The sequence below is a fragment of the Podarcis filfolensis genome, assembly GCF_964270895.1.
Source record: "Podarcis filfolensis genome assembly, chromosome: 2".
Lineage (NCBI taxonomy): Eukaryota > Metazoa > Chordata > Lepidosauria > Squamata > Lacertidae > Podarcis > Podarcis filfolensis.
Window position 1 is genome coordinate 80,983,332 of NC_139605.1, and position 224,132 is coordinate 81,207,463.

At 44.4% G+C, this 224,132-nt stretch overlaps 7 protein-coding genes and 2 long non-coding RNA genes across 39 annotated transcripts; 3 read left to right on the plus strand and 6 right to left on the minus strand.

Annotated features, from left to right (window-relative positions):
• Positions 1-206: 206 nt before the first annotated feature.
• On the minus strand, positions 207-26,527 carry LOC310753819 (asialoglycoprotein receptor 1-like). 8 transcript variants are annotated; one of them, XM_083595154.1, is made up of 11 exons: positions 26,272-26,527; positions 17,355-17,405; positions 14,989-15,093; positions 11,246-11,365; positions 9,696-9,776; positions 5,970-6,095; positions 4,860-4,922; positions 4,514-4,603; positions 3,449-3,618; positions 2,143-2,255; positions 207-1,866 (listed from the first exon to the last, which is right to left on the minus strand). In XM_083595154.1, the coding sequence occupies exons 1-11, from the start codon at positions 26,348-26,350 to the stop codon at positions 1,734-1,736; spliced, it is 1,131 nt and encodes a 376-aa protein (XP_083451280.1). In that variant the 5' UTR covers positions 26,351-26,527; the 3' UTR covers positions 207-1,733. The 8 variants fall into 8 exon arrangements, with proteins under 8 accessions (XP_083451280.1, XP_083451279.1, XP_083451283.1 ...); XM_083595153.1 differs by lacking the exon at positions 26,272-26,527 and adding an exon at positions 20,065-20,600; XM_083595157.1 differs by lacking the exon at positions 14,989-15,093 and having other exon boundaries at positions 26,272-26,524.
• Positions 26,528-32,977: 6,450 nt separating this feature from the next.
• LOC310753852 (uncharacterized protein) lies at positions 32,978-52,675 on the minus strand. Of its 2 annotated transcripts, none has more exons than XM_083595213.1 (10): positions 52,411-52,675; positions 51,001-51,111; positions 49,525-49,587; positions 48,274-48,342; positions 46,626-46,751; positions 46,035-46,139; positions 44,424-44,549; positions 42,851-43,002; positions 40,469-40,578; positions 32,978-34,308 (listed from the first exon to the last, which is right to left on the minus strand). In XM_083595213.1, exons 1-10 carry the CDS (start codon positions 52,478-52,480, stop codon positions 34,179-34,181), a joined length of 1,062 nt encoding a protein of 353 aa, XP_083451339.1. In that variant the 5' UTR covers positions 52,481-52,675; the 3' UTR covers positions 32,978-34,178. The 2 variants fall into 2 exon arrangements, with proteins under 2 accessions (XP_083451339.1, XP_083451340.1); XM_083595214.1 differs by lacking the exons at positions 32,978-34,308; positions 40,469-40,578 and adding exons at positions 40,697-40,866; positions 41,682-41,737 and having other exon boundaries at positions 52,411-52,461.
• A 12,731-nt stretch (positions 52,676-65,406) lies between these two features.
• On the plus strand, positions 65,407-117,470 carry EVI5L (ecotropic viral integration site 5 like). 6 transcript variants are annotated; one of them, XM_083595089.1, is made up of 21 exons: positions 65,439-65,781; positions 79,808-80,033; positions 83,053-83,242; positions 83,969-84,193; positions 86,064-86,138; positions 87,580-87,705; positions 87,979-88,122; positions 89,857-89,946; positions 92,535-92,632; positions 95,727-95,787; positions 96,391-96,444; positions 97,459-97,491; positions 105,403-105,543; positions 106,447-106,575; positions 107,142-107,282; positions 107,619-107,777; positions 108,143-108,289; positions 108,931-109,026; positions 109,552-109,647; positions 109,855-109,965; positions 110,675-117,470. In XM_083595089.1, exons 2-21 carry the CDS (start codon positions 79,852-79,854, stop codon positions 110,984-110,986), a joined length of 2,610 nt encoding a protein of 869 aa, XP_083451215.1. In that variant the 5' UTR covers positions 65,439-65,781; positions 79,808-79,851; the 3' UTR covers positions 110,987-117,470. The 6 variants fall into 6 exon arrangements, with proteins under 6 accessions (XP_083451219.1, XP_083451215.1, XP_083451218.1 ...); XM_083595092.1 differs by lacking the exon at positions 109,855-109,965 and having other exon boundaries at positions 65,450-65,781; XM_083595090.1 differs by lacking the exon at positions 97,459-97,491 and having other exon boundaries at positions 65,450-65,781.
• Positions 116,762-138,618, minus strand: LOC310753694 (transforming growth factor beta receptor type 3-like). Of its 10 annotated transcripts, XM_083595045.1 has the most exons (19): positions 137,481-138,617; positions 137,108-137,141; positions 135,844-135,975; positions 132,693-132,865; positions 132,149-132,268; positions 131,535-131,718; positions 130,924-131,083; positions 130,222-130,378; positions 127,306-127,492; positions 126,217-126,464; positions 125,896-126,075; positions 124,869-125,189; positions 124,064-124,196; positions 123,473-123,547; positions 123,078-123,188; positions 122,163-122,207; positions 121,270-121,381; positions 119,921-120,032; positions 116,762-118,881 (listed from the first exon to the last, which is right to left on the minus strand). In XM_083595045.1, the coding sequence occupies exons 1-18, from the start codon at positions 137,622-137,624 to the stop codon at positions 119,978-119,980; spliced, it is 2,571 nt and encodes an 856-aa protein (XP_083451171.1). In that variant the 5' UTR covers positions 137,625-138,617; the 3' UTR covers positions 116,762-118,881; positions 119,921-119,977. The 10 variants fall into 10 exon arrangements, with proteins under 10 accessions (XP_083451171.1, XP_083451168.1, XP_083451177.1 ...); XM_083595042.1 differs by lacking the exon at positions 119,921-120,032 and having other exon boundaries at positions 137,481-138,618; XM_083595051.1 differs by lacking the exon at positions 137,108-137,141 and having other exon boundaries at positions 137,556-138,615.
• Positions 138,619-144,545: 5,927 nt separating this feature from the next.
• Positions 144,546-179,231, minus strand: MAP2K7 (mitogen-activated protein kinase kinase 7). 3 transcript variants are annotated; one of them, XM_083595586.1, is made up of 13 exons: positions 178,988-179,231; positions 171,625-171,672; positions 160,924-161,012; positions 159,702-159,852; positions 158,764-158,830; positions 158,509-158,622; positions 158,066-158,185; positions 157,833-157,940; positions 156,402-156,581; positions 155,534-155,614; positions 154,887-155,029; positions 153,911-153,956; positions 144,546-153,514 (listed from the first exon to the last, which is right to left on the minus strand). In XM_083595586.1, exons 1-13 carry the CDS (start codon positions 179,212-179,214, stop codon positions 153,377-153,379), a joined length of 1,512 nt encoding a protein of 503 aa, XP_083451712.1. In that variant the 5' UTR covers positions 179,215-179,231; the 3' UTR covers positions 144,546-153,376. The 3 variants fall into 3 exon arrangements, with proteins under 3 accessions (XP_083451712.1, XP_083451713.1, XP_083451714.1); XM_083595587.1 differs by lacking the exon at positions 160,924-161,012 and having other exon boundaries at positions 178,988-179,177; XM_083595588.1 differs by lacking the exons at positions 160,924-161,012; positions 171,625-171,672 and having other exon boundaries at positions 178,988-179,181.
• Positions 179,232-182,226: 2,995 nt separating this feature from the next.
• LOC310754502 (volume-regulated anion channel subunit LRRC8D-like) lies at positions 182,227-187,538 on the minus strand. 3 transcript variants are annotated; one of them, XM_083596490.1, is made up of 3 exons: positions 187,385-187,401; positions 186,777-186,953; positions 182,227-184,056 (listed from the first exon to the last, which is right to left on the minus strand). In XM_083596490.1, exon 3 carries the CDS (start codon positions 184,052-184,054, stop codon positions 182,891-182,893), a length of 1,164 nt encoding a protein of 387 aa, XP_083452616.1. In that variant the 5' UTR covers positions 184,055-184,056; positions 186,777-186,953; positions 187,385-187,401; the 3' UTR covers positions 182,227-182,890. The 3 variants fall into 3 exon arrangements, with proteins under 3 accessions (XP_083452616.1, XP_083452618.1, XP_083452617.1); XM_083596492.1 differs by lacking the exons at positions 186,777-186,953; positions 187,385-187,401 and adding an exon at positions 187,477-187,538 and having other exon boundaries at positions 182,227-183,927; XM_083596491.1 differs by having other exon boundaries at positions 182,227-183,927; positions 186,777-187,462.
• A 262-nt stretch (positions 187,539-187,800) lies between these two features.
• Positions 187,801-188,373, plus strand: LOC310754521. Its single transcript, XR_014543854.1, has 2 exons — positions 187,801-187,903; positions 188,047-188,373. It is a non-coding gene; the product is annotated as an uncharacterized lncRNA (long non-coding RNA).
• Positions 188,374-192,112: 3,739 nt separating this feature from the next.
• Positions 192,113-204,400, minus strand: LOC310754481 (volume-regulated anion channel subunit LRRC8E-like). Of its 5 annotated transcripts, none has more exons than XM_083596442.1 (3): positions 204,162-204,400; positions 195,876-196,018; positions 192,113-194,678 (listed from the first exon to the last, which is right to left on the minus strand). In XM_083596442.1, exons 2-3 carry the CDS (start codon positions 196,011-196,013, stop codon positions 192,426-192,428), a joined length of 2,391 nt encoding a protein of 796 aa, XP_083452568.1. In that variant the 5' UTR covers positions 196,014-196,018; positions 204,162-204,400; the 3' UTR covers positions 192,113-192,425. The 5 variants fall into 5 exon arrangements, with proteins under 5 accessions (XP_083452568.1, XP_083452571.1, XP_083452570.1 ...); XM_083596445.1 differs by having other exon boundaries at positions 195,876-196,014; positions 204,162-204,327; XM_083596444.1 differs by lacking the exon at positions 204,162-204,400 and adding an exon at positions 203,925-204,071.
• Positions 197,872-198,604, plus strand: LOC310754515. The gene is made up of 2 exons (XR_014543853.1): positions 197,872-198,375; positions 198,527-198,604. It is a non-coding gene; the product is annotated as an uncharacterized lncRNA (long non-coding RNA).
• Positions 204,401-224,132: the final 19,732 nt, after the last annotated feature.

Below are 224,132 nucleotides of genomic sequence, written 5' to 3' on the forward strand. Positions count from 1 at the left end.
CAGTCACAGTGGTAAGCCAAAGGTGTTGTCCTCTTTGTGACCAACAGTGCAATCCTATACACTGGGGTTTACTCCTTCATGAAATTCACTGGGGCTCGCTCCCAGGTGAGTAGGTACAGAGTTGCTGCCTTGAGCTCTGGATTAGATAGCACATGGTTATCTTTCATTAGATCAAGAAAATTAAGAGCATTCCTCAAAACAAGTCATTGATGATTACAGTGAGAATTTTTATTCAGTGAAAAACGAAAGGTTCAGTACAAAACTGTAAAAAGCAAACTATTGAATTATGCTGTTTAGAAGAAAGTAGTTGCAGAAAAACGCACACACAAAAATAAATGAAATGAAACTGAGCAAAGCCTTATTGTGAGGCAATCACAGTATTGTATTGCAGATTTGCTATTGAGGACTATGCAAAGAGTTAAGTGGTGTGCAAAAGTAAAAACTTGCCTTTTCTCTCCTAAAAATACCAGCAGTGGCTATATCATGTGGCTGTGCAGAGGCAAGATTGATACCTGTGCTTAACTGAACAAAATGTCACAGACACTTTGCTTCTATTTGTAGTTCCTCTAACATACAGATGGGAACCCTCCATCCCATGAGTCAAGCTAGCCACCAGACCTCTGAGCTTTCTCTGAGCCATGCCCACTTGTCTGAAGTCATATGATGTCAGGCACAGGACAGGTAAAGCCATGGCTGCAAAGGAACAATCAGGAGCTTTAGAATACATGATCAGATTTGCTCAGGTGCATCTGATGTCTGCCAGAATCAGTGACCCTTGCATTTGGTGCCATATTTAAACAGTACCATGCATGTGGAAGCCACACTTGCAAAAGAACAGCCAGGATTGCATTCCAAGCAAGGCTCCCTGTAGTTCCCTTTGCAAGTGTGGCTTGCATTTGGCATTCTTTACATTTGCTGCCAAATGCAAGCCATGCTGCTTTCAGCCTGGCTCAGATCCACTTGATGCCATGTGACATCAGGTGAATGACAGATTATCAGCCCAGCCCTCGTGTCAAATGGGGAAGGGGGGGTTGGCCGCAATGTGATCTGGCCCTCCAGCTAAAAATGGTTTCCCAACCCTGCTCTAAAAAGAATATATCCTCCTTGTATGTTGCCATTTGAAATAATAGTGAACCTATAGCACCTAACACAGCACGGCCTCCTTGCCTTCTGTCTTAATACAGTGCCTAGCCTTCAGGAAGCTTGAATGCTTCTGCAAGCTCATCATTCTCACACCTCCCTGCTCACTAGACAGCCTCCCTTCTCACCCCACTATTGCTTCCTCTTCATCCTGTGGCTGGGGAAAGCTAATAAGGTGCCTGAGATGTGAACAGGTTGCAAAGGTGTGTTTGCTACCTGCTTAGTTGGGAGAGTCAAGCACACTTAAGCACCATTTCTGATTCCCACAGTCTCAGGGTGGCTGATTTCTCCCCTCCTCCCATGTTTGACAGGAATGATTGTGACGCCTTCTGGGAACGTGGGCAGCGCTGTGTGGCACAATCACTCAGATTCCATATGAGAGACAATCCTTTCACTTGTTGCGCAATAAGCAAAAGCAAGACTATGTGTCACGCATGAAAATGCTTTAGGAAGCTTAGGATCATGCAATGGTAAAAAGCTATCATCTTCCATCGGTCTGCTTGGTAGCTGCAATGCATTCCAGGATGAGGAGGGGTGGGAGTAGGGGAAGGGAAGCAACACAACGTGTATACAATCCTGTCCCACCAGGTGTCTCAGCAGAACAGTCTCCTTTTGCAAATCCATCGATAGGGAAGGGAACACACAGCGGAAGCCCATGTTCCGTTGGGATGCATGACTCCACATTCCTTTTCAGCGCCCATCTGTGGCTGTCCTATATCCCAAAAACTAGAAAAGAAAGAGAGGGAGAGGGATTGTGGAATAATTGTTATCAGCATAGAACCGCCAACACCACCACAAAGCTCCCAAAGGCTGGCTAAAATCTTGATATTAAAATCTAAATGACTGGCTACATCACAAGTATAGAATCTGGTTGTTCCATTGTACTGAACACTGATGTCCCTTGTCATGTCTTAAAGGTTACCTCCACCCCTTGAAGCCTATGGAAATGTGCATCATGAAACAGTCCGTCTTTAACTTGTAAATACTTTAAAATGTACTCACGCTGTAGATATAAGCAAATCGCCTTCTTTCCACCTCCACTTTCCCTCCTTTTCGTTGTAAGTTGCACCCAGCCAGTATGTGCCTGCACTGTGGATGTTATCTCTCAGGAAACCCTGGGATTAGAAATAATCTAGATTACATTTGAACTGCAATCCTAGAAAAAGTACTAGAGCAGGAGTGGTGGAGCTTCTGACCATCATCCAGGTCCAGACCTCAAGGCATCCGAATCCAGCCTACAGAGGTCTCCTCAAGCCACCCCACCCCTCTCCTCACTAATGAGCAAGTAGAAGGCAAAATGCCACTGAAATCAGAGGGACACATTTCCAATGAAAGATGGTTAAGGAAAGGAAGGGCATATTTCTTGCCACTGATCTATAATATTGGAATACTTCTTTTGAATGGTACAGTGGTACCTCGAGTTCAGGTTACAAACTCCACTAACCTGGAAGAGTTACCTCGAGTTGAGAACTTTGCCCCAGGATGAGAATGGAAATCGTGTGCCGGCGGCACTGCGGCAGCAAGAAGCCCCATTAGCGAAAGCACGCCTCTAGTTAAGAACAGTTTCAGGTTAAGAACGGACCTCCAAACAAAGTTTGTAACTAGAGGTACCACTGTAGAGTCAAACTATGCAGGGGAAGTGTTGTACCAAAATGCCCTCAAGGTGTGTTTGGAGGCAGTGAAAGCTAAGGAAACAATTTTTGGGAATAAAATTTTTGGAGGGAGAAAATAGAATCACTTTTGAAGGGAACTAGCTTACTAGGAAATCTGCTGTGGCTCTCCCCGCCCCCCCCCCCAAAGCTTTCTTAATAGTACCCAGGGAACACCATGCTAATGGCAAATACCTCACAAGGAATGGTGCTCCACCTGATCAATAGGAATGGGCAAGAAATTGGGTTCAGTTTGCATTGTAATGTAAGCACACTCAATTGCACTTCCTGAAACAGAGGGTGAACCAAAACATAGCTATATTTCAGAATTCATACTTCTCTGAATTTTGTGTTGCAGTTCTCCATCGAAATATTGTGTATAAAAATGCATCCTATTTGTGCATAAAATGCATATATTAATTAAAATGACCATATAAAATTGCATTGTATTAGAAAAAAATGTTTGCTAAAATGTGTATATTATGGAAGATTGCACCCAAAAATCTGTAGTTCTGATAAATTTTCATGGGGATTAAAAAAGAAATCACAAACTGATGCGAAAATGTGCAGAATTAAAGACTGGGGAAAATGAGAAACTGTCAAGAACAAAAATGGGCATGTCTGTCCATTCTGAATCATGATGATGTAGGAAGACTAACCTGTTCATCATCAGACCAAATGCTGACCAAATAAGCCCTATTATAAATGCACTGCCACAGAGCATCGGTCCAGTTTTTCGTCTCTTCTGAAATGTAATAGCAGTTCTTCTCTTTAGTCTTCCAGTCCTTGGGGCACGGATGAGAGTAATTTCTGCTGCTACAGATGAATTCTACAAAGCAAATGTAGTGCAACACTCTGTTAACACTGTAGCCTACTTGGGGACTTCAGAATATACAGCAGCAGCAGCAGCCGGCAATTAAGCATGTTGATGGGCTGCTATGTTCCGAAGTCACGGGCAGAAGAGTTGCACCCGGGCTGGGCCTTCAGGGCTGCGGTGACACTTCCTTCTCTCAGCCGGCGAAGGGATGCCTGCACCTGGGTGGAAGTCCCACCAGCTGGAACCTGAACTTTCCCCAGCCCACACCAGTCCTTCCCCAGCAGGGAAGAGAGCCACCCGCTCACCTGAGACCTGCCAGTGTGTGGCCAAAGAGAGATGGCTGGGGAAGGGCTATACTTGGCGCTTTAGCCTATTCTCCACTGCCCTCCTCCTAGGCCTGCAGCAGCTGTGGCTCCAGTGCTGCTGGGATGCTGCCAAGCCTGCCAAGGAGTGCCAGTCGCTGCTCCCACCGGGAGCTCGCTGAGCTGAGAGGGGGAATGCCGTGACTGGTAGGGGACCTCCATGATGAGCAACTGCAGCAGGGGCACAGCCAAGTCCACCCGTGGCCCCCCACATGACGCCCACAATTAGGTTAGGGGGCACCAACTTTGACTTGCCCTGGGAGCTGCCAACATATATTGTGCCACTGCCTCCCCCTATTCTGGATTAGGCAGAGGAAGCCCAACATGGATTGCCTGGTGGATTGCAACTGCTCAGATCATAATGTGGGCAGAACTGGATTTCTCCTCCCCTTTTGCTACTACACGGTTCAATAGGAATTCTCCCTTCTCTCCTACCTTCCTAGTGATGGCACTGCCTGGGACTTCTCCTATGTTTTTAGACCCCCAGGATGACCAAGCCAGAAGGAAAATAATCAAGATAAATAACGTTTCCAAGGATGTCTCACCTGTGACATCCTGCAGTTCACTGAAGTTGTTGCTTATGGTTCTTTCCATAATCTTTTGTGCCGCCTGCACATCATCCAGGTCCTTCTTCACTGAAAGACAAATTGAAATGTCCACCCAAAAAAGCAGTGTGTTAGGGCCACAGGCTGCCATTCCTGCTTTGCTATTGATCTAGTAGTGCATTAAGAGTTCAGACTGTCAGTGGTGATGCCACAAGTACCGGTTATCATCAGCTGCCGGTGAGTGGCAACTGCAGTCCAGCACGACTGGGGCCTGCGCTGGGGGCCATTACCCTGCCCTGCACAGCCACTGCCTCCACCTTACATATTAAAGAGCCGTACTACCTACCTCTCAGCAGCATCTCCCATTGGTTCAAGTGCAGAGCTTGTATCTCCTCTGATAGTCCAGAGTCTGAAGAAAGAAAATTAGACATTTTTTGTAGTTTTTCTACTTTTTGTTGTGCTGTCAAAATAAACCTTGCTTTGAACCATATCCTCCTTGCATATAACCTGATGGCCCTCATCCATATGCTGAATATGCTTCAACTGGGCCAAGGGATTTGTTCTTTAGACCTTTCCAGTGGAGGTAGCAGCAGATTCAGGCAAAGGCGGCAGATGTCAGGTCACTGGGATGCATTTATCACTGGCTCCTTCCAGTTCAGGATGGCTTGGAAGGGAGAGTGCATTGGAGAGCAGTAATCTGATACCTGGATTTGAGAACTGTTCTGGTTACTTAACAGATGGCTGTATTTAAATGTGCATTTATTGCAATGTGTTTTTATTAGTATCCCATTTCCTTAAGCCTTTGAGAGCTATAAACCACTTCGGTATAGATATGATATGCGGAATATAAATGTTGCTAAATAAAGAAACATAGTATCAGATTTTATTCATTAAAAACATAAGCATTTTTCAAAAATCTGATTTTTAAAAAAGTGTTTTAGAAATAGCTTTCAAAGCTGAGCCCACTCACAAGTGGGCGCCAGGTGAGAGGAACAGTACTAGGAACAAAGCCAAAGGGAGAAAGGTTAGAAATGACTGTTATCACTCATGCAATCCCAGGAACCAATTATAGCCATGATAGAATCATAGGATTGTAGAGTTGGGAGGCACCCCCTGCAATGCAGGAGTCTCTGTCCAAAGTGGGACTTGAACCCACAACCCCGAGATTAAGAATCTCATGCTCTACCGGCTGAGCTATGCCTCATGGATAGCTTTCCATACAGGGCAGTATGCCTGGATTCGTGGGTCCCCATTTCTAACCCCTGCAGTTTCTGACAATTCCAATTTTCCATTTTCACCAGAAATGGGGAATCAATCTACAGTCCTCCAGATATCGTTGGACTCCACCATCCCTGACCATTGGTCATGCTGGCTGGGGCTGATGGGAGTTGGGATTCAACACAATCCGCATTCTTGATTTATACAGACTTCCTTTCATCCGAAGTGGATCACTTACACTTCACCAGGACCAAGACGAGTAGCGCTGACAACATCACAAAGCAGATGGCTACCAAGACATAAAGGATGAAAACGTGAATTCTTCTTCTGTCTTTCCTTTGCCGAGACTCAGCATTGGCAGGAGCTGTAGCAGTGAAGATTAGTGGAAGCGTTTTATTTGCAACATTTAAAAAAATAAATAAACAGAAGGAACAAATGGTGACCTCCCCTTTTCAAATGAATAACAAAGGGGGTCAAAGTCATGTAACATGTGTGAGTGTGCAGGTGTTTGTGCACAATCACAGCAAGGTTGCCAAATTCTATTCTGAGTTCCAGGGGGAGACAAGCTGTCTCTGTGCATAGGTTGGGCTACCTCAACTGAAAAGGAACCACATAAATTGGGAAACAACATAAATGAGTCTGGACAATGCTCCTTTATTTAAATTTAAATTTTATTTTTACCTGTTATGTAAGAAAAGGCTCAAAATATTAGATCTTTTCATGTTGAAAAAGTAATGCTGAAGTTGAGGGTAAATCAGTACTAAACCATCTAAAACATTTTGCTTTATGCTTGGTTAACGCTGCTGCTGAGGACAGTTGGACCAATCTAAAAGGAATGTACATACATTTTATACAACCAAGGCAAATGAATATTAGAGGAACTGTATTTGTCATTGTAAGCTCCAAGAGTCAAAAGATGCTATCTAGAAATACTACTATGTCTGGCCAATGTGATTAGCCTCCTGAACAACTTGACTGGCTATAACCTGGTATTGCATAGTAACCCTAAGCCCTACAGCTGATTATGATACACAGTGCTCTCTGATTTCTGCAACTTCACCCCCACCCCGCAATTCTACGTAGCAAATCCAATTCACTTGTTGGGAGAGGGTTGCCACCTACGGGGAGAGTTATAAGTCCCAATCCATTAGAAAACTGAAGTACGTAATAGTCTCAGAAAAATAAGGGGTATGAGAAAGAACATATAGACTGTAAAAGGGGATGGATGGGAATCAAAAGCAGAGGAAACGAGTTTGGTGGGAGGAAGTGGGGAATTTTATAAGTCATATAGAAATAATTTAGAGCCCACAAAGGAGTAATTGCTGCCCAGCAATCAAAACTAAGAAAGGTAATGATCCTGAAACTGGGTGGGAGGATCCTGAATCTTTTCCTTCCTATTATGATCATGGGGATCTAAGTGATCTTGCAAAGGAGAAAGTCTGTGCTGTGTAGAACTTAGGAAGCTGCCTTTTATCAAGTTACACCATCTATCTCATCCAGTACTGTCTACTCTGACTGGCAACAACTTTCCAGAGTCCCAATCAGGCAGTGGTTCTAACTGGACATATCAGGAAATGGTAACTGGAGGTACCAGTGACTGAAACTGGGGGCCTTCCACATACAAAATATGAGTTCTTCTACTGAGCTGAAGCCTCAACCCCATGACAGTGTAAAATTATACAATGCTATAAAGATTATTGCTCTTTATACCAGCGTAAATGAGACAGAATTATGGTCTGGTTTTGTGTGGGTTTGTCTGGTGACTCAGGGAGTTTCCTTCTTGCTCTCTGTGAACCTAATTGCAGATTTAATAGAGTTATGTAAACAATGAAACACCTGTGAGAATTTACACTGTATAAATATTGGAAGAAGTGATGTTGGATATCCAAAGGAGCTGCTTAAGAATATGCTCATATTTTAACGTTAAGTAGCTAAATTAATGAGATCGGATTTATGCCGTAGATCAGCAAAGATGAGATACTACAATATCAAAATTCCCAATTCTGTGTCCACTGACGCTAAAGGAAAATGGAGGTGATGCCTTTGAATACCGGTTGCTGAGGACCATGAACAGGAGAGAGATGTTGCACTCGCTACCTGCTTGTGACCTTCCCAGAGCCACCTGCTTAGCCATTGTGGGAGTCAGGATGCTAAAGTAAAGAGATATTTAGTCTGATCCGCTAGGACTCTTCTTATGTTTTTGTGAAACAGCTTTTCCCAGTCACAAACTAAACATAAGCAGGCTTGTGAGGAAATGAATGTGGGGTTTTAAAAATATATTATTATTTGCATTTTATTGTTAATCTGTTGGCAGTCCCTTTTAGCCCCTTCCCTCCTTCCCATTTCTCTCTTACGTGTGTGTGTGTGTGTGTGTGTGTGTGTGTGTGTGTAGAGGGGGGCAGAGGACTGAAAGGAAAGGAAAGCCAAAGCAAAAATGTATATATCTATGGATAAAAAGTATGTGTCACACAGTACACTTCTGATTCGCAGGTGGAACACAATCAGGGTAGTCCAAGTTGCATCTAGATCATCTGATTACTCAATCCCCACACTTCCATTCCCCCCCCCCCCAGATTCCAACACCTCATATATTATTCGGGAGCTGCCTCCAGCCTCTTTCTCCTCTGTGGCCATGCTCAGCTCCGTGCTTGGCCTCCTCAGGAGGTCTTTGGACTTGGTAGGAGCCCCCCCCCCAAAAAAAAATTTGGCCTCTGACCAGTGATGTGGTTTGCTGCTGCAGCAGCTGGAAATACTGTTTAAACATTTTACTAAATGTAGACATTTCCAGCTACTGCAGCAGCAGTGTTCCCCTGCCCATCTATCCCAGAATACATCACTCTGAGGAAGGACTCCCTTGGCCCTTCCTCAGTGAGGCAGGGAGGAGGTGGTAGCCAAGAGACCTCCAGTGATGCTCTCACAAAGCAAAAGTAGGGGGAGAGGAGGAATGGGGCTTGTGGTGGAATCTCTTGCATCGGTTCTGCTAATCCGTGGCCCTCCAGATGTTGTTGGATTCCAGTTCCCATTATCCCTGACCATTGACCATGTTGGCTGGGGCTCATGAAAGCTGGAGTCCAACAACACTGCATGGAAGGTGAGCAAAGATTTGCCACCCCTGTCCCAGAGGAGTTTTACTGCCTGATTATTATTGTGCTCCAAGCGTTACGTTACTGCAACCTTCAACCATAAGACATAGACCACCTTCCTACATTATGTGGAGCTAACTTTGCAATGTGAAGCACATCCAGAGTGTTGAGGATGGGTGTGTTAAATGTGAGCTATGATTTGAGACTAATATGGGATCTATCATGCATTTGGTTACACAAAAGCTAACCAACACATGTAAGGAAAAAAAGCCTTGCCCCATTTTCTACATAAAATCTTGAACCACCATTTAGCTGAGTCATCACACATTCTGGGGCTGTACTTATCTGTGGAAACACATGGTGCCTCCTTTGCTTGGGAAGTCCCCTCTTTGTATGTGATCTTGCTCAATAAAATTAAGGATTTAACTGAAGTTTTCCCCATAAATGATAGTGGTATTCTGTAATTGTGCGACCTTTGCATGAATGGTGTCAAACCCAAGGGACCCTCAGTCCTTTGAGTATAACCATTAATTAAGAGATAATTATTCTCATCCATATAGATATTGGGACCTCCATGAGGGGCCTCTGATTCACATCTGTGAGTTACTTCTGGCAAGAGGACTGCTACTGCCCTAGATTTGGCGGAGCCCTCTGTGCCCACTCCCACCAGTCTTTTCACAACCGATCCATCTCAGGAGCTTGGAGGTGGGTCTCCTGAAGAACAGCCATGTCAGCTCTTTCCCAAGGTACCTGCTGATACTTGCACGTTTCCCCTAAGGCTAAGCCCTTTATGTTAAAAGAAATTATATTTAGCCCAGCGGTAAGATAAGATGGTTACAGGTTGAGTGCCACATCATCTAGATGCCATTTGGAATACATACCACAATTCGAATTGCTTGTCGCTTCATCAGAAGGAAGGGCATTGATACTTGAATAGCTTGGGCTGTATCCAGGATCAACGACTATACAGTACAAATTCAGGAGTTCGGGATTAGAAACAGAGAGCACGCCACAGACATACAAAGTCGGTAAAACTGCTAATGTGCATGAAAAATGCAGAATCGCTCCCTTTTTCCTCACTCCATCATGATGAAATCCACCAGCTATTCAACAAGTTAGTAGAGGGACATAGCCATGCATTCCTCTCTTGTGAAATGTGTCAGTTTCAAGCTGAATAGTCAACAATTTTAAAATGAGTCTGTAAGAGCTTGTGGTTAATTTAATGCATTGACCACATTCTAATTTGGACCCTAGGAAGTTTCACTGAAGTTTCAAACTGTGTGAGCAGGTGGAGCTCCCTCTACATACCATGTTAGGCATAGCTCAGTTCTTGAAAGCAGCTCAGTGGGGGAGAGCTGGTGAAGTTTAAGGGTACTCCTGCACTGTAAGAAGAGGGCATCAGTTTAATGGGGCAGCCTTTGTCCCATTTGTCCAGGAGCTCATGTTTCACACTAGCTGCTTGACAAACAGCAGCTTCTGTTGAGTGAAATAAGCTACATTTAGAATTTAGACTCCAGACACATTTAGAATTGACTATAGTCTATTCAAGTGTCTGGTTCCTCTCCTCCTGCCATTATAATTGTGTGTGAGGGAACAGAGATCTTTAATATAGAAGACAGAAATGAGGAGAAAAAGAATAGCTAAACTTAGAGACTCTTCCTTGGGGGGGGGGGGTGAAGCAGCATGACACAATGGTCGCACAATTAGACAAAGGCTCTGAATAACTGTTTTGATTTTGTTTGCTTAAAATCGTCCAGGATTTGTAAAAGGAAAGGCTGAGAGAAAGAACAGAAGTACTTCTTCAGACAATGCTGAATAAATGTATGGAATTCACTGCCACAAGAAGTAAGGATTCGTGGCTCATTTGTGCTCTCTTGGTGGTTACCATGGAACCTCTATGGCAGGGATGGAGAACCTCCTGTGTCCCTCCTGAAGAGCTTGGACTCCAACATTCGGTGTGCCTGCGGACAGGGATGATGGCAGATGGTGTCTACGAGAGCTGCCATGTGTCCAGGTTTTCCAAGACACATCTGGGAATCGCTCAGAAAAAATGGCGTCTGGGTGGATTTTTGCTGAATCAGCAAAATGTCCGGGAAAGCCTGGCCAATTCAGGAAAAGTCCCAAAATGAAAATAAAAAAGGGGGAAGGGGGAGCTCAGCAACTTTGTCCAGATTTTCACTATTGGGAATATGGCAACCCTAGAGTCTACCAACTTCTGGCTCTCTGTCCTTGCTCTATGACTCATTTGCTGAGACAGGATCTCTCCAGCCTTTCTAACTGTGTAGTTCATAAATATCATAAGCTGAAATGAATGTCTCACTAATAACCATTTCAGCTTTAGCGGTTAACAAAACTGCCCTTCCTTAACAAAGATTACCACCATGGCCGGTGCATGCTAAAGAAGACTAGAAGACTGAGGTATTTTCCGCACCTTTCTTAGCATCCATGCCTCTTCTGTCTGCCAAAGGTGTTGTCTGACTTGCAGGAGTCATTGCAGTCACAACACCCCCATCATCATAATCGTCGTCATCATCAAAACTGTTGGGTGAATCTAAAAACAGAAGAACGGTTAACTCTGAAAATGGAAACAAGCCACTCAGATTCGGGGGTTTTTGTGTGCATTATTTACGGACTATTTGAGTCAAATTAGCAAATCCATTGGGTGGGTCTGAAAAGCTGGGTTTTAAATTTATCAAGGCTTGCCCTTGAATACAATAGTACAATTCCAGCATTCTGCTTTCTTGCTATGCACAGTCTGACTAGGACAGTGGCTCTCAAATGTTTTTCTCTGGGCCACACTTTCGGAGAGAACATTTGCTCATGCCACACCAATCTTTTTATTGATTAGAAATACATTGGAAACCAAAAAGTAAACAACTCCCAGCAGTGCTTGATTTACATAACAGAATTTGCTCTCATTTTGAACAGATATCTATCCATATTTTGAAAAATAAAATACTATACTATATTACACAGAAATGGTTACATGTTGCTTTGATTGTCCTTGAATCTCTTGCCATTTCTCTCTTTGAGAACCACTGGACCAGGACCAGCTCGTGGCTCTTTGCTGCCCTAAGTGACTCCCACAGTGGATGAATGAGTTTTGTCCCAGGAACCCTTGCAACGTCAAATTCAGATGCATGCTATCAGAGGCTTCACCGTGACAGCACTTTCACATGGTGTGGTGCTTCACTGGTGCCTCAAACAAATGGCTGCCTTGCTTGTACAATTGGGCCTTTCCACAGCAATGTTTTTTCTTTAGCAAAGACATTCCACGCCCCTTTATGTGGCTTAGGCCAGAAGGAAAAAGTGAAATTCTGCATATATTTCAGTCAATAACCAGTAGAGAAAATCCTGCTTGTTGGCTTCCTACGGGCACCTGATCAGTCAGCATGTCTTTGGTCTGATTCAGCAGGCCTCTTATTGGATCCCCTTCTGCTAACTAACACACTTCCCAAGTGATTAGATAAATACAAACATCACACTCCAATACATAAGAAACTGAAGTGGAAAACAGGGGTGGGTGAATATGTCAGTTTGGGTTTATCTCAGTTTCTCATTTTCCCAATCTTAAATTGAGTTCACCACATTTCCACATCAGCCTATGTGTGTGGATTTAAAAAACAAAAAAAAAAAAACCAGTCCTCAGGAAAATTCATCAGAGTTTTAGTCCACATTTCTCAAAGTATACACATTTATGTATGGAATTTCCCCTAATATACACACCTTTGCCTGCAATTTCCCCTGCTGTAATGCATTTTTCATATGTTATTTTCACTTCTATACAGAGCAGCTGGGAAAACCCAGCCAAATGGGTGGGGTATGTATAAATAAATAAATTATTATTACTATTACTATTATTATTAATAATAATAATAATAATATAGATTTTTAAAGGTTTTTGCCTGGTTAGCTGCATCCAAAAAGAGAAGTGTGAATGCTGAGGGACAGCTGTGTTTTTCAGTTCACATACTGTTTCTTGAAGTGCAAATTATAGGTGGAATTCAACGCAGCGCTAAGGGGAACATTCTATCAGGGTGAGGACTTCTGGTTGCGCAGCAGAACATTCTCTCCCTCTCCTCCCCCTGTGTGCCCCTTAAATCAGTTGAGGAGTTCCCACAAACTTCTGAGGCAGATTTGGGGAGGGCATGGGGTGCATGCAGGGGGAGGGGGGGAATCCCGTTGCCCAAGCAGAAATCCTTATGGCTGTCCTAGTTCACATTAAAGGCAAACCAAACCAAACTTCTCCCTTACCCTGAAGTACAACCTGCGCTAATTTCTAAAATAAAGTATCAAAGCAGCGGTAGAATATACAAAAGCAAAAGGGGTTATATCTTATTGCCATACACGGAGAAATGCAATATAGAAAAGGAATTGTCTGCTTAAAGTACAAAGCACTGGATCACTGCAATTTTTCTTTTGGGCACTGGGAATCCAGGTTTGTGGGGGGATTTTTTTTTTTTTGCAAAGCACATAACATATAACCAAATGCAGGACCAAAGCAGCAATAAAGCACAAAATAAGCAGATTATATTGGAAGTTCATATGGCAGAAAGTCAGTCATATTGTGGTCACTTACAAAGTGCACCGTCAATTCTTTTCTTCAGCCTAAGGGACACAGTGCCCAAGGCTCGCTTCATTGCTTCAAGTTACGGGCATTTGATCAGCAAAGTGTTTCTCTGACAAAGCAAACTACAACTAGCTTAGGAAGGTGTTGGCTGCTGACATCAGCACCAGCAACTAACCAGAAGTAAAAAGATCATTAACTTGGGATTAGAATGTTTATAGAAACGAAGTCCAGTTCTGAAGAAACACAATAAGGTTATTTTAAGACTACCCCTGAGTGGAGTCTAATTGCTGAGTTCACCTAAAATGAAAACATTTGTATTAAATAACTTCAGTGGTAGTCACATGCAACAAATTGTTCAGGCCCTGAAGGTGGGTCAACTTTTTTCTTTCTTTTCTTTTCTTTTCTTTATTTAATGGAATTTACATAGCACTTGATTTAAAAGCAAACAAACATTTGCAAACTCAAAGCAGCTAGCTTGCAAAAAGGATAACACAATGGAATAATAAGTAAAGACAAAAGTTTAAAACAACTATTTAAAACATTCAAACATTATTTAAAAGCAACACTAAACTAAAAGCAGATTAAAACATTTGTCAGCATCCTACATATTTGGGCAGGTTTGCTTTAAATAACAACAACACGCTTTTAGCAGGCACCAAAGAGCATACAGTGAAGGCACCTGCCTGACGTCAATAGACAAGTAAGTTCCAAAGTGTGGATGTTGCACACATAAAGATCAAATTCGGACAAATGCAGGATGAATATGGTGTGGCACCTCTAAAACGGCCAGTTCCACAAATCTAAGTGGTCAAGTGAGCATATATAAAGTGATCATGCAGATAAACTGGCCCCAAGCTTTATATGCTAATAGTAACACAGTTTGAACTTGTCCCAGCAGCCATTGCAGGTTTCTGAGCAGGGGTGTTATATAGTGACAGGGTCTCACTCCTGTCAGCAGTTGTACTGCAGCACTCAGCACTAACACAGCTTCAGAATCAAGAGCAAGGGAAGCTCCACACAGAGTGCACTGCAGTAATCCAATATTGAAGCAATCAAAGCACCAACTACTGTGGTCAGACTTTCCCGGACCAGGAACAGCTGTAGCTGTTGTACCAATTGCAGCTGGTAAAAGGCACCTCTAGCCACTGAGGCTACCTGGGGCTCCAGTGACAAAGCTGGATCCAGGAGCACCCCCAAACTGCAAAAATGCAAAACAAGGGGGAGGGCAACCATGTCCAGGGTAGGCTATTAACCAACTCTCCAAGTGTCCCTATTTTCTGGGGACATCCCTGATTTAGAGAAGCCGTCCCGGTTTCTGATTTGATCCTGGAATGTCCCACTTTTCCTTAGGACACCCCTATTTTCACTGGAGAAATGTTGGAGGTTGTGGAGTTATCCAACCCCCGAGCTGTCTGAAGGAAATCCTGTATAGGGAAGTTTTTTAATGTGTAATGTTTTATTATGTTTTTATATACAATATATTGGAAGCTGCCCAGAGTGACTGGGGCAACCCAGTAAGATGTGTGGGGTATAAATATTAAAATTATCACTATGGAATGGGATGTCCCTATTTTCATCGGAGAAATGTTGGAGGGCATGCTCACCCACAGTGCTTCCATCTTTCCAGGATTCAAGCTCAATTTGATTTTCCTCATCAATCTCACCACTGCATCGAGACACAGGTCCAGGGACTGTGCGGCCTCTCTGTACTGGAGAAATTATGGAGAAACAGAGCAGAGTGTCATCAGAATACTGATGCCACCTTGCCCCAAAACTCCTAATGACCGCTCTCAATAGCTTCATATAGATATTAAATAGCACTGGAGATAGGATAGTGCCCTGTTGCACCCCATGACATTGCCTCCAGGGGGCCGAAAAGCACACTCCCAATGGTACTCTACAGGCTGTCTCCCATTGCAACACAAATATCATTCCCGGAGCCTGTTTAGAAGGATATCATGGTCAATAGATGAAGAGGCAGGAGCAAGGTTGTCCTACTCCCCGCAACAGGGCAGGACTGAACCCAGGCTGGAATGGATCCAAATAATCTGCAGAATCTCAGACTGCTTGCTCTACATCACCTTCTCCCAAATGGGGGCATTTGCAACTGGTTGATAGTTGATCCCATCTAAGTGGTCCAAACTTGTTTCTTTAGAGCAGCTGCACCCCTTCCTCTTTCAAGGCAGCAGGGATCATCCCTTCAAGCAATAAAGCATTAACCCCACTCTGGACCCAACCAGTCAGAACCCCTCTGACAGATTCATAAGCCAGGAGGGGCAGGGGTCAAGAAGACCAGCAGCTAGAGGCACGGCCACCAGCACCATGTCCACATCAGCTGGTTGTGTCAGCTGAAACAGATCCCACACGCACATCCTCGTTTCTGTCATTAGGTACTTCCAAGAGGAGCTGCGACAAGTGCAGAGGCAAGATCACTCCTAAGTCAAGCAACTTTATCGTCAATGGGTGTGATCAGTTGGATCTTTGAATTCTCCAGAGCACTCTGCTAGAATGGAAGCCAGTAAAGTCTGGACCATCCAAAATAACTCTGCCACTAGTGGGCATAATGCAAGCTGCTAAATGAGCCATCTTTGCAGCACACGCTGCCACATGGTAGGCACATTTACGTGCGCTAACCAGTGTTCAGTTGTCTTCAGAGTGATACTTGTGCCACTTGCTCTCTACCCTTCCAAACATGTATAAGCTAAAAAGGTACCAGACTGATCCATTAGTCTGGGGGCTCACAATGAAAGCCTCCACATTGGAAGACTTGAACTCTTTAACTGAAAGGTTGCATGGGGCAGTGATCACAGGGTCAGTCCAAAGGTGGCGAGGCCAAGGTTCAAATCTACACCTAGCCAGCCCTGTGCAGAGCTTGTCTGAGGCCTGGGATGTGAGTCCCTGGTCAGCTGGGAGGTACAGGCATTCTTGGCATGACAGCATAAGACCAGCAGGCCCCTGGCAGGGCCCCCCTGCCAGCATAGCTCCCTGAGGCCAAGGGCAAGCGTCCCTGGCTGCTCACCAACCCTCTGCACGGGCCTGCACTCAGAGATGAAGCTCAGTGGGTGGCCTGGAACCAGTCATTGCCTCTCCATCTAACTTCATAGGACTGTAATGAAATAGCATCTGGTGGGTCTGCGTTGCTGGCCTGGCTTCCCAACACTGCACGCGGCTGCCATTTACTGAGAGGGCAGAGGGGCAAGGTAGCAGGAAGCTCAGGATGCTGTAGGCGCAGTGGCAGAGCCAATCCAATGCTCCCCATACTGCACCAGCACCAAGATGAGCTCCCCACTGCCTTGCCCCTCCCCTCCCCTTCTTGGCAACATGCAGTGATGGAGTGCATTGGGGAAGCAGGCCAGCAATGTAGACCCACCTGTGCTACTCTGCCAGCTGCTACTGTTGTTATGGGGACAAAACTGGGATGCAGAGTAATGGCATATATCAACTTGAGCTCCTTGGAGGAATGCAATAAAATAAATAAAATTGATAGACCAAAATACAGTGGTACCTCTGGTTGTGAACGGGATCTGTTCCGGAGGCCCATTTGCAACATGAAAAGCCTGCAACCTGAAGTGCAGTATCTGTGCAGGTGTGCGGTGCGATTTGGTGTTTGTGTGCATGTGCGAAGTGCGATTTAGCGCTACTGTGCATGCACAAGCGGCGAAACCCGAAAGTAACGCTTTCCGGTACTTCCGGGTCGCAGCAGGACACAGCCTGAAGTAACATAACATGAAGCAAACATAACATGAGGTATGACTGCACTAAAGAATAGTTAACATATATAATGCATATTTCCACATCACTGGCAGAGAAGCCATGGAAGAGCAAAGAACTCTCGTAGATCTGTAAGGCACTGCTAGGAAGAAGCCTGTGTCTCATCTTCTTGGCATACTGAGAACACCGTCACGAGCCTGTCAAGTGCAGAAGCACGACTGAGGCTGAAGAACAGAAGAAAGGAAACATACTGACTCACCTGGTTTGGGAGGCAGGGGAGGTTTTGCTGGCTTAGCAAGTGTGTAAATCCCTGTAGGAAAAAAAGGGGGGGTAGAAAGCATTCAGGGAACTGATATTTCTTGAAGATGAGATCTCCATTGCCTAGGGCCCAAGTACCTACGGGACCGCCTCTCTTGGTATGCCCTGCGGAGGACCTTAAGGTCCACAAATGACAACACTTTGGAGGTCCCAAGTCGCAAGGTAGTTAGATTGGTCTCAACTAGGGTCAGGGCCTTTTCAGTACTGACCCCGACTTGGTGGAACGCTCTGTCACAAGAGACTAGGGCCCTGCAGGACTTGACATCTTTCCGCAGGGCCTGCAAGACAGAGCTGTTCCGTCTGGCCTTTGGTTTGGACTCAGTCTAACCATTATGTTTTCCCTCCCCTTACGGTTTTGATCCATGGGCTACTTTTAAAATGAGGCTGCATTTTAAATTGCATTTTAACCTGTATTTTAAATTGTTCCCCCCCTATTATGTTTTTGTGTTTTTTATGTTTTTATTGTAATGTTACTGGTGTTAGCCGCCCTGAGCCCGGCTGAGGGTGGGGTATAAATAAAATTTATTACTATTATTATTAAAGGAATGACACTGGAATCTGAAGGACACCAAGAAAACAACTGAACCTGGATCAGCCAAGGAAAGTACTGTGATGCCCCTCTTATGACCCCTAGGATCAAGGCCAGATTAAGGCAGCTGGGGTGCCTTACAGTTCCCCAAATAAAGCCCCCCCACCCCCGCAGAAAATGCCTGGAGTAAAGAAAACACATCTTATAGGTATCTTAAAGACTAACAATTTTATTATTATATAAGCTTTCATGGACTACAAAAATTATACTCCAAACATGCTCAGTTTCACAACCCTCGGAAAAATACAAACATTTCAGCAACCTTAATAAACAAAACCAAAATATTCTGAGCACGTGCAGTTTCAAATTTGAAACTCATTTCCCATTGTTTTTGCTCCCTTCCTAACTTTTGCTCCCTTCCTAACTGTCACTCTTTATAAAATAACATTAAACATTATGGGGTGTCTGTATTTAAGATCTTTTTTTAAAAAAAATAGTTGTTTTTTCATTGATACTGAACACACATACACAAACCTTTGACTCCTTTTTGACAAGAAAGCCAAGGCTGTAGTCCCTTACCCTCTGACATGGCAATTAACCCTATTAAACATGAAGAGGCTTACTTGAGTTGATGGGTAGACCATTGTATAGTAAGTTAACTGTACAGTGAATTCTTAATGACCGGGCAACTTGTTGTGCAGTTGAGTTGGAGAAAATAACTTGTAGAGAGCACATTATAACAGAGAAAATCATCAAAGGAAAGAGGCATTGCCTTAAAACAGTGCTTTTTTTCTTTAAAAATGTTTAGGAGTACTCTCATTTTGACTCAAGAAAAGCACCATTTTATAGTTTATATCAGGAAAAATCAATACAGTAAATGGACAAAAGTGCAAAGATTCACAAAAAGTTCAGGGGTATGCATCCCCCTGCATCCCCCCCCGAAAAAAGCACTGTCTTAAAATATTGAAAGGAGATCACTCAGAAGGGTGATGCACATTTTGCTTTACAACTTTCCTTCTACTAGGTGTAGAAGCTTACTTTTTTCCCAAAGAAAGCTCAGAGCATGGGCTGTGGTACAACTGCACTATTTCTAGGGTTGCCACGTGTCCTCTTTTTCCAGGACATGTCCTGTTTTTCATGGGTAGAGTTGTCTAGTGATTCATAGTGAAAAGTAGAATTCGGCAAATGTGTCCTCTTTTTTGCTCTTCAAATCCCTCTATTTGCACCATTATAAATCTAGCCATGACCTCATCCACTGCTGGATTTCCAAATAGGAAGAGTAGGTACCGGCCTGCGGGCCTTTTAGGGGCCCTGTGACAACAGATCGAAATAATATTGATTTGATCTTGAAATAAAATTACAATCAAGCTTTCTTAGTTCAATGGTATCCCACTAGAGTGGGGGCCCAAAACTTTGACCACCTAGGGGCCTTCACAGGGTTTAATCCAGAAGTGGCCTTATCCCTTCTGGGTACAATCACACTCAGCTCTTGTGGCCGACCCAGAGCTCCCCTGTCCTCATTGCTGTCTCACTCTGCTCCACTGCCACTATCCACCCCCACAAGCAACCCCTGGATAATATATACACAGGGCTGTATGTGTGTGAACTCTCAACAGCGAGATCAGAAGGAAATGAAATGCAGAAAAGTAGAGACTGTAATAATTGCATTAACATAATAATCACCACCTGTACTTTTCTGCATTTCATTTCCTTCTGATCTCACTGTTTAAAATCCCCCTTGCAACCATGGTGCATATATATACAGCATATGCCTGCAATTCGGGATAATATTTCATGTATCTGAGGAGATGGGACGGTAGTCAACAAAAACTTATACCCTGCCCTCTAGCCTAAAGGGCTCTCAACGTGACTTACAAAAATCGGTTCTAAAATGCCATCGGGCTCACAATCGAAAAAGATATGACACATAAGGAAAAAGGAATGGGAAGGGAAGAGGGACGTGCAAGCTCAAACATAAGTTCTTACAGTTTATTTGTTAGCCTTTAGGATGACACAAAACTCTATGCTGTAATCCTTTCTAGTAGGTAAACTTTCCCAAAGAAACAGGGAGCAAGCACTGAAACTTCCTGAAATTCAAAGCAGAAAACAAAGGCCCACTCACCCTGGGATGTTGTCATGCCAGAACCTGTGGGGGGAAGTCTTGGGGCCCGCTCAACGAAGCGAGGAGCAGGAGGCCCCCCAAATACAGGAGAGCGATCCATTCATGCCCTTGCCCTGAGACTCGCTGCAGTAGCAGTGCCTGGTGCAGAGGCAAGAGAGCTCAGAACTTTTGAGTCAAAGGGAAATGAAACTGAAGGGCCTCTAAGATGCTCCTATTTGGGCAAGGCACAGCAATGAGCACCTCAAGTCTCATTTTATCTGAAAGATATTGCAGAAAGCACCTCTTTGGTCTTAGACACAGGAAACATGCAAGGGATGTGTGAAGTGACTTGGGGTGGGGGAGAATTCAAAGCAGAAATTTCTTAATAATTACTCTCAGACATGGGTAGGCAAACTAAGGCCCGGGGGCCGGATCCGGCCCAATCGCCTTCTCAATCCAGCCCGTGGATGGTCCAGGAATCAGCATGTTTTTACATGAGTAGAATGTGTCCTTTTAGTTAAAATGCATTTCTGGGTTATTTGTGGGGCATAGGAATTCATTCATTCCCCCCCCCCAAATATAGTCTGGCCCCCCACAAGGTCTGAGGGACAGTGGACCGACCCCCTGCTGTAAATGTTTGCTGACCCCTGCTGAGAGATAAATATTTGTACACAGGGCCAGAAAGTTGGGTGGCCATGTGTCTTACTTGACAGAGGACAGGCCTCAGTTTGAAGGCGTCCTCTGCTTGAAGGGCTCTCAGGTCCAAGCCTGGTTTAAAGATAAAATAAGAGCAGGAGGGGGGAGCAGGAGGGGCCTTGAAGGTGACCTTCAGCAATTGGCACCTGGACTACTGGCTGAGCTGCCACACAGGCCAGTCACAGTCTTCCCAACGATGGTAAGAAGTATTGTAAACTATCTAAATTGTAGTAATTATTGCTACATGTTATGTACTGAAGTTCTCTCCCTGGGCCAGCTGGGGGATACTGTAGATAGTTTTCACTCAGGTCCACATATGCAAATAAGGAATTGAAAGTGACGTTCAGTGATTGGATAGTTACAGAAAGTTGTTACTGTTGCTTTGTAGTTGAGCTCTCTATAAGCAGGTTGGCTGAACCCTTCCGCCCAGTTCTGTTCTGGGCCTGTGAATAAACAAGAGCTGTTTGAAGAATCGCTCTGTCGTCTGATATGTTCACCCACAACTTAACACTACAGATCACTCAATACACATACTGTACTGTATTTAGCATATGCAAAATTGGTGCAAGTCTGTGTCCTCTTTTTTCTGGTCATGGATTTATTCCTTGTGGGTGATGTGTCAGTGGCTGCCCTCATACCCTCATAGAATTGAGTTGGAAGGAACCATAAGCATCACCTGGTCCAACCCCCTGCAATGCAGGAACCCTTTTGCCCAATGTGGGAATCGAACCGGCTGATCAGATAATAAGTCTTTGGGTGGTTCTTAAGCATGCATGTCTGGATTAGATTCCACATAAACTGCTTATGTTCATAGGGACATACACCTTTGTGCTATGAATGGATCTAAAGTAATTTGCATCTTCATGCCACATAAATGCTGTCAACCTCATTATTCCATATGTGCCGATTCATTGAGCTGTACCTCTTCGTACTGGAAGGCTTAAACAGATGATCTTACACTGAAACCCATTCACAGGATTTATAGCCTTAAGTGTCCAGAACACATAGTGATAGAGAGCTGGTACAGCAAAGTGGTTAAGAAACTGAGCTAAGTGAACCAAGAGGTCCCCAATTCAAATATTGTCTCTGCCATTGTCTTACTAGCTAGCCTCAGCCAAGCCATCCTCAGTCCATGTGAAATTGTATTGAAAAAGGGTTGCCATATGTCCGGGAATTCCTGGACATGTCCTCTTTCAGTGGGCCTACAAGTCCATCCTGGGGGAATTTTACATTTTAAAGCAAATCTCCAAGATTTTGGTGTTGTTGTTTTTTTAAAAGAATGTGCACGGGCGACTCCGGCTCGGCGGTAATAGATGGGGTGGGGGGGCTATAGAATGATTTTCTGCAAAAAGCTCAACAACCTTTTGTGCATTTGCACAAAAAAAGATCATCAACTTTTGGGATGATTGTGCAAAAAAACCTCTTGAAATAGGGTAACCCTAACTGGTGATAGTTTAAGAGCAGAGCAAATGAAGGACTCAGAGAACACAGAGCAGGAGATTACAGCTTCCAGTTGCCAAAGAGAAAAATAAATCCATGTTGCTATTTTTTGAAAAGGGGAAAAGAATACCGAATTCTCTCTCAGTGAAGTTATTTGTGCATTATAAACCACCATTAAAATTTTACTTAGTTGCCTAGACCCAAGGCACAGTGCAATAAGTTTAGGAGAGGTTTAAAAAGATACAGAAACTTGTTTCCCCCAATTAAGTTTATTTCTGTACCTATTTGCTAGAAGCATCCAACAGGGGAGTGTAGGTGTACTTTGAAGCAAAAATCCCACAGTTGTCTGCAAGCAAGAGACCAAGCTTTATTTTTATTTTTTTATGTGCAGTACAAAGGAACAGAATTTTCAGGTTGTGAATGAGAGAGTTAGCACTATTTCATTCAGGAATTTACATTACCATTAACCTTTATTTCAAAGGGGTATTATTTCAGCAATTATTTCAGGCGATTTGTAGACCGATTAAACACAGTCACCTCTAAGTGATGTACAAGATATCTTATTAAAATGAGTTGAAAACCATAAAATCAGAGTTAAAACTATAACATCCTAAAATTTTAGATCTGAGGACAAATCCACCGGAGTCTAGCTTAGGAGTGCAGATGCCTTGCTTCAAATGCACATAGGCATCATTAATTTCAGAGATAAAAGCAAGGACTCACCTGGGATACAGATGCTTCAATGGATGCCTTATTCTGAAAAAGGGACTTTCCTTGGGTGAGGATAGAATGTAAGTAACTACCACACATGTGAGTGCAGACTGGCATTTTACACTGGCATTTTATTTAGTTCCGCAACTTTGCTGGGCATTCCCCTTATCCTTCCCTATCTTGATTTAAAACAAAAAACAAACTTCCTTTAAGTATGATAATTGGACATGATGGTTTGCGTTGCTATTGTATGGGTCATGGAGTTGTGGTGGGCACTGATTTATAGAGGCTGCAGTACTTTCCTCTCAGGTCTCCTTTAAGAATAGAGAAAAAGCTAGTAAAATCCTGAGATGTTCTTAGTTGCCACTCAAAAACAGTAGTGCAGGGACCAGAGTCTGGAAGACCAGAGGAGAGCAGATGGAAGTTTGATCATGCCAGTGTTGGGAAGTAGCAGAGCAAGGTATAGAAATCTGTTTTAATATTAATTAACCAACTGTTGGATTAGCTGTGAGTTTTCCATGTTAATTTTACAACATAGAAAAATATTTTTTTCCTTCAAAGAAACCCTAATTATTCCATCATTGCGTGTTCCTGGGTAAGCTTCTTAGTTTTGTAATGATATAAATAGTATTTCCTTCTGCATTTTCTATGCACATCTCGTCTTATAAAGCTTTGATGTAGCTTGCATTTGATTGCTTCTTTTTAAGTCCTCTATTCTTCCAGCTGTAAAAGCTGCTCAGTTCAGTTAATTTTTGTTGCTTTATGTGTGCTTTTATTTCTATTGCACCATATTGTTTTGTCCCGCCCCCCCTTTTCCTGAGCAGCGCAAAGTTCAGGCAAGGTATCACCCCAAAAGAGGAAGTGCATCAAAGCCCAATAAAGAGAATGAAATAAAGAGAAGAGATTTGCATAAAATGTACATGTGCCAATTCATACATGTAGGTGCACATTTAGAAAGAATTGCTATAATTTAAACAGAAATACAATAATCTAGGCATTGTGAGAAAGACTATGGGACCAAGTGTGCTCAGTCTGGTGTCCAGCGAGCAACTGCAAGGGCCCTCCTTGCTCTACCTGCTTCAAGGTATTTATCTTTAAACTGGACTTGGACCAGACAGCCCTCCAAATATAGGACTGTCCTCTGTGAAGTAGGGCACATGTGACTGTAAGTTTAGGACACCTTCACAAAGACAGTTTCTTGTGATTGAGGCAATTCTGGAGAATAGTGGTGCCATAATCCACACACATCCAGGGTTGGATCCAAGGTGTTCCTTTTGTGTCCCCTGAACACAGCCCGTCAGTGCCACCTCTCTATGTCCTCGGTTATCCAGCACAACTTTCCAAAGGGCTACAGAGGCAAGGGGGGAAAGTTGCTTCCCCTCTCTTCCTTCAGCAGGCACACCCTGTGAGCAGAGTTCTGTTTACGGGAATGCTTCATTCAAGCCGTAAAAGTTAAAGAGAAATAGGAGGAGGCAACAAGTCCAGGCTGTGCTCATCAGAAGGCAGACTTAAGGAAGGCTCCAGAGTCCAATAAACTCAGAGCATGCTGTTCAAAGCACAAACAAGTCTTTCGCTGGGCCATGTCTGCAGAGCATTTGGCTGACCAACCAAAAAGATTGCTTAAGGCTGCAGTTCTAGACACATTTACTTGGGTGCGTGCCCCACGGGCCTCTCTAGGGATTATCTCTGATATGAATAGGCTTATGCTGTAGCCCCACCTGTCAATCAAATGGGCTCACTCTCATGGCCGATTGGCTGTGAGCCCCTGTGAAGGTGCTCTGGCTGGAATCCAATGTAGCGCTAAGGCAACAATTCCATCATGACAAAACATTATCCGCTCTGTCCTCACTCCTCCAATTCTATTCTAGGAGTTCCCCCAACCCTCTGGAGCATCGTGGGGAGGGAGGAGGGGGGAAAGTCCCATTGCATAAGCTAAATACTTGTGCTGATGATAGGACGGTTTAGTACCCTCTGTCAGCCCCAGTCAGTTTTCAGGCGTGGTTTAGTTTCATTTTTCTTCTCCATCTGCAGACATTTCCCCTCTCCCTTTGCAGGTGAGGGTTGACTCCAAATCCTGCTTGCAAATGGACTTCGACTGAGTGTGTGCTGTCAGGCAAAGACTGTGCCTTGCCAAGCTTCTGACAGCATGCCTTCAAGAGAGCTTGCTGAAAACCACCTTTGTAAGTGTCAAGAACCAGTTGATTGTAGCCCACTTTGGCCCATACCTGACCTCAGGTGTAAGGAAGGTGGGCGTGGGTTAGCAAAAACACCCCAGTAGGGAGGCCTACCAGCCTAAATAGGCCTACAGTCTAGAGGTTTCCCATTCCTACTGCAGGTAAAAGCACAAACCCATCAGAATTACCAGCCAAATTAAGATATGCAAAATTCCTGTGCAACTTCCAATATGGTGCTCAGGAGCTCTTTTCAGACATTACAGAATAGCAAAATGAATGGACATTGGGGTGGGGACAGCAGCATAGCGGCAGTCTCCTTCCCCAACTGACAGACCTGCCCTGGCCTTTTATGGGGGTAGACCTTGAACTTGGATTTCAGTTTCTGCCAAACCCTTTAATGAACAAGTCAGTGTGGTACATAGCCAAGGCAAAGGCGAAAAGGCTCAACAGATGGACACGATGCCTATACACAAGCTAAGAGCTTGATCCACTGAGCAACGTGCCCATTGCTATTTGAGAAGCAGGGTGGCCACAGTTTTAGCATGGAAAAGAGTCTTGCGATTAGGTTAAGCAAATGGGCAGTCCATTGTGTGGGTTGGGCTTGAGCAGTCTAATCACGCCAGTGCTGGCATCTCCTAGGATGTGGAGGAGGAGTCAGTGCCAGCATGGACTCTGATTTGTTGTCCAGCAGCTCCTTCCTGGGTGGCCAGTTGTTGACAGCTGGAGGTGCTGGGGGTGGATTGGTCAGAGGGTGCTGGCTAGGGGTATATCTGCTGACCGACTTGGCTCCTCTCCTGGATCCACCTCCTTGGTTCCTAGTCCACTAGCCTTTACCTCTGATTCTGACTGGGTTACAAACACCCAATCCCCCAGGGCCCCACCCCTAGGTCCTCAAATCCCAACTCTCCGGGCTCCTCTCCTCTCTCCTCCTGATCCAATCAGCCTCTCTAAGACTCCTCTATAGGGAGGAGAACGAGGGCTGAAAAAATCTATCCAATGAAACTGTCTGTCTCACAAAAGGCTTGTGTGTTTGTTTTTAAAGTCCCACAGGCACTTGCCACATTTTCCTTAACGGACTAAAAGGGCTATTCTTTTAGGGTGAGTAGACCAGATGCCGCACATGCAGGAACAAACCCACCACACAGAGGCTTCCTCATCTGTGCCCTCGCCCCTCCTTTCCCAACCCCATAGACCGTTATGACCTTACCTGGCTTTGCCATGGTTCCTTTGGAATTTGACAGTTTGGAAGTTGGCAACCAGTTTCCATACTGCCTCTCCTCGGCCATGCCTTGTGGCTTTAAGGGTTTTGAGGAGGAAGAATGTGGTCAACCCGTCAAATTCCACTCACTAAGCGTCCCACTACTAGGTTCTTTGGCTTCTACCTCTAGTTTCACTTCTCCCTTTTAGAGGAGGTGCCCTGAATACCACTATGCAAATAGTCACTGAATTACTCAGAAGACCATGGCGTGAAAGTCCAGCAGCAGGTACAACAAACATGAAGGGAATGATTGTAGTCACACTACACTAAGGTCACTGGAGGAGGAGGAGGAGGAGGAGTTTGGATTTGATATCCCACTTTATCACTACCCTAGGGAGTCTCAAAGCGGCTAACATTCTCCTTTCCCTTCCTCCCCCACAACAAACACTCTGTGAGGTGAGTGGGGCTGAGAGACTTCAAAGAAGTGTGACTGGCCCAAGGTCACCCAGCAGCTGCATGTGGAGGAGTGGAGACGTGAACCCGGTTCACTAGATTACGAGTTCACCGCTCTTAACCACTACACCACACTGGCTCTCTGGAGCTGAATCTTGATCGGCCTACTGTAGATCTCGAGTGATGATGCCGGATGTAGTTTATCTACGGCAGTGTACACGCTATGCCTTTAAAACACATTCAAAGAAGATTTCCCAACTCAAATAATTCTGGGCACTCCAGTTCCTTAAGGGTTGCTGGGATCTGTAACTCTGTGGGGGGTCAACTACAGTGCCCAGAATTCTTTGAGGGGGAAAGGTGCTTTGAATGTTCTTCAAAGGTATAGTGTGTAAGCTGTCTAATTTAGGGTTGAGGAACCTCAGGCCCAGATGCTGAATGTAACCCTCCAAATCTCTCTATCCAGCCTGTGGGACCAGTGGCGTAGCGTGGGGGGTGCAGGGGGGGCGGGCCGCACCGGGCGCAACATCTGGGGTTAGGGCAAATCCATGGGTTAGGGGGCGCAAATCCACGGGTTAGGGGGCGCAAATCCACGGGTTAGGGGGCGCAAATTACTTGCCTTGCCCCGGGTGCTGACAACCCACGCTACGCCACTGTGTGGGACTCTAGTCAGGTCATGCTCCCCCACCATCATCCTCAATTATTTTAGCTGGCTGGAATGTGCCTTGAACAGTGATAATACATCTTGCTTGCCTAGATGGAGGTTGCTGTGAGGATAAAATAGATGGAGGTTGCTGTGAGGGGTAGTGGAGAGAACCTTGAGTGCATGGGTGTAGCCAAGGGGCGGCAGCTGCCACCCCCCCAGATCAAATAAAACAATAGAAATACTTAACTTACTGACCAAGTAAGGTCAAGTCAGTCCTGCCCTAACAAAAATCCTGGCTACGCCTGTGCTTGAGTGCCTTTGAGGAAAGATAGGATATTAAAATGAAGCCCCAGTCCCAAAACCCTGCCAGAAAACTCACACTGGTTTCTAACTGGATGTGTGCAGCTGTTCCAGAGCAAAGGCAATAAATGCTACCCCATTACGGTTTCCCTCCGTCTTCTGCTCAGCAGTGGGAGTTTGATTTGATGATTGCCTTCTTCATATGTTGTTAGGTTTGTATCTTATACAGATTCTGGTTTTGAAAAAATGATTTATCTGATCTGTTGGAAGCCACCTTGAGTGATTCCCAAAAAGTAATCTCTACTCTTCTTCCATGTAAGTCAGGCAAATCTATCTCTACTCTCTGATTTGTACTGGGCAAAGGAAAAGAGCTCTACCATGGCATCAGAAGCTGCTTGTGGTCAAATATATGAGGTGCCATGCTTCAGCACACACTACCACCTAGTTTTCAACATCTCCCTCCATAACTCTGTGGGATTGGAACATGGGATTTAATCCAACAGTCACTGTATGAGCAGAATGCCTCCTAATTATACAATGGGAACTTCCCCTTCCCTTCCCTTCCCTTCCCTTCCCTTCCCTTCCCCACCCCAAATCTGCTTGTGGAGGGCGAGAGCAGGGTGTACAGGCGTAGGAGAGGGAGGAGTAGCAATGACTTTGTTAGATGCAATCTGTTATGTACTGAGTTGAATAGGATCCAAAATGCAGCAGTCTGATTGGTCCTAGAACAATATGATTCAGAATGCAGCAGTCTGATTGGTCCTAGAACAATGCAGCAGTATGATTGGTCTGCAGAAGCCACCCAATCCAGCTCCAGATGGAAGTGAATCCACAACCTGATTGGCCTACAGGAGAATTCCGGAATTAGCCAATGACGTGCAGCCCATTGTGTAAATAATGTATATAAAGCAGATATTTTGGGGGAACTTTCATTCCTCACTACTATGAGCTGAATAAATCCACACTTGACTCCGAGTACATTTCACAATCCATGCTCTTCTTTGTCACCAGAGAGCTCAACAATTCCCTGTGCCTTATTATCTTGGATGGGATCAACTTCCTAGTCCTGCTAGTGGAAGCCTATGCAAGGATGTCTCCTCCCTCTACATCCCCCCAAATAGGCTGTGGAGCAGGAAACTCAGAACAGCCCACAGGGGAGGAGAGAGGGGACTGTTCCATCTGGCAAGCTGAGAAGCTTACACTGGTGGAACAATTGCCATAGTGCTGCATTGAATTCCCTTGTTACAACCATGGCCTTGCAGATGCTTTTGATTTCACCTTGCACTTGATGCTTCAAGGCATTGGTCTGATCCATGCTACCCTGGATAAATTTCAGTGGTTCACAGACCTTATATTTGATTGATTACAAAGTGATTGATTTGTTAAGTTGTGGGTGAACATGTCAGACGACACAGTGATTCTTCAAACACCTCTTGCTTATTCACAGGCCAGAACAGAACTGAACTGAAGGGTTCAGCCAGCCTGCTTATATAGAGCTCCACTACGACTGTAACCACTTTCTGTAACTATCCAATCATTGAACGTCATTTTCAATCCCTTATTTGCATATGTGGACCTGAGTGAAAACTATCTACAGTATCCCCCTGCTGGCCAAGGGTGAGAACTTCAGTACATAAAATGACTGTTTAATTTCTATACTGCTTAATATATACTGCTTAATATATCTCCTGTGTGAGTGTCTGAGGGCCCTGCTCCTTCCTGCCACTCACCATCTGGCCCAGGGCAGGGCCTGGAGCCTCACAGGGACTGCTGCGCTCTGCAGCCCAGGAGGACTCTCCTGTGTGAGTGTCTGAGGGCCCTGCTCCTTCCTGCCACTCACCATCTGGCCCAGGGCAGGGCCTGGTGGGCCTCACTAGGACAGTTGCTGTTACTGCTGGAGGGGTGCAGAGTGCTTTTAAAATGCTTTAAAGATTTTCTTTTGAATTTTTTGTATGTGGGGGGGGGATGGATGTTTATTGGGCCTGGGAATTTGTTTGATTTTATGTTTTTGTAATTTTTATTGTTTTTTGTTTGTATTGTTTTTTTTTTAAGGTGTTATTTTGTTCTTAAGGGAAGGGGTCAGGGCTGCTGGGGAGTAGGTCCCAGCCAACAAAATGGCTGGGGCATGTTCCACAGGGGGGGATGCACTGGGACAACCGATCTCAGTGATCACGAGTAGGAGGAGGAGTTACGCTAAGACCAGACCATGTCATTACAGAGGAGGCAGGTTTAGTCGTTTTCTGAGGACTATCCCTGCCTCCGGGTCTGGTCCTGACCGGATGGATACTAGAATCAGCAAGGGATACCCACACGAACTGAAAGTGTTGCTGTGCAATGCCAGGTCAATGATTCATAAGACCACTGCCATCCATGACTTGATCATGGATGGAGGACTTGACCTGGCATGTGTAACAGAGACTTGGTTGGATGAAGCAGATGGGCCTGTTCTTGCCACTGCTTGTCCACCAGGTTTCTCTTATGCACAGCAACCCAGGTCATGTGGGTGGGGAGGGGGGGTTGCAGTGATTTTTAGGAAGTCATTAGTTTGCACCAGGCGTCCTATTTGGAAGACCCAGTTTTCCGAGTGCATGTTCTGGAAGTTGGGCAATAGGGGCAGTACAGGTTTCCTTTTGGTGTACCGACCTCCCCGCTGCACCAAGGATTCCCTGCCCGAGCTGCTTCATGTTGTGGCGGATGTTCTCCTGGAGACACCTAGCTTGGTTGTCCTAGGGGATTTTAACATCCATGCCGACACGACCTTACAAGGGGCCGCTCGGGACTTTGTGGAAAGCATGGCCTCCATGGGGCTGTCCCTGAATAAGTCTGGCCCAACCCATAGCCGCGGACATGCCTTGGACCTGGTGTTTACCTCTATGGATGTTGGTGATCTGACACTAAGTAAAAGCGAAACGAAAGAAGTGCCATGGTCAGATCACTTCCTGGTGCAACTGGACCTCTCTGCGACCCATCCCCTCTGCAGGGAGGTGGGACCGATTCGGATGGTCCGCCCCCGCCACTTAATGGATCCAAATGGTTTCCAGAGAGTGGTAGGGGATGCTTTATCCCATGTTGATGGCCTTTCAGCCGATTCCCTGGTGGCCCGCTGGAATGTGGAGTTAACCAGGGCTATTGACTGTTTGGCTCCGAAGCGCCCTCTCCGATTGCATGGAGCCCGGAGAGCCCCGTGGTTTTCCACGGATCTGAGGGCAATGAAACAATCGTTGAGACGGCTAGAGCGCCGGTGGCGGATAACTCATTCCGAATCTGACTGGACACAGGTTAGAGCTCAACGTCGAGCCTACCAACTGGCGATAGCGACGGCGAAGAAGACTTTCTATTGCATCTGCAGAAAACAGCAGCAGGAGACTTTTTCAGGTGGTTCACAATTTAGCGGAACCACCTGCGACATCGGGGCCCAGTACGGGCCACATGATCTCCTGCAATGATTTTGCAAAGTTTTTTGCAGATAAAATCGCTCAGATTCGGGAAGAAGTAGACTCCACCGTGGGAGCAGGGCCAGGGCGGGAGAGTGCTAGAGTCCTGTCTAGTCAAGTTGTGTGGGATCAATTCCAATCTGTTATCTCCGAGGATGTGGACAGGCTGCTTGGACGAGTGAAGCCAACCACCTGTCTCCTGGATCCTTGCCCATCCTGGCTTATAAAAGCTAGCCGGGAAGGACTGGGCGATGGGCTTCGTGGGGTGGTGAATGCTTCCCTCCGTGAGGGAGCCTTCCCAGACCCACTGAAAGAGGCAGTTATTAAACCGCTTATTAAAAAACCATCTTTAGATGCGGCCACGATGGCCAATTATCGCCCAGTCTCAAATTTTCCATTCTTGGGCAAGGTGATTGAGCGAGTGGTTGCTGAACAACTCCAGGCACGCCTGGAAGAAGCAGACCATTTGGATCCCTTCCAGTCGGGATTCAGGCCTCATCATGGGACTGAAACTGCCTTGGTCGCACTGGTTGATGATCTTCGGCGGGCTAGGGACAAAGGTGAGAGCTGTTTCCTAGTTCTGCTGGATCTCTCAGCGGCGTTTGATACCTTCAACCATAACATCCTTCTGGACCGTCTTGAGGGGCTGGGAGCTGGGGGCACTGTCATACAGTGGTTCCGCTCCTTCCTCCTGGGCCGTGTTCAGAAAGTGGGGAGGGGATGAGTGTTCAGACCCCTGGGCTCTCACTTGTGGGGTGCCTCAGGGTTCTGTCCTCTCCCCCATGCTTTTCAACATTTACATGCAGCCACTGGGAGAGATCATCAGGAGGTTTGGGCTGGGTGTTCATCAGTATGCGGATGATACCCAGCTCTACCTCTCTTTTAAATCAGAACCAGTGAAGGCGGTGAAGGTCCTGTGTGAGTGTCTGGAAGCAGTTGGAGGGTGGATGGCGGCTAACAGATTGAGGTTGAATCCTGACAAGACAGAAGTACTGTTTTTGGGGGACAGGAGGCGGGCAGGTGTGGAGGATTCCCTGGTCCTGAATGGGGTAACTGTGCCCCTGAAGGACCAGGTGCGCAGCCTGGGAGTCATTTTGGACTCACAGCTGTCCATGGAGGCACAGGTCAAATCTGTATCCAGGGCAGCTGTTTACCAGCTCCATCTGGTACGTAGGCTGAGACCCTATCTGCCTGCAGACTGTCTCGCCAGAGTGGTACATGCTCTGGTTATCTCCCGCTTGGACTACTGCAATGCGCTCTAAGTGGGGCTACCTTTGAAGGTGACCCGGAAACTACAACTAATCCAGAATGCGGCAGCTAGACTGGTGACTGGGACCGGCCGCCGAGACCAAAGACCTACATTGGCTCCCAGTACGTTTCCGAGCACAATTCAAAGTGTTGGTGCTGACCTTTAAAGCCCTAAACGGCCTCGGTCCAGTATACCTGAAGGAGCGTCTCCTCCCCCATCGTTCTTCCCGGACGCTGAGGTCCAGCTCCGAGGGCCTTCTGGCGGTTCCCTCACTGCGAGAGGCCAAGTTACAGGGAACCAGGCAGAGGGCCTTCTCGGTAGTGGCGCCCGCCCTGTGGAACGCCCTCCCATCAGATGTCAAAGCGATAAACATCTACCTGACATTCAGAAGACATCTGAAGGCAGCCATGTTCAGGGAAGTTTTTAATATGTGACATTTTAGTGTATCTTTCCTCTTAGTTGGAAGCCTCCCAGAGTGGCTGGGGAAACCCAGCCAGATGGGCGGGGTACAAATAAATTATTATCATTATTATTATTATTATTATTATTATTATTATTATTATTATAAAAAATCTCTAAGTGGTGAACAAAATCTGATATTGTCTTGAGACCCTTCTTGCATGAATAAGGCTCATATGGATTGGTAGATTTTTTTTATTAGAATCTTTGCTGGCAGGCGGTAATAGAAAGTACCGCAAGGCAATTGTAACAGAAAAGCACTTATGCTTAGGAATTTAAAATATTTTTTGGGAAGCCATGGGTTCATACACCAATACCATAATTTCCACCAGACAGTACTGTTAACTAAACAGTCACAATTTGATGCAATGTTAATTTTCCACCAATAAACCTGTGATGGTTCATTCTTGGAGTGATTCCCTAACTCTCCGTTAGTTGCTTTTCACCAACACACACACACCTATTTTGCTAACATAGCAAACAATGATTCAGCACAGAAAAACACTTTTACTACTCTCCTTGAGCTTGGCTGTTGGTAACAGGTGCAGGCCATGCCCGTGCTAGGGCCACAGTATTTAATTTGCAAATGTTGTGGGTAAGCAATGGTCAATAATAGTCCTTTGGTGAATGAGGTTGCTACTAAAGTGTATTGACTGCCACATACCCTGTGCAGACTTGTGCTGCAGAAGCACTTTCCGCTGCTATTAAGGTCTTTCTGTGGTTTTGCAGCCGGAAGTATTGTTTTCTCCCTTATATTTGTGGCAAAGGATGAAAAGGAGGCCCCATGTGTCTCACATATATGCATTATTAAGCTGGTAATCCTTCCTTATCAGCGCATGTGCTTATGCACAGTATCGAATTAGGAGCCGATGCTCACACACAGACACAGATTCACTCGGATGCATTCCGCCACATACACTGGAAGATTCACGTTAAGCAGCACCTGCACCCAAATAGGCATGCAGATCTGGGCAAGTACACAACACACCCATTCTGTCAACACACAGCAGCAACTTTAGCAACAGATGCAACTAAAGCAAAGTGGAAACAGGAGCCTTTGGGCTTCCACGCTTCAGAAGACACAATGGGTCAATTTGCATAAGGTTGGTTCAACATGATTCAAAGAGAAACAAGATGTTTGTTAACCCTGGGCAAGAAGCAAAAGTTGCAGTCAAGCATTCAAGAGGAGGGTCCCTAAAATCAGAGGGTGGAAACAGATGAGGAGGTCTGCTCAGTGGTGCTCGGCTAAAATAAGCCTCTTTCGGAAGCAATGTGTGCATGCCTGCGATGAGATGACTGCAAAGGGACCCAGGATATTTTAAAGGTGAAAGTTTTCCCAGGCTTGAGTAGTGTTGCAGTGTAGAGAGGAGGAGCTTGACTAGCATTTCTGTTCACAGATCCAGTATTCATTTCCATGGCATGCAGCATCGTTCCATTTCCCGTTGAAAAGGAGGGTAGCGCAGTCCTCACCCTGCAACGCATTATTGGGTTCTCCAGGCCCCCAGAAGCTGGTGGTGGCAGTGAATAGGTGAAGTTAAAGAGCAAGAGAAGGGGATTAAAAAAAACACAGATTAATAAATACCCTATATGCCATAAACACTGGGGGCAGCCATATTTTTCCATGGAATCCCGTGTGAGAGCAATGGAATGTCATCAAGTCGCATCACAGCCAGCAACAGGGATCTTCCTTATTTCTCCCTTCCCCAAGATTCTTGTATGCACAGTATTTATTGTCTCATTGTTATTATCATGTTCATCACTTTCATATACGTAAATGCATTCACTGGGCTTCTCTCGATGTATTCATAATGTTGTAGATCTTTCCAAATGGACATTAGCCTCTCAAGTTGTTTGGTCACCACCTTTTCACCCACTGTGGCAAATGAAGAACCTAATTTTCAGGTGGCTTAAAAAAAAAATTTTTTTTAAGGGGAAAGACTCTCAAAATAGCTAAGAATAAAACCTCCATGTAACCCTGCCTTCCAGATGCTGGAAACAAACTAGTTAAATGGCTATCACCAGAATGCTCTGCTTGTGAGCTTTGAGAAGCATCTGATGGGCCATTGTTGGAGACCAAAGGCTGATTTTGGTGGACGTTTGGATCTTTAGCATTAGATTGTGTGAAATGAAACTTGGAATCTGAAACCTCAAAGCTGGTGCTTTGTACAGGAAACTCAAATATTACCCCAAACTGATGTTTCCTGATACTTGAGACCATTAAGAAAACACACACACACAGCACATATGTATATATTCTAGCAGCACACATGTGAAAACCTGTGAAAACAAGTCCCATAAGTTATTTGTGCATTGTGGGAAGAATTGCTCTCTCTTATATGCCATGAGTCTACTGCCCATCAAAGTCATTAGGTGTCACAGATTTCTAGTCTTCTGAGAAAGGGAGGGAAAATAGCCCTTGTCTATTTTCTCCACACCATTCATGATCATATAAACTTATTCATGACCCCGCCCACAGTTCTCTTTCTTCTACTCTCCGAATCCTCAAATAATTTCAGTGCTATTTTTCTAGAAAAAGGGGTGTCAGAACTCACAATGAATGCCTGCCTTGCTCACTTATAATGGCAATGGCACCCACCTGAGAAGTGCCGGAACCGAGTTCCAGAGAGTTACGGCTGAAAAAAAGCCCTGGATTTAGTCCAGAAATGCAGACCCTTGGGGATAGGATGACCACTTGCACATCACCATGTCCCCCCCCCCAAAATGGAAATACATTACCAAAAAAAAGGACGAAATAAAAATTTCTAATTCATACATACACATACAAATTTAGGAAAAGCACTATAATTTAAGCAGAAGTACAATCAAGTTCGAGGGACGTGGGTGGCGCTGTGGGTTAAACCACAGAGCCTAGGGCTTGCCGATCAGAAGGTCAGTGGTTCGAATCCCTGTGACAGGGTGAGCTCCCGTTGCTCGGTCCCTGCTCCTGCCAACCTAGCAGTTCGAAAGCACGTCAAAGTGCAAGTAGATAAATAGGTACCACTCCGGTGGGAAGGTAAACGGCGTTTCCATGCGCTGCTCTGGTTCGCCAGAAGCAGCTTAGTCATGCTGGCCACATGACCCGGAAGCTGTACGCCGGCTCCCTCGGCCAATAAAGCGAGATGAGCGCCGCAACCCCAGAGTCGTCCACGACTGGACCTAACTGTCAGGGGTCCGTTTACCTTTACAATCAAGTTCACCTTAGCAGGAAAGGCTATAGCCAAGTGACCTGTGTGTGTGCTGAGTTTGTCGTCCAGGAGCTAACTGTTGATGGGCCACTTCAAGGCCCTCCTTTGCTCTCCCTTCTTAAGTCTCTTAGTCTTTGAACTGAACACGGACCAGACAGCTATTCAAAAAGAGGGCTGCCCTCTGTAAAGGAACCTACCCTACCTATGGCCCTCCATGAATTGCTGGACCCCAACTCCCATCAGCCCCAACCAGCATGGCTAATGGTCAATGATAGTGGGAGTTGTAGTCCAACATCTGCTGGACCACAGGTTCCACAGCCCTGCCTAGCCTTGCTTCTCATCTTTGTCTGTGCATTTGGAGGCACAGGACGTTGTCTAAGGAAGGAGGGAAGTAAAGATATTTCAGGCTTTTAGAAGGAAAACAAGAAAACTGTTGCTCCTGATAATGTAATCTGCTATCGTCATTCTGCAGGGCACGTTATAAGTCACAAGGGGAGGGGGCCAACATTTTAATTGCACCAGAAAGGGAAGAAAAAGCGTTCTGGCTCTCCATAGAATTTCCACGAGTTGCAGTTTTCATATATAGATGCCATGCCCTTTCAAAAGGATAATTGCAAAATGTCAGCTCCTGAGCCCAAAGTTCTCAAAAAGACAGGGCAGTCATGGGACGTATCCCATGGGTCTGATTCAGCTATATTGACATGTTTATTTAATTTAGACTCCGAGAACCCAGGGAAGGAAATGTAAAAGACAACAGAGAAGGGAAGTTAAACAAAAGACAGTTCTTTCTTAATAAAAGATTGGTTATTTCCCAAGCAAAGTGAAAGGGAGGCAAGAGGGAAGTACTTAGAAAATTTTGTGATAACACCCCAGGAAATATGTCATCTCTGCATTTTTGTAGACAATAATCCCCAACCAAAGTCTTTGCAAAATTCCCTGCAGGTCTTGTTTAGGGTTTGGGGTAAGGAAACATTATATTTTATACTTTTTGTCCAATTTGTACTCCAGAGGGTTCAGAAAGACTCACAGGAAGAGATTCACAGTGTTTTGAAATAATTTGTTGGAGCGCTATGGAAATCTCATGCTCTTACTGACTGAGGTATCCCTGTTCTCTCAGTTTCTCGTTTTTTTCTGACCTTAAATTCAGCTCTCCACATTTTGCAGCAATTTGAAATCCTCATGAAAATTCATCAACATATTAGTGCATATTTCTCCTAATAAACATATTTTATATCCAGTTTTATACATATTTTTGCAAGCAGCTTCCTCTAATATACTGCACTGTTGTGTGCTATTTTCACCACAATATTCATTTTTATGCACACAGTCCCCTAATATATACCTTTTGGGAAAGATTGGTTGGCAAACTGCATATCAAAATCTGGCTAAGTGTGAATTTTGAAGGATAGATGTGTTCTGGCTCACTTACTGTTTCAGAAAGTGCAGATTTAATAGATTTGGCTTCAGATGAGACCTGAATCGAATTTCATCCCCATCCCTACAATGCACTGCCTTCAGTATATTATCTGGTGCAGGTCTTTCTGTCAACCATGTAATGGCAAACACTTGTCTTCTAAATCACTGGTTTTCAACAACTGGGTTGGGACCAGTAGCTTTTATTACCTACTCAGCGGGGAAAGCTCTTAGCAGTGCAGTAAAAGGGAGGCCTTTCATAACTTGTTGTACTCTATGGGGAGGGATGAACTTTTACATGCTGTGGGTGAGAACCTCTCACTTAATGAAGCCCTTAAATATAGATATCACCTTCTAAAAAGCGCTATATGGCAGCTGAGTTTAGAAGCTTTTTAATGCTTCCCAATTTCTCTTTTATTGAATGTGCTCTTTATGTGCTATTAAAAAGCATTCAAGCTTACATACATAATCAACAACATAATTTACTATCATGAAGATCTGTTGCTTGTTCTGTTTGAGCTCCTGTTGCCCTAGTGGTAGGCTTCAGAAATCCCTAGGCAACAGCTCACTTCCCTATCATAAATTACCTTTAGTCTCTGCTTAGTAGTACACTTCCAGCCAATGCAGCAATTGCCTTTTTGCATACATTTTTAAAAGAAAAATTTAAGTGTTTTTGCTTCTTCATTTTGTTCTTAAATTACCATAATTTTTGCTCTATAAGACTCACTTTTTCCCTCCTAAAAAGTAAGGGGAAATGTGTGTGCGTCTTATGGAGCGAATGCAGGCTGCGTAGCTATCCCAGAAGCCAGAACAGCAAGAGGGATCGCTGCTTTCGCTGCGCAGCAATCCCTCTTGCTGTTCTGGCTTCTGAGATTCAGAATATTTTTTTTCTTGTTTTCCTCCTCCAAAAACTAGGTGCGTCTTATGGTCTGGTGCGTATTATAGAGCGAAAAATACAGTATATACCTGTTTGCTGCTCTGGGCTCCTTGGAGTGGAAAGGCAGGATATAAATTCAATAAACAAAATATGGAAGGGGTGGTGAACCTCTTTCAGGCTGAGGGCCATATTCCCTTCTAGGCCACCTTCCCTTCCAAGGGCCATTTGCCAGGGAGGGGCACAGAAGCAAAAGTGAGAGCTAGTGTGTAGTGGTTAGAGTGCTGGACCCAGGAGACTTGAGTTCAAATCCCCACTCAGCCATGAAGCTCACTAAGTGACCTTGGGCCAGCCACTGCCTCTCAACCTAACCTACCTCACAGGATTGTTGTGGGGATTACATGAGGAAGGGGGGGGAACCATGTAGATCACCTTGAGCTCCTTGGAGAAAGAGGTGGGATATACAGTAAATGCAATAAATAAATAAAAGTGGGCAGAGCAACAAATGTAAATTTTATCTTTGTATACAGTGGTACCTCAGGTTACAGACGCTTCAGGTTACAGACTCCGCTAACCCAGAAATAGTACCTCAGGTTAAGAACTTTGCTTCAGGATGAGAACAGAAATTGTGCTCCGGCGGTGCGGCGGCAGCGGGAGGCCCCATTAGCTGAAGTGGTACCTCAGGTTAAGAACAGTTTCAGGTTAAGAACGGACCTCCGGAACGAATTAAGTTCTTAACCAGAGGTACCACTGTATAGGCTAGTTTTACACCTCTCACACACCCCATTCTCTATCCCCCATGAAGGCAAGAAGGAAGCATGATCTAAGTCCAAGGACACGTTCCAGCCAAACAAAAAACTCAAGTGGGGTGTTTGCGTACAGAAAGGACTGTTGAGGGATTTGGCCTGGGGAGAGGGTGTGTGGCCAAGGAGCAGAGTGTGGCTTGGAGAGAGTCCCAAGCGCTCTAGGGAGAAGCTGAATGGCTGCACTTCCCTGGCAGAAAATAAAAAAAGGGTAATGCCTCACAGATTTTGAGCTATCATTCTACCTCAGAAGTAGTTTCTCATTAAGCAGCCCATTTAGCAAACAGATGCAAGAGCTGACAAAGACTGAATTTTTTTTGTGGTGCACCTATTCTCAGATCTGCTGAGCCCTAATCAGAAATATAACACTGTAGTATGACCTACATACCAATATTTGCCTTTTGTAACTTCAGTCTAGATTAGGAATGTTGCACAAAAGGCTTAGAAGCTACATAAAGGTAAAGGTAAAGGACCCCTGACAGTTAAGTCCAGTCGCGAATGACTCTGGGGTTGCAGCGCTCATCATGATTTACTGGCCAAGGGAGCTGATGTTTGTCCGCAGACAGTTTTTCCGGGTCATGTGGCCAGCATGACTAAGCCACTTCTGACGAAACCAAAGCAGCGCACGGAAACAGCATTTACCTTCCCGCCGGAGCTGTACCTATTTATCTACTTGCACTTTACGTGCTTTCGAACTGCTAGGTTGGTAGGAGCTGGAACCGAACAACAGGAGCTCACCCCATCGCAGGGATTCGAACCACCGACCCTTCAATCGGCAAGCCCTAGGCTCAGTGATTTAGACCTTTCAGATCTTTCCCAGTCTGCATCTGCAGGGTTTTTTTTGAATATGTTTTTAAGCTGCTGTGACACTTGTTGTTTGCTGCCCTGGGCTCCTCTGGGAGGAAAGGCAGGGTATACATTTAATAAATATAATAAATTATATATGCCATGCCTTTTAGTTTTAATTCAATAAATATTTTGAAGTGGTAATTTGACAGATCTGTTATTACATGTTCTAACTTCTTTCTGTTTTTAAATATGTAACTAAGATAGAATTGATGGGTCGGCACTGAATTCAGATGGAAATCATCACTCTCAGTAAGCAGCCATGGGCAACAGAGAGGTGGTAAACTTGGTCCTCTCGTTCATTTGATTTGGCCCCTCCAGCCCACATTGTCTTGAGAAGCCATGATGGCTTTGTTATGACATGGACTTTTGCAACTGTGACACCTTACTAGATGCATGAGGAAATGCTTCAGCCCCGAGATCAAGGAACCTTCATTCTCCAAAGATATTCTGAAAATCTCTGCAGTTCTTCAGTGCAAACTCTCCCAATATAAATGGGCCCTGACTGCCATTTCTGTTAAAAAGAACTTAATGGGAAATTACTTACGAGATAGACAAGGGAGTGCCATCCACCCAGCGCCACTCCCCTTCCTTGACGGTATCACTCAGGCCAATCCAAAACACCTGCTCACGAGCAAGTTGTTTTACCAGAAAACTCTACATGGGGAAATAGAGAAGATTATGTCCAGTTGTTTATGTCTCGGTCACAAATATGAAAAACATATGGAGAGAAATTCAAAGTAGGTCTATATTTAGGGTAAGCATTTTGACTTGCCCGATGGAATGATCTCTGCCACTGTGTGCTGTTCCAAGGGTTCCCCTGACCCTCCTGAACCAATTTTGGGAGGCACATGGGGAGGAGGGGGAGAAGAGAGGGAACAGTCCTGTTGAGCATGTGGAAGTCCTTGCACAGGGCTCTCACTGGCAGACGGCATTAGCTGAATCCTGCTGTCAGGGGCTCAGGAGCAGGAGCACAGGGGAGAGAGGAAATGGAGAGCGAAGGGGAAGAATCCGAGGGCAGCGTAGGGGAGTATGACAGTGGCCCGAGAGATTCCATGAGCTTCTCCAGCGAATCAGAAGATTCCCAGAAGGGGGCGCCGACGGTCAGGGCAAGGGGGGTCCCAGGGGGGACGCACCAGAAACAAGGAGCCAGCGGGGAACCCCAAAGCAGCAGAGGGGGATCAGGACCAGTTTCCCCACCAGAGCGTAGTGGGGGGGAAGAGTCACATGTGTCAGGGCCAGCGTCTCCTCCAGCGGGGAGAGAAAGTGAGTCAGGGCTGACCACGCCTCCAACGGAGGGGAGGTCAGTTGCAGCTAGCCCCCCCAGAGGGGGAAGCAGTGACAGCAGCAGTGAAACGGTCAGGAGGAAAATTGCTGGCTGGGCGCGCGCGCCAAGTTCAAATGTACAGGCGCGGGGGACAGCAGGAGACCCGGATGGGGAACCAGCTCCTAAAGCCTGCCAGAGGGAGGGGGAAGGCTCAGGGGATTCAGCGTCAGAAGAGTCTAGAAAGGGCGAGACCCCAACGGACAGGCGGAACCAGAGGCGGAAAGAACAGAGGAAGAGGTGGAGTAAGGCTAGAGTCTTAAACTGGTGCCTGGGGGGAGGAGACTCAGACGGAGCATCAGCGGTCTGAGAGTTGAGACGTAGAGCCGCACGCTGCGGCTCTGGAAGTGAAACTGAACTTCAATAAAGACTTTTGTACTTAACAACGAAGCAGCGTTGGTCCTTTGTGAGCTGGGACCTCGGGCGGCTCTGACACCTGCCCATGTTGTTTTCCTTGTCTTCAGTTGTGTGCTACTTTGATTTATGGGTGGGCTACATAAGGAACCAAGGGGAAAAGCTTGCAGCGAATAAGGCTGGAATAGTAATTCCCATCATGCAACACAGTGACATGTTGGAGCACAAGTGGGGAACCTGCAGTCCTTCAGAAGTGGTTGAACTTCAACTCGCGCTAGCTCAGTGGATGATGGGAGCTGGAGTCCTAACAAACTATGGAAGGCCACAGCTGAACAAAACCAAATCTATGAGATGGAAGTGACAATTTGCAGTACAAAGACCCAAGCACTTATGTTAAACTGCAGGTCCATGTAGGATGACTGGGCTCAAGGCTGGCGCTTGCATGAAGCAGAGTAAAGCAATTTGCCTCAGGCAGCTGATCTGACCTCCATCCCGGCCCTGCCTCCACTAGCGCGCCACTGCCAGCCCCACTGCACCGCTGCTAGTGTGAGGGAGTGTGAGTGTAGTGGTTAAGAGCGGTGGACTCGTAATCTGGGGAACCAGGTTCGCGTCTCCACTCCTCCACATTCAGCTGCTGGGTGACCTTGGGCTAGTCCCACTTCTCTGAAGTCTCTCAGCCCCACTCCCCTCACAGAGTGTTTGTTGTGGGGGAGGAAGGGAAAGGAGAATCTTAGCCGCTTTGAGACTCCTTCGGGTAGTGATAAAGCGGGATATCAAATCCAAACTCTTCTTCTTCTTCTGCTAGCATTGGCACAGCTTTGCTCACACCAGGCTTCCTCAAACTTGGCCCTCCAGATGTTTTGAGACTACAATTCCCATCATCCCTGACCACTGGTCCTGCTAGCTAGGGATCATAGGAGTTGTAGGCCAAAAACATCTGGAGGGCCGAGGTTGAGGAAGCCTGGCCCTGCCATCACCACTGCCACCACAGTGCCCTCACCCTCACTGCTACATCGTGACGGCAGCGCAGGGGGAGCTGCGGGCAAGGGTGCAATAGCATTGGCAAGGCTGGCAGCAGCACCAGCATGGAAGTGTGAGCAGGGAGGAGGCCTGGATCTGCAAGGGGGTGAGGGAGGCATTTTGCCTACAGCGGCAAAATGTCTCAGGCTGCCCCTGACTGAGCTAGCGAATACATGAACCATGTTTCCCACTTGTCTCAGTAAAAGAAGACAAGGAAAGCAGAACACTTACCTGTTCCGCCTGCATGTTAATAACCACTAAGTGAGCTCCTTCTTTCTCACAAGTTTGCTTGGCAGCCAACCACGGTCTTTTTGATGTTGAAAAGTAGTAGCAGTGTTTTTCAAATAGCACCCAGTTCTGTGGGCAGCCAGTGCACAACTCCTCTGGAAGAGTAAAAGTATTCAAGTAAGAAACAGTGCTGGATCGCTCACACGGTAGAGAATCTTTGGAAGTGAGTTGATTTTCCTTTCTTCACCTTCATCTTGCTGTTGTTATTGATTCATATAGTGCCATCAACGTACATGGCTCTGTACAGATTTAAAATAAAAAATTCTACCCCAAAGGGTGCACAATCCAAAACAACAAATAAACAATACAGTACAATAAAAAAATCAATGGATTAAAATGCATAATTCACAAGCCATCACATTGAGTATAATAAAACTAACTAGCCAAACCCAAAGGCCTCAGGAAAAAAAAGATTTTTAAAGAGATTTAAACATACAAACTGAGAGGGCAGCCCGCAAATGTTCCAAAAGATTATTCCAAGCAGCAAGAGAAAAAGGACAAAGACTCAACAAAGAGCAAGGAACCCTTGGATGAGTAAGAAGCATGGAATCAGAAGAACGAAGTGAGCAACTAGGCAAAGGCGGAGCTAGCTGCTCCAGCACCTGGAGTGGCGCACATCATAGCTGTCAACTTTTCCCTTTTTTAAAGGGAAATCCTATTCAGAATTTCCCTTAAAAAAAAGGTAAACGTTTGCAGCTATGATGCACGTGCTGTGCACCCAGGGGCGGGGCTAGCGATGTCACCCCCCCCCATGAATGACACCCAGCGCGGACTGCACCCACCGCATCCCCTTCCTCCGCCAGTGCAACTAGGTCCATAGAGGAGCACCGAGGCCAAGAGATAGGAAGGAGGTTCACCACAAAGAGCTTTAAAAGTAAAAACAAGAAGCTTATCAAGTATTCTAGAGTTAACAGGCAGCCAATGAAGTGACTGCGAGAGAGGAGAAACATAATCCGATCAAATCACCAAGAAAATCATTTTTGCTGCAGCATTTTGAGACTTTTTATAGTAGTGGAGTCTGTGCCCCTCACTTGCTTCACTCACCAGCCCCACCTACCCCATCCCCAAACTCCCCACACCTAGACTTTGCATATAAAAAGTCCTCACCAAACCCACCTCCCCACACTAACTCCTTTGCTCACCAACTGAGTCTATCCCCTCACCAACACCCCACACCTCCTTACCAACTTACCTCAGGCCCTAGATGTCACCCAAAAAAATTTCCTTCCAACTATTGCCTTAGACCAGAGCTTTCCAAACAGTGTGTCGTGACATGCTAGTAAAATAAACAATAAACAGCCCAGTGGGGGAGCACCATGGCAAGGATGCGAGAAATGGCAGTCGGGGAATCTGTGGCCCCCGCCACCTTACCTGGGTCTGCTCTTCAACCACAAATGGTGGCAGCAGTGGCAGCAGATTATATGGCTAGCTGGCCACTGCTGTCTCCTTCCTATGCTGTTCCACCGAGAAGCTACTAGATTTTCTGATCCTATCATAGGTATTTGAATGGTCTCACCTGTGAATCTACGATACTCTTCCAGCAACTGTATCACATCTTTGGCCATTCTGCCAGTCAGCCTTTTCAACTCAGTCACTTCATCCAGCACAGAGGGAGTCAATTTTCCTTCTGCTTTCAACTCAGCTAAGGAACAAAAAAAGATAACAGAATCAGCAGGTGCATTTCACTGGGGTCTCTCAGGATATCCTTCCAAGAAGCTAACAGACAGGTGCCTCCCTTCCTTCATTGATATTTTTCATATTTAGGGCATGTATATACATTATAATTCAATATTGATTACCCCTATGCCTATATTTACACTATATGCACTATATTTTTTTCCATTTGTTCAGGCACGTCAGCACGAGTCTCGCAATCATGCAATTATTGTTATAATTGAACTTGTTAGTCTTCAAGTGACTTCCAACACATTTAGAAACATAAGAAACATACACCATTAACAAATTCGTACACACTCCACAACAGTCACAAGCTGGTGTTTTTACCTCATACATCTTTTACCTGATTGTTTTTGGAATTTATATCTCATCCTTCCACAATTCTCCCAATAATGACTTATAGTGCAATGAAAACAACAATAAAGGAATAAAACACAAAGGAAAAATACTAAAGGAACCATTGAAGAACAGCCAAACCACACATAAAGAAAGAAATAAAAAACAGATAATGGTGTGTTAACATTTGATGACTTCTACAGAGTACTTTATGGTGAAATCCAATGTCTTATAAGAAGGAAGTCTACTGAGTTCAGCAAGACTCAGCCAAGGGAAGTGGGTATAGAATGGCTATCTGGTACATGTTTACTCAGGTGTTAGTCTCACTGTGCTAAAGGCAGCTTATTTCCAAGTAGTAATATTGTTGGCATTTTTATCCCAGCTTTCCATCACTCAGTGTTCTAAGGAGCTTACAGAAAACCATAAATACTATTATTAGGACTTACATTATATTCCTTCCTCCTCCTGGGGAAATACAGAGCAAGATGATGAGGTCTACAAGATCAAATAATGCCCATATAAGATGGCCAGGAGAGAAAGAGGACAGGTCTCATGCATCTTTGATAGTTGTATAAGAAGGAAGATGACAAGGTACCCCTTACTGAAATTTTATTTATTTTTATTTCTATTTATTCAATTTATATACCGCCCTACCCCTGCAGGTCTCAGGGTGGTTCATAGGATAAAATCACAATATAAAAACACAGAATACATAATAAAAATAAAACCAGAAACAACCGAATAACCCCCTCCCCCCAAAAAACCCACATTTTAAAAGGGCATTGGATGACAATCAACCAAAGGCCTGATTAAAGAGGAATGATTTTGCCTGGCACCTAAAGGTATACAATGAAGGCACCAGGCGAACCTTTCTGGGGAGAGCATACCACAAGCGGGGACCCACTAAAAAAAGGCCCATTCTCGTGTTGCCACCCTCTGGACCTCTTCTACACTACTATTAAATGTGTAGGAGCCCTTTCCCCATTTTCACCTAAGCACCCTATACCTATAGTCTCCTACAACATTTGCTGGCTATGTATCTTCTGATCATATCATATGCACTTGAACAATATCAGTGTATGATGCCTCTCACATGTGCAAGTGTGCAACTTACCTATTCCTTGTGCTACATCTTTGACAATTCTGCCATTTTCCCTTTCCAACTCAACCAGCTCTTCTAGCACAGAGGGCACAGAATTCTGGTTTCCCATTACAGCAACTAAGGAACAGAAAATGCCGAACAAATTAGTGTCAGTTTCTTTCTCTGAGGATTTAATGTGGAGACAGCAGGTCTTCTGCCCTGCTTAGGAGTGTTACATATGTGACTTTGAACTCGGCTATACAGCTGCAAATAAAACGTTTTAAGTGTGATGTAAATTGCAATATACAAATGTGACACTAGATGGTGATGGTGAGCTATGGCAAATTCAATATATTTTTTTTCAAAACCTTTTTTTAAGCATCTTCACAGCGTTTTTCATATGTGTGTAGAATCCACCCTAGTCTCCACCTATGCTCTGCTTGTATATTTGTAAATAAACCCACAATTCTACCCTCAAAATGGCAAAAGTTTAAAATTATCTGTCCTCACAAAGCAAGGCAATCCCAGATAGAGTTGCCCTGGGGCTTCTCACTATTTGGGGAAGTGGAGTGCCTAACAATAGCACAGGACCATTAACAGTATTCATTGCATGATGCTCCTCACCTGTAATGTTGTATAACTCTCCCATCACTTGTGCTACATCTTGGGCAATTCGTCCAGTCTTATTTTTCAGCTCAGCCATTTCTTCTAGCACAGAGGGCACTGAATTCCTGCTTTCCAATACAGCAGCTAAGGAACAGAAAATGCTAAAAGAATTAGCAGCTGAATTTCATAGTGACACCTCAGGATATCCTTCCCAGCAGCTGGCCTGACATATTGCCCTCTTTCCTTCATGCATGCTGACACCTTTGCTCATATTTAAGGCTTGTACATAGTGCCCTCCATGTTGGATTACTAACTCCAACAGCCATTTGCCAGGGTGATGGGAGCTGTAGTCCAACAACATCTCAAAGGTACCACATGGGCTATCCCTGTTTTATAGAACTGGATACCCCATACCCTACACTAACCCCAATTTTTTTTAGTTAGTTCAAGCAAATGAAGTGGAGCCCTATACTACTACAGATTCTCTTTCTTCATACAATTACTACATATTAGTCTTCTACATTCCAAATGATCCTCTGTTCTGTGTGCTTACTTATACAGATACAAGGGCAAGGCAACAGGCTTTATCATATGACTGGTTTACCCAAGACCATTTCGAGGTCAAATACTCCAGCTTCATCCTAGGACAGGAATGACAATACAGTGGTACCTCGGGTTAAGTACTTAATTCGTTCTGGAGGTCCATTCTTAACCTGAAACTATTCTTAACCTGAAGCACCACTTTAGCTAATGGGGCCTCCCGCTGCTGCCGCACCGCTGGAGCACGATTTCTGTTCTCATCCTGAAGCAAAGTTCTTAACCTGAAGCACTATTTCTGGGTTAGCGGAGTCTGTAACCTGAAGCGTATGTAATCTGAAGTATATGTAACCCGAGGTACCACTGTATATGCAATCTCATACCATGATGCAATGAACAAGTTTATGTTATTCTCGCCATTTGTGAATTTGTGGAATGCTCTCCCCATCATTATATATCTTTGGGTGCCAGTCAAAAACTTTCCTCTATAACCAGGCCTTTGGCCTTTAACTATCTGTGGTCTTTTAGAAGAAGTTGGGATGTTTTTGATTTATTTCTTTTTCCTCTTGGTTTTAATGTATCTATGTGGGAGGGGAGTTGCAGAGTTGCATTGTTTGTTTGTTTGTTTGTTTGGTTGGTTGGTTGGTTGGTTGGTTGTTGGAAGTTGCCTTGGGTTGCCTTGTGCAAGATAAAGCAACTAACAAATGTGAGAAATAAGTAAATAAATAATTCTTACAATTAACTCAGGGCTAGAGGTTTGGAAGCAGCTGCACTAAGGCTCACAATCCTATATTTTGCTTACTTGGGAATAAGACCCACTGAACTCAACAGGGTCTACAACTGAACAGACATGTATAAGACTGGAATGTTGAGTGTTCAGGTGGGCAGTGGCAACAGTCATGCTGAGGTCTTCTTGGGCCAACAGCATAATTCCTGAAGCATCCTGGTCCACCAGCTGTTCCTCATTTTTACAAAGAGGGGTGTGATTATTCCAAGTACTGCAACTACAGTTAACAATAGTCCCTCTGAGGGCACCAAGTTCTCACCATCACCCCAGCATCTCTTTTTGGAATATCTCCTGGTTTGTTTTTAGCCAGGCACCACCTGGAGGCACTGGACTGCCTCTTACCTGCAGATTTCTTGGACTCTTCTTGGAGCAACATAATATTCGTATTGATTCCAAACACTTCCTTTGACACTGCAGGTAACAAATGAGGTGTTATTTAGAATGAAACAGGGCACGTTCCACAGGCCAATTCTCCTGTCCGTCCCCAATGAAAAGAAGGAGAGCAGCACAGATGTATAGTAGTACTGGTTACAATTAACACATGTATAACATGTTCGTCTGTTCAAAGTACTTCAAGTGCATCTAGTTGTCATCCCTTGTAACAATCCTGCAAGGGGAGTGAAATATACTCAGAGTCCTGCAGTGATTTCATACTCTTTATTGCAGCTTGTAAAACAGTGATTGAATTACCCCCCCCCCCAACCTCAGGCTTTTATAAACATTATTTACACAATGAGTCCCATCTGATTGGCTGATTCTGCTTCCCCCCTGGAGCCTGATTGGTCTTTTCCTGCAGGCCAATCAGTTGTTGTGTTCTAGGATCCTACTTGCCTATTCTTCTAGGATCCAAGCTTAGTACATAACAGGGAGTCAATATTATTATCCCCAATGTTGCAGATAAGGAGTCTGAGGCTGAGAGAGACTGGCTTCCCTAAGGCCTCCTAGGCTGCATATGGACCATACATTGAAAGCACCTTATTTCCCCCAAATAACTGAAACTCGGGGGAGGTATTACAGTTCCCAAGTGTATTTGGTGGGGGGGTGTTTTAAATGTATGGTGTGTATGCAGTCCTAGTGAGTTCATGACAGAGGCAACATTCAAACTGGAGACTTCCTGATTTGTAGCTCAGTCTCTTAGCCACCACATGAAAACAGTAGTTGTGCTGTTGCACATTCCACATTTATTTTAATGAGGCTTGTCCAGGAGAAATTCAGTGCACTTTGTCCATAGCCTTTTGTGATAGCATAGGAAATTCTGTTTTATGATTCAGAATAAAGCCTCTTTAATCTGATTATTTTGGTATAAACTTCCCCAATCTAGTTTGAATCAGCATGATCGTGCTATTCTGCAGCTGAAATCTGCCTTTGTAAAAACAGTCATATGCAAATAAAATATATTTGAAGCCTCCCACAAAATTCCCCGCAGTGTCATACTCACCTCTGATTTTTCAGTATTACCAAGATGTGTGTTATCAACCATAAAATCTAACAATGCAAGCCACCCCACGAGTTCTAAAAAAAGGGGACTAGAACTCGTTCCAAGGATTTCCGTCTTTACTAGGGTGTAAAAGATACAATAGCAGAAGAACTTACTCAAAGAGAACATCTGTGACCATTGAGTGTTCCTCCTGCTGTTATCTTCGAACATAGCTGAGTCTAAACACAAGAATAATATTTCAGTTTGGTCTCATATTTTGGCCTGTGAGCACACACACATTCTGTAAGGAACTCAAATTCAGCTATAAAGTAATCATGTAATAATCTCCATGGTGTTCAAAACGTTTCTTCCAGGGCAACAAAGATATGTTGTTTTGTTATACTACTTTAATTACACAGTAGGTATGGGCACTGACTACAAATCTGGTTCTGGTCTGCTTCAGTGATTTTGTGTGGGGGAAAAGAGATGTACCCCTAGGTAAGAAACCAGCCAAAGTTCAGACAAATAGGTCAAGGGGCTTTTGTGCTAGGCATCTTTAAAGTTGGTTTGGGAGGGAAAGGGGATTTGTGGGCAATAACTTTATTATGAAAATAGAATGCATTGTAGAGATGCCTCTAGGAAAGGAGCCTGCAAAATACCAAAACAGGGAGCTATATGAAGAGAATGCCTTTAGGCTTGTGTTCTGTTCAACCAGCTCCAAAACTCAGGAAAATTAAGTGCAAATCTGACTTGAAAGGACTGGAAGTATAAGCATGTGGCACAGAAACAAAAGGTCTTAAGTGTCCAGCACTTCCCAAGCAAGCAGCACTAGCAGAACTAGCAAAGAGCACAGAGCAGATGAAAACAAGGTGATATATTACAACAACATTCAAAGCGATGTGATTAGAGATCCCTGATAAAATCATACCCTCTCATTAGAACAGGCATGGGGGAATGCCTCTGGCCAGTGGGCCAGATCATTTTCTCACCCACCCACCTGTAAGTCACCTGATATTACAATGACATCAGGCAGTAGTGGCTGGCAGGACAGCTTGGGCTGAGCTGAGTTGCTGTCCCAGTTTCATCACAACACCATGTATCTCTGCTGCTTACTGGAAAGAGAGAGAAGGCATGGGGGTGAAGTGTGGGAAGCTGAGCACATGGTGGCATTCCACCACTGCACTGCACCACAGTGAGCTCTCTGCACATCACCCCTCTCCCGCTTGATAAACAGCAGTGATGTGCAGCTGACCTCATGGGTTCATCTCTATGAAGGTAGTGTTAAGGGAAAGGGAGACACAATCACACATTTTACTCTGGATTAATTCTATGGAAATCGCTTCCACGCTATAGATCCATAGTCACAATCACGATTCATTTCCAGAAGTGTTAGTCTGCGCAGCAAAAGCCACAATTACAACAGCAGCAAAAAGATTTGTGTGGCACCTCGCATCTGGTGAAGGGGACAGGAGTCCATAAAACCTATGCAATAATAAATGTGTTTGTCTTTAAGGTGCCATAACCCATCATCAAAATCCACCTTCACATTCAGCATTGTTAAAACATCAACACTTCTTCTATTAGAAAAACAAGGTAGCAGGAGGCTAGTGTCCTTTCACAGGAATGGCATTTCTTCTTTCGGAAAGACTTACCATTTCTGAGGCTCTGAGTGAGAAGGGCTATGCAACACACAAGGCCAATGCCCAATATGGCACAGCAGATGATAACAGGATTCCTTCGGATGAACTGGGGGCTATGGAAACCTGTGAAAGATAAGGGAAACAAATAAGAATCAGCAATGGAGAAGAAGTGGAAGCTGAGGGAAGCAGGCAGGCGGGCAGGCAGAAAGGACAGTTTTGGATTGTAGCTTAACAGACATCAGCATCTTTCAAAGTTGGCAATGTCATCACTGCAGTTTACCAGGAAGGTGGGGACAAGGTGGCAGAGAGGTCAGTGCAGTGTGGATGCCCTAGTAAGGGAACCTTACTCGGTTGAAAATGCTTGCTTTAAGCAGAGGAACCAAAGTTAACTTTGACTAACTGCTATAGAGGTCATATAACTGCATACCCCTAGTAGTCAAAGTTATTTATATGATGTAACTAACCCCCCAGTTGTCCAGATAAGAAGAGAGTGCCCTTCTTCCCCTTAAAGTTAGCACACTGTTGTCAAAAACTGAAGGATGTGACAATCCAAAACATAAATCTCAAATCCGTAAGAATCGCCCTCATCCCTATCCTGAATGAAAAATGTTACATTTGAAGAATGAGAAAAGGAAGCAAATGTAAAATTATGTGGATGCCCAAAAGGTATCTGGCAAGCTGCAATAAGAGATATGTCCAAATTCTGACAAGAGTAACACTGAAGGGACTCTGAGTTTTGAAGCAAAATTGCAATTTGTTGCTTGAGGGCCAAATAGAGTGCTTGACTAGTGGATCTGGACTGGTATCCCAGGCCAAGCTGCTTTTGTTATGCCACCAAAGCCAAATGCAGAGTGAATGAGGGCAAAACTAAATACATAGCAGGCAGCTATGTACCTTGTTTTCCCTTAACTAATTGCATTGACAGAGGGGCCCAAGTCTCACGGTGAAGGCAGCACATGGGAAAGACAGACAAATCTCTTCACTTCCCAGTGAGAGCAGAATGGAGATCATTCCCTGCTCTCCCAGGTGGAGCTAGAACCCCTAGGAGAAAGATCTCCATTGACATCAGTGGGGATTTCCCCTCCTAACACTGTTAGCCGGCTGACTGGGATGTGGGTGGTGGAATCTCCATTCTGAAAGGTTCCTTCACAGTGAGAATTGGGCTGCTCTATCCCTGTAATTAGTTAAGGAAAAACCAGATGTATGGCTGCCTGTTATGTATTTAAATGCACATCTAGCTTTTCCCTCAGGAAAATGTTACCAGTGTATGTTTTTCCTTCTCTATGACATCAGTGTGAGTCAATCCTTTATATGACTGATTAATTAAATTAATTATTTTAACAATTATTTATTATTTCATAATTAATTATTTTAGTGCCAACCTCCTTAACATTTCTTCCACACCCAGCTTATCTGTCATACCTCTCTTCCCAGAGAAATAGTTCTGCTCCTCCATTGACAATTCCTCTTGCCTTGAAGATGATGCTTCCATCTCCTCAGCTGCGCAGGAATCTTTGTCAATACCTTATATACCAATTCCCCTGGGACAGCCGCTGTAGTCTTAATTACAGCAAACACATGGGAGAAAAAAAGATTTCTGTGGCACCTTAAAAGAGTAATAGATTTGTTGTGGCATGGCCTTCCATGTACGAGAGACGCTTCATCAGATGTCTTTTATACCGAGGAACTGTTGGTGTTTCAATGCACATGTGACTGACTCAAGATTTAATCCCACTTCCCATATTCAATTTTGTAAGGCTAGGAGTTTGGGCTATGAGAGTCTGCTCTGAGTAGGCTTGCTAAGATGTATAAGACTGAATCAGATAAGTGCTGGAGTTGCAATGAGGTCGAGGGTGTGGTTTTTTCATGTGTAGTGGACCTGTAAAAGGGTGAAAGCGTATTGGGAAATAAATTTATAATGAATTGAAAAAAAATGTTTAAAAGCACTTTTCCAAAAAAAAACCAAAAACAACCAGAGTCCTTTTTGTTGGGGATAATTCAGACGGAAATTCCCAGATGTCAAAAAAGGATATTTATGAATGCCACTGCCAGGGCCTGTGTTTTGTTAGCCCAAAAATGGAAAACGAGTGAAGTCCCAAGCAAGCAAGCAAGCAAGCACACAGGTCACCTTTGTCACAGTCAGGACGCCTATGTCCTGGCCAGGCCTGCGCCAATTTGTTTTTGTAGAATCTTGTTTGTTCTCAGTAACCAAAATTATATTATCAACATATACAAGCAGAAAAGTTGTTTTCCTTCATTTGCAAGGAATTGTACAAAACAAAGTGGCACTAATAAAGAAAAGTTCCAGGGTGCCAAGAGAAAGCAAACTAAAAATGCTTTTGCAGTTCATCAAAACTATCTAGCAATATCAAGTTATAGGAAAACTGCTACTATTAACAGTAATCCTTCTAGTTGGTTAATTGGTTTGGCAACTTCCATGCATGTGTGATGCTAATTATTTCCCCAAAGAGTTAAATGATAACTAATCAGAGGCAGCTACAGTTGCAAATGACAACAAAATATCTGTGAAAGGAAGAGGAGCAGGTTTGCTCAAGTGCGTTGCAGGTAGAAATACTGTCTGTAATGAAGTGAAAACAATAGTTTACTTGCTCGAATTAACAAGTAAGAAAGTTTTGAGAATTTAAATTCTAGATTAAAATTGATTACTTAATTGAAAAGGGGATTGTAACAAAAACACTGGAGCCTAATTTGAATAGTAGAGTGCCTGGTATCTGGTGGGCAATCTCATCCTTTATTTTCACACTGTGGCTGCAGACCAAATCACCTGCCAGGAGAGTTATGAGATTCAGGTGAGGGTCAGATGCCTTGTCAATCCCAGCTGGTATATAAGAGGACGACTGCCCTGGCCAGGCCAGGCCTTCGCCCTGACTCATATTGAAATTTCAGCTCCGGTCGTCTGAGGTGATATGGCTCATCTTCCTTTGAGCCCAGCAGAGCATTAAAACAACAAAGTCCACAACGGAAGGATGAGGCAGGTATGGGCTATATTGCTGTGCTTTATTCCTAAGCTATGCAGAGAGCAAAGAAATATGTTACGAAAAGGGAGCAATGCTGCTGAGTGCTCCAGATGGCTGGAAAGCCAAACAGGATGTTGATGTTATGGGACTGTACCGTGGGAACCAGGGACAGTCTATTATGTGCACTGAGCACCGGATGTTAGCTCAGAGTGTCACATGACCCTGTACTGGAAGTACATGGGTGGAGTTATTCTCTCTCTGCTGTGGCTGCTGATGTGAGAGGGTGCAGACATGTTTCCTCTGCACTGCTGAAAGAAAGAAATAAAGGCATGTAAATACATTTCTGTCTGTCTCTCTCCCCTCCCTGGGGATGGCAGGGGGGAGTGGTTGTGTTCTTCTCACGTTGAGGAGGATCGGCCGATAGAGACCTCGCCTTGTCTTGCCGGGAGTCGCTGACGGGGGAGGCCAACATGGAATCAAGCCGGGCACCTGGAGAGTGCCACATTCCTCTGAAGATATGGCTTGATTTCAACATATGGTAGCAAGAGCTGCTGGTTATCTGATCCATGGGAGTCAGCATGAGAGGTGAGAGGTTGATGGATCGTGTGCCATCCTCTGCACCAAGGAAAGAAGAAAACGACTGCATTGCAGCCAGAAGCTGAACAGACGGCTGGACACCAAGAGGGGGTGTTTTCCAAGCAACGGAGCCCCAAGAAGGTATGCTGAATATCGGGCTGAGAGTGTGAATGCAGATTGATTTATTCTCTGGTTCACGGAAGAGCTGCGTTTGGAAAGACAGCTCTGAGAGCCTAGGCTTGCATACCAGGCATACTTGCGGTGAGATAAGGATGAAAAGTATGCACAGTTGCTAAGCAACGACGGTCAGTCGGCTTGGAAAGCTATTGACACCTGGGGCTGGCTCAGTCAGAGCACTGCGAAATAAAGTTGTTTTGACTGTGAGACAGCTTGGAGATTGCCTGCCTGAGAGAGGCAGAAAGACAGCTCAAAAAGGAGCTTTTGGATTTTACTAGCTCGAGGGTGAAGAGCTGAGACTTGGATTCAAAATGGATGCCAAGGACAGGGGGAGGGAAGAACGGAGTTCTAATTCCCCCACTGATGTTGCTACTGGAGAGGATGCAGTAGCTTTGAGCGTTGTCCGATGTTACAATTGCGGACAGGCTGGGCATCTTCAGCGGAGCTGCAAGAAGCCACGCCAGCCGAAAGGAGCGAAGGGCCGCTCAGCAAAGCCTGAGGCAGCAGGCAAAGGTCATACCAAGTCTTCGGTGAAACCTGCAAAGGCCCTGATGGCGAAAGGAACCACGCCAGATGTTGGAAATTCATTTGTGATCGATACAGGCTGTAATTTTCATATGTCCCCACACAAGGCGCTCTTTTCGACGTTTAAGAAGCAAAGCTTCGCTGTGGAACAAGCCAACGGTCAGAAGCTGGAAGCGACCGGGATTGGAACTGTGTATCTCAGGAGTCTGAACCTGACTATACACAATGTTTACTTGGTTCCTCAATTGAAGTTCAATCTGCTGAGTGTTTCGCAGATTGCAAAGAAAGGACTGAAACTGTCCTATGATGATAAGAGCTGCAAGATCTTCAAAGATGGAGAGTTATATCTTTCTGCCAGACAGAAAGGTGGACTGTATTTGTTGGACTTTGAGCAAAGTGATTACATGGAATGTAATTCTGAGTCTAACTTGATTTCTCTTGCAGGTGTGACCAAAACGAGCACCAAGAAGGTGGCCAGGGTCGACAGAGCATTTCAGCGGGTGTATGCTGATGTGATTGGTCCTCTAGAACCATCTAGAGGCAATGCAAGATTTTATCTTGTGTGTGTGGATCATTTCTCTAACTTTGTCTGGGTTTATGTGTTAAAGAGGCCACAGGAAGCCTTGGAAAGGTTTCAGGAGTTTTGTGACAAGGTTAAAAATGTGCATGATGCTAACATTGATTGTCTTTTGACAGATGAGAAGCAGATTTTTCTTTTACAGGATTTCCAGAGGTTCCTGCAGAAGAAAGGAATAAGACACAAGGTTGCTGTTTCAGCGGAAGCGTGGAACAGGGGTGTCTGTGTACGGGTGAACAAAGAATTGCAAAAGGGGATGAATGCGCAATTGCTTAGTTCACATCTGCCACATGAGTTCTGGGCGGAGTCACTCATGTCGTATTGTCATGCGTGGGTGAGAAAGGTTTCAAGAGAGTTGGGAAGTTCTCCTTTTGAGAAACTGTTCAAGAGAAAACCTTCTGTTGCCCATTTCAAGGTTTTTGGGTCTCATGTGAGGACAGAAGCTCCAGGTGGAGTAAGGAATGCCAGAGGCATTTTTGTGGGATATGAAAAGGGTCTCTACAGAGTAATTTTGTCTGAATCTGGTCAGGTGGTTCTCACAAAATTTCTAGAGAGTGCTCCTGAAAAGGAGAGAGTGATAATACACACATTTCCCACAGAGGACGATTCAGATGATGATGATTTCACAGAGTACAGTGGTACTGAGAGTGACAGCGATAGCTCAGAGAGCTCAGTTGTCACAGTCATTGAGAGGAAATCTCACACTATGGATAGACCTTCACAGGTGAAGGATGAGCCACTGTTTGCTATTGGAACTGGTTCTTCTAAGAGTCCTGAGACTGAACCAGTGAGCAGAGAGGATCAGCACCTCATACGCAGGTCTGAGAGAGTCACAAAGGGTGAACCACCCAAAAGGTACTCAGAAGAGTTTGCTAACTTAGCTGTTGCATGTGTTGCTGTTGTAAACAACCGAGGACAGGTTGGAGCTGTGTCTAAGTCAGAGACAAAGACACAACAGAGAGTTGCTAGCCAAGGTAATGCAGATGCACTCATTCCTTGGAAGCCAGACAACCAGAGAGGTACACTGGGGAAACCAGTGGCGGGTAGTTCCAAGGGTGGAACTGAAACAACAGGGGAGTGTTATGTGTATAACAACTGTTTGTTTTCTTCTCTGGATCACGCTTTGCTTGCTGCAACACGCATTGATTCTTTTGGGGGAGGATGTTACGAAAAGGGAGCAATGCTGCTGAGTGCTCCAGATGGCTGGAAAGCCAAACAGGATGTTGATGTTATGGGACTGTACCGTGGGAACCAGGGACAGTCTATTATGTGCACTGAGCACCGGATGTTAGCTCAGAGTGTCACATGACCCTGTACTGGAAGTACATGGGTGGAGTTATTCTCTCTCTGCTGTGGCTGCTGATGTGAGAGGGTGCAGACATGTTTCCTCTGCACTGCTGAAAGAAAGAAATAAAGGCATGTAAATACATTTCTGTCTGTCTCTCTCCCCTCCCTGGGGATGGCAGGGGGGAGTGGTTGTGTTCTTCTCACGTTGAGGAGGATCGGCCGATAGAGACCTCGCCTTGTCTTGCCGGGAGTCGCTGACGGGGGAGGCCAACATGGAATCAAGCCGGGCACCTGGAGAGTGCCACATTCCTCTGAAGATATGGCTTGATTTCAACAAAATATACATGTTCTCTCTATGAGAAGCAGAGAGCAACTGAAGAAAGAAAACGAAAGAACAAAGGAAACAGGAAACCAGTAACGTCACATCCCGTCTCCCTTTCCCGTGAGAATCAAACAGTATCTGGACTCTCTGGAATGTAAACAGTCCTGTGACTGCAAGCAGCTGCTCAGTGAGAAACAGAAACTAACAGCTCATTGTATCTTCCCAAGAACACAGTCTTTTGGGTCAAATATAGCTTCCGCTTTTGTTGGGTCATTATGGGGTATTAGGAACTTATATGGAATTTTCTGCTGATGCCTGTAGCCCCAATGGCACCAAACTTGCTGATGCATCCCTTGACCTTAGCAGCAGTATACCGTATGTCAAGAGTGCACTGTTAGTTAGACGGATGCAAGATGAACAGAATATATTTGACTGATGGATAGTTGTGGCAATCACTTCTACTTGACCAAAGACCCACCCATGTCCAACATTCTGCTTCCCACAACAAGATGCCTATGAAAGACTCTCAAGCAATCAAGCACAGACTCACTCTCTCTCTCTCTCTCTATATATATATATATTAAATTTTCTGTCTTACAATTTAGAATAAACAACCTTAAAATATCAGTGACTTCCCTCCTTCTCTTTCCATGATTCATTTTGCATAGCATACATCCCTGCATATTTTACATAAACCAAACCATTCAGTATTCCATTATTACATCATTCAAAACTGATTTACACTTGAATTTATCTTAATGCTGCCAACATTTTCAGGGGTACACAATTTTGCTCCACATATTCAATAAACATTTTCCAATCTTCTTTAAACATATGTTTGTGCTTCTTGTTCTCTTATTCTATGTTAGGTCCGCAAGCTGCACATATTCCATCAGTTTAAGTTGCCATTCTTCTTTAGTTGGGACTTTGCTCATTTTCCATTTGGGGGGCTAACAAAACAAGGGCTGCAGTAGTGGCATACATAAATAACCTTTTTTTGACACCTGGGAATTTCCGACTGAATTATCCCCAACAAAAAGGGCTCTGGTTTTTTTTGGGGGGGGAAGTACTTTTAAACATTTTTTTTCAATTCATTATGAATTATTTCCCAGTACCCTTTTACTCTTTTACAGGCCCACCACATATGATAGAAGGTACCCTCAGTCTCACTGTATCTCCAGCAGTATATGATTTTGATAAGTGTTGAACCTTTTTTCCCCCAAGAGGCTTATGTGTGCTCCTTTGCTTAGGGAGCTATGTGGCTGCTGCATAGTGTATTCTTTTTTGTTCCTTTGCATGTTTTGCTCATAACACACACAAACTAGTGGTTGTGAGGAGCATTTGAACTCCTGCCTGGAGGGATGCTTGGGAATTGACAATAGTGGTGTCTCTGCTGGCGGTGCCACCATGATGGTGCTGATGCAGTTGGGACACTGTCGCTTTGTCTCGCATGTTGTGGGTTTGCAGTGATGCAGGGTTGTGCTAGAGGTGTGTCCCCATCACTCTGAGTTCATTGGCTACCCCCCCCCATGTTGGCAGTATGTGGGCAGCATCACTGCCACAATCCCTAATTGGTGGGTACTGACAGAGTTTAAGTGTATTTGCCATTTTCCTTGGGTTTTCTAATTATAGGTGTTTCCCCTCCCAGGCTAAGCTCACACTGGATATAGCATAATACATCTATTCAGCGTTGCAAGGCGATACAAATTGTGCATATCTCTTATTTAAACTGATAAAAGTGGTTGGTGCAAGAAAATAATACAATCCCGACAATCAATGGCATTGATCATGTTGTTTGGAGCCTATCAACTAACTGGTAGAAAAGTGACTGCATACAAGGAAGAGACTCGAACAAAAACAGTTCAATTGGGTAACATACAGTATAGAAACCTCTTAACCATGGGTAGGCAAACTAAGGCCCAGGGGCCAGATCCGGCCCAATCGCCTTCTCAATCCAGCACACAGACGGTCTGGGAATCAGCGCGTTTTTACATGAGTAGAATGTGCCCTTTTATTTAAAACGCATCTCTGGGTTATTTGTGGGGCATAGGAATTTGTTCATTTTTATTTTTATTTTTCAAAATATAGTCTGGCCCCCCACCAAGGTCTGAGGGACAGTGGACCGGCCCCCTGCTGAAAAAGTGTACTGACCCCTGCTCTTAACAGAAGAAGGCGATGAGATTAAATTTGAAGATGTAGCAGAAAGCTTGATGAGTTGGTTACAATACTATCAACTTAATGAATTATTTAAGTTCGACAAAGGTTGGGTTTTATGAGCCAAAGCTCTCAGTCAGAAAGAGACCTGCTGGGCGATAATGTTGAAGTGATGTCAAAAATGAATACGATGCTACTAGGATGGCAGACAAAAGATGAACAAATCAAATCATCCATGATACACTGGGCAATGGATATAGAACATAAAATTGAAATGGCAGTATGGGAATGATTGTGGAATGTAGATTTACAGTTTAAGGCGTGTTATGGGATAGAAGAGAATTTTATGAAAATGATTTATAGATTGTACCTAACACCTAGTAAACTAGCAAAAACGTATAAATCAGAATCCAATAATTGCTGGAAGTGTAAAGAAAAAGAAGGCACCTTTTCCATATGTGGTGGTTTTGTAAAAAGGCTAAGCCTTATGTCTTCCTGAGCATATGTTCAAGGTCCACAAGTCCTGCTGAAGATGCAATCCTAACACACCTACATGGGAATAAGCCCCACTAAATTCAATAGGATTTACTTCTGAGGAGACATGGTTAGGCTTGCACTGTACAGTATGTTACGATTTGAAGAGAGCTGATTTAGAAATGTCTACGAGTTATCAGAGAGCCAATGTGATAACTGAGGGAAATCTTCTCAAATAAAGAATATTATAATTTGGTAAAAACACAATTAGAAGTAGTTAGGAAAGTTATTTTTATGATTCTGGCTAACAACATGTCACTCATCGTTTGTCACGGTTCCACAGTTATAGCTAGAAGTTGCTGGAAAAGAAAGTGCACCATCTACAGGCTAACAATGATAGCTGTTTCTGTGATACGCCTGTGTCTCTGTTTTTCATTTGCACTAGCGATCATAGCCCTTCCCCAATTCCATGACCAATTACTCTGGGTGGCAATCGTGACAAATCACACTGCTGTTCCCGATGACTGTACTACTGTACTTCTGCAGGCGTGACTCCAGTGGCCAGCAGAGACATTGTCACTGGTTGGTGCTACATAACTAAAAGTCATCTACTTGACTTTACCATATACTATATGCTCCTCCAGATGGCCTATTTACTGAGCATTCATCCTGAACTGCATTGTGAGGTGTTTACTAGTCTTCCTGTTAATAATTTGCTCATTCCACACTTTTCAATGCGTTTCATTCCCTAACAGCAAAAAGTATGCTTCATTCTAAAAGGGGGTTTGTTGTGCTGGGGCAGGTTTGAGGAAACTTCAGCCCTCTAGATGTCACTGAATTAAAATGCCCATCAGCACCAGCAACCTTGGCCCTTGGCAAGGGGTGATGGGAATTAGAGTTCAACAACATCTGGAGGGCTGAAATTTCCCCATACTTGTGCTAAAGAGTCAGACCATTTTAATCCATTTTAATTGCAAAAACCTAAGTTTCCCCAAAAAGCACTTTAATCCTTCCTGAAGAATAAAAAGTGTAAAAAGTTAAAGGAGCCCTGGACGGTTAAGTCCATTAAAAGGTGACTATGGGGTGCAGCGCTCATCTCGCTTTCAGGCCGAGGGAGCTGGTGTTTGTCCACAGACAGCTTTCCAGGTCATGTGGCCAGTGGGACTAAATCACTTGTGGTGCAACAGAACATCATGGCGCATGGAAATGCCATTTACCTTCCCATCACAATGGTACCTATTTATCTACTTGCACTGGCATGCTTTCGAACTGCTAGATGCGCAGAAACTGGGACAGAGCAATGGGAGCTTACCCCGTCATGCAGATTTGAACCACCAACCTTCCAATTGGCAAACCCAAGAGGCTCAATGGTTTAGACTACAGCGCCACCTGTGTTCCTGCCTCTTGAAGAATACTAGCAGTCTAGAGGCACATGGCAGATTTTATTGTGTGAAAATAAATTTTACTTCTGCTGAGTGCTGGTATACTGTCCTCTAGAATTTTATTTTAATTGACTATCTTCCTGCTGCAAGGGAGCGAGACTAACTCCCATCCAATCTTCAGGGATGGAGATATTTATGTCTCCAAGCAATATTATCTTGGTACAGGACCTTGTGTCCTGAAAGGCACCACAGTAGTTACAGCTGATGCCAGTATCTACTATAAAATATTACGATGTTTGCATCCCATAAAACGCAGCAATACTTGTAGCATTCCACACTCTTAGCAAACATAACAAATGTCCAAATTGGTTTTGGAATCAGAAAATTTAATCAGAAATACTGAATTTTCTTGGTGCTGATTTGAATTGTCTTTTGGGAATTAATACTAGCAGTATAGCTCCCTTCAGCTGCCCAAATGGTTTTGCATATATGGGGATGTTTCATATTTATCAGTCGAGAACTATGAGCCCCCTTTTTGGCCATGCCTGTCATTCCCGGAGTTTCACCTTGTTCAACGAGTTCACAAAAAGAGTCACGCTGACTTGGTGGATTTGGGAGTGCTGAGAAAGACACTGAGCGGAAGAGACTGATTGGGGTAGAGTGAGAAACAAAGCCAAGCCAGCCATGCCATTCCTCCTCCCTCCCCCGCTTACTTCTGAGCCAGTTGCCAAATATTTTTCAGAATGCACAAGTCAGAATTTGGGGCCGGGTGCCAGAATATTTGAGCATAAATCAGCACCTTCATTTTCACATAGTGTGCATGCTTGAATGCTGTAGCCCACGCATTTGCACTAAAGAGCCAAGTTTGTTGAGCTCAGTCCCAGCTCCTGACCATTTCATACACTGCCGCAGAAGACACAGCAGGGTGTGTGCCTGTGCTTCCTTCCATGGACATCCCCAGTGTTTCTGTTGCGCCTAGGAAGGCAGGGTGGGTAGCAGCAAAACAATGCATCACTTTGGTGGCGGCGGCAGCAGCAGCTATGGAAACTTTTCTTATCCCCAATTCCTTGTGCAATTCCTTCATCAAGCACTAGAATCTTAAGGTTGGGGTCAGCCAGCACCAACCATCAGCTAAAATAAAGCTTTTACTATTAACTCTGCCCCAGACTCACCCACATATCAGAATCTTTGAAATAAAAATTTGGCAGTAGGGACTCAGCTACATTAGTAAAAAAAACAACACACACCAGTGTTTTAAATGCATTCTAAACATGCAACACCAGATGGGGCTGTAGAGCACAAAACTTTCCTATGCAGTTTTACATAGGGTTTTTTCTTTTGATATACAGTGGTACCTCGGGTTACATACGCTTCAGGTTACATACGCTTCAGGTTACAGACTCCGCTAACCCAGAAATAGTACCTCGGGTTAAGAACTTTGCTTCAGGATGAGAACAGAAATCACGTGGCGGCATCAGGAGGCCCCATTAGCTAAAGTGGTGCTTCAGGTTAAGAACAGTTTCAGGTTAAGAACGGACCTCCGGAACAAATTAAGTACGAAATCAGAGGTACCACTGTAATGATTTGATTTATGACTTATTTATAGCATTTCCCCCCATGTGTAGATCCACCCTAGGTTTACAGCAGCAAGAATAGGGGTCATAGCTTAGAGGCACTGCACATGATTTGATGCAGAAGACCCCAGGTTTCATCCCTAGCATCCCCAGTTAGAAGAATTGGTTAGCAGGTGAGGCTTGATACCCTAGAGAATCTGCTTAAGGCATTGAAGAGCCATGGCCGAACATAAGTACATAAGAAGATCCCTGCTGGACCAGGCCAAAGGCCTATCTAATCCAGCATCCTGTTCTCACAGTGGTCAACCAAATGCCCATGGAAGCTGCAAGCAGAAGCAAGTCGTTCTTTTTCTTCTTCTTCACATCAACTTTTTAGAGATTCAAAAACTGTGGTTATATCATGTCTTTTCAGTCTTCTTTTCTGTAATCTATACTTGCTAATCTATTTTCCCTTCTGTTCTTAACCATCTTTATGGTTTTCCTCAATTTTGTATCCTTATTAAAAATGATGACCAAATAGGGACATAGTATTACAGCTGGTACTTAATCAGTACAGAGCAGCAGAGGACTGTTTCCTTCGTTGCCTTGCATATGGTTCTCTTCATACCACCCCAGATGGCATTTGTCTTCTTCTTTTCGTGACAGCCTCTCACTGCTGACTCATATTCACATTGCAATTTACTATAACTGTAGTGCTTTGCTGCTTTCTTTTAATCTTTGTTAGCTTTATTCTTCTTGTTGTAATTTCCTACATCCCTAACAGTCCGTTGTTATTATCATTTTGAAACTTAATCACATCCGCTCACAAATCTTCTGAGTTTCGTATCCTGTATATTCTCCTTGCAGCCCATTACTGGAGGCCCATTAGAGTCAATGAGATAATGATGTAGATTAGTCAGGGTTCTATGTGCTCCCAGAAAATGATAGCGGTTCCAGTAAGAGACAGCGCTGTCACACAAGCACAAGCATCCATGGCAATATTGCATACTTGCCTCAATCACAGCATAATGCCTCCAGATGATAATATTATTTCAACTATATGGGGTTTGTCAATGGGTCAGTATAGATGGACTCTCCACCCCATCACTTCTGACAAAAGACTGACATTGATTCATTGGAAAAATGAAACTACCCCCCCCCCTTGATTAATGGATAGAAGACTTGACAACTCAGGGAAATCAAACATCGTGCTCTGACTCTGACTCTCTCTAGCTTATTGCTTTTTCTCTGGTTCACATCACAGCCCAAAAAACTCTGCTTCAAACTCTTTGTCTTTCTAACTATCTCTGAGTTGAGGGTGGGCTGTCTAGCATAGAGCCCCTTTTCCTTTGTTCTCTGAATGGCTCATCACCCAGGCAATCATCTCAACACAGGAAGCTAGCCTGGGTTATCTTAACATTTGCTGGTTCCAGGGGATCAGAAAGCTAGCCTGTCTTATATTTTAACCCTTGCTGGGTGTAGGGGTTAGAAGGGTTTCAACTCTCCCCCACCCCCGCCCAAACTCATAACACTATATTGTGGACAGTGACTATTATGGCTTGGAGCAGTCCAAAACATCTGGAAGACACCCTGTTGCTACCCACAAACGAGTAGAGCACCTGGCTGGTTTGCATACAAAAGGTCCCAGGTGCAATTCCTGGCATTTCGAGGTAGGAGTAGCCAACTGCTGAGCTATATGGACCAATCGAGGTAAGGCGGTTTCCTTATATTCCCACTCTCTCCCTGCCCATTACTGGGTGCAAATCGCCGTTTTTGTCCCCAAAAGGGACCTATTTAACCAGTATCGCCTAGGGAAACCTGAAAAAAAGCTTCATCCTAACTCATTTGAATGAGAAATTTGGGCGTGCCGTTACTTGTCGTGCTGCCGCAATCATCAACTGGTAATGTTTAGAAACGGAGGCTCGTGGTTGGGGGCTGGATTATGGGGGCGAGGGGGCGCGGCGGCGGCGAAGGAGACTAAACCAAGGTTCTGGTTGCATCCATCCCTCCATCATTCTAGACGTCGACCGTGCGAAGGGATAACGCGGAGCTGCCCTTGTTAAACCTCATTGGCTGCTGGTTTTGTCACTCAGGTAGATCCCCCGCCAGCGCTCCTAACCACCTCTTAATTCACACGTTTCTGCTATTGGCCGTCAGAGAGCGATGCAGGTTCATAGCCGTCCATATATAGAGAGAGAGAGACAGATATATAGTGCATCCAGCCTCCCCGCCCCTTCCAGGGCTTCCTTCCTCTCTCGCCGCTGCTACGGCCGCAGCCCCATCCCTGATCGCTCTATGAGCAGCAGCTGCTGAAGAGAGGCGGGCAGGCGAGCGGGAGAGCAGCGAGCGCAGGATCCGCTTCCCTGGCGAAACCCGGCTTTCCATTGGACGACGCGCCCGGGTAGGCGGGTGCCGAGCGCGGGGCGCCCGGTGCAGAATTGGCCAGCCATAGGGAAAAGGAGGTGGAGTCGCCTTGCCAGTCAGTCTGCCCGTCCGTCCATCCATCCCTGGATCTGGGCTGCCGCGGAAGGAGGAGGAGGAGGCGGGAGGCGGCCGTGGCGACCGCTCCGCTGGCTCCTCCCTCGCCGCCGCCGCCGCCGCCACCCGCAGCAGCTCCTCCATGGCCGCTGCGGCTCCCGGCGTGGTTGCCTCTGCCTCTGCGCTGCTGCATGTGCCGCTAGACGGGGAGGCGGCGGCCGTCGAGGCCGGGCCTGGAGGCTCAGGACCCCCGCCTCCCTGAGCAGGAGGAGAAGGAGCCGCAATGGCCCTGGCAATGCCGGCCCCGCAGGTAGGAGGGCCGGGGCGCTTCCCTGGCAGCCCCTCGGGAGACCCCCTTCTCCTGCTCGGAGGCCTGGGCATCTTCTCGCCCAAGAGCGCAAAGCACCGTCTAGGGGAGGACGGGCGGGGGCTCGGGCCCCCCCCACCTCTCCTCATTCCCGCCCCCTCCCTCCTCCGCCGCTGACCCGGTAGTTTGTTTTCTGCCTGCTTCCTCCCATGTAACGCAGGAGAAGCCTCCTCCCTCCTTATTCGAGGGCTTTTCTATGCAGCCCCAGAGGGGTCTAAGGGGGTCTCACTCTTCTGTTCCCCCTCCCCTCCTTGCGCCCTATAGGCAGGGCCTGAGTCCATCTGCCTTAGCTGTGTTGGAGCACTTGGCCTAAATGTCTTGGGACACTTGAATTTTCTCGGGCTGCAGTGACAGCCTTCTGTCTACAGGCTCTGGGCAGGCCATGAAATGAGAATGCTGTCTCCTGGCCCCCTGTTGCCAAGGGGGAAGAAGAGGGTTTTCCCAGAGGCTGTGGTTGGGGAGAGAATATATTTACTTTCCAAACCCCGAAGGTGTGTCCTCCACTGTGCCTACACCCTGAAGTAGTGACTTATCCTTCTCTGTGGACTGCCAACTAAGGAGTGGTTTGCTCTTCCTTTCCCTTAGGCACATCAACAATTGCCATTTATCACTCACTTTGAACGTACAAAGTGTTGTGCAACCCTTCCTATTTCCGAAATGAACTCATTGCTGCTGTCCTTTTTAGACAGGCACTGAGGCTGAACTTGCTAAGTAAGGTACCTAGTATGTTTGCAGCTGATCAATGGCTTGAACCAAGGTCTGTGGACAAGATAGATCTTCTTTGTTTTGTTAATTGTTTTCTGGCCCAACCAGGTCTTGTCAAACGGCTCAGGGACATGGATGCTCTGTGTGCAGCCCCCATTGCTTGCTTGCTTTTCTGCCAACCTTTGTGGTCAGTGAGGAGAGACAGTACCTTCCCTGCCCAAGAACTGAAGATGCTTCCATCTTCTGTCCTACGAAGTTCTTAGTGATAAAAATGTGGATTGGCAGGCTTCCTTAAGGGAGGGTGTATCTTTTTAGAAACTGCAACCAGCTTAAAGGTTAAAGAAAACAGCAATCTAGTCTGGCAACCCCAGTGACTCTTTTTCTCTGCTGGATAAGGACTTTGTGTTGCCCGTTTTAGAATGGCATTAGCTGCTTACGATTCCCAGTAATGTGCCACCTTTACTCTTTCCGGCATTTCCATCAAATTCTATCTCTGTATGAATGCTGATTTGTAGGTTGGTTTCTGGTGACTTTGACATTTTCAAGGTCTTAATTAAATTCACCCAGGATGTGGGCTGTCATTGCCCAGTTGTTAACAGTGGGCAGCTTTTACAGGATAGAAATCAACCAAGGGCACTTTGTCCATCTTGATACAGTTTTTCTATGATTTGCTGCCAACTGCTTTTCGTTGGAAGATTACCACATATGTTTGGCTTTGGTGTTAATGCCTGTTATTTATTTAATAGTCAGTGTAATTTATTTGTCCAGAATGGCGAGCATTGTGAATATAAGCTTTTGTTTTTGTTCTTTGCTGTAGCTATATTGTTTTGAGTTTGGGAAAGCAAATAACTAAGCTGAACATCAGGGCAGTAGATATTTGAAATTGTACTTTTGGTTTCCAGGGCCTCGCTGTCTTTGCATTAATTGGATCCTAAAGAAAGTACTGCTGTTCTACTTGCCCGCATACCATCAAGTACCAGTGGGAAGCTTTCTTAATAGTATTAAGCATTTGTTTTTAGCTGTAGTTGGAAGTCCAGTGTTACAGCTTAAACAATGGGGGAACTGTTTCCAAACAGTGTGTCTCAAATGAAGCAAGAATGAATGTATGCATGGGTGCAAACTGCTGCTGTGGCTTGCCTTGGGGGGGTGCCTCTGTACTGAGAGGAAGAGGTCCAAATTGCCAATCATTAAGTACCTGTTAGCTATGTCTCTTCAGAAGCTCTATCAGTGAGAACCTCTTGGATACTAATACAGTGTTTAAAAAGTTGTTTTCCTTGCTGATACTGGCTCATGAATTGCTTCTTTGGTATAGAATCTCTTAGCCAAGGAAAATAGAAATGATAAGAATGTATTGTCTGAGTTAGAGTTTTAACATGTGGGGGTAAGTAGATGTTGCTTGCTAAGCTTAAGAGTGAATGGATGTTTGGAATTTCAGCCCTTGGGTGCCCTTAAGATTTAATATTTAACCTTTTCAGTCTCGATGTCAGCAATTTGGTGTTTTCGCAGCTGAAACAGAAAAGAGTGATTTCTCTCTAAAATACAATGTACTTGGGATATAAGAGCCTTTTAGAAACTAAGAGCTGGTTCAAATATCATTTTGACATTCACAGGGTATTTGGTTCTAGAAAGAAAGTGGGTTGCTAACCTTCCTACCTTATCGTTAGTTACAATTAGTCTACTTATTCAAAGCATATTTGTCCTGTTTGTTAGCACTTACGGGTATACTGAATTGGCATGGCGAAGAAGTAACAGTTTTCCAGAAAGTTGGGTTAGGTAGCAGTTCTCTGTTGCGGTAGCAGTTGCACAAAACTCTGGGGAAATAATAGTTCCCAGCCTGAAATGTTACTTTACAGGAGTTCATGTTTTTAGACACAAACCCAGTTTGCACATTTTGCTTAGTCAAACCATGGCTTGGTATGACTGAGCAAACGTGTGGATTCCTGGAGAGAACATCATGGTCATGTTGCTGCTCCTTCTCCCTTCTTCTTGCTGCTGCACTACCTGGAGCCAAGCCATGGTTTGGTTTAATATGTCCAAACCTGGATTCTTGGTTTAGCTCACCTGAGAGAAACCACAGGCTGTAGCCAATGTTTGTTCTATGGCTTGTCACGTACATCCAACCCCAGGCTCATGATTTAACACTAAACCAAACCATGGTTGTGCTCACAGCTGTATTGCACTAGCAGAACTGCAGGATGAGCAAAGCAATCACAATTCTTCTGCTTGAGAATCCACAAATTTGCTCATTCACACGAGGCCATGGTTTTAGTGTAGTGTTATGTGCACATGAGGTCATTGGGTTGGGTCCAGACTTAGTCATCACTTAAGTCCCATAAATATCAGTAGGTCTACTTGAACCCAATGACTGTCTGGATCCAGCCCATTGTCCCTCAGCGAGGAAATCTATTGTTTTGTTGATATAGTTCATTTTCTTTCTAATCATGTTTGGGCAACAATACTTTATTTTTCTTGCCCATATGTTATGCCTTGTGTTTTGTACTTTGCATCACAACTGTTTGAAGTCTCAATGGTCTAAAAACGTCTACTGGTGAAGAAATTGCTTCCAGCCTGGGTTATAACATATTGCCATTCAAAAAGCAGCTTGAAATGAAAAAGTAATGTACTTGAAACTTTTACAAATGATCAAGAGGGTAAGATTTGATTTTTCATTAACTTTATTTGTTTAGGAGAATATCTTGTACAAGAGTGGAACATTGTCAAAAACATTTTTCACTCTGTACAACTAAAGACACAACCTGGTGTCACAGTTTATATTAAAAGATTATGTGCCATGGAATAAATAATATTAAACTACTGTTTAATGTTCGCAGTGGGTCATTGTTCAGATAGGCGTTTTAAAGCTCCCATATTCTTTTTTCAAGTGGAGAGCTAGCGTTAATAACATGGGCACTTCCTTGTAGGTTTCTGCCGCTGTATGATATAGTGAGCCATGCACAATATCCTTCACTACTGTCATCTGAAGACTTGGCTGTAAGAGGGTGCAACTGCATGCTGATGAAAAGCATGCCTTTGTTTCAGTCCTTTTCTCTTGCTTGCACAAACCTTCACAGACATGTGCACAAGCATTAAACTTTTTTTTTAATGATGGTGTTCCTGTGATATTAGGAACTTATGCCTTATTCTGACTCAGACCATTGGTCCATGTAGCTCAGTATTGTTAACACTGACTGGCAGCGACTCTCAGGGGTTACTGACAGTGGACATACCCAGTCCATGCTGGGGAATGAACTTGGGACCTTCTGCAAGCAAAGCATGTGCTTTGCCCCTGAGCCACAAGTGTTTCTTCTTGGTACATTACATCAGATCAGCTTGCCATTTTTTACAATGTGGAGAATCCCCACATACTTGGCCTCTTTCTGGTTACAGTGACTGGACCTTAAGACTAATGAGTAATTTGTATTGAGCATAGCTCACCACCGCATGGATGACTTTCAAAATGTGGCTTGTGCTATGAGTTTGTGAGCTGCAGTCTCATTGTATATTGGAGAACTCAAAGAGTGGTTACCATGGCAAATAAGGCAGCTTAGGATGACTTTTACCATGTCATCATTAGATCAGAAAAGGGTTGATGTTAAAATCCATTTCTCTCTTTTCTTCCCTTCCCCCCTGCCCACTGTCAAACTTCTTGTCCAGCTCCAAATTGTGACTTCACTATGTCTTTGGGAGGCTGCAAGCCTTTGGTAGCCTCTTTGGGTTGGCTGCATTAAGACACAATGCTCATTCCAGCATCTCTTCCATAACTTTGGGCAGTGTGGCTTCACAGAAGTGTGCATACATAAGGAGGGGATGGTGAAGAAGAAAAAGGAATGGAAGTTCAATTTAATTTTTTCCTCCATTTGATTTAATATTTGCATGCCACTTTTACAATAACCAAATTGAGCCCAAAGCAGTTCAAAATAATAATAATTAATATTTTATTTATCAAATTTGTATACTGCCCTTCATCTGAAGATCTCAGCGCAGTTCACAGCATAAAAACACATAATAAAATACACAAAATACATAATAAATACAAGAATAAACAAACAAAAAGTAAACAGCTAACCTCCCTTCCCACAAACCCATTTAAAAGGACATAGAATGTTAATCAGCCCAAGGCATGCTTGAAGAGGAACCTTTCTGCCTGGCACCTATAGATGTCTAATGGAGGCACCAGGTGAGCCTCCCTGGGGAAAGCTTTCCACACACGGGGGGCCACTACAGAAAAGGCCCTTTCTTGTGTTGCCATCCTCCAGACCTCTCTTGGAGAAGGCACATGAAGAAGGGACTCAGATGATGAACGCAGAGTCCGGGTCGGTTTATAAGGGGAGAAGCAGCCCTTGAATGATTGCGGTCCTGAGCCATTTAAGGCTTAATAGTTCAAAACCAGCACTTTGAATTGCACCCGGAAACTAATTGGCAGCCAGTGCAGTCAGGCCAGGATTAGTGTAATATGCTCAAACCCTCTTGCCCCAGTGTGCAACCTAGCTGCTGAATTCTGCATCAGCTGAAGTTTCCAAAGCATCTTCAGAGGAAGCCCCATGTATAACACATTGTAGTAAACATAAACAAATATTTCTTCATATACACACGCAATAAAAGTACAAAAAGGAATCAGAACAATATAAAATAGCAAAATCACACCATGCAATTCAGTCACATTAGATACATATGTTTGGAATGTCCATCAACCTTGCGGCAAGAAACAGAAAAAACATTGATCAAGTATTGTTGGCAATACTTTCCTTGCGTCCCCTATTTGTTCCTTCGATGAAATCTGTAGCATTGGTAATAAGTCTGCCGAATTTAACAAGCTCACAAATGCTTACAAGCCCAGCTACCCACACATACTTTTCCATATATGCCAAGAAAGACAAAAGTGAAGAGCCCCACTTGTGTAAATCTTCCCTGCATGGTTGACTGCAGGCTGCTGCTGATTATTCGCCTCAGGAAGCTAGAGTTGTGTCTAGCCATAAACCTGTTACAGTGTGAAGCAATGTCACTGGTGTGTAATGAGTATTTGGTCTGCTGGCAAAATCTGTATCCAAAGGCTTTGGGGAGAAGATCTAGAGAGATAGTCATGTTGGTTTGTGCAATAGCAGGTCACCTTAAAGACTTAAGTTTTTGTTGGCCAGAGCCCACATACCTGGGGGGCGGGGCGGAGTCATACAATGGGTGATGTTGAAACTATGGATTGGGTGCTCTGTGCATTGAGTTTCTTGCATAGTAGAGGAAACTAAGAACCCCTAATATATTTCTAGTGCAAGGGTGTGAAACCTGTGGCCCTGCAGATCTGTGTGGACTCCCTTCTGCTTTAGACAGCATGCCTAGCAGCTGGAGATGATGGGAGTTGCAGTCCGGCAATATCTGCAGGGCCTTAGGTTTTTTTAAGCACATCTGTAGAGACAGATCAATATACGTTTGTTCCAAGTTTTTAAGGTAATTATGTCAAATGAATTTTAAATTGCCCACATTCAACTTGCCTTTGAGGCTAATTTTGCACTAAAAGTTCAATTCTTGCGGCCCCTTCCATTAGTATATTTTGAAGCTTTCAGAAAGTGATTTGAGCAATTCATTGGCTGTTGCTGTAATTATTATTATTATTATTATTATTAATTAATTAATTAATACTTATACCCCGCCCATCTGGCTGGGTTTCCCCAGCCACTCTGGGTGGTTCCCAATCAAATATTAAAAACACAATACAGCATTACACATGAAAAACTTCCCTAAACAGGACTGCTGTTTAAATAAGATCACAAAAGTGAATAACTCACAGGTATGTAAACCTCTGTGTTAGGTCATGGTCCTAGGCTGAACCTGTCTTAACTTTGTCTTTCGTATAGCACCTAGCTTGAAATAGATGCTTGACTACTGCTGCTGTTCTAGTAAAAGCTTCCTTTTCCTGGTTACTTGGAGGCACTTCTTACACTTGGGTAACCAGGCAAGTAGCTATTTACAAGCCTGCTGTAAGAATAGCTTCAGTTATTTTGTGATGCATCCTTTTATTATAAATCTTTCACATTGTAGCCACTACTGCATTTTGAAACCATAAACAATAGCAAGAATAACTTGGACTTTGTTGCGTTCCATATTTTATAAATGAGGTAGCATTTGATTTCAAGTTAAAGCTTCAGAAAGTATTACTACTGAAGCTTTTAATTTTGGGCCTAATGGGAAACAACTTTGCAAATATTGCTTTGCCGGGGCAGGGGCAGGAGTTTCATTATACTCTGAAGTCTACACATTTTGGTATGTGTAGCCTCTCTGTCATACATAGCAAGTGCACCGCAAACCATCTATTCCTGGCAGCACAAGTGCAGTGCCTAGTCTTTGTGTGTGTACTAACAAGAATCCAGAGACACTTATTCCCAGCTAAGTTAACTGGAGCTTAGCCTTGAAGTAGCACTTTACCAAAAAGCTACCACTTTTAACATGTTGCATAAATGGAAGCAAGAAAACTCAAACTAAAGATGCTGCCTTATGTCTAATACATAAATATGCATTGAGTATTTTTATCTGGAGTCTAGCTGAAGCATCTGAGCCACAAAGGGTGATGTGATGAATGACAGCTGCTGCCTTTTCAAGCCTTCTCACGAAACAATTTTCCCCTGCCAGGCTCAGTGTTTATGTATGGCCACAAACCAACCCCTGATGCCTTACCCCCCAGAGGGTGCTTCCATGTACAGTCATCCATTTGGAAATGTAGGAATGTCATGCAGTTTTTGTGAATAGTATAGCCTGCAGTGTTGGTGGCAACATCTGTGTGCACTCCTCTTTCATGTACAAATGGCCGGCCTGTAGTCTCAGATTGGAGGGAGTGTATCTTAGCTAGATACTGTTATTAGGAAAAAGTTGAAGTGGCCAATAACTTAATTCAGGATCAATAGCTGGTACTTTTGCCTAAAGTTACTTTTTCCCCCTAGATGAAAAGGTATTTGTAAACAGCATCTACTAGAATTGATCTTGACTGAGAGTTCAGTGATGGGGATTTTGGTTCACAACCTCAGCAGTAAGCATTTGATACGTAGTTCAAGATACGGTGGCTTCCTTGGTCCCAAAGGTTGACAAAAAAGCAAAAATGACTTAATTTGTGGGCACTCTGAACATGCCCTGAATTCCCTTCTTCTCATGGGCATGAGTTTATTAAATCAACTGAACCATTAGAAGGTTTGGAAAGTATTACTACGGAAGCTTTCAATTTCAGGCCTAACTTTGCATTGATTACTTAGAGCTCTTGCAGGGAGGTCCGGGATATTGATAGGATACTCTGTTCTAGTGCTGTTTTTTGCTTCATAATCTTCTGACCTGATCAGTGGGGAATTCTTAGTTGAATGCTGCTGTTACATTTTTATATATTATTAGATACCACCACCCCCCGTATCAGGATTTGTGTGGAGGAGGTTGTAAACAGCCTTTGCTGGCTTAGAAAACGTAATACTGAATGCTGGAATTAACTCTCTTCTGCAATCATACAAGCAGGATATGAAAGGAACCTAAATTAATTTGAGGATGAAAGTGTCGGTGATAGGAAGCCATTAGGACTGCAGTGAGTTTTATGCATTTCTCTAGGCAAGAGCTTGAACACAAAAGGGTTAAAACTGTGTAGGAGGAGGGGCGTTCACTCAAGCTGTTCCCCAGGGTCCATTCAGGGGTGGTTCTCAGACCTTTGCATGTGGAGTGCAAAGGCCTAAAGGGGGTTTCTATATTCTTTGGCCTTGGAAGCCTCTGTGTGCAGTTGAAAACCCCTGCCTTATTGTCAGGGCTCTAATTGCACAGAGTTTTCTTACTGCAATCAACGGAACACACTTAGCCACTTTCAGATCTTTGCGCTAAATATGTGAAGGTCTGAAAGGAATTGACCCATGGGAGTGGAAGGAGATAGTGACCAAGCAGGATTTACCGTATTTTTTGCTCTATAAGACTCACTTTTCCCCTCTCAAAATGTAAGGGGAAATGTGTGTGCGTCTTATGGAGCAAATGCAGGCTGCGCAGCTATCACAGAAGCCAGAACAGCAAGAGGGATTGCTTCTTTCACTGCACAGCAATCCCTCTTGCTGTTCTGGCTTCTGAGATTCAGAATATTTTTTTTCTTGTTTTCCTCCTCCAAAAACTAGGTGCGTCTTGTGGTCTGGTGCGTCTTATAGAGCGAAAAATACATGCATTCCTCATGCATTAGAATTCAATCCTGCATTAGAATTCAATCCTGCTTTCAGCAGGGATCAGCCATGCGTTTCCAGGCAGAGCTCTGCCTGCCCCACACCTGATGTCACATACGGTGTTTTGTGAGGGGCAGAGGTGTGTGTTTTGGTCACAGGCTAAATGGGGAGGCCAAGCAGGACCAAATCTGTGCCATGGGCTGGATGTTTCCCCACCCCTGCTTTAAATCAAAAGTGGGTTGTTGTTGTTTTGTTTATTATATTTGAATACATTTTTGAGAAGTCTGTGCCTACAACTATCTTAGCAGACAAACTTGAAATTGGAAATGAGAAATTAAATAGAGAAAGGAAGGAATAAAATGAGAAAACACGCACCATTAAAAAGGGTAAGAATACACATGCAGCGTATCTTAAAACCCAGTAAGCTTGCCACTTGATAAGTGAAAAATGGTTTTTAAAAAAATCTGATGAAGATGTGAAAAGGAGTTCATAGCTTATCTGAAAGTCCCAAATGTCTTCTGCTGATTTTGAATGCCTGCATCGCTGAATGTATTTACTTGTACTTTTACATAATATTTATTGTCTAAGGTTACAGGAACTAACTCAGTAAAACAATGTATGTGTGTTGGGAAACATAAGCCATGAAAATTTACATATACTGTACCACTCTTGTAAATGTTAAAGCAACTCTGTAGGGTAGGCAAGTATTATCTACATTCTTTTAATTCAAACTTTTCCAGCTTAGGGGTCTCCAAATGTTTTGGATGGCAACTTCCATTAACTCTTGCCATAACTGCTGTGCTAGCTGGGGCTGATGGGAATTGTAGTCCAACACATTTGGAGGACATCAGGTTGGGGAAGGCTGTGTTAACTGACAGAGTAAACCCACACCAAATTAGCAACTGTCCACTGTAAAAAAGGAAAAAAGCTTGGGGTTTATTCTAAGTTCTTCCTGCCCCGTCATAGAAGGAAGTAGCACACCATTCACTCTCCTTTCATAAGCAAAAGAAAGTGTAAAGGAAAGTAGGAGTGGGAAATTAGAATGAATTAGGAAAGATACTGGAATGAGAAATAATAAAGAAGAAAAGAAAGATATGGGAAGGTTAGGAAAATGAGAGAGATGGAAAAAGATGCAGGCTGAGCAAGAAAGAAGGAGATGCATTAAAAATGAGGAGGTGGGGGGATGCTTCCCCACTCTTTTTATTTGGGATTGAGATAATCTTCATTCCCTAACCTATAGCTAAATACTGAGACTCTCTTCCCCTCAGGGAGCGTCACAGTAGCTGAGTCCCACCCCAACCTCCCAGTTATAATTATTTAGACCTTCTATTTATATTTACTGTTAATGGTATATTAGAGATCAACCAAGGCTCTTCACAAAATGGCTGCTCAAAAACTGCACAGTTGTTCATTATAATAAGGGGTTCATTTATTAATGTACAAAATAAGGTTTTGAGGACATAGGTAATACTGTGCATATTGGTCTGGAGGCCTTGAGCCTCTAGGCCTAACATTTTCAGCCCATAAACCCTTGAGGTCTGTGGGGCTTAACTGAGGCCTTGTCTTAGGCTGGGAGTGTCTCTGAGTTGGTTGAAAGGAGAGTTCTGATAGAACAGAACTTGCAGGGGATATTTTTTTTGGGGGGGGACAAGTTGTCTTAGAATTAATGGACTCTGCAGTTCCCTGAATTCCCCTCTTCTAGTGGCTCAGTTGATTAATTGTGCATTTATCGCAGGTGTTTGCAAAATTATTGTGCATTTTATGCGACTATACTTTTGAAATGGAGAGAAATGAGTAGGATGAAAAAGAGGTGCTGAACTTTTGGCATGTATGGGGAATGAACCTGTGACCTTTAGTGTTATTAGCACCACAGTCTAACCCAGAGATGGAGGACCTGTGGCATTCCAGATGTAGCTGGACTGCAACTTCCACCATCCTTCACTGCTGGTCGTGTTGGCTGGGACTGGTGGGAGTCAGAGTCTGGAGGGCCACAGAGTCTGAGTCCTCATCCCTGTTCTAACCAGGCCTGTCTTCCCCCCACCCTCCTCCCAGCGACCCTCGTAAACACACAGCTTCTGTTGCTGGAACTGTTGACAGGTATCACAGGTTTCGACTGAGCGTTTGCCGTGACATACCTTGGCACCACTCACAGGTTAAAATAAGCAGCAAAACTGATTAAACCTAAAACTATAGATGTATGGTGCGCTACTGCTAGGGCACAGTAGATAATATACCTGTCCCTTGACTTAATAATAATAAAAGATTTCCCAAAAGATGCAGTACAAATGGAGAAATCACGTCCAACAACAGCGAACACTAGGAGGGGAAGAACTGGCAATACGTACTTAAATTAGGTACTTGTCAACCTTGAGACTCCTACAAATTGGTATGGACAATCCTCAAATCTACCTTTCCTACACTGCTAAGTTTATTGTATATCTATTAAGCTGTTCTCTAAGCTGCAGCACCAACTCCCCCATCCCTGGATATCAGATTATAGTGGATACATGCTGTACATGTGTCTTACCCTTAACATAGGGCTTCAACTATGGCCCTATTCAAGCCTCAATCACATCCTCTTTAGCTGTGCCCCATCCTACTCCTTTCTCACAAATTTCAGCGTTCTCTGACCGTTTTAGGTGCCCTTTTCTGTTCTTTTTCCAGCTCTGCAGTATCTTTCTTGAGATGGAATCACCAGAACTGTACTCTGCATTCCAAACAAGGCTGCTCCATAGATTTGTATAACGGCATTAGAGTACCGAGAGGAGCATTTTCAATCTCTTTCCTTAATAATCTCCCTAGCATGGATTTTGTTTTTCACATAGGATGCTCTATTGATTTCATTATACTGTCTACCATGATCCCAATAGTGAGTTGCACAATATATCCTAGCTGTTGCTCTGCTTCAGTACATCAACGTATGTGAGAGGTTGGAGCTTATTTTGTACCACTTTGTATCTGTATCACTCGCACTCACTTACACTGAAGCTCATTTACATTTCATTTGTGATTTTTGTTGCCTGTCCACCCAGTTTAGAGAGCGGCTAAACAGAACACATCTAGAAATCTATGTACAGTGGTACCTTGGTTTTCGAACAACTCCATAGTCGAACATTTCAGAACTCGAACACCGAAAACCTAGAAGTAAGTGCCTTGGTTTTCGAACGTGCCTTGGAAGTCGAACAGGAAACACAGCTTCCTTTTTGAGGCGTCCGCTTTCGGTTTTCGAATGTTTCAGAACTTGAACGGACTTCCAGAATGGATTATGTTCAAAAACCGAGATACCACTATAGGTGCAAAAGAAATTACAGGGACATCTGGCAAATTTACAATGAGAGCACATGTTTTTGATAGCACTTGGTCCGCTGCAACCTTGCAAACCCATTCTCCTTCACATTCATTGGGCTTTGGGGCATGAGATCTAAATAGATAGTGAGTAGCTGACATGATAGGGAAATAAATTATGTGACAAAGCCTGGAAACAGGATTATTTTGATTTCTCTGGTAGATCAGACATTGGTCTGATAAAGACCCAGGCTGAACAATCACAAACTGCAATTATGCTTGGGCCACAGATAATGTTGCCACAGTCAGGTGAACATTTGTTGTGTCCAATACTTGCTCAGCTTAGGATTGGGGCGGGGGGGGGGGGGAGAGCAGGAGAAGAGGCATCTAAAAACACTGCCAAAAAGGGCAGCTCCATTATCCTTGGCAACACAGCTGCTGCCTACAAATCTTGGGATAGGATTGAGGCAGCACCACATCACTTCCCAGAAGTGGAGTGAGCCAGAATACATTGCAACACACACAGCTGTGGCATAGCAGCCCATCATTCATTTGATCCCCAGTGGCACAAGTGGCAAGACATGGCTCCTTAAGAGAGATACCTGACTGCCCTGCAGGAAAGCGTCTGAGACACCAAATACCATAATCATTCCATCTTCAGGACCCAGTTGGCTTCCTCGTGGCACCCTGCCACTTTTGTGGCGGGATTTTATGGTGCTATCTGGCATTCTGTGAGGGCAGGAGGACTTCTGCCAAATTCTGAGGCCCCTCGGGTGGCCTAGCTCCACTTTAGGATTGCACCATTAATGCAGCCTGTTGAAAAAAGTGTCTTTGGCTACAGTCCTAACCTCATTTACCTGAGAATAAGCCCCACTGAATTCAGTAGGACTTACTTCAAGTAGACATGGTTAGTCATGAGACTTGGTAATATCATGGAGGAACATAGTGAGTTGACTTCTGAGTCCTTCTGATGTCAGTGTTGCACTTTTTCGTGACATGATTAGAAATATCATTAAAAAATACCAGCCAGGATTTTCAAGCAGATTAGTAAGAATACGAAGAGTTGAATGAGTAAATCTATTTGGGAATTAACTTTAAAGAATTTAAAATTCAGCAGAAAAAAGCAATTTAATGAAGGCCTGTAAGCTCTGTACCACAGCAGAGTTAACTAAAGGAAGGTAGTGTGACCTTTTTTCATTTCAAAAAATATTTGGAGGCTTTTTCTCAGCAGAGACTTAACCTTACATCTGAATTATTTGTGAGCTTAGAAGTAAAGTGTTGCCTACTATTGATAGAGATGTCTGTTGTGTTTTAGCAGCCTAAAAGAGATCACAGAATACAAAATAGCCAAACTGATAAAACATTAACCTAGTTCACAGATAACAGTACAGTGGTACCTCGGGTTAAGAACTTTGCTTCAGGATGAGAACAGAAATCGCAGCACAGCGGCAGCAGGAGGCCCCATTAGCTAAAGTGGTGCTTCAGGTTAAGAACGGACCTCCGGAACGAATTAAGTACGTAACCAGAGGTACCACTGTATTCCTACATCTTTTAAAAGTTCATCTCTTGAACTACCACCTTAAGTTAAAAATTCAGTCGTCGTCATCTTGTAGAGCCGGAAATTAATAATCTCTGTACTCTTCCTGAAGTGCCCGGTTTTGAATACCATGGCCTGTTAGAGCCTTAGCCACATCCAATCAAATGCCTCTGAACAGTGTAGAACTAGACCTATAAAGGTCATTCTTTATATTGACATCAGTCTATATAAGTAAAAAAAGGACTGTTGCTCTGAAAAATGTGGTTTTCCCCCTTCCTTTCAGGTGATACTTTGACCTTCCTGAAACTGTTTCTGAATACTTTTTTAATGGACATCCCGGCTACCCTCAAACTGCCTGAGATGGCAAGTCCGGCGATCAGCCCAGACTCTTCTTCCCATGAAGGACTCTCCTCCGTCAACTCCATGCCTGCATGCTCCCCCACGTCCGATTCTGAGAATCTGAGCCCAGATGAGTTGGAGCTATTGGCAAAGCTTGAAGAACAAAACAGGTAAGTTGAGTGAAGTGAGCTGAACTTGGATATAGTATGCATACACACTGGGTTGGTTAAAAAAGTTATGAATGTGAGTATTAAAGCTGAGAAACCAATCCTTCTAGTTGGGAATTGTAATGGCTTTAGGGGTTGCTTGTGCGTAAGTTACCGCCGCTCTGGGCTAGGTTGGCTGGTTAAACCATTTCTCGCTGGACAGCCATCCACTCCGTGGCTGTTCAGTCGCTGGCAGAATACGTCAGTGGGCGTTTCTTAAACCTCTTCCAGCAAAGAAGTTCTTTGACGCCAAGTCGCCGCCTACTTTCCCTGCGCGGAAGTCTTCTGCGCAGGGTGGGTGTGGGCAGCGGAGGACCTGTGCTCTCCTCGCTGGTCTCCTGCGAAGAGTCCTGGAGCCCCCTCTCTGCTTCCCCCATCGGCCCCCCTCTATCCCTGGTGTTGCGCTGATTTTCTTCCCCAGCCGGAGACCTCCCTCTCTCCCTGCTTGGCCCCTCTCCAGCATCGCTGTGGAGCCTCGCCTCCTGCGCTAGTTCCGATGGCAGTTCCCTGACAGGAATGCTGTACATAAATACATATTTTTAAATGCTTTATTGAGTATAAAGCCCATATAGTGTATAGCTCAATGCTACCAAATGGGAGATACTCTTGGACCTTGATAAATGCAGTTGTCACCTTGTTCATTCATTCAGTCGTTGCTATTGCTGAACGAATAACGTGAGCCATACTGTATGGGCAAGTTAGTCTTTACATTCTCAAGTGTTGCATATGCCAGCATTCCCTGCCAGCGTTTCCTTTTTCCCTTTGACAGGTTACTTTAGCCTAGGGATCAGCCTAGTTCTGATCACATGGAACCCCCATCAGTCCCCACCTGTCCCGTTCCTGCATACATGTTTTTAAAAAGGAAATCTGCACAAAACTTTCTTTCTTTCTCCAACCTACATTTTAGTGGTTCAAGCAGGATGCCTTTTGCATTGTTCAACCATGTTTTATTCTCACACAGTGTCTCCGGAAGCAACTGACACACACCCACATCTCATCAATCTTAGGGCCATTGGTAGCCATGTTTTCAACTTGCATGGCAACTAGCATGATTATTTGCTGCTCCAAGCAGCTCTCAGTATATATAAAAATATATGTCCCACTCAGACCACCTTGTTAGGGCTTTATTGGGATGTCCAGATTCAGAGGCAGAACTCCTCTGACCCATGATTTTGCTTGCAAGGGGTAGATCAGATGTGCTTGCCTCATAATTCAGATCACTGACATTCCTTCAGCATCCCTAAATGAACCATATATACAAATGAACCATTCATTTGTAAGCACATGAACTCGATATTAAAAATAAGATGCTGCATAGATCATTAGGGCAGCATTTCAGTCTTCTTAGGTTTTCTACCTTGTTGGACTTCAGAACCTCTAAAAATCAGAGGCCAGGTGGAATAACTTGCTGAGACACTAGAATTAGCAGACTTTCCACTGTTTCTCCATTTGAATAAGGACTGAGTGCAGTATTCCTCTTTCCAGCAAAGCACATGTTCTCCCATGTAGCAATCAGTGACCTGAGTGCATGTTGGATTTCATTGTTCAGATGTCATTGTCTAGGTGAGGCTCCATTCTTTTTAGAGACAGAAGTTTTGCCAAAGTATCCAAGCAGTGTGTGCTAGACTGAGTAGGCAGGCAGTGAGAGCTCTGTTTTGGCATTGCCTTTCTGTTTTTTGATTTGCCTGGATTCGACAGCTGCTCATATCATATAAACAACTGTAGATTTGCTACTTTCAGTAGCTCTATGGTAGCTTCCTTTTACTGAATGCCCTGCTTGATTTCTAAATGGCCATGTGGTGGCATCCGAACATCAAATGATCATGACAGCCAGATAACCTGTAATGGAAAGTGACAAATGTTGAATTGAACAGGCAAAGATTTCTTGGTAACTTGTGTCTGGTTGTTTCTTTGAAATACTTATCTCTTTGACCTAATGTATAACAGCTCTTTTCCTAATCTAAAAGCTGTTTTGTTTACCAGACTGTTTTATCATGGCTGCTTCACTTGGGATTGAGAATTAGTAAAGTAGAAAACTGAGAACACCTTGCTGATGAGTAAGCATAAGTCCTTTATAGCTGCCTGAGGAATCAAATTCTGCTGAGCAGTGTATAATGAACAAGGTTTTCTTAATATTTATAGGAATTATATTGCCCTTCGTGTTTCTAAATCTGTTTTAAAAACGGTGATGTGATTTTGGCTAAAGGCTTCAGGTGCTTATCAAGTTGATGGGTAGAATAATCTAGTAGGGGATTTCATTGAAAATGATTTGTGAAAGTAACAGAATTCAATTTGTCTTAATTCTCTGGTCTTGCATTTGAATATAAATTATACCTTTATTTAAAATAGAAAATGGGTGAAGCCGAGATGTGCCATAGACACGGAGAGGTTTTCTTATCATTCTTGACTCTTACTGCCTGAGATCTTAATCGTTAAATTGGGGTCTGTTGAGGAATGTGCTTTGTTCTCCCACCACCTGCTCTTACCGGTGTGGTGCAGCGCGGGGAACGACTTCCAGGTTGATGGCACCTGTGTGCGTGCGCATGCGCACAGGTGCTCCTCCTACCTGGATGTGCACCGGAAATAGTGTGCGCGCATGCGTGCGGGACGAAGAAGCGACACACACGCTTTAGCCCATCCTCCGACAGACAGAACGTGGATCAGCCCATCGTTTGGTAAGCTTGCCAACCCCTGTGTTACAGACTCCATCAGCAGACAAACTTTGCTGTGTTTCATGTGATATGTTTGTAGCTGTTTTACCTCTGGAGATGCTTTATATGCTGCTAGAAGAGCTGGCATGTCAAAAAACTTGTGTGCAAAAGCATTTCAACTTAGTTCAACTGGAAGCTCTGTGCATACCAAGTGTAACTGAGGAGTCCTACTTATGTGGTAACTTAGATGTTGATGCACTTGCATAGCTCTGAAGGTGTAACCTGATTGTGGGGCTGGTAGGGATGCTACTAACAGGCTGTCATTTTCCCAGGCTTCTGGAAGCAGATTCCAAATCCTTGCGCTCCATGAATGGCTCGCGAAGGAATAGTGGGTCCTCTTTGGTCTCGAGCTCTTCTGCCTCATCCAACTTGAGCCATCTTGAGGAAGATACCTGGATCTTGTGGGGGAGGATTGTAAATGAATGGGAAGAATGGCGGAAAAAGAAGGAAAAACTGCTCAAGGTGAGGGAGTCTGCTCAGGCGATGGGCAGTACCCATGACGGTGCATGAATACTCCTCCTTCTCTCACAAGAAGTATTGTAAAAACAAGAAGTGATATGGTTGGCTTGTGACAATTGCTTTTAATTTTCATACTGTGTTGTCTCAATTGTAAGTAATGAAGCTAATGAATACTTTTAATTATAATAACACAAGTGTGATTGCATAAACTCTGTAATCCTTTTCACAATTGTACACACTTACATCACAGTTGTGGGCTAATGTGTAAGTAATGTGCCTGTGGTTGTTTGAGGGGAGCAGAATTTATCAGAGACAAGGTATTGGAGGGAAGGAAAGTTTTATTTATACAATGCCACCGATGTACATGGTAATTTGCAAAGAATGCATAAAAAATTATGGTGCAATCAGTTAATAGTTACAAACAGAGAACTAGATAGTGAACAGAAATTCTCTGCCAATAGAATTTTGGTTACAGTTTTGAAAGCTTAACTATTTTTTTTCATGTACTCCCTTCTCTCCTACCAAGCTGACTTATTCCAATATGCTGTGATCATGAGGTAATTGTTTTGCGTCCAGCGTCCTCCTTAGTTTATACCAAAGGTTTAAAATATGCAGCCTCCTTATGGTATATTGAGCAGAACTGTGGACAGGATTTGGGCTTGGGAGTCCTACTTCACAAATGCTACTTGGGGTTTCTCATACTTTGTTTCTCTCTCCCCCCCCCCTTAGGAGCTCATAAGGAAAGGAATTCCCCACCACTTCCGAGCCATTGTTTGGCAACTTCTGTGCAGTGCCACTGACATGCCAGTGAAGAATCAGTATTCAGAGTTGTTAAAGATGTCTTCTCCTTGTGAAAAGCTGATCAGGAGGGATATTGCCCGGACATACCCAGAACACGAGTTTTTTAAGGGACAGGACAGTCTGGGCCAAGAGGTCCTCTTCAATGTTATGAAGGCAAGTAGGAATCTCCCTAATGAAATTGCTTTAGAACTCAACACTCAGTGCTTGATGCTCCAAAAGTCTGATCCTTTCTTATTCAGGCATTTCATGAATTGAACTTTGCAAAGTGGCTTAACCTGCACATCAAAGGAAGACTTCTAGCTGCCTAGAGTTTGGGTATTAGCATTCATAATTCATAAGACAAAATGTGTGGTATCTATGCACTACTTTCATCTGCTCTGTAAAATCTTGGTACCATAATACATGCTAGTTTCTCTGCCCCTTAAATTACATGGGCCTTGTCACATGGATCCCTGAATCCCTGCATACAGCTTTATATTAGGGTACTTGAACTATTCTTCTTTTTATATCTAGAAATTCTCCTGAGACAGCCTTGATAAGAACTGATGCTCCTTCAGCTCTCAGTATCATGAAATATACCAGCCATGGATAGTTTCTAAAGGAATTGCTTGACTTCCACAGTGGGGAATGGGGTGTTTATTGCTTTGCAGACCTTTCTAATGCCATTTTTTTGTAGCAAATAATTTTATGGCTTGTGGCTAACATCAATCTGCTGAACAGCTGTAGGTTCTGCCTAGCAGAAAACACACTGTGATATCCAGTTTGTTTGTGTCCAGACTTTGGGAAATTAAAACTTAAATACAATTTAAAAATTCCAGCTATGTAATAAAGCCATTTGGTGGTAAAGAGAACCAACCTCTAGCAGGATATGCATTGTGGGAAGCAGGAATTAAGAAAGCCAGTTGATAAAGCCACACACACCACAGACCACCCCATCTTAGAACCCAGAACTTTGCAAATTACAGAAAACTTTGGAAGGGCTGTCACTGTGCCAGACATGGGAGAGAAGTCCCTTGCCCTCCACTGAGTCCTCTACACATGCAGAGAACTTGAGGATGTCTGTCTTGCTTCATGCCAGACATTGGAGAAGGAAATAGGCAGTCCCTCTTGTTCTCCTGTTCCCATTTTTTGATGTGTGGTGTGAAGTGACTCATCTGTTACTTTAGAAGTGACTCATCTATTGGTACGGGAGTCACTGATGACCACACATAATTGACTGCCAGAGGCAAAATTTTGTTGACTTCTCAGGGGAATATAAGATGTAGCTATGCCTGAGATGGAGGTGTTTCTGCACATTGCTCTTTGATGTAACTACACTGTGCCATTGGGATAGCTTAGCTATGCGTTCCTCCTTCCCAGTTGGCTTTGTAGTTGACACAAGGATTGCAGCTGAACCGCAGTCTGGAAAGACAAATGCTTAACCTGCTGTATAAAGAGGAAGAGCTGGACAGATGCTGAAGCTAAGCCAATTCAATAAATTCCCAACTTCCCAGAAAGAAATGCAGAAGGCATATCCTGAGAACCTTAGAAGAAGGGAAATTCCCAGCCAGGAGCTTCAGCTAATCTTTAAAAAAAATGTGTTCTGTGTGTTTTGGGGAACAAAGCACTGTTCTTAAGTACTTAAAGGTATACATCTCTTCATTTAGTTCCTTTTTTCAAAACAACAACAATGATTTGAATTTTAATTGTATTAAGGTCCTCATTTTAATCTTGATTTGTAGCATTATTGCAGAAACATTTGTAGAAATATTTTCTGCCATTCTCCTCGTGTGTATTAAGCAGTGACTTGAATGACATGGTCTGGATCCTTCCCAGTTCCCCTCCCTTTCCCACTGCTGATATTTGAAACTTTCCAGCATTAAGAAAATTCTGTGTGTGGTTGAACATGTTGTGTCAAAACTCTGCCTCGTAGTTGTGTGTTTTAATTGTGCTTCAAATCCCTTTGGACATTTTGTGGTTGTATTTTGAGCTCTAGGTGTGCTAATCTGGACCAGCTGTTGCTTAAGGTTTGCTTTTCTTTCAGGCTTACTCTCTAGTAGACCGTGAGGTTGGGTACTGCCAAGGCAGTGCATTCATCGTTGGACTGCTCCTGATGCAGGTTTGTGCAACATGGGAGTAGATATCTGGCCTGAACCTAAGTGTTCATCTTTACTTGGGAGCTTATGGAACAGTTCAGTACCTTGCGAAATATTAAAACAGGTTATAAATCTAGTTGCTTGCCCCTTAGCATTGGTCAGTGCCAAGCACAAATTTTAACTGGGTTTGACTACATTATTAAAGTAGCTACTTTAGTAGAAGGAAACATTCTCTTATATGACCCTACCTTATTAAAGTTTTTGATATTTCCAAATGGTTTCAGCTAGACAGGCTTTCCCTACCTTGGGTCCCCACATGTTGTTGAGCTACAGCTCCTATCATGCATGGCTATTGGCCATGCTGTCTGTGGATGATGGGGCTTGTATTCCAACAGCATCTGGGGAGCCTGGGTTGGGAAAGGCTGAGCTAGAAGCAGGCCTAAAAAATCTCCAGGCACCTATATTAATGCTAGTGCCTAGGAATTTTGAAATCCATTATAGGGTAAGTCCTACAAATGTGGGTATTTTTCTGGCCCAGGCTGGAGGAATGTAATCTAGAATAAACACAATGAATGAAGATATTTTTTCAGTTACATTCACTGTTGGGCCTATGTTTGGACTAGGAGCTGGGCTTTCAAGGCATCTTTTTGATATCCCGCCGTCACTCCTTTGTACTAATGTCATCCATACAAGAGTGGAAGCCTATTCATCAACTTTAGTAATGAAAAACCATATGGAATTTCAAGTGCTTCAAAACAAAACAAGTTGCCATTACTTTAAACAGTGATGGGTAGAGTGTTATGCATATGTCAGTATAAAATGGGGGTATCTGATTTAGAAGAAGCATCACTGAAAAATCCATTTTTGAGAACACATCATTTTATTGCTGCAAATGAAAACTAATACTAGTTTAGGCACTAGAAGTATCCATTATAATACAACAAGAACAGCAGTGTCCTGCTGAGAAGCCCTAATGCAGTGTACCAGAGAAGAACAATTATACAATGTGTTCCCATATCCAGTTAATTGAAGTTATTCATACTGAATGCACTTAAGATTTGTGTTACTTGCACAAATATTGACTCTGTGAATACAGTAGATAGAATGTTTTTCTTGAATACTTTTGTGGCAACATGGCGGTTACCTGTTGAACATACAAACAGATAATGGATCCATCTAATGCAGTGTTGTCTACATTGATTTGCAAGAGCATTCCAAAGGCAAGCATCTTGCCCACTTCTGCTCCCTAGGCCCCATTTAACTGGAGGTGCAAGGGATTGAAACTGACATTTTGTGCAAGCAAAGTATATGTTCTGCTATTGGTATCACCTTTCCCTGTTGCATTCTTTATTTTTTTAAAAAAGGGGGGGGATCTGTGGTGATACCAGTCTTGTGTGTCATAATTTCCTTTTGATACAGAATCACTTTGAAGAAGCTTATGCAAGCATCTTGTCTCATTTCTAGATGCCTGAAGAAGAGGCGTTCTGTGTGTTTGTACGTCTGATGCAAGAGTACAGATTACGGGAGCTGTTTAAACCCACTATGGCTGAGCTAGGGCTCTGCATCTACCAGTTTGAGTACATGCTTCAGGTAAAAAAGACTGCATTTGTCGTGCATAAAGAAGCTTCTAAGGGTACAAGTTGTTAGACTGTGCATTACTTCCCTCCTGCCTCCTAAAAATCCTGTGGCCGTCTCAAGTACATCAGCTTTATTATTTTAGGGCAATAAAGTTAAGGATACTAATTACTATACGTGTGGCCCTGCCTTTGAGAATCCAGTGTCCTGACTCTGGGAATGCAACTGTGATGCTCAAGACTTGCTGTTATTCCTCTTGATTAAGAGCTGTGTTCTGTGTCTCTTCAGGAGCAGCTGCCTGAACTGAATATCCACTTCCGTTCTCAAAGCTTCCTTACCTCTATGTATGCATCATCCTGGTTTCTTACCCTCTTCCTTACCACCTTTCCTCTGCCTGTGGCCACTCGAGTGTTTGACATCTTCATGTACGAGGTAAAGCATTCGATATAAAAATGTGAAGGGGGGGGGGAAGACACAGGGCTACAGGAAGAGCAGCAGTGAGAGCATGACCTGTTTAATGTGACATATCACAACAAGTCTGCATATATCGAGGAAGAATTAATGGCTGATTTTTAAACTAAAATTGCTCCAGGCTGCTGTGTGCTATGAAATGTGGATTGTGTAAAGACATAGTGTAAGAGTCTAAATATTTTAGAAAAAAACCTGGATCAAAGAGTGGTATTCAACTAAATCCTTGCCAGAGTGCAATAGCTTCTGCTTGCACAATGGGACTCCCCCCCCCCATGTGTGTGTGCCCTGTGCTGTCCCTAAATCTCTCGAGGGGGGGACCCTCAGAATAAACTTGGGGAGCACATGTGGGGAAGCGGGGGGGGGTGTCCTGTTGTGGAAATGGGAGCCATTTCATCCATACAAGGATTTATCGTATTGGCCTGAACTGGCCACTTTTTTTCCAAATTCCAAGCATGGAAAGTTAAAGTGCGGCTTAAATTCGCGACCTTACAAAAGTTGGCTTTTATGATATTTCTGCTGAAACAGACATACGGTAAAACGGAACGAGTTTGAGTGCCTGCGGAATTTTAAGGGAGCGGCTTATATTTGGGTATTGTCTTTTTTTCTTTTTTCCCTTTGAGTTCTAAAGGTGCAGTTTATATTCAGGTGTGGCTTATATTCGGGCCAATGCGGTACTTAGTGCTATGTTGAATCAACCAGAAATAAACATGTTACTTTCAGCATTCTCATCTGCTGTCAGAAACTGACCCATGCCCAGGAACTCCACAAAACTACAAGGAAGTTGTTGTCATCTTGTGAACCGCCCTGAGACCTCCGGGTATAGGATGATGTATAAGTTGAATTAATAATAATAATAATAATAATAGTAATAATAATAATGTACACTGCGTCCATCTCTCCTACGCCACTAGCCCAGGTCTGTGTAAGAAAGTGTCTGAATAATATTCTGTTTAAAAGTGACACCGCTTCCATAAAAAAGGTGATGTAGCCAAACACCAGCTCTTCAAAATATTGCAGATTACAGAACATCCCTTTAAACGAAGTGTCTTCAAATGCTGTAAAAAGAGCCCTGCAGGATCAGACCAAAGGCCTTATCTGCTGCATCCTGTTTCCTGCAGTGGCCAATCAGATACCTAATGGAAAGTTCACAACGGGGAGGAAATGGGAAACAAACCCTCCCCCTCTGCTGTTACCTAGCAACAGGTGTACAGAGGCCTACTGCCTGTGATCCTTGAGGTAGTATATAGCCAAAATTATTAGCAGCCGTTAATAGCCTTATCCTCCATGAATTTGTCTAATCCCCTTTTAAAGACATCAAAGTATTATCTCAGCTTCATTTGTCACAGAATTCTGTAATTGTGTTCATTTATACTTGTGCAAATGTGCTAGCATCCATATGCCTGCTGCTGCTTAAGCAAGTTGTTAAGTCGTGTTCAATTCAGAGCTCTCTCGGCCTAATTTGGCAATGGATGAGCCAACATATTCCCTGGATGATGTGCTCAAGCGGATTGATGATTTTATTGGGGGTTGAAAACTAGATATATTTCTTTTCTGTTGGATATCTTCTAATCTCATTTGCATTTCCACTTCATAGGAAATGTGGCTTATTCCTCAATTGCTCCATAGGCTTACTCCGAACCATGGGAAACTCCATTTTGGGGTGGAGCCCATCTAACTTCTGCTGACTTCTTACAGGGATTGGAAATAGTCTTCCGTGTGGGGATGGCTCTTCTGCAATTCAACCAGGCTGAACTGATGCAACTGGACATGGAGGGGATGTCACAGGTCAGCTCTATGGTGAACTGTAGGACTAGAGGTAGACTTGCTAGTTTCTGTCTCTCATTCGGATACCCGTATGGGGGAGAAAGACATGAAGGGGAAATGGAAGTGGAAGGCTGGTTGAGAACTGACACATCTTTGGAACATCCATTTCAGCCTGACTGTGCCTGAGGGCAACGGCTCACGGTCCAAATTCTGGCAGCTCCCTATTCTTCTGCAGTTTGATTTATGTGATGAGCCAGTCAACTTGTTTTCACTATCAGCTGTTGGGATCTAGAAGCTGCTTGCAGGGGCATACAGTCTGCTCAAGGCCTGACCAGAGTCTCAATGCCCACTTGCATTCCAGGGGGCAGCTTTGAATGCTTCTCAGTCTTTTGTGGTACTATATAAGCATTCCAAATGGGATGCTGTATGAGTAACATGTCTGTAATAATAGAATCATAGAGTGGTAGAAGAACAATAATAGAATCATTGAGTGGTAGAAGAACAATAACAGAATCAGAGTGTGGAAGTGTTTGAAGGGATCCATAGGGTCCTCTAGTGCAACCCCCTGTAGGAATCTCAACTAAAGCACCCATGGCAGATGGCCATCCAACCTCTGCTTAAAAACCTCCAAGGAAGGAGAATCCACCACCTTCTGAGGGAGTCCATTTCACTGTTGAACAGCTCTTGCCATCAGAAAGTTCTTCCTGATGTTTAGTTGGAATGTCCTTTCTTGTAATATTATAGCCCTTTTAAGATACCGGTGTATGTTGGCGTTTGGAATCTACCAAGTAAGGAAGAGAAGTATCACAAGAAAATACCTTGGGCTGCAATCCTAAGCCCACTTAACTGGCAGCAAATGTCCTTGAACTCAGTAGGAAATAATTCTGAGGAGACATGGCTGGGATTGCAGTGTTACTAAGTGCAGCTCAGTTGGGACCTTTCGTTGCTTTTTTGCAGTTGCTAATACCATTAGTGTTGAAATATTGAGGTGAGAGGGAGAGTATACGTTCTTACTCTGGCCATTCAAATATCTATTTTGCTCCTACTTTTCCTACAGTAATTCTAAAAGGAAGGTAAGGAAACCAAACTTTAGAAGTCGCTTTGAGTTTTCCTGGTTTTGAGACTTAAGAGGGCAGAGACTAGAACTGCCACAGGTGGAGAAAGACAATGTCCCACTGTGATAGGTATTGGAAGTCATATGCAGGATTAGCTAGCACTAGGAAGGGTGGGCTTGCATTTGGGGTAAGTACTATCCACCCAACTGGGTGGCAAATTGCAAGGTTGAACTTACAAAGTTTAAGCCTTTAGGGCTAAAGACATAATGCCAGAAAAAAATTGCTGAAGGTACAGAAACAAAAATGGCAGTAAAAATCAATCTAAATTGTGTTGACTCACAACTTTGAAGTGTCAAATCTTCTGAAAGCTGATCCTGGTTCTTCACCCTTGCAGAAGGAGCTTGCGAGCAATTTCAGCTGACGGGTTGCATAAAAACGTTTTAAGTATATGGCCAGGACCTATCCCATTTGTAATATTTTCACTGTGAGTTTTGTGTTAAACACATTCTTCTCCTGAAATAAATCTAGTCTGTCTATACCAGATCTCCACTGCAGGTCAACCCAGTTTTCCCATAACATGATAACATGGAATACATCTTATTCAAAGCCTTTATACTATACTCTTTAGCTGGAAAATCACCCAGAGTCAAAACAGCATAGTCCCTGCCTTCAGGCTTACAGTCTAAAAAGGCACTCACAAATTGGGGGGGGGGGGGGGAGGGATAGGGAGTGAAAGCAGAAATATTGGTCACCAAATGATTAATGTTACAAGGTTCTCATAGTGATCAGCTTGGATGGGAACAGGCTGCTCACAGTTTAAAAAGCAGGCCTTGGCAGATCCTTAAAAATAGCCCAGCGACCCAGCCTTCCTAGAAGTTGGCCATAGAGAATGGGGCCTAGCTGGAATCTGCCAGCTTCTTCTCATTCCTGTCACATCAAGTGGTCTAATCGGGGACAGTTGATAATACGGCACACATGCAGACCAGAGAAGGTAATCCTGACACTTCTCGCAAGGAAGTTGGCACCGGGGGCCTCTGTGAGGGCAGAGAAGGGCCCCACCCCAGCTGGTGACAGCAGAGGTGATTGAAGGTGGCAGTTCCTTGCTGCCTGTTGCTTGCTGCTTTGACACTGTTTTAGGAGGTGCTGTCAAACACTTACAAGCTATCTTATAGCAAAGGATGGAGCCTATAGGCAGCCTGTTTTGAGGCCTGCCCTGTGTGTTTGGTGTGTTGCACATGTGCCTTGAGGTGGGAAAGAGTTAACGTTTTTAAAGTGCTTTTAATGCACTAAAACAAATGTGGTCAGGAGTGCTCCCCCCCGCCCACTTCCATTCCAGACAGTAATGCTAGATTGTGTGATTCTCAAGAGGTAAAATTCAAGTGAGCAGCACTTAGAAGTGTTATATCACAAGAGGCATTCCAAAGACTGGCCACTCCCTCTGTCTTAGCTTTCTGGGAAGGAGTAGATACAATTAAGCTGGACGTTAGAAGCAGGTTTGCTGACCAGGGAATGCATCCTAGGCACATTCTGACTTCAGTGTTGCCTTTTTCACAGTATTTCCAGAAGGTGATTCCTCATCAGTTTGAAAACTGTCCTGATAAGCTGATCTTTAAGGCTTACCAGGTCAAATACAACCCTAAGAAAATGAAGCGGTAAGTATTACTTTATCATATATCTCATACATAAGTGTCTTTTGTCGCTTTCTTTGGAAAGCTGTGTAGGTTGATGTGGGAAGTCTCCTGAACAGCTACAGTGGTACCTCGGGTTACATACGCGTCAAGTTACATATGCTTCAGGTTACAGACTCCGCTAACCCAGAAATAGTACCTCAGGTTAAGAACTTTGCTTCAGGATGAGAACAGAAATTGTGCTCCGGTGGCATGGCAGCAGCGGGAGGCCTCATTAGCTAAAGTGGTGCTTCAGCTTAAGAACAATTTCAGGTTAAGAACAGACCTCCAGAATGAATTAAGTACTTAACCTGAGGTACCAGTGTATATCGAAGGAATTTCTCTTGGAGGAATTTTTATTGCCAGAAGCAGGGTTTTCTGTTATGATTGGTGGCACGTAAAAGGGGCCTTTTCACCAGATAGTGTTTGTGAGAAGTGGTCATGGACTATTGCTGAAACTTGGACACGGTAGCACCTAATTTTGTTGACTGTAGCCACAAAACACCTTTTCTTATGGGTGTTTGTCTCCTTCAGCTCACAAGACCTGAGGTGATACCCTGCTGTGCCCACACATTAACAGAACAGACTTCCACCTGCCCAATGGGACTTCCCTTTCCTCTTCTACAGTCCTCTGCACACCCACCAAATATGCTTTGGAGGGCTGGAAGACCCCCTGGAGCAGGATTTGGGACATTTAGGAGGCTGCAGGGCGGAGGAGCAGGAGGAGGAATCCACTCGCTCAGCATCATGTTGGATGTTGCCCCTGCTGTCCAGAATTAACTCAATCTTATGTGTGTTTATTACTTTCCTTGTGCGCTTCATGTGTTTTAACAATCCCTTTACAATCACACATTAACATAATTAAAGTGCAAGTCAAGTAAATTGACCCAGTCAAAAATAAACTCCCATTCCTACCCTAAGCCCATTCCAACTATGTTGGCTGTATAATTTGGCAGTCTTTAAACATTAATGGGAAGGGAGAGAGAACTTGGAACCATTGTTTGTAACAAAAGTTCAAAGAGGGAGACTAAATCTGATCGGAAACCCTTCCTGTGCCATGCTCCTAAAATATGGTGCTTTCACTAATTGCTAAGATGCCAAGTTCTAACCGGCAGTAAGTGTATGTGGAGATTTGGAATCTGCAGTGAAAATACTGATGGTTATCCACCAAAAAACCTCTCTATGGCTTGTCCTTTTCAATGGGTTTGTTCATCCTCCTTTAAGCTTACAAAGAACACCCACAAAAATCACATGATTTCAAGGACATCCATGGTAAACAAGGGATGTGGGTGGCACTGTGGTCTAAACCACTGAGCCTCTTGGGCTTGCCAATCAGAAGGTTGGCGGTTCGAATCCCCGCGACAAGGTGAGCTCCCGTTGCTCGGTCCCAGCTCCTGCCAACCTAGCAGTACGAAAGCACGCCAGTGCAAGTAGATAAATAGGTTCTGCTCCAGCAAGAAGGTAAACGGCATTTCCTTGCGCTGCTCTGGTTTCAGTGTTCTGTTGCGCCAGAAGCGGCTTAGTCATGCTGGCCACATGACCCGGAAAAACTGTCTGGCACAAAACGCCGGCTCCCTTGGCCTGTAAAACGAGATGAGTGCCGTAACCCCAGAGTTGTCTGTGACTGGACTTAACTGTCAGGGGTCCTTTACCTTTTACCTCGGTAAATATTACATTGGGGAAACTCCACTCCTAGTCAAAATGAAGCAAGCAGAAAACAATCCTGAAGGGTAAGGTTAGTGTTTGAATTAGTACATCAAAAAGCACCCAATACTAAAACTTAACTTTCCCTGTGTTTTTTTGTTCGCTCAATTTAAGATAAATTTCAGGGGTTGGAAAGAACATGGTATGGCTTTTTGTGGAACTAGCTAATTGTGTACCTTACATCCTAAATATAAAATCTGTTTAAAGATAGGAGATCCTGGCTGCCTTTTAACATATTTGTGAACTGGGGTCCCATCTATTTTATTTATTTTTATCTAACAAAAATTCTGTATTGTTTGATTGTAATAAAAACCCTGAGCTTTTTACAAGAAATATTAAAATCACTAAGAGTTAAAAACAATGAAACATTTTAAATATCGTTAAAATGAATAGCAAGAAGATTAAAACATATCATGTGTATCTAGATAGGCTTGCACCGAAACAAAAATGCTTTAGCAAGTGCAAAAAAAGAGGGAGGGAGGGAGAGAGAGAGAGAGAGAGAGAGAGAGAGAGAGAGTCAGTCCAGTGAAGGTGCCTGCGTAATTATCAGTAGGCAGGTGGGAACAAAGTGTTGGTGCTGTTACACTGAAAGATCTCACAAGCATTATGTGACACCTGTAACAGTGCCAGTTCCACAGGTTAAAGCACTTGAGTGGGCACATAAGGGATAAGGCAATTCGGCCTCAGTACAGAGTAGCATAAGAGTGAGTGTAAAATACCGTGTTGTCGGAGACTAGAAACACAGATGGCTTTAGGGTCAATATGTTAACTGCTAGCGGTTGCAGCTGAATCATATATTACCATTCCTTATTGACTTAATTGGAAGTTTAAAAGTCTCCTGAGCGTGCGACAAATACTGCAGGCAGCCTTGTGTCACTTCGTAATCATGAAGTGTGACCCGGGAGACTTTGGAGTTGTGTTTGTCCAGCATGGATGGTTAGCTATTCCAGTCCTTGGCTTCTCTAGCAGCCAGATTGGGTGCAACTGTAGCAAATCTGATTTTTGCATAGAAACGGGGGTTGGGATCTGGTTTAAGGAGCAGAAAAAGGCATCCTGGTGAAGGCAGCTTAACCTCACAGGCTGCTCACCTTCCTACAGTTCATTGCCCAGACTTTTGTACCAGAAATGAGCCTAGCTTGGAGAAAATAAACCAAGGCAGGCAGTGCCAGTTCATTAACTGGCAGGCATGGGGAAGCCTATTACCCATGTTCCTTAAATTCTAACCCAGATAGACTTCTTTCAATGTGATGGGGGCAGATCAAGTGTTAAATGCACAGATGTGCTGCTATCATATCAGGCTTGTCTCAGAGCATCTCCAGAGTGCTGGCGTTCTGTAGGGAGAATCAGGGTGAACTGTATTTTGCCTGTGTTGCAGACTAGAGAAGGAATACACTGCAATCAAAAACAGAGAGATGGAAGAGCAGATTGAAATCAAGGTAAGCTGCCTCCTTACCTCCCTCCCCTGTACATTCCTGCAGTTGTCTTGCACATATGGCAACATATAGAACAAAAACTTGGGCGTTCCCCATGCTTCCTTTCCCAAAAAAGCAAGTCAACTTACTCTTTGTTCTTCCAGTGCAAGGCCTCAAGACACTGTTATCCTAAGGGTGTGCAGTGTTGTCCAATGGTCAGATCACATAGATGGTTTTGCTGTTTCATAGCAGTGCCTTGTACCCTTGGTATATTGGTCCTTCTGTCTGCTGCAGGGCTTGCATTCTTTCTACTGTGTCCTCTGCTGTTATAGAAACTCTTGCACTTCAGGCAAAAGTTCAAGTGCTCACATACCTTGCCTCCTTTTGTGTCATTCAGTGTACCTTAGTTCTTTTAAAAGCATTCCTTTTATACTGAACTTTAAGATCTGTCTCTCTCTCACTCTCTCTGGTGTAATGCTTGCTTCCTGGTTATTCAATCAGCTGGTTGTGCAGATGGCTCTAGCTCGGTGTTCAGGTTTTCAGCATAATTTCTGCATGCTGGCCATCGCTTAACAAAAGCTGATTCTTACAGATTAGAATGCATGTTGACTTTGATCTCGCTTGCAGAGGCTCCGTTCTGAGAACCGTCTTCTGAAACAGCGAATTGAGACCCTGGAGAAGGTGAGGAGAGTACCCGGCCGCATGAAAATTCACTTCCTCCGCTTCCAGACTAGTTTGGCCACCAAAAATGAGGCCTTACACAACCGACTGTCCCGGTTGACTGTGGACACTATTCAGGGTGCTAGCCATTAGTCTCTGCTGCGTACCTTCACAGAGACTGCTGGGGGTGTTTTTATTTCAGGAGGGTAGGGAGTAATATATGTCCGAAGCAGTGTTACTCAGCTCTCTCACAACCTTTGCTGGTAATGAAGAAGCGGCAAAACCTTGGTGATCTGCTGCCTGCACTCTTTAAGATGGAAAAAGTAAACTGCAGGAGCTGCAGACACATGATTAGCCCAAAAAACTTCAGCTTGGATGATAACTTAAAACAGAAGCAACTTTTATTATATTCTGGACACTCCAAGCCTGCTATTGGGACTTAACTGTGCGGCAATTGAACCTTTCATTGTTTTTCAGCTCTGCTGTGCCATATACCTCAGATGACCTTATTTTGTGCTAAATATTAAAGTTTTACATGAAAAATATAGAAGTTATTTGGCCCCGTTTTGATGTACTGTTAACAGAGATCTTGGAGACTTGCCCAGAGCCAGCAACTCCAGGGAGTCTGGCTAATTGGAGACTGGGCAACACACAAGTTTGACTCCTAAAATAAGATATCTTCCATCGACCTAATGGGCAATGAAATGACAGGCCGCTGCAGCATTTGCAGGATTGAAGCGAAGTTAATGCAAGACAAGATTTTCTTGAGGGAATCCATATCTGTATGCCTTCCCCTGTGGACAGGCACAAAGCACATGCATAAAATGTGCCTTGCTTTCTCCATAAAGGGAAGTGTCGCGCTGCAGATTGGACACTGTTCTGGAATGGAAGTTCTCTACTTGGGCTCTGTTGGGTTCTTTATCTTTTTTCTTCTGTGCTTCTAGCTATAGAGTGCGTGTGTGACCTTGCTTTTGTATCTTTTTCTTTCCTTCATCTTTCCTTCCTTGTCTGGATCTCCCTCTTCTGAGTCTGTAGGAGAGTGCTGCTTTGGCAGATAGATTGATCCAGGTATGGTACAACCTTTTTTTATTTCTAATTCTCCTCTTGGTGTAACATTTCATTCCAGGGCAGAAAAACCATTCGCAGCCTTATCTTTGTGTTTGGGTTTACTTGGCACTTCCACCCAGAAGAGTTCAGACTAACAATTCTGTATTGGTTCTTGAATCACCCGTAACATTCTTTAAAGGGGGACTCTCAAGTTGCATCCATTAGATCATGTGATATTAATGATGCTACAATCCTTCCTGTTTTATGCAGCTAAGGATGTGAGCTCTGAAGCCGTAGCTTTCTACATCACTGTTTGCTGATTGGCTTTTAGCTAGAACGATGCTGACTTAAACTGGCTGAAAGTTTCTGGGTCTTAGCAGATCTATTATTATTATTATTTTAGCAGAAACAAAATTAACAATGCTCTGGCTGACTTACCTGGTTTTAGGATACAGTGCTGTAGAGACTTAAAAAATGTAGCCCTCGTCTACTTGTTGTGTGTGGGTGAGGAAAGTGTCAGAGGAAGAACCATGACACTACAACACCTCTCTTGTGTGAAAATCACTGCACAGAAAAACATTTAATGCGGTATCCTTGATATCTAATTTCTTACATAGATATCATGTCTATATGGGAAACAGCGTGCAGACTACTTTTTTTATGGAGATACTGCTTCCATAGAAAATTACATGTCTTCAGTGTGAATGCCCATCATCCTTTATTCTACAAACTCCTAGAAGAAATAAGGGTTTATTAAAGCTGCAGGGGGTTCCGTTGGAAGCTTTCTGAATGAGCTGTAGATGTGGATATTGGAAGTTTCTCCATGGTTATCTTTTTAATATGTGGATGAATTTTCTTCCAAGACACCAATATGTAAACTATAGCTGCAAGGAGGAGAAGGGGCTAAAATCATTAAAACTGCTCTTAGCTAAACATCTGCTTCTGAGTTTTGTGTGGAAATGCATGGGAATAAAACCTTCAGGATTCTGAAAAACGAGGTTCTTAATCACAGTCTTCACCAACACCTCCAGATATTTTGGATTAAATTTCCATTAGCCCCAGCCAGTATAGCTAGAGTTGATGGCCATAATAGACCAAAACATCTGGAGTGCACCTTGTTGGCAAAGCGGTTATAGCAAATTAGTTCCAACTAGTGTTTAACGTGGACATGGGTGGCGCTGTGGGCTAAACCACAGAGCCTAGGACTTGCCGATCAGAAGGTTGGCGGTTCGAATCCCCGCGACGGGGTGAGCTCCCATTGCTCGGTCCCAGCTCCTGCCAACCTAGCAGTTCGAAAGCACGTCAAAGTGCAAGTAGATAAATAGGTACCGCTCCGGCGGGAAGGTAAATGGCATTTCCATGTGATGCTCTGGTTCACCAGAAGCGGCTTAGTCATGCTGGCCACATGACCTGGAAGCTGTACGCTGGCTCCCTCGGCCAATAAAGTGAGATGAGTGCCGCAACCCCAAAGTCGGCCACGACTAGACCTAATGGTCAGGGGTCCCTTTACCTTTACCTTTAGTGTTTAACGTTGGGCTACTTTTGAACAAAATACTTTTGCTAATTATGTAAGAGTTGTGTACCACTCTGTTTAGAATTGTAAGTTAGATTATGTGGATGAGTTAACATCATCTTGACTTTCTTATACTACAGGACTCCTCTTGTATTATTGCCTCAGATGCCTGCAGGCAGAGAGGCAACTCATACAAACCCTCCCTTGGGTACAACACTTCTTTCCTTGCACTGAGATACATATATGGGAAGCTTAGTATATGCCCCAAATACTGGGCAAACTCATAAGTTGCAAACAAGGTCTGGCATCTGATTGTGGAAGTGGCATAACCAACACCAATACTGACAAATACTGCGCTTGTCCTGTGAGAATGCCACACTCAGATTTCCACGCATGGGGAAGAGCTCCGATCAAAGGGAAGGACCTCCTATTTTCTAAGAACACCAATCTTTCCCAATAAGAATACTTACTGTTTTTCTTCATCAGTGCTCTTATTGCTGTCATGGGTCCTTTCTTGTGCTGTACAAATAGGAAGTATTCAGCTGTTCAATGTTAACGCTGAATGATCCTTGGACAGCCTATTTAACCCTTATTCTAAACTAATCCTGTTCAGTTACTTAATGCTACATGCCAATGAATAAAGTTTTGCTTAGGGTCAAAAAACAGGATTAGGCTTGAACTCTGTTTTTCATGGGAATCAGAATCTTTTACAGCTCTGTTAGATTTTAGTACTGGCAGCACTGCTTGAAGTTGGGAGGTATTGGCATGATATGTAAAACACAAATCCCCACACAACTGTGGATACTGCTTCTCGTCCTGTTAGTGCAAGAAAGCACAAAAAGGACTGCCCTGTCTATGACTTCATCAGACCCCAGCTTCCTTACATGTGTACCTGCAATTTAGCTCAATAAGTTCTTAATTTGTCTGTCAGTCTTTTCATATATCTTCCCATATTATTGCTTCTGGCCCAGACTTAGATGTCTATAGACATCTCCACCCCTCTCTCATTGCAGAAATTAATCATGAAATAAAGTAGGACAGAGCCAACTGTTCAACAACAACAACAACAACAAAATGGCACTAAAAGGGGGGTGGGGAGATCTTTTCTAAAAGACCTCTCAAAGCTAACCTTCTCCCCCCCCCACGTCTGCCTGTTTCAATACCACAATTTACAGTCACAGAAATTGTGTGGGTCCCAAAATATCTCTTGAGTGTCAAAGGCCAGGGGAAAGAGGCACATCTTCTGTATTCACCAACAACTACAGTGAAGTTGCCAGACACACCATTGTCGGGGAGGGAATTCCACAACTGCCACAGAAAATGACCTCCTGGGAGGGGCCACTAGGGGCGCATCAGAAGATGGCTGACAATAACATCTCTCCGACCCACACGAGGTAATTTGAAGGCTGTGATGGGAGTAAATAGCCTCCCCACCCCCACCCCAGGATTGGGGGGGGGCTGCCCTTGCCTGCTGTGCCCTATACCACCCCCGAATTTGTGGGGATGGGGGCACTAGGCAGAATGCCCTCCTGTGGATTTCGGCGCTCCTGGACGCTGCCTCTGATCCGCGCCTCTAGCTGCAAGAACTTCAAAAGAAATGATTAGGATGAAGCGAATGCACATATTTCAAGGAAGGAGGGGGAGTAAAGACTGCTAACAGAAGAGATTTCTGATAAACAAGATGAGTCGGAGGAACAAGAATCAATCAGATGAAGATACACCAAGACTCGGTATGGCAAAGGGACTGGATGGGGGAAGGGAAAAAAACTTTCCTTTCTTTCCTCTATGTGATTAAACAAGAATCCACCCCCCCTCACAAGTCAGAAATGTCGTTTGAAGGACTTAAGCTGTGGATTTACGTCTGTGTGGAGATAAACTTTCTAACCAAAGCATGTTTTAAGAAGAGCGTGGAATGTATAAGGGCTTTGGAATGACGCAGTTAAAAATACCGTCGCCATATTGGGAAGTTCTGTTGGAGGACTTAAGTCTGGGAGGAGAAATAGAGAAATAGAGCTGTTTTTATATTGTGGGTGAAACTCCTCAGAGGGACTTAAGAACGACAGTTCTGTGATTAATGATGGGAAGAGCGATGTTATCTATGAATGCGATGATATATGGAAACCATCTCGATTTGAGGATTGGACGAACGGAAAAATTCACACAGGATTATTATTGGTGTTTATCGGCTTAAGGAGATTATCAGAAGAGATCATAAAGAAAAAAGAAAAAATATACGAACAAGATGAGATGTGGAAACAGCAAGATAAGACTGGATAGAATTATGAACTTTGTTTGGACTGATTTGGACATTAACGCAGTAGCAAGAAGATGATCAGAATCCCCCTTCGGATCTTGAAATATGGGTCCCCTCAACAAAATTTCAAATTTGGCTTTGTAATTCGGAATTTATGTGATGTGATTTGATTTGATTTGATTTGATTGGCCGGTTAATAAAAATTATATTTTTTTAAAAAAAGAAAATGACCTCCTGGGTCACCACACCTGAGCTTCTAGCTTCTGAGGGCAGCTATCTCATTGTGTTTTTCTTACTGTGTATTTGTTTCATCCGCACACACATTGATGTACAGCTAAGGGTAACTATTTTGCAAAAGCACACAGTGCTTCCAATTAGAGACAGACATTGTAGTGCTTCTAATGGGTCCCAGACACTCACCAAGTGGTTCTTAATTAAGTCTGATGGAGGACCTACTTAAGATCTTTGCCAGCCGGAAAAGACTTGGGGTGGGGAGGAACCATGATGAATGCAGATGGTATTATTCAGAGAAGAAAAGCTGGTGTGGTGTTGAGGCTGACAGTAGTAGGCTTGGAAAGAGGAAGGAGGCTCACATTCCCTCAGTCTATGAAGCCCATTTCCCCCCTAGTCCATGGGCAAGTCACAGATACCTCTCAAGGGCAGAAGGTGAGCTTTGTGGTTTCCCCTAATTGGTTTCCTGCCTCTGCCCACAGGTATTCTCTGAATTTGCGAATTGCTTTCGATGACTGGACATCTGTTCCTTGTATACACAATATGGCTGATGGCACAGGCTCTGTGTAAAGACAAATTCCTGGAACATTATGTTTTCACATCTTACGCTGACATAAGGCTTATAAATATTACAGTTTCTAGGAATTACAATTTTTAACTAATAAGGCACACATCTCTTACAGTTGCGCCTAGAAAACCGTGAAATTCTTTGGCCCTCCCCAACCCTTGCTGCAGGCTGTGCCTCCCAAGCAGAATCTAAGAGTACAGAACCTTCTTTCTGTAACATAACAGGCCCTTTCAGAGCATGTAGATCTGGGGGTTGTATTAAATGGGCCTTGTGTAGATTTGGGGGAGCTGGAAGTCTTTTGGGGGGCAGTGTTGCACAACTGGAATGAGAAGCATGATAGCATTTCTGGGCTAGATGCCTTCAGGGCATTGCCCTTTTAAAGCACCATATGTATCAAAGTCTTCCATTCAAAGCACTTTGTGTCAGAGAGATGGATTCTAGCTTAGCCTTTTCAGTAAAGCGATAGCTTAGCTTTGCACACATGCAAAGGGTTTTACATAGGATTGTTTTCAAAGTAGCAGCCCCCCTTCATATACCTTGTGATGTCATATGGACTGAATCACATGTAGCATTAAAAGACTGGTGCACTCCTTGGTCAACCAAGTGAAATAAAAATGGGAGCAAAGCCTACATGCACAATCCTTTTTCTGTATGGCTAGCGCTGGAGCAATGCTTTGGGAAGCTGGTATGGTAATTAATGCTACTCTGCTTACCCCTTTTTTTAAAAAAAAAAACCTCTTAAGAACCACCCTGCTGGATGAGACCAAAGACCCATCTAGTCCAGCATCCTGTTCTGACAGTGGCCAACCAAATGCCTATGAGAAGGCCACAAACAGAGCATTCACACAGCAGCATTCTTGGCAGCTGGCATTCGGAAAAGTGCTGCATGCAATACTAGAAGCAATCCAGCCACCATAGCTAGTAGCTGTTAATAACTTTATCCTTCACAAATATGTCTAAACCTTTCAAAACCATCTGAATTGAAGGCCATTACGATATGTTGTGGTTGCAAACTATGTACTGTGAGAAAAATACTTCCTTTTGTCTCTCTAGAATCTTTTGACATTCAGCTTCATTAGATGGTGTTGGGTTTTGGTATTCTATGTGGCAGGCAGAGACGTATCTCTAGCTACTCTGTGTGCATAATTTTATATAACTTTTGTCATGTCACACCTAACTTGCCATATTTTCAAAACTAAAAAGCCCCCAAAATTGTAACCTTTCCCCCAAGGGAGTTGTTCCAGTCTCATCATCATGTTGGTTGTCCGTTTTTGAACTTTTTTCAGTTCTACCAAATAACTTCTTTGAGATGTGGTGTCTAAGTGCGGTCGCATCACAGATTTGTATAAGGGCATTATGAATGTCCCTGCTCCTTAACATGGAATTTGCCTTTTTCACATTTGCCGCACACAAAGTCTGCATTTTCACTGGGCCATCTACCAGAGCAAGTCTCAATACTGATCCTTGTAGGACTCCACTTCTTACATCCTTCCTTTGTGAGAACTGTCCATTTTCCCCAACTCTCTGATTCCTGTTCTTTAACCAGATAACTGATCCATAAAATGACCTCTCTTCTTACCCCATGACTGCTAAGCTCAGGAGTCTTCAGTGAGGGACTTTTATCAAATGCTTTTTGTCAGACTAAGTACGTACAGTTGACTGGGTCACACCTATCCAAATGTTTATTGATACTGTCAAAGGACTCTCAAAGGTTAGTGAGACATGAAAACTGCAGCCTAAAGAACAACAGCAACAGTCCTAATTCTGCCAAGAAGGCTATTTTCCACTAAACCACACCCACTTGCCCTATATGTGATGTCAGGTGTGGGGCGGTAAAGATGAGGAGCTTTAAAGTGCTCTCCTGATCGTTCCTTGGCAAGCAAAGCTTGCTGTCTGTGCTGATCAGTGCCGCTGGGAGTAGCTGCGTTGCTGACCTGCCAAAATGACCTGTCAAAGGTGGAGAGCTCAACTAGCCATTAATTTCTCAGATCCATCCTGGGCTCCTTTTTAAAAAAATGGTGTTAGAGTGGCCAATTTATACTTTTCCATACAAGACTGATCTTGGGGACAAGCCATATATTTTTTTGTTCAAAGGATTCTTCAAGAACTCTCGGGTGGTTACCAATGGGACTTGGTGATTTGTTTGGTTTTAATTTGTCAGTGATGCCTAGAACTTCACCTCTTCTCACCAGTTTGCTTCAGTTCAGGCACAGGGATCTGCCCTGCATTTTCTGCAGTGAAGACAGATGCAAGGAATTTATTCAGCTCCTCCGCAATCTCACTTTCTTCTTTTATCACTCCTTTGATTTCCCCCATCATTTAAAGATCCAACTGCCTCCCAGTTTCCTGCTTTTTATGTATTCAGTTTTTTTGTTGGTCTTAATGTTTTTAGTGATGTGCTTTGCAAACTTTTCTTTTTTTGCATCCCTTGTTGTCTGCTTCCATTTCTTTGCATTTCCCTGTTTAGGGAAGTTTTTAATGTTTGATGTTTTATCACTTTATTATTATTATTATTATTATTATTATTATTATTATTATTATTCTATTGGGAGCCACCCAGAGTGGCTGGGGAAACCCAGCCAGATGGGCGGAGTATAAATAATAAATTATTTTATTTTATTTTATTTTATTTTTTATTTTATTTTATCAAAGTTCATGCTTTTTGCTCTTCACATTTGGGCAGGACTTTCATTTTCTGAAGGAAGACTTCTTGCCTGTAATGCCTTCCTATACATTCTAAATGGGCTTCTGTCATAGTTTTGAAGAACTTGCAAGCATCTTTGAGAGATTTGACCCTTTTGACTGGTAAAAAGGAAGCTGAACGGCAGTTTTCTCATTTTTGAGAATTTTCCTTTTTTGAAGTCAAATGTAACTGTTGGACTTTGCTGGCAATGTCCCACTTACATCTACGTTGAATTTGATAACACTGGTCACAGTTCCCAGTTGGCTCATCAACACTTACATCTTGCACCAGGTCCTGGGTGCCTTTTAAGATTAAGTCGAGGGTAGCTTCCATGATTCAGTTCCACGGCCAACTGTTTTCGGGCCCTGTCATTTGGGGTATTTAGAAACTTTATCTCTTTCTCATGACCAGATCACACATGTACCCAGACACCCATTGTTACAACATTTCCTCATTTGGATACCTGCTTGATTTCAAACATCATCTCAAGATCACCTTGCACACTTTAGCTGAGGGCTGAGGGTGATAATACTTTCCCCAGTACTAAGGGACTCCTGGGACATGGAATTGCCTCTCATAGTGATGCAGTGGAGGAGAGTGCACATCCTCAATTGGAATCCCACAGAGAAATGACACGTGGGTGTGTTTCTCTTGAGATAATAGCTTCTCGTCTCGTTTTTCAGGGCCAAGTTACCCGCGCACAGGAGGCTGAAGAGAACTACATCATCAAGCGAGAACTGGCAGTGGTTAAGCAACAGTGCAGTTCAGCAACCGAGAATTTGCAGAAGGCTCAAAGCACTATTCGGCAATTGCAGGAACAGCAGGTGATGGGCATCATAAATGAAACAGTCCGGGGCACGGGGAGGGGGTGAAATTAAAGAGGTACAAGTACCGTATTCTTTGCTCTATAAGACTCACTTTTTCCCTCCTAAAAAGTAAGGGGAAGTGTGTGTGTGTCTTATGGAGCGAATGCAGGCTGCGCAGCTATCCCAGAAGCCAGAACAGCAAGAGGGATTGCTGCTTTCACTGTGCAGCGATCCCTCTTGCTGTTCTGGCTTCTGAGATTCAGAATATTTTTTTTCTTGTTTTCCTTCTCCAAAAACTAGGTGCGTCTTGTGGTCTGGTGCACCTTATAGAGCGAAAAGTGCGGTGAACTGGTTTGGTGTTGGTGGTTTTCCTGGCCCAAGAAGTACAGAGTAGCCCCTATTTCTTCTCTCTCTCTCTCTCTTCTCTCTTTCTCTCTTCCTAATAGCACAGAGAATTCAATGCACTCAAATTCATGGGTTTTTAAAAATTAGTTTTGCCATATTTTGGTCACTAAGAACATTAATGAACACATGAATGTGCACTGAGTAAATATACATTTGTCTTCCTAGTGCAGAGGGAGGGAATCTTTTTGGCTCCACAGGCCAGATCTCTTTTCAGGAGCTGCCTCATGGGCCAAATTTGACATGAGGGGAGGGTCAGTGGCAGAATGTTAAACATCTCCCTGCCTACTTTTTTGCCCCCTACAAGTGCATTTTGGTAAACACACTCAACCACTGCAGTAAAAACTGTAGAAAACATTGAAGATGGCATTTGTTACCTGAAGGCTTATGGACGGTTGCAACATCTAGGAACTAGTAGCAGTAGTAATAATAATAATACTGTATTACTTGTACATCGCCCATCCAACTGGGTTGTCCCAGCCACTCTGGTTTTATCAACGTTTCTCATCCTGTTTGCAGGGAAATCCCCGCTACTCTGAGGAGTTTGTGAGTCACCTTGAAACAGAGCTGGAACAGTCACGTTTGCGGGAGTCTGAGACCCTGAGTGCACTTAAAGAGATGCAGGACAAAGTGCTGGACATGGAGAAGGTACATTGGCTAAAAGGACTAGCATGAAACATGCATGTTTTAGAAAGCAACCTAGGCTAGTAGGGCCTGAGCTCCCAAAAGCTTGATGCAGACCTCTCTGCAATGCTCATGTTGATGAAGATTGTATTATGGGGGGTGAATTTACACTTATCAGTCTCAGCAAGGAAAAGTCAAGAGATTACCTTTTCTTGTTTGCTCTTCTATGATTAGTCTTCCTTTCTGAATATACACCTTGAGGTTGCATCAGTAGTTTCTGCAGAAAAACTGTTGAAAACCACACTTTTCAAGGGCAGTTTAAATACGGATTTTATCATGATCAAGATGCATTCAGGAGAAATTGTCGTCACAGGAGAGATAGCAGGGAAAGAGCAATTTTGGGTGAGATTCATCCTCACAAAACTCATCAGAACTTATTGGGTATATTCATCCTGGGACTCTAGGTAGCATGCGTGATATTTAAAGAGGTCTGGTTTTCCTGATTGCACTCTTCAGAATTTTGGACTTTTGGGCACCAAAGAGTGGGTTGAAATGCTTCAACAATATCACAAACCCTCTTCCCTCGGCAGAAGAATAGCTTGCTTCCGGATGAAAACAATGTGGCCCGCCTTCAGGAAGAGCTGAAGGCTATGAAAGTGCGGGAGTCTGAGGCTATGAAATCCTTTCGGGAACTGCAGCAGCAGGTGAAGGAGCTCAACGACAATTGGCAGGTATGATCCACTGGAATGGTGGCCCACCAAAGCTGTGCCCTGCTTCCTTGTCCCTGTTGCTGAATTCCTACATGCTGCTGTTTCGGTGACATATGGTAACCCCCTTTTTTATGGAAGACTGCAAGGCCTCGACCTGTAAATTACATAGCAGTATATCTGATACTCATACCAAGCAAGGGTTTTTTTAAAAAAAAGGTAAGTTAGATATATAAGCAATCACAGCATATAAGGAAATAGCATGGTCTTAAAGTAGAGCACATGGGAGTATTGAGACCAATGAGCATCATATGCCTATATTAAGACGTGAAGGTTATCCTTCTGTCTCCCTCACTCTAGGCCCACCTGAGCCGGACAGGCGGGCGATGGAAGGACTCTCCTCGCAAGAACACAATGAATGACCTCCAAGACGAATTGATGAGCCTCCGTCTGCGTGAGACGCAGGCCCAAGCTGAAGTCCGTGAACTGCGTCAGAGGGTGGTGGAACTTGAAACCCAGGTGACAATCTTTTGTTGTTGTTGTTGTTGTTGTTGTTGAGTTGCAGTTATGGCAATTCCGCACAAACTCCTTGAAAAACATAAATTTCTCCCCATCTATTCTTATGGCTAGAAATTGACTTGAGATCTTTCCACTTGCAATGTGAGCATATTTCCTTAACTGAAGACCTGGTTTGGTTTGGGGGTTTTTTAACATGCAAACAATGACACTCTAGTCAGTGAAAGTATAGGGTTTTGTACTGTATTATAGGCACTTATTGAGTACGCTCAGAGTGTGCCATGTAAGAATATGGTGCACACCAACCTATTTGTCATAATAGTGTCTGGTCTTGGAAGGGTCCAAGTATCGTCTTGCCTTTATTCCAGGATCAGATCCACAGCAACCATTTAAACCGGATGGAGCAGGAGTGTGCTGGGCTGCATGAAAAGGTCCAGTACCTTACGGCCCAGAACAAGGGGCTGCAGACCCAGCTGAGTGAGACCAAGCGCAAGCATGCTGAATCCGAGTGCAAGGTGAGATCTGGTCTAATGCCATGCAGTTGACATAGGCTGCTTTCTCTTAAGCCTTTCATGCATGACAAGGAAGGAATCTTGCTGCACTGCTGCTCTGAAGTCAAGGAACTCAGAGCAGAAATCATGCAAATTTACAGAATACACCCCACCCTCCAAAGCAGTTCCTTGGCACTGGTGCCCTGCATTGGCTTACCAGTTGTGGTTTGTTTCATCCATTCCCATTTCAATATAACATTAAACCAGAGATTGTGCTTTGTGGCTTCATGCTAGGGAGGGAAGGAAGCGGGTGCCCATTTGTGTATTCATGAAAAACAATTGACTATTTACCATAACATGCAAACACATCCATGGAGAGCCCAGATTTTGTCTGTTTATTCTGAAGAGGAGACTGGGCTCCTGCATGTCTGACATCTTTGATTTTAGCCGCTGTCCTGGATTTTAGTCAGTGTCGTGTGTGTATTCCTGGGAATTCCAGGTAGCTTAGTGACTCATTGTGGGTCTCGTGAGATCTTCAGCTGCCAAAAGAAACTGCAGGCGGTCCTCCCCCCAACCCCCAATGTGCTGCCCACCGCCCCCATTGGCTGACCTCGTTGCTTGCACTCCACTGGGCTGCTGCCACTGGCTTGCATTTTCTGTTTCAGAGCAAAGAAGAGGTGATGGCTGTGCGCCTGCGAGAAGCCGACAGCATGGCTGCAGTGGCAGAGATGCGGCAGCGGATTGCTGAGCTGGAGATCCAGGTTAGGGAGCAAGGAGGATAAGGAGCAATGAACCTGCCTTGTACCTAAAGCAGCATTTTCCCCCCAGGAGTATTTGTTTCTTATTGTATGAACTGTTGTTCCTTTTGTGTCTGCAGCTAGCTGAGAGGTCTGGGGGCTAAAAACATGTTTTATTTGTCATTGTTTAAACCAGGGGTAGCCAGTGTTGGTCCCCTTATTTAGTTCTGCTTACACAGCTTACAAGTTTTTTGTTTCTTTTTAAGAGACCTGAAGATCAAGCATTCAACTTTTGTTTACATAAGGAATTCTGTACAGGAAATACAGACTGTCTTGTTTCTCCAATTCCCTTTTTCAAAACGTAAACAATCAGCCACACGGACTGTGTCAAATTTGTATAATGTAGACAAAGTGCTTGCTCATTTGTGCAGTCTGTGAAATAATGCATACAAAGGGGAGGAGGAAACAGCAAATGTGCTTTCTCTCCACTTCCTTCTCTGCCAAGCATCCGACCCTTGTAAATTCCCATCTCTTCTTTCTTCCACACAGAGGGAAGAAGGGATGATTCAGGGCCAGCTCAACAACTCCGACTCCTCCCAGTACATCCGTGAACTCAAGGATCAGATTGATGAGCTCAAGGCAGAGGTGAGCCCAAACTAGTAGGAGAAAGGGAGGAGGAATCCACCACGGGGTTGGGGTTGTGTGACTTCTGGTGTCTTCTCTGCTGGCCTCCGTTAGCACCCTGCATCAAGTCGCGGCTGCCTGTTTTTCTTTTTGAAGATTTAATATTTATTGTTTGCAATCGAAGAATACAAATATGCCTCCGTCTGTGTCCCCATTCCTTCTCCCCAGCTGCCTATTTCTGTGCAGGGCCTCCAGCTGGAGAACAGACATAAGCGACTGGGGCTTACAAAACTGCTGATTTCCTCAGGAGCTGATAGAGATCAGAAGTCAGCTTTTAAGGTGCGAGTCAACCAGGTGGTTGGCTACCAGTTGGAACTCACTGCAAAGGAGCTCCAAAGACTCTCACCAGGGCATAGGAAGGAGATTTCAGTGGGCGAGAACTAGGGTAATGATGGAAGGTGCAGAGTAAGTTACCCCCCACGCCTATGTGATGTAAAAAACAACAACCCCTTTTTCTTGCTGTAAAGCTAGCCATCTCTGCCTCTCGCACACCTGCGGAAAAGTTTTCCCTCTCAAGAGTTATTCATTTTCACAGCCCAGATTCCTTGCCAACCCTGGGAGGGGATGTTCGTGTAACACAGACAAATGTGCTCTTCTGTTCCAACCAGGGTGGAGACTGTATATGTTGTTTGATAACCCTCTGATCTGGGGCGCGGCTTCCATTTCAACTTATTCCCTGAGCACAGGATCGCCACTGTTTTCAGGAGCTTTTTCTGCATGTTCTGCGTGAGGCGTCCTCTCCACCATGGGTTCTTTCTCTGCATCAGAGTTAATGTAATCTAATGGTCCCATTAGGCAGAGTGCCAAGTCCATCATGGCTGTCCCAGTGCAGTCGCGGGGAGCCTGCGTCCCTCTGGATACATTGGGGCTCCCCACTCTTGTCAGCCCCAACCATCATGGCCAAAGGGGCAGAGACAGTGGGAGTTGTACTCTGAGGGTTCGCAGGACACCCCCTTCCTATCTTTGCCCTAACGCCTTCTCCCTGCAGATTCGGCTGATGAAGGGACAGAAGCCTTTTGAGGACACCATGGGCTTTGACGGCATCCACATTGTGAGTCACTTGGCGGTGGATGACGACTCGCTGCACTCTTCCGACGAGGAGCTGCTGACCAGCCCCATGGTGGTAGGTGCCCTGCAGGATGTCTTGTATCCGCTGTCGCCCAACAACACGCACTTTCTACGGGGGGCCGAGAGCTCCGGCAAGGAGAGCGACGGCACCACAGATAGCGATGCGGACGACCCTGCCTCTGCCACTGAGCCCAATGGCGAGATCATCTTCGAAGAAGCCCTGAGCAAATGAGGAAGTGGTGCTGCCGTTCCAAGTCTGTCTGGAAGGCACCAGGTCCTCTGGCCACGCTGAACTGAGGGTGTGGAGGTCATAGACAGATCACGGAAGATGGAGCGGAGGGCCCCCTTACCCAGCAAATACCGTGCCCCCGAGATGGCATGGGGGACGGACAGTCCTACAGCTGGCCTGCATTACATGGGCCACCTCCGTTGATCATTGTCTGCACTGCCTTTTTTCCAGCTCTGTTGTCACTGGTAGTTCAAATCCATGTATTGACCTCATTCACATCTCCCACCCTCCCACCGACCGTTTCCACACCTTTTTTTTTCTTTTTTAAAAAAACTTCCTCCTTACACACAAAGGTTTGCACACTTGAGAACTTTGAAGGGACAGCAGAAGCAACCAGGCCGCTGGTTCTATAAAATGCAGTCCAGTAGTAATTAACCTCTGTCTCCTTGCTGTGCTTGGAGAGATGAGAGGGGTCTGTCTTCCTTTTATTTATATGCGATCCCCTACCCTGCTGTTCTGCAGAGAGGTAAGAAGATTGGATGCCTCCACACTAGTTTGTGGTTTTCAGCCCAGGAAAGGATGGATAGAGAGAGTGCTTCTGAAGAGGTGGCTTGGATCGAGAGAGAGAGCTTTTATTTTTGTTTCTGTGTATATTATTTATTTATACTGTGCAATGCCAATCCGTCTCCCTTAGAGGAGGCTTGGCATAAAGCTTTAAGTTCAATTATCTTGAGGGCTTTTAAGGAGCAGCCAGAACTGCTTTTGTAGCTAAAGGTATGACATCTTTTCTATTTAATTGTGGTAAGGGAAGGGTTCCCCTTGGTAACTTCTGTGTCTCACTTTGCCTGAAGTTCTGTTCTGCTGCAACCATTACAGGAGTTTAGGCGCTGCCTTAATCCATATGGTCAGTGACAGTTCCTCCAGAATTCCCTGCCTGGAATTGTGTGAGCTGATGCAGTATTCTTTCTCAATTCCACCTTTATGGCTATCTTTTCAAACATTGGTTCTTGCAAAGTTCCTACCAATGCCTGGCTTACTTCAGGGGGGGGTGGCAGTCCATCAAAGCACCCAAACCCTAGGGTTTTTTTTAAGGAAATAAGGGTCCATTATTGGACTTTTAGTCTGTTCATGATTTACAAGGCCAGTGCAAGTGGCTGAATTTTTTGGCACCTGAGCGAATTGCCTAAAGAGTATTTTCTTCTTGGCAAACAAAGAGATGAGAAACATGGGCTGCTTGGACATCAGGTTCTGCCCTTTTTTAAAAAATTCTTTTTTTATTTTAGTGAAAATGCACAGACTCCTGTAGTGGAACTACATATGAAGCAAACATGAGGCTCCAAGCTCACTGTTTGCCTCCTAACACTATTGGGTTGGGGATGGGAGGGTTGCAGGGGAGATCAAGTGGGAGGTGTGTGCTTAACCCTAGGTGCCCCTTCCATTCTTGCCTCTGCACGTATGTGAACCTTCAGACATGCTTGTATAATGTGCAGCTCTGCTCCACAGAAGCAGACCTCTGTTTGGGGTAGTGGGGGAAAAACATTGATTTCTCAACAATAACGCTTGCCATGGCCAGTGCTGACATAGCCACACCAGCTAGAGGTAACCCGTGGAGCAATGCTTTGGGAAGCGGCATGGTGCTGATTTGGTCCAGCCAAAAATCACTCTGTATTTGCAATTCATGGTCCTTCTCTTTGTTTTCAACATGGGGAGGAAGCCTGATAATTGGATCCTTCCCCTCTTAACAATAGAGTCCAAGATTAAAATCAGCAAGGCCTCTCTCGTGTCACACTTTCTTTCCACTGGTGACGGAGAGATCTCAAGAACGTGCTGGTGTGCGAAATGTATTTTGTCTTGCAAGGTGTCTGAATAAAGGCATTGTTGCAAATGAAGGTGGAGACCAGCTGGTGATAGGAGGGGTTCCACAGAAGGTCTGTGAAGGAGACGGTGAAGGATGCCGAATTCTGAAGATGTAGGATTTCCACCCTGCTGAGGAGGTAGGCAGCTTCATTAGGCAACATCCCTGGTTATAGAGAATGTTCCCTGGACAGTACCAGATAGTTCCTAAACTGTGGGATGCTTCTGCTTTTAGGGAAGGAGAAGCATTTGTTGTCATGGGCATAATTTTCATCTGTTTCCTTATACCAAGCTTGTACAAATTTATGGTCCATTTGATTTTGCCTAATTTCTAAAACCTGCAACAATAAATCTAATGAAGGTTCTGTATGAGATGCATGGACCTCTCTTTCTGAAAGAGGTCTCCATGATTTTTCACTTGGCATGGATTTGCAATATATTTGGTCCATAGTTGAAGGAGGAGTTCCTTTGGTTTTCTCCCCAAATTTTATGCTGCATGCCTCTTAGCTACAGGCAAGCCTTGTTGGTCATTTTACCTCCCCAACTCTGGATTCCTCTAGTGAGGTTAACCCAGCATTTACCCTGCAGAAGCAGGAGGACAAACCTGCACCCACTTGGCCCAGCCTGTCAGATGGGTGGCCCTGAAGTATTATGTATGTACTTATATGAATATGCCTGGGGGAAAGGCTCCAGTTTGGTATAACCTTGCATATTTTAATAGATGTATTCTATATATACATGCTGCACCGTATTGCCAAATCTCTGTGATTTTCTGTACCATTTTTCAGTCTCCCCTCAACCCCACCCCCTCAATCCAGCAGCATAGTATGTGGTCCAAACAAGAGTTCAGCCCAAACTGTTGCTTTGATCTCCTTGTGTCAGTCTGATTTCATTTATTTGCTAGCAGTGGGCACATGTTTGCAGTTTTGGATGGCTTGTGAAACTGTTTGCCGGTTTGTGCATCATAATTCCTAGCAATTGTTGTTGATACTTGTTTGTGTAGTGCTACCCGAATGCTCGCTGCCTCCAAGGCTACATGTTAGGAAGATCATTAATCGCTGCTGTTTCTAAATCTGGAGTAAAACCCCGTTGACTTTAGTGTTTCAGATTTACATTGGAGTAAATGGGAGAATATTTTTGTTAGAATCGAATCCAAGCGGCTTCTTTGGCCTGTTTTTGTCAGGGTTTGGGATTTGTTTTGCATATGAAATTCACTTGGATGTGCAGGCCTTACTTTTAAGTTTGTTCTAGCATGACTGTCCCTGAAGTGACATTGGTAATACTACATTAATTATTCACCTTTCTGTCACCCCTGTTGCAGTGGTTTCGAGACTATGGTTGTAGAACAGGGCCATATGTTTTACCCAAAGTTTCTACATAGTTGATTACTCCGACTGCTGCTTTACCTGCAAAACACACTAAGGAAATTTGCGTTTTCCCTTCCATATTGTAAAAGAAATCACAGTGTGCTCAAAATAAGTGGTTTCTCCCAGAGTTGTCTGATCTCTCAGACTAGATCCATGCAACAACAGGAGAGTAAGGGACGAGCACTCCAGCAAGGAATATTTATTTATATCCTTTTGTTGCTCAGAGCAAGCAACATACAACCTTATGATGAAATAATTATTTTGAATAACATGCAGTAAAGCTCTAAAAACAGTAGTTTATTTTTAATGAAAGCCTAATTTGACTCCTTGGTACCATGGAAGAATGACAAGCATTAAGGGCAAGGGCAATTCTAACTTTGCTATGATTTGTGACTGAGCACAAGGGACTCGATCTACTGCTTCAAGCTGATGCAGCCTGTTTCTCCCCACTGAGTTTGGCTAATTGCTAGGTGAGGATAATCCCCAGTGAGCTGAATAACATTAGGTCATGTAGCTGATTTTTTTTATATAAAAAAAACCCTAACCTTATTGCTTATATTGAAGTGATTTACTTGCACATCTACTTAAGGTCATTAAAAACAATCCCTTTAAATCAAGATAACAAAAAAAAAAGTACTGTATTGATCTCAAAGGGATTTTCCTATTTCTTGTGATCATTGGCTTAAAAGGTAATGGTGTGTTTGGGGGGCTCATGTGATGGATACTTGCATATTGGAAGTGCTGGTCTTCTGCATACTATCCACACACAGACTACAAAGCAAGCTTCTGCCTTGGCATAGAGGATAGGAGAAGACTTGAAGCCCCTCGGTCTGGCTGCCCCAAAACCCTCTCAGGCAGCGTTGTGTTGGTGTCTTGGAGCAAGGGTTTTGTGCTGCAAGAGGCATAGAAAGACCATGCTAAGCCACTTGCCCCCCCTTCTCTCTTTGCCACCCTCACAATCTTGCTTTGACTTTTGTATTACATTTTTATAACACTAAATATTGTGAATGGATTTTAAAGGATGGGGGGGCTGCATACCTATTTCTACCCTAAATTAAGTTTGCACAGACCTTTTCTCTTCTCTTGAGCTACACCTGTGACCCTCCTGTATCTCTAACAGCAGCAGGTTATCAGGAATCTGGCCTTCTGTGTTCGATCGCCTACAGATTCCTATGCTACGTACCAGCAAACGGTGGTGCCACCATTGCGGAAAAACCAATATCCTAGAGCAGGTGGTTATGTCTTGCTCCAGTCTGTTCTCCTGGGACGGGTAGGCTGGAGATGGTGCCTGTGTGTGATCTTTACTAGCTATTGACAAGGTTCAATTTGCACTTTAATAGTAGCTCTTTCCCTTCATCATCGAGGGAAAACAATGTGGTGCTGTGTTTAGACCGGGGTTGGGAGTGCTGCTTCTGTTCTCCCACCTCTGACACTTGACTTCTAGCTATTCTCTACCTTGAATGCATCCATCCCCTTCTTGTGCACCACAGCATCCCCTTCTACAGAAGCGGGAGAGGCCGAGTGTACTCTTGTGAATAAATCATGTGGCCCTTTGTTAATTATACTAAACAGAACTTGGCTTCCCAGACTAGGTCCCAGTGTACAAGCTGCAAAGGCAGTATCCTGCTGGAGACAAAGCAGAACTAGAGGATTGAAGGAATGAGTATGTGCTCCCCAGATTCTAGTTTGTTATTCTAGAAAGAATAACAGCGAGGAGCAGAGCTAAATTAAGAGTTTCAGCACTGCCATCCACCTAATTGTACATTTTCTGTCCTGGAGAAAGTGGCAACTGGCTCTGCCTGGTTATGTTTGGAACACGGATGGTCCAAGTTAGTGCTTGTGGGTCCCACTTGGTTAGCACCTGTGAAATTGCCAACACACATTGTCCCCTGAAATGGTTTGCTGTGTTGCTTTTTAATGTTTGGTATTTTTTTCCCACATGGTGGAAAAATTGTATGCATAAAACACACATGTGCCATTTTAAAAAAAGTAATAAGAGAGCCTGGCCCTAGGGCAAGAGTGAGAGTAAGACACATTTTTCTGCTGCAACATTAAAGCTGCTGCTATGTATGTGTAATGCAAGCTGCAGAGCTGGAGTCCACAGATCCATTGTCAGTGCCCTTAGAACAGGCATGGCCAAACTTGGCCCTCCAGCTGTTTTTGGGACTACAATTCCCATCATCCCTGACCACTGGTCCTGTTAGCTAGGGATGATGGGAGTTGTAGTCCGAAAACAGCTGGAGAGCTAAGTTTGGCCATGTCTGCCTTAGAATGAATGTTACATCAATCTGCAACAACTATTTAACCCACACACACATTCATGATCTCTGTGGGAGCTGGTAATACAACCTCACTTAGGACCTGGCCTGTTGCACTGACTCGACACACATGCCCACACACAAACCATGGTGATGTTGTTATGATGGAAGGGTGCTTTTAGTGGTACCAGAATTAAGCTTGACCAGAGTGACTTTGCATCAGACATTGCTATGAGGAGGAGCAATGCATCCAGACAGGTTAGTAGTCCTTAAAAGAAAGGAACAGTGAACTAAGAAGGTAGCACAGCTGAGGAGTTTTATTTGAGCACTGCACTCTTTTTCAGCATTGAAAAGTATTAGCAGACGTCATAATTACACAAACACCACGTGTTAAAGGTTGGTTACTATTTTAGGGTTTTCTGTAGTGAGTCTGATGCTCCTCCTTCTACCCCTATGTCGCCACTGTTTCAAAAAAAGACTTCGGCTGGGTGCGTAAAAAAAATGTAAAATATTGTTGCTGTTTGTGTGGTAGTTTCTGAAGTTCACCTTAAAATCCAGAATTGCTCTAATCCAGTGGGAGCAGTTGCCCAGCTGATATAAAGCAGCATTGGAGGTAGTGGTACACACTTGCCACACCTTTAGCTAAAAATCCAGCTCCAATTTTATACCATCCTGTGGAACAGTGTGAAATGACTATGTGGTTGAAAGCCCCTGTATTCTGCACAGCTCCAGTACTAGCCCACAGCTGCAGCTATCCAAAGGGAATGTGCACATTGCAGTGCTAGGGCTTTCCAGGTTGGAAGGAATCTTTCTCTCCCCATAGTCCCCAACTGTTCCTCAAGTCATGCGTTTAGTGTAACTATGTACCAGTGTCCCTTCTCTGCTCCTCAGAATATAAACTGCCATTCTTTTCAGCCCACACCCATTTTAAAACAAATACTGCTGTACAAAATAATATCTGTACTTTCAAAAAAACGACGAAATAAACTATTTACACTGTCTTAATAATTCTGTCTCCGACTTTAGTGGTGATGGTGGGTGTTAGTCACCGAGAAAACAACACCTGCGTGCATTGGGTGGGTGCCCAGCGCATAGTTTCCTCTACAAAAGACTTGTACTACCTGCCCATGTGGGAGTTCTGGGTTACATTTGCTGCGTGGAGGCCTAGATCATGGTATCCACCTAATTCACAAAACTCACAAACACGACAGCATATCAGGCTGAAAGCTCTGCAACACAAGCAATGGCTCTTTCCTGAAGTAACACAAGACTCCCAAGCCTCATGCGAAATATCTGGCAATATCAGGGAGGTTGGACTCCAACTCCCACCAACCCCAGTCCGTGTAACCAGTGCTGGAGAAGATGGGAGTTGGAGTCCAGCAGGATCACATGTTCACCATCCCTGCCCAAAATACAGCGTTTCCTTCCCTACAATAGCACAGTTTATGGGTGGAATTGATTGCATGCTATTTCTGTATTTGCTGAAGAAAATATACCAAAAGCAACATTCACCTTTTCTCTCCACACTTATGATCACACATAAGATTTAGAGGCTGTTTACTCTGTTTCCAGCCAAATTCTCAAGTACATACTTTCCAGTTGTCTATCCTATTGAATCAGGCATCTGTAGAAAAAGCAGGGAACAAGTGGTGTTTAAAGGCAATGGGGGCACTTGACTGCCTATTGAAAGTGCCTCAGCAACTCTATTGCACATCTGTTTAATAAAACTGGAGAAACTATCATTTGCAAGGTGGTTAACTAAAAAAAAGACCCAAAAGGTTTCAGAATTTGAATCTTTTTGTGGAGCAATCAGCTTTGTTTCCTTGTGAAGCTGGGCAATGGCATGAAAACTAGCATTTATATCCCAACATAACATTCCTACAAAGAGAGTACAAGGTATTGCTATAGTCAGATAGGAAGCAACAACCAAATCCCCAATGGCAATGTCAGCCAAATGCAACGATGGTTTTCTTTTCCCAAAGTGCTGAAGCAGGCCTAAGAGTGATTGCAAGGCCACAATGGTAGCTAAGAGCTTCCCCAAAGGTGAGGGGAACTGCAGACCTGATAGGCAGTAGTGCAAACATTCTGCAAAGATTTGAGCCCGAGTTTGCCTTTTAGTCCACACTCGGCAGTGCAGAAACGAAGAGCAAAACTCAATGAAGAAGCAGCACAGCTCTCTCCAGGCAGCTACCCAAATCAATGAAAATCCCATACAACTGCCAGAAAACACAATTGCTTATTTAAGCTAAAGCTTAAAGTCTGAGGTTTTCCAGTGTCGAAAGGTATTGATTCAGAATCGGTTGTGCTGCTGGACTGAAGCCATAAAGATGTTGTGGCCTGAAAGAGTTGCTGGTACAGGGGAATGCAAGCGGATTCACCGAAACAGGTGCTTGTGGTCACAGGAAAAACATCCCAGAACCTACAAGATAGATAAATCAGTGCGGATGACAGGCTAGACTTCCCCACTGGCCCTGCTTTGCCTGCCTCTCTTGCCAACCTATTGCAGACCCAGGCTCCCCATTCCTCTCTCGTCCTGCAAACATTTTACATATTTGTCATTGTGCTACCACCACAGACTCATCAGCTAACAGTTGCAGTGTTTCAAGCTGTAGAGGAATGGTTTTATAACTGACCCTAAAAAATTTCCTTCCATTCGGGCTGGAGTATCTCATTTGTGAATGCTAATATGAGACGAACAACAGAAAAGGACCATTTTCAAATACAAGATCCCTACTAGTTTTGACTTCCATCTCTCAGTTACAGACATGGAAGGCATCCCATGGACAATTCCATCTATTCAACTGGTGTAATGCTTCAAGTCCCAAAGTGAGTTGCAGAGACAACAGACAAAGTACAATATGCAACAAAAATCCATTAAAAGTTAAACAAATGTGCTGAAAGCTCTATCTCTCTTTCAAATCGGAACCAGTGAAGGCAGTGAAGGTCCTGTGAGTGTGTCTGGAGGTGGTTGGAGATTGGATGACGGCTAACAGATTGGGGTTGAATCCTGACAAGACAGAAGTACTGTTTTGGGGGGACAGGGGGCGGGCAGGTATGGGGGACTCCCTGGTCCTGAATGGGGTAACTGTGCCCCTGAAGGACCAGGTGTGCAGCCTGGGAGTCATTTTGGACTCACAGCTGTCCATGGAGGCGCAGGTCAATTCTGTGTCTAGGGTAGCTGTTTACCAGCTCCATCTGGTATGCAGGCTGAGACCCTTTCTACCTGCAGACTGTCTCACCAGAGTGGTGCATGCTCTAGTTATCTCCCGCTTGGACTACTGCAATGCTCTCTACATGGGGCTACCTTTGAAGGTGACCCGGAAACTACAACTAATCCAGAATGCGGCAGCTAGACTGGTGACTGGGAGCAGCCGCCGAGACCACATACCACTAGTCTTGAAAAACCTACATTGGCTCCCAGTACGTTTCCGAACACAATTCAAAATGTTGGTGCTGACCTTTAAAGCCCTAAACAGCCTCGGTCCAGTATAGCTGAAGGAGCGTCTCCACCCCCGTCATTCTGCCCAGACACTGAGCTCCAGCGCCGAGGACCTTCTGGCGGTTCCCTCACTGCAAGAAGCAAAGTTACAGGGAACCAGGCAAAGGGCCTTCTCAGTAATGGCTCCCACCCTGTGGAATACTGTCCCACCAGATGTCAAAGGAAAAAACAACTACCAGACTTTTAGGAGACATCTGAAGGCAGCCCTGTTTAGGGCAGCTTTTAATATCTGAAGGACTATTGTATTTTAATATTTTGATGGAAGCAGCCCAGAGTGGCTGGGGAAACCCAGCCGTATGGGCAGTGTCAGGGAATCAGGAGCAGGAGCACTGGGGAGAGAGGATTGGGAGAGCGAAGGGGAAGAATCCGAGGGCAGCGTAGGGGAGTATGACAGTGGCCCGAGAGATTCCATGAGCTTCTCCAGCGAATCAGAAGATTCCCAGAAGGGGGCGCCGATGGTCAGGGCAAGGGGGGTCCCAGGGGGGACGCACCAGAAACAAGGAGCCAGAGGGGAACTCCAAAGCAGCAGTGGAGGATCGGGACCAGTTTCCCCACCAGAGCGTAGTGGGGGGGAAGAGTCACATGTGTCAGGGGCAGTGTCTCCTCCAGAGAGGGAGTCAGGGCTGACCACGCCTCCAACGGAGGGGAGGTCAGTTGCAGCTAGCCCCCCCGAAGGGGGAAGCAGTGACAGCAGCAGTGGAACGGTCAGGAGGAAAGCTGCTGGCTGGGCGCGCGCGCCAAGTTCAAATGTGCGGGCGCGCGGAACAGCAGGAGACCCGGATGGGGAACCAGCTCCTAAAGCCCGCCGGAGGGAGGGAGAAGGCTCAGGGGAATCAGCGGGAGAAGAGGCTAGAAAGGGCGGAACCCCGGCGGGCAGGCGGACCCAGAGGAGGAAGGAGCAGCGGAGAAGGTGGAGCAAGGCTAGAATCTTAAATTGGTGTCAAGGGGGAGGAGACTCAGACGGAGCATCAGCGGTCTGACACTTGAGACGTGGAGCTGCGCGCTGCGGCTCTGGAAGTGAAACTGAACTTCAATAAAGACTTTTATACTTAACAACGAAGCAGCGTTGGTCCTTTGTGAGCTGGGACCTAGGGTAGCTCTGACAGGCAGGGTATAAATAATAAATTATTGAATTATTATTATCAACAAAAATCACCCAAAAACATAACCACGCTACTTGCATAAGCCTGCATATTTGCAGAGGCAAACTCTGGAAATGCAGGGGGCACAAAGGATCCAAGTCAATAAATAATCCCCTTCCAATTCTCCAAATTCATTCCTCCCATGAACTTTTTGAAATCTAGTTACCTTCTTCGGTAGAGGCTTCTTAGGGTAGAGCACCACGTGCGACGTGCAGGGCCAGCTGCAGCTGGAGCTGACAAAGTGTCTTCACGCTTTGGAGCAGATGGTCCTACAGGGTCTAGCAGGAGGAAGGAAGAAAATGCAGCAGTGTCCCCCACCCGCCCCCAATTGCACTGCAACCATCCATCTCACCACCACACTAACCCCCTTCCAGAGGTAAACAAATGCACCCTCTTCCTATTTGCATATGTTAGTTTCTCCAAGTCTTAGCATATTTATAATGTTCCACTTTTAAGTATTGAGATGAAGCAAAACTGCCCTAGCTTGGGTATATTTAAAACTGGCTAATCCTGGAAGCAACAAACTGGCTCTCTTGAATACAGCAACCTGCTTTAGTAAGGACATCTTTCTTGAATTCCTGGCTCTGCCTTTGCATTATGGATGCTTCAAACGAATCCAGGTGTATGCAGAAGGTCCCAGGTTCAGTTCACCAGCATCTCCAGGTATAGCTGGGAGAGAACTCTCCCTGCCTTATATTAGCTACAATAGGTGACTTATTTCAGCAGAGGGAAGGGGACTTGCAGGCACCAGGAAGGTCTCAAGGTGCATATGTGCCTGATTCGCCTGTGGTTGCTGAACTGGACACCCATGCAATATGCATTCATTATTATTTAACAAATTATGTATACTGCTTAGTTGTAGTCAAACCTCTAAGGTGCTTATAATGTTGAAATTATCAACTAAAGAACCAGTTTGAAACAATTAAACATTGAAAAATAATTAAAAGTTATTATAAGTGTGCACCACCGATTCCATTCACAGCCAGAGATGGAAATGAGTGCAGAATCAAAGCCTCTGCTCAAATGAAGGATTTCTCAAAAGCCAATGTGTCACCTTACCAGTCTCAGCTGCAGGCTGGCTCCTCCTCCCGGAAGCCGACTCACCTACGAGTTCAAGGCTGGCATTAAAATTTAGTAATTAAAGCTTTGTTCAGACCGCCTCATTTCAGAGAAAGGTGTGAAAATGCATGTGCACTGTCTAATAATAAAAAATAACCAGAAATAAAAAGCAGACTGGGATCAATATCATGGATGTGCACATAAATCCCTCTCCCTCCCCTCTGACCTTTACTTTCCTGCTTTGACTGTCTGGCCTTTTTATCATCCTATTTGTTCTGTTTCTATTTCTTTCTTTTTTCCATGGTGGATGGGTGGACAAGTACAACTGTGCAAAAGCAGACCAATATGAATAATGATGTGAATTTCCTAGACACATAATCCCCCTCCAGACTTTTTTGTAACATTGATTCCAATATGTATTTCAGCTGCTGCATCTTCGATCGCCTAAAGGTCACGTTTCCCACTCTATGATCCTTCCCAGAAGCCAACTGCAATGGGCATCATTTGGCTGCCAGTTTCCACCCCAAGATCCATGCCCTACTGTAACTCAACCTGTGTACATGTGACTGAATAATGCGTATTCTGTCTCTGACGGAAGAGATGGAGGCAGACAGTTGGCAGAAGCCAACCAGCCCCAACCTGGTGCCCTCCAGATGCTTGAGAGGACAACTCAAGGTCCAGGCCCAGCAAGCATGGCTAGCTAGTGATGAGAGCTAAAATCCAAAACAGCTAGAAGGCAATAGGTTGAGGAAAGGTGTCATGATCTATAATTTAGAGTTTTCCCATCTCGGACATGTGGCCCAGTCTACCTTTACAGAAATGCTAAGGTGTGCTCCCCCAGGCTTTGCCAAAAATCAATCATTCAAGTAAAATAGATGGTACCTACAGCACTGAGGGGACCCTCTCCATACCTACCTGTATAGGTGTAAATGAACCAGAGCCCAATAGTGAGGCAGATGCCGATGAGGAAGGCTGCAATAGCTATCCCAATTACTGCGGGGACCGTCTGGCCTGGCACAGCTGCAGCTACAGAGAAGCGAGATATGGGGAGGATGTGTGGAGAAAGAGCACAAAAATTCGTTCTCACTCTCTGTCCAGGAAGGGGAGATGGGCCAGGGCCCGAAATGGGGTAATACAGAATGAAAAAGTCTGAGGATCAGAGTTCTTGCTCCAGCCCACAGCAGCAGGAATCCTCAACTCCACTTTTTTTTCCCCTAGAGCCAGGAGTAGAATTCCAGTCTAAAACCAATTTCAGTCCCCAAATCCCTGGGAAACAAGGCCAGCAAGAGAGCATGGGGATGTTTACTTACTTCGGACTACCTGAGTCTTCCGCTTGTGGGCTGCATCCTTTGGTGCTTTTCCTTGCTGTTTGTCTGGGACCTTAGCTGCAGAAAAAGACACCAAAGTCAAGGAAGGAACAGATAATCTGAGGGAGTGTCTGAAGAAAATAGCCTCCGGGTGGCAAGGGGGAGAAAAGAAATGAGTGCATAACTCTGCCCATCATTGCTACTTTGCTTCACTCAGGATGAACATGTAAGATGCCATTGGCAAAGTCTGGGCTTGTAGCATGGTGAGATCCAAGGCATCAATCTCCTGGGTAGGAGATGCTGGTGAACTACAAGCCCCATCATCCCTTGCCATTGGCCATGGTGGCTTGAGGTGATGGGAGCTGGAGTCCAAGAATATCTAGAGGGCTACAGGTCCACCACCTCTGCTCTGGAGAGATGCACAAGGAGACACTTCCATCTCCCCAGGAAGCAGGACTCCCCCATCAGTTTCTTTCAGTTCCTCACTCACTCTGCAGGACAGTTTTCTCCAGCATGCAGCCAGGGTGCTGAACTGCAAGGCCTTCCAGCCAACAGCTCTCTCCTGGCTGCTGTCTAGAACCCACAGGAAAGTACCTGGTTTTGGGCCAGGAGAGGCAGCTCGGAGCGGAGTCTCCACAGTCACTAGCATAGGCTTCGTGATGGTGTGCTGGAAGCGGCTTGGGACCGCCTCCTCTTCTCCCCGGCAGGCCTTGTTCTCAGACTGACACTGAAACAAAAACCTGCCTCAGAAGAGTGCCTCATCCCAACAGTGGGAGGTAGGCCTTGGCCCAGTTACATCCCACCTGCTTCTCCATAAGCCCAGCCAGCTCATTTCTACAGCTAACTGGGAGGCTCTTTTGCACAGACCCATTCCAGAGAGTTTTCATCCCTCCAAGGGGTTTCACTCTCCTCTGTATTCCATCTTTTCTTAGGCACCACCCCTTCCACCCTCAGAGCAGAGATGGACCAAGGATTTTTGGAAGGGGCCAGTCATAGCTGAGGGGCAAAGCACACAGAGGGGCCCCCATTCAACCCCCAGTCAAATAGGAAAGACCTCTGCTTGAAACACTTGAGAGATTCTGCTGTTCAGAGGAGGCAATAATAATAAGCTAAGGGGTAACCAACATGGTGCCCCCCTAGATACCAATTGACTACAATTTTCATCACCCCTGGCCAATGGCCGTGCTAGCTGAGGTGCTGGGAATTGGGAAGCCAGTGTCATCATCGAGCAGAGGGCACCATTTTGGCTACATCTGGCCCAAGTGGAGAGCTTGCTCTGGCATATCAGTTTCCTTCATAAGCATCCCCAATCAGGAGAGCCTATTCTGAAGAAGTAGCGCTATCAGGCCCTCAGACAGCTGCTAGAAGACAGGGTTCCCTAGCCCAGGGAGCCAGAGACCTTGGGGATTGCGCCCTTGGGTCTGTCGGAGTCCTGAGACCCCCTGCTGCAGAGCGTCAGACGGCAGTGCAAGAAGTGGATGGAGGCATTGGACCGTGGTTTCAACACAAAGCTCAGTCGCTGGCGTTCCTGGTACCCCAGAGGCAACGCCTGGGCCTGGCCTGGCAGCTCGGGTTTCCACAGCCTGACTTGGGCGGCGGCCACAGGACAGCCATGCTGGACCAGCAGATACGCCGAGGCTTCTGAAGCATCTGAGGAGCTAGAGATGAAGCACTTCTGGATGGTGAAGCTGAGAGATGAGTCATAGGTTACCAAGGAAGCCTGGAGGGAAAAGGAAACACCATCTAGTCTGCAAAAACAAGTGCCAGTTTTGCTGCCAACGTTTTCTGAATGCTGCATTGAAAAACCCATGAATCTGATCTTTGGAGAGTTTGTAAGTAAACCATTTTGAACTTGCCACACACATGGTATTTTCTATGCTAGGAGAAGAGGGGAATTTTGGAAGGAACTTAGAAAGTCATATTCTAAGAATAACAACCTATATTTCCATGCTTTACTTTGCTAGATGTTTGTTGTTTTAAATTTCTGCTGGGGTTCTCTCACCAAAGAATACTTGCCCCAAATTTGGCTCTTGGCATCCAGGAATTCTTTTTATACCTATTTTTTCATTGCCAACCAGCCATAAAGTTGGGCCTTGAATTGGGCCTCAGTATGAAATCTGCTAAGTCTATTCCTTGCTCTTTTGCTTATAAAATCATGACCTTCCTTGGGATGCATGTTGCCCTTCTAAGCTGGTAAAACATGATGGCAAATCACCCCTGTTACTTCGTCCCTTTGAGAGCTACAGTGTAAATTTAGCACCCCCCATAAAGCAACAAGCAACTGCCCTGTTTGAGGCTCTGAGAGAGACAGGGAGTGCTGCAAACCACCAGATCTCTGGACAGAGGAGGAATCACTTAGGGACAAGATTCTGGCGTGTAACTGCTGCATCCAATGCCAGCTCTTGCATATTCATCATCCGCTTTACCTCCACAAAGACAAGGCTGTTGGCTGAGACGACAAAAGGTCCAAGCTGCTTGGCAAAAGCTTCTGTGTTGTAGAGCTCTAGGTTAAGGAGGGCATTGCCAAGGTGAAGGTGGGGATCCTGGAAGGCTGTTGCAGCTTCTGAGGGAGATATCTGGGTTGGAGAAGGTGAAACACAGGAGACCTGCAGGAGAAAAACAGGTCTGTGGAGCGATATTGATGTACAATGGCAAGCGAATACCCGCCCATCCACATCCACATGAAATGATACTGTAGGAAATAGATTCCCTCTGTCCATCTGGAGATGTCATCCTTGGCTACTCACTCTCTGAGTGTCCTGGTTTTCAAGAATAGGCTTCTGGTCCCCAAGACACAAGATAGATTCTGTCCCCTCTGTTTTGGCTGTAGACGGTGGGTAGGTAACGGAACCATCCTCTCCCCCAAAGTCTTGCCTTGTCACCTCCCAGCCAGCTGTGTTGGCTTCTGCAAAGTCCTGTTGAGAGGCTGTGAAACTGGGAGGATGCAGAAATATGGGCCAAAAGAGTGTTGGCTCTTCTAGAGGAGGTGTGGCCCCTACAAAGGAAATACAGGTGTGTGGGTGTGATGCAATCATATGCCTTATACACTGCTGCTGTTAATCAGAATATGATCTATTCCAAGCATCACCAGTGTGGCCCCAAAAGACACATGTGCCCAGCTCACAGAGGCCTTCTCTACAGTCTACAAGCTAGCCTCCCCTCCCAGCACTGAAATTAGGCTCAGAAGAAGCATTCTATTGGAGCCCATAGAATAGTTTGCAGGAGAGGAGGGGACGGTACTCACAACAATTTCTCTGTTGCAGACTTACCCATGGGCCCAAGAATGTTGGCAACCCTGTATCTATTCCTTCTGTTACCTAAGTGAAAGGTCTGCACATTCTGATATAATATGGCACGCCTTCCTGTTCTCTTCCATGGGCTCAGCATTCAGAATGCAATGCAGTTTCATTTGCCCTTCTTGATTTTACCATTGTAGCCACAGCTGATTGCCTATTTGACGCCATTGATCATCCCTACGTGACTCCTGATTGGCTGGGATCACATAACGACTAGGAAATAAGCTCTCAAAAGGGTTTGGGAAAATGGCACTGAAGCAGCAAAATATCTGTTAACAAGCACCAAAATATATGCTTTGGGTGGGTGGGTGGGTGTGTACCATTTCAGCCCCCTTGGAAGCATACTTTTCATGCTGAAAATGTTTTGATTTGGTGCATTCCTAAAATAAAACTGAGGTTGTATACCCTAGGGTAAAATGGTGCAGGAGGAACTGGAATATAAATGCCAGGAATCTACTGCAGCGGTCACTAGTGGTTTGCCTCTAAGCTCTCTGGTGGGCACTTTTCCCATTCATGTCCATTGAATCCCTCCAAACCTACCATTCATCCCAACAAAAAGGAGAAACCTGTTCACCCGCTCAGCCTCAACATAGGATGTAAAGGCAGGCAGATTCTGCTCCGTTGCAAACTGCAAAGGGTCGAGGGTCATCAGCCGAGGGGACGTCCGCTGGGTCACAGTCAGAGGCAGATCCATTTCTGTGCTGCTGACTGTGACTTTGTGCGAAGCCTAGAAAGGAATCCCAGCCTGAGTTACAATACAAGGCCCAGACATGGAGAGCAGCAGCAGCAGCAGGCACACCATAAACAAGAGACGGTCCAGGGGAATCAAATGGCAGCATGGAGACAGACTCCCAAGAGGGAGTAGCCTAGTGGGGTGGAGAGCTGGAGCCAGGAAGTAAGACTCCTTGGCTCACTTTAGCAAAAAAAAAATAAGGCTGGAGGAGGAGGAGGCAAACCTAGAGTTATAGGGAGAATGCAGGGGAAGCTTATGGAAGAGGGTTGGTAAAGCTCACTAGTGGGCCTGTGAAGGCAGGACTTAGCAGAATGAACCCTCCATAATATAACCCTCATAATAGCATGAAGCCAAGCATCTAAAATTACCAAACTGCTTCCACTAGGAAAGGTTGCAATTCTGCATAATGCATCTACAGTGGTACCTCAGGTTAATTAAGGAATAAATCCCAACCAGTTTTGTACTGATGTTGATGACACACTTGGCTATACAGTGGTACCTCAGGTTAAGAACTTAATTCGTTCCGGAGGTCCATTCTTAACCTGAGGTACCATCTTAGCTAATGGGACCTCCCGCTGCCGCCGCGCCGCCATCGCATGATTTCTGTTCTCATCCTGAAGCAAAGTTCTTAACCTGAGGTACAATTTCTGGGTTAGCGGAGTCTGGAACCTGAAGCGTCTGTAACCCTTGGTCAAATGGCAGGATTTAAATTGAATAAGTCTAAGACAAAGGTTTTGGAGAAAAATTTGACACAGATAGAAAAGGAAAGGTTTCAGAACGAGACAGGGTTAACTGTGGTTAAAAAAGTGAAATATCTGGGTATAAATATGACAGCTAAAAATGTGAATTTGTTTAAAGATAATTATGAAAAAACTTGGAGAGAAGTGAAAAAAGATTTGGAGATTTGGTCCAACTTAAAGCTTTCCTTGTTAGGCCGTATTGCAGCTATAAAAATGAATGTATTGCCAAGAATGTTGTTTTTGTTCCAAGCATTGCAAATAATTGATAAAATGGATTGTTTCAAGAGGTGGCAAAAAGACATATCTAAATTTGTCTGGCAGGGCAAAAAGCCCAGAATTAAATTTAAGATATTAACGGATTCAAAGGAAAGAGGGGGGTTTGCCCTGCCAGACTTTAAACTTTACTATGAAGCGGCAGCTTTCTGCTGGCTGAAAGAATGGCTACTTCTTGAAAACACAGACATTTTGGATTTGGAAGGTTTTAATAACATTTTTGGGTGGCATGCATATTTGTGGTATGACAAGGTTAAAGCACATAAAAGTTTCAAAAATCATATTGTCAGAAAAGCACTATTAAATGTCTGGGTCAGATATAAAGACTTGCTGGAAAATAAAACTCCAAGGTGGCTGTCGCCAATGGAAGCTAAGGCAGTTAAAAAGTTAAATATGGAGTCCAAGTGGCCAAGATACGGGGAAATTTTGGAAAAGGAAGGGGACAAATTGAGATTGCAGAGTTTTGAGAAATTAAAAGGGAAGGTGAGAGACTGGTTGCACTATCATCAAATAAATGAAGCGTTTAAACTGGACAGTAAAATTGGCTTCCAGGTGGAAAAATCAAAATTGGAGACAGAATTGTTAGAACCCAGTACTAAGAATTTGTCCAAAATGTACAATTTGCTGCTGAAATGGAATACACAAGATGAAACGGTTAAATCGGTTATGATTAAATGGGCTCAGGACATTGGTCATAATATTTTGTTTGCTGATTGGGAAAAGTTGTGGACCACCGGGATGAAATTTACGGCATGTAATGCCTTAAGAGAAAACATTATGAAAATGATATATAGGTGGTACATAACCCCAGTCAAGCTTGCAAGGATTTACCATTTGCCTGACAATAAATGTTGGAAATGTAAAGAAACTGAAGGTACATTTTTTCATCTTTGGTGGACTTGCCCGAAGATTAAGGCATTCTGGGAAATGATCTATAATGAACTTAAAAAGGTATTTAAATATACTTTCCCCAAGAAACCAGAGGCCTTTCTCTTGGGTATTGTCGGCCAAGGGGTGTTAAAGACGGATATAACTTTCTTTATGTATGCTACAACAGCAGCTAGAATACTCATTGCGAAGTACTGGAAGACGCAAGAACTACCCACACTGGAAGAATGGCAGATGAAGGTGATAGACTATATGGGCTTGGCAGAAATGACGAGCAGAATCCGAAACCAGGGAAGAGAAGCAGCGCAAGAAGAATGGAAAAAATTCAAGGACTATTTAAAGAAATATTACAAAGTTAATGAAAGTTAGAATGATGTTGGACTGGAAAGTAAATGGTTACTATTAGTAATGGTTAAGACAAAGAGAATAAGGAAGAATAGTCTAAATTTAAATTAAAATAAGGGAAGATTTGCTGAACAATCGATAAGAATTTGGAATACAGAAAGGGGAGGCATGAGGAAGTCGGGGAAGATAGGATATGAAATTAGGATATGAAATGATACATGTTTTTTGTTTTGTTTTTGTTTTTGTATGTTTATGTTTGTTGTATTGTGTTTATATGGAAAAATAAAAATATTATAAAAAAAAAAAAAGAAGCGTCTGTAACCCGAGGTACTACTGTATCTGGCTTTGAGCACATGTGTGCCCTGCTCCCTTCCAGATGTGTGCCACTGCCACCAACTTGGGGAGGGGGAGAGAGAGAAGTGTATTAGCTGGCCTAGAGCGTTACAGATCTATACCCAGAGCAGGTCCTGCCCCTACCAGTACATGCAGCCGGCCAGTGAGGCGGTGGGTGTGAACCATCCACTCAGCAGCTCCCTCACTCTTCAGTATCAAGATCAGTCCCCAGTGGGGGGGCCTTCGGACAGCATGAAGTTCCACAGTCAAATGAGCCAGGGTGGGCCTAGAAGAGAGCAGGCTGCCCCCCCCCCACAACAGGATTAAGCACATGATGGAAGCCAGTGAAGCCCCACGCCACCCGTCCCCCAACTCAGAGATCCCTGCCCAATATTCAAGGCCTAATACCAGCCACTGTCGCTACTCGTTTTTGGCTCAGTGTCCATCTGGCCTTGACTTTCGGGGGAAGTGCCGTAGCTAAGTGGCAGGGCAACTGCTCTGCATGCAGAAGGTCAGAGATTCGATCCCCATCATCTCCAGACAGAGCTGAGAAAGACATGGGAGATCTGCTGCCAGTCCGTGTCAGCAGTACCAGGCTAGATGAACCAGCTTCCATGTTCCTGTTTATTATATCTTATCCATTTTAACACAAGGGTCACTTATCATAGGGAGCTTCTTGCATAGGTTTCATTCTTCCTCACCATCCCCCTTCCCCATCTACACTAAGAACAATTTCAACCTCCCTGTTCAAGACACGGCACCTCGTTATGAACATTTTGCCAACCCCCTGCTACCCCGTTCAACAGCCGCATGCTGAAGCTCTGGCGATGCCTCCCTGGCACGCACCTTGGTGCAACTCCTTTGGAGAGGATGATGTGAACTTCAAGGACTTGCGGAGGGTCAGGATGCAGGCAAACTCTCAGAGGCTGGAGTTGGCACTTGGAGGCAAAGTGCACTGGGGTCAGGAAATTCCTACTTAATCTGCAAGCGGCTGGGGCAATCCTATCTGGAGAAGGAAAGGAATGAAGCATCTGGACTGAATGGTCACAGAAGAGCTGCTGTGATTTACTCTCTTTTTTTTGCAAGCAATGCAAACTCTTTGGCAACTGCTCTCCAGTTGATACTGGTGAGTCTTATTTATCTGTGCCGTGTATATATTCCATCTTCCCTCTATGATTGCAGTGCACAGATCTTTCCTTCCTGGATGGTCTCCCTTCCAAGCACTGACCAGACCCAGACCTGCACAACTTCTGCAAAGTTACTGCATTAGCCCAGGACCCAAAAGACCAGCTGGCTGCCCTCCTCCTGCAGTAGCGAAAATGGGGAACCTGTGTCTCTCCATATGTTGCCGGACTGCAAGTCCAATCAGCCCCAGCCAGGGTGGCCAGTGGTCAGGGATGGGGAATTGTAGGACACACAGCCATAATGCCACCCTTTCCCTCAGAGCCGATATCTACCCTCATTGCCCATGCCAGCCCCCAGGTGTGTGTAGATTCTGTTGACTCCACGGTATTCAGCCAGAGAGGTGACCCCTCCATGCTCCCTCCGTGCCCACTTCAGCAGGCGTTTGGGCGTCTTTGGTAAGTTGGTCTCAGCAGAAGCCACTGGCCCCAGGGCTGAAACATTAGAGCCAGGGGAGACCTGTAGATAGGAGGAAGGCAAAGGTAAAATATACTAGCCTGGAGAACCTCCCCCCTCTCTGACACCCCACGCTGGGGAGTGCATTAAAGTTGAACAGTTCTGCACTTTAATCTGGGAGATCTGGGTTCAAGTTCCCCTCAGCCACAGATTCACTGGGTGGCCTTAGGCAAGCCTTCCTCAGCCTCAATTTCCCCCATCTGTAAAATGGGAAGAATAAGAACTTACTACACAAGATGCTTCTGAAGACAAACAGAGCTAGATCTGAAAGTATTTTGTAAAAGTGCTGTGGAGGTAGCAAATTAGCTTTTCCATCCACCCTTCCCATAGCTGCCACTCATCTTCTATGCTTGCGTAGAGCAGGGACTCCAACGACCCCCTCAGTGATCCCCATGATGTTCTCTAGGCCCTTTGGCCCTCTATCCCATCTCACCTGGAAGGTCCAGTTTTTTCCAGGGGGAGACAGCAACACCCAACGCACAGGCTTCCGGGAATACAGCACAAAGATGGGGCCTCTGTCGTGGGGATCTGGGTCCAGAGTTATCAGAGTTACCTGAAAGAGGATCAAGGGGACAGGTACCTTCTCCATGCATGATCAAAGAGCGAAATGGAGAAGGGATTGGAAAAGAACCAGAGAAGGTAGGATATACCACCAAAGGCGGCCTAGCAACTTATCCCTTGGATGTTCAGCAGGTGAGGCATGTTCCCATCCCCAGCACTAAGCAGGCCCTGCGCAAGAGTGTTCCTCTTTGCTTCTCACAACTTGGCTAACCTAACGCTTCTGTGACTTAAGAGAGGCCCTGACAACTGTGAAGAAGTGACTGAAATGGAGTTTTGCCTTTTTGACTGACTGAGACACCTTGAACTGTAGTGCCAAGCTGAACGGCCATCTTGTTTGGGTATCCAATGGAGCTGTAGCAGGACCCATCATACAGCCTCATACATGGGAAGGTGGTATGGATGGGGATCTCCCATACCTGGCCATTTGCCGGCAATCCCTTCTTCAGGCTGATGACATGGACTTCTTGCCCCAGGGTAGAGCGGCCCCGGCTGGTGCATCCGGTGCCTTTTCGCAGTGATTCCCAGAAGCCGAGGACGGGATGTGGGGTAGAGGCAGACATGGGGAGGCAAGCAAGATGGTGCCAGGCGGCTGCAGGGGAAGGAGAAGAGCAATGCTGGAAGAAACGGGGTTTCAGAAAAGTAGTTTCCAAAACTCTGTACATTTGGCATCCCCTTTCTCCCAAAACACAAAGTGCTCAGGTGCCTGAGCTCAAAATGATACACCAGCTTAACTTTTTTTCTTTTTTTCTTTTTTGCATAATTCATTCTGCGTCTGAGAAACAAAAAATATGGAATATCTGGCCAATGACTGAGGATGATGGAGGGAAAAATAAAACAAGGAAACTCTGGGGGAACTGGTATGATGGGACAGAAATGGATTGGTGTGCATTTCATGGTCCCCACACTGAGGGGGGAGGGTCACTGTGAATTGCTCCTAACAATGGCTTACTGGCTTATTTTTAGATTGTACAAGTTGTACAAGGGAAAAAAGTGTTTCTTTTTCAGTCAGCTATCCTTTCCCTCCACCAAGATACTATAAACTGTAAGGGGCTCAGTCTCCTCCTTCCCTTTAAATTCCTTTTCCAAAGGATACTCAGCACGTAGAGCCTTTGCTGGGTGGGAAAGTGGTTTTTTTGGGGGGGGGTTCCTCCCTTTTAGTTCCACCCCCCCCCCCGTTTCTCCTGGGCATGTTGATGGCACTCCTCTTGTTTTTCAGTGGTCATGTTTGGCACTCAACCCTATTAAAGAGAATTATTATTTAAAGTCTGTTTTAATTATGAAGATTGTGTATTGTATTTTGCACTGACTGGCTGCAGCTCTCTAGGGACAACCTCAGTCCTACCTGAAGATGCTGGGAAATGAAGCTGGGACCTACTTCATGCAAAGCAGGTGCTCTAACCACTGACCATTCATTTTACGAATTAAATAATTACAGGGAAGCTGCTAGCCCTGCACGGGGGCTACACATTACATACACAACAATAAGACTGGGTGAGAATGTGGTGGCAGACCAGACTATATACTATTCTGAGACTACAATGTAAAAAGTTCCTTGTAATAGGAAAGCTAACACAGTAGGGAGCAGGCTGGGCTGGTTTGTTGCCTTTCTACCAAGGCAATTTTCAATTTAAAATACTGGAAGGAACAAAAGCTACCAAATATTCTCAGGGCGACCTCAGGAGCTGCCTGGCCTGGGCTCTCTCGTTTCTGCCTATGCTTCTGGGCAGAGTTATTAAGTTGCCCCAGGGAGCTAATTCTTTCTCCTCAGTGTACTAGAATTTTACACACAGACAGCTTTAGGGGGGAGGGGTTTAAAAAAGACACACACACACACACACACCATCTGCAGCCTGAAATGGTACAATTCCATTTAGCACATGAGGATTCTACCAACTCAACCTGCCTTAACATTCCATGTGAAAGAATATGCTCTGGCACCATGAGAAAGGAACAGAGAGCTGTAAAGGTAAAGGGACCCCTAACCATTAGGTCCAGTCATGGCAGACTCTGGGCTTGCGGCTCTCATCTCGCTTTATTGGCCGAGGGAGCCGGCGTACAGCTTCCGGGTCATGTGGCCAGCATGACTAAGCTGCTTCTGGCGAACCAGAGCAGCGCATGGAAACGCAGTTTACCTTCCCGCCAGAGCAGTACCTATTTATCTACTTGCACTATGACGTGCTTTCGAACTGCTAGGTTGGCAGGAGCAGGAACCAAGCAACGGGAGCCACCCCGTTGCAGGGATTTGAACTGCCAACCTTCAGATCGGCAAGTCCTAGGCTCTGTGGTTTAACCCACAGCGCCACCAACGTCCCACAGAGAGCTGTACCAGATACCAAAGTACAGCTGCAGGAGTGTTCAACGTGGATGTTTTCCCCCCAATTTGGGAATGTGAAGAAATAGCAGAAGTACCTTACAGCAAGTGCAGAGTGCCTTCCCCTCACCATTAAGAACAGAAACTATGACTCCTGGTCAACTTTGGAAGCCTGGGCTCTTCTCTTTATAGGAAGCAACCATGGTCGGCTGGCTATGAATTCAGCAGGTAGCTTAACAGCCTCTGTGCTATAAACAACCCACAGGCAGCATCTACCTGCCCTATGGTAATCAATGTCAAAAACAAGTACTGAGTGCCGAGCTGGAGATTAAAAGTGCCCTTAGCTGTGTGTACTTGGTTATCAAGGAACTGAAATTGCATCCTGTGAAAAATAAGCAGGTACAGAATGAAGGACACTCTGTAAATGCAAGCTGTTCACTGAAGGTACATCAAATAAAGAGAAGCAGGACAAAGGGCATCAGAAGCATCATGCAGAATTGGGAAACCCCTAGTAAGGTAAAGGTAAAGGACCCATGAATCCAGTCGAATTTGACTTTGGGGTGCAGCGCTCATCTCTGCTTTCAGGCTGAGGGAGCTGGCGTTTGTCCGCAGACAGCTTTTCCGTGTCATGTGACCAGCATAACTAAACTGTTTCTGGCACAATGGAACACTGTGACAGAAACCAGAGCACATGGAAACGCCGTTTACCTTCCCGCTGCACCAGTACCTATTTATCTACTTGCACTGGCATGCTTTCGAACTGCTAAGTTGACAGGAGCCGGAACAGAGCAATGGGAGTTCACCCCATTGTGTGAATTTGCAAGTTCAAGAGGCTCAGTGGTTTAGACCACAGCACCACCCATGTCCCTCAAACCCCTAGTATAAAACCCCACTGAATACATTTATACACTGACAACTTCATCTACCTATTCTGCTGCAAGGGAAGAAAATTTGACAAGTCCAAATGGCTCTGTGTGAGCGCACACATGTCTATTTAGCAAAGCTGAAAGACCTGCTCTACATTCAAGGTTGCAAAGAAAAATGTATTTTAAGACTGCTAATTTCTTTTTTACATGTACACTTCAGGATACATACAGCAATGTATCCTGGACAGCTCCCCTACAATAATGTTTTTGTTTTTTGTTTTGTTTTGTTTTGTTTTGTTTTGTTTTAGCAAAACGTTTTACACCTTTGGTGTGGATAATTATTGTACAGCCCATTTAAATGTTTACAATAGCCACTCTGTTAGACTTTACCTGTCCCAGAGCACCCCCAGACGACAAGCAGCAGGAGGAGGTACTGTCTCCATAGGTGATCGATATGCAGGCAGTTTCTATGCATGGTGTTCAGAACCCAAAGAAAAGCTGTGATTTCCCTCTTGTTCCACCCTAGGAAAGAAAGCAAAGCCAGGGCAAGAAAGCACGGGAGTTGAAGGGAATGCCGTCGCACGACCTCTGAGCTACTTGAAAACACTTTCCAGCCCTCAAGACCTCATACCAGTCAATTTGTGGTTCGGATTTTGGGACAGAACTTCAACATTTCCTCTCTCCGTTCCTGATCTATCTGCTACAGAAACAAGCATACAGACCATACTCAGTGTCACTTAATACGGATTATACATTCCTTCAACTATCCTGTCATATGCGCAATGTGGTGGAAGGACTTCATTTTGGTGCAGTGGGTGCTTCTGCGATTGTAAGCAGAGGGGAAGGTGGTGGCCACCCTTCTGATTACCGCCACAAAGTGAAAGGGTATAGCATATAGCCAGGGTCTCCAACCTTTTCAATCTGAGCAAACAGTCAGAAATCTAAGAATACCCATTTCACTGAAGAAAAATGGGTGATGCTCAGACACCCCTCCCTCATCCCCAGAAACCAGACTAAACACCTACCCACTCAAAAGAAATAAAAGTGACACAAAAAGCAGGCAATGTCTCCCCCGCAAAAAAACCCCACTCTCCTCATCACAAAAAGCCTCAATTTCTTAAAAAAAATGGGGTCAGGGGATCTTGGCTGGCACCAAGAGGAGGGCACTATGATGATCATGAGTGACACATTGGGGACCCCAGAGCTTACCCTGCTTCCAGATTGTTTACTATCTAATAGCTTCTACTCCTTGAAAATGGGAAGATGTGTGAGCCTAATCCAGATCATCGGTCCACTTTGCTCAGTATTATCCACTGTGATGATCTGTCTCTAGCCAGAAGGATTTTGCCCAACACCTGCTTCTCAGTTCTATAGATTGAATCTGCAATCTTTCTCTGAAGGCAACTTACTCTCCCTCACCTTCTGGTCCCAACTTCTGTCAGTCAAAAAGGTGTTCTTCCCTCCTGTCTCAAGTTTCCCACAAAAACTTCCCTCCCTCCTTTATGGCTCTGTTCTAAAAGGAGGATGCATTGAGACAGCAAGATTCAGTGTTACAGGATTAGACTGGCTGTAATTAAAAGTTTCCAGGATGTGTTCCACCTCCCAGCAAGCCAAGCTCCCGAATGTGGAGAGGGAATGCCTGAGGAACACTTACCTTGCTCAGCAGAGCTCTCCCACTGCCGGTGGATCTAGATGCAGGTTAGGAGAAAAATAGGAGGAGGAGGTTAGACAAAGTGCTACCTGAACTGAAGGACAGGAAGCAAGTGGGAGGACTCGCAGCGCTTAATCCAGGGGATGCAGAAACCGTGAGCCAATTCAAGGCCTCCTATCTCCAGACTGGCATCGTTTAATGAACAACAATAATAAAAAAGTTATGCGGGTCAATGGGAGGTTAAAAATAACTCTAGGCCCACAAGGAGGGTCAAGTTACAAGTGAGAGGGGAGGAGGGCATGGTTTATGTGGCAAGCTGTTTATTTCTAAGGGAATTCAGCAGTGGAGGAAAGGTATTAAGGAAGAAGAGACTTACAAGGAGAAGCATCCGCTCCCTTTCCCTCTCTTTGTGTGTCTGTCTCTCCTCCCTTGTCAGGTCCCAGGAACTCACCGTGCAACTGGCAGGTTCATCACCCGCCCCCGGCAGGGAGATGGCTCCCCCCACCAAGCAGGGAGCCATCAAGCAAGCGACCTTCACCCCGAAGGATGTCCCACAGAGTGAGAAACACAAGGCAAGCCCCCGCTTGGGTTACCAAGGAGATTGGGGTGGATTTATGATTAACGCAGGCAGAGGAGGAGACTTCCTGAGAGGCACCGGCAGGTATGCTGTGCTGAAATCTGGGTCAACGTGACCTGCCTACCACCCCAGTGAGGTAGGGCCAGGAAGGAGACGTTCCGGGTATCTGTCCTGGCTTTAACGGATCACTAACCAGGGGACAGAGAAGCAACAACAGGGAAGCAGAGGAGTTCCAGTCACAAGGAAGCCTGAGGGAACTCGCCCTTTTATACCAGCAGGCAGGGAACGCATCATTGCCTGTCAAGTGCCACTACTCCTTTGAAAGAGATCCTGTCAGATGGACAGGACAGAACCCAAAAAGCAGGAGGAGCAGGCCTCTCTTTCTACCTGCCTGCCAAGCACCTGGGTAGAAATTAGAGAGGGTTGCACGCGGCTCCAAGGCCACAGGCTGCCTGTTTACAAGATGTTCATCTTTCCCAGAATGCTCTGGCAGACTCCAAGGCCTTCTGGAAAAAAACGAACAGGCCTGACGCAGGGAGGGATAAACGTAACCCAGGTGATTAATCCAAGGCCACAGACAAAGACAGCAGCAGGCCTCAGAATGCACTGCCCCATCCTACACCTCCTGAACAGAGCAGCTGCGGAAGTCTGTCATAGCAAAAGCAATCAATATAAGGGTAGCGTAAGCGTTGCATGCTGTCCATTGCATAAGGTGCATGGAAGACCACTGGGCAGTGCTTGGTTACCATTAAGACTGGGTTGGAGAAAGTCTGGATAAGGGATTGCACAAGTGGTTGTAACTAGATTCACTAGATTTCCAACAGGAGTACCTGGTATGCCCTACGGAGGACCCTAGAGTCTGCAAACAATAACATCTTGGGAGGACCCAGGCCTCAAGGAGGTTAGGCTGGCCTCGAACCAGAGCCAGGGCCTTTTCTGCCCTGGCCCCAGCCTGCTGGAACACCCTGCCGTGAAAGACTTGACATCTCTCCACAGGGCCTGTAAGACATAGCTGTTCCGCCAGGCCTTTTGTCAGGGCCCAGTCTGACCCCTCTCCTCCTACAAGACCCTACATATAATAGGTCTCTCTAATTCCTCTCACCGGTTCATATAAATAGCTGAGCCTGGTGTGTACCTAAGGTTCCCAACCCCTATAGTCATAATTTGCCGGTTGCCTTCTGATCTTATTTGATTTTAATCCGATTTTAAGCTGTATTTCAGTCAATTGCTGAATTTTATGTTTTAATGTATTTATATTTTGATGTTAGCCGCCCTTAGCCTGGTTATGGCGGGATATAAATAATAATAATTATCATCATCCCCATCATCCTACAACTGAATATAGAACATAAAACATTTTCCAGATGAGAACCTACAGTAAGTGTTGCAGACTCCTCAGACACCCAAAGTTAAGTAGCCTCATGGCTTTTCAAGACTGGCCTGAGGGTGCTCCCACAGGGGCTCACCTGATCCCTGCCACTCCAAAGGGGGTAAAAACTCCTATTAACTTTTTACTGGCCATGTCTGTTCCTGGGGGAATCACGGTATGGATTACTCCTGTGAACCGCCCTGAGACCTGCGGGTTTAGGGCAGTATATAAATTTGATTAATAATAAATCCAACACCTTTAGAGAAAAGAATTTCACAGGAACTTCCTTGCCTTTGAAAACTCAGTAACCCAAAACTGGTTAGTTTGCATACAATCCTTTTATATTAGACTAGAAATCCCATGTTATGATTTGTTTCACTCCCTCCCCCTCTATCTCATCCATGGAATTTCTCTCTCTCTCTTATAAACTTTGTTTACTACTCGTACATAAGAATGTGGCATAGTCATTTCTGGAAAGTATGTCTGAGTGAGCAGAGTTCTCTACTGCAGAAGTGTTTAATTATGGAAGATTAAACGTCAAGCCAGCCCTGCTTTTTATTATTGAGGTTCATAGCCTCTCTTCCCTCTCCCCCACCCCCAAATTGGCCATGGAGTCTCTCTAGTCCTTCCTTTCTTGCAAAAACAGTTGTCAGTCCCTCCTTGCCAATGCCTGATACACTTCTGGGTCCGCGGATGGGTGGGGCTACATTGGCCTTTGCCTTTTCATTTGCAGACATGGAAGGGAGGAAGGGAGGGAAGGAGAAAATATTAAGCCAGTCAGAAAGCAGAGAGTTGACCTAAATTGCTGGACAATACAGTGGTAGTGGAACAGAGGAAGTTTTGTGGGGTCTCATACAGGGTGGCATACACAGCATACATTTAAAGCACATAACTCTTCCCCCAAATAATCTTAGGAACTGCAGTTTAAGGGAACTGGGTATTGTAATACCAAGGAATAAACTAGAGTTCCCAAGATATATATGTCATATAACTAACATGCTAAGGACACAAGGCTCTGGGTCTTAAAAGTATTGTGAAGATGTAACAAATTACTACTATATTATCTCTGATTGTAAATGGTGGAGTGCAACATGTTAACTGGACCTTTGTACCTTTGCAAAGTTATGGGCTAAACGGAGCTGCGCTCCAAGGTTATTTTTCAAAAGCAAACTTGAGAATGGGACCACTTGAACTGCTCACATGGAAGTGCACGGAAGCAGGTGTGTTCAAAGCCCTGGTACTTATTTAAAGCTCTTATTCTTAACACCTGTGTCCTGAATAACGAATCCAAGATGGTGGGAACCAAAGCAGAGTGACCAAGAAACAAGAGGGAGGTTGAGCGTGCTCGGCTGAAATCTGCAGATGTACAAAAATATCCTTTAAATATAAAATCTAAAGGGGATCCCCTCTTCCCCATCAATACTTAGCTCAGTGAGGACAAAGCGTGCTCCCTTGTTGTCAGATGGAAATGAAAAATGTGAAATATATGCGAGGAGCAAAGAAATGGCATATCCTGGAGGGAGGGCAAAGCTGACTGGCTAGCTGGAAGTGTGAACAAGAGAGCTCATGTTAGGAAGGAGAGAGAGCGCCATGTGGCATACAATCCAGAGTAAGGAGTTCTGCTTGCGCAATGGAACAGTCTCCTCTCCTCCTCCTGCCTGCTGTTCTGGAGGTTCTAGAGGAGTGGGGCAAAGCCCTGTTGTGCTAGTGACAAGTCCTTGCACTGGCTTCTGCTAGCATAATTGAATCTGTATCATGTGATCAAGGTCTTCCTGTCCTGAGTCCATTCAGCCTAGCATCCTTCTTCCTACAAGAATCAGATCCTAATAAACGGATGATCTGGCTCAGTAGGGCAGCTCGTGTTGTCTTCAATAATATGTGGTTCAGACTGTTACTAAATCAGATGCATTAGCCTCGCCACAAATTGTAAACGTTTTAACATACAGTACTGCATTTATGTTAAAACAGTCTTCAAAGAGCTCAGAGAGGAATTTTAGTCTAAAAACAAACAAGGGTTTTAGCAAACCACAAGCTAAACTGGAGTCAGAGTTCAATGCAGTGGCTAAAAAGACAAGCGTTTCCAAATGGTTTGGGATTCTTTTTTGGGGAAAAAACAACAAGCAAATGGATCTGTACATTGGAGGTTTATTTGTATTTTTTTTAAGCCTGGGGGGGATGTCGTTTTAAAATCTATTTTGTTTTTATTGTATAACTGCAAATTGCCTTGAGGCCTATGTGAAAGTAATAATGCAACCCTGAGCTGCATCAACAGGAGTTTCGGTGTCCCATTCAGGAGTAATGGCACCACTCTAGAATGCTTTGGTCACTTCACCTGAGGAACAGGGCGCTACAATTTAAGGAAGAGGGCAATAAAGATGATGAGTGAGCCTGAGACCAAGGCTGATGAGGGAAGGTTGAAGGAGCTGGTTTAGCTGTGTGGGGCAGAGCGGACATTACATATTTGACAGGTTGCCACATAGATGGAGCAGGTTTGTTGCTCCAGAGTGTGTGACCCAAAACAATGGGTTTAAATTACAAACATTAGGAAGAACGTCCTGAACTGTTTTGACAGTGGACAGTGGACTGCCTCAGAAGGTGGACTCTCATCTATTACAGGTTTTTAAGCAGTTTTTAAGCTATCTCAGATGCTGCTGTTGTGGGTTTTCTGCATCAGCACTAAATGCACTTTGATGTTCTTCAAGCTCTTTGATTCTGGCACCCGGTGCAGTAGGTAAAGCTGAGAAACCAGTACTTCTTGAAAGGGTTCTAAGTGAGCTTCACAGCTGAGCAGGGATTTGATTCCAAGTCAAGAACAGAAAAGAAAAAGGATAAGAGAGGAAGGCTGTGATAGGAAGACGTAGCAAATGTAAAAGGCCCAGATAGGAGAAATGAAATAACTGGCTGGTTTGAAAAGAAAGCTGAAGAAGGATGGGAGAAGAAATTATAGGAGACGGGTAAAAATACTTTTGAGAAGAATGTGGAGGTGGGGAGGGGAAGATATAAAAGAATAAGCTTTCTGCATTTTGATTCTGATTCAGCAAATTCTGCCTAAAATGGGCAGGCTGAGTCACAAAACCTCCAGAGCAAATGTACTGAACTTGAGGAAAGATGAGCTCCTAGTCACACAAAAAATGCTTCAGCTAAGAATTTAGTCAATTTTCTAACATGGATTAGGTATCAGTAAAAAACCATCACCAGTAATTATCAAACTCTGCTTCCATTTTGTGAGTGGTTCTGCTGCTGCATCACTGTTCACCTCAGCAATTTTCAGCTGTCTCAAGGTAAGGCAAATTGGCTATCCATGATTCTGGCTTTACGCGCCATCCCCAGAACATAGCCCCCATGTAAGTTGAGTCTCACCTCTATGACAATTTTAGCATTTTTACTCTACATGCTAAACAAATGCAGGGAACAGGCCAACAGGTCACTGTTTCCCAAGTTTACGACAGATGGCATATGGCAAATGTATTCAGCACATTACGTTCCAATAGTCAATTTGCATGATTTAACGTTGCACCCAGAAACTGCTACGTTAAGTTTTAATTGTAAACTGCTTGGAGGCCTCTGTACAGCCCAAAGACTAAATATGATTTTCCCTCCATCTTCTTCTTTTTTTTAAAAAAAATAATTTTTATTAACCGACCAATCAAATCAAATCAAATCACATCACATAAATTCCGAATTACAAAGCCGAATTTTAAATTTTGTTGAGGGGACCCATATTTCAAGATCCGAAGGGGGATTCTGATCACCTTCTTGCTACTGCGTTAATGTCCAAATCAGTCCAAACAAAGTTCATAATTCTATCCAGTCTTATCTTGCTGTTTCCACATCTCATCTTGTTCGTATATTTTCTCATTTTTCTTTATGATCTCTTCTGATAATCTCCTTAAGCCGATAAACACCAATAATAATCCTTTGTGAATTTTTCCGTTCATCCAATCCTCAAATCGAGATGGTTTCCACATATCATCGCATTCATAGATAACATCGCTCTTTCCATCATTAATTACAGAACTGTCGTTCTTAAGTCCCTCTGAGGAGTTTCACCCACAATATAAAACAGCTCTATTTCTCCTCCCAGACTTAAGTCCTCCGACAGAACTTCCCAATATGGCGACGGTATTTTTAACTGCGTCATTCCAAAGCCCTTATACATTCCACACTCTTCTTAAAGCATGCTTTGGTTAGAAAGTTTATCTCCACACAGACATAAATCCACAGCTTAAGTCCTTCAAACGACATTTCTGACTTGTGAGGGGGGGGGGTTTCTTGTTTAATCACATAGAGGAAAGAAAGTTTTTTCCCCCTCCCCAATCCAGTCCTTTTGCCATACCGAGTCTTGGTGTATCTTCATCTGGTTAATTCTTGTTCCTCTGACTCGTCTTGTTTATCAGAGATCTCTTCTGTTAGCAGTCTTTACTCCCCCTCCTTCCTTGAAATATGTGCATTCGCTTCCTCCTAATTGTTTCTTTTGAAGTTCTTGCAGCTAGTGGCGCGGATCAGAGACAGCGTCCAGGAGCGCCGAGATGTCACAGGAGGGCATTCTGCCTAGTGCCCCCATCCCCACAAATTTGGGGGTGGTATAGGGCACAGCAGGCAAGGGCAGCCCCCACCCACAATCCTGGGGGGGTAGGGAGGCTATTTACTCCCATCACAGCCTCCAAATTACCTCGTGTGGGTCGGAGAGATGTTATTGTCAGCCATCTTCTGATGCACCCCTAGTGGCCCCCGATTTTCCCTCCCATCTTCAAATTATCAGTTTGCCTTCTTCTTTGAAAGACAAAACAGATACTGCTCAAATTAATGCATTCACCACTTGCTACTCTCTTCTGCTTGTTACAATGTTACATATTTTTTGTTTTCATATTGTAAACTGCCCTGTGATCTTTGGGTGAAGGACAGTATAGAAATATTAATAATTATACTTATTCCAAGCTTCAAGTTTGTCAGATAACTCAGCAGTTCCTACCTCTGAAATATCAGTCTTTTAGATCAGGAGTGGGAAGCCTTTATTAGCCTGTGGGTCACATCATTCCCTCCTGGGCGACCTTTGGGGATGGGCAGCAGAGACAATGGGCAGAGGCAAAATGTGGGTGGAACAACAAATGTGAACTTTACCTTTGGACAGTAGGCTAGCTTCCACATACATATGCAGCCCCTCTCTGTCCTTCATTCATGCAAGAGGGGCTATAAGAATTCAAGGACACATTTCAGACAGTCAAAAACTAGTAGAGGAGGATGAGAAGCTGGGCCGGAGTGTGTGTGGACTGGGGGGAGTCCCGAAGGCTAAAGAGAGAGACCTGGAGAGCTGCACTGAGTCCCCTTAGCCTCAGGCGCTCCACCCATTTTAAACCATGATGGAGTCATCTCCCTTAAGGTGGCCGGGATGCCTTTCTTGTTGATTCCAAGTACAAAATGATTCTTGACTTAGAAGTTCATTCTGGGGAAGGAAGCTGCTTTAAAATTGTGCATGAAATGGAAAGAAACAGACATTTAGGGAAAGAGAGTTTTATTTTTAAGCTTCTATGAGGGTTTTTACAAACAGAGTAAAAAAAAAGCTTTTCAAAAGTAAGCAAGAATGTCATTTACCTTATACTATTGTAGGTATGTTTCTAAATCCAAAAGTTCCACTAAAATTGATCAGACTGGCCTCGCTGCTTGGAGGCAGGCAACTACTTCTGACAAGCTGTTTGGACTGCTGGCGGGGAGGTGGGGTGCTGACTAGGAAAAGGAAAGTCTCTGCTCTAAAATTTGGTGCATGCCAAGTAGTGGGCAGTGAAATTTAGGACAGTGAAATCGCACTGAGAGGTGACTAGCAAACCATAACTGGAAATAAGTGACACTGAACTGTCCTCTGTTGCTGGACTGAACCTACAAGGTTGGGTCCCATAGGGCACAGAAAGGAGTGTTTCACAAAGACTCTTGAAGACACCCCAGGGAGATACTATTCTCTTCTTATCTTTTAAAATCCAAGGTACAACTGATATTTTAAAAAGGGCAACTGCTTGATTTCCGATTTCTCAGCATGTAGGGAAAGCAGAGCTCAGCAAATTATCCACTCACCCCCAAACTGGCCAGAGGGCCTAGGGCACTCTAAGCCTGAAATCATTTAAATTCAAATCATAAATCAGAACATTCCTCTTCTGAGACAAACTCCAGTACTTACTTTATTGGAATTTACTCAACATGTTATCCCTGGGATAAGCCATTTCCATGCTTTCTGAACGTCATTATAACATCTAGCATGCTAAGCCACATTAAACCTTTTCCTGCCCGTGACAAATGGCTCTGGGAACAACTGCTGGTGCTGGTGGGAAAAAACCCTCCAACAAGATAAAGAGGGTCCATTAACCGGACATTAAACTGGAGGTAAGTAAGGAGAGCTACTAATAAAATGGCCTGCTGTGGGGATAGGAAGGAGATGGTTATGCTATTAAAAACTCCACAAACTTCCAAACAAATATACTTTGGTATATAGAGCATTACTTTCTTTTTAAAATGGTTTGGTTTACAGCACCAATGTGAAACTAGAGCCAAATTATTATTTTTTTAAAAATTAAGAATCACTCTACAGGTAAGTGTATGGTGACAATTTTGTTGTTTTTAAGAAGCTCCCCTTAAGCAGGATAAACAAAACAGGACTTCTCTCCAGACCTGATCCCAAAGTTCTCAGAGATAACCATTTCTCCAAACTTCCCTGTGTGAGTGTACAAACCATCTCTAAAACTAGGATGTGACAGAAACAAGTAATGTGAACTGTCTCTCCTAAGTCCCTTTCCTCTACCTACAGGTACCCACCCATTAGTTCATGTCACATGCCAATTCCTATGCTACCATTCTGAAATATTGTGTTCTTGTATTTGGGCAAAATCCACTACAGGTACAGAGGAACAGTATTTTCTCTCTACTTGGGAATAAAACTCAATACTGGCAGGGTGTCTGCAAGTTCTCCAACTCCTGGTCAATCTTCCTCTTTTACAGGGCTATAAATTCTCATGTTTTTGACTGCAACTCTTGTGAATCAGGTGTTTGGAAAATAACCTAGAACAGCTTGATCTACATTAGAAAAAAAAATTCTTAAAAGGTAACTGACTAGCACTTGTTCTACATTAAAATTCTGAAGCCAGCAGGCAAGCATAAATATTCAACTTATCAGCTTAATTATCATTTTAAAGCAAATTTCATGAATTCTTCAACACAGAGTTTGGTCAATCTGCATAATCATGATTCTCTTGATTTCCAGCCTCAGTCCTTCTTCCAATATTACCTATGAGCAACTTCACCGACTCTTAGCCTTATGATATTGAATCCCGGGAATTTTAAAGTTACATGATTCCAAGACTTCGCATGCCCAACCACAGCCCAAGCATTTCAAGTCTCTTAGAGAAGAATCAAGCACTGGAATTAATTTGGACTGTGGTCTGCAACCTGAAATTAAATCTGTTTGTGATGCTCCATTCCTCCACTTTGAGAAAACAGTCTACTTACCAAATACTATAAATGAAAAATACACCCTCCATAAGAAGTCAAAGAAAGGGAAGTTTTAAAAAATAAATTAAACACACACACACACAGTTCCCTGTGGGCAATAAATAAATGTGCACAAAAGTGTAGCTTTGATTACTTGGAACTAACATGAGGGAGGTTGGTTGAGCAAGCAAAGCTAAACTGCTGGCCGTCTGAAACCTTCTGACTGCTCACATGAGTACAGCATTGTCCTGGTGAATGTCCGTGATACAAAGCTTCCAGGTGTTTCCATGACGCCGATTTCAGTATAACAGGTCAGCAAAGGAAGATACAGCATTGGAGAAGATACAGCAAATTGGCTACTAGTTCTATGGTGGCTGCAACTCAAGTCAATTTGGCTGCCACCACTCAGTAGCTCTGCTCTCAAACCCCTCTATGAAACTTTGGATCATGCCCTTTTTAATGAAAAGGCAGCAAAGCAAAAGTTTGGTGGCTACAAAAATAAAACAAAATACAAAAACAAAATCAAGCAGCCCCTAAAGCTTAAGGTGTTCAGGCAGTCCTGAATCAAGACAAGTGACCAAATTTACAAGTAATCCAAAGTTAAAGTCCCTTTCTGTATAAGATAGAAGTTACTTCTATTTACTTTAACATGCAAATTTATAATATATGGTATATAGAGAATATAGTGAAATGCTAATGTCTAGAATATAACCATCTACCCAGCTAGTCTCTGCCTTACCTTTGGCATGATTTTTTTTTTTTACAGTTTTGTTTGTTTTAAAATCCCCCATTTGAATTGCATGCACCACACGCTGCACACCTGTGCCCCACCCACCCCAATATCCCCACACACTTTAAGAGCAGATGTCAGGCAGGCGATTGTAAACATTTAGCCATCCAGATTAAAAATAACATTAACAAAGATTTGTTCTAAATTAATACATTAAAAAAATAATTTAAAAAATGCAATAAAACTGCATTTTTTCCTCAATTTTTCTTGAAAAGACATCCCGTGTTTTTGAACGTTTGAAAAAACCTTTAACGTTTCCCAAACCTATCCCACCCCTGTATGCTCCCCCCACCATGGCAAGCTAAATTATAACCTTCTTTTGAGAATGGAAAACACCCTTCCACATTTGAGAGTTAGGCAATCTCCTGATAAGCGGTTATTCTTGCTTTCTCTTGAAGTAAAGGGAAGATGAACCAGGCTCTTCAAGAGGTCAATTGTTTTTGGGTGGTCTGCCGTGTTTGAGAGCTTCAAGTCCAAAGGGAAATAGAATACTGTATCCAAACTCATTTCTTGAAAGGGACAAATTTTTTAAAGTGAACCCAGAAGCTTTCCGCTTCAAATGCTGAACAACAATCTAATAATTCTGAACCTGTGTAAATATTATGTTTTATAATCTACCCCCTCCCATTTTTTTTGAACACTTTGGCCATGTTCTCCATCAGGATAAATTTTCAGTTCACGAGAAATATTTTCAATTTTGAATTTTAACCTTAATTGACATTTGCACAACTCTATTTTTTTTATTTAAAAAATCTGATATAGTTCTGGGACTTTACCAAGTCATTGTACTGCGTTTCATCTAATAGTCATTTTATAAATACTCAAGTACATACTTCACTATGTACTGAAGTACCTGCATGCAAACAGTCTAATTCCCTTGAAGACCCTTGCTGGTATCTTTTGCCTTGCTAAGACAAGAACACAAACTCAGACACCTGGAGAAATCTCTTGGTATCTCTTCTAGCTACTGCTCTGCTGTACATATGATGAAATGTGCAGGAAAAATCTCATACGTCACATTTCCAAACATGTAGGCAAATTTATTTCACAACTTTGTGGGAGGAGCACTTCTAAACCTTGACGTCTTGAGGCACTAGAGAAAGGAGAGCCAAAAGATTTATATATTTATTTAATGGCTTCCAGATGGAAAGTTAAAACAGCGCAAGGCTGAAGTTACTTATTTTAAGCAACTTTTTTTTAAAAAAAGGGCTCTTTTCTTATATTCCAAGTTCACAAGATACGACACAAATGTTCAATAAATATCCACTAAAAAAATCAACGGACAAAATAGCTTTTCAGGAGTTACATTACAGGAGGCACTTATTCATAGGACCTGACAGTTCCATCACTTGGAATCTTAAACGGAATAAAGCTTTTAGGAGCAGCAAAGCAGATACCTACAAATTCTTAAACACCAAGAAGAAACAAAACCCAAAAGCCATCTTTAGAGAGAAAAATCTCATCGTTGCAAAGCCAATCCCAACATTAGGGGCACCTGCTTTCCATTAGCACTAGAAAACCCAGTGCTCTAATAACATTCTTGTACTCTCAACTATCTTCTTCCAACCAATGCTTCTTGATTTAAGATTTCCAGGGCCTAGCCAGCCACTAAAGATTAGGGCTGTGGTGCACATCTAACCAATTCATGCTGGCAACAGCTAATAAAAAAGTTTTGAGAGGCTCTGTGCTCTAAAGCTAAACCATGGTTTTTAGGTCAAGCCAGAAGGTAGATCCACTCCTAATTCCACTTTTAGATATCAGCCACTTTGGAAAGGTACCAGCGCCAGTTGTCATACTATGTATCACCAATTCTCTGCCAACTAGTATACTTCATTTGCTAAAGTACATTTCATAGAAGCCCAATGGAAGAACAGGTTGTAGAGCCAAAAGGAGGGCACACCCAGCTTTTAGGACAAGGCAATAAAACGGCTCCCATTGGACTGCTTCTACCAACCCTTTCTATTTATCTCTTTCCCACACCTTCTGTACTTCCCAGTACACTCCGCACATTAACTTGACATCCAATTTAAACACCACTTTCTTCTACACACAGCCCAGTGCCGTTCTCAACTTGCACGTGCTGTTCTTCCACCTGGATCTCGAGTCCAACTTTTCACACTTCCAATATCTCCTCTGTTCCCTCACCTGCGCCAGCATTCTCTACCCAAGGTGCTTCACTTCCCCGACAAAACACGCCCAGACCTTTGATGACTACCAGCCTACTTTCCAAGATGAATTCTCAAAAGTAGTGATTAACTCCGCAATTGCTGGACTGTGCAAAAGCAAGCAGAAGGGTCAGGGCCTATCACTGAGCTAGACAGGCCACCCTGATCATCCACGGAGAAGACTACTGCAACTGGTCCTACTGGTCCCCAGGGCTTTAGTTCTCCTATGAGTTTCTCATTATATCTTTCAGACACTCTACCTTGTCCTCTGCTATAAAAGGTTTTACCCTCTCCCCACTCCTTCTCTAGGCAGTTCAATATTTTGACAGTGTACTGCTCTTCTTGTCATCTTGTGGAAGATGCCCTAGAAAGCATGCTTTACTCTTCTCCAAACCATTTTTTGTGTGCAAGTGACATCTCAAATCTGCATCTTTATGGGATCATTCTTGTATCAATTTGAAGTTGGGAAGCCTGAACGATTCCTAACCAAAACACATTTCTGTGGCAAAATGATCTCCTATGCCCTTCACGCCGATAGATGATATCTCCAAGTAGTCTTAATATGAGCTTTCTTGTTATTTTGCTCAAGTGAAACACAAAACTGCATTTCTACTATTGTTTGTCCTCTACCCAAAGAGCTTCCAATACGATAAAAATATCTTGCTATTGAAAATAACAAAGTCTTGTGCCTATGCAGAGCCACCCATTTATTTATTTTTTTGAAAAGCACGACTCAATATCTTGAAATCAAAACCATGTCTGGATGTACATTACTGACTCTCTAAATCAAAGTTTAGGAAGTCAGCAAACATCAGGCATGCATTCTCCCCCTTTACCCCCACCCTGTGTTGGTGCAGAGATCCTGGTTAGTTTCAGCTGCAATTCCCCATTATGTCTGAATTGGCAAACTGTTATTTTACTAACCAGGATCAAACCATGGTTTATTATTACTGCTAGAGAACTGTGACAGCTCGGTTTACTATTTCAGATCCAATGGGAAACTGTAGTTTACTCTAACAAGATCAGATCACTAATGGGAAAGGTAAGTGTGTGAGTTTGTTGTTTGTTCCTGGTTCTCAAACTATGGTTTAGCACACTATTTTCAAGCTACTTTCAAACTGTGGCGTAATGCCTTTGGAAAACACTCAGATTTTCTTAAAATTCTAGAGAGTTTTGGAAGATATCATAGCCAAAGTTCCCAGAAGAGGCTAAATAAACATGTTGTTGAAGCCTCCACAATACTAAAGGAATTCATCTTGGAGGCTAGGCATCTCTTAAACATGCACTGCAGCACCACCTTCTGTTTTACACCCACAGGTAAACTTCATTGCTTTTCCTACTCCACTTCCATAAAAACCATTAATATTCACTCACTGTTTCAACAGTATGGACGCATCTTAAATCTGAAACTTTCTGTCTCTGCTCACTGCCCTTTAGTTTTCACCAGCTCTTCACTTCCAACTTTCTCTCATACAGCAAATGTCTTTTCATATAATACACTTCATCCATTTTCTTTTAGGCACAAAACCACCTACTCATAAAGCCTGTGTGCAAATGAAATTGCCTTCCTTCATATTCCGAAAAATGCTGCCACATTAACAGTCACTACTGAGGTCAGCAGAATAACTGAACTTCCACACTGTGTTGTAACGATGTCCCAGTCACAAGGAATGAAGACCTCCACCCTCTCAGGAAATGAACTCTCCATGTCCTCCAAGCTCTTTGGTAACTTGCCTCATTTTGTTAGCAACTATCCACTCTAAAAATCTAATCAGAGAAAACACACACCCACTTCTTCACAAATCAAGCAAGTGCACTGCCCCATTTTCAAAGGACGCTCTTGGTCTGGTCTGACTTTCTGGCAGGTTGCCCAGCACCCCCAAGCACTTTGTAGGACATGCCCGAACATGGATTATGCTATAACTGCTCCTCCTTCCACTAATTCTGCCACTGAATGTACCTAATTTTGGCTCCCTTTGGAAGCATAATACAATATAGGAGCTTCGCCCTGGAAACAGCCAGAATATAGATGGAATCATGTCTCAAGGACTTGTACTAAGCAGACAGCCCAGCCTCATCAATGACCACAGGTGCATCTCCTTTTCAGGACATCCCAAGTACTGTTATGACTTTAGTTTAAAACTTCTATGTGCGTGTGTGTGTTTGGTTGATGAAGTTGATCTATACATCTAGTATAGTTGATCTATACATCTAGTGCACCATCATGCCTGCGCCACAAGTAACCACACTAACCCACATATCCATAGGATTGAGACAAGAGCTAAGATTATGGTACTCCAACCTTTGCTAGCAAGAGAAAGCAGGAATAAGCCTCACCTTCAGTCAGAGCTTCAGGACTGTGCTTTAACCTCTGGACTACCTGAAATGCAATTGTTATTGGCAGAATTGACTCAAGAAGAAAACCAGGATTCATTCCCAAAGTCTCTGACCACCTCTCATTCCCAAGGCTGATGGTGGCAATTGTTGCTCCTAAAGGTTTATATGACAACTTCAATGACCCAGAGACCTTGGTGCCTACAGCATGGCCCCAACACTTTGGGAATGCCTGTCAATTAGAGTTGACTGGAATTCTGTCCCTTCTGGCTTCTTATCCTGTTAAAAACACTAGCAGAAAAAAAGCTTTATTCTGAAAGAGTAGGATTGAGGAGGGTGCTCAGCCTTCATCCTCCAAGCCTTTTGGATAATTTAGAATCCCGCGTCTGAGATTTCATGAAGTCTGAGCATCTAGACAGACAGTGCAGATTCTAGCCCATGATCTCCAAAGAGCAAACTCTGACCAATTCTCAACTGGAGATACACACTTGTGACCAGTTAAGAATCGAGTCAATAAAGTCCACAATAGGGCATAAATGTGTTACTATTTAAATATATTAAAGAATCCCTAAGACACAGCAGTAAGAATCATTTGGGCTGAATCTTTTTTTAAAAATGGCTTTCTTGATGCCAGGATTATCTTTTAAGTTCTGCTTTTCCTTTTCTTAAATACTGGAAGAAAATGAACAAGCATTTATCCTAGCACCAAACACACACTTTGGTAAATAAAACACCACTGACAAAACTTTGTTCACGCTCAAAACAAAAGAATAGGAACCCCTGAGTTCAAAAAGAATTGAAGAGGGAAAAAATCACTTTAACTGAGCTACTCTTGGATGAGAATAATTCTCAAACCTACACTTTCCTGTCTCCTCAAGCCCTAAGAAAAAATGAAACCAAGACAACAGCAACAGCTAAGCTCAGAATCTAAAGCAGCAGACGACCCATCTACGTCCAGCCCCATTCCCCCTCAGCAAATACAATCCCAAAAACACAAATGAAAAAACAAAAAACAAAAACAGACATTAATAACGCAGGGATGGGTGAACGGGTGCAGCAGGCGGCCCGCAGCACCACAAGTCCAAACTTAATAAATAAGTGGTAAAAAAAATATCTTCTTTTTCCTTTTGTGTGTTTTGTGTCTGTTCACAGTGCGTGAGCAAGGGTCACTGTTGAGCCTCCAGACAAGGTGGAGAGAGACAAGCAGGGAGCAGCTGTCACTTCGTGGCAACTCTGGATGGCAGGCGCTCTATCACAGAAAGATAACAAGCACAGGCTGGAAAAGGCCTTGTATTCTTGGGCTGCCTGGCGCCAGAAATGCCAAAGGCTCTAGAACACACCCACATTCCAGAAAGACCAGACAGCCACCCCATCTCTTCATGGCAATACTGAAGGAAAAGACAACATGGGCAAGGGTGATTTGAGCAGGTGAAGCAAACAATTCATGCCACTGAAGAGTTGCTGTTGTGAGGGCAGGTGTCTGTTGTGGTGCTCTCTCTTGCCCCACCTTGCAAGCTCTGTCTGCCAAGGGGTCCTTCCTTGGCACAATAGCCACTCTACATGGCTACCTGGTGAAGAACGGCAGGTGGTGCTGGCTAAGGATGCTACTCGTGCGGGGTGACTCTGTCTTAGCCATGACATCTTTGAACCAGGACGCCACATCCACTTCCAGTGTCTCATAACGCTTGATGAAGTTATGTTCCTGCAAAGGAACAGGCAAAACGAGATGGAAAATAAGCAAGGGAGTCACACCACCTGTGTTATTTCTACAGAGCTGTGAGCAACAGTTGTCAGCTATAGCTAAGCAACGAGGAGGATACACAACAGCACCAAACATGAGCAGGGAAAAATCTGACCAAAGTCAAATAAAAAAGTAAAAGAACTTTCCCTCTCCTTTAAAGAAACTATGTGGAGAAAAGAAAGGATGTCACTTTATTAATCTCAGCTTCCATGCCAGTTGGCACAAACTAGTTCCAAGAAATGTTACTGGTTATTTCTAAACTTTAAGGGTTGGCAGAAGCACCCACTGTGGCCTTTTTCCAAGCCCTGGGGGATTTTTTTAAATATTCACAATGAAAGAGGTGTGACCAATACTTACAAGTAGCTTGTTGTACTTTGGTCTCTTCCTGTGATCTTTAGTAAGGCTAGAAATAACAGAAACACACATTCAAAACACAGGATCCAATTTATTTTATGGAGCAACCAACACGGCATGTTTCCACTACCTGATGCATAATGGATCCTTGCAAACAGAGCTCATATTGACATAGGTCTACTCTAAGTTTCAAACTCTCTCAGCCAAACAGGATGAAGTCCATTATCCTGCCGTACCAATAATCTTTCAGGGTCAACTTCCTATGCCCAGTATCCCATGGCAGTCTGCAACAATCTTACGTGAGGATGATGGAATCCAGGAGTGGCAAATAAGCTCAAAGTTAACTGAAACAAAGCTCAAAGTTAACTGAAACAAAACAATCACTATCAGAAGAGGATTTTCTGTTTGAACATTTGTGGAAGTGTCAATGCCAGTTGCAAGGAGTGCAATTCATTTACAGCTGCCTAATTGTTGGAAGGAATGGAAACAAGGAAAGATGGGGAAATGTAACTAACTTACGACATGTTACTTTATATTTCCATGGCAATGAAGGATTTCCTACACCTTTAAGAATCGGTACATCAGACACAGAAAAGAGGTAAGAGCCAGGAATGTGTAGACAAGAAGAGGTCATACACAACGATGTGCTAGCCCAGAATTTAAGCACAGCTGTCCTGGAGGCAGATATGGGATTTCCTTTCTAGGTGGAAATCACCAGCACAGGTTGAGTTCAGTCTTTAGAAGAGCATGGTACCAGTTTGAACAAGTAGAACAGTTCCAATTCTTTTACCTACACTATTAATAGTATTGAAGATGGGGTGTCCTAGAATGAACATTAACCAATATCTGAGAAAGCAACTGGTGTGCAAGAGTTCAGCAGGAAAGTGAGGAACCAGCTGGAACTGCAGGGCTTCCTGTCTATGTAAGAAATGTTGAAGCAGCTGCTCTACATAACATGAATTTAAGGCACTTCACTCACCAGTCTTTCACAAAGGACTGGAAATCCACAGAAAATCCCATGTTGTTTGGGAGAAGGGGAGGATCTTCCTGCAACACCTTGGTGAGGACTTCAAAATCTGTTTTACAGTTCTTGTAGGGGAACTGACCTGTAGCCAGCTCAACCTGCATTAAGGGTGGTAGAGAAATGAAGAATAAGGGCTTAAAAATGGGAATAATCTAAAAAGCATGATTATCATCAGCATCTCTTCAATGATGCTTCAGTGATGTATAGGCCACTATTTGCATATAAGCCGCAGGGCAGTTTACAACAAAAGCAAATAGATAAAAATCCATACAAACAACACAATTCTAAATGATTGTACAGAAAGAGACGAGAGCAAGAAAGGGAAGAAATGTGGAACAGAATGATCACTTGGCTTATCCAGCCTCAACAGCAGAGACAAAAATGGGGTTCAGGATAGCCAGAATTCAGCCTCCTTTGAATCAGTTAACTCCATTTAAAAAAATTGAAGAAAAACTCACCCCAAAGCTTATTGCTGTTTATGTCATGTATTAAGCACTGCATACATTAAAGGATGGTTGAGATATGATCCAGAACCTGAAGATCCCAACAAGCATATTAAGGTACACAAATTTCCTTAAACATGGGGAGCAGGTTTTACTTACCAGAGAGATGCCCAGGCTCCAAACATCTGCACGGATATCATAATCTGGTTTTGAGGGATCAGGGGGATCTATTCTCTCAGGCTGGAAGCAAAAAGATTATTACAAATTCAGTCAAAAATCTTTGCTACTCTTTGCTACTGGTCTCTTATCTGCACCTAGCAAGATTCCCCTAATTACAGAAGCCAAACCATGGGTGGAATTGAATGCAGCATGAAGTGGGTGTGTGGGTGTGCACAGAATGAACGCCACTCACACAACAAGACTTCCCCCATCCTCCTAAACCTGTTCTGGGGGTTCCCTCAACCTTCCAGAGCAGATTTAGGGGGAAGCACATGGGTACATGGGGAGAGGAGGGAGAGTTTCACTGCATGAGTGGGCCTTGTTCCATGCACACAAAAACTTAGCTGAATCCTACTGGATGTTGCTAAGACAAAATGCAGGCTGTTTTGATACCGTAACAGCATCTGCATAATAGTTGCCATACAGTTTCCCAAAAGCTCAGGCCAATTCTAGTGACAACTTTCTATAGTAAAATGCAAGCGATGGAATTCTTAGTCCTGGAGAGAAGTTATCGAGACACATGGTGCATTTCAACGGCTGCAACGAAGCGGGTCTGGCCTAGACCACTGCTAGGATGAGACTGCTAGGGATCATACCCAACCCATGCAAAGCAGCTTGGAGGAAGAATGACATAAAAGTTTAACAAATAAAGAGTATGTAATTAAATCATACACAAGCTATTCTGAGCAATTTGTAGGAAGAGCAACATACAACGTCAGTTTTTTTTTATAGGTTTTTTTTTACTCAGTTCCATCACAGCACAGCAAGATTCCTGCTGCTGTTCTCTCGCCATCTGCCCATCTCTTACCGCCATATATGCTGCGCAACCAGCACTCCGGGTTTTGGCTTTCGAGTCCACCAGCCTCCCACTGATCCCGAAGTCACACAATTTGATTTGCCCCCTCTCATCCAACAAGATATTTGAAGGCTTCACATCTCTATGGATGACACCATGCTTCTCTTTCAGATAGTAGAGCGCTTTGACAATCTGAAAGCAACACATCGGAAACAATGCGGAAGAATTAATCATTGCTCACTATAAGGAAAACAACTCAGAACTAGTCTAGAACTCATGATACCCTTTTATCAACGTGCCTGTAAAAACATGTGCTGCTTAGAGAACAAAGGTTATGCACTCAGCAATCAGTCTGAGGCTTTCGTGATACTTGGAAAAGATAGTTTCAGCTATCTGGGGCAAAACGTCTTGTATACACAACAACTTGTGGGGAGACAGCGTTACAGCACAGCCCTTCAGTCATGTAGATTACCAAGCAGTTTTCAGGGATACCACCGGGGGAAAAGAAAGGTGGCATGTTCATGAACTGTTGTTACTATTGAAATGCTGTTACTATTCTTGGAATCCTAAGGTGAGATATTGGACTTCATAGTTTTCAGTGGGGTATGATAATACTTCAGACTCTTCAACCGAGCCCTAGATTTTACCACATCTCATTATGCAGCATCAAAGGGGCGCACATGGCCAAAAGGAAATCAAAACAACCACACAGAACAGAGCACCCACTCCTGGGTTCCAAATTTTGCCAAAATCCGCCCAACAGTGCAGTCACTATTTAAAAAATCTTACTCCCTCTGCTGTCCACAACAGCATTTTGCTCCAAGCAGGGAAGCTTAGCTCATTTCTGTGTGCCAAAAGAGAAACAGACGTGTGAGGCTCAAGTAAATGGAGGAGAATGGTATATAAAATAACAAATAACAAGTGGAGAATGGTTGCTGTCCCTTCAAAAACAGCAGAAAACACAGCTGAAAAAGAAAAATACCTGGATGCCATAGGCAGGAAGGAGTTTGAAGCACAACACATCTCCTTAAAAGCCATGATCATGGAAACCTGGAAGCAATTAATGGCTCCTCTGTGTCACAGACAAAACAAGCCAGATTCTAGCTTGTCATGTTGTGTGGATCTGGACTCATGGCTTGTTTCCTCCAAACAAACCTCAAGTGGTAACCCAAGAATAAACCTTTGTTACTACTCATCAGTTGTTTGGAGGAAACAAGCCATGAGCCCAAGTCCAGGCGACATGACAGACCAGGTATATAGCTTGTTTTATCTGTGAATCTGCCACAGCTGAAGCAAGGAAGGAGTACTATTAAGTAGCCTATACCAGCATGCTATTCGTTCCATGTTTAGCATGCCATGTGAACTGGGCCAATGTCTAGATGGGGGAAATGTGGGATCTAAATGTAAAAAGCAAAACAAAAAACAAAAAAACAAAACCCTCACCGCCACAGTCATCTTTCCCAAGATCCTCTCAGGGATAGGCCCTTGGATTCGTTTTTTCAGCTTCTCTGCACATGTGCCCATTAGCTCCATGGCTATAAAAACATCAGTCTAAGGGATGGGGGGGGGGGATAAAAAAAAAGAAGTAAAAGTTAAGGTTATTATGATGTGGCTGTTCTAAATACATTGAAAAATACAGGCGGACTTGAGAAAACAGTAGCATCGCCTTCATTTACATTTGTGATGAAAGTTCCAAAGCACTGAACAATGTAAGGACAGTCATGACTCTTCAGCACCACATCCAGGTCCATCAGAATCCTCTTGTTCTCCTCTTTGTTACCAGAACGACGCATTTGCTGAACAGAGAAGAGAATGGGAATTAGGAGCAGAAGTAGAAAGAGACTAAAGAGTCGTGGGTGATAATGCTTTGACCCACAAAGGGCCTCATGGCCCTTAACTGCTTTATGATTAATTCACAGAGCACACTACTTTCCATCAAAGAAAGTTAAGGCCCACTTAATCCTGCCCAACTGGATTCTCTCTCAGCAGCTGACACAGGAACCAAATAATCTGTGGCACCTAAGAGTTTCACCAGCAATGAACCCTCTAGAAGTCCAACTCTGCCATTTCCTTTCATCTTAAGATATCTTCCACTCAACACCCAGTAGATCTACCTCACCTTCACAGCTATGATGTGTCCAGTCTTCTTGAAACGCATTTTCCACACCTGTCCACACGTCCCACTTCCAATCTCACCCAGATTTTCTAGGTCATTGATTTCTGCTTGGTATCTCTGTGAGAAGATGAGCACATAGAGAAGCTACTCGTCAATCCATTTTATATTGAAAAGGGTGGGGGGTTGCTTTTGGTTAATTCTTAATATACATCAGGCTTCAATATATTTTGAACTACTGCACCTGTCAAGTCAGCTCACCTGCCCTCCGATGGTCAAGTAGCCCGTTTGCTTCATAATTTCCTGCAGTTTCTCATCAATCTCTATACTAGAAAGGGAAAGAGAAAAAAGGAAAAATATTGTGTTTGCTTCCATTTAGCCATGGCATACGAACATCTCAGACCCTTCTCTTTGCAGAAACAGGCTCCATCTCTGTGGAGAGCCACACATTCTTCTTCTCAACAAGGGCATCTAGAGAACCCTATGAACTAGTAGATCTCCATCATGAGAGAATTTCTAATATGAATTCAAAGCCAGCAACTCACAAGTCACTTACATAACAAGACATCTCAATCTGCAGATCAGAACAGTGCAGGTTAAATCATGAGTTTTTATTACCTGTTGAAACCCAAAAAAGCAGCAGGTCCTCTACTAACTCCCAGGGCCATTACTGTATATTTTTGTGTGCATGCTATAAATCACTCATTTAGCAGACAAACTTAGCCCATTAATTCACAAACAGGAGAGTTTAAACTTTGCATGGGCTGCTACTGATATTACATGATATTCCAAAAAAATAATGCAACTCAAGGCAACTAGGGGTTATGAAAGTTCCGTATCTACCTAACAAAGATGGTTTGAGACAGGAGCCCTTTTCAAAAGCTCTGCCTCTTACATCAAAAGAACAGTGTGAAGCAGCTGTTAAGACTGTGGCAATAGCAATAAGCAACAAGATTAAAGTGCCTAGAGAACATTCAGTTCCCCAACACGCTATTATCCACGGCTGTACAGGCACAAGGACAGCAAACGCTTCATGTATTGTGCGCAGACCTGTCTGATCAAATGGCAAGCACAACATAAAACCTTTGCTCCAAACTGCTTCCCTTTCTCAAGACAAGTTGGTCCCTCCTGTCTCAATACAGCAGTGAAGATGAACACAGTGCACCAGAACCTGCCTCATTTGCTCTAGTTCTGCTTACCTCTCCATGCTCTTGTTCATGTGGAAGGGGGGCTGAGGAGGCAAGCCCAGAAAGTTTCGGGGGCGTGACGGATGAGTGTGATGATGCTGGGGCGAGTTGTCCAAAGAGGTGGAACGGCTACTTCCATCGTTGGCTAAGGGAAGCTGCAATGCTGAGAGGAGAGGAGAGGAGAGGAAAAGTCAGGCAGGGAGGCAGCAATGCATGGGCTCCTGGTTCTAGCTAGGCTCCTTTGCAGCCCAAGCCCACAATGTTTCTTGTCTTGAAGGCAGGGGTGCTAGAAAACCAGCCTGTGGTTGCAATAAAAAGTCAGTTGTTACCTTGACTTCTGAGGTGTCAGCTTAGCCCTACTGTACTCCCAAAGTGTTCTAAAATACCATCTTCTCAAATCTGTGTGGAAGCCACAGCTTTTAACTGTACCATCCTGGGGATAGCTCTGTCTGGGCACAATCAATAGGTCTTCCCCTGTTTTCCCGAGAGGGTGGCCAGGCTTCACTCATGCAGCAAGTTAAACTGGATTGTTGGTACCTATGCATATATTAAAACAGTAGGCATCTGTTGCCTGGGAAGAAGCCATAAGCTGGCATATTCATGTTACATTGGTAGGCACCAGTGACCTGCCTGGTACGCAGATCAATGACTGTGTGGCTATTATACTGGCAAGTTGTTTGCAGGCTTAATCTGGGCCTAGGACCAGGAGGGAGAGTATGTGTGGTTAAATCCATTTTTAGAAAGAACCTGCTCTGGAACCAAAGATAAAGCTGCCCACCTTGCCTAGTTTCTCTGCCCAGGGGCTTGTGCAGTGAGTGTGATGTGAGATCGCACCAAGAACTTTCTTCCTGCTTGGTCTTAGCACAAGCATATTTAGACAGAGGTCTCTGCTAAGCCTGAAGAGAGCATTCTAAGGGCAACTATCCATTTTTGAACAAATCTAAAAGAGGGGACCCTTCAGGGCACCTAGATCAAGAAAATGCAGTATCCTGGGAATAGCACAGGCAAGCAGAAGTCATGCTGCACAGGTTTTAGCAACATCTGTTAGTAGCTGAATGGTTAGGTCTAATCTTTCCAGCACAATGTGTACAATTATTTGATACTGCAATTCTTTCCATAACCTTTCATATTTTACCTGGTTTCCTGTGTCTACACAGGTTTTATCCAAAAATAGGAAGACACAGCGAGGCACACAGCCAGAGTACAACAATTCTACACAGACATCCCAACTCACCTCCACTTAGCTCAGAGGCTAAGCAGTGCATCATGAGATCAAGCAGAATACAAAGCTGCAACTCATATTCTTGGTGCCATGGCTTATTTCTACAAATGGGAACAGGATTGTCCCTTAAATCAACCAGTGAATAAGTTGTAGTGCTGTGGTGGGGAAGCTGTGACCCTCCAGAAGCCAGAATCCAACCTGCATCATCCTTGATCAATGGCCATGCTGGCGGGAGGTGGGAGTTCAACAACGTCTGGCAGGACACAAGTTCCCCACCCCGGCCCCAGTGGATTTGCTTGCTCATTTGAAAAATAAAAAGCTCAGCCACACACAATTTCCTTCAACAACCTCAACAATAGCCCTTGGCTAAAGTAGAAATACTGACTTCCATATCGCAATCTCACCATTAACAATGACAAGGTTGCTCAACGGAACTCAGCAACAACGTTATTTTTTAATTTTAATTTCTGAAACACTTCTATCCCCCCAAGGTTGCAAATATTAAGGTGGGAGAGGCAGAGAGAGAAGTGCTGCTACTGTCAGTTAGTTATGATAGGTTGCCGGTACTCAAGTGGATTCTCAAGTACCAGTTTCCTGGTACTTTTTAAAATATAAACAATGAAGCTCTATTACGGTAGCAAAATGTACATCTTCTGTTAAAAGAGCCCCCTTTATATTGCATCCATAATCCTTACAACTGTTGTGTAAGGTAGATCAGTATAACAGGTGGAAAAAGGGATACTGAGGCTAGCCAAAAGAGGTCATGAAGTGAGATTGTAACAAGGGATGTCTTAATACTCAGATCAGCTTGTTCTCGATATGTTTCACTGTAATGTGCAGTGCGGTCCACGCTACAAAGATTTATAGGATGACAAAATCATGGAGGACGTGAGACAACCCCCCAACTGAAGAGTAAGGGGTTTTAAAATTGTGGTTCATCTCAATTAGTACCAGTTCATGAAAACTACTAAAGGTGATGCTTGCTTCTCTTGCAAGTGACCACAAAATGCTTGTACATAATCCCTTGGGGCAGAGGATAGGAGCAAACCAATGGAGTACAGGTCATCTGAATTCAACTCCAAAAAGGAAGCTTCCTCAGCTAGAAAATTAATTAAGGAGAGCTGACTATTTCTGATATATATATATATATATATATATATATATATATATATGGCATAATCGTTTTTATTGCTAAGGACAAGAGAATTCTAAAATGGCCAGTGCAGGATTTTTAAATTCCCTGAAAAGGAGCTTCTAGTATAACCTGAAAGCAAAGAAAGAAAATACAGGAAATGGATGAAAATTTCTGCAGTCCAGGTTGGCAAAATGTACAAGGTGCCAGATTCAGCTAAATGGTCTCACTAGCAGAAGTCCATGCAAATGCTTCCACCACACAACAGGTTTCCCCCCCAATGCCCACCCAGTGGCTGGGGGGGGGGTGTTTTAGAGACTCCCCAGAATGACACAGGGGGAGTGTAGAGGTTGTTCCATCAAACAAGCAGAACTGCTTGCACCGATAGAGCAATCTCCTCAGCGCTACCTTGAATTTCTCTAAACTTATTCAATTACCAGAAAGGCAAAGATTAAAGCATTAATTACAATGTATGCTATAAATACAACATAAAGGAAATAGTATGGGTTTTATTAAGGTTTTCTGTTGCAACAGTGAACACAAATTTCTAATGAGAAGTTTGGAGGATGTGTTGGTAGGACTGGTTCTGTGGGCAAAGGAGCAGAAGAATCTAAAGGTGCTTCACTTTCCATCAAAGGACTGGGGTATATAGGTGGGTCCTGACTAGCTAAGTCACTAATCTTAGAAGCAGCTAACTAGCTGAGGCCTAGTTTCCACAAATAGCAGATCAAGTATGGCAGATCAATGGTAGAAATATAAGTGTCATCATACAAACATCTGCTCTCCAGGTTGTCTCCACCTAGTAGGTATGAAAAGCATTAACCTTTTTGCTTATTTTAGGGGATAAAAACTATTTAAAAGAGGTGGAAATGTTATTGCTGCAAAAATGGGAGATTCAACTCTGATGAAGTCTCAAACACTATTGAATTACATTAATTTAAGAAACCATTATTTAATGTGATATTCCTTCCTGGTCTCCCATAGTTTTCAGAAACACTGCAGTCTTGCTCATGGAACAGCTATGTTGTATTAAAGCTCAGGTTTGGCAACAATTTTTCATAAAGTTTTCAATGGCATAGGCTTTAGATTTAAAGGAGCCACACATAGCATTTCAAAAAACCTTTTTCAGCACCATAACATATCTTTGGTTTGCCCTGGGAGAGCTATGGAAGAGTGTCCTCAGAAACAATGCAAAGAATAAAAAAACTTATTATGAGTTTATTCCTTTAACTGGCTTTTTCATTCTTTTTTATAATTTGGCTTTTCTTCCCACACCAGTGTGCATAGGTTAAAAAAAGGGTATATTACTTTGCAAGTGACTTCAAAAGCGAAGTGCTACAGCAATTAGTGAAGTTAACAGAATTCTGCATTGAGAGGACAGCCCATCCAGTTTGAAAATCAACACTACAAAAATGAACAGAGATTGGTCTTAAGCTCATTAAAAACCCATCTGGTAGGATCCATATCATTTCAAAGTTTTCTTGGAACATATGCTGATATTCAACATTAGTCATGCTCAGAACAGACCTTCTCAAATAAATGGACTCTGGGTTGGACATAGGTGCATATCACTATAGTATTTTAAGCCTCTGCAGTTCAAATCCGTCAAACACTTTTGACTGCCATCTAAATATGTACACCATTTCTGTAGATAGTTTCGGGCAATATTCTGTTTATAAGTTAAAGAATCAGGGACAATTTTTTGATTTAGAATTACATTTTGTATCTGTTTCTTTTCCTACAACATTTTTTAATGAGTACCTTAGGGTTCTGAAAGAGCAAGGGATCCAGGGGCCAAAATACCAAAAGGGTGAGTCAGGATTATGTCTACAACAAAAATGACGGCAGTTATAAGCAAATGATAATTTTCATAGATTTTTCTGGATAGAAAATCATCATTTCACCAAGTCCCACACTGAGTAGACATTTACAAGTGAACTGAGCTACAATCTCAAAAGTTTTCTTCTGGCTTCACTTGGTTTTTTAAAAAATTATCTCTCTTATAAAACATTCACTCTTACCTCTCCAATAGCTCTCTATTGCATGCTCTTATAGCAGTGGTTTGGGGCTTCCTACTATTGGGAACACTTTGATTTGTCAAGCACAGATAGGATTGTGCCTATAGCAAACTGCAAGCAGTAGATTAAAGTTGCTTAAGAATCTCTATTAACAAAAGCAAGCCGGTGACCAATGAAGCAGCATAATTTAACCTTGGAGGGAGTGAAACCTATAAAGTGAAAATAATACCTTAATAAGAGTATTGTGATGGACAAACACTGTAAAGTTTATTGGCAAAGAAGTAGCAGTTTTGCCATTTAAAAATGTGTTCCAGAAGCCTCTACAGCAGCGGTAGCAAACACAGTGCTCTCCAAATGCTGTTGGACTCAAACTCCCACCAGCCCAGCTGGCTTGGCTAATGGTCAGATAAGATGGGAATTCAAGTCCAGCAACATATGGAGGGCAACATGTTGGGTACCCCTGCTCTACAGAATTCATTGCTGTTTTCTCCTGCCTCCTTAGGAACATCATGTTTCTTATACAGTCAGTCTCATGGGACTAAACCAGTTTGGCAGTGAGTAATTCTATCTGGGAATATGGTTTGCCAAAAAACTGCATTTCAGCTGCCTTGACACACAAACAATTATCTAGGCAGATACGAGTTTTTGTACCAGGCTGGCTTATATCTGAATCATATGTGCCATATCTAGCACAATGCAACTGTGCTTGCTTGGCCCCTGGTAGTGGGTCTGAACTATGTGATATGCCTCTCCTGATTGATGGAAGAGGAGTGGCATATATTAATCTCGGGGCTTACTCATATGTTGTAAGACAGACAGAAGTGGCAGCTTTCACTTTCCCCCCAATTCAACTGTAACTTGGGATTTGTTTATCTCTGAGATCTGCAGGTTCCACATTAAGAAGAGAAGAAGAGTTTGGATTTGATATCCTGCTTTATCACTACCCTAGGGAGTCTCAAAGCGGCTAACGTTCTCCTTTCCCTTCCTCCCCCACAACAAACACTCTGTGAGGTGAGTGAGGCTGAGAGACTTCAAAGAAGTGTGACTGGCCCAAGGTCACCCAGCAGCTGCATGTGGAGGAGCGGGGAAGCGAACCTGGTTCACCAGATTACGAGACTACCGCTCTTAACCACTACACCACACTGGCTTAATGAAGTCTTGAACTTCTTCTTATACCCTTCTTTATAACATAAGAAAGAGTTTTCAGAACCAGTAGCAGAATCACGTTTGTTGAAGTAAGGAGAAAGAGAGGCAGATATCATGAAAGGACACCGGCTTCTCTCTGGTTTCGCCATCTTTAATGGAGCTAAGGTACCCTCCAACACAAGGACAGTCAGGATGCTTCTGCAAACAGAAAAGGGCTTAATCTTCTTGGGTTAAGCATTTGCTTTCTTTGATGTGCAGTTTGAAAGGTGAGCATATGAACCAAAGTTTCAACTGAACTGTCCAGACTAGCATGGTCCCATAGGATGGGGACCCTCTGGAGAGCAGCAGAGAATTCTGCCTGGAAGCTGATGGGCTTGAAGAAAGTAGAGGATTATCAATCATGCTGCACCGAACAGGATAAAGGGTATACTCTCTTAATCCTAGATATCAATATACCAATTCAGAAAACCAGAAACGTTAATGCTTGTGAAAATACTGTATGGCAAATCTAGCTGCTATTCTCCCCATCACACCCTACTGCACTGCACACCTCCCCCTTGCATCCAAATATAGTAATAGTCTGTAAAGGAGAAATCCATTCTTATAACACGCTCCCCACTCAAGCTCTCAATCGAAGAAGCCTGCATGCTACACTACAGCTTGATCATGCAAACCTGTCAGCCTCTGTCTGCCAAAAGGAGAACCACATCAGAGGAGAAAATCATGCTGCAGAAATGGTCAATCAATCCAGTACAGCACTGGAAAAGGTTACATTAAAGGGGAAGAAAACGGTTGTAGTGGGAAGAACAGGACATGGAAGAAAGCCAAAACAGAAGCAGAGCAAAGCAGGAAGGTTCAGTTGATGGGCATAAGCAGGTACTGCACACAGAATGGAAGCAGATGAAAAGAGAAACACTAGTTAGGCTGCTGACATTGGAGTATTCACCAGATACTTCAGATGATGTGGTTTGCCAGCTATGGGGCATAACCCTACATGGCCATTTCAGACCAGCACTGACGGAATTCAACATGAACTCTACTTTGAACGACAATGGCTAGGAACAGGGAGGCAGAAGTGCAGGCAGAGCAGACTTGCACATTTTGCAAGCTTCATAAATCAGCTTAAATTACTGTAATGGTGATAGCCAAGCTAAAAGGACAACCTAGTTCCAGCTGCTGGCATGCCCATACAAGGCTTTTCTTTAAACCAGCAATTTAACCAGAGTTGAAACCAGGCTCAATGTACCAATCATATTATATGTGATAGAAACTTGCACCAGATGTATTTGAAAAATAGATCTCTTGTGTTAAGGGCAAATTCCCAACTTATTATTTTTAATCATGGAAATTATTATTCTTGCAAATCACCTCTAAACTGAGACTGCTGATAGAGCTTATATACCTGACTGCTCAGGAAAGGCACCTGGAGTTTCATGGCATAATAATGTTTTCTTTTGCTTAAACTTCCCACATTGCAGCTTTAAGGCATTCCCCTAAAGCCAGTTCAAATAGCTCCATTTTGTCTCTGCTTGTGAGCCACTAGTTACTTTAAACCAGGAAGCGGTGGATTTAATGTGATTTAATATTCTGATTAAGAATGCATGAAATAACCACACATGTGATAAAGGGTTAAAATTAAATTGTCATAAACTAGGAAATTAAGTCCCTGATGCTTCTAGAGAATGAGTTACAAAGTCAGTATTACTGATATGTTCTCAGTGAAATATGTCTATCTATGCAATAATAAATAAAAAGTCCTGCATTTTAGCAAAGAGATTTCCATCAAAAATTGAAAATAATGGAAGTCAAATTTCTAAAGCCACAATCCTGCTGGGTTAGTGGGGGAAATATATCTGACCTTCAGAAGTATTAGAAAGATAACTGTGAAGTCTTCATATTTCCAAAAATATTTGGTTATATTTAATTATGCTCTGTGTCAGTCCCCATGCCTTTAATTTTAAAAACCCAGTCAATATTCATAGGTTTAGCACTTGTTCAAAATCTGAAGTTAAACCAAATACTTTCACCACCCTGCAAGTTCAAGGCTCACAAACCATGTAGTCACTTCTAAGATCACTTTCTCTCAAGAGATGATGAAATGAAGGCACATACAAATGTATTTCAGCTATCCAGACAAACTGGCATTCTTCTGAACATACATTCTTCATGGGCCATGGAGATAGGCTGCCTTTTATGGAAGGTACTTTAGAGACAGTGATTTATATCCAATGTTAGTCATATCACTGAAATTAATGGATTTGACCAACTTAAGGTGACCAATTTCAATGGTTCTAAGTAAATGGATAAAATTCAATCACTTAGATCCTGTTTCTTCCTGGCATATACTGAATTAATCCTGTGCCAGGCAAATTACAGATATGATTATGAGTGAGGTTCAAGGAACGCCAACCACCCACACAGGGAATGAGAATGAAGACTAGACTTAACACTTCCTTTTAGCTTTCTATTTGAATGTGTATTTTTTTAAAAAAAAAAAATTACAAAGAAAAATAGGCCTGGCAACGGAAGTGACAAAAGGAATAAAGCATGTTATCTCAAGGGTTTTTTTTTTACTTCTAGTTACTAAAAAGACCTTCATGTGGTAGCATGTGGTAGCATTCCAGAGTCACAAATACAGTGAAGCATCATTGGTCTGTTACATTTCTGCGAAGGAGTGATTTTTTGCTATATAAGGCCAAGCTGGTCTCTATATAAGCAAGTAATCTTGAATTCTGTGCTTAATTTTCTTTAAAAAATACAATCTAGAGTTCATCCCTATGAAATAATGTATGCAAATAAAGTCAAGTGGCATAATTTGTCATCATTGCTCAATTTGTATGTTTTTTTTTTTTCTCATTTGGGGATATTTGAAATTGTTTATTCTCCGATGGTTGTGATGCGGACAGTAGGCAGGACTTCCATAACAATGGGAGGCAAAGCTTCTTTTCACACAAGGAGACTTTAAAAACAATATTGCCTAGAAGGGCCATTTTAATAATGTCTACCTCCAACCTGCCGTTCCGCTGCTGGACTGCAAGTGCTTCTCTATCTTCCCCCCCCCCAAGACAACAATCCATAGGCCTTTCATAACTCAGGCCTCTTGTGATTGAGAAGACAAGCTAAGCAGGCAAAGGCCAAGACAGCATTTGAATGAAAAAGCTAACTAGAGCATGACACAGAATCATCTGTAGAGGGATAAGAGCAGTTTCAGGTTGCAGAAACTGCAAGCTGAGAAATGTGGGCCTCCGTCTTTGTGGTCTGGAAACTTTCCTTCCATAACGAAGCACAAAAATGGTTTTATTTTAATTCTAGCAGCTGCATTCTATCTTCCTAATCTCCCCATCCTCCAAAACCTGGTCATTTTTAACACCAAGCATTCTACTACCTATTCCAAATGAAATGGCTGGGAAACTCAGCCAGATGGGTGGAGTATAAATAAAATAATAATAATAATAATAATAATAATAATAATAATAATAATAATAATGCAGAATGCTGTCCCACAGAACAGAATGCAGAACTTGTGGCTCTCCAGATGTTCCTGGACCACAACACCCACCATCCCTCACCACTGGCCATGCTGGTTGGGGCTCATTAGAATCCAACACGATCCCCCAACCCTGGCTTAGAAAGTGGTTGTACAGCAGTACTTAGTGAAATAACTCAAGCCTATATTGTTGCCTGCATCCCAAAATGCATATAGTTTATATGCCTTTTCACTTCTACCTTAATGAAAAGAATAAAGATTCTGAATATCCATTTTAAAACTAACAGTCCATTAATCATTGGAGAAGTGTACCAGAGAGGAAAAGTAGCATTGCACCATTTAAATTGCAAAATGTCTCACTCACTATCCAGCAATATGATCCGTGAATTCCTTTGGAATTCAAGCAGCAAGCTGCCATGTTCCTCTTTGACTACATTTACCCAGAAAGAAGAAATGGAAGTGCACCATTTACAGAAAAATCCTAGGCATGTCTACTTTTAAAGTCCCAGTGGTCTCTCACATGTAGAATTTCAGGTAGCAACATGTTTTTTTGAGACACAGCTAATGTATTTTATACAGGTAGTTGCCAATCCTATATATTTGCAAGTGTCACCTAAGTTTCTCCATCTGCCAATTCAATAGACAGCTTACAAAATAATGTTTGTGGGATTGTTCTTTGCCATTAGACTTCTAGGCAGTAAAAGGCACAGTGGTCATATTTTAAACTTTCTATACAGCCACAATAGAAAAAAAACAATTCAAAGTTAAAGCTGGAATCTTCCCATTCACTCAAATATAAGAGAAATTAACTAAAATTAAGTTTTCCAATAAATAATTGAAAAAAATGAAGCCAAAAAGTTGGAGCTGAGATGGGATTTTGTGGCAGTACCTGATCAGGTGTGCAGACTCAAGTGAAACTAACCCACCTTGCTCGCAAGCTGCTCTGGTTGCATAGTTAACCTTGGTCAACAATGAGTTGCCTGTACCATGTGCACTTCAGATGGCTGCCATGAACTGGCAAGTCAAGAGTAACACATGCTTAAACCTAATAACCATACAAACTACCAATTTGCTGCTTTCAGAAGTGTTAGAATAATAACTACTTGAAAATGGAAGGGTAAGAAATTCTGCTGGATGGCAGCTGCAAAGAGCAAGTGGCATAGCACAAAAGCACAGGTAAGAGCTAGTGGTAGGCAAGACTGGAAAGCATTGGAAGGTAATCTAATGAAACACATTCCCATCCTGAAAGGCTTCAAAGCACTGTAAGGCAAGCACCCACTAGATAAAATGGCAGACTGGTCTCTGTACTTTCTATACTCAAAGACTGCTGCCTCTAGGGTAGAAAAACAATGCAGTAGCTATTTCACAATGCACAGCTAAAGTAGCTCAGGGTAGAAGGTGAAGAAACCCATTTGCATAAACTAAAGAAAACACTTGGCATGATAAGCTATGCCAAGGCTGTGACTTTAACATTTACAGTGCAACCCTCTTCATGTACTACCATGGACTCGTCCAATCTGCCATGGATGCTTTGGCTGAGATTCCTGCATTGCAAGGGGTTGGATGAGATAACCCTCAGGGTCCTTTCCAACTCTACAGTTTTTGATCCTATGATTCTATAAGCACCAATATGCCCAGAACCTAATTAATTTATTAATCTTAGTAAGAGATATTGCTACAGCAATATTAACAGTACAGCATCCTTTTAACTTCCAGAGCATAATTTTAACATCCAGAAGATCAAGGACAGCTCTCTGTATGAGGCAGGGAAGATTCCAGCACCATGCAACAGCAGCAATTAAAAAATGAGGAACTAGCTTTATTTCTGCTGTAGACTCCCACCCCATATCATGTAGGCTATGGCATTAGATCTGTGCTTCACTGAATTTTATTAGCTGTTTAATGGATGTTCTTAAAACAATAAAATAAAGCTCTCTCTCACCTGACCTTATATTATCCAATTACAGCTTATTTAGGTAGCAATTATATATTTACAGCACACATCTCCAAAACATATGCAATAAAAGCCCCAGTGAATTGTCTGAAATAGCTCATTTAGGTCCATCTCTGAAGCTTAGCATATTTGGGACCAATAGATACCTAGACAGGAATCTGCATGGAAAACCTGTTAATAGTAATCAAAATTCTTTTGGGGGAAAGAGGCATACAAAGGTAACAAATACATATAAATATATGCCCTCCTGAGATTATATCAGAAACATAGTCTGGCACCGTTGTGGGATGCAGCAGACACTACTAGGAGCTTCATAGAAATCTGAGCCCTGCTCAACTCTAAGGAAGGCTACACTGTTCCCATCTTAAAATCCCTACAGCAGCTGCCCTTGACTAAAAGGACAGTCTTGACTTTCTGCCCTAAAGCAAACTAGTGTGCAACAGCACTGACAGTTTGCTACTGGGTTCTACCTCAGAGGCAATTGCACATCACAAAAAGCAGAGCCTACTTAATTTTACTGTATGCAGGTTGACATTTCGACATTGCCTTTCCACTCAGGAAAATCTAAGGAAATGTATGGCAATATGAATTTCTGCCATTTGCCACTTGAGGGCTCTGGCACATTAAAGTGGAAGGTGGAAGATAGAAGGTGGAAAATATCAGTGTGAAAATTTAATGGTTACCTGTCTTCAGAAAGTGCTTTGACATCATCAGGAAAGGAAGGTGCTAAGCAACTACTGCAGCTGTGGACAATCAAAACATGTTTTCATGCATGGCCTTACATACCGCTTTGCCTAGCCAGTCTTGGCAAGTAAGGCTAGATCAATAGTAAAGGAGAATACGAAAGTGGGGAAGGAAGCAGGGTCAGACACACACTTGGAAGAGAAGCAGACAAGTGGCAATTCTATGCAGTTGAAGGAAGCATTAAATAAATGATGCAAGAAATCCAAGCTGCGATGATAAAAAGTTCTGGTACCTGCACGTTGGGATGGAGCGGGAGCAGGGCTTAGAGTGATCACAATAACTGGATTGGGAAAAGGAAGAAAAAAACACGATAAATCACAACAGAAACAATCAAATCATCAAAATGAAAATAACTCATATTCAAATCAATTTCAGGATAAAGAGTGGAGGTGGCAAGAAACCAACAAAGGGGACAGACAAGGTGAAAATGTGATGCGTCAAACAGTAAGGAATCAATTCCATAGGTTTCACATCCCTAGCGCTTCTAACATGAAAACAGCTATGGTTCTTGTTCTGTTAGTCAACAATTCCCTTGCACAGCAGTGTTCTGGTCAATGGCCTTCCTTCCTTCCAGAAAGCAAAACCCATTCACTATGGCTTCATCAACAAACTAGCCCAGTGCTTCACAATCATAGATATACATGAAATGTGCTTAAAGTACCCAGGGGCAAAGCTCTAATTTTTCAAAGCCAGCATCAAATGTCTATGTTCCAAGATTGCACCTGGCTGACTATATTATGTGAATCAAACTCCACTTCTTTTAGGCACCAATGCTGTTCAAATATTTCATATTCCTAGATGCCTAGGAAACCTTTTATCTGTGATGTTCCAAGGTCTGATCACAGTATAAAGACTTGCTTTAAAGGCCATGATCTTGCTATACTCTCAAAATGACGTTTACTAACAGCATTTTAAACCATAAGAGGTGACTAAGGATAATCTAAAGACGATAACATAAATTATGCTCCTTGGTTCTATGTTAAACAGACCTCTCATAAGCAACATCTCACCATATTCAAAACCTTATGCCCCTGCAACTCATGAAATATTTTCTACTTTAAGGTATTCAAAACGTTCTAGTTTTTACCCAAGTACTCAGATGCTAATAACTTCTCTTCATTTCCCCTTGAAATCTGCTTTCTAAGAGACTTCCACCCCAACTGATGCACGTAAGTAATTTCTTTTGTGTTATAAAATATGCCTATTCTCTAAGAAAAAATAAAAGGTAAAAAAAATTCACAAAGTTTTTAGTTGATCCCCAAGACGTAGAAGCAGAAATGATTGCTCCTGCTTTTGAAAGCTAATGAGATTAAAAAACAACTGATAAAAACAGTATCTTCTGCTAACAGCCTCTACCTCAGGGATGAAGGACCTGGGGTCCTCCAGAAGTTAATAGACTTCCAACTCCCGTGAGACCCAGACAGCACTGCCAATTGTCAGGGATGACGGGAACTGGATTCCAACAACCTCTGTAGGGCCTTAGGTTCCCCACCCATACTCTAGCTTATCAAAGGAAAACCGCCACTCTCTGAGCCTTCGCCTTATTTACTCTTTCATTCTGTTGGACCCCCACTACATGCCCTGAAAGGAAACAAGATCTGAAATAGGATATGAACTCCTTGCTTTGCTTCATGATAACACATGGAGGTTAATTAACTGGCTTACTGATATAAATAATGTTATAAGCAATATGAACAGCAAGCAAAGTACACCTGCTCGTAACATCAAATCATATACATACAATGAAAAGCTCTCTGGTGTTGCTTCTTGCAGACTGAGGCATAAGGCAGTGGTTTTCAATCAGTGTGCCATGGCACCCTGGGGTGCCTTGAATGGTGTTCAGGGGTGCCACGGGCAATACTGGCCTCTGTCCCTCTTTCTTTCTTTCCTTCCCTCCCTTCATCTGATGCCTTCTCGCATCTCTGCCTCTCAAAGGCTTACACGGTTGTTTGTTGCAGAAGCCTTGGCTACAAGAAGGTGAATGGTGTGTCTGGAGCTGACCAGGGCGTGCTTCCCAGGCCCCTGTGGGGCAGTGAGAGGAGGCACCTCTCTTTGGGACAGAGGAGGCAGCTCAGAGACCAGAGGCAGCAGCTGCAGATGCCCAGAGGACTCCCAAGGAGAGGGGAGAAGAGAGGAGGCTGAGGGAGCCCTCCACAAGGGAGCTGCCAGCTCAGCAGGCAAGGGGTGACATAACTGGGCTCCTGAGCTCCACAGGGGTGTTGCACCAAGAATGTAGTTGGTCAAGGGAGCCATGGACCCAAAATGGTTGAAAAATTGTGCCATAAGGATTACTTGGTAGGACTTCTGTCACAATGAAATCAATTTTATAACCTACCAATGATGGCATCATTCACATTAAAAACCTAGATGTACTTCCAAATACTCTTGGACTTTTATACTCTTCAAAACTTCAATTTAAGCCACCATTTAGTGTGAATATTAATTGTAAATGTATAAGAAATCCCAATTTCCACTCCATTTTTGCAAGTAAGAGCCTGAATAAACAAGAACTGATCCTCACCATCTTAATAAAATAAATCAAGAAGCCATGTCTTAGTCATTTTACTTTCCCCCTCATTTTAGTCATGGGTTCACTAAGAGACACTGGGAAGCAAATCTCTCTAAACTACAGCCCCTTTCTTAAAAGTGGTACATACAACTTTATAGAGTTGCTATGATCACATTATCACTGAAATGTGTTTTTACACAAGAGCATTGTTACAAGAATTATTAGCATGAGAATTCTACACCAATGTAGCAACTTGTCAAAATTCTACTTGCCTCATGCTAATAATTTTAAAAGGTGTCTCAAATTGTCATTATTAAGTTAAAATGGATTAACATGATCTGTTTTAAAAGAGTTAATTTTAACAAGGCAACTTTCGAACACTCAATTTTCATCATGTTCATTTACATCTGGCATATAAGCACCCAACAGCACAAACCAGAAGTCACACATATTCTACAAGAAACTACTATTAACATCTTCTTACAAAAAGCCTGCAATTATGAAGACATGGCCACATAAGTCGTTCTCAAATTTCATTCTCTAAAAGGATACCCACATGCAAAATGAGATGTGATAGCCTGAAATGTGAATCAAAGTGCAGTGTAGAAGTCAGGAGTTTTATATCAGAAGCTTGAGAGTACGGCAAAAAACATCAAGTACATAATAGCTTTTTGTTGCCTTTGTGGACTACCCAGAACAAAATAGAAAGAGTTGAAATTCATAAAAGACACCTTCAATAAAAACTTTTTATTCTGCATAAAGCATACTGAAAGACTCACATTGCACTTAAGTTTGAAGCTAGTGTGTAAAACAAAAATCCTGGAGGTGCATCTGGATTCTCCATAAAGCATATTTGAACTTTTGTTTCTCCTTTTAATCTCTCACCTACGCTACCCTTGTCTCATTCCACTAGAGAAACCAAGTGTTTGTCTTGGCCTTTTTAAATGAATACAAAACCTCCTCTACCTCTACGATCTGGTAAATTAGACTTTCTCTGTTAGATAGCTGTGGATCATCCGACAAAGTAGGAAGGATACAGACCTTGGTTCTAGTTCCACTATACCATATAAGAAGGTAGCATCTATTCTTACTGAAGAAATACTTCTTAATTAGGGAAGGACCATGACTCTGTCACTCTTGTGAAATATTTTGTAAACATTCTTAAGGTTAATGGGGTACATTATTAAGCATTCATGAACACTATCTCCCTCACACAAATGTGTGAAAAGTAAGCATACAAGATTTCAGAAAGACAGAATGTGACCTAAACAGAAGTACACTGAATAAATATTTAGAAAGCCTAGATCAGAAATGGCTATTCAATTGGATGGGGGGTTAGTTCAATGACTCTCCCCATGTGTTCAAAGTTGAGGGGTTTGCAGAACCACATGAGCAGGAATTGGCTCTTGCCAATTACACAGCAGGAAGGCCCACTCACCTGCAATTAGCACACAGGAGAAGGGGCTCTACAAATATACCAACATCTGTGCATCAAGATCCCAACTTATGTGGAGAACCTTGATGCACACGACTGATGTTTTACCGTGGTTCCCTATTTTGTTGGAAGCCTCCCACAGTGTTGGGTAACCCAGTCAGATGCGTAGCAAATTATTATTATTATTATTATTATTATTATTATTATTATTATTATATGCATAGCAAGCCTCTTTTCACATAATAAAGTGTGGGGTACAGGGCTGCTAGATGCTGCAATAGAGCCAGGATTAGCTCATGCAGCCCCACAATCCTCCTCACATAGTCTCTGAATACATGGAAGGGTTATCAGAAACCTCCCCTAACTAATTACACACACATAACCTACTAACCTATGGTAACATACACAGTGTAATCTCCACTTCCAGCTTCTAGACTCAGGATTGAAAGAAGCTACATCCAAGCCACAAAACCACAATGGAAAGTGGAACCAGAAAGCATTACACTCACATTAAACCCACAACTAGTTGTAGGAGCTAAAGCATCCCTTCCCATCCCCCGCCCCCGACATCTTACACCAGGTGAGCTGATTTGAAAAGTGGCTCAAAACTGAATCTGCTCTTTGTTCTTTATTGGATATTAAAGAACAATTCAAATATTAGCATTACACTATTGGAACTGCTCGTCTATATCCTGGATTCAGAAAACCCCAGTACTATGTAGATACAAGAACCACGTGGGTGCATAGGATAATATAATTACTTCCCACACCACCAGGATAAGAAACAACCACATTCCAATTTCAATCTCAGCAGAGATCATGTAATACAAGGACCAGAAAACAGAAGAGAATCCCATTCTGTCTCTGGCCAGGACAGCAGGGCCACTGGGAACCTGCACCCCCTGCCTCACAGGAAGTAAGGCAAAAGGGAGACCAGTCTGGCCCCATTCATCAGCCAGAGAATGAGCAGCTGCCGGAATTTGCTTCCTCCCTCCCCCTTGCTTCTAGAAAGAACACTCAACTTCAATTGCCAGTTGCCCTGAGACTAGAGAGCTGATGAAAAGCAAGCTCTGGTCCCATCCAGCAGCTGCTAGATTGTATGTGTGAATTGGGGGTGGGGGTGGGGGGTTGTATTGTTACCTCCCGCTTGTAAGTTGCCTTGAAAATTGTTTGATTGAAAGGTGGGACATAAACCATCAAAATCAATAAATAAGCATCCACTCACATGATGTTTGTTTGTGCACATTATCACAGCACTGCAGGTCCAGACAGTGTTGAAATAGCTCCCATGCTCCAGAGGTAATTCAACTTTAAAAGCAGTGAGGAACAGATGAGCTTCACATTTTTCCTCCTCTAACTGACTTTAAAGGGAAATCTTCTCCCTTTCTCAGTGACATAGCTACTTCTGGATTCTGCTCCAGCAGCAGGCAAATGCATGCAGTAGAGGCAAATGTAGGGACAGAGACATCCCAGGCACTATACTGAATGGGGTAGAGTCTACCCACCTGCACAGGTAGGAGCCCTGTGTCTGCACCAAAACTTTGAGCTGTGCATGCTTAAGTCTCAGTTGTTATAATTGGAGATTTGCTCCAACCATAGAATGACTATCAGAGGTACTCTGATCAACATAGTAAGCCATTGGCTTGTCAGAAAATAGTTATGATTTAGATATTTTGTTCATTTCACTCTCGCCTTGGCAATTTCACCTTGGCCACACAGGTAAGTGCCTTATTCACAGAGACAGACTATACAGCTAGAATAATCTACTGCCAAACGATTAGAAATCAGACTTAAAAATATTCTAAATCTTTTCAATGTCACTATCATTGTAATATACATTCTATGTTGCTTATGACAAACTTATACATGTTATCAACACACTTTCTACTATTTTGTCCTGTGTGCCAAGTAAACTAGTAGCAATACAATACAATTACAGGGGGAAATCCTTCAGTGGTACAAAAAATTATTAACTCCATGTTAAATTTCAGCTCTGTATCTCAAAATATGGGTCAAACAGGTATAGTAAGCATAAAAACTTGGGCTGTTGGTTGATCATGAAAATTTTAGTCTGTTCAAAACCAGTAGCTCAAGTTTGTAGGTTTTGACCCATACTCTACTGACTGAGCTTTTCTGGCTGTGAACAACCCTGACAACTTTATTAAAGGGAGGCCTATAAATATGCCAAATAAGTAAGTTCCTTCCTCAGCTCTCTTCTCAAGTGAATATATTCACATCTTGCCATCAGTGATCCCCAGACTGCATGCTGGAGCATCTAATGTGTCATGAGAGAGGCTGAAGTGTGTCTTGAAAGAATTAAGTCACCATATTGGATGCCTACACCTGTCTATATCCCTCAGCATATGGAGGCTACAGGTAAGTCCTTGCCATAGTCCATTGTACAATTGGCAAGTGCTTGGTATTCCTAGAAACACCAACGAAGATAACTAAACAGAAAGAGACAGTAAACCAAGATGCACTATTAACTAAACTATGACACAAGGAGGATCTCTGACACACATCTGAGTATAGGGTGAAAGATGCATTCAATTTTAATCCAAGATGGGGTGGGGAAACCATATGAGTTTTGGAAGCACTGCTATATACACAATATGGAACTTTCCTGTATTTAAGTTAGAACTTAAATAAAGAGCACTTGTAAACTTCTTTGTTTACAAAAAGATACTAGTCCAGCAAATGACAGGAACCTGATCTAGAGATGCATACACTTGGGGACATTTCTGAGCACAGCATATCGCTATTTCATGGTATTCCTAACCCACCCCTCCTCCCTCTCCACTGCAGGGTGTGAGCAGTTGCTTAGACTTCCCTAACTTTAAAAACATAGTTATAAGATGGCAATTGGGGGATCCTAAATCCACTTTTACTTCCTCCAGTATAACAGTTACAGCATAACTCCTTGTATATCGATTTTTCTAATCAGAATACAGTACATGGGAACTCCTCTTGGCCCTACTAAAGCAACTCTGAGCTCTAAGTACTGTCCTCATTTTAAAGAAAATCTCAAAGAACCACGGTACACCAACGCCATCACATCATAAGCTCGACACACAGGTGGTTTCCCACCCCCAGGAAGATCGATTAACCTAAGGTCCCCAATGACCTCCTGTCAGTGCCCCCTACTGCTACACTCATTTCTTCTCCTTCCACCCCGAGTCCTCCTATAAAAACCCACACGCAGATCATAGCCCGGGCACTAGGTCCCAGGTCCCAACTCTGTTCCCTACATGTTTCTTCCTTCTCGAACTCTTCCCCGCCCCCCACGCCCACGCCTTCCTCCAAGTCCCTTCCCCACTGGATTCTTTACCTTTCCCCTCGGTCTTCTTTCTCCCTGCCCCGGTGTGCCCTGGCCTTGGGCCTCCGCCTCCCCCAGGCTCCGTGGTAAACAAGAGCCCCCTTGTTCCCCCGCCCCGGGTTTCCCGACCCCTTCGCTTCTCCGGGACGACCTTTCCCTACCGGCTCCTCTCCGGGGCAGCTCGGCTCTTCCCATCCCCGCCCGCATCCCTGCGGCCCCGGGGCTCCTGCCCAGGCGGGCCCGTGTCAGTCGCCCAAGCAGGGGGGGCCCTTCCGCGGAGCCTCCCCTGCCGCCGCCGCCGCCGCCCCCGTTTCCCCCCTCAAAGCCTCCCTTACTAGGCCGAGTCCGGGCCGGACTGATGTCCAGGTTGAGGTCGATGCGCCTCCGGGCCTCCCTGTTCTCCTGCTTCAGCTTGGCCTCCAAGCGGGACAGTTTCTGCTCCAGCGAGGACGCCGCCATCTTCCCCCCCTCCCCCGGAGCCGCCGACGCTGCCGCCACCGCGCAGCCAGAATACACAAACACCGCAGTGCGCACGCGCCGAAAGGACCAACCAGGCCACCATATTATCATCCTCCTCCTCCGCCCACCGCAAAGGCACGGCTCCACTTTTGCCCGCTGTGCTTGTTTTGCCTCGCGGCTTTTCCTCGCTCGCGCATGCGCGAGGGCACCGAAGCGCTGCCCGAGCTCAGTATCGGCACCGCCGCGCCGTCAATGATATTTCGGACGCTCCCCTAGCCAGTATTCGTGCATCTCCACTCAGCTTTGATGGAGACTAGAGAGCATGTCTGGGAGTCATGACGGGTCGGAGGGGTGTTAGAAGATGCTGCCCGGTTGCTCAGTCAATAGAACCTGAGGCTCTTAATCTCAGGGTCCTGGGTGCAAGTTCCGCGGGGAGCAAAATATTACTGCAGGGGTTGGAGTAGATGACCCTCTGGATCCAACTCTACAGTTCTGTGATTCTGTGGCACGTACCTCTCACACTTGAAGACCAGCCGGAGCTGAACTGCTCCAAATACGGAAGAGCATTTTTTCCTGCCTGCGCTTGGGTTTCCTTTGTGCTTCTTTATAATTTGTGTACTTGTTGCATTTATATGCCGCCTTTTCTCTCGTCTCTCTCCCCAACCCCCGCCTGCACTGTTCTGGGGGTTCTCCCCACACTCCGGAGCAAGATGCCTTGCACTGCAGGGCATTGCACTAGTGGGAGTTGTGGCACTGGCTTCTGCTAGGTCCGACCTGTTGAATCAAATAGGAAACGAGGAAGCGCAGATAGCGAATCAATGGAACCAGCTACAACCTCATGAAAGGTCGCTGGGAATCACAGTTTGCTAGGTTTTTTATAAGGTTGTCTATTTCTTGGTATTGTGGAGTACCCATGATAGAATGTTTGCTGGGACATCCAGTGTAACAGAGTACAGGTCTGGGAGTCGAAAGAGCTGGGCTTAGTAGCCACTGACAGCATCCTCCATGAATCTGTCTAATCCTCTTCAAAAGCTGTCCAACATTTTGTCCATCACTGCCTCCTGTTAACTATGCACTGCATGAAGAAGTACATGGGAAAGCATGTTATGAGATAGCAGCTGCCAAAGTACAGAGCAAAGCAAGCCTTTATTACATTCTCCATCACCATCTATCAAGTTAGGGTTTAAGAAGAAAACTGCATGTATATACATGCACACACGCCTCCATCCTAAGACAAACACATCTTTAATTTTAAATATATGCCTTCTGCTTCAGGGGTGGGGAACCTCGGACCCTCCAGATGATGGATTCCAACTCCCATCACCATCAGCTGACATTACTAAGGATCAAGGATGATAGGATATGTAGTCTAGAAATGTGTGGAGAAGGACCATGGGTTCCCCACACCTTACCTACTTGATTCTTACCTACATAAAAATACATATACAGATTGTATCAGAAGGAAATGTCGAATCCTTACAGACTCTTAGAATTTTTCTGTGGAAGATGCAATGCTGGCGGGTGGGGGGGCAAGATGCGTTAATTAGTTTTACGTACTGGTTTTCCTTTGACTTTCCTGCCATGGTCTGTCACCTCTAATTCAGATAACATCACCTGTGTGACTTTAGCTATAGTTAAGGATGTTTTGCCTTCAGCCAGAACATTCTGATAATATAGATTTCTTCCAGCAAAATGCAAACCATAACAGGCCATTTCATTTCTATGGGAGTACAGTACTTTTTGTCTTCTGAGTTCCACTATGTTGCTCTTTTCTGTTTTTGGCATTCTTCTTTGTTTGTGTTTAAAATAAGGGACATTGTCCTGAATTGTTTTTGGAACTGGGGACACCACAGAGCTGTCTCATTTAACTAGAGACTACTAAGGTTACTTTGTGAGCTCGCTCTCCCAGCTTATCCACACTTCCTCTCATCCTGCTGCTAAAGAGCAGATTTTCAATAGGAAAGGAGCGGGGCAAGGGGGAAACTGCTTGGACCCATGCCTTGAAAGTGTGGGTCATGCAGAAATCTGCAGGAAACTGCTTGGACCCATGCTTTCTATGCATGACATAAGTGAAAGTGTGGACTAGCCCTTTGTCAATCTGCTTACCAGTTAAGAAGACTGCAATCCCATATCCACTTACTTTAGGAAGCCCCATTAACCACAATAGAACTTCTGGAAAGGCATGTATAGGATTGTACTGTAAATCATTGTTTCTGACTGCAGGGCTACCAGGCCTCTCCTTTTTTATATAGGTTATGGTGATTTTTCATTCTTGCTGTAAGAAACACCTCTTTTCTTGTGTCAGTGCCTCATTGACACATTTTTCATATATCCTTAAAGTGTCGTTCCTGTAAGACAGGCAGGAAAGGGAGGTGCAGGAGGACATATCTTCTTTGTTTTGGCAGAAGGGCTTGTTGAACCCACACTTGTTTCATTAACATATGAGCGGCTTGGAAACAGAATCATAGAATTATACGGTTGGAAGGGACGCCAAGGGTCATCTAGTCCAACCTCCCGCAATGCAGGAATCCTGCCCACAGCCGTCCCAACCTTCTGGTTACAGCCAGGCACACTGATGGCCCGTTGTGCCATCATATGACTAATATTCTCCTTTGGTTTCAGAAAGTGGATCACTTCACTACCTACAACTCCTTACACTCTTAAACTGAAACTGTAGAGTCCTGCAATTCTTTTTTTACAAACAAACAAGCATTGAAAAGATCATTTGGAGAAAATGTTACAGTTTTATACATTAATTTGTATGTGCTCGTGTGTTTACTTTCAGCATAGCTCAGGGAAATCATGCCAGCTCAAATCTGCTTCTCTGTTAATATCCCAGGGCTAGAACAGATGTAATAAATGCTACAGCAATCCTATGCATATTTACTCAAAAGTATGTCCCTATTGGACTTATTCCCAGGTCAGTGTATTATTTGTTGTTGTTGTTGTTTTAAGCAGAAATACAGAAGAGGCTTTGGTTTCTATTGAAGTTTTCCAATTATTGGTGCCAATTCCTTGATCCCTCCCCCCCCCCAACACACACACACACACACACACACACACACAGAGAGAGAGAGAGAGAGAGAGAGAGAGCACTGTTATTAACCCCAGGGAGGAAAGTTCACAGGCAATGCAGGTACCTGTTGTTTTTATTGCAGAGCAGCTAATAAAAAGTACTGCATTAAAATAGAAACGAAAGTTAAAGGATCCAGTTGTGAATTTGCCTTATCTTCAGCCCTCAGTTAATCAGAATATCAGAGGCTCCTGAAACTGGATCAGACTCTTGATCTGTCTAGGTCAGTATTACTGACCGGCTGCAGTTCTCCATGGTTTCAGACAGGAGCCTTTCCTAGCCCTAACTGGAGATGCCAACGATTGAACCCAGGATCTTTTGCATACAAACCCCATGCTTAACTATTGAGCTGTACCCATTCTTCCATATTCATATCCATATGAAATCCATATTCATAATCCCAGCCCAACAAGGACAGGTCTGAACCTTTCATCTTGCCAAAGTTGCTACAGAGATACTGGTGGAGACCCCTGAGAGAGACAACCCCAGGTTGTAATGTCAGGAAATGTGATGTGGAATACTGTGGGCCTTCCTAGGTCAGTGGGGCCCATCTTGACCAATGAGGATTGAGAAAGGTTAGTATACCTATTTTTCTGGCTGCTTTAGTCTGGGACTGTTTGCAAGCTTCAGGACTTCCATTTCACAGAAGAGGGCCCTAGGTAGCCTGGCAGCTTGTGAAGCCTTAGTTCTCTGATGCCCTTGAGTATCAATGCACATGCAGCTGCAGCCCTTTAATACTTGCCTTGTGTTCAAGGCCCACATCCAGCAAAGAGCTCTTGCTCATGGCTGAGAGGAAGATGGCAAACCGCCAGGAGTATAGTTGGTCGCACTGATCAGCCATGTGCAGGAGGAAAGCAAAGTCGTTGTAGACATCTGGGATGCCAAGAAAGTGACTGTCTTCTCGCATTTGCTTAAAGGAATACTTCTGCAGCGGCTGCCGCAGCAGCCACACCAATGGGTAAGCCCCCACCACCCCATAGAGGAATACCAAGAACAGGTAGGTCACCATCAACTTCTGCAGAATGAAAGCCAAGCTGTGGTTACAGAGGAAAACAGAGTAGCCGGTGAGGTTCTCTGTTTCCAGCCAGCAAACATGTTCAAAGGAGATGGCTCCTATGCAGTTGGAGGTGTAGCCCAGCACAGTTAGGATCTTGGCAACTTTGAAGATTGTTTGTCCCATGTAGACCATATAAATCAAGCTGGCACCTTCAGCATGTGCCCTGAATCTGCAGATCTTCTCAAAGAGTGCCCGGCCCTGCTCCCTCTCCTTCCAGTCAAGGATAGGAGAGGATGAAGGGGAAATAAATTGTTCTTGACACCCTCTAGTATCCGTGGTTTTGGGTAGGTGTAGGGAATTCTGGCAGACCATTTCAGAGACGGCCTTGATGGTCCAAGGTGACTCGAAGCATTTCATGAGGATGGATAAGAAGTGTTCGATCTTTGAGGACGTCTTAGGGTACCTGAACCAGAAGTTGCTGCTTGCCATTAAAATCAGTGAGTTGACAAGTGCTAGGTAAGGAAAATACTTGGAGAACCAAGGCAAAGCATTCTGATAGCAGACATGGTTTATGTACAGGTACTGCTGGTAGTCAAGGTTGATTGGGCGTCCACTGTTCTCAGTAGAAAACTCTTCACTGGTGGCACTGTCCATAGCTCCAGGCTTGAGCATAGCTGCTGTGGTCTCATTTAGCTTGTAATTCAGAGGCAAGCAGGTCATATGGTCAACAGAAATCAGCAGAGTACCTGAGAGGAGAGAGACCATCAGCATCGCTACTACCAAGTAGTCCATCAGGACATCCCACCAAGGCTTTAGAGTCTGGAACCGAGTGTGGGCATCACCGAGGAAGGTCACTTCTGTCAGGTTAAACATCACTAGAAGCAAATGGTAAGTGGGAATTGAGTAACATCCTTGGCTATTGCACTGAAACAAAGTTTGCTTGTTTAGCACATTTAGCTAGTGCTCTCTCTCTATATATATATATACCTAAACTGTGAGCAATACAAAGTTACACGGAACAATATAAAAAGTTAAACATTAAAACTGTTCAGCGATAAATGACTAAAATACAGAACTGGTCACACTTCAAGGAAGGCTTAGTTAAACAGAAATGTGTTTGAAATTATAAAACAGAAGGCACTTGCATAATGCACATTGGGAGGGAGTTCCATCATTTTGATGCTGCCACACTGAATGCTCCTCTCCTGGTAGTTGTACAGCAGGCATTGTGTGGCACTATTGATAGCACTGTCATTGATGAACAAAGTGGTCAGGCATAACCCAAACTTAGAGACACTACAGTTATGGCAAGGCTTTCCATACTAGGAATGGCTTGCCTTAACCTGTTGAGTTTCTGCCTGCCATACAGCTGCCAAAGACACAAGAACCTCCTGTTTCCTGAGTGTCAACCATAAACCAAAGTCTAGGCTGCCATCCTGCACCCACTTACCTGGGTGGTAGCCCTAGTAAACACTAGTAAACACTAAGAGACCTTAGGGAAGATGCATCCTGGCTGCTACGGGGAAAAGAAGGGCAAACTAAAGAGAATCCAAAGACTAGAAATAAGACAGACAGAAACAGGAAAAGTGTGCTAAAGGACAGGGGGAAACATTAGCTCTTTAGGATCCCAGGGATTCCTAATGCCTGGTGTCTAAGCAACACATTTATCAATCACAGCTTCATTCGTTGGTTAAAAGCATTGACAGGCAGCAGGCCCCATCTTGCAGAAATCACTTAGAAGGGTACCTGTATGTTTTGCTTCATAACTTTCCTGGAAGGCTAAAGCCTTACTTTTTTAAAAAAGAAAAAGATGAAAGCTCATAATCTGTCCTCCCCCGCCCAGGGACACCAATGTGGGCAGCAGGGCATCTGTGGATGCTGAGTTGGAACTGCCATTCCAAATGTGAAAAAATAATAATCTAGGGCAGGGAGGGACTTGTTGCCCTCCGGTTGTCACTGGTCTTAGGCTGGATCTAGACACATTAAAAAAGTGTTTCAGGAAAACGCGTTGTAAAACAACATAGCGGGAAAGCATGTTGGCTAAAGACGGAATTCCACAGTGCTATCTGGTGTCACAGTGTTATAACGCATATAAAACACTTTTTCCTTACTAATGTAGCTGCGTCCTCAAGCTCCTATCAACCTTTGCCACTGAGGAGTCTGCAACAACATCTGGAGAGCCACAGGTTTCCCACCCCTGACCTATGGACTCTTAATTTTTAAAAAATAACCTTGCTTTTTTACTGCTATTGTGGCTTCCTTGTTATTGCTTTTAACATTGCATTTTAGTTTGTTTTTGTTATTATTTTATCCTGCATGCTGTCTTGATTATGCTTTTGGCGCAGAAAGCAGGATATATATACCTAATTGAATAATAAGAATAATTGCAATGAGATGGAGTGGCTTGAAAAATATTCAATATGTTTTTTTTAAAAAATTATAAGAATATAATTCATATAGCCATCTGCTGAGATGCTCACCAAGCAAGACCTATCTCCAAGTCATGAATAACAACAACACTTCCTTATTCACAGTTTTCTCCTTAGATCCGGTAACCAGACTTCGCTTTGTGGAAAGCGGAAAGATGGAAAAATGCCTTAAGGCCATACAGAGGGTGGTTTACTCTGTGGCGTTTAGGCAGCTTTCCATTTCCCCTTCTTTGTCTTCCACGTCCTACAGTGGATCAGGCAAGTGGGAAATGGCCTAGGCTTAATGATATCCTACTCTGAGTAGATGGAAGAATTACTGTTACTTGAAGTTGAAAAGCAGAGATACCAATAAGTGATTTGCACATTTGTGCTAAAAGTTGTTTGTGAGAGGATCTAATCCTGGTGTCTCTGAAAGAAGCTGTTGCTTTAGATTCCAATTCCTTTTGGCTGTTGCTGCTGAAAATGTTGTTGTTTGTCCACGATATTCGGGGCTCCTCCAGAGAACCTGTTTATTCAACATTCATCCTGATATGCTTGCACAAAGCTTACACAATAGTTGGACAATGTCTGATCTTCATTGAGCGTTTGTTCTGATTTGTTTATGGGGTAGTTATACGACAAAGAGTATTTATCTGACATTCACCCTTATTTGCGTGCAGGGTGTTTACGTGTCATTGAACTGCCCTTAGACCTGCAAGTATAGGGCGTTATACAAATTTAATAAATAATAATAATAATAATTCACTCATCCCACACTTTGAATGCGTTTCCCCATCACTTTGTAAACTGTGAAAAGTCCAATGTTGTTTATTTAAAGTGAATTTGTGATACTAGGATGACAGAGGGTTGCAATCCACTTTAACTGTGCAAACCTAAAGTTCCAGTATGTGTTTGTATTCCTCCCACAAAATATCAACAGTTTGGGGGCACCCTAAAACATCCGCTAACAAAACACATGCACTCCCAGCCACTCAGCCTTGAAACAGAACCACTCCACTGTTGCTAGATCTGCAGCAGGCTGTCCTTAAATATCATTTAGAAGGGTGGTTTTAGCATGCATAGACACAAGCATTTTTTTGGCTGTGGTTATAACACTGGTCGTGGGTTACATGCCAACCTTCTCTCCCTCTCTGACTTCCTTATCCCATTTGGCATCAATTCCTCACCTGCAGGCAGTTCTAGAACTCTTCATGCACAACCTCTGCTCTTTTCTCTCCCGTCTGCAAGGATCTTCCTCTCCCAGACCCTCTCCTTTGCTTGTGCATTAAGCCTGCACACCACACTGTACTCAGTGCAAGAGGCTTTATTCCGTTTCCATGGCAGCTCCAGGCAGGACGAAAGGACTGGAGGAAGGAGGAGGGAAGCAAAACTCCGTTGCTCGGAATTCATTTGCTTGCAAAGGGATTGCTACCGGTTGTGACAAACTCCGTCACTCACACTTCTTATTCTGTCTTCTGTAACTCACAGTGGGAAAATGTGAGAGAGGAGGGAAGGAAGGAAGGAAGGAAGGAAGGAAGGAAGGGGCTAAGCTAAGACCACTAAACCACTAGAGAACTCCTCACTCACAAAACATAGTTCCCTGCCTTCATTTTCTCTTCATAACAACCCTGTGAGGTAGGGAAGGCTGATAATAACAGCCATAAGGTCATCAGGGGTGGGTGGAGTGGCTTGAGCAAGAAATCTGTTCCTGCATTACACAACTGTGAAATAACGAGGCTAAAAGGTTTTCAGAATGAATCAAGGACTAATTGAAACTTTGAAGAATGTGACGCACATGGAAACTCTAGCCACACAGGAGAAAGGGAAGGGCACACAAGTTGATACAGGTCAGTTTGAAGATCCAGGTATCCCTGGTGTAATACCAACATGATAGCCATCACAGCATACTGGCTCTTGTAGACTGCAAGCTCCCTGGAGGCAGAGGCCTGTTACATGGCACCCACTGTGTGTTCACTAATCAGGACTCCCAGCAGACTGGTGTCTTAATCTCTGCAGCACTAGGACTCTGCTTTAACTGCATGTTTGGCAGGCTGAACTCTGCTTCAACGATATGTAATACTGGTCTACCTGAGCATTCAGTCAGGTGACCCTCAAAGGCCAATCCCTGCCAACTAGACCCAATAAGGCCTTAGCCCCAGTCTGAGGGACTCTTCTCTGTTGTGATGCCTGCACCCTAAGCTACTGTCCCTGTTTTGGACCACCCACTTGTTCTTGCTCAGCTCCCTCAGCTTCTCTAGGCCCCATAACAAGACCTGAAACCTGACTGACTCATGTCTTTTGCATGTATCAGCTGGTGGGTCCCGCCCTTTCTGATGTGTGGTCAGAGTTGGCACAGATGCCATATTTTTTGGTCAAGGTTTCATGTACTGTATTCCTTGATTCAGTTTTGCAAAATCTCTCCTTAAAGTTGCATTATTTTTCACTTGTGCAATACAGAAACATAATCACCCACTCTACCCACATACAGCTTTGCAAGACCTGACAGTCGAACAATGTGGTTGGTTGTGATCCCAGAAATCTGTATGCTGTGAAGATTGGTAAAGAGGCTTAATTCCAAATTAGGAATAGAAAGTGGCCACCTATTTATTTATTCCCTTTAAAAATGTATAACCTTCCCTTCCAAAAGGAAGTCTGCAGCTAATTGATCGCACAGGAGAGCAAATCACAGTTGGGCATAGGCTGAGTCTTCAGTGGGGTTTGAAGAATCAGCTATTTGACTTATACCTGAAAAGCCTTGTCTAGTAGAGTTTGAACACCCACAACTTTCACAAATAAAAGTGCATTTTATGATTGCTCTTTGAGGTGCTTGAATAAGTTTAACCACTAGGTGGCATTAGGCTCCAACACACAGCCAATGAACCTAGTGACATAGCACATAAATGTTTAAGCTGCAACAATCTTCTGTGGTTTCATACACAGGACCCCTATGTAATCCAAACAAGTATTTGGGGACCTATTCATTCCATACATTTGTATGGTGGTAGTGCTGCTGTTGTGACCCACCTTAGATCAGGCAACCTGGTAGTGAGTCCCCAATCCACCAGTTGAAGGCCTCTGATCGAAGAGAGAATATAAATCTGTCAGGTATCCAATACTGGCATAAGTAGCTACTGGAGCAAATGATCCAGACCGACATCTAATCCATCATGTCTGGACCCTTTCAGTCATTGCCCATATCAAAGGCAGTGGATGTACACAGTGACAATCCCAACTATTTCTGACAGACTCCTCTGTGGTGCAGTGCAGTGTTTTCCCAAACTCCTTGCCTGAAACCTAAGGTGGTGTACTGCTTAGAGGATAATTTATTACATTTGTATACTGTCCTTTGCCCACATATCTCAGGGCAGTTCACAACCTAAAAATACAATATAAAAGCACAAAATACATGATAAAAACAAGAACAAATAAACCAATAACCCCGCTCACCCCCTCCCACACACAATTTTTAAAGGGGTACAAGATGTCAATCAGCCCAAGGTCTGGTTGAAGAGGAACATTTTTGCTTGGCATCTAAAGGTGTATAATAAAGGCACCAGTTGACCCTCCCAGGGGAACTTCAGACCTGGGCAGGGAGGGAGAGATGCAGGCCCTTCACGCCTCTCCCCAGGCCATGCCTCCTCCTGAGGCTACACCCTTCATTGGCCCTCAGGTGTCTGGTTGGAATGTGGCCTTGAACTGTGCTTCTCGCTTGCCTGGCTTACTCGCAGCTGCTGGGGTTGGATTGCAGCCTCATGGTCTCTGCTCAAATGCATAGGTCATCTTCCGAGGCCCATCTCTAAGTGTTTCAACCTATTTAGGTTAGACTGGTGGCGATCAGAGAAAGGGACTTTTCAGTGGTGGCACCGCATTTATGGAATGTCCTCTCCAGGAAGTCCAGCTGGCACTTTATATCCTGTTAGTACCAAGTACATGGGAACATAGGATTCTACCTTATACCAAGTAGGGCTCTTTGTCCATCTAGCCCAGTAATGTTTACTCTGAGCAGCGGCTCAAGTAGGTGAATCTTTCCTATCACCTGTTATCCTTCACCTGGAGACTAAGGTGGCCTTTTGCATGTGCTTTACCACTAAGTTATGCCTCCTACCCAATTAACTGAACAGTGTCTTACATTGACTCTGGCCTTTTACAATGTTTTACGTCTGTTTTAATTCTGCTGACGTTTCTTCTACCCCCCCCCATGTTATTTAAGTCTTTTAAGTACAGTGGTACCTAAGGTTAAAGATGCTTCAGGTTACAGACTCCGCTAAGCCAGAAATAGTACCTCGGGTTAAGACCTTTGCTTCAGGTTCAGAACAGAAATTGCACAACGGCGGCACGGCGGCAGGCCCAATAGCTAAAGTGGTGTTTCAGGTTAAGAACAGACCTCTGAAATGAATTAAGTTCTTAACCCGAGGTACCACTGTAAATGCATTTTGCCAGGAAAACAAAAATGTGAACTGCCAAATAATTACTTTGGTGCATGCTCATGTAAACACCAGGCCTCCCACCACAGCAGTGTTATTCATGCTACTAAAGCATGTTTCTGCACAATAGGCCTGTTTTACAACCTTGCTGCAGAACAGCCTCTTCCAATTTTATGGCCTCAGAAGCACTCCCAAAATGCAGCTATGTTGGTTGGTTTCTCCCAGTGAGTCACATAGCAGGTTCTCCTTCCCACCCATTGCTTCACATTCCCACCCATCTCCTCCTCCTCCAACCACCATGGCATGAGGAATGAGGCCTATTGTGCCATTCCCAGGTATGAAGCATTGGCCGGCTGGCTGACTGGTTGCCCCAGTGTAGGGCACAGCTTGCTCCTGTCAAAACCAAGGCTCAGCAGCTGAGTCCCAAGAACTGCTGGTAAGAGTGCAAATAGATATGGCTGTCTCCTTGCCACTTTTCTATTTGGTCTTATGAATGTTGACTCAAGTGCCAGTCCAGCTGAGCTTCGTGGGATTTATTCCCGTTATGTGTGCACAGGACTTCAGCCTTCGTTGTTCAGCAGGCTCTGAATTTAGGACTTCATTAACCAAAACAATAATTACGAGGGACTACTGCAACCTCTCCCTTATTGTGTAAGTTCCCTCAAGCAACTAGTTCTCAACAAATGGAAGGTGAAATCATTATCCAACCACCTCTATGTATTGAATCTGGCAGAAGACATATGAACTAAACTATTTCGGACCAGATTGTGAGGTTTCTAAGGACAAAGCAACTCTATGAGCAAAGACAAGTGGGGGGTTAGGAACATTACACACACACACACACACAGAGAGAGAGAGAGAGAGAGAGAGAGAGAGAGAGAGAGAGAGAGCTAGCACGGCATCTGCTAAAAGTGTGCACTGTTGTTTCTTATTGCCATGCATTTCAGCCCTCTCTTATCTTTAATAAACTTTTTCTAAACATACTTTAACTGGATATGAAGCAGTCTGCTGCCAACCGGTAGGATTCTGAGACCAGCTTTGGGTTGCTTTGCCATTGAGGAAGCAAGGTCCCTTTTCCAATGGCTTTTACATGCCCCAAAGTGCTCTGCAATCAGGTAAAGCAGGAAGAGAAGGCCAGGCTATAGCAGGCCCAGAAGAGTCTGCTTGTGTCTCAAGAGGCCATAAGAGAGCTGAGACCCAAAGGGATGAAACAGAAGCAAGCCCAAGCCACCTGGGAAATCAGCTCAGCCAACGTGAACCAAAGGCGGGGGGGGGGGGTGTCCCACATCTCCTTCATGTGCTAAGCAAAAGGCACTTACCTGCTTTGATTACAGAAAATGGGTAGAAAGAATGTCTGTGCTTATAGGAGGAGTGAGAAAGCGACTTTCCTAATTCAACCTATGCTGGGATTGGAATATGTGGAGAACTGATTATAAAGGCTCCAGGGGGAAATGAGGTGGCTTTTCATGAGTGGTAGTGAGGATGGGTTTTCACAGTGCAGGATTCCTCCTCTCTTCCATGTGTGGTGCTCACTGAAATTACGTGAGAAGGTAATGAGAGAGGAAGTGATTTCTGAAGAGGATCTGAGGTGCTGGGCTCTACTCTCCTAGCCTGAAGTGGGAAGAGATCTGAACAGCCAGAAAGTTCAGCTCCAGCACTCAAGCAGAACTGATAAACCAATGTCACCCTGATTAGAATGTGACAAAAACAGAAATCAGAAGGGATTAAGGTATACATGCATATGTACACAGACACACACAAACATAAGATTCCTTACAGTCAGTGGTATGTGAAGGCATTGTGCTGTGGCTGTCCAGTGGTAAGGAACACAGCCCTTCTTTGAACAAAGAAGTAAAAAGAATTAGGCTATTTCCCTGTTGAAGAGTTGCCTGTCCCTGATTCCCCACCCCATGATATATAGGCATTTGAAACTGCAGAAAAGAAAGTTTTCTAATAAGCTCAAAAGATGGGCTTTGTAAGCTACAGGCCTGCAAGTTGAACACATTGATGAGGAGAAGGGAACAGAGATAGGAGTTTTGAACAAAACAATCCCGCAAAGCCCCAGGGCATTTCACAAAGATACAACAGTACACAACACATGTACAAAAATAGCTATAATGATGATTTGGTCAGGTGTAGCTGCGCTTCCGCCCCCGCCCCAATGGATAATTCCTGTGGTCTTATCCATTCAGAAAACAGGGTTGTTCATTTTTTAAAAAGTCACTTTCTACTTTTGCTCTTTGTTGTGTCTTTTCAATTCCTTTGCTCCCTTATTAGGGTGAAAAGTTTCCATTCCTTCCTTGGTTCCAGCTGAAAACAGAACTTCAGCCACCTCCCCCATTCAGTCCATGTTTGGACTCAATGGGGCCAACACATGGGAGGACACCCCTGTCCCCTTTATCATTCTCCTCATCACTGATCCTCCATTTTCTCCCTAATTTCCAAAGGCAACGCCTCATAAAGATTGCTCTCCACCAGCAGGCCACTCCGTTTGAGCACTGGGCACTGGCCAATCTCCAAGGGAAGGGCCTGAAGGGGGTTTCCTCTCAAGTCTAGCGTGGAGAGCGAAGGCAGCCAACTCACACGGTCAGAGAGGCGATGCAGTTTGTTGTGTCCTACTTTGAGAACCCTGAGCTGCTTGCAGAAGAAGATTTCATTTGGCAGTGCCTCTAAGGAGTTGTGAGAAATGGCAAAATGCTGAAGGCTCTGCAGGACTCCCATCCCAGGGGGGATGACCTGGATATTGTTATAGGAAAGGTCCAAAGTGTGCAGCCTAGAACACTGGAATAGTTGGGAAGGGAGGACCTCAATGCGGTTATGGCTGAGGTCAAGCTGCTCTAAGGTCTTGAGCTTGCGGAAGTGTTCAGGAATGCTGGAAATGTGGTTGTGCCAAAGTTTGAGGCACACCAGCTTGCGGCAATGCTGGAAGCTGATGATCTCTGCAATGGACTGCAGCTGGTTATCCTTGAGGTCCAACTGCTGCATGTTCACCAGGCTGAAGACAGCATGGGGGATGCGTTCCAGGTTGCAGTTTATCAGCTCCACTTCTTGCACAGAGAAGAGCTTCTTGAGGTTGTTGAGGGTCACTAGCTTAGTCCCATCGTTGTAGATCCTGAGCTTCTGCAGATGGGCGGCAACATCAGACACGCTAGGTGGCAGTTTTGAGATGTTGCTGTGCAGAGTCAAGGTCTTCAGATTCCTCAGCTCGCGCAGGTTCTCCAGAGTTCCTGCCCGGCCCATCTCGGGACTGAAAAGTCCCGAGATGTGCAGCTCTTCCAAGCCTCTCAAGTTGTAGGTCCATAGTGGTATATCTTTGATGTCATCAAACTTGACAGTCATTACCTTCAGCTGCTCACGGAAGAACATAAGAGAGGTGAAAGAGAGCTTGACGGGAGAGTTGATCAGTGTGAGCTCCTGGAGCTGGGCCAGCTGAGTCACTGAGGGTGGGAATGTCACATCTTTGAGGAGCTCCAGCTTCAGGGACTGCAGCTCATTCAGCTCAAAGGTGGTGTCAGGCAACCCTGGTAGCATGAAGAGATGGAGCTCCAGCCGGCCTTGGGCGTTGGTTTGCAGCTTCTGCCGCAGTTTGTCCACCGTCCACTCATGACTGAGGTTGATCTGCTTGAGTCTGAACTCGCTGACCTCGGAAAGGAAGACAGCAAAGCGCTTGGAGTAGAGGGAATCATACTGGTCAATGAGGTGGAGCATGAAAGCAAAGTCGTTCTTGACGTCAGGAATGTCGCTGATGCCTGTCTCGTTGCGTGCAAATTGAAAGGAGTACTCTTTCAGCGGCCGGTGAAACAGCCAGTAGAGCGTGTAGAGACACGTCATGCCGTATATGCCAAGGAAGCAGATGTAGCAGATGGCCAGTTTGGAGAAGAGGTGGGCTTTGGTGTGGTTGCAGCAGAAATGGTCATAGCCCGTCATATCCTCCATCCTGACAGTGCATGGCACAATGAAGCTGATATTGGAAACCAAGGCTGCATTGTAGGCAATGATGACGAGAAACTTGAAGACTTTGAGAACGGTTTGACGAATATACATGGTGTAAAGGATGTCTCCTTTTTCAACGTGGAGCCGGAACTTCTTCACCTTTTCAAAGAGAGCCTTGGCCTGCTCCCCTTCCTTTTTGTCCAATAGGCTAACCGGGGAGGACTCTGAAACCTTCTTTTCTGACACCGATCCCCCGGGGGGGTTGAGTTCAGCTGTCTCGCTGGGAGCACTGCTTTTCCTCCTCCGGTACCCCTTCTCTAAGAATGCATTTTCCTGGTTATCCCCAGAGACTTCAGAGATGGCTCGAGTAGTCCAGGGCGAGTCAAAGCACTTGCTCAGGATGGAGATAAAATGCTCAATCTTGGAACTGGTCCCAGGAAACTTGAACCAGAACGAGGTGCACGCCATGAAGACGAGGGTGTGGATGACCACGAGGTATGGGAAGTACTTGGCGTACCAATGGAGGGCCGTCTCATAGCACATCTGATTGATGTAGCTGTACTGTTGGAGGTCTAGGTTGTTCTTCAGTCCATTCATTCGCTGGTTGGCAGAGGGTCCTATTGGCTCAGAGACATTGGCTCTCTTTTTCGTGAAATCTTCACAAGATGCACCAGTGAAGGTTGTGCCATCAGGCACATGGTTGGGAAGGCAGATAATCTTATCTTGTGTCACCTGTCACATCAGGTTAGGAAAGAGAAGAGAGGAACATGATATAAAACAGAGGCTGGCGGTAGAACGCAACAGTTTATATAAGGTGGGGATGAACAAGGAAAGCCGTGAAGTGGCTGAATGGACTGTACCTCTTCATATGTTTGAAAAAAAGTCCCTGCAGGTAGAAAACTAGCATAGCAAGGAATGGGCTGGTCTAGAACAGCTCTTTCTGATGCGCTGGTTTCACTTTTAAGGAGTTTTTGTTCTACATTTTTTTAAAAAGCATCCTCCCCCAACTGTAGTCTAAAATGATAAAGTCTAATATCTAATACTGCTTCAAATGTAGTCAAAATTGACCTAATTTAAATGAACTGATAATCTAGTCTTAATACTAAAGGGGCCAAGGGGAAAATCTGTCCCTGTATAAATCTGCTAATAACTCGTCTGCATGCATTTTCTATGCTGTGTCAGCTATAGGGCTGCGTTTTCAATACTGAATACAGAACGAGGGGGTTGTATGAGACATGTCTTATCTTTCCTTCCCAAGGATCTAACCCTTTGTAGGCTTCTTTGGATCTGAGGAGAGTTATGATAAAGCACTGGCAAGAGAAGGTGAAGTCATGGCACAGAGGTCATTCCCAGCCCTTCTATGGTATCTATCACCTAATATCACCTTCATGCCCTTTCTGTAACACGGGATAGAATCTTAAAAGTTGTTGCTCCCATACCTTCTTCTCTGTACTAGGGCTGCATGAATCCAGTATACTCAGTACTCAATCTCTCATCTCTGCCACGTAGGAGAGAAGTCGGTCTTCAACATTTGGAGAACAGAGCCTCCCTGCCTACGTTACTGAGGCTGCACAGTGCTAGGCCTCCACCCCTTACAAGTGGTTGGCTGCAGAGAATCCATCCCCCCAGGCTGTAGAAGTCGACCATTTCTGTGCTGGGGTCGTTTCCACCCTTGCCCAGACTGCCCCCAAACATTTAGAGCCTCTTCTCCCACGGGCAGTGGAACATCACCCCAAGATTCCAGTGATTCCAAGATTCCAATTCTCCTTCCTTGGAGGTTTTCAAGCAGACGTTGGATGGCCATCTTTCATGCATGCTCTAGCTGAGACGCCTGCATTGCGAGGGTCCTTTCTAACTCTACAATTCTCTGATTCTATGACACCATGGCAACATCTAGGCACTGCGTGGGCACCCCCCATACTCACTCACCTGCAAAGTGCAGCCAAAAACTCCTATCATCAGCATGGCTATGGTGATGTACTCGGCCAACACATCCCACCATGGCTTCAGAACCTTGAAAGCAGGCTGCTGGTCTGTGAACTGCTTGAATTCGGCCACCGGGATCATACTGCCTGCCAAAAGACAGTGAAGGATTAGAACAGTCACCTCTCACTTTTAGCAATGCTCATGGGCTGGCTGCAGGGCCTATAATCTCTCCCTGTTCTTGCACAACCTAGGTGTCCTTTGTCCAACATACATACACCACTGGGACAATACTATGTACATGAAGAGGGAGCTGCCTTCTAGATTGGTGCCTGCCCTAAAACACTTTAATAGCCAGTGTTTACACCAGAAAACACAGCCAAATTAGGCAGATTCTGGCATCTACTGCAGTAATAATAATAATAATAATAATAATAATAATAATAATAATAATTTATACCCCGCCCTCCCCAGCCAAGGCTGGGCTCAGGGTGGCTAACAAGCAATACTAAAAACAAGCTGAATGAATACAACTTAAAAACAAAATTAAAATACAACATTAAAATATTGAAACATTCAAATATTAAAGTGTAGCCTCATCGCAGGAAGAGAAAGGAAAATAAAAAAGGAAGAGGGGGAGGGAATCAAATTCGCTCCAAGCCAAAGGCCAGGCAGAACAACTCTGTCGTACAGGCCCTGCGGAAAGAAATCAGATCCTGCAGGGCCCTGTCTCATGAGGCAGAGCGTTCCACCAGGCCGGAGCCAGTGTTGAAAAGGCCCTGGCTCTGGTTGAAGCTAATTAACTTCCTTAGGGCCCGGGACCACTAGGGTGTTGCTATTTACGGACCTTGAGGCTCTCCGTGGGGCATACCGGGAGAGGCGGTCCCGTAGGTACGAGGGTCCTAGGCCGTGAAGGGCTTTAATGGTCAAAACCAGCACCTTAAATCTGACCCTGTACTCCACCGGGAGCCAGTGCAGCTGGAAAAGCACTGGGTGAATGTGCTCCCATGGCAAAGAACCATAAGAATCCCTTGCAGTGCTTTGACATGCTACTTCCTCTTTCATGGGCCAGCAACCACATCTCGCAGTGAGGCAGCTTATCGCAAAGACCAAGAAAACCCATTCTTTTTACCGGTATATGGCTGCCACACCCAGCACCGAAGCAGGGCAAGTCAGGGCTATCCGGTCAGCAACATTGCTGCAGAGGGGACTCACCCAAGGATTCAAGAAACTGCCATTCCTCGCTTGTGTTTGCTAACATATTTAAATACACAGGGGAAACAGAAAAATACAGATCGCAACCTAACAGTCCCCCAAAGTGATGATGCTTATAGATTTTATTGTGGTAGTTTGAAATACAAGCCTATGTGGAAGCAAATTTTTATTTTTAGGACAGGTATTTTTTTGTAGGGTCTGGTATTGAGAGTTGAACAAGACAGGTATATTCATAGTTTGGATGGTCTTGGGGATGGAAGGACCAGACTCAGGGCCACATCCATCTGCCTGGTATATGATGCCACTGAGAATATAATGCCTGATAAATGTCACACTGGAATAACGGGATCAGTGTTACCTATTCAGATGATCCCACTATGCTACCAACTATGCTGCCTTCTATGCAAGATTCTCAGAGATCTAAATGCACAGCCATGTCTTCTTAATCGAGGAGGGCAAGACCTACTCACTCACCCAAATAGAGTACTCATGGTGAAGATGGATCTGGCTTCCAACACCACCAGGAGAAAATCTAATCTTTGAATGGACTGGTGTAGGTATGGCAATCTCCTTGCTATAGCTTATGCAAAGTTCCTTCGTCTCCTCTCTTTTGGTTTAAGGATGGGATGGCAGAGTCTGAGTCAGGAGTTACATGTGTATCTGTCCTCTGGATGACACCTTCTGCAGAAACCCTGAAAGAGCAACCTTCACAGCTACATTCCTGCCCAGCACCTAGACTCTGGCACTATAGAACAGAGCAGTCTCTGAGATTCTGGTTGCTATAGTAGTGCTCTCGCTACACTGGCCTGGCCAAAGATGTTGGAGGAGCAGCATGGAACATGCCAAGGAGAACCAAGGACATGGAAGTGCTAATCCTGCCTCTAAAGTCTAGTGCTGCCTCAGCCCCACCAAAATCCAGAAGGAAGATACCCTTTAGCAGTATGATCAGAGGGTGCCACCGATCTGTTTTCATCTCCCTTTCTGTTTATCTAATGACCCCCAACATTGACTTCTCTTCTCTTGGTAGGCATATAGGATCTGGTTCTGATGGTCCTTGATTGCTCTGTGCTAGTCATTCTATCGAAGAGGAACATAAACGGAAACTGCATGGGAAAAATTCAGAACAGCAGAGGGCAGCATGGCAGCAGACTGAGCATCCATGGAATCTGGTGGTCCCTGAAGGGCTTCATCAGTTTCACCACACATTAACTGTGTGTAGATGGTTGTGGCTTCTCAGTACAATTGCAGGTTCCCAACAATGTGCAAACAGTGAAATGTGTATATACGAAAGGTCAGCATGAAGTTTAGGTGTTGGTTAATGGGGGGCGGGGGAACCATGCAGGGAAAACATACTGTGCTTAGTACGGTACAGAGGTTTTCTATATTATTTTTTTCATAACAATAATAATTAATTGTGTTGTGAATCACCTTTCCTCCAACAGAGCCCAGAGTGATGCACAACAAAGGATAAACAACAGAATTACATCAATGATGAAACATTGCACAACGGTACATTGATACATATGCCTCAGGTGTTTGATTTATCACCATCTATGTCTCATCTTCATCAAGCAGGATTCATCCAACTTGACTGATGAAGTTATAGTTCCAAAGTAAATAACACTTTAGAAAAAGTGTGAAAAATACGCTTCTCTCTAGACTCACCCCATACCAACATTTCCTTAATCTAATTCAGACTCCCAAAGCTATGTGGTTTAAGAGATGTCAAATTGGACCAGGATAGATTGACCACTGTCATCCATGTACTGGTAACCCTCTCTGCCCCCGCCCCCCCCGGGATTGCTGCAATACAGTCTCTGTAGAGCTCGACTGTTCACTGGGACTAAGACTATTGCCATCATGTTATGCTACTGCAGAAAGAATTGCACTGGCTGCTGATTAGTTACCAAGCTAAATTCAAACTGTTGGTTTGGGTATACAGGTTGAGACTAGGATACCTAAATGATACTCTCACCTCTTGTATACCCAGCTGGTCATTGCACTCTGAAAGGGATGGGCTGTTCCATATGATACAGGAATCTGGCTTTTAGCATGGAGGCACCTACTCTTTGGAATTCCCTCCCATTACACATCACACTGGAAGGACAGATCGTGAAGCTGAGGCTCCAATACTTTGGCCACCTCATGAGAAGAGAAGACTCCCTGGAAAAGACCCTGATGTTGGGAAAGATGGAGGGCACAAGGAGAAGGGGACGACAGAGGACGAGATGGTTGGATAGTGTCTTCGAAGCTACAAACATGAGTCTGACTAAACTGCGGGAGGCAGTGGAAGACAGAAGTGCCTGGCGTGCTCTGGTCCATGGGGTCACGAAGAGTCGGACACGACTAAACGAATAAACAACACACATCAGGCAGGCACTGTCTCTATAGTATTTGCAGCATCCATTGCAGACCTTCCTTTTATTAACAAGCCTTTTAAGTGGAGATCTTTTGTATTAGATGTGAAATCATTTTTCTTGTTTTTCTTGTTGATTTTTTTTTTTACTGTGAAATCACTTATCAAGAGATTTTATAGGAAACAATAAATGGAAATGAATAAATAAATAAATGTAGTAGACTCGCTTTGACTCTACAGAGTCAGCCAAATGGTTTAACTGAGACAGGCCTGGCAGCAACTGGCAAAAGAGTCCTCCAGATCAAAGTCAATTTTGATGGTGGAAGGGCACTTCCACAAAGAGACTATTGAAAGTGAGAAAAGGTGTTGGTTTCCATTATCCTTCCCAGCCTTCCAAGAGTTGTAGAACTTGTTTTCTCACCGCTACTAACCTGTTACAAAAGATCACTGGGTGCTATTTACTAAGACGCTACTCACATGCAAGTACAATGATTAACAAGAGGGGTGTTGTTATTCATTGCACCAGGGGAGACCCCAAAATCACCCCAAGGAAAGGGCAACCAGGATGACCAAGTGGCTTGGAGCAACTTCCACATGAGAAAAGCTTACATCATTTGAAACTTTTTAGTTTCAAAAAAAGTCAAGTAAGCAGGGGACGTGCTAGATAGAATTAGGCATGGAGTCGAGAAAATAAAAAGAAGTTATTCCTCCCTCTCACATATACTAGAACCCAGAGACATTCAATGAAGCTGAATGTCAGAAGATTCAAAGCAAAGGAAAGCCCTTCTTCACACAGTACGTAGCTAAACTGTGAAATTTGCTCCCACAAGATTGAGGGTTGGCCACCAACTTAGATAGGCAAATTTGTGAAGGTTCTGCCTCCTCTGTTGGAGTCAACATGCCTCTGCATACTTGTTTGTGGGAAACACAGGCAGGGAAGTTCTCTTGCAGGATTCCCATGGGCATCTGGTTGGCCAATGTGATGCTGGGCAAGATGAATCTTTGGCCAGAACCAATATCCCTCCATGGTAGATCATTGGTGCTGTTCCCCAACTTCAATTTGTCTCCTGTTGCTAAGAGCTGGCTCATGCCCTTTCTTAGCTTCTTCCATAAGAACATGTCTGAACAGCTGAAACAGACACTGTCTGCATAAGGTTCTGGTTTCTATGAGCACCAAACCAGCCGGGTAATTATCTCTGAAGGTTACCATTCAGAGGAAGCAGCCAAGGGAAAAAGAAGGGGGAGGGGGTGAACAGAGGGCAAATCCAGCAATTTGAATAATCAAGCTTTTAATGGGACTTGTAAAATGTTCTGAAAGTAATGGAACTTATATAAAAGTTAATGTTATGAGTAGTAATTTTCCATAGAAAGATCTCTGGGAACAGAAATAGCTCCAGGGCATCCTAGCTACCAGCTCTTCTGCTCCTGTCTCTGCCCAGTTTAAAGAAAATAAGTTTTTTTAAAACAACAACAATATGCTTTGGTTCCCAAACTACCTGCCTTCCATGCTAATCTTAGATGGCGTATACCTTCCAAAAAAGAAAGAAAGAGTGGAGCACCCAGGAATTCTGCCTTCCAAATCATTTCCCACACCTGCTAATCCCTCTGCCTCCTCCTGCTCCTTTCACATGCCACCTTTCATCCTCTCTCCACTAAAATACATCCCATTATTTATTTCATTTCACCTTTTTCTAAAAAAAGAATGTAGCCCCTTGGCGTAAAGCGGGGGTGGGGAACCTCATGCCTGCAGGCCAAATGCAACCCTTTCTATATAGCCCTTGGGACTCTATCCAGACCACACTTCTCACTATCCCTTCTTCACAGGAACTGCCTCTCCCCATATTAAACCATCCCGGACTCTGTGTTCATCATCTGAGGCCCTTCTTCGTGCACCTCATCCACATGAGGTCCAGAGGGTGGCAACACGAGAGCGGGCCTTTTCTGCAGTGGCTCCCTGTTTGTGGAATACTCTCCCCAGGGAGGATCACCTGGGCCTTCATTACATATTTTTAGACGCCAGGAGAAAACAATACTCTTGAGCCAGGCCTTTGGCTGATTAATATCCTATAGCCTTTGAAATGTATCCGTGGGAAGGGGGTTGTTTTGGTTTAAATTTTTTTACTATGTATTATGTTGTATTATATTATGTGAACCTGTCAGGGAACTGCCATCAGTGCTGGAGGGAGAGAGCAAAAGCCAGAGGGATTCCAGAGAGCGTCCAGGGATCGGGATAAGCAGCCCATCTTCTGGGGAAGAGAATCAGCGTAGCACCAGTGGAGAAGGGGGGCAGATGGGGGAAGCGGCGAGGCGGTCCCATGACTCCTTGCCTGGGACCAGCGGGGAGAGTATGGGTCCTCCGTTGCCCACGCCCTCCTTGCACAGAAGGCTTTCGCGCAGAGAGAGTAGGAGGAGACTAGGCGTCAAAGAGCTTCTTTGCTGGAAGAAGTTTAAGAAACGCCCACTGACGGATTCTGCCAGCGATTGAGTCAGCCACAGGTGAGTGGCTGTCCGGACAGAAAAGGTTCACTTTGGCAACCCAGCCAGGTGTTTGCACCCAGCTGGGGGGATAAGCACCGGCTTACGCACGAGCAACCCCTAGAACCATTACAGAACCACTCTGAGATCTTTTGATGAAGGGAGGTATACAAATTTAATAAAGAAATAAATCACACTTTGAGGGGTTTTGCCTGGCTGGAATGTGTCCTTGAACTCTGATAATGCCTCCTGCCTGTGTGGATAAAAGGAAGGAATGGAGGGAGGGAGGGAGGAAGGAAGGAAGGAAGGAAGGAAGGAAGGGTCTGCAGGTGCCTAGAGAGCGAGAGTAAATCAAGATGCATTATAATTAGAGAGATTCTGTGCCAGACTGACTGTCCTTATCCCCCTACTTCCAGTCCAGACTAAATACTTTCTAAATTACAGTCACTCCAGCGGCTGTGTGTCTACGTATTATCTTCGTCAAAGTGGAAACAAAACAGGAGGTATATCAAGCTGTGGTTTCATTGTCTCAAGCTGCAGACATGCCATACATTTAAAGCACACCCACCCAGAGAATCCTAGGAACTGTATAATAGTTTGCTAAGGGTGCTAGGAAATGTTGGTCTGTGTAAGCTACATTTCCCATGATTCTTTTTTGTAGGGGTGTGTGTGCTTTAAATGTACGGTGTGTAAATGTGTATGCAGCCTTTGAATACACAACTGTGTGTGAATAAGCAGCTCCCAAGCTCTGTCAAATAAGCCGAAGAGTCTCCCAGAAAAAGGCAGGTAACACTAAAAGGAATCAGGGAGCAGGAACTGCTAGCCAACTCCCCCCTGCAATTATTTATCTTTCCTATCAACTAGTTTTCCTTGCTGTTCTCCCCACCCATTCCTTGGAAAAAACAGCATGTAAGTAGAGACAAAGCAATGAGTACCTGCTTTAGAACGCTAGAAAGTTCAAGACTATTTTTCACCCAAGGAGCATAATATTTATTCGGGGTTGGTGGTACCTAGTTCTCCCCTTATTCCCCTCACCCCTGCAGTTTTGAGAGACACAGAGAGAGAGCGCTCCTGTATTTAAAGATATTGGAAAACTCTAGCAGTTACTTTAAGCCGTGGTAGTTCTAAAAGTTCCCCACCACAGGCAGCCCATTTGCAATGGTTACATTTGGGTAGAGATGCACCATAGCATATTTAAAGCACATGGCTTCCCCTGAATAATCCTGCAGACTGTTGTTTACCTCTTACAAGCTACAGTTCCCAAGAAGCTGTGTGCTTTAAAAGTATGGGGCCAAAACAGTGGATACAATTAAAGAAGCATAGAATTGTCATCTAGTTCAACACAACTGGATCACACTAAAAGTCCATCTGGTCCAGCGTCCTGTTCTCACAGCCCATGGGAAGCCCACCAACAGGCGCTGGTCTCAATGCCCACCCAACCCCCTCACCCTTGCTCAATCCCTTGCCTTCAGCGATGGCTACCACCATCCACCCAGGCTCACCAAGCCCATTTCCAGCGCCAGGGCTCCTCCCTGGGGGCTGTGATGCAATATTAAGGAAGGAAGGCACCCTTGTGCATGCGCAGGGGGCCATTCCAGCCGGACCAAATGGAGTTTTTAGGGGGAAGAGCTTCCTTAACTCGGAAGCTACAAAATGAACAAGTTGAGGGGATCTCTTCATCCAACGTTCCTTCATTTTCGAGGAGTAGATCCCGCTAGCGCCCCCCTCCACACTTTCCCATTCCATCGGACAAAGGGGAGACCCCACCGCCTGTTAATCTTGCCCCCACAGTTTACCCGAGGGCAAAACGCGCGCTCACAGGGTAGCCATATATGCACCGCATCTCCAGGCACCGTCGGTGCGCGCGCCAGGCTCCCGTTGCTGTCGGGGGTCTAGGCTCGGGCATCACCTCGTCGGGACCTCATCCACATTCTGGGAACGGGCCGGGCCGAGGTAAGGCTACATGCTCGCTTTCTCGCCGCCAAGGTGTGTGTGGGGGGGAGCAATACCTCTAGCGGCAAAGCCAGGGTGGGCCGCCCGCCGTAAGCGCGCTGCCTAGGAAGTTCCACGAGGAGCCATGTGAGACTCCTTCCAGGTAAACACGCCGGCTCTGGCCGGATCTATAGTCCCCCTCCGCGGCCACACTTTCGAGGAAGTGAATGGGACACGCTTCGGTCCCTTTATGGGTCGATCCCGCCTCTCCCTAAAACCGACGTCCCAGCCTGCGTAAAGACGCGCACACTCACCGACGGTTCCCCGCAGCCGCTTGCCTGGAGTTTGTAGGCTCTCGCTGGCTGCCCCGGCCGCCCGGAAGCACCTGAGCCGGCTTCCTTGTGGCCACCTGCGCTAGGAGGCAGCGGCCCTTGCTGGCTTCTCCGGCGCCGGCGGCGGTGTCGGCCGGTACAAGTGGCGCCCTCCTTCCGTGCCGGGCCCGTCCCTCCCCAGGCGCCCGGCGCTCCCGCCTCCCTGCCCATTCCCTTGAGCTGGCTTGGCGAAGGGAGGGAACCTCGCGCAGGGCGCCGCCGCCCAGCCAAGCACCGAGCGAGAGGAATCCGCCCCGACGGCCCACGCGAAGCGAGGAAGAGCAGCCCGAGACGGGCCCAGGCCGGGAACCACCCACTGGAGGGTTGCCATTTCCAACTCCTCTCACGCTGCCTTGGAACCTCCCTCAAGGATCGCTGGACGTCTGAAGCAGATTCGGGGTGGGGGCGGGCGGTGTTGGGACCTGGTGGATTCTGATGGACGGCTGACCCCAAGTGGTGACCACCATTCATGTGGATGTGGCAAAATGCAACAAAAGGGTTGGCTAACTCGCCGCCTCTTGACTCCTTCCACGTTCGGAGCTATATCAGGAGGAAGTGAGATGACATCTCAGCAAGATCGAAAGTGCATCAGCCTGGTCACCACTTGTGGTGGCGGCTTTGCCCTTCTCTGTTTATCTCAATCCACTGTAAGGCTGCAATCCTAAACACACACAACCTGACTGGGATTAAGTCACATTAAAGGTAGCAGGACTTTTTTTGGAGTGAACACGGGGCTCGCCCACCCATGAGGCAAGGTCAGGCGATGGCCTCAGGCGGCAGGATCCACAAGCATCAGACCTGGCCTCCAAAAAATGCATTGCCCGCTGCTGCTGCTGCCACAGTGGCATCAACTGCTGTGGTGCACTCCTTGGGGGATAGAACTGCAGACTCCCCAACAATAGCACATCTACAGTGGCCTTTTAGCAAACAGGAGGTGCTGTCCCTGATGTTCCCAATGTAGATCTTTATTCCCATCATAGAGTTGGCAGGGGCCTTGAGTCCACCCCCTGCAATGCAGGAATATGCAGCTGTTTCTAATGGGGATAAAACCTGTAACCTTGGTGTTAGCAGCACCACGCTCTAGTCAGCTGAGCTATCCTTGTCACTGTCCACTTCTTGTTCCCTTGGGGGAGGAGGCATGCCATTTTGTGGTTTGCCTCAGGTGCCAAAATGTTTTGGGCAGCCCTGAGTGAACACATCTGGGATTGCTGTGCTGGAGTAGAGACACAGGAGTGTGTCGCTCAGCCTCTCGTGGCTGGATGACCAGGCCCCTGGAAGTGTGACCAGGGATGCTAGCATTCGATTGACGTTGGAGAAAGACTGAGTTGAGAAATAAGACCAAGGGTACGTATTGATGTAGGAACGTATTAGATAAAATGTAAAGAAATATACAATAATAAGAGTACAGTGGTACGCTTCAGGTTACATACGCTTCAGGTTACAGGCTCCGCTAACCTAGAAATAGTGCTTCAGGTTAAGAACTTTGCTTCAGGATGAGAACAAAAATTGTGCTCTGGCGGCGCGGCGGCAGCAGGAGGCCCCATTAGCTAAAGTGGTGCTTCAGGTTAAGAACAGTTTCAGGTTAAGTACGGACCTCCGGAACGAATTAAGTACTTAACCCGAGGTACCACTGTACATTCATTTGTAAAAAAGTAATATACAACGGGATAGACAGGAAGTCCAAAGTGTTGGTACATATATGATTTTGGAATAGTTTTTTTGTCCTTGTTGCTTTTCTTCAGGTATATAAACTTTGTATACATGCTGAAAATTATATTATAATAAGCCTTGTGATGTAATATGATAATGTTTACCGATGTAACATAAGAACATTAATAAATAAATAAAACAAAAAAAGAAAGTGTGACCAGGAGCATCAAGCAAGTTAACCGTTTCCACTAAAGAATATTGCAGCTGTGCTGATGCAGTGGCGGCTGCCAGTGTTGTCTGATCTGCAGTGCCTGAGTCATGAACAAAACTCATCATCCTATGCTGCCCTCACCAAGTGATGAACTAAACTGAATTCACTCGGAGGTGATGAAAATATGTTGTCATTGTTGGAGTTTATTTCTGTTCTGCCTTTCAGCCAAAAAAGCGCCCCCCCCCAGCCCAGGGTTCACACACACCATACAAAACACAAGTTTTGTACCACCTCTGCGGTAGTTGAAGGACTTTCGATGTGATTGTGTAATGAATGTGGCTTCACAGCAGATGCATACGATCATTTTTCTCTGCTGTGATCCCTTTTTCTCTGTCATGAGGTGAAGCTTTGGAGGAGTCGCCTTGCACTAGAGATCCATGTAGGTATTGCAAAAAAAAAACCCTAGATCGTGCATTCTTTGCAAATCTCCACAATCAGGGCAGAACCAAACTAGTGCTGGCCCACAACTGTGTTGGAAGACCTTGGATGTTGAGAGTTCTCTTTCTGGTGGGACAAATGATTGTACGAATCTAGCCTTCAGTTTCTCAGCTGGGACATGTGCTGCTTCCATGCAGAGCACGTCAAAAAGGCCCCAGTGATCACATCATTTTAAGTCTTGTTACCATTTAAAACCAGGCCCTTGGTGTCTGCCTGTGCTTCTTAGCCCCAGGCTGGAGATGCTTTTACACACCTGTGATGATATGGATCTCAGTCTCATATCTCTGCAGGTCTTTTTGTGCTTGGACAAAAAGCCTTCTCATTCAGTGCCAGCAGCATTTCTCTCCCCTGGAGCAAGGTGCTGTCCCTTAGCATACAAAGGCACCATCCATTGAGTCATTCTGGGCACAGTCTGTGACGGGGGCTACCCAGAGATCATTCGGTGCTGCTGAAAAATGCAGCTGCCTCTGGGGTCAGGCTCTCCCAATGTCCAAGTGGGAGGCAAGGAAAAATAATCCCCTCTCCAGCCCTTACGTAAAATGTTTGTGGCAAGCTTGTAGACAAACCCTGTGCTAAATTCTGCCCTTTGGTGAGTGGAGGAAAGCAGCCTATAAAAGGCGGTTATTATGTTCTCAAGAAAGCTGATCGTTAGGACTCTGAATGGGCTCAAAGCCTTTCATTGTCTGGGGGGAAATTCAACCGACCCTGATCTACCTCTAAACAGACGTACTCAGGTTGTCTGTGGTGTTTTGCAGCTCTGGTTGGAATAGACCATTTCTTCTTGACAGCAATATGTGTGTGGGCTGGGGAGCTGGGCCCTGTGTTGTTGCCAATTTTCCCCTCGCAAGAGTCTAAACAGTGCAGCTGTGTATGAAGGCCTGGATCCCAGAGCCCGGAAGCAACTGGCAGGTAAATGAAAGGAAGCCAGTCTGCCACCAAAGCTCCAGAACATTGAGAAATGTGGCAGCTTTTTTCTGCTTCCTCGCTCCTTCTGTTTGGCTTTGGAATTACCTTGCCTCTTCTTTGATGCTGATCATTTTCCCAAGGAAGAAGTTTAGCACTGGGTAATTTTTCCTGCTAAGTCTGAGAGTTCCTACTGGTCTGGCATAAATCCACCACCCTGGATGGACCAGTGACCTGATTTGGTATAAGCAGGGGCAGATCTACTATGAAACGTAATGAAGTTTAAGCTTCAGGGGCCCCCTAATCCTGGAGGGGCCCCATAAGCGACCTTATTCATGCATGTATATAACATTTCCCTATTTTTAACCCCCCCATAACTCAAAAACTATAAGGCATAGGAAATATTTATTCCCACCCGTGACTTCGACATGTGAGATAAACCAGAACAGCAATTTTAATCAAAATCTGAGATGTAGTAGTTAAATAAATAACTAGTGATCTGTTGTGGAGCAATGCCACATTTCCAGATTTCTATGTACCTATCTAATTATTACACCCTTTATTTAGCTCTATGAGGACTAGAAACTTACTTTATTTTGAGGGGAAGGGTCATAGCTCATCAGCAGAGCCCATGCTGGCCATGCCCCTGACTGAAACCCTTGAGAGCTGCTGCCAGTCAATGTGGACAGTACTAAATTAAATAGACCAGTCTGACTTGGAATAAAGCAACTTCTTACATTCTTACTGATTTGGGACATGCAGCTAGACCTTATGCAGGTTTCCTAATAAGGGAGTCCCATTGTCAGAACAAGCCTATATGCATGTTTATTCGCAAGGAATTCTCGTCAGTTCCATGGGATTTGAGTAGGTAAATGTGCATAGGATCACAACTGGAGTTCAATAGTAAGTGGGTGGAGAAGGGGAGCCTGGCAGTGCAACCCTGTGCATGTGTTTGGTCATGTTTATTCTTTAGTAAGTGAGTACATAAGATTGGGGCCTCACTTTATTGCAGCGTGGAATTAGCATTTATTTAACCAGGAGATTAACAAGATACATTGCATCAGCATTCCCCAACCTTCTCCAGGAAAAATCTGAGTGTGTTGTAGCTGCAGCAAGTGCCTAAGCACTTTGTTGCCTGAATCAGAGACCAGATGCCCACCCCCCTGGCTAGGGCTAAGACTTCACAAGTTTTGCAGCGTCCAGGCATCCATTCCCATTTTTGTCCATTCCTTCCTGGCTACCTCCTTTATGGGGCTGCCCAAAGCTAGAGCATCTCTGTTTGGCGCTTGTATTCCACATATTGGAGTGGGGTGGAAACTAAAGGCTGGAGGTTATAAGCATCACCCAGAAACCATTACATATCACTCCATTAGTGACAGCAGCCGTCAAAGCAACATGCCAATATGCCAAGAACAATTCTGATGGAAAAGGATGGGTCACATTGGGCAGGCATACGTTGACCCAATACTGAGCCCTTGCCAGAAGTATCATTTTTTCTGAATGACAAGCACGTGCCAAGATCTATCTATCTGTCCATCACCAGAAATTAATTTCACAAAGGGGTGGGGAACCCTGTTAAGCCCAAGGGCTGCATTCCTGCCTGGGCAACCTTCCAGGGACCACATGCCAGTGGTGGGTGGGGCCGGGGCAAAATGGGGCAGAGCCACCAATGTAACATTTCCCTTTGTACAGCAGGCTAGTTTCTACGCACAATCCTATGCCTTTCTTTGTCCTCCACCCAGGCAAGCAAGAGGCATTATCAGAGTTCAATGACATATCCTAGACGGGCAAAAGCACTTGAAGTGGGAAGCAGAACAGCTGGGGGGCGGGTCATAAGTACAAGTGGTACCAAAGTCACATGCCTCAAGATCTCTGGTCTTGATTGCCATAACTGTGGCTGAAAGTCAGAAGAAGGAACAACAGCCGTTCACCCTTGCCCAAGGATATAGGCAAGGTTTGCAGGAGGCAAACTCAGCCTACAAACTACAAACTCAGCACTGTGGGTTAAACCACAGAGCCTAGGACTTGCCGAGCAGAAGGTCAGTGTTTTGAATCCCCGCGACGGGGCGAGCTCCCGTTGCTCGGTCCCAGCTCCTGCCAACCTAGCAGTTCGAAAGCAGGTCAAAGTGCAAGTAGATAAATAGGTACTGCTCTGGTGGGAAGGTAAACAGCGTTTCCGTGCGCTGCTCTGGTTCGCCAGAAGCAGCTTAGTCATGCTGGCCACATGACTCGGAAGCTGTACGCCGGCTCCCTTGGCCAGTAAAGCGAGATGAGCGCCACAACCCCAGAGTCAGTCACGACTGGACCTAATGGTCAGGGGTCCCTTTACCCTTTACCTTTACAGGTGAATGCATGCTCCAGTGACAGGCCTCTTTGGGACTGCAAGTGATGAGATGCAGGAGATGCACGATCTGAGCCTCCTAATTTATTCATTTTTTTACCTAAAAAGAGGTGGGTCCAAATTTGATTGGAGCAGTGGTGGTGGGAGAGAGGAGCTTAAATCTGCCCCTTGTGCTTCCCTAATCAAAATTGCCCTCCCACAATGCTGTTCGCTTTGTAACAGGAAAAGCAGGGACACCTGCATGTGCCTCTCTTTCGCTCCCCTGCTGCAAAGCTAAGACCAGCTTTGGGATGGGGGCACTTAGATCTAGGAAATGGCATGGGGGAAGGATTAACCCCTCCAGTACACTCTGTAGCTGCTTTGAGGTAAGAAAATGCTGGGAGACTCGGTCAAGGATCTCCAGCACCTCATTTGTTTTGGTCCTTTGTTTGACCCTCCACTGGCCTCTTGAAGTCTGCATTCATCTCCCCCTGGTTGGTTTCAGTTACACAACAGACGGATCTTGCCAACACACTTGCCTTTCCCCAATTACTGTCTGCTTAGCCTGCAGACTCCAACCTGATAAACAGTGTTGTTGTAGGTAGCAATTTCTAAGCCTGGGGCAAGTTCTCAGGCCTACACACCAGGAACTGGCACCAGGACAAGTTAAGAAACACTATGGACTTTTATGGGATATTGCAGCTGAGCTTCCAAATTTCTAACAGCTCAGACAGACTGTCCCTGTTCCGGAAAAAAGCTGCCATCCATTGTCGCGTGTCTCCAGCCACATTAGCAGGATTAGGAGCATAGCAAGTGGTCTTATATACAGTACCTAGTCAGACCAATGGCACATCTTGTTCAGTATTGTCTACTTTGATTAACGACAGTATGCCACAGTTTCTGACAGGAGTTCAGTCCTCACAACTGCCTTGTGGGGGCAAGACCTACTGGGAAGAATTGCTGTGATTACTAGGCCTGCACTGTTTTGGTTTCTTTGGATAAAGAGTTAACAGATACCAGATGTTTTGTTGCTGAACTACTCCTAACTCCAGCTCTTGACAGCTTGGTGGACCAATAGTCCAGACTGTTGTGAGGGAGCTTCATTTGTATGTCTCAGATTGATCTAAATGGCTACCCTCTTCCTCTAGCCAGAGCTGCCCCTTCTGTGTGAGGTTTCCCACATTTATGAAAGGAAGGGCACACCCTGTCTGATCAGGCTACTGAAAGTGTATGGCTGAACAGCTGCCCTGGGACAGAGACCATAGAACATACAAAGAGATTAGCAGGGCTTAATACACACTCAGAAAGGTCCTTCATTACTGGGGGCGGTGGGGTGCATTTGAAGTTGACCTCCCCTACTTTGCTCTGAGCAGGCCTAGCCTAACCACAGTCACAAATCCTTTGGTAACCTCAGTCCACATTGGATTTGTCTGCTTCTTGCGCAGTGTTTGTTTGTTTGCTTGCTTGAAATTGGCGTCCTTTTTTTTTCCTTTGAAGAAATCCAAGCAGCTAACACCAAAAATAGAAAGTACAACAAACAACAGCATAACAGATAAGCAAAAATAAAAGCACTGCAAAAACAAAAGCGGTGAGCACAGCACTTCATGGCAGTAGAAAAAACACAGCATTCAGCCTTCCCTGGCGTCCTACCCACCCCTAAAAGTCCCCCTGCTGTATTTTTGCTCTTTATCTTAAAACTATTTTATCAAGATTGTCCTGTTTTTGAGGCCTTTTAAAGCATGTGATTGATTGATTGATTGATTGATTGACTGACTGACTGACTGACTGACTGACTGCTTGATTGGCTGATTCAATCAATCAACTGAAATAGTCCAGAGAAAGGAAAGCTGATTCAATCAACTAAAGCAGTCCAGTGAATGACTAGCTGTCTCTCTGGGTTGCAGAAGGGCTATTTTTTATCTTCTGAGAAACCAATAGTGGCTCTTTTTACTGCTGTTTTCTACACAGGAGATCAGGCTCAGGATGCATCTCTACGCAGAAGGAAGTGCCATTGTGTTCAATGGAACTTACTCCTAGGAAAGTGGTTATACGATTGCAGCCTAAAGGCCATGCTGGACATTTGCCAGAAACCATCTAGATCTGACTTCCACACTCAGCACCACTGCCAGGCACGATTTCTTGTTGCAGCCCTAAGCTCTGGCGATAACAAAATAAAAATTGCTTTGATATCATTGTTCAAAGAATTACTGTTGGAAACAACAGCACACCAGAAAGCCGGGGTTGGAGAAAGGTCAGCAGCGGTTTTGGTCTCAGACTGCTACTGTTCACAAGGGAACACGCCTGAGTCTTGCACTCCTCTCCCTCAGAAACAGTCTCCAAAAATCCTCCTTTTATCTATAAACCACATCCGACCAAGGTGGCGGGGGGGGGGGGAGAATACCTCCCTGAAAATGTATTTATTGCTAAACTCATATGTCTGTCCTTAGATCCCTTATGTAACCCTTCAGATGTTGCTAAACTACAACTCCCATCCACTCCAGTCATTAGAGTGAATGGTCAGGGACAATGAGAGTTGTCCCAGAAAACCACAGGTTCCCTATCCCTTATGTAGCTATTGTTCACTAAAGTGAGTCAGGGAACCCTGCCTTACCTTTAAGTAAAGGTAAAGGGACCCCTGACCATTAGGTCCAGTCATGACTGACTCTGGGGTTGCGGCGCTCATCTCGCTTTATTGGCCGAGGGAGCCGGCGTACAGCTTCCGGGTCATGTGGCCAGCATGACTAAGCCGCTTCTGGCGAACCAGAGCAGCACATGGAAACGCCGTTTACCTTCCTGCCACAGTGGTACTTATTTATCTACTTACACTTTGATGTGATTTCGAACTGCTAGGTTGGCAGGAGCAGGGACCGAGCAATGGGAGCTCACCCCATTGCGGGGATTCGAACCGCGACCTTCTGATCAGCAAGTCCTAGTCTCTGTGGTTTAACCCACAGCGCCACCCGCGTTCCTTACCTTTAGCTCCCCCCAAAGCCCTACTACCTGTGGGAAGGTAAACGGTGTTTCTGTGCACTCTGGCACGTGTCACAGTGTCCCATCCCTTGGCTTGAAGCAAGATGAGCACTGCACCCCCTAGTCACCTTTGACTGGACTTAATCATCCATGGGTCCTTGTCCTTTACCTTTACCAAAGCAGAGTCTGGGATAGACAACAGTGTGTGAATGTTTCTGACTGTCCCAGGATGGCCAGCCCCTGTTCCTTTCTGGGAGCTAATCAAGAGAGGTTTCTTGATGCAAATCTCTCTGGAATGCTTGGAATGCGACAGCCATCAGAATCTGGAGAAAGTGACAAATCCCACCCTTCTCTAGTTAAAAGGAGGGGGAAGAAGGGGCAGGGAGGTGGGTGCAGGCAAGAGACACAGACTTTGGGCACTCCAGTTTGCTAAAGCTTACTGGGAATGGTAACTCTACAGTGCCCAGGATTATTTGAGGGGGGAAATGTGCTATAAAGGTACAGTATAGTGAGTACACAGTAGGAGAAAGAGAGTTGTGAGCTGAAGACTGGAAGCATCTCTGGGGATCTGAGGCAGCAGATCGGCCTGTTAGGATCACCTGCTGCTTGCCTCCACTTATGTTCTACTTGTACAAACCAAATATTACAAGAGTACCATAAGCCTCCAGCGCTCTTTCTGCTCTGAAGGAAACTGAAACCAATCGAGTGCTGCCCTTAGAACGCTCTCCCGCTTGGCCAAGTTGGAAGCAACAAGTCATATGACTAATCCCTGCTGATCTCTCCACTTTGAAGTGCATCCACCCTTGTCTGCACCGCTGAGGCGTAGGGGTCAACATTAGCTCGAAAAGCAGAGGAAGAAGAGTTTGGATTTGATATCCAGCTTTATCACTGAGGAGTCTCAAAGCAGCTCACAACCTCCTTTCCCTTCCTCCCCCACAACAAACACTCTGTGAGGTGAGTGGGGCTGAGAGACTTCAAAGAAGTGTGACTGGCCCAAGGTCACCCAGCAGCTGCATGTGGAGGAGCGGGGAATCGAACCCAGTTCACCAGATTACGAGTTCACCGCTCTTAACCACTACACCACACTGGCTCTCATCCATAAGAGAGGGAGCCTTTTCAAGCACAGCCCCCATACATCTTCCAGTGTGTTTCCACTACCATGAGCTTGATTGCTTTTAAAATGCAATCAGGCAGGCAGGAGTGTTGCTAGGTACATAAAGGACCCAGGGCCCATGATACATATTTGCATATGCTAATTTATACTCAGAAATGCCTGGTGGTAAATTAAGATGATGGTTGGTTAGGATCTCACCAGCACAGCCTTTTGCAGCATGCTCAGCTGCTCTAGAAGAAAAGTAAAAATACATTTTATTTCCCCAGGAGATCCAGGGACCACTGCCAGAAAACCAGAGCTCGGGCTCTCCAGGACCACCCTATAAAAGAGCTCCTGTCTTCAGTTAGATGCTAGTTCTAGGTAAGGCCCCTTTGACTGGCTCATCATAGGGCTCCATTATCAGGAAATGTTGGGGCTAGAATCAGGATCTCTTTGCAGCCCTTCCAGGTGGATGGCAACTCCATCACTGCTCATTGGTTATCTTGGCATCTGGAAGGTCACAGGTGCCCCAAGACTGGACTATGGGCTTCCAGGTCTTCACTGAGCAATAGCAGGATTTGAGCAATGGCAGGATCTGCTAGTTTGGAGGCCTGGATCCCACTCTGTGTCTGCTTGAGGGCCAGCTCTGACACCGATGCAGGCATCCCTGAGCTCCTTGGAAGAAGTGTGGGATGTCAGGACAATAAATAAATTCAAGAAAAGAGGAGGTTCCCCTACTTCCACATTTTCATGACTCAACTAGGGCCAAAAGACACTGTTGCTAAAATGCCGCAGACTGACTCTTTTGCAGCATCAGCAAGAATTATGCATGGCAGCGACCGAAAATAATTTGCTAGATCTTTGAAAGTGAAATGGCAGGAGAAATTGTGAGGCTTAGCAGTCTTGGCTCAGCTGACAGCTCATTAGCCCATCAGAGAAGGAAAGGGTGGCGTGAGAACATTTAGAAGAAACGGACTGTGTTTTATGACTTATGTCAAACCGCTCCTCAATTAGTGCCAAACCAGTCTCTTGATTTGGATATATTATGACTTTACGATATTAATGGCACCTTATCCTCACTAAGGGCACTTTATTATTCCTTCCTGGTTGTAGTTTTTGTATTTGTCTGTGGATTTGGGATCGTCATTCCCAAGTGCAGTCTTTTTTATTTGCTTACTGTCTACATTTATATCCTACAATTCCTCCAACAAACTCAAAGTAACATACCAAGGTTGCCATTTTATCTTCACCACAGGCCTGTGAGGCAGTTAGACTGAATGATAATGAAGAAAGCTTCATGGTCTGGGATTTGAATCTCCCAGGTGGTCCCCCCAGTTGTACCAAAAGGCCACAGTGGCCCATGGTCTTGTCTTTTCTTCCCTCCCCTCCGGTCCCCTCCCCTTGTTTCTCCCTCTCCTGTTATTTTCCCACTGTCTGATTTCAACTGGGAGCCCTTGGGAGCAGGGACCTGTTTATATTGCCTACGTAATGCTGTAAGGCAGCCTTCCCCAGTCTGGTGCCTGACATATGTTTTGGACTACAATTCCCATTACCCCTGACCATTAGCCAGGATGGCCGGGGCTGATGGGAGTCGTAGTCCAAAATTATCTAGCGGGCAACAGGTTAGGGCAGGCTGCTATAAGGCATCATGCAAACTGATGTCATAAATAATAACTTTTTTAAAATGTTGGCTCTTCTGGATTCTAGAATTATATTATCTGCACACTGCTCATGTACCCTCTGAATGTAGAGCAGTTTACAAACTCTGAAATAAAAATAATTATTTTATAGCATGCTCTTCTAAAAATTAGCATTTTTTAAATTGCCACTTATCCTCTGAGCCTGAATAGCTGAAGATCAACACCATTCTCTTTTTCAAAGGCACAGAAGGAGCTAATGCAACCCAGAAAACAAATAAAACAATTGGGTCATTCAGCATAAGGAGCTATCCTTGTCCTCTGCTGGTGGGAATGTTGATCAGAAGGAGAGAGAGGTTCTCAAGTGCATATACAAAAGGTGCTCCGTTCACACCTACCTGCGAGTGATAACCTCTGCCTCAGATTAATGCTGTCTGCATTTACTTAATAGTGAGGAAAAGGCTCTCTGCTCCTACTCAGAATAACTCATTTACAGTGGTACCTCGGGTTAAGTACTTAATTCATTCCGGAGGTCCGTTCTTAACCTAAAACTGTTCTTAACCTGAAGCACCACTTTAGCTAATGGCGCCTCCTGCTGCCGCCACGCCGCTGCTGCGCGATTTCTGTTCTCATCCTGAAGCAAAGTTCTTAACCTGAGGTAATATTTCTGGGTTAGCGGAGTCTGTAACCTGAAGCGTATGTAACCTGAAGCGTATGTAACCCGAGGTACCACTGTACTATTATGATTCACGGCTAAGCACTAAAAATATGTTCTGGGACAAAACAAGCCATTATTATTATTATTATTATTATTATTATTATTATTATTATTATTTACATGTGCCATTTTATCCAAATAATGGCAAAATTAAAATGTATCATTGTCTAGCACTGGAAGGAGGAGGAGAAGTCATGCAGCAGGAACACTCCCACATGGTTTATTTAAACTTAACCAGGTGGGTAACTCTTAAGAGGCAGCTCAATACATATGTGTGGTACAATCCTTTCAAGAAAGCAAGCAAGGAATCATTCCTAAAAATGTAGAAGTTCTAAAATAACAAAGTTCCCCTCATGTGGAATGCTTACACATCAAGGAAATGGACCAAGCTGGCTCCTCACGTTTCCTCCCTGCAGAGACTTATTGAAAGTGACTCTGGAGGATGGCTGGTTTGTGTGTACAAGCTCACTATGATTGTTGTCATAGGTGACTTACATTGGTGCCACTATAAATTGATGAGGGTCGATCCACATGGCAAACTGGCCCACTCAAGACTGGCTTTCTGTGTGGAGCTGCTTCCATATGGAGAAAGTTTCAAGCATGGTTTACCCAGACTTCCTGCTCCATAACAGGAAGGGTCAGTCTGAACTGGCCACTACAGTAACATGTGCAAAGTACCATTCCTTTATTGCGATCCCCTCCCTTTCCCATTCCCTAGGCCAGGTGTGGGGAAATCTGGCCCTTCAGGCGCCATCAAACTACAACTCCCATCAGCCCCAATGAGCATGGCCAATGGCCAGGGATTATGGAAGTTGTAGTTCAGCAACACCAGGAAGGTTTCCCCACATCTGACCTAGGCTAAAGCTGAATAGCGCAAGGAACATTTGGAGTCAAGATTGCTGGCTTTGATCCCCAGTCTTTGCAGGAGAGCGATGCCTCATGGGTCATGGACCGAGAACCCGATATCCACTTTGGAGTGGGCAGTGAGCACTGTAGTAATTAACGTTCCAATGGACAGGGATACAGGACTTCTGAAAGCAGAGGCCCAATTCTGCCAGTGTTTGTAGCGTTGTCCCGAGTGCCACTCTGTTATTAATAGGCTGCATGTTTATCAGGGCTGTTTTGGCAGGTAGGGATCGGGTGACCAGCCTGTGCTGACTTGCTGCCTGATGCCAAGGAACTGGTAATTGGATCCTTGGGCCAAGCTCCCAACATGCCCCATTTTTATCCTGTTCGTAGGAAACCCCCAAACACAAACACCATGTGCACTTTTAAAATAATGATTATTGGAACCCAAGCCCTCAAGGACAAAACAGAACTGGGCCCTGTGCAGTGATGCCGCTAAACACTCGTAACGTGAGAATAGGCCAAACTGAACCCAATGGGAGAGATCTTTCCCTCCAAGTCTTGCTGTGTAGAAATGAGGTTACCCCTTGCTGTTGGCCCCTGGCTCCAAACTTTCACCCAATTCCTGGTTCTTGGGCATTCAAATATCTGGAATCCATTGTCACAGCATAGCTAAGGGAGGCTGGGAACAAGAAAATGGTGCCCCTCCTGAAACCCGTCCTGCTGCTGCGTCACATTTTATCAATTGAGACTATTAGTGCAAAGAGGGCAATGTCTCAGCAACTTCAGTCAGCCGCCTGTTTTACTTGCAACCAGTCCAAGGGGTGGCCCTGGCTGTCACCTTCCTCCCCCTTAGTCTTGGTGTTACCCTTGCAGAACACAGCCGTGATGAGGATGGAGCTCTGCCTATCATTGGCTGGGGCGCCACCTGCTGGTGGTCTTCCTGCTTTCCGCCCCATGCCACTGCATTTTACGCTGCTTCTGGCCCTGCCTGGGCTCTGCCTTGCTGACCTTGCTGCTCCCTCCTGCTGCAGCCCTCTGTGATCCAGCCTGGCTTTCTCAGTTCCCCCAGCTCTCCCAGCCTGAAGGAAGGCCTTCTCCCTGTTGTTGGCTCCCTGTGCTTCCTCACATCCTTGGGGATGCTCGTCCGCCCTGCTCAAGCTGCCCAGGTCGGCGTTCTTAGTGCTGACTGGCTGCCCCTTCCATTCCGCAGGAGTGATGATGTTTGCACATAGGCGCGTGCACACACACACACACACACCACGGAGGAGGTGCCAGTGACCAGCAGGGTTGGTGGAAAGGGAATTGCTTGCACACAGGCTCCTTTGTCCAGCAGGGGCTTTTGCCACAGAGGAAGCTGCCTGAGGGTTCAGCAAGCATCCCAGGAATCTCAAGGCACACATAGTCTGGTTGGTGTGTGTGTGTGTGTGTGTGTGAGAGAGAGAGAGAGAGAGAGAGAGAGAGAGAGAAATGAAATGGTGAGAGAGGATGGAGAATGCAGTTTGCTTCCTTTTTCTATAATACCTGTTTATTTTTCAATGAAGTTTCATGAAAGCATCCGGCCATTTCCCCTCCTAATGTGAAGTTCTGCATCCACGTCTAAGCGTAAACTTAGTGGTACTTGGGGCTCGCGGCTCTCCAGATTCTAAGTGTGCAGCCTGATCAGTCCCCAGACATGGCATTCTTCTGGGAGGGCTTAAACGTAGCTGATCAATGTTGAACTCTCAGAGAGACCCCATTTGCACTCAGTGCAGATTGGCATTGGAACCCTGACCTCATCTGCCCTCCCAGAGGCAGGCAGATTTCTCTCCAGAGCCCTGCCCCAATCTCTCCCTCCAGATTCCCAGACTCCCCCAGAAATACTTTGGGACTTGCACACTGTGCAGAGGCAGGACACCCGGCATTTGCTGGTATTCTGAACCATGACAACAGCCAACACTCTGCTTGAAAGCAAAAACAGCAACAACTAAATGTATCTGAAGAAGTGTGCATGCACACGGAAGCTCATACCAATAACAAACTTAGTTGGTCTCTAAGGTGCTACTGGAAGGAATGTTTGTTTGTTTGTTTGTTTGTTTGTTTCAACTAAATGTATGCACTTGATGAGCTGCAGGGTTATTAAGGATAGAGCAGTTCCTAGAGAAGTGAAAAAGAACTGTGCATAATGAAACACAGTTTATGTCACAACACTCCAGGCACGCCTAACAGGTTTAATTTAAGGGGGTGGAATATTTCAGTGTACCTTATCCCTATATACCAGACACTGTGAGAGGGATGTTGTTTGCAACTCTTGAACATCTGGTAATGCCTTTCTGCATCTTAGCAAGATTAAATATTTTAACTAGAATATTAAGAGCCATCTTAACTAGAATAAATATTTATATTTCTTTCAACTTATTATGTGCCTGGTTATCTTCCTGGATAAACACCTCTCTCTCTTTTCTAGCATACTTTTACCCTGTCTTCTTTAGACAATCTAGCCCTGGGTTGGGGAACCGCAGGCACAAATGCAGTCTGCCAGGCTACCCTCTCTCTGTGTGTGTGTCCCTTGGCGTTCTCCGCAAGTCATACTCCCTCCCCAGTCCTGCTTCATACCCTCCATGCATGTTTTTGCCTGACTGGGGTGTATCTCTGAACTTTGTCGATGCCTTTTGGTTACTTGGATGGAAGATAAGGTAAAGGTAAAGGGACCCCTGACCATTAGGTCCAGTTGTGGCCGACTCTGGGGTTGCGGTGCTCATCTCGCTTTATTGGCCGAGGGAGCCGGCGTACAGCTTCCGAGTCATGTGGCCAGCATGACTAAGCCGCTTCTGGCGAACCAGAGCAGCACATGGAAATGCCGTTTACTTTCCCACCGGAGTGGTACCTATTTATCTACTTGCACTTTGATGTGCTTTTGAACTGCTAGGTTGGCAGGAGCAGGGACTGAGCAACGGGAGCTCACCCCGTCGCGGGGATTCGAACCACTGACCTTCTGATCGGCAAGTCCTAGGCTCTGTGTGGTTTAACCCACAGTGCTGAGTTTGTAGTTAAGGATGCCCAGGTTGCCCCCTGCAAACCTTGCCTATATCCTTGGGCAAGGGTGAACGGCTGTCATTCCTTCTTCTGACTTTCAGCCACAGTTATGGCAATAAAGACCAGAGAACTTGAGGCATGTGACTTTGGTACCACTTGTATTTATGACCCACACCCCCTATGACCTTCTGATCGGCAGGCTCTGTGGTTTAACCCACAGCGCCACCCGTGACCCTGGATGGAAGATATCAGCTAGCAAAAGTTACCTAGCAAAAGGTAAAAGCTGCATCCATTTGCATCTAGTCCTGCCCACCATTGGTATGTGGACTCCGGAAGATTGCCTTGATGGGAATGTGGCCCCCGGTCTGAAATGGGTTCCCCACTCCTGCTCTAGCCTAAATCCATTTAATTTTCAACGACTGATTTCTACCCTACGTATATAATATTCATCAGAAGTGCAGGCAGTACATAAGAATGGGAAACATCAGCCTTAGGCTGTTTCTAGGTGCTGCAGTGTCTGTATGAACCAGATATCATTACCTGCTTGAAAATCAGTATGCAGTAAGGTGGCAGCAGCTCCCCTGAGCACAGTGCCAGTGTCAAACCTGGTTAGCCTGCTCGCTAAAACCCGTGCCAGCCCTGGGCTTTCCTTGGATAAGTACTTCTTTCTTCAAAACACGCACATGCCACCTTTTAGCAATGGTTTCAAAGCAGTTTGCAAACCTTAAAGCAACAAGTAAAATGACAATAAATGCATGCAAAGCAACCAGCAAACATAAACACAGTTAAAATTCAGAGCTTAAAATAGTTAATATAACAAAAAGGAAATGCTTTAAAATGCCCAGGTGATTTGTTTATTTTTAATAGAAGTATTTGCTTGTGGCCTAAAAGACAGCAAAGTTGACAGCAGACATACATCTTTGGAGAGGGCATTGCATGGATGGGGCACCATTATGCCACCTAAAAACCCACCTCCTTTTTGTAACAACCCCCATTTCTTGATGGAGGTGGTAACTGGAAAAGGGCATTGACCAAGGATCCTAGCAGGCAAGCAGACTGGTGTAAAAGGAGATCCCGCTTGAAGTACTTGAGTCCCAAACCATTTATGGCTTCAAAGGTAAGCATCCCAGGTTTAAAATGGACGTGCAAGTTAACAGGTACGTATAACATTATGCAGCTGAGTGGGCAACGGCTGTGGGGTGGTCTGGTAAAAAAAAGAGAACAGTCTTCCTTGCACCTTTTCATAGCTGTGTGGCAGAGGGAATTTCAGTAAGTGTATCTGGGGGCTGCAAGAAATTTCTTTTTCTATGCAACTATTAACGATGCAGAAGCCCTGTTCTCTTTTGCTTCTGGCCCCCCTCAATGGGGGAAAATCTATGAAAGGCAGGCGGTCAGAGAGAATCCGCAACACATTTCCTAGCATCAGAAGAATCCTGCTGGATCAGAACAAAGGCCCACCTAGTCCAGCATCCTGTTCCCACAGTGACCAACCATATGCCATTGCAAAAGCACTGTCCCCTGAGAAAGACGGGCAGGGAGAAAGTGACAAATAGGATTTCAGACACAGAAATGAAGCTAACACACTGATTCTTATTGGACATGGCTTTGCTTGCTTGTTGACTCCAGAAGGGAATTTTAGGCATTTTATAAGGTTAAAAACTGGCCAGGCCCTAGATAACATGATGGTTGTAGTATTGGTCCATGGCAGAGACCTCCTTGTCAAGCCTCTGTACTTACCCTTTCCCCAAAGAATCAGACATGGCAGCTGGGACATGGAGCTGTCCAAGCAGGGTAGTGCTGGATCTTTGATCCTCTCCTTTCTCTTCTGAAGTTTGTGCCACACTCGTGGGATGTGCCTGGTGCCACCTGATAATTTTTAGAAACCATAAAATATTGTGATTTTTAAATGAATTTGTGAGTTTGGACCCATCATGACAGAAATTGGGCAACGTCACATCAAAGTCACATTTGGTGGTGATATCTCAAGAGGCAGCCAAACCTGTGCCAAGAAAGAGGTGACATCATCCCAAAGCCATATTTTGGTCCACCACCTTGATTCAGAATGGGACCCAGCACTCATATATTGATGATGACTCCCCAATCAATCACTTTCTCTGTGATTTTTTTTTGGACCTTTTCAGTTTCCCAGGGTTTTAAACTGTGAGTATTTGAATCCACTGATATTTTTCCAGAGCTGTAGATCTGTTCCAAACTTTTAATGTTACTGTGTTTTTCTCTATGGTGTTTTACTCTAAGTTGCTGGTTTTTAAATGCTGGAATTCACATACTGTTTTATTGCTCTGTGTTTATTAATTTGACATATTATGTTATTTTTGTAAGCTGCCTGAAGAACGCTGCTATTGGCAGTGTGGTGTAATGGTTAGAGTGTTGAACTATGAAAACCTGGGTGACCTGGGTTTGAATTCCAACTCATCCATCAATCTCACTGGGTGACCTTGGGGTGGTCATTGCCTCTCAGCCTATCCTATACCACAGAGTTGTTGTGAGGATAAAATGGGGGACGACGACGACCATGTACACTTCCTCAAGCTCCTTGGAGGAGAAGGAGGCATATAAATGTAAGAAATAAATAAGTGTGCCATTAATAAAGCAATGTCAAGTTATAAGAAAGTAAGTAAGTAATGAGCACACATGTGTGAGCATGCCCTCAGACTCTCAATAGAAGGTGGAACATTGTACAGACCACATCTTAAGCTAGCAGACTTGTCGCAGTTGGAGCTCTCTGTGTTCTGAGGATTCTGACCCTGCCATCAGTTAAGTTAAAACTAGCTGGAAGGTGTATAACAGACCCACCCAACTGGGGCTCCTGTGTGGCTCAGCTGGGGTCCTCAGAACAGCCAGTTTTGTCTTTCTAATTCTAGCCTGCCCTTTGCAGAGATATTAATGGACACCGGTTCCTGTATGTAAGGGAAAGATCGGTCAGCAGGGGTGGTTGGGGGTGGAATACCCTGTATTTGGTGCACGGAATAACAGTCAGGGCTGTGTGAATAGTTACCAGCCTGGCAGCCACAGCATGTGGCCAATAAATCTAACAGATTGTAGTGGGGGAGGTGAATTTATTGCTTTTACTTGTTTCCTTTGGGAAACTGCTCTAGTGAACTCACAACACCTTCCACGTAAGTGGAGAAGGCTTACTTCAAATCTATCAGCAACTATAGTATGAAGATCTACCATGAAACAATGATGGCTGGACCCTCAACATTGGAGGTAGTGGGGATCCTATCATATTATTTACAAGGATGGCTGATTTGCCCAAACTTTGGCCCCATTAATGTCTGCGAGGCACTGTTGGTTAATGGTAAGTGGAAATCACCAATCTCTTATTAGCTCCAATATAGCCAGGCTCAATGATGTCAGTTTTGCCTTTGTTTCAGTAGAATGAATGTAATTTACTTGAAAGCAGATTTAGACCCATGCAATATCAGAATCAATTTAATATTTCAAGGTAAATCATTCATTCTCAAAACCCTTTTGCAGATCTTCAGTACTTTTGTTTAAAAAGGCAAACCAGGACATGGTTTCCCAATTATAAAATGTGATAAAGGGTGAAATATAACTTAACACGATTGCAAAGGTATTTGGATAGGTACATATCCCATCCCTCCTCTAAGGGGCTAAGGAGAGGATGCATCCCCCCACCACTTTATCTTCCTCAGCCCTTATCTGGTGGTGTTTGTTGCCCCCTCTGATGCCTCTTACAATTTAATGAATTTAACAATTTCAGGGTGAATATTGTGTGCGCGCACTCCGAAGTCTCGTTGATTTCAAAGGCGCTTACTCCCAAGTAAATGGATCACGCCCTTAGCCACATTCTGGTCCCCCAGAAAGACCCCACCCATTTGTCTCTCTCTGGTTTCGTGGGCCTTTGATCTGCCCTTGTGTCAGATCAGAGGCTGGCGCTGGCCAAGCAAACGCTGGCTTCCTTCTGCTTATTTTCCTTCGCCCGTGATTTTTTCCTTCGCTCTAATTTGTTTTTTTGCATGTCAGGAATGACTGTGGCCGCGGCTGCTCCTCATACTGGTATGCCTGTGC

Bases quoted from the DNA above. Each gene is read 5' to 3' on its own strand.
- LOC310753852 (XM_083595213.1), bottom strand. From the start codon at position 52,480: ATGGAAGCATCATCTTCAAGGCAAGAGGAATTGTCAATGGAGGAGCAG. The intron at 49,588-51,000 runs GTAAGTCTTTCC...TCTTGTGTTTAG, and splicing joins CACTCAGAGCCTCAGAAATG to ACTCAGCTATGTTCGAAGAT. The intron at 48,343-49,524 runs GTAAGTTCTTCT...TGTTACCTGCAG, and splicing joins GTCACAGATGTTCTCTTTGA to TGTCAAAGGAAGTGTTTGGA.
- LOC310754502 (XM_083596490.1), bottom strand. From the start codon at position 184,054: ATGTTTAACCTGACAGAAGTGACCTTCCTCGGTGATGCCCACACTCGG.
- LOC310753694 (XM_083595042.1), bottom strand. From the start codon at position 137,624: ATGGCTCCCTGCTTGGTGGGGGGAGCCATCTCCCTGCCGGGGGCGGGT. The intron at 132,269-132,692 runs GTATGGGAGATC...ATCCTCTTTCAG, and splicing joins GATTGCCGGCAAATGGCCAG to GTAACTCTGATAACTCTGGA. The intron at 123,189-123,472 runs GTAAGTAAACAT...GCTTCTCTGTAG, and splicing joins GAAGACTCAGGTAGTCCGAA to CTGCAGCTGTGCCAGGCCAG.
- MAP2K7 (XM_083595586.1), bottom strand. From the start codon at position 179,214: ATGGTGGCCTGGTTGGTCCTTTCGGCGCGTGCGCACTGCGGTGTTTGT. The intron at 171,673-178,987 runs GTAAGGGAGGCT...TTCCCAATCCAG, and splicing joins TCCGGCCCGGACTCGGCCTA to TTATTGTGATCACTCTAAGC. The intron at 158,186-158,508 runs GTGAGGTAGATC...TTCTCTGTTCAG, and splicing joins GACACATCATAGCTGTGAAG to CAAATGCGTCGTTCTGGTAA.
- LOC310754481 (XM_083596441.1), bottom strand. The intron at 194,679-195,875 runs GTGAGTGAGTAT...CTGATGTGACAG, and splicing joins TTTTTGGCTGCACTTTGCAG to GTGACACAAGATAAGATTAT.
- EVI5L (XM_083595089.1), top strand. From the start codon at position 79,852: ATGGACATCCCGGCTACCCTCAAACTGCCTGAGATGGCAAGTCCGGCG. The intron at 97,492-105,402 runs GTATGGTACAAC...CTCGTTTTTCAG, and splicing joins TGGCAGATAGATTGATCCAG to GGCCAAGTTACCCGCGCACA. The intron at 105,544-106,446 runs GTGATGGGCATC...TCCTGTTTGCAG, and splicing joins GGCAATTGCAGGAACAGCAG to GGAAATCCCCGCTACTCTGA.
- LOC310753819 (XM_083595153.1), bottom strand. From the start codon at position 20,164: ATGGATCGCTCTCCTGTATTTGGGGGGCCTCCTGCTCCTCGCTTCGTT. The intron at 2,256-3,448 runs GTTAGTCTTCCT...TTCTAATCCCAG, and splicing joins TTTGGTCTGATGATGAACAG to GGTTTCCTGAGAGATAACAT. The intron at 1,867-2,142 runs GTGAGTACATTT...TTTCTTTTCTAG, and splicing joins GATTTGCTTATATCTACAGC to TTTTTGGGATATAGGACAGC.